Source organism: Salvelinus sp. IW2-2015, linkage group LG6.2 (assembly GCF_002910315.2).
Source record: "Salvelinus sp. IW2-2015 linkage group LG6.2, ASM291031v2, whole genome shotgun sequence".
Taxonomy (NCBI): Eukaryota; Metazoa; Chordata; class Actinopteri; order Salmoniformes; family Salmonidae; genus Salvelinus; species Salvelinus sp. IW2-2015.
The window spans coordinates 14,688,090-14,934,923 of record NC_036846.1 but is presented as its reverse complement, the minus strand read 5'-3'; the positions used below and the strand labels follow the sequence as shown (position 1 = coordinate 14,934,923).

Here is a 246,834-nt window from a genome sequence, read left to right as displayed (position 1 = left end):
TTTTAGCTGGTTACATCTCTCTCTGGGCTTTGAGGACCTTATGTGTTTGAGTGACACAATGGGTTGAAATGGAAAAGACAGAGACAATGAAAGTATGCATCTCTCTGCCTCAGTTCAGCTGCCTCTTACTGTGCATTGACAATTCTCCTCTCTCAGAAATATTTAAATTGCTTTGTTTTGAAGACTCTCCCGTTGTTTTGGCTGCTGTGAGGTAACAATTTGGTACATGACCAGACTGGAATAGCAAAAAACACGAATAGCAAAAAACACTTTCAGCTCCATCCAGCATCCCAAAGTTGTACAGAAACCTCTCTCTATCTCCTAAGCAACAGCTGCCTAAACGCTAACATAGTACCCCTTTAAGTCAAAATTAAGTGGAAACTACTGCTAAGACATGGCCCTGTGAAGCTAATTCCAAGTCCAATGGCCCTCAGATGGACTTTTTTTAAACTATGCTCCATGGTAGCAGATGTGTGATTGTGAAATACCACCGCCCCCGCCCACTCTTGTCTAAACACACCCACACACACACACACACACACACACACACACACACACACACACACACACACACACACACACACACACACACACACACACACACCACCACACCACAACACACACAACACACACACCACACACACACACACACACACAAACAAACACACAAACGCCCACCCCTGATGTGTTTACATTCATACAATACGACATGTCACAGCACAGGTCGGCAGGAGGATACAAGAATAAAATGAAAATATACCAGCAGCACAACACCATGCTTCACAGTACACACACACACAATGCTTCACAGTACACACACCACACCGCATGCTTCACAGTACACACACCCACCCATGCTTCACATACCAGCACACCCACCATGCTTCACAGTACACACACCCACCATGCTTCACAGTATACAGACCCACAATGCTTCGCAGTTCACACACCCACCATGCTTCACAGTTCACATACCCACCATGCTTCACAGTTCACACACTAAATCATGCAGCAACAACCTTGAATGAAAACAAAGTTGACCGTGAGATTCCTGCTTTTTCACCTCACCAGACGACCAGACCATGGCACCTTGAAACTTTGCTCTGCATTTTCCAACAGATAATACTTCAGACATGCCAGTTTGCAAGGTTTACCCTAAGAACCACCATGGTTCCATAGACAGCTGTTATAAAAACTAGGAGGAAAATGCAGTCAAGATACTTTTGTTTCTCCAGTAGTTGCTTGAGGCAGAAATTATAGCATACCAAGTCTGTACTGAGATAGTGTCCTCAAATCGTTTAGCGCTATCAGAACACAGGCTTTTGCTCCTTCTGGGAGTGGGGGCCTGGCTGCTCAGAGCGGTACATACCAAAACAGGTTTGGACACAAGCAGGCTGGTGTGTCCACCCATCGTCAGGCATGCTGCAAGTCAGCAACACACACAGTCAGCATGCCTAAAGAAAGAGGAGCTTAACTCTGCTTCATTGGCCTCAATCTTCTCGCAGGCTTTGGGGTCAAATGCTATAAAAAAGCTACTTGTCTTTGGGCGAGGGACCAGGCTTTTTTTGCATGCATCCAGAGGCATTGAAACTGAGAACAGGGGGAAACTGAAGTGAGCACATGTCCTATGTCCCCTTAATTTGATAAATTTTTAGGAGAAAATACACAAGATTTCTTGTATTTATTTGAAACATAATCAATTCAAAAGACATTGCATTTGATCTTCAGTGCCCCTTCAAACAAATCACTTGCATGCATCTATAGTACTGCATTGAGTAAGCTCATGAGGTACTAAAATTGTGGCATAATTCCTGTGGGTGAGTCACTTCAGTTCGAAATCACACAAATAAGTGGTGGAATTCCTATTTGCAGCTTTAGCAGAGATGTAAAGATTAAGACTAAGAGTGAGCTGTCGGTAAACAGCTAAACAACCAGCAAATCAGCTCTTACATTCTGATACCCTCTAAAACCTTGACAGCCAGGACCACTCTCACCCTAGACAACTGAGAGAACACCACCTCTTCTTAATGACTTTATTTGACTTCAGACAATGAAATGCCAGGTTACCAGAGTATTATATATCTAATCTTAGAGCCTGTAAAAGTGTGTGTGTCAAGTCAACCCCAGTCTCAATATGAGAAGTTTGTAAGAGTGAGTCATTCCTCCATGATGTCAAGCAGACACATCCCAGAGGGACATGGGGGGGATCAGTGGTGGAAAGAGTACCCATTCCTAAAAGTGAAAGTCACCCAGTAAAATACTACTTGAGTAAAAGTGTAAAAGTATTTGGTTCAAAATATACTTAAGTATCAAAAGTAAATGTAATTTCTCAAATATACTTAAGTATCAAAGGTAGATGTAAAAGTATAAATTATTTAAAACTCCTTATTTTATACAAAGCAGACAGCACCAATTTCTTGTTTTTAAAATTGACGGATAGCCAGGAGCACACTCCAACACTCAGACATTATTTACAAAAGATGCATGTGTTTAGTGAGTCTGCCAGACCAGAGGCAGTAGGGATGACCACGTGTTCTCTTGATAAGTGTGTGAATTTCACAAATTCCTGGTCCTGCTAAGCACTGAAAATGTAACAATTACCTTTGGTTGTCAGGGAAAATGTATGGAGTTAAATGTACAATATTTTCTATTGGAATGTAGTGAAGTAAAAGTAAAAGTTGTCAAAAATATAAATAGTAAAGTACAGATACCCCAAAAAACTACTGAAGTAGTACTAAAGTATTTTTACTTAAGTACCTTATACCACCGGGAAAAATTATTTAGTTACTAAACTAACCACCCCCCAAAAAATTCACTCCGCATTCATTCATCTGTGACGTTTGGTATGGTATTGCGTGCCTGAGATGTTACAGTAGTAGTAGAAAGTAGTCTCTGCACTTGGCCTTTCCTTGTCGTCTTTGTCACATCATGTTGTCAGAACTGAAGGACGTTGGGGGAAGGGTTAAGAGAAGGAAAGAGCTCTAGGACAATAGGTTTAGGTTATGATTAAGCTTTTCATCCTTGAAAGACTTTCACATAAAACATGTTACGAAATCACCACTTATGTCAAATTTGTTCACATTATGCATTCAGTGACATCAGGAGCAGTCAAAGGCTGAATCCCAAATCACACCCTTCCCACGCCGCCGCCATATGCACGCACAAGTGTCCCAAAACTGAGGGAGTGAAAATGATCAAGAGTGTACGTGCTAATTAGGCCCTCCAATAACCACTTCGACCAAGTCAGCAAGGATGTAGGCTCCAGATGGTAGTGCTATCCCAACACACACCCCAACATGTTTGGAGTTTGCACAATTTCCTACAAAATAATTGAGAGGCGTGCCTAATTATATGACACGTGCGTTTGTGTCTGATTTAGAGACTTGACACATAAAACAAACGGAATACGTCCCAAATTAAATGTTTAACAGTTACTGAGGTAAAACGACAGGGGATTTGAATATCATTCTCGTTTAATTACTTAAAAGGGGAACATGAATTGCATCATTCAAGTCAGGAGTGTGACCCGAAGTTGATGGGGTAGTTTGGGATTCACCGATTCTGCTTAAAATCATAGAATAGACATCCATCAAATTGCTGTGGTTTTTCATGTTCTATTAATTAAATTCCACATTTGACCATGTTGTAATTTGGTTTTCACTGCAGCGTATTGTATTGTGTGAGGTTGGGTGTAGGTGGGAGAGAAGGAGCCGAGCCGGTACAGGTCAATATTTGTGAAGCAGCGCCAGCCAGACTTTATAAAGCAGGTCGTTTGTTTATGATAGCAGAGGGGAAGGTGCAGCATTGATGCAGGAGATGAGGAGGACAATAAACCACATGTCCATAGAGACAGACAAGCATTGTTGTATTAGAGGGGTTGAATGGCGACCTGTTGTTATTCAACCATAGGAGGTTAAAGTAATGTAGTAGGCCTACTTGGGGCGGCAGCGTAGCCTAGTGGTTAGAACATTGGACTAGTAACCGTAAAGGTTGCAAGTTCGCATCCCCGAGCTGACAAGGTACAAATCTGTCGTTCTGCCCCTGAACAAGGCAGTTAACCCACTGTTCCTAGGCTGTCATTGAAAATAAGAATTTGTTCTTAACTGACTTGCCTAGTTAAATAAAGGTTACAAAAAAATAAAAAAATAAAGCTGAGTGATCATGTATATGATACAAGGTGGAAAACATATTACACTATCTGCACACAACATACATGTAGGGTCTAACAAACAAGGTAGCCTTCACTACTTTGAATAAAGGGAACAGACAACCATCTCTAGTTGTGACTTCTCCTGATGAGAATCACAATGCAAAAACGCATAGGTAAACAAGGAGTGGCTGTTGCTTAGGAACGGGCAGAGGGAGAAGGTTTGTAGAGCAGGCTCTGTGATAAGAGAGAGAAAGAGGGGGTTGTGTGTCACTGGCAGGGGTTGTGTGTTTGAGAAGACACAAGCCTGACAAACACATACACACACACAATGACAGTGCAGTGAATGAGTCTTTCAGTCACACAACCCTCAAAGACCTACTCTACGTGAGGAACTAAGCAGAGTGGGTAGGGAATAAATTATGAACTGAAGTGTACGCACTACTTCCAAGCATCAATTTACTGGCATGAATTTTTAAACCGAATCTTTCTGAGAGTGGAGGATAATGATGTAAATGATGTCATCCTTCAGAGTGACGGGAGCTCAGACACTCAATTTAACAATTTGAAGCCGTCAATGGAACATACGGTGCCTTCGGAAAGTATTCAGACCCCTTGACTTTTCCCACATTTTGTTAGGTTACTGCCTTATTCTAAAATTGGTGAAATGTTTTTTTCCCTCATCAATCTGCACCCAATACCACATAATGACAAAGAAAAAACAGGCGGCTGTCATGTGCCTTTTACTGAGGAGTGGCTTCCTTCTGGCCACTCTACCATAAAGGCCTGATTGCTGGAGTGCTGCAGAGATGGTTGTCCTTCTGGAAGGTTCTCCCATCTCCACAGAGGAACTCTAAAGCTCTGTCAGGGTGACCATCGGGTTGTTTGTCACCTCCCTGACCAAGGCCCTTCTCCCCCGATTTCTCAGTTTGGCTAGGCGGCCAGCTCTAGGAAGAGTCTTGGTGGTTCCAAACTTCTTCCATTTAAGAATGATGGAGGCCACTGTGTTCTTAGGGACCTTCCATGCTGCAGAAATCTTTTAGTACCCTTCCCCAGATCTGTGCCTCGACACAATCCTGTCTCGGAGCTCTAGGGACAATTCCCTCGACCTCATGGCTTGGTTTTTGCTGACATGCACTGTCAACTGTGGGACCTTTATAGACAGGTGTGCCTTTCCAAATCATGTCCAATCAATTGAATTTATCACAGGTGGACTCCAAGTTGCAGAAACATCTCAAGGATGATCAATGGAAACAGGATGCACCTGAGCTCAATTTCGAGTCTCATAGCAAAGAGTCTGAATACTTATGTAAATAAGGTATTTTTTTTTATACATTTGCTAAAAATAAAAAATAAACTGTTTTCACTTTGTCATTATGGGGTATTGTGTGTAGATTTGAGTTTATTTTATTTAATCAATTTTAGAAAAAGGCTGTAACGTAACAAAATGTGTAAAAAGTCAAGGGGTCTGAATACTTTACGAAGGCACTGTAACTAAGGAGCAGCACCTGAGAGAACAGGTAGTGATCAAGGTCAAACGGGACAAAGCCACTCTAAGTTTCGACCCATGTGGAAGTTGATTGCCAATTTGCCAAGGGAAAAAAAATGATCACATTGGTTTTGAAGTGATGCTCAAAAACTTGACGGATTTCACTTTCACCGAGCGTCTAAGGCTGAGTTTACACAGTCAGCCCAATTCTGAGCTCTTTTTCCACTAATTGGTCTTTTGACCAATCAGATCAGCTCCTTTGCCAATAATTGGGCAATAAGATCCTTTGCCAATAAGATCAGAAATGGCCGGCCTGTGCAAATGCAGCCTAAGTGAATCTAACCCAATTTGTCATCCAAACGGTCTAGAATGCTTAAATAAACTCAATAAAACATGCATACTATTGAAAACACACATGGCAATCCCAATGCACGTTATTTAAGGAATAACAATATGCGTGCATGTACTAACCTGTCCTAGATACAGTTAAACCACGTATTGGTAAGGTGACATTATGGGTACTGTAGTACATCATGCTCCAAACTACAGACAACATTCTTCCCTGTCATCCTCCCTCTCCTCTCAGATCAGTCTGTATCGATTCAGACTGATCTCTGCTGCATTACTGTATTAGTGTGGCTGCTTTGGGAGAGCTTAATGCCTGGAAACTCACACTCATCCCCTGGAAGCCATTCCCAGCCAGGCTCTGATGCAATTTTCTGACTGCATTAACATTGAACTTTGATATGGCCAGGGCAGCGTGGATCATTTTAGGAGCAGTTCTAGCTTCTCTTCTCAGACAGAAATAAGAGCAGGCTTCTTAGGTCATCATATTATTCTTAGCCATGTTTTCTATGTCAATGTTGGGTACAGTGGGAGTTCCTAAATGAATTAACTGCATTGTGAGTACATACTTATCAACATATTTTCCACTGTTACATTCTATAGAACTATCAAGGTAAAAAATATATGTGCCATCCTTGTCTGCAACCTTTAGGACCCACGTTTTGTTAGTTATCAACCTGCCCATTACAGACCAATCTGCATGCAGGAAATAGTTTCATTTCATGGTGGTACCATGGTTTCTCACAACATCAGTTCAGACACCCTGTGTCTGTTACTTCACACTGTTCTCATGCTATTCACAACTGTCAAATTATTTTGAACTAGGCTTTGAATTTGATAGAAGTTCTGAGGGTGTCTCTTCGGTGTGAAATAAAAGTGCTGAAAACATGTTGGCTCACTATTTAAAAAGAAGAACAAGCTATAGGATGACAAATACCAGAGTTTTTCCGCAGGTACAGTCGACTAGTGCTAGCTAACACTACCTAGCAAAATAAATAAATAAATACAAATATTGCGATATTTAACTGTATCGATCCCCCCTCCTTTAACACTTTATTTGGATAGTCTGAAGAGCATCTAGAGATGGACAATCAGTAACATATCAACAAACTATCTATTAATCCTAAAGGCATGGGCAGTTTTTCAGATGACGGACAAGGCTTTGAGCTAGTCTTTGTAACTGTGGGCCCTTGCATGTGTCTGACTGAGGACTCAGAGCATAGCAGACACAGGAGAAGTCTGTGTTCCTGGAGTCATGGAAGGCTTTAAAATTCAGGGCCCAGTTTTCCACACCACTGAATGCAGAGGCCCACACCACTCCCGACCAGCCACAGACACCAGTGCAGCTGCGGCGTCTGGGAGCCAAACCTCCGAAAACAACATGAAAAATAGGAACATTTTCTCCTGGTGCCTAAGTTAGAATGGCTGATGCTATTGAAGGTGGAAGTGTGTGGCGGTTGATATTAAATGATAGCGATACTACATAGGGAGAAGAAGAAGAAGTTGGATTAAAATGACTGGTTGATGGTCAGACATTTGAAGGTGGTAGTATTGGGCTTGATGTGTCCTGCAGTTGAATCACTATAATGTATTTTTGAGGCATGTTACCTCATGAACGGTGGGACCGGACCAATGCAGCTGGAAACATGATGCTGTATATGCATGTGCAGAGGCCACAGAACTATACTGTCCTCTTTGGAGATGTCAATATTCCACCTATCATCTCTTCACTCAACAAGAAAAGCCATGTTGTCTGTATGAGTAAACCATCAATTACTGATATTGATACGTTTCAGGAAAACAATCCGTCTCTTGCCGCCCACGTACATGTGATGTTTCCATGATAGATATCATAGCAAGACAGATAGCAAGAGGCGCTACTGAATCATTGAGGTTTTAATGGGAAGTGGGTTAAGGTTGATCTGTAAAGACAAGCAACATACTCCTGCAGTATCCTGCTGACTCACTTCACCAGATGTCCTTTCTAAGAAAGAATCCTAATATTGACTAACTATTTTTCAAGACGATGGATCCCGTTGAAATTCCATGGTATATCAGTAACTAGCCTTGCTATGACTCCTATTACCCAAGGCACCCTGTTGCTGTATATGTACATAGCTACCTCAATTACCTCGTCCCCTGCACATCGACTTGGTACTGGTACTCCCTGTATATAGCCATGTTATTTTTTACTCATCATTGTTATTCGTTATTCACTGTGTATTTATTCCTTGTGTCACTATTTCCAAATTATTTGTTTCATCTTTACCTCTGCATTTCACTGTTAGTCTACACCTGTTGTTTACGAAGCATGTGACAAATACCATTTTATATGATTTTGATTTGACACTACCAACCCTACTCACAGAGTTGGAAAGATTCCGCCCCCTCAGCTCACAGCCCTGATGTTGAATAACCGGGAGCGTTATCAATAGGAAGGTGTGATCTGATCTTCACCACAAACGACTCTCTCTTCCCCGGAAAATGACTTATTTTATTACCACAACAAGCTGCCTGGGGGCATGGTGGTGAGTCGGGCACAGCTGCCCACTTCACAAGGCTAGTGTGGGAAGGAAGGAGGGAGGGATAGGGGGGAGGTAATAGAGCTGGCTAATGATCCAGTGAGGCTGAGGACAAAGAGACTTAGGGAGGTAGATGGGAGTGTGTCCCCCAAACATGAGTAAGATGTGTGGTCACATGGTCTTGGTCTCCCTGGTTCACAAACCAAACCAGCCTGAGAGACTGACTAGCTTGCATTCCCCAAAACTCTCATGATTCTTTGTAAGTCACTTGAACTAAGGATGATAATCATGCAGATATTTTAAAAATTCTCCGGTACATTTGTATACTTTTTAGCCAGTATTTCTGAAAGTAGCACTCGCGAGCCAAAAGTGGTCCCCGAAAATTGCTTACTACGTCGCATATGTACACATCATTGCTTTCTCTCTTTTTGCTGTGTCCACTGAGCCGTTATGCCCGCTCTGCAACCTCATTGGATAGCGCTGGGCAGGCCTCTTGCTAACGGTCAATCAAATGCGAGGGGCTGAAGCTCATTGGCTAGAACTCTAATTGCTAGGGGGCTGGCCCACGTGGGGGAAAATGTAGGGAAAATGGCATGGCAAAGCTTCAGGAAAATTGGCTAATTGAAGTAAGACAGTCATTCTGCTCATAGATTATTCATGTATGAACTACACATTGCCACATCCAGCCCAAAGTTGAAAGTTTAAAAAATACTTTCTCAGTCACCAAAGTACCAGTGCATGTCTTTAACAGTGACTTGAATCCAAATACTGAATGGCCTGTGCAAGTTCAAATAATTAGTCACGTGGAGCTGAATGTTAACCAGATGGAACTGATCAGTGACATACAGTACCAGTCAAAAGTTTGGACACACCTACTCATTCCAGGGTTTTTCTTTATTTTTACTATTTTCTACATTGTAGAATAATAATGAAGACATCAAAACTATGAAATAACATATATGGAATAATGTAGTAACCAAAAGAGTGTTAAACATAACAAAATATATTTTATATTTGAGTTTCTTCAAAGTAGCCACCCTTTTCCTTGATGACAACTTTGCACAGCTCCATTTAGACTCTTTAGAGATAGCTCACATAGAGCAGTGACCTAACAAGATCACATCAGCATCATCTCCTTTTTCAGGTTTTCCGATTCTGGTGTGAGCAGAAATCTTGCCCTTATGTTTCTGCTTCCAGTATTGAGACACCCAGCTTGCATTTCTGGTTCCCCCTGTACCTCAGAACAATGGCTTGCGAGTCTCAACTTGTCTGTGTGCGTCTCAGACAGTTGCAACATTGGGAGAGCTGCGCTTTACTCAATGGAAATGGAGAGACAAGTATGGAAACACGATGCAAATCCACCTCTGGATCAACACAAAGGACCCTCAGCCAGGCAACACAGCGCACTAGATCTTTCAAATGTGACCAACTTCCAATTTTTTTTTTTTTATGTTACCTTTATTTAACTAGGCAAGTCAGATAAGAACAAATTGTTATTTACAATGACGGCCTACCCCGGCCAAACCCGGACGATGCTGCGCTGCCCTATTGGACTCCCAATCATGGCCGGATGAGATATAGCCTGGACTTGAACCAGGGACTGTAGTGACACCTCCTGCACTGAGATGCAGTGCCTTAGACCGCTGCGCCACTCGGGATCCCTGCACTTTTAGAATGAACAGTCAAACACATAGTTACTGTATACCACTTTTTCCATCAACATGAAGGCTATTGATACTGAATGGGTCCATGTATGTCTCCATTGGTCTCTGGCTAGCTTGAGCCTGCAGCATCCCCCACAATAAAGGAGGGGCAGAGTTTCAAATCAGAGGTGTAGAATTCAGATCACCTCAAGCACATTGTGACTTGTTACAGCCAATTTTACCATCACTCAGGCCTCAGATGTGTGTGAAAGCCCCTAACAACAAAAGAAAGAAGGGACCACAACCCAACCTAGAATTACCCACCCAAACAGGTTCCTGTCACTGCCGTTACCTGAGATCATGTCACCCGTTACCAGAGATCACCTGAGACACATGCCGTGTAAAAAACAACAACTGGAAACTCGGGAAATCTCTGACTTCCGACTTCAGTGGGTTCAAGACAACTGGGAAAAATCATTTGGAACGGTCATCCAACTCGGAATTCCAAGTCGGGAACTCGGGCATCTTTCTAGAGCTCTGACTGAAGATTACTGACGTCATGATTTTACCTTGTTTTTTCCCCCCCGAGGTTGTCTTGAAAGCACCATCTATATGAGAACATTTTTTTTTGTTAATGTGTCATAGCAACATGACTGACAAGCCAGCAGGCCACAGAATCTGATTATTTACCCATCAACCGCGAAACAACTTGAACAAACTGCCGCCCTATGTCATTCAATGTCAACTACAGGCTGGATTGTGAAGGGAGTAAATGTGAGCCAGAACAGACCCAACCCTGTACTGTTCCATATGAGGGCATGTCAAGCCTGGGCTGATTAAATCCACCCCTACTCCTCCTCCTCCTCGGCCAGGCCAAATGATCTAATTACAGGCTAAGACTTGTTGACTCTGTATTGTGTGAGGAGCCAACCTGATACTACTGCTGCCCTCCCTCCGTTCCTCCCTCTCTTCACCTCTCTGCCACTCCCTCCCTTGTGACAGAAACTAGGCCCCTCTCTACAGCCACTCAATCGGTCAACAATGGGAGTGTTGTTTCTCTCACTTCATGGCCAAACCTCAGGTACTGTGCCTCATTTACAAGCCAAATCAAGAGGCCAGGGTGGGCACGAAGCATGATTACAAAGTTAGCTCAGATGCAAACTGGGAATAGCTATGGGGTACAACTTAGCAATTCACCCATGTTTAAAACGGGTTATTGACTCATGATATTAAAAGTGTGTAAAGCATTGGTTGAATGCAACATTTTCCAGGTGTAGGCCGTGCTGACCTAAACAGTGACCTCATAACTAACAACCACAGAGGGCTGATTTGATACAGTATCACTAGGTTTACAAGACAGAGTGTAAGCTTCTCCAATGATATGTGAGGAGATCATTGAGCCAACATTGAGTGAAACTGCTTTATTTTGGGTCTTTCTCGAGGTCTGATGGATCTATACAACAAAAACTATGGGGTCACTTTGTTTTGAGTATTTTCAGAGACATTTTTAACTGCCAACCTCAATAAAGTTTGTCAGTGCAGAGCATGTTTCTGGTGAAACAGGAACCATGATTTTATCTCTGCTGCAACTTTTAGCAACAGAAACCTACCACAACTAGGCACGCCAAAGGTAACTCTACAAAAACCATTCATGTGAGAATAGCATGTTGAGATGTGAACTGCTTAGGAGATAATGGTAGCACAACACCAGTTTGTTTGTCATCCACTATGAGTCGCAACGAATACCTGCTGATCCTCCTCTGCCTATCAGGAACATCAACATTCATGCAGGGCTCCGGTGGCCTGATCGGGTCCTGATAAGCAAGCCTGAAATCAAACAGAACCTTACCTGACCATGCAACAGGGTGGGGAGAAGCACATTCTAGAATCTAGATACTATTTAATTAATGACTTATTATTTTAGAGGTAGGCTAGCGCCGGGCCAAAGCAGAGTTAACAAAAAGATAATATAACCTTTTCAGATTTATGGCCTACTGAGAGTTGCCATGAAAGAGATTTACAAGTATTTCTACACCATGACCAACTGTAAACGCTCACGTGGGCTTGGTCAGGGGGCTTGGTCTCGGGGTCAGGGGGGCTAGATCAGGGGGCTTGGTCTCCGGGTCAGTGGGGTTGGTCTCGGGGTCAGTTGGGTTGGTCTCGGGGTCAGGGGGCTTGGTCTCGGGGTCAGGGGGCTCGGACACAGGGTCAGGGGGCTTGGTTACAGTTCCCTCCCTTGCTAATGCACGCCATATATGGCAATGACGCTTAAGCAAAACAACAACGATGACAAGTGACAATGATAAACTAACTAGCAATTAGTTTCAGCCAATGAGCTTCAGCCCCTCGCCAGAGAGCGAGAGAGATGACGTGGTGCACATATCACGTAGTACACCATTTTTGTGGAGCACTTTTGGTTCATGGGAGATACTTTCAGAACTACTGGCTATAAAGTATACAAAAGTACTGGAGAATATCTTTAATTGTATCAACATTAACTTTTTTGTTTCTCGATTTATATTTGTGCAAGTCGTACTTCTGCTTTTCTCGTGACACATTCGCAAATATAGAAAAACAAATGAGGAACACATACAATGTTAAATACATGACCCATATAAACAACTCTATTTGGTTTGAACTAACTATTCACCCATAAAGAAGCAAAATAGAGACAAATTCACAGAAATACTGCAGTCACTAACCTCAAAGACACAGGGTTTGTGTGTCGGACTCCATGTTAACAGTAGAACAAGTGACAGATCTGAATGACTTAAAAACACGGGGGGGAAACCGAGACAACTGCAATGAAAGAAAAATAATCCAAGTAAGGGTGTGCCTCCAGAGAGCAGCGGGACCCAGCGCGGTACAGGAGGTGTGCAACACTGACCTGCCCTCTACCTCTCCCACTCACAGCGATAAAACTAAACTGAAAAGGAGAAGAAGAGAAAGCGAGGCAATGGCTGCTGTTGAAAATGTAAAAAAAAAAAAAAAAAAAGGAGAAGTGTAGTGAAGCAACTTGCCCTGGCTCTCCCTGTGAGTCACACAGCAGGACAGCCATTGGTGGGGGAGTCCTCAGGCAGTGTGGCTGTACCTGGCCAATCACGAACCAAGGTGGGCCCTGTATGCAAATCCTTTCAGGTGAGTCGCGGCAGGTGTTGGGGATTGGCTGTGGGTTGGATGTGGGGGAGGGGAGAGCGGGATGGACCAACTAGCAGGCCACACCTTGAGCAATGTGAAAGACAACAGACTGGTTTCTTCTGCGGAGGAGTGCTGGGGAGGGAGTTGGGTGCTGTAAATGCATAGTTCAGTTTACCATTGGTTGAGGACACTTGGACTTTGACCGAGCACTATAGAGCAGTCTCGTCTTGGTGGTTAAAATCAGTAAATGGAAGACCTGAGAAACACTGGATTGTAAAAATGTGTCAGAGAAGAATACAGGCAAATTTTCATCATTAAGCTTTCATTAGAGGGTTGTGAGGTGTGAGGTCATTAAGGTAAAGCAAATGAGACAGTCAGAGGTAAATCCAGAGGAGTGGCTCTTGAGCCAATAGAGGCCCCATAAAACCAGCTTTATATGTGACTTCAGTGGGACGTACCAGAATAGTGGGCTATAAAGACCAAAGCAGTCTCACCTGACCGCACTTTGACATCAAAGGCAGGCTACTGGTCTTAGCTAATGCCTCAGCACAGGTGGTTCTATAGACCCCCCTCCTCCCCCTAAACCCCACCTGGATGATATACTGCTGATGTATATTAGTGGCCATACTGTCTGCAGCTCTCATCACATGCTCCCCCATAAGCAACCAACTCAATCAAACACGAGCTAACAGGTGTACAGCTGTCACAGCCAACACTGGATGTATTACTATTCCAAGAGCAGGATTCTCCATGTTAGCTTCTCCTGTTTGCCTGATAATGCGCATACTCGCGTTCACACACAGACAGAAACAAAAAGACACACACACCTGCCCATTCAGCTGAAAAGGCCTGAAGAGCCAATTAATGTAAACATGCCACTGGGGCACCACCATCCCCCACCTCATCCTGTGTTCAGGGCTGTTACATCACGTGTCTTTAGATACCATCTTTATCAGACACAATTCGACTGACAAACAGGAAGCTGAGTAGTTCTGTGGCGTAGCTGTGTGCGTGTGTGTGTGTGTCAGTGAAGGCTGGTGGGAGGAGCTATAGGAGGACAGGCTCATTGTAATGGCTGGATTGGAATAAATGGAATGGAGTCAAACGTGGTTTCCATACATTTTATCTGTTTGATACCGTTCCATTTATTCCATTCCAGCTGTTACAATGAGCCTATCGTCCTAAAGCTCCTCCCACCATCCTCCACTGGTGTGTATAGTATGTGTGTGTGTGTGTGTGTGTGTGTGTGTGTGTGTGTGTGTGTGTGTGTGTGTGTGTGTGTGTGTGTGTGTGTGTGTGTGTGTGTGTGTGTGTGTGTCATCTCAGCTACATTTTCAGTAAAAGGAGTTGCATTTGATGTGGTCACCTTTTCACTAACCCCAATCTGAGACCAATCTGGAATGGCAGTTTTTACTCAGGCTGGCCCAGGTTAGGACCACTTCGGCACAGAAGAGAGAAATTGCTTCGAACAGAGCAAATAAACCAAACAACCCCCATTTATCACCGCCCCTGGAAATACTGCGTGTCCACTACACAGCCCCAGATCAGACGCATTCAGGAGATGCCCAAGCAGCCCTCTAGTCCTCTACACCGTCTGACTCCAGTCTTAAAGACCCAGGGTTGTTAGATGGTGAGAGATTTATACACACCAAGTCACACACAAGACCACACACACGCACGCATGCACGCACGCACACACACAGTTCTGTACCCTCTGCATTCTCAGCCCTCTCTCCCCAGAACTCATTCATAGTGTGGATGTGCTGATTATTGACCTGTAAATAGTGTGGATGTGCTGATTATTGACCTGTAAATAGTGTGGATGTGCTGATTATTGACCTGTAAATAGTGTGGATGTGCTGATTATTGACCTGTAAATAGTGTGGATGTGCTGATTATTGACCTGTAAATAGTGTGGATGCGCTGATTATTTAATCCTAAATAGTGTGTGGTGGTGCATGTTTTTTTCTCAGAGCCTGGTTGTGTGGCTCTTTCTGGTGAGGAGAGGCAGAATGGCAGTATATTCAGACCACATGGCCAGTGTAATCATGTCAATTAATTATTTTGTTCTCCCACGGGTCCACAAGAACCTTTTCAATGAGGCTTTTTGATGGCAACATCGCTTTTCCTGGGGCTTGATACTACAGCTTTGATTGGTATCTGAAGTACTTCTGGGAGTCCCAGCTCTCTCCATTAACAGCCCCCAACAAAGACCCCAGTTCAGAGAGCAGAAAATTGCCTCACCTTTTAATCGGCTGTTAATTGCAGTCATTTGCAAAAAACAAATCAACACACTAGTAACGGATGGCAGGATCATTGACTTTGCTGACAAAAATGTCTGTCAAAAGGAGAGAAAAGCAAACAGATGAGAGGGCAGGTTCAATAGACACTTGTGGTTGACACAGATAGCAGCACTCCATTATCCTCTCCAGCTGTTTCATTAAGGAATACTAAGGAGCACATTTTGTTCCACTTTCTGCCAGTGCCCATGCTGAAGACCACATCATCCCCCACTGCAGTCCCTTTTATCTGCAGAGGGAATAAGATGACAGCTCGGCGGATATAGGCCTCAGAAACTATGACATTCCATCTCTACAACATAGAGGACTTATGGGTCACTGTCACTGTCTCTGGTGGTTATTTTCCTCAAAGTTCAGCTGTAGGCCATTATTACATGGACCAAATCTAGGATCTGGCTGTACTTTCGCCTTGGAGGGGAGAAAAGTATCAAAGGTTGATATGGGGCCACAATATCAAGCCTGTGAGTGTTTGTTTTCTTATTAGCGTGTGAAAGAGATGTGTGCCATATTTTATATTTAAGTGGCTAAACGAGCACAATCATTTAATAAAGGACTTGAAATAGATGGATACAGAAAGGCCATAGGGGAAAAGCGACAAACAGAAATGCTACAAATGAAATAAAAAGTTTCAAAGTCCAAACAAACTATTTTGGGGTAAAAGTAAGCCAAAACAGCCATCAAGTGAAGACATAAAAAGGCTCTCTCGTACCCTACCCTTGTGGAGGGTTAGAGAGCTGCAACCTTGATGTTTGCAGAACTCAACCATGTGACCTCACTGACTGAGTGAAGAAACACACCTTTACTTTATAGCCTAAAAATAAAGACAGCTAAGAGTCATATACAGTGCATTCGGAAAGTATTCAGACCCCTTGACTTTTTCCACATTTTGTTACGTTATAGACTTATTCAAAAATGTATTACATTGTTTTCTTCCCTCATCAATCTACACACAATGCCCCATAATGACAAAGAAAAAATAGGTTTTTAGACATTTTTGCAAATGTATTTACAATTTTAAAAATAAATACCTTATTTACATAAGTATTCAGACTTGTTGCTATGAGGCTTGAAATTGAGCTCAGGTGCATCCTGTTTCCATTGATCATCCTTGAGATGTTTCTACAACTTGATTGGAGTCCACCTGTGGTAAATTCAATTGATTGGACATGATTTGGAAAGGCACACACCTGTCTATATAAGGTTCTACAGAGCAAAAACCAAGTCATGAGGTCGAAGGAATTGTCCGTAGAGCTCCGAGACAAGATTGTGTTGAGGCACAGATCTGGGGAAGGGTACCAAAACATTTCTGCAGCATTGAAGTTTCCCAAGGCCTTCATCATTCTTAAATGGAAGAAGTGTGGAACCACCAAAACTCTTCCTAGAGCTGGCCGCCCAGCCAAACTGAGCAATCGGGGGAGAAGGGCCATGGTCAGGGAGGTGACAAACAACCCGATGGTCATTCTGACAGAGCTCCAGAGTTCCTCTGTGGAGATGGGAGAATCTTCCAGAAGGACAACCATCTCTGCAGCACTCCACCAATCAGGCCTTTATGGTTAAGTGGCCAGACAGAAGCCACTCCTTAGTGAATGGAACATGACAGCCCGCTTACAGTTGACATGAGCATCTCGTCATTATATACAGATGTCTGGTTTCAGCTACTTGTGAATTGGAAAGGAAGGTTGGCGGATACTGGCTCCCCCTAAAGTAAATTGATATTTTGCCCAAATTATATAATTACTCCTGTCTAAATAAAATCATTTAAATACTTCACCAGAGAGCATGACTTAGCCGCAGAGGATCATTGGCTTCGAAAAGAAATAGCTGTGGATTGTTTCAAAACACAAGTGCAAGCTGATTATTGAGTTCGCTGCTGTCAGTGAAAAGCATCTAAAATATGTGTGAAGATAATGTGTCTTGAGCAGTGCCGATTTTAGTATGTACATTTTGGTTGGGCAAAAAAATAAATGTGGAATGCATGCCAGAAAAGCCACTACACAACACAACACAAAAAAATACATTAATTGCACTATAACGGTGACAAACAGTGCCCGCAAACTGTTAGGGCCTACATAAAGCTGTCCCAACAGCAGAGTCCCAACAGCAGTCCCAACACCTTACCACTGCTACACTTGGTTATCAGCGGAGCCTTGTCTGGCAGCGAAACAGTTAATTCAGCCTCGGGATGCTGGCCTTCTAGGCAGAGTTGCAAAGAAAAAGCCATATCTCAGACTGGCCAATAAAAAGAAAAGATTAAGATGGGCAAAAGAACACAGACACTGGACAGAGGAACTCTGCCTAGAAGGCCAGCATCCCGGAGTCGCCTCTTCACTGTTGACGTTGAGACTGGTGTTTTGAGGGTACTATTTAATGAAGCTGCCAGTTGAGGACTTGTGAGGTGTCTGTTTCTCAAACTAGATACTCTAATGTACTTGTCCTCTTGCTCAGTTGTGCACCGGGGCCTCAGACTCCTCTTTCTATTCTGGTTAGAGCCCGTTTGCGCTGTTAGGTGAATGGAGTAGGACACAGCGTTGTACGAGATCTTCAGTTTCGTGGCAATTTCTCGCATGGAATAGCCTTCATTTCTCTGAACAAGAATAGACTGACGAGTTTCAGAAGAAAGTTCTTTGTTTCTAGCCATTTTGAGCCTGTAATCGAACCCACAAACGTTGATGCCCCAGATACTCCACTAATCTAAAGGTCAGTTTTTTTTGCTTCTTTAATCAGCACAGCAGTTTTCAGCTGTGCTAACATAATTGCAAAAGGGTTTTATAATGATCAATTAGCCTTTTAAAATGATACACTTGGATTAGCTAACACAACGTGCCATTGGAACACAGGAGTGATGGTTGCTGATAATGGGCCTCTGTACGCCTATGTAGATATTCTATAACAAATCAGCCGTTTCCAGTTACAATAGTCATTTACAACATTAACAATGTCTACACTGTATTTTAATGGACATTTTTTTTAACTTTTCTTTAAAAAACAAGGAAATTGTGACTCCAACCTTTTGACAGTAGTGTGTATATACAGTATATATATATATATATTCATATATCTTTTGGGGGGGGGGCTTAAAATGTGTGGCTCAAAACAGGTGGGGCTCTGCCCTGAATGACGGGTCGCCACTGGTCTTGAGTATAATAAGAAATGTTGACTCAAGAAGATTAGGGGTGTGGCGAAGATATGGGTGTGTCTCTCTTCAGAATGCATGTGCTCAGCTCTCCAGAATGACTCAGCTGTCTTGCACCAATTCTTGCACATTCATTGTTTCAATGTGTGAATTGATTGCCCTTTGTTTTTTTTTCATTTTCCCATTACATATGTCAACAGTAGTAAATGTACCGTTAATCTCCATCATTTGGTTACATTAATTTCTGTTAATGCATATATTAATTATAGTCATTTACCGTTCTCATTCTCAGAGTGGAAATGTTGTTTGCAGACTTCAAAACCTGCTACACTTGCGACAAACAAGTTTTGGTTCATTTCATGACCATAATTTGCGAGTTTTGTCAATTTTTACATGGTCTTTTTTTGTTTGGAGTGCTCCATGTGAGCAATGAGCATGTGTCTGGTTTCTCTGTCCTGATAATGTTGAGGGAGCATGCGCACCTGAGCACGCATAGAAGTACCTGGCCTGCTGCACGCAAATGTAGGAAAGTGCCTATTTAGGGATGTCTGGTTTCTTATTGTCAGGGTCCCTGCTCATCCGCATCCACCACTAATAAGCTGAATTTCTCAGTCATTTTTTCTTCACCTCACACAGTAAGTCAACGAAGTCTGTTTTATTAACATCCATTGCGGACGATACTAGTTCCTCAATCCTCACAGTATATTAAAAATCTTTCCAACACTCTCCCCCTCAATAATCATCAAGCCTCGGTGTGAATTAGCAAAATATCATGATCTGATCATCCCATATATCAAGTGGAAACGTCGTAAAATACCTGAAAACTTTTCCCCAAAACAGCTGTCTGTCCCAAGCTCACTGGCATGGGAAACTCTCAGGGTAGGGCCTGGAATAGGTTAGTTGATACAATGTTGCAGGTTCGCTAGCAGCAACTTCAGGCCAGACCCAGTTGATTGATTTGATACCATGTGCACGATAGTTCAAGACCTATAGAAAGGGAGGCAGACAGGTGGAGTAGAGAGATGAATGCGATTACAAGAACCTGAATTTTCATCAGGATATTTGTCGGGCTTTATGTATTTTTACTTAGTTGACAATGGAAGTTATAGGCCTACTCCTGCATTGGCCTATAGGCAATCTGAGTCTTGAACCGCCAATGGATCACGATGTATCAATGTGTCCATATGGCATTAGTTGAATTTTACCTTTTAGATTTTTATCATTTTAATTCAGAATTTTACTATTACGTGAATGACAATGATTGAGAAAATAATATGTTGGTTTTGAAATGAAACTGTTCCACGAAAATATGCATATGAAGATCATAACTGGCACACAGATCGGTATAAATGGTTTTAAATTGTAAGCTTCCCCAAACTTGAAACTCGCACATCACCTATGGAGTGATTTGTTTGGGAATCAGATGAAAGTATCATGACTGGTGTTCATGCCACATTGAAATGTAATACATTTTTACTATAAAAACCCATTAAAAAGAATGTGCACACATTGGAGGTCCCATGAAAAACAAAACGTGCCCCCTTATGGAAATCAAATGCCCTGTCTTTCAAGCGCACTTCCAGCAACTAAGGTGGATGTGTAACCAGACCAGTGGAGTACAGTACATCTTATCTCAATTCTATGAAAATAGTATAGAACTGAATCAAGGGCCTGATTGAAGACCATAAGAAAATATCGTAAGGGATGGATAGAAATGTACAGAATGGTTACTTGGAGGAAAATGGGGAGGGTCGTGCTTTTTCAGTTTCAGTCAAGGGCAGGGTTTAATATTGTTTTTAATCTAGTACAGGGGAGGGTCAGGCAATTTGTAATTAATGAAACATCAATATTTCTCAGTGTTTTAGAATTAGTTGCATATTAGGTTTTATATCGATGTGTACCTGATGCCACCACTCATCTCTGATTCTCCACTGGGCACGCAATATCAAGTGGGCTATTACACACTTGCATTACACATGGCAATGGATATTCCAACCCTGAGCCCCGGCCAGCTCTGCTCTTGCTGATCCAAAACTATTGTGTGCTGCCTAACCAATGGCTGTGCTGCGTAGGCTTCTTCAGAAAATAATTGTTGATTAGGCCTCGTCCCAAAAATTCACTATCTTGCGCGTGGACTAGCCTATAGCCTATGTTCTGTTCAGCGTGAAGATGAGGACCGGAGGTCAACTTTGAAAACTTGCTACCACTAGAATAGATTTTATTAAAAACAAAATGTTTGTCACGTTGTATAAGGATCGGAGACAGGCGCAGGAATCCGTAATAGGGGGTTTTAATACTCCACCCAAATTACACAACATGCCATGAAAGGCAAGGGGACGAAGCCCAAAACAAACACGTATACAAAACACACAGGGATGTAACCCAAACAAAAGAGCGAGGTTAAACCTTAAACCTAATAAATACACGGGACAAGACCTGTAATAACAATTGCACAGGACACACAGCATGACAGCCTCAACACAGGTACTCACAGGACCAACGGACATGATAACAATAACCGACCAGGACACTGGGGAACAGAGGGCACATATATACAATTACTAATCAGGGGAAATGGGAACCAGGTGTGCGTAATTGAACAGTTCATGACGCCTAGAAGTGGGTGCTGTAGAACTCCGGAGCTGGTGCACAGAATGAGCAGCAGTACCAGGGGAATCCGTGACAGTACCCCCACCCCTGACGAGCTGCTCCAGCAGCAGGATGACACCAGCCTCGAGGACGACCACAGAGATGCGGGTCAGTCAGGGCCAGTTGCAGCTGCTGAAGATGTGGTGGCGTCGGACGGGACATTCCCGCTGTCTCCATTTAGGGTCGGTTATTCCGTCACGTTGTATAAGGATTGGAGACAGGCGCAGGAATACATAATAGGGGGTTTTAATACTCCACCCAAATTACACAACATGCCATGAAAGGCACAGGGACGGAGCCCAAAACAAACATGCATACAAAACACACAGGGATGTAATCCAAACAAGAGCGAGGTTAAACCTTAAACCTAATAAATACACGGGACGAGACCCGTAATAACAATGCAACTGACGAGACCCGTAATAACAATGCAACTGACGAGACCCGTAATAACAATGCAAGGGACGAGACCCGTAATAACAATAGCACAAAACAACAACACAGGTACTCACAGGACCAACGGACATGGTAACAATAACCAACCTGGACACTGGGGAACAGAGGGCACATACAGTATATAAACTCAGCAAAAAAAGAAACGTCCTCTCACTGTCAACTGCGTTTATTTTCAGCAAACTTAACTTGTAAATATTTGTATGAACATAACAAGATTCAACAACTGAGACATAAACTGAACAAGTTCCACAGACATGTGACTAACAGAAACGGAATAATGTGTCCCTGAACAAAGGGGGGGGGGGGGGTCAAAATCAAAAGCAACAGTCAGTATCTGGTGTGGCCACCAGCTGCATTAAGTACTCCAGTGCATCTCCTCCCCATGGACTTCACCAGATTTGCCAGTTCTTGCTGTGAGATGTTCACCCACTCTTCCACCAAGGCACCTGCAAGTTCCCAGACATTTCTGGGGGAATGCCCTAGCCCTCACCCTCCGATCCAACAGGTCCCAGACGTGCTCAATGGGATTGAGATCCGGGCTCTTCGCTGGCCATGGCAGAACACTGACATTCCTGTCTTGCAGAAATCACGCACAGAACGAGCAGTACGGCTGGTGGCATTGTCATGCTGGAGGGTCATGTCAGGATGAGCTGCAGGAAGGGTACCCCATGAGGGAGGAGATGTCTTCCCTATAACGCACAGCTTGAGATTGCCTGCAATGACAACAAGCTCAGTCTGATGATGCTGTGACACACCGCTCCAGACCATGACGGACCCTCCAACTCCAAATTGATCCCGCTCCAGAGTACAGGCCTCGGTGTAACGCTCATTCCTTCGACGATAAACGCGAATCCGACCATCACCCCTGGTGAGACAAAACTGCGACTCGTCAGTGAAGAGCACTTTTTGCCAGTCCTGTCTGGTCCAGCGACAGTGGGTTTGTGCCCATAGGCGACGTTGTTGCCGGTGATGTCTGGTGAGGACCTGCTTTACAACAGGCCTACAAGCCCTCAGTCCAGCCTCTCTCAGCCTATTGCAGACGGTCTGAGCACTAATGGAGCGATTGTGCGTTTCTGGTGTAACCCGATCAGTTGTTGTTGCCATCCTGTACCTGTCCCGCAGGTGTGATGTTCGGATGTACCGATCCTGTGTAGGTGTTGTTACACGTGGTCTACCACTGCGAGGACAATCAGCTGTCCGTCCTGTCTCCCTGTAGCGCTGTCTTAGGCGTCTCACAATACGGACATTGCAATTTATTGCTCTTCACCATCTGCAGTCCTCATGCCCCTTCCAGCATGTCTAAGGCACATTCACGCAGATGAGCAGGGACCCTGGCATCTTTCTTCTAGTGTTTTTTCAGAGTCAGTAGAAAAGCCTCTTTTTAGTGTCCTAAGTTTTCATAACTGTGACCTTAATTGCCTACCGTCTGTAAGCTGTAAGTGTCTTAACGACCGTTCCACAGGTGCATGTTCATACATTTTTTATGGTTCATTGAACAAGCATGGGAAACAGTGTTAAAACCCTTTACAATGAAGATCTGTGAAGTTATTCGGATTTTTACAAATTATCTTTGAAAGACAGGGTCCTGAAAAAAGGACGTTTCTTTTTTTGCTGAGTTTACAATTGCTAATCAGGGGAAATGGGAACCAGGTGTGCGTAATTAGACAGTTCAGTGACGCCTAGAATTGGGTGACGTAGAACTGCCATAGGCCTACCTTCTATTAAAGAACATGACAAAAAGCACAGGCCTATCCCTTGTTAGCTTAAGATTTTGAAGAAAATAAAACGGATCCGATCATTTAAAGTGATCAAAAACAGCGCTTTGGTCAGCGATGCTTAATGGTAGAAGCAAGCTTTAAAATACCAGGGAAATAAGTAACTCCGATGCATATGGGAGTGTCATTGTTTAGTTTCTTTGACATTCAGAGGCTGAGCTACAACCTTCTACAGCCGAGGAGACAAAAAATGAACTTTTGCTTGGGAAGTAATCTAATTCTGTCACTATCAATTGATTAAGCTATTCACTTTTTGAACAATAGATGTTTAAACCCAGACAGATTTTAGGGAAACACTTGTGACCTTCTCTCGTTGGGTTAAACCACGGAAGAAGAGCAGCCAGCAGTTAAAACTTACATTTTTCTGTGTCGGTAGGCCTACTATGTCTGGGGTGGAAAGTTAGGCCTAACTTTTGAAAGTACCATGCTCAGATTCCTAATGACATCTCAGATTTAAGTATTTGCAATCAGGGACAGTTCCGTTGCAAACAAGACACATTGATTTGGAAATGTAGAAATATGATAAGATGAACACATAGGGTTCTCTCTCTATCAATTCTTAGCCTTTCATTTCGGTCATTAAAAAAGATTCTACTGATATGTAAAGTGAAGTGGAATTGCATGAAATGTTTATAAAAGGCAATTTTTTCTCAGATCTGCAAATACGATGATAGATTAATTAATTGCTTTTACTATAAAGGAGATCTTTCCACCCCTACTCTTGTCCATGCTGACCTGTGAACCAAAAACCTTCTGGCCCGCAGCCCTGCCCGCTATCAAAATTCCTGCATTGCCATGTAATGCTTACAGGACGAATAACAGTTTCTAAAACTGCATATCTAAGGCTCTGGTCTCTCCAAGAAGTGAGGGTAAACGGTAGACATGCTCTCTACTATCCACTTTGTTTTAATTATTATTTTGGGTACAGGGAGGGTTTAGCTAAAATATATTTTGCTGAAGGGAGGGCTATGCATTTTTATTTTGGGAGAGGTCCGATTTTCTCCATGTAACACTTATTATAAATAACGTTCACTCCCTAAATAAGACAAACCTTGAGGGCATGAGATGTGGAGCCTTGTGAAGGACAGGCAGTGCTGTTTGTGCAGCTCCAAGGTCAGCTGATGGCTGTTCCCTGAGTGACTCAGAGCTAGAGGTGTGCGTCCCCTATGGGCCCTGGTCAAAAGTAGTGCACTACATAAGGAATAGTGCCATTTGGGACGCAGCCAAGGAAAGTCCTCAGCCAGGGCTAACTGGGCCAATAGCATCCCTCACGCAGATTGAGGTGGAGCGGGAGAAAGGGTCAGCAAGGCATTCTAATGAGCCCCACTGATATGGACAAAGAGGTACAACTAAACACCATGAAACACTTTGAAATGACAATGGAAAACTTGTCAATGTTACTCAGGGCAGACTTACTTCGAACAATGGGTGATAAAATAAAAAGTCTGTGACTCGCTGTTGGAATATTTTCATATGAACACCAGACAGTTTGTTTGGGGCCAACATCGTTTATTTCAATGATCCTTAGGAGAGAACATCTATTCTAGTTCACTAACTCAAACCCTTTCAACCTTCAGTTAATTGGCAGACAATGAATGGTCAGAAAGATTATGCAGCTTTGGTCAGTGTTATGTTACGTGACTGTGACCAGGCAGGACTGGGGAATTGGTCAAGGTTATTTCCATGTAGAAGGACCCATGAGCTTCAACATGTGAAGTTCATAGGAGCATGTCAAATTGGGTGTCATATGAAAGGTAAGATTTAAAAAAATATATATATTAAGGCATATATTACTTTTTCAACCATTTTCCATCCTAAAAATGTGGAATAAGCAAAGGCTATGATTTCTGGTCAAACAGATGGAAAAGGGGTCATAGAAAACATCAACCAGACATTCTTTTTTAAAAGGTATTAGAAATACATGAAAACACATTATACCATGTAATTGTTGAATACTTGTTTCTGATTGGCTTGAAGGGCATTCTAGAGCGTGCATTATTTCCCTAGTACGCATAGTATATATATCAGCAAGGTAGAATTCATAGGCTTTAGCTAATTCTTATATATTATATGTTTGAGCTGCTATTGAAAGCAATAGTCGAATTGAAAACATTATTGAATTCGATTTTCATAATAGCAAGCTAGCGGAGTGGTTTGGTTAGCTAAACTAGCAAGTCTGTTGGTTTGGTTACCAAGGCAACTACTTTAGCTGTCTGGTAAACTTGCTACCTGCTTCAGTGGATGTTGAACACATTTCTACCTGCAAATTAACCATTTTTTTGTGGCAAATTATAAAGTGATAGCCATGGTATGAAAGGGATAATCAACTCGGGGCTCTATGCGTTCTCTGGAAAATACTGCGACTCCAGGGAAGGTTAGTTCCACTCCGCTAGCGTGTGGTGAAACACACCTTCCACGTTGTTCATTAATTTCCATAGAACGCATAGCCCCCCATTGATTATCCCTTACATAATGTTGAAGTAAAGACCCCTGCCAACTAATATCAACACTTATATTTAGTTTGGGACATATAATTCTGCCTTCAGTAAGTTAAAGAAACATTGCCTTGTGCATTGAAATTCTTTTACCAAAACCCCACGTCTTTAAGATATTTTCTAATTTCTCCCCCTCATGAGGAGGGAGGATAATTTAATTTCACAAGTAAAAGTAGACCTATTAATTAGTTATAGTGTTTTTACTGATATAAATGTTGTTTATGTAATGGAATTGCTGAAAAATCAGTAATAGAATTTCTGCAATTGAATTGGCTACAATGGGAATTCATAGTAATCACAAACCACAGTTGGGTTCACAAGTTTAGACAGCACAGTACAGTATAGTTCAGTACAGTACAGTAGAGCACAGCACAGGAGAGTACAGTACAGTAAAGAAAAGTAGAGTATAGTTCAGTACAGTCCACAGGAGAACACACTAGAGTTGAGTACACTATAATGTACTGTACTGTACTGAACTATAACTGACTACTGAATGTACTGTACTCTACTGTACTGTACTGTACTGAACTAAACTCTACCGTACTCTACTGAACTCTACTGTACTGTACTCTACAGTACAGTACGGTACTCTACTCTACTGTACTGTACTAAACTCTACTGAACTCTACTATATTCTTGTTTGGCATACATCTTAAGTAAAAAATCTGCGTCTCAGCGCAATTTCGTTTCCATGGAATTGCCCTCAACTCTGACTCACAGAAATGACTGTGGATGACTGCATTGACTGCAGCCACACAGAACTAACAAAGAGAGAGGTGTAGGCGTATAGCTGAATGGAAATGCATCCAATGCACATAGCCTACAGCTGAGTCACTCTCATAGATCTGCCAAATGTGGTGATGATGCGCTGACCATGGGATGATGCACTGACCATGGGATGATGCACTGGATTATAATCTGCAGATGGTCTCATGTTTCAACTAGTAACCTGACATGACACAACCATTGCACCTGGATGCAGATTAAGTTAAATCTCAACCAGGATAGAAATTGAGTGCTATATATCCAGGTTATTGCGGCATATGAATATTCCACTCATGTGATAACATAACATTTAACATGTCCTGGAACTTCCTGGTGATGATTATATGTTATTTTGTAAGACTGTAGCCCATTTTGTGCGGTAGTACATCCTTACACAAATAATGTGAGCAACCAACTAAACCTGCAGTTTATGGCTGGGAATATTTTGAGTAGATAAGAGCAGAATATTCGGCAGGAAGGAGGAGCCTTCCAGCCGAGCCACACAAAACACACACCCTTCACATAAAATGCATCCCATTAAACATTAAACACACACGGCAAGGCCAACATTCCAGACAGTCCACATCAAACCTCTGTGAACAGTATCCGCTACCTGCAGTCTGGACAAAGACAAGAGCTACCTCCACCGAGTCTAATTGACTGACTTTGTGTCTGTGGAAGAACTCTCATTTTTAATGGCTTAAGAGCTGCTAACACTGGGCAACAGCTGAAAGGACTCAAGTTTGGTCTAGTATACAGCTTTGCCATTTTATAACAAAGTATTGTTTTCACATTCAGTATATATAATGTCCATGGGCTTTGGAAGCGTACTGTTGAATGAACACCCAATAATAGAATGTAGTTATTAAATAATTCAAATATCAGGCCCGAAGGAGGGACAGTCTGTCACTCTAGGACTCCCCTCAGAAAAAACCTTTCTGCTTAGCCTATATAATGTGGTGACAGATATAGGACAGTAACTTAGCCTATATCATGTGGTGACAGATATAGGACAGTAACTTAGCCTATATAATGTGGTGACCGATATAGGATAGTAACTGCTTCTCTGTGTACGTGACGAGCTACTAACTGGCTAACACATGTTGTCCAGCCCACTCTTTAAGACGCCGTCACATTTCACACTTGAACTTGTTTGACGCTGTGGATCAGCTGAATGAGGTGAGATCATCAGACACATGGTCACAGGCACACACTGAAATTACTTTGCATGTCAGGCTTTCATGACAGACACATTAGTAGCACTCCACTGACCGACATGCATCCTAACACATGGCAACAACACAAAGCACCAATTTAAACGACAGTGTAAGCAGAGAGAGAGAGAGAGAGAGAGAGAACGTGATGCTCCTTGTGGTGATAGGCTGCTATGTATGTGGTTAGCTTAGCTTGGCTATTGTTTGAGCATCACGCTAGTAGTCAAACCACAACCCAGCCACCCCCGCCCAATTTAATCAAGCATCGGATACATAGTGTGCTGACTAAAAATACCCAAGATACATATGCATCAGTCTCAACAAAAAGTACCCGGACTGAGAGGTGCAACCTTGAATTTGCACTAATCAAATGGTGCCAACAGACGATGACGTGCTAGAAACGAGACAGCAGAAAAACCTCTGCATCAGTCCAGGCTGATTGTCAATCACTATTGTGGTTGGTCATCTTTTGCCACCATAACGTTTTAACAGAGTAATAACTGAGTAATAGCACCGTCTCTAAACCCAGAGGCGCTGGGAACGCTTGCGAAACAGGCCAAGAAGATCAACGCCCGGGTTTGGGGTTTGAGAAGTCAATGAGAGAAGTGAAAAATTCTTCCTTAGTTGTTGAAATCTAAAAGGCACAACACAACCTAAATTCGAGCCAATGCCTTAAGTAGTTTAACATGTTATTACTACAACCTCGTGAAAGTGACAAATTGACATGTTTTCATTTTCCACAAAAACAACTTCATATCGAAGGAGTGCCTTTGATTTGACAGCCTGCACATGCGCAGTTTGGCATGAGACCCGATGGCGTGTTTCTACGCATGAGCTTAGCTAGCCAATGTCGCTAAGACATTGCCTAGAAGTGTGATCGGGGATTTCAATTGGAGAAGCAGTTTCTGCCTATCTTCATGCTGTACTGTCTTTGGTAATAGCCTATATGGGTCATGGGAAGAAAAGCTATATATTCTGGTCATGGCAAAGTTTACCAAGTCTTAATTAAAGCTACTGCTGAGACATTGCATTGTTGTTTTGGAGCTGGTTAACATATATGACCTCTAACATCAGTATATCTTGGCCAAACAAGACACGTTATGTAGTTTACAAGACATCAACACTGAGGTTAACCTGATGACAGTACATATGGAGATATGGAGTCCATTTTTATTGTTTGGACCGGAGTCAAATGCTTCACATTGTGTGAGGCAACATGCAGGCTGGATGGGGTTACAGGTGGAATTTCCCCTGGCTCCCATTTCTCTTTGACGTCACTTTTGCCGCTTGGCTGTAGCGCTGCCTACTGAGATATCAGAGGACGGAGAACTCAGGTGACAGAGCTGTTGAAACCAAATCACTGTGAAATAAGGAACTTTACAAAGCAAGTTCCCCCACTGTCTTTCAACAGAAACGGGCGGCCACAGTTAGATATCTTCGGTGTGAAAAAGGGAAGTATGACGATTTTGTTTCAGGTTCTCTGTGTAAATTTGGTTCCTTTATTTGAGTGAGTCACTTCACATTTCGGTCAACTTACATACTTGTTTACATAGTCAGAGAAACATATAAACATTGCCACCTTGTGGTTACTTGACAGGTGTCAAATTACACTAATTTACCTCAGAGACTGATCACTGGACTTGATTGGAAAGAAGACTTCAAACCAGGCATCTCAAGAGACATTACAGGGGCTTCTAATGTAAAACTTTTTCAGGGGATCTGATAGAGCATATGTTTCCCACATCATCTAACTTGAACCCTGACCAAAAAGGATATGACAAACACAAGAGTCATTTCATTCACTCACCTGTCTCTGTCAAGGCCACTATGTAAGGTATCTGTCCTTTGTGAGGCTATAGTGGTGCTTCAGACGCAGCATAAAAGTCTGATACAAGTGAGCTGGTAAGATCGATATCCAGGAGCCCATTAGGGCAGCTCTCTGCCGGTTAAGAAAAACCTCAAGACTCATGCTGTGACAATGACAGGAACCCTCAATACTATGGAGTACAAAGGAGCACAGCTCTCCCATTGTCTGGAGTCATCGTCACCGAGTCACTCCTCAGCGGCTTGGGCTGCTGTGCCCTGCTGATGGTGACATCACGGTCACACCATAAGTACCAGGGATACCATTTGCACCAGCCAGGCAGTCACAGAGGCTAGTGTTCCCAGTCAGTGTGTATAAACACACTATCAACTGCAACCTGATGCCTGGCCTTTTGTCATCATGTTAATACAAGCACTGTCTCATGAAAGGCGAGGGAAGTTAGTCCCTCAAAGTCCCTTTGTGCGGCAGAAATCCCTTCAGTAACAAAGTTCAAAGGCAGAGAAGGTAGGGTCATTGATGCACATGACTGTCAAGGCCGAGAGAGAGAGGGAAGGAGGGAGAGGGTGGGAGTGAGGAGTGTGGAGTGAGGCAGGCACCATGGGATTTTTTAAAAACTATGCATGAAGTCTGTGCATGCAACATATGCTAGAGACCACTACACTGCAGACAAGTATATTTAGGAGCTCTTGTTGGAGATAATTGGTTTCAGAAGACTGAGATTTCCAATTATCTGCCAGGCCTCTGGGATAGGCGGGCTGTGTTGCAGGGGGGGGGGGGGGGGGGGGGGGGGGGGGGGGGGGGGGGGGGGGGGGGGGGGGGGGGGCAGAGGGACCAGCTGATCTCTGTTGCTAACGGGCTGAGCTGAGAACCCCAAGAATCCCCCCCCCCCCTGCCCACCCCCCACCGGATAACAAAAGCACAAGTATTCCCCTGTCTCGCCCCTCCCTTTCTCCGGACAACAGCAGGCACGGAAGGCCAATGAGATTTCTCAGCTTGCAATGTCCCTGAGGCCAGCATCTTAACCGAAAAATGTAAACATCTGGCAAACATTTATATTGGCCACAGATATGTTGAGGAGCTCAAGTCATTTGAGAAAACATGGTTTAGTGGAGATCCAAGCATCACATTTTTTGGAGGGTGAAGGTCATTTATTACATGAAAATAAGCATGAACATGTTAGATGACCATGATGAGCAGACATGGTTCAGACAAGTGCCCCAGAAAGAGGGGGTCTTTCTCAACCTCTTGAACTGAATGACAAACTTCAAGATAGAGTAGTGGAACATTGATAATGGTACCGCATGCCATTTCTAATAATCAGAGGAAATTAGAAGCACTGGTGCAATGACAGACTATTCTCCAATAGTAAATTCAGAGTCTGAAGAGCTATTGGTTATGCTTTATTAATGTGATGTCTAATACTTCTGATGGCAACAATAGGGTGCAGTTGAACTCCTCTTTACATAACAGAGAAAACATTAACAATCCATTTCTTTCAGGACTGTATAATTGATCCCTCACACTCACATGAAGCACAAATGGCCACTGGACCCGGGAGACACTGGAGACAGGCTAGCTCTGTCAGCAGCACACAACAGCTTCACACATTTACCACACAGCACCCCTGTCACATGGCAGGCATGGTAGTGGCACAATGACACAGCTTATCCGTAAGAGGAGGGTTAATAAAGCGAAACAGTAGGTTATTCAGACTGGAGGCTTTTCACATCAAATGTGGGGTCAGTGGCAGAACATTGGTTTAATAGAACTCTTGAATTTGAGAAATTAAAGTAGTCCATATCTGTAGTAGCCTAGGTGAATATACAGTTTAAGTTATAAACTTCTTATTTACTTTGTTGTGGATTTACATAAATAAATACCTTATGTATGCTATATGAAAATGGATTTAAAAAATATAACACGTTACTAAATATCTCTCATAAACTTATTGAAAGGGAGGGTTCTAGAAAATAAGGGACTGCTTGGGAGGGACTGCTTGGGAGGTGGTAACACAACTGTTAGATTAATACACATTCCAGACTAATAGTCAAGACAGCATAAACAAAACAGAAGTACATCATTAGCTATTCGAGTAGGGAAGACTCACCTTTAGTCCTTATCTTATAGCCTAGCGTCAGACATTTAAAATTCCAATGTCTTATGCCTCATGAATGATGGCTTCATCAACATCGGCCAGTAGCCAAATATCTTCAGTAGGCACTTATCAGCATCTTGGTAATATTCCCCCTTCAAATGTGAGATGTAAGCTCGACATCGTCGGTACAGCACAACGACTGAGGCAACTCCAGTTTCACTACTTTCTCGTGCTTGACGAAAGGTTACACCGTTTTTTTCTTCTTTTTTTCTTACGGAAAGCTGATGCGTGGGGAATTCCTACCAGTCACATTTTCCCTAACCTGACGTAACAGGCGTAAAATAAACCATAATACATGATTGTCTAGCATTAAAAACTATGGAGAAACAGGACGTTATGAAAAAAATTATGTCATGTTGGTTACTCTTATTAAGAAGACTAAAAACTTACCGGTATAGACTAGAATAAACTAGGCCTATCTGAATTTCAACTGAACCGAAAATGATATAGACACTTCGTTTTTATAATTTGAAGTATTCTCTATAGCAGATTGTGTTAACGCCAACTAGATTTACAATCGCGAACATTATGGAATTCCATGCCTATAAAAAAAACATCAAATATAGAACGCAAGGATGTTGGCTCAGATTGATACATTGAAACAGATAAATGCACATTGTCCCTTAGAATATCAAAATAACAGTACACTTTGAATCCCGCCCACTTCAGACGGATCGCATTTTCGGTACATTTCCTACTTCGGGAATTTACTTCATGTTATAAACAACTGTGTTGTCCAGTTGAACAATATACATTCCAGACTTCAGATATTGTTGCAGAGTTTTTAGCATAATAACTGATAAACACACTGGTCCTCCTCTCTGTGAGCAGATTTACAATTTATTGTGAAACAACTACATGTTGCTATACATGAACGAGACCATATTAAAATAATGAATTCCCATACCGGGAGTCGAACCCGGGCCGCCTGGGTGAAAACCAGGAATCCTAACCGCTAGACCATATGGGAACAGATACGCCAAAAGGGCAAACGTATATATTTATATCTGACCTGCATAGGAATAGTGAGAGAATAAATAATTGTGAACACGTCGATTATAGTTAGCTGACTCTCCTAAACAGGCCTACATTGCCCAGTAGGGTCATTGTATAAAGAGTTTTACCATTATAATTTTCTAGATTATTACAGATGGGTAGCCTGTAGATAACCTTGTTTTAAAATAGTCTGAATTTAACACATCTCCACATTTCTGCTATCCATGGCAATTCAACCCCACCTAGGGTCGACTTCATGTAACTTGTGCAATGTACTAAAAAACAGTTGCTATAAACAGAGAGGAAGAGGCGAAGCATGAGGGGGCCCAAAATCTGTCTTCTCCAACAGGTTGCGTTTTTTCGCTCACCAAACGAGTTGTTGTTGTATGGAGGTCAATGAGTGTCGAATTTAAGTAACTATAAGTAGGACACGTAACATCCCGGCAACTTTGAGAAAAAACACTTTATATGGGCTCCCGAGTGGCACAGCTGTCTAAGTAAATGTTTTTGTTTGGTTATCTTTTGGAAATTGTAGAAATAAAACATTTTCCTTATTCAGACGTTCCAATGAGGCAGGCTAACATTAGTTAGCTAATTAATTTGTCAGCTATCATACAGTAGGCATATATTAATAATTATATAGTTAATATATGTAGACATGCAATCATAACTGACTGTAGCGCATATGAAGCACCCACAAGTTACCGGTGGCTGAAAACAAAATCATCGCATGATGAACGAGTGACGAATTTCCGGCCAAGGGTGGTCCATTTTATAAATCATTCCTTCCTCCAGGATGTCCCGGGCAGGCACCCACGCCCACCCATCAGGGCTGTAGCCCTCCCAGTCCCCCAGGTACTGCAGGGTTTCTTGTACTCGATGAGCCTCCAACAGACGCTGGACAGTGTAGGCCGGGGGACCATCAACAAGTCGGGCAGGCGGAGGTGCAGTTGTGGGGGGAGAGAAGGGACTGGTCCTTACCAGCTTGAGACGGGAGACATGGAAGGATGGACAGACCCTCATAGACCTGGGAAGCTGGAGACGATAGGGTTGATGCGACTCAGGATCTTGAATGGTCCTATGTAGCGTGGAGCGAGCTTCCGTGAGTCCACCTGTAAGGGAAGATCACGGGTGGACAGCCACACCCGTTGACCCGGTCGGAGGAGCCCGAAAAGGCCTTCGGTGACGGTTTGCCTTGGTGTCGGGCAGAGGAGTGGAGCAAGGAGGATTGTGGTATCGTCTAATGAACGCATAGGCTGATGGCCTATTATTCAGGAAATAGGGGGGCGGGGTCGAACCAGGGGGGCGGGGTCGAACCAGAACTGACACTTGAGCGGCGACAGTCCAGTGGACGAGTTCGGCAGTGTGTTGTGAGCATACTCTGCCCAGACGAGGAACGTGCTCCAGTTGCTGGCCTGGGAGGAGACAAAACAGCGGAGGAACTTCTCCAACTCCTGGTTGGCCCACTCCGTTTGCCCATTCGACTGTGGGTGGAACCCCAAGGAGAGACTCACCGACGCCCCAACAGGGAGCAGAAGGCTTTCCAATATCGTGCGACGAACTGGGGCCCACAATCCTAGACAATGTCCTGGGGAAGTCCGTGTAGTCGAAAGACATGGGTAATCATGAGATCAGCGGTCTCCTTCGCTGAGGGCAACTTGGGTAAGGCGATGAAATGGGCTGCCTTGGAAAACCGATCGTTGACCATCAGTATAATGGTAAGCCCTTGGGATGGGGGTAACCCTATGATAAAGTTTACAGACAGGTGGGACCAGGGCTGGCTGGGGATGGACAGGGGTTGGAGCAACCCAGCCAGTCGCAGTCGTGAGGACTTGCTTTGGGCACAGGTGGAGCAGGCCGTAACGAAGGATCTCACATCTTTAATCATGTTGGGCCACCAGAATTTCCGCCTCAGGAACTCCAGTGTCTGATTAACCCCTGGATACCCAGTTAATTTAGAGGAGTGTCCCCATTGTAGTACTCAGGAACGGGCTGATCGCGGAACATAAAGTCTGTTAGTGGGACCCCTGCCGGGGTCAGGTTCTCGGGTCTGGGTTCGTCGCACCGTGGTCTCAATACTCCATATCACGGGGGCCACAATGCGGGAGCTGGGGATGATGGGCTCAGAGTCCTTCTCCTTGTTAGAGACATTGTGTTGGCTGGATAGGGCGTCTGCTTTCTGATTCTTGGATCTCGAGCGATAGGCTAGTGTGAAGTTGAATTTGGATGCCAGAGGTAGAGGTCCATTTGGATGCCAGAGGTAGAGATAATGTGGCCCAGGAAAGAAACTTGGGATACATGGAACTCACTTCTCTATCTTGATGTATAGTTGACTCTGCAGGAGGCGTCTCAGGACTGGGCGGACGTGCAGGATGTGTTCTGGAAGGGTCTTGGAGAAGATCAGGATGTCGTAAACAAAGACGAACCGATTCAACATATTCCTAAGCGTGTCATTGACCAATGCTTGGAGGTCTGCCGGTGAGTTCGATAATCCAAAGGACATGACTAAATACTTATAGTGGCCACTTGGGGTGTTTAAGGCAGTCTTCCATTCATCTCCTTCCCTGATTCTCACCAGATTGTAAGCGTTGCGGAGGTCCAGTTTGATGAAGAATTGGGGCCCAAGGGCCAATTCCAAGGTGGCAGATATCAGGGGTAATTATTCTTATTTATTTATTTTTATAACATTTAACTAAGCAAGACAGTTAAGAACAAATTTTTATTTTCAATGACGGCCTACACCGGCAAAACCCAGACAACACTGGGCCAATTGTGCACTTCCCTATGGGACTCCCAATCAAAACCGGTTGTGATACAGCCTGGATTCAAACCAGGATGTCTGTGGTGACGCCTTTAGCACTGGTATGCAGTGCCTTAGACCGCTGCGCCACTCGGGAGCCCACTCGGGAAGGGGGTAACGATTCTTAATCCTAATCCTGTTCAGCCCTCTGTAATCAATGCATGGATGCAGACCTCCATCCTTCTTTCCCACGAAGAAGAAGCCAGCACCAGCTGGGGATGTAGAGGAGCGAATGAAACCTGCCTCCAGCGACTCCCAGATGTAATTGTCCATGACTGCTGCTTCAGGAAGTACAGACGGCCCCAGGATGGGTGGAGCCAGGTAGGAGTTATATGGCGCAGTCATATAGACGATGAGGAGGGAGGGTGGAGGATTGCCTCTTACTGAAGGCCTCCCGGACGTTGAAGTACTCGGGAGGGAGAGCGGAAAAGTTTTGGTGTTCAATTTATCCGTGGCCCCGGAGTCCACTAAGGCTTGAATGTGGTGCTGACGGTTGTCCCAATGGAGGGTTGTGGGTAGTGTCAGACGGTGACCAGGTAGCTGGGGTGTAACTGCACAGCTCGTCCGGGTCTACCCTTGTCCTGGCGAGCCCCAGCGTTTCCCATCAACTCTGTATATGTTTAATAGAGATGGCGGAGACCTCTGCAGTAGAGGCAGCAGCCGTTGTGCATACGCCTGTCACGTTCCTGTGGGCTCAGACGTGTGCGTCCCAGATGCCTGGGCTCCTCAATGCTGGGCTTGGGGGGCTCCGGAAACCGGGATACGGGGGCGGTGTCAAAAAAACACTGTCTCACACATTCTCGGATGCGGTTGTCGAAATTGATGGCCAGCGTTATCAGGGACTCGAGGTCCTCTCTCAGTTCCCGAGCGGCCAGTTCATCCTTGATGGAGTTAGACAGACCCTGCTGGAAAGCGGTGACCAGTGCCTCAGTGTTCCACCTACTGTGCGGCGAGGGTGCGGAACTCAAAGACGAAGCCACTGGTCTGGCCCCTTGGCAGAGGTTGAACAGTTGGCTTGCCGCTTCTCGTCCATAGACTGGGTGGTTGAAGACTGGTTGCAGCTCAGCAATGCCGTGTGCCCGGAGGGTCTCTGATATTTGGGTGAGTTGTTCTTGCTGCCGCCCCAACAGTGCTCCTTGTTGGGTTATAGCATTCTGGATCTCGGTGATCTCTGCTGGGTCCATGTTGAGGCAGAGGCTTGCTGTGACGTGGTAAGATTGGACCCAGGTGCAGAGAAGAGACCAGACGAGGAATCAGTGGTTAAGGATAAAAAATTATACTTTACTGAGAAACGGTAGCCACAGGATCACAGTAAACTTGAAAAACCAACAAACACTAAGTCTCGAAAACTCACTCAGGAAACGAACGCACATGGTTAACAATTCAAGCTTCTGCAAAGGACAACCGTCTCTAGGACGGTCTCTGCCGCCCTCTGGTGACAGGTGGAACCATGACATTAACTATATTTTAAACCAAATACTTTTACTCAAGTAGTATTTTACTGGGTGACTTTCACTTTTACTTGAGTAATTTTCTATTATGGTATATTTACTTTTACTCAAGTATGACACCACTGACAATTTTCCCAATTTGTATTACCGTTTCAAGAATGTAATGTAGGTAAGCCGTGAATTAACTCCCACACCAGTACAGTAGGTGGCGGTGTATGCACCTAAAAGTTGGATCCGATCCGCCATACAAATCTTGAAGAAGAAGCAGAAACAAATAAAGAAAAAAAAGAACCATACCAATACTCACCCCTCTTTTCCTTGTGAGTGGTAACGTTAGTAGTGGCTAGCCCAGCCAACTCCTGCCTGAGGGGGAGAAAGACGCTAACGTTTAGCTAAAGATTGTGGAAACTTAACGTTATCGTGGGAAATATAATCATTACTGTGAAAATCGTTTGTTTTAAAACGTGTGACTTGTAACCGTATGCGTACGTTTTAGTTCAACTGAATAAGATGTCAACTCCAGCAAGACGACGTTTAATGAGAGATTTTAAGCGGTATGTGTGAGGAGCTGCTTGCTAGCTAGCTTGGATGTCTAGGTGAAGCGTTTGTCTGACTGTTGCTAACTAGCTGAATTTACCTTTTTTTTTGCGAAATGTCCTCAAACATCTTAACAGTTACTGGATAGCATAAGTTACTAGCTACTTGATAAATAAGTTACTAACACATGGATTGTTAACGTAAAGATAACATTACAGCTGAATATTTTGAAGTTGTAGTTAACTGGCCTGGCTACTGCTGCTAACGTTAGCCTATTTTAATTAGCTAGTTAGCGAACTACTAACGTTTGCTAATTAAGCATCGAAAATAATATTATTTCTCAGGCTTCAAGAGGACCCTCCTGCAGGAGTTAGTGGAGCCCCGTCGGAAAACAATATCATGGTATGGAATGCCGTAATTTTTGGGTAAGTGACTGGACTATAAAAGTAGTAGCTAACGTTAGCTAGCTAGAAATAGATGATTAACGTTACCCGCAAAATCAATGACATGTCGTAACATGTATCCAAAGTAGGGTATTCTTATGAATTATCTGTTAATTTTAAAGAAATTAACATTGAACCTCTTGTCCCTAACATATTAAAGTTATCAAACTAACATTAACTATCTAAAGTGATCTCTTTTCTCTCTTCCCCAGCCCAGAGGGAACACCTTTTGAAGACGGTAAATAGCTCGCTAGCTATGTGTTTACTTTTTTTGTAGCTGGTACATTCTTGTGCATGTGTTTGACAACTCAAACGGAAGTGATCAGTACCATGATATGGACTATTTAATTGCATGGGAGACCTGTTGGAACAGTACTAGCAGTACTAGTACTACTGCCATATGTACATAACTTAGCCATTGAACACTGGCCACTTTAATGTTTACCCACTTTGTGTTTTACCCACTTTGTGTATATACAGTATTCTAGTCATGGCTCATGATCATCCTATATAACTACTGCTTTACACACCTTTTCTATTCATATACTGTCCATACTGGCTGTACACACCGTTCACATATATATTTATATTCTGGGCTCTAGTCTGGAAGCTAATTTCCTGCATTTCTATAAATGTTTCCTTGGTTTTGTGCTGTGTATTTAAATACTGTATTCTTGCCGGTTTATACTAATATTTCTACTACTGTACATTGCATTTTAGTTACTGTTTATACACATCACATTTATTTATATACTGGATTCTTGACATAGCTCACTATAATATATCTACTGCTGTGTGTGCCATTTTTAATATATTTTGTGTAAATTCATCCAGTGTATATGTATAGATTGCAGTTGGGTTACTTTTACAGTATTAATTGGATTTGTTCTGACAGTACAGCATGGCACCGAGTTCTTAGGAAACTATGCAGTATTTTGTTTTTTTATGTAAGATTTCCTGGGGTAACAATGTAAGAAATAATAAGTTTTATTACATACAGCCGGGAAGCACTATTGGATATAAGAGCAACATCAATTTACCAACATTACGACCAGGAATAGGACTTTCCCGACGCAGATCCTCTGTTCGGACCACCAGCCAGGACAATGGCGCTAATTCCAGTAGGCGATCCAAAACAACAACGACGCCGCAGACGAAGCGGCCACTTGGCCAGGCTTCGCAGACGTGCACACCGCTCTCGAGTATAGTACTCGCCAATGTCCGGTCTCTTGACAACACGGTAGACGAAATTCGAGCAACGGTTGCCTTCCAGAGAGACATCAGAGACTGTAATATTCTCTGTTTCACAGAAACATGGCTCTCTCTTGATATGTTGTCAGAATCGGTTCAGCCATCGGGCTTCTCCATGCATCGTGCCGACAGAGATAAACACCTCTCTGGGAAAAGGAAGGGCGGGGTGTATGCTTTATGATTAACGACTCATGGTGTAATCATAACAACATACAGGAACTCAAGTCCTTCTGCTCACCCGATCTAGAATTCCTTCCAATCAAGTCCATTTTACCTACCAAGAGAATTCTCGTCAGTTATAGTCACATCTGTGTACATTCCCCCTCATGCAGACACCAAGACAGCCATCAAGGAACTTCACTATATGGAAATTGGAAACCATACATCCTGAGGCTGCATTTATTGTAGCTGGGGATTTTAACAAAGCAAATTTGAGAACAAGGCTACCTAAATTCTATCAGCATATTGATTGCGCTAAGCGCATGCGCAATACCCTTGACCACTGCTACTCTAACTTCCGTAATGCATACAAAGCCCTCCCTTCGGCAAATCCCACCACGACGTCATCTTGCTCCTTCCGTCTTATAGGCAGAAACTCAAACCAGATGTACCAGTGACGAGAACCATTCAACGCTGGTCCGACCAATCGGAAGCCACACTTCAAGATTGTTTTGATCATGCGGACAGGAATATGTTCCACCGCATTAACCATGGAAAGCGGTCTGAGAATATGTTTGAATATGAACAGTGTAGCTATTCCCTCCAAGGCAATCAAACAAGCGAAATGCCAGTACAGGGACAAGGTGGAGTCGCAATTCAACGGCTCAGACACGACGTATGTGGCAGGTTCTACAGGAAATTGCAGACTAAAAGAAATCTAGCCACGTAACTGACACCGACATTACGCTTCCAGACAAACTGAACACCTTTGCCCGCTTTGAGGATAATACAGTGCCACCATCGCGGCCCGCTAACAAGGACTGCGCACCCCCGTCTTCTTCTCTGTGGCTAACGTGAGTAAAACATTTAAACGTGTTATCCCTCGCAAGGCTGCTGGCCCTGACGGCATCCTTAGCCGCGTCCTCAAAGCATGTGCATACCAGCTGGCTGGTGTGTTTACGGACATATTCAATCGCTCCCTATCCCAGTCTGTTGTCCCCACATGCTTCAAGATGGCTACCATTGTTCTTGTACACAAGAAGGCAAGGAACTAAACTAAATGACTACAGCCCCGTCGCACTCACTTCTGTCATCATGAAGCGCTTTGAGAGACTAGTCACAACAGGGTCTCAACCCCGCCCTGTGCAATTGGGTCTTGGACTTTCTGATGGGCCACCGACGACGAGACAGCCTACATGGAGGAGGTGAGGGCCCTCGGAGTGTGGTGTCAGGAAAACAACCTCTCACTCAACGTCAACAAAACAAAGGCGATGATCGTGGACTTCAGCAAAGGGAGCACCCCCTATCCACATCGAAGGGACAGCAGTGTAGAAGGTGGAAAGATTTAAGTTCCTTAGCGTGCACATCACCGACAAACTGAAACGGTCCACTCACACACAGCGTGGTGAAGAAGGTGGAACAGCGCCTCTTCAACCTCAGGAGGCTGAAGAAATTTGTCACCCAAAACCCTCACAAACTTTTACAGATGCACAATTGAGAGCATCCTGTCGGGCTGTATTACAGCTTGGTACTGCACTGCCCTCAACCGCAAGGCTTTCCAGAGGGTGGTGCGGTCTGCACAACGCAGCACCGGGGGCAAATTACCTGCCTTCCATGACACCTACAGCACCCGATGTCACAGGAAGGCCAAAAAGATCAATGACATCAACCACCCGAGCCACTGCCTGTTCACACTGTTACCATCCAGAAGGCGATGTCAGTACAGGTGCATCAAAGCTGGGACCAAGAGCCTGAAGAACAGCTTCTGTCTCAAGGCCATCAGACTGCTCAACGGCAATCACTAACTCGGAGGCTGCTGCCTACATTGAGACCCAAACAGTAGTCACTTTATACAATGCAGTCTAAATAATGCCACTTTAATCATGTTTACATCTTACATTACTCACGTGTGTGTATATACTGTATTTTATACCATCTATTGCACCTTGCCTATGCCGCTCGGCCATGGCTCATCCATATACTTACATGTACATATTCTCATTCACCCATTTAGATTTGTGTGTATTAGGTAGTTGTTGTGGAATTGTTAGATTACTTGTTAGATATTACTGCACTGTTGGAACTAGAAGGACAAGCATTTTGCTACACTCACATTAACATCTGCTAACCTTGTGTATGTGACAAATAAAATTTCTAAATATTTGTTTTAATTATTTGTGTACTTGTTTGACATTGTGCTGCGTTGTTAAGAACTAGTAACATAAGCATTTTGCTGTACCCACTATAACTGCTAAACTGTGTACACAACCAATAAACCTTTTTGATTTGACATTGTAGACCAGGTGGTGTATTATCAGAACTACTACAGTAATCCAGCTGACCTGTTAAATCGCTGAGATTACTGCCTGCCAGCAAGTGAATGAATCCTGTGAAATATGGGTTAACGCTTGGGGTCAAAACCAGGGGATTGTATCTGTTTGACATCATCTGTTAATGAATATGCATATCAGACCCACCAGTAATCCTCCATTCTAGCAAATGTCCCTCATTGAGTTGCATTTATGTACACTTGTGCTTTAGGATGTGTATGTTATTTTATTGAAATGGTAACAATTTAGTGGCCAATTACAGTATGCTATTTGGTTGCTGAAAACATTTTGCAGCAAGACAACTTTGAATTTGTTCTAAGCCATTCTGTTTTGGCCTGGTCCCAGATCCATTTGTGGTCATTGTCAAGCTAACCGGTTACCATTGTGTGATTGTTTTAGTGCCCACTTGATAATTAATATTCTCATATCCTTTATTTTCAGGAACTTTCAAACTCACAATAGAATTCACAGAGGAATACCCTAATAAGCCTCCAACTGTGCGTTTTGTCTCCAAAATGTTTCATCCAAACGGTACGTATTTATTTTATTTTTTTAACATGCTTATTGCTTACAGGATCATTTTATAGTGGAACAGCTGAATCTTTGTCAACACAATCCACCAGTCTTTGTTATGGAGTAAATGTATGTTCTGTATTGTACAGTCTACGCAGATGGTAGTATATGCTTGGACATTCTTCAGAACCGCTGGAGTCCAACTTATGATGTTTCTTCAATTCTAACTTCAATACAGGTATACTCAGCATTAACCATGAATCTTCATGAAATACTTACTTGAATTGTAAAGCTCCTTTTGTGCTTAAATTTTTTCTCTCAAATAACGGTGTTTGAAACTATTTGAATTTTAAAAATCTAGTCAAGGGTGCCAGAATACTATTGCTACTGAAGTGTCTACTATTGCATCGTCCTAGTCTTTACTAGATGAGCCGAATCCCAACAGCCCAGCCAACAGCCAGGCGGCTCAGCTGTACCAGGAGAACAAGCGGGAGTACGAGAAGCGGGTGTCTGCCATCGTGGAACAGAGTTGGCGTGATTGTTGACACCCTCACCGTTCACAAAGTATGAACAATATCCAGCCTCAAGTCAAAAAGAGAACAGAAGAAAAATATCTCAAAGGAAATGAAATACACATGGTTTGAATCTTTCTCTGCAGTATGTTTGTTGTGCTTTCTCTTCATGCATAATGCTCCTCCTGGACAAGAGCACATCAAAGTAAATGTACCTTGTTATATCTGGGTTACTTACAATGTAATTTACCCCGGCACATAAAGGTACTGTGGGGGGGGGGTCAGGAGTTACTCTTTGTCATTTTAGTGTTTTAAGTCTTTGGCTAGTAGTGTGATTTTGCTGTATTGATTCAGATAATTGTGTATATTCAGAAGTTTGAGGGTTTTTGCTGTGGTTTGAATGTTTTGTTTCTAGCTTTCACACGTTTGCCTTTTTGGAGCTGTAGTATGATAGTATTCCAACTAAGAAACAATTTGACGAACACCTGTCATGGACTTTTTTCCAACCAATGTCAATTTCAAAACCCTACCTTTTTACATGCACAAACCATGTTCTTGTTGGGGCTTTGTTTTATGAATTGAATGGCTCTTTGAATGATATCTCCAACAGGATTCAAGTGTTTCGTTAAGGAACCTACTTGGTGCACTTTTAAATGCAAGTCCTGTAACACTAGTGCAAAAGCATATTTATGAGGATGATTGACAAATTACCACAAATTCTCAGAGCAGGCAAACTTTTTCTCATGCACAGAACTCAATGTATCAAGGTAAAGGTTGTCTGTACTTGATGCCCTCATGAAGTAATTACGAATACCACATGGGAATGTTGCAGTGTCCTTAACACCATTCAATCTGTGTAAAATGTGCATCTAACAAACTGTACATTTTCTTGTAAATAAAAATGATACATTCAACGTGCTTTTCTTGAGGGATGATGGCACGACATGATTTAAGTTTCCAGCTGGTCTCCGATCCCTCGTCTCCACAATATTGCTGCAAACATTGGAGGGGTATGGTTCAAATTGCCACTGATATAGCAGTTAATTAAGATTTTTTTTGTAATAACACCAGTCAACTCACGTATTGAAGTCCAGACAGTAGACTTAATTTATTGATTAGTGTTATTACAGCTATGAAAACTGTATTCACACAGGCTTATACATCTGACATTCCAAAGGGATCACAGGTTGCACTTTTACCATGTGACAAAGATCAAATTCAAGTCATGGAAGCAGTTTATTTGTAAATGTTCTCAACTATCTGAGGGGGGGAAACATTGCAAGTATTGTGGCAGGGATGTTTCAATGTCAGCATATAGTTACATATGTTGCCTCTAGTTTACACCTGTCATCACCTGAGGTGATGCCAACAGTATCTTCATTTCTAATTAAACTTTTGTGAAGGTGAAATGGCAGGCATTCTGCTTGTTAAGGCTATTTCTGTAGCCATGAAAAACATTTGCTAAAAATTGAAGATTTCTGTCAAAAGATACAGCACTCTAATCAACCGTAACAGCACAAAGCAGTTCAAGACTAGCATATTGTGCAAATTTGAAGCTGACAGAAGACAAAATAGTGGAATGACACAAGAAACGTTAATACAATGTCAGAAAATATGCAATTGTATGAAAAGGAATGCAGAAACCACAAGTGTTTCTCCGAAAGACAAGCCTAGAAGATTGAAACAGTTTACATTCACAAACTTTTCCCAGACCAGGTGTGATTTTTTTTGTGGTAAGTATTGTTGGAGCTATGACATATCCAGTCAGTGTGAGGCCTGAGGTTTCACCAGCTCGTAGCGTCCCACCTGCCCTTCCTGCAGGAGCTGGCCAATGAGCTGGTCTTTGTGCACTTTGCGGCTGACGATGAGGAAGCGCAGCCTGCCCTGGCCGTATGACTTACTGCGCAGGCCATACTTCTGGGATATCTGGTGGATCTGCTTGCGTTCATCATTGTTGAGCTCAGTGGAGAAGCGCAGGTCATCCTGGCGGTCTGAACTGGCATAGTTACGGATGATGTCCTCGATGTTCCGTTTGGTGAGCTGATTCCCAGACTTGTCCATGTCCATACCCAGTCCCTCTCTGGAGAATTGCTCTTTGACCTTGATGGGTTCAGAGATGCCCTCCCCTTCCCGGCCCAATCCGCCACCTTTCCAGCCCATCTTGCGGAGTAGCTGATTCCCGATATTGTCCTCCTTGATCTCCTGTCTCGAGGACTCTTCACCAGAGCGAGTCAGAATCTGGTGGCGAGAGAGGGCGTCAGCATTACCCTCCTTCCTGAGGTTGGATTTCACCACAGCCTGTGTTTGCCGGAGTGTGGCCAGGGCCTCCTCTGCTGCAATGTGCTTCACCGTTTTCTTGGGTCCGATGCCTGCCGCTACGTATTGACCCTCCAGGAACACCTCACACCTCCAGCGGTGGTCTGGTAGCACTGTGAACTTATAATCGGCAGCTACCTTGTTGAACTGGGCAGTGTCATTGATGATGCAGATGGCATTGTCCGAGTTCTCCAGGATGACCAGTTCGCTCAAGTGTTTCTTCCTACCACCCTGGTGACCGAAACGACCACCCGATGGGTCAGAGTGATGGTTTCCTCGAGAGAACTGCTGTGGTTGTTGTTGCTGCTGCCGGGCTGCCTGGTTCATGCGTAGTTTCCTCACTGCCTCTTCAGCTGCTGTATGTTTAGACGTCTTCTTACTTCCCCTGGCCTGTGCCACCAGCGCATCCTGTAAGTACACGCTACATTGCCATGCACTGCTGTTGGGGACCACGTCGAACTTGTAGTCAATCTTCATGCGGTTGAAGGCGGCAGAGTTGTTAAGAATGCAGATGGCATCATGAGCGTTGTCAACAACGACAAAATCTGTCCAGTGCTTGCGTTTGTCAGGCTCGTATTGACCCTTGGAGCTAGGCGTAGGCTTGTCCTCTGGGTTACGCAGTGCCGGTAGAAATGCAGGGGTAGGGCAGTGCGTCTGGCAGACCACAATATCATTGACCAAGGAGTGTTTGAATTTGCGCTGCACTACACGGACCTCCACCAGTTTAAAGAAAAGCTTCATAGCCTGCTCAGAAGCACGGTCCCTGGCCCCGTTTTTGCTGCCAGAGTAGCCAGTAGCAAGGTAAACACACTGGCATCTCAGCTCACAGGCATAGCCATCAGTCGGTACTTTCCTGTTCTTGGGTAGGTCTGCTGGAGGGATATCCTTGAGGTTGACATAGACATACTCCGGATTGGTTTTACAGGCCTGTATGCTACGGCTCAGCATGAAATTGTAGTTAGGAGATTCAGCTCCACACATGAACGCGGGGTCTCTTAAAGTGACAGCTATGGCGGATGCCACACTATTGATCAGCCTTTGCTTTTCATCCAGCACGGCTTGAGATATGGGGATGAGTTGTGAAGAAGACCCAGAGACAGATGAGGGGCTGCTCCTCCCTGGGCTGCTGTAGACTCTGCTGAATGGTCTGCTGGATGTGGGTCTGTCCTGCTGCCTGAAGCCAAGGCCTTGGCTTCCTGAATCCCCCCAGCCCCCTGATCGACTGCCCCCTCCATATCCATCAAATCTAGGGGCCTGAGCGTATGTGTCCGGATGCCTAGTGCTGTGGAACTCGTATCTGGCCGAGTAGTCCTGCTGCACTTTAGTCATATAATTTGAGGCAGATCCTCGGCTTCCATGACCCAAACCACTTGTGCTACCTGAGGGTATGTCTCTATCTCTTTCTCTATCCCGCCAAGAGTCAGAAGAACCGTATGATGAAACTCTGTCGAACGCAGGCCTAGCTGCAGAGGAGTCTGGAGCTCGGTTGCTGCCATAAGAGGGACGGTCAGAGTCTGAGTCCCACTGTCTCACACTGTTCACCTCACTCCTACGGCGCTCCTTGTCATTCTCCTTCTCATCATTGCCAGACCTGCCACTGCTGCCACCACTAACGAAGTGCACAGGCTCAAACCGCGGTCTGGAACCAAATTTGGACACCGGCATTTTCCTCATTGGCTCTTCTCCTAACATTAAAGAACAAAACAGAGAATCAATCAATGACAAGCATATAACAATCAATGAGTAATTACTAAACTTTAAAACAGTGGCAAGGAGTTCAATTTGAAGAACCAAAATCACTTACTGCCATCTGATGAATTGGGTCTCTTCTTTGCTTCAGCACTTGGAACCAGGTCAAAGGAGGGCATTTCGCCAATGTCAATCCTTTCAGCCATGTCCAGCACCTCTCACCTCAGATCAGAGCCATACCTTTAAAAGAAAACAGAGCTATATAAAAAAGGTAAACAAGCATAATGTGTATTTCTATGCTAGCACAGTAAAACAGTTAACGTGAGTCTACTACCGGAAATACTCTATTAGGGAGAGAACTTTTGTTCCCACATAATTCCCACATCAAACTGAGGGCTATATGCTCCCAAAACTATATGATACGAATCTGTAGGCTACATATGAACACAGGTTCATATTAGGCCATGATTCCGACAAGGTATGCCCATGTCCTTATCCAGGTGTCAGGAAAGGCCTTGTGGACATTCGTTTCACAATAAATTGTTTTATGGCCAACCACTGTTTCTCACTTTCAAAACGCATTGACAGTGACGTGGCTCTGTAAAGGTAATTATTGGAATGATGGCAAAAATAACTAGTGCTAGCTAACAAGATCAGTTTACAGACTCCAACAAAGAAGATTAGCAAACGTTACCAGGAGTGTAATCATTATCCAGACATGTTTTTCAACTAAAACGAGAGTTTCTATTGGACAAAGTCAAGTAGGCCCCTCACCGTTTCGTTTGAGAAACGTTTTGCAACTGAGACAGCATAATGAATACGCCCCAGCTGGCAGAAAGGCCACCATCATGAGTCGCTAAGAATTAATGTTATGGCTAACGTTAGATAACTAGCTAAGAATAGGCAGACTGATGTGGATAAAAATGCTATTATTTATGGCAACATTAACTAAATTTCTGATTAATTATGACTCCTTAGTGTGCACAACTTCTCAAACCCGTATTTTCTACTAAGTATAACCACAGAGTTTCTAAACCCAGAGGGGCAACATCCCGAGACTTTCGGGAACGCTTGCGAAACAGACCAGGGTTTGAGAAGTCAATGATAAGTGAACAATTATTCCTTAGTTCATTTTCTAGAAATCTAAAGACACAACCTAGATTCAAGCCAATGTCTTAAGCAGTTGAAGATGTTATTACTCCAACCTCGTGAAAGTGACAAACTGACACGTTTTCATTTTCGTCAAAAACAACTTTACATTGACGGAGAGCCTTTGATTTAACAGCCTGCACATGCGCAGTTCTGCAAGAGAGACCGTTAGCCCCGATGACGTGTTTCTACGCATGAGCTTAACTAGCCAACGTCGCCATGACATCGCCTACAAGTGAGATCTGGGATTTCTTTTGGAGAAGCAGTTTTGGCCTATCTTCATACTGTACTGTCTTTGGTATAACGTTACCGAGTTAACTAGCACGCTACGTAGCAACTAGCTAGCTAACTTCAGCATAACAGCTAACTACGTTATCATTGATGCACACAATCAAGTCTTCGTTTTCTAATTTGAGTTGTCTACAGATTAAATGGTATAACTAATCATCTGTTTTAAAGTAAACCAGATTTTAACAGACGAAACAAGTGACGCAGTAAACGAGCAAAGATGGCTAGCTAGCTAGCTAGTTCATTGAAAAAAAGATTGATGCATCATCTTGCACGGGAATGTGATATGAAGCACGAGACAGATAGCTAGTTGTCGAATTGTTTTTAGCTCAAATTAATATTTTAGCCACTTACCTCAATGCAAAGTAATAAGTCCGATGTTTCTTTGTGCCCTTGGTGTCAGTCTTCCACTAATATAGTTCAATGTCTAGCGAGCGGCTTCGCCTTTGGTCATCACCATAACATCCGGGGGGGTCGTCAGTAGTCATCACAGTCACAAAGTCATAATTATGCATAAACACCAACATCGCCTATTTATTTCCTTAAAATCTGATTTTAAACCTAATCTTAACCACACTGCTAACCTTAAAATAAGATCAAAAAGCTATTTTTTGTTTTCATTCATTTTTACGATATAGCCAATATTTACTTTGTAGCTGTGGTAACTAGTGACAACCCGTCAACGTCCCATATAACCACAGATAGAACAATGGGACAGATATTTCAGCGAATGTTTTAGTGTGAAGCATTCGGTTGGCGTATCCACTCACTACCAAATATGGGGGTGAGAGGAAGCCCAGTAGCCGACAGTGGGAGAATATTGAGCAGATTCATTTTTGCCAACATTATGGACATTTTCTCATTGATTAAACATATGATTTCAATACCGTTTTCTGCTCCCAAAACTATATGATACGAACAGAGTGGACTGCGTTTTGTAGATTTTACCCTTTGCCAAAGTTGTAAAATTGTTTCGTTGTTTAGGAGCAAGGGCGAATTGAGCTATTGCACACGCGCACTCTATAAAGTAGACGATCCCTAACAGAAATATGCAAATACGTGCTACAACGCGGCAATAGGATCTCGCTGCCTCGTGCTTGGCTCTGCCTCCATACTTGATTCTTCTGCCCACTAACTCATTTGTTCCCATTAAAAATTACGTGTGGTCTTTCTGGGGTTAGTTATAAAAAATCTTTGCTTTACAACCCTCCATTTTCTAGTCCATCTAAAATCATGGCGTCTGGAATGTTTCCGCATGCATGCGCTCCACCTGAGAACCAGAAGGTGGCAGTCTTCCTCTTCACTTTCAAAGTGCACCAAAAATATGGGCTTATATTCATTGTGTGAATATAAACACCAATGTTTATTTGCACAACTAAGTAATTTGGCATAACAAAACAAATGTACACTTTATTTTCATAATTTTATTGAAAAAGTACATCAATGGAATCAAACTACAATAAAATATTTCATAATTAATTTGTGGTGTGGACAGATAATTCACTAGGAGGGGTGATTATGGCAGATGCTAGAAAAATGTATGGCAATTTCTTACACCAAAAAATGTAACTACACAGAGAGAAGAGTCACATCCAAAGATCATATCTCATAAACAGGTCTCCACTTCAATACACAAAATATATCTTTATAAATTATACAAATGTATCCATCTGTACCTAGGATTCAACTCCATCTCATTGTAATATTTGGCAATATGGATGCTGAAAATTGTGGAGAAGGGTATAACAAGGAGTAATACACAAGATAAAACTGATCCAAACAATATAGAGCACCAAATGTGAAATAGTGCAAAACGGATAGGGGAGAAAACAGCTATGGGAGCATAAGGTCAAGATCACAGAAGTGATGAAATAAAAGAGCATTAGACATGCAAAATACAGAATAGGGTGATGGTAGTTAAAGCACAATGTGTAAAGGGCATTAAATGTGACCTACATGGTATTTCAGTACGGAAAAGGTGTTTTCACTAAATAAGTGCTTGACATGAATATGGCTTTGGCTCTTCTAAGTTGCAATGAAACAATCTATGCAGTGAACATAAAGAACACTGTTTTGGATCGTAATTGTCTTTTGGTTTTTAACTGACAAAAGTATCTACTAGTCACACATGTAAGGTTAGATGTCACACTTTGCTCTATCAATCACCAAATTAATGTATTTTGGTTTTATCAGTGTTTTATTGAGATTTGTGGGTTATGCTATTTGTATTCAAAACTAACTCCCCCTTTGAATGAGGAGCACAGTAAATCATATAGGCTATTTGTAATAGTATTGGTTATTTCAAACAGAATAAGCCCTTCTCAAAATGGACGTAATATATGATTGAATGTTATTACATAAACACTTCCTTAAAATTAACTGTCAATGAAATTCAGATAGTTTTGTGCAAAATATAAATTAATCCAGAGCCTTGGCTCTGTTACAAATGGTATGATGAAACTATTGATTAGATGTGTTTCTCTTGAACAACCGTTTAGAATCCTACCTGAGCAAAGCTTCGTTCATTCATACACCAAGACGGAGCTGCAAAATATTAAGAGTGAAGGACTCCCACTAGCCAAAGTGTACCTTGATTAGGTGACAAAACGTAAACTATCCAAAAAATACCATGTGAAGCCCACATTAGGCCATGGTCAACAAAGCAGATGAGATAGAAGTTAAAAAAGGTTGATGCAGAGAGAAAAGACAGGAAGAGGAAACGGGTGCTTAGTTCTTGTTGAAGCTGCAATCCCCTCTTCAGACAGGTGGGCAAGACAGATTAAAAGAAGCTAGAGAGAGGAAGAGACAAATGCAAAGTTACGAGAGGCCCAGCCAACAGTGCTTACCAGAAGGCAAGGTTCAAGATAAATAAGAAACAAGGATTACTGACATTTTGGGAAGAAAGACAGAAAGTATTTGGGTTTTCCTAAGGCATGTATAGTTGCTACTGTACTTCAAATTACACTAACTACATTACAAATGCACTGTCAGTGTCGTAAAAAAAACTACTAATATAATACCATACTATAGCTGACTAATTCGATTTGAGCATAATACTGATTTAAAACATTTAATAAATAGCTTAATCCCCTCGAGACAAGTCTAATTAACTGCTCGCAGCAGATATTATGTCCTCTGAAAATCCCAAAAGGGTAAGCAATGTCATTTAATAAATCAAACATGGACAATATTAAACCTAACATGATGGAAAAACGACCAAGTGACGTGCACAACAACATAGTCCAGAAATGTCAATCTTACAGAAACAAAGAGCAAAATGCTGATATTAGTCATCTAAGTCAGCACAGCAAAAACAGACATGACAAAAGGCATAGCCATAGACAAGATATTAAGATTAAGCCACATAGTGAGCACATATAGTTAGAGCAGCAGTGATATACATACAGTTGAAGTCGGAAGTGTACATACACCTTAGCCAAATATATTTAAACTCAGTTTTCACAATTCCTGACATTTAATCCTAGTAAAAATTCCCTGTTATAGGTCAGTTAGGATCACCACTTTATTTTAAGAATGTGAAATGTCAGAATAATAGTAGAATGAATGATTTATTTCAGCTTTTATTTATTTCATCACATTCCCAGTGGGTCAGAAGTTTACATACAGCCAATTAAGTATTTGGTAGCATTGCCTTTAAATTGTTTAACTTGGGTCAAACGTTTCAGGTAGCCTCCCACAAGCTTCCCACAATAAGTTGGGTGAACTTTGGCCCATTTTTCCAGACAGAGCTGGTGTAACTGAGTCAGGTTTGTCGGCCTCCTTGCTCGCACACGCTTTTTCAGTTCTACCCACAAATTTTCTATGGGATTGCGATCAGGGCTTTGTGATGGCCACTCCAATACCTTGACTTTGTTGTCCTTAAACCATTTTGCCACAACTTTGGAAGTATGCTTGGAGTCATTGTCCATTTGGAAGACCCATTTGCGACCAAGCTTTAACTTCCTGACTGATGTCTTGAGATGTTGCTTCAATATATCCACATAATTTTCCTGCCTCATGATGCCATCTGTTTTGTGAAGTGCACCAGTCCCTCCTGCAGCAAAGCACCCCCACAACACGATGCTGCCACCCCCGTGCGTCACTGTTGGGATGGTGTTCTTTGGCTTGCAAGCCTTCCCCTTTTTCCTCCAAACATAACGATGGTCAGTATGGCCAAACAGTTCCATTTTTGTTTCATCAGACCAGAGGACATTTCTCCAAAAAGTACCATCTTTGTCCCCATGTGCAGTTGCAAACCGTAGTCTGGCTTTTTTATGGCGGCTTTGGAGCAGTGGCTACTTCCTTGCTGAGCTGCCTTTCAGGTTATGTAGATATAGGACTAGTTTTACTGTGGATATAGATACTTTTGTACCTGTTTCCTCCAGCATTTTCACAAGGTCTTTTGCTGTTGTTCTGGGATTGATTTGCACTTTTCGCACCAAAGTACGTTCATTTCTAGGAGACAGAACGCGTCTCCTTCCTGAGCGATATGATGGCTACGTGGCCCCATGGTGTTTATACTTGCATACTATTGTTTGTACAGATGAACGTGGTACCTTCAGGCATTTGGAAATTGCTTCCAAGGATGAACCAGGCTTGTGGAGGTCTATCATTTTTTTCTGGTCTTGGCTGATTTCTTTAGATTTTTCCATGATGTCAAGCAAAGAGGCACTGAGTTTGAAGGTAGGCCTTGAAATACATCCACAGGTACACCTCCAATTGACTCAAATTATGTCAATTAGCCTAACAGAAGCTTCTAAAGCCATGACATAATTTTCTGAAAATTCCAAGCTGTTTAAAGGCACAGTCAACTTAGTGTATGTAAACTTCTGACCCACTGGAATTGTGATACAGTGAATTAATCTGTCTGTAAACAATTGTTGGAAAAATTAATTGTGTCATGCACAAAGTAGATGTCTTAACCGACTTGCCAAAACTATAGTTTGTTTACAAGAAATTTGTGGAGTGGTTGAAAAACTAGTTTTAATGACTCCAAACTAAGTGTATGTAAACTTCTGACTTCAACTGTATAGGGGTATCTTTTAGTTAGTACATAGAGCAGATTCATGTTTTTTAAACCAGGGTCCGCAATGCCTCTCCTCAGACTTGGGGTACCGGCTACCCACAAAGCCTGGTCCCTTAGCAAAGCTTGAGGGTGGAAGCACCTACTCAGTGCAGAGCCAGGGATTACTGCAAAGGAAAGGTAAATACATAGAGCAGTGAACAGGGGGACTGAAGCAGGTTGTGAATGACACCACACACCAAGGCACACCCTGCCAACCCAAAGAGCTGAGAACAGTTCCCCAGAAACATTGAGACAAAGAGCAACTTGAGAAGGGATTGTGAGAAGTTGTAAACCATACCTACTACACCCTTGTACAAGAATGTGTAAGCGTGTAAGAGACTCATTTCAATACATTTAGATGGAAACAAAAGGCCTACATCTGTGGACACTCGTCAGACCAACTGTCCCACATGATTATATTGAGCAAGGACAAACAGACATGTTTTTGGAGGGTGGAAATGTTTTTCTGATAAACAACACCCTGTCCTCAAGATACAGATGTGAAGGAAGTGGATTGGAAAATAAAACCCAACAATCTCATTGGCACTGACAGTTATCTGCCAAACAAAGGAGTGTTCCTATCCTGTTTCTCTAGGAGGGATGGAGAATGACTGCTGGCTCAGTCTGTTCAGACAAAAGCAGTGCAGTAGTATAAGGCTGAATACTAACTTGACATTTGAGTACCTAACTTAAATGCTCATGCAAGTCTCCCACTGAATTCAATTCAGGATTTATGTGAAATTCCAAGTTACGTGCGCATATCCCAAGTCAGGATCCAGCCCTTTGAATTCAGGTTAGCAGACAATTTTGCTCTGTAAGGAGAGCTGTTTTGACAATAACAATGGCGTGATATCTCAAAGCCCTTGAATGAGAGTTAAATATGTAGACCAAAGCTAGTGTTTTCAACTGTAATCAGAATCTATGTGAAACCCTAATATCCTCACATGCAGAACCCACTTACATACTATGTTACTGCTTCATTAAAATATTTCATACACAATAATCGTGGCCACAGTTGAAATATTTGGTGAAATTCCCTCTTTATTTCCCTTGGAGATGAAGTATTTTTTGTGTAACACTGATACAAGTGCAATACTGATCCCTACATTATTGTTATTTGGTTAAATGGCTTAAAATATGATGTTATATGTAGAAAAAAATCTAAAAGTCACAATTGCACTGGAAATATACAAAATTACATTTGTGTAAAATGTGCAAACGTGAAAAGCTAACAAGTATGCAGATAGCGTACAGTATATGAAAAACAATGAGGTATGGGCAAAGAGATGACAAGAAATCATTCATATTTGCACATGCACCAGGCTAAGATGAAATAACATCAGCAGTTGACTAACACTCACTTTCTCCGTAGCCTGAGTGCCAGTCTGTTTGTGCTATCATGCCAACTCCCTGTCACTCATTATTCATGCCATGTTAGGAGCAGGCAAAAGCACAAACAGATCTGGGACTAGGCTACTCTCTTGATAGGTGGTGGACCATATGCCCTCATTCAAAACATACAATAATAGTATCTTAATTTTCAATAATTACACATTGTATGCCAACACGATATCAGCGCACATTGTCATAATGTCATACTATTGGAGTGGTTGATTATACCCTGGTAGTGAGTAGAATAGTGGTGGTCTGAAACATGGACCGGAAGATGCTAATGAGCACGCACACAGACAGCTATGTCTTACTATACTAGTGAGGTCTTTTGGGGGACCAACAACTGATTTCCATTCAAAATCCAATTTTCCCTAACCGCTAACCCTAAACCTAACTCTTAACCTAATCTTAACCTCTAACCCTAATTCTAACCCTAAAATAGCCATATTACAAGTGAGGACCAACAAAATGTCCTCACAACTCTCTGAATTTTAGTTGGTTTACTATTCTTGTGAGGACTTCTGGTACTTACAAGTATAGAAAAAATGTATCCACACACACACACACACACACCAATGGCCTGGTCAGACCACAGCTGATATACATTTCACCTTAGCCTCCACAAACTCCTGCCTGTCACAACAGTAGTTGTGCATGTAAAAGTAAAAAGCACACTCAGTCATGCAGAACGGTCAACAACAAAAACAACAAGAGAATACATCTACTTTCCAACAGAAAGCAAACAGGGAAACAGAGGATGATGGCTCGTAACAAAAAAAACGTACAAAAACAAGCATCTTTAGCACAAAAAGGATGCGTTTGAGTCAAGGATTCCCATTCACAGTAATGGCTGGATTCTTCCACAGTGCAGGGGCATGTGTGGGGTTTGGAATGGGGGAGAGGGGAGGGCTGGAGGGCACAGAGAACAGCATGGCACTGCCAGGGATGGGGTGAAAAATCATTCCTACAGGAATCCTTAACTGGAAACGAGAGAGAAGGACCATTACTGCTTTCTAGGGATTAACGCCAACACTGGTAGATACCACAGGAGGCTGCTGAAGGGAGGACGGCTCATAATAATGGCCGAAACAGCACTAATGGAATGGCATCAAACACATGGAAACCAGCCATTACCACGAGCCCGTCCTCCCCAATGAAGGTGCCACCAACTTCCTGTGATAGACATACTTTTTAATCAAATGACAGAATCACATTCTTCATGTTAGTGGTAAAATGTCATGTTAAAAGGAACATGCACTTAGGTTGTTACTGTTTATAGGACTTATGAGTGAATGGGGGTGGGGAGATTTAGAGTATCTGTTGAAACTAAATGGACTTGGTATGCTAATAGACACCACACCAACTCAGTGGCCTTGTGGTTAGAGTGTCCGCCCTGGGATTGGAAGGTTGGTAGTTCCATCCCGGCCAGGTCATAAAAATGGGACCTGATGTGTCTCTGTTTGGCATTCAGCATCAAGGAGATAGATTGGGGGTAAGGCCCTATGATAGACTAGTGTCCTGTCCAGGGGGTTTACTTGTACATCAAGCTGACTCACGCTACAGAAACAGGAGATAAGCTCCTGCCCTTTGGGCTCGTGCAAGGCTCCTTACTTTATGGACAGCCGAAGAACCCTTTTGGAACCCTTTCTGTTGATGAGTGTATGGCTGAGTCTGTATGAATAGCGTATCTCTCAGTGTGTTTTTCTTTTGTGTCAACAAAGAGGTGGGTGTCAAATAGCTGAAGGATCAACAACAAAAACATTGCTATAAAAAATCCTTGTACACAAGAATTGGCCCTATAGCTGAACAGCGCACTAGCGTGACCCTGCAGTTTCTGCAGGACTCTGAATGTCTCTTTGTGTAGTGGCTGGCCAGGCCCGGGAAGGGCGGACCACAAAAGCAGATTGTTGTGGTATTGATAGTAGACATATTGTTGCCTGCATTTCTACCAGCTGCTAGAAGTTAAAATACTTATTGAAATAAATGTATAATTATAATTTGAAGACTTCCTTCTCATTTAAGTTCAAATATGTGTTTAACTCACATCTGATTAACATGTATTTAAACATTGATTTTTGTGCTTTTTGTCATTGGTTACCAGGGGAACAGTTGAGTATGCAAGCCTTACCAGGACAAGATGCCTCATGCAGCATGCAGCAAGTGGAGGAGTTAACTGTAAAACAGCATGGATGAACATAGGTGACACATGCACTCACAGGAGAAATATGGTGCATTCAAGACCACTTGGAAACTAGGAACCTCAGAGTTAAATATGTTTTTTTGTGTAGAGCTTCCTATTGGCTGATTCAGATATTTTCAAAGTGGGAAACTTGGGCCTCATCTTTCTACAACAGGTTTATGACTCGGAAATGTCAGTTTCCGAGTTGTCTTGAACGCGGCAACACATACACATGTCACATCTACACCACTCACTAAAACATGCCATGCTCATGTCCTTTGGTTCCTGAACAAAACATTAATTTGTAGCATAAGCTATCTACAGGCTTATATTTTGCACTAGATAAAGAAATAGAAAGGCTCCTTGTTTGGGATCCAAAGGTTTAGCAAACGAGGAAGTATTAACTATCATTCATACGGCCAGTTTCTCAGACAAGATTAAGCTAGGCTTTTTAGTCTAGGTCAAGGCTTAATCTGTGTCCAGGAAACTGGCCAATAATGTTTTGATCAGTAACCCAGAGACATGAAGTGAATGGGGAGGAGAGTAAAGTGAACCATGTGAGGTGGAAAAACAGCTGCCTGGCAGGGGGAAAAGTCCAGAGTTCAGAGATAGTGGAGAGAAAGGACAGAAGAACTGTAAAGAAAATCATTTAGAATAAAAAAAGAACCTTTCTCAGTGCAAGTGTCTTCTTTCTTTCTAACGGGGCCGGTGACAGGGCTCACATCAGCTTGAATACACAACCAGGAGTGATTACCAACATGAAGGGACCCACGACAACAACTCTGTCACCACGGCCCTAATACTGCAGCCCTATACTACAGATAAAACAAGCTGTAAAAATGACAACCAACATTCCTATGGGATATAGGCCTATACCAGCAGTGTCCCTAGTCTAGGGTCAATACAATCAGATTCCTGTAATACCAAGTCTAATTTAGATTAATCTGGTTTACATCTGGTTTAGGATATTACTAGATATGGTACTCTACTCTGTAGAAGAATAGCAAGTCCCCCTCTATACCATAGTTATAAAGGAATAAGAGCAAAGGCTTGCTAGACTGTTAAGCTAAGCATCACGACATCTATTGCTCCTCCATTTCAAAGTAATCAGTCAGTTTTCGTTGATTATCACTCATCCATTAGACTGGGGAGAGAAACCACTCAATGCTCAGTGACATTAACGGTCAGGCAAAGAGTTCCTGGAAATGCATCGACACAAGGCAAATGAAAGCTTCGATAAGGAGTTTGTCGTCTTTCTAGGTGTGGTGTGTGCCAGGCTTCTTTATATCTGAGGTGCGGTGATGCAACAACAGCATACAGTACAGTGGTCCACATATATACAGCACAGAACTAAATCACATTTCTATTTTGATCAGTCCATCCCACCATCTGTATCACCAAATACAAATGCGTGGATAGGGAAGGACAGTATTACATCATTTTGGATGGCACCTAATCTAAGTGGAATGAATGACCCAGTGTTCCCCTATTATTGTATAGGCAGGGCACCCCTCATTTTGGTTAATGAGGCCCTGAATGTTGATTTGGGGGCCTTTGCGCTCAGCCTGGAAAACAATCTAGGGGAAACAATATAGTCACAATTTATCCAGTTGGTCTTTGATCCTCCTAGATCAGACTGCTCCAGTCTAGTATCCCTAAGGAATCCTCAAGTATAGCTGGGTCGTGTTCATTAAGGCAGGCAACATGAACCATGTTAAAGCATTTCGAACTGAACATGAAAATGAGCGTTTCTCATTTGACAGGTCTAGGTAGCCCCTCCCTGTTTCAGTCTGTTCTATTCTGTTTGGGTGCCTAATGAACATGACCCTGAACACTGCCTGCTGTGTGAGTAGTAGGGAGGTGAACGCAGGAGACACTCACTTTTTCCTCTCCTTGTCCCTCTTGAGTGTGGTGGAGCCCCCTGCCTGCAGAGCCTGGGACTGCAGGAGCTCAGCGGCCGTCTTTTTCTGCTTGAAGCCGTTGAGCTCGTCATCCAGGGATTTCTTCTTGTCCTCCAGCTTCTTCTTCTCATCCTGGTGCAGCTTCTTGAGCCGGTCAAACTTCTCGTGCAGCTATGTGGCGAGGGAGAAGACTTACGTCTCAGATAGAAACTAATTTAGGTGTGATATCTGTAGCAAACAGAGATGTCGCACATGTAACCCTAGTTCTTCTTAGGTTGGTAGGATTGGTGATGACGTGGCAGAATTAAAGCGTTAACTAGTAACGGCGAAACCTTCCTGTGTACACACATACACAAACCTCTTTCTCGGCCTCCTTCAGCTCAGCCTCCTTTTCCTTGACTCTCTGGACGAACATCTGCCTCATCTCTTCCTCTTTCTTCTGCAGCTCTCCCATGAACTCGTTCCTCTTGGCCTCATACGTCTCCTGCAGACTGGGGTCCACACAGAAAGAGGAAAGACATAAATGATGTCATACTAATGAGTCATATACGTTAGTACTATGTCTATCATTACAGTGGAATAGAGCAGACTGTCATTTAAATCAAAATGATAAAAGTGTTTGTGATTAACTAAGGGGGTGGTAGAAAGTGGAAAGTGGTGCATCCCGTTTCTTCACCCTTCTCCTAAAGAGTGCTCTGGCACTATTTTTATTTTATTTTTATTTTTTCTACAAGACTACAACACAAAAATAAAACGCACACTATACAAAGCACTCTTTAAGGTGGTCAACATATATTTTCCAAATTCGGTCAAACATGCCTGGTTTATGTTTCATTTTATAACATATAGTCTTATAGGATTGTAGCTAGAGAGTTCAGTCCTCCTGTTTGTTATTGAGGGTGAATATAAGGCTTTCCAATTGATGGCGTTCCATTTTTTTGCAGCAATTAGACCTAGATTACAAAACTTCCTCTGATATTGATCATCAATATTTACATTTCCCAACAGACATAATCGTGGAGATGGATGGATATAAATTACTAAACACAATGAAATGATAGCACATACATTGTCAGTTTACCACAGGACCACAGCAAATGTAAAAGGGTTCCTTTGTGCTATTTGCATCTCCAACAGAGATATGACATTTCTGGGTGCATTAGGTGCATTCTGGCAGGAGTGTAGTAAGTTCTATGAATTATATTAAGTTGCAGTAGTTTATGTCTACCGTTGTAGGAGCAGGTATGAACCATTTCACAGATTTTTTTTTATTTCACCTTTATTTAACCAGGTAGGCCAGTTGAGAACAAGTTCTCATGTACAACTGAAACCTGGCCAAGATAAAGCAAAGCAATTGAGGGGGCTGAGGTGCACCCATGACCCGCTCGGAAATCAGATTGCATAGCGGAAAAGGTACGGTGGGATTCAAAATGGTCGGTGATCCGTTTGTTAACTTGGCTTTCAAAGATTTTAGAAAGGCAGGGTAGGATAGATATAGAACTGTAACAGTTTGGGTCTAGAGTGTCTCCCCCTTTGAAGAGGGGGATGACCGCGGCAGCTTTCCAATCTTTAGGGATCTCAGACGATACGAAAGAGAGATTGAACAGGCTAGTAAATAGGGATTGCAACAATTGCGGCGGATCATTTTAGAAAGAGAGGGTCCAGATTGTCTAGCCCAGCTAATTTGTAGGGGTCCAGATTATACAGCTCTTTCAGAACATCAGCTATCTGGATTTGGGTGAAGGAGAAATGGGGAAGGCTTGGGCGAGTTGCTGTGGGGGGTGCAGAGCTGTTGACCGGGGCAGGGGTAGCCAGGTGGAAAGCAAGGCCAGCCGTCGAAAAATTCTTATTGAAATGATCGATTATCGTAGATTTATCGGTGGTGACAGTGTTTCGTAGCCTCAGTGCAGTGGGCAGCTGGGAGGAGGTGCTCTTATTCTCCATGGACTTTACAGTGTCCCAGAACTTTTTTGAGTTTGTGCTACAGGATGCACATTTTTGTTTGAAAAAGCTAGCCTTTGCTTTCCTAACTGCCTGTGTATATTGGTTCCTAACTTCCCTGAAAAGTTACATATCGCGGGGGCTATTCAATGCTAATGCAGTACGCCACAGGATGTTTTTGTGCTGGTCAAGGGCAGTCAAGTCTGGAGTGAACCAAGGGCTATATCTGTTCTTAGTTGTACATTTTTTGAATGGGGCATGCTTATTTAAGATGGTGAGGAAAGCAATTTTAAAGAATAACAAAGGCATCCTCTACTGACGGAATGAGTTTAATATCCTTCCAGGATACCCGGGCCAGGTCAATTAGAAAGGCCTGCTCGCTGAAGTGTTTTAGGGAGCGTTTGGCAGTGATGAAGGGTGGTCGTTTGACCGCGGACCCATTACGGACGCAGGCAATGAGGCAGTGATCGCTGAGATCCTGCTTGAAGACAGCAGAGGAGTATTTAGAGGGCAGGTTGGTCAGGATGATATCTATGAGGGTGCCCGTGTTTACGGACTTAGGCTTGTACCTGGTAGGTTCCTTGATTATTTGTGTGAGATTGAGGGCATCCAGCTTAGATTGTAGGACGGCCGGGGTGTTAAGCATATCCCAGTTTAGGTCACCTAACAGTACAAACTCTGAAGATAAATGGGGGGCAATTAATTCACATATGGTGTCCAGGGCACAGCTGGGGGCTGAGGGGGGTCGATAACAAGCGACAACAGTGAGAGACTGGTGGATTTTTAAAAGTAGAAGCTCGAACTGTTTTGGCACAGACCTGGATAGCATGACAGAACTCTGCAGGCTATCTCTGCAGTAGATTGCAACTCCACCCCCTTTGGCAGTTCTATCTTGGCGGAAAATTTTGTAGTTGGGGATGGAAATTTCAGAATTTTTGGTGGCCTTCCTAAGCCAGGATTCAGACACGGCTAGGACATCAGGGTTGGTGGAGTGTGCTAAAGCAGTGAATAAAACAAACTTAGGGAGGAGGATTCTAATGTTAACATGCACGAAACCAAGGCTTTTACGTTTACAGAAGTCAACAAAAGATAGTGCCTGGGGAATAGGAGTGGAACAGGGCCTGGGTTAACCTCTACATCACCAGAAGAAAAGAGGAGGAGTAGGATAAGGGTACGGCTAAAGGCTATAAGAACTGGTCGTCTAGTGCGTTGGGGACAGAGAATAAAAGGAGCAGATGTCTGGGCATGGTAGAATAGATTCAGGGCATAACGTACAGACAATGGAAAAGGTAAGATGTGAGTATAGTGGAGGTAAACCTAGGCATTGAGTGAAAATGAGAGAGGTTTCATCTCTGGAGGCACCAGTTAAGCCAGGTGAGGTCTCCGCATGTGCGTGGGGTGGGACAAAAGAGCTATCTAAGGCATTTTGAGAGGGACTGAGGGCTCTACAGTGAAATAAAACAGTAAGAACTAGCCAAGGCAGCAGTAGACAAGGCATATTGACATTAGAGAGAGGCATAAAGCAAACACAGGTGTTGATCAGGAGAGCTAAGACAACAACGGGTAAATGGCGATGAATGGGCGGGGAGGGTTAGTTAGGTACATATATGACCTGAGTTCGAGGCTGGGGCCGACAGGTAAACAAAAAGAGGTACAGTGTTTTTGAAACAGTCCAGAGGGCATCAGCTGTGTAGCCGAGTGATCATAGGGTCAAAGGAGCAGCAATAGGTGAGTCAGGGTGCCGTTCTGTAGTCACTACTACGCTAGGCAAGCAGGGGACACATGGTTCAGAAAAGCTAGCAGGCCGGGGCTAGTAGATGGTTCTTCGGCGACATCGTAACAGAAGAGCCTGTTGAGACCTCCTCGGACGGTTACGTCGGTAGACCAGTCGTGATGGATCGGTGGGGCTCCGTGTCGGCAGTAAAAGGGTCCAGGCCAATTGGCAAAATAGGTATTGTAGCCCAAGAATTGGCTGAAGGACCTCTTTGGCTAGCCGAGAGATAGGCCTAGCTCCAGGCTAGCTCCAGGCTAACTGGTGCTTGCTTCGGGACAGAGACGTTAGCCAGGAGCAGCCACTCGGATAGCAGCTAGCTAGCTGTGATGATCCGGTGTAAAGGTTCAGAGCTTGCGGTAGGAATCCAGAGATGTGGTATGGAAAAAGCAGTCTAATATGCTCTGGGTTGATATCACGCTGTGCAGACTGGCAGGAATTGACCGGGCTGAGGCTGGCTGATGTCCGAGTTAACAGTGATGACCGCTAGCACTGGCTAACTGACTACTAGCTAGTAGCTAGTTAGCTGGCTAGCTTCTACTGTGGGTTCCAGTTCCAAAGTGTAAAAAATTGCAGATCCGTACCACATTGGGTGAGGAGGGTTGCAGGAGAGTATGTTCAGTCCATAGATGGAAATTGAGATTAAAAATATATACGAAATATATACGAAGAAAACGATATATACATGGGACGGGACGGGACAAATAGACATCCGACTGCTACGCCATCTTGGAACATATCTGTGACCAATAGTTCTCCTCAATTTCTTCCTTTAGATCTGTTTCCCATGGTTTCCTTCTAGGTTCTGAACCATCTGGTAGAGTTTAAATCAACCCTTGATAAAACTTGGCAATCAACTTCTTTAGCGTTGCAGCCTCTTTCAGTATTTTTTCTATGCTATAAGCAGTCGGTTCATCCAGATTCTGTTGAAGTGATTGAATACGATCTGAATGGAAGAACTTAAAAGAAATCGGCCTTGGATAATCCCAAGTCTTTCTTGTAATTGATTGAATCAGTAGAGATCCATGTTCGAAATTCATAATGCCACTTTGGAACAAGGACTTAAAGGTGTTATCATTAAACACTGGAGGTAAGGTGGGGTTATTCCAAATAGGGGTGCCTGGCGATATTTGTTCTTTCCACCTCATGAATTAATGTACATTTTCCAAAACATTAATGACATTGAGAATCAGTGGACTGTCTGTTTTTAGTAGTGAATATAGTGAATATATTTTAGATCATAACGTATTACATGTACGACTTCAATAGTCCTCCATGCACAAGGATAGACTGATTTCCATTGTTTAAGTGAAAGCAGTTGTACAGCCCAGTAATACATCTTCCTATGAGGTAGTCCAAGACGTCCAGCTTTATAGAGGAAGTATTAAACAGTCAATTTGACTCTTGAGGTCTTTCCATTCCAAATAAAGTTGGAGAGCAGGCCATTTTATTTAAAAAAGTTGGATGGAATTGAAACTGTCAGGGGCTGGAATAAATACATCAACCTTATTAATATATTCATTTTGATTATGTTGACCCTACCCATCATAGAGAAAGGGAGAGATCTCCATTACTGAACATCGGATTCAACCTATCTATTAAAGGAGAGTAATTGATTTTATGTGCCTCCTCCAGACTGCATGGTATCAGTACACCCAGGGATGTCATATGTCTTTGTCTATTTCCACTTAGATGTACTTTCTAAGCTTGAGAAGTCATGATTACAAACGGGCATTATTTCAGTTCTCCCAATTTACTTTGAATCTGGACACAGCACCATGTGTCCAACAGTAATAAAAGGCATGTCAGAGAATGTTCTGGTTTAGATCAATAAAGTAAAACGTAATCTGCATACAATGATGTCACATGTTGATCTCCACCAATCTCTATGCCCCGGATTGAGCCATGAGCTCTAATTATTGTTGCTAGGGGTTCTGTGGCTAAAGAAAATAAATAACCAGACAAAAGGTTTCCCTGTGGAGGGAGTTTACACCATTGTTAAATCCATGACAAGGAGTGTGCAGCAGGGTGGAGAATCGGGACGCAGTCTCTGAGGGATGTAGGGAGTTAAGAGGAAACAGGAAGTAAGGAGGAAATATGAAGAGAAGCAGCCTCACCTGAAGGGTTTGCAGTCGGGGTCCGTGTCCTTGAAGCCCATCTCCTCCAGCTTGCAGCGACGGTAGAGCTCGTAGTGTCTGGTGTGAGTCTGCTCTCTAAGATCCTCCATGTTCACCCTGATTAGCATCTCTCTCAGCTTCACAAAGTCACAGTGGTTCTCATTCTCCACTGCCGACAACACACACACACACACACACACACACACACACACACACACACACACACACACACACACACCTGTCTCTTATACACATCTAGATGTGTATAAGAGACAGCACACACACACACACACACACACACACACACACACACACACACACACACACACACACACACACACACACACGTCAGACAGCTACTACTCAACAGCGTTTGATTAAAACACTACCACTGGTTGTGACAGTGTGGGTCAATCCATTAACCACTACAAATTGAACAAACGACAGCCATTGTAAAAGACCAGAACCACACATTCACAACTCACATAATTGCTTGTTTTAAACACATTTCTGACTAAACTGCGATTGAAATGTGCAGGCATGTGTAATACTCAGTGAACACTAATAACAAATGTACACAGCTCCATTCATGCCTTATGGAGGGTTCATTTCTGGTTTTAGAATATAGCGGAGGGCCACAGAGTCATGTGCAACATCAGAGTGAACCATACAGTGAACGGAGGAGAGCACCGTACTCGGCGAACGGAGGAGAGCACCGTACTCGGCGAACGGAGGAGAACACCGTACTCGGCGAACGGAGGAGAGCACCGTACTCGGCGAACGGAGGAGAGCACCGTACTCTGCGAACGGAGGAGAGCACCGTACTCTGCGAACGGAGGAGAGCACCGTACTCAATGTCTGAGACAGCCTCAGCCTTGTATATATGTTCCATGTGCTGGGCAGGGCTAGGTCTAGTTCACACAACCCCCCCACGTATCCACACACAGCCTAAACCGACATGCATACGAGTACACCATACTGAACCAAAGAACAAATTGACAGGTGATAAGGTGTGGGAATACGGAGGAAGTGTCATATAATTTGATATACTGAGAATACGAGACGTTTCACATCTGTATTCCTATGGTAGTAAATCAGTGACTTACCCTGATAATGCTCGCAGGTTTCATGACCTACCACTTTTCAAGCATTATTGACTCGTTTGAGATAAATCAATTGCATAGAACCCTCAGACATTTGTGACATGACTCAAGCAACCGCTGCTGTAGCTCATACAGTTATGGAAGAGTGGGCGCATGCATTGTTAAATAGACAAACTTGAATGAGATTACATAAGCAGCAGTGATGGCTTCCCTCCTGACAGTATAAATGTAGTTGTTTAGGGAGTTGGGGTGGAATGAGTGGGAGGGAAATGGTGGCCAAAAATGGAAGGACCCCCCGCTCTCATTTCCCCAGTTGTATGTGACCTAGCTTACCCTGTACCGTCCCCCAGGGGTACTGCCGCGCTTTCACCATCTTGTTGCCGATCTTCACTTCCTCCGTGCTTCCCACCACGGCGAACGGCAAATGGGCCTGCGGAGCAGAAGGGATTCTCGTTAGTGCAGGGACACCTATCCCTCTCTCTGCCTTTCTCTCTTTCTATCAAACACAACACACATATCACACACATCATGCAAACACACACACTATTGACACTACCTGCAATTATCATCCCATGTTATCACTCCATTACATAACTTGATTATTTAGATTTGGATAAATTGGAGTACATCTCTTGACAGGCAAAACAATTGGCAGAGTGAACCTAACACAAAGTTAATTACAAGTGATTTGAATCATGTTAGGTCTATATTGCAAGTTAATACACGTTCCATTCATCCAACAGCAAGGGCTTCTCACTGCAGTGATCGGAGTGGGTGGCCTTTCTGCCAGAGTGGTGGCGTCTTCGTGAGATCGGAGGGCGAGAGTCTTGAGAGCTAATTGACTAACGCAAATCAGCTGGGTTCTGCTCAGTCAGAAGAATTGGCATTCTCCACTCGCGTATGTCACTCCTCATGGTCCGCTCATTTAACCCCGGCCCGTTAGTCAGCGGCCAGGGGCCCTTTCCCACATAGAGCTTCCTGTAGCAAGAGCTAGCTGATTGCCATACACTGTACTGGACTGGTGGAGGAGGAAGACTGGACACAGATGGTACTCGTATCCTGCTCTAGTGCTGCTGTTTCAATGTTCTGAGAATGAACAGAATAAATTACTCAGAACTCTCATAGTGAAAGGAAACTCACTCGAGGGGTACAGATACACAACTATATCTACTCCTGTAATGATTGTGTCCACTATATTGTACGTATATTGTATTACTTGGCGTCACAAATAAATCTTCCATGAAAACATCAACTATCGTATTCACTTGATATTTCTTCCTAACCAAACCTTGTCAGTCACTCTCATACCTCTCAACTATAACTAGTAAGTCTGTATAACTTGCTGAAATGCTGCTGAACTAAAATGAGCAGCATCATAGAAGGGTTATCTTACGTTCATGGTGGAGTTGATCTCTGCCACCGTCTCATCGTCGATGGGGAACTGGTAGATCAGAACACCGTTGCTGACCAGCTCACTGGTGATCTTGATCTTGAACTTGGTCAGCTCGCTTTTGGAGATGGCGTCTGATTTGGCAATGATGGGGATGATGTTGACCTGTTGTTTGAGGAGATGAAATTAGATCAGAAAATGTTATTAGGCTATCCACTAATGAGGAAATGATATGTGCAGGCACATAGACAAAACAATCATTCAAAATACATACAAAAGACACAGGCATTGATTTGTTTGTTTTTTACATACTTGCATCAAGTTTTTAAATCAGAATTACAATATTTAGTACAAAGTGCATGCTAGCAGCTAGGGAGCAGAGCAGGTGTAGGATTGTTGTTATTTTTTTAATTTCACCTTTATTTAACCAGGTAGGCAAGTTGAGAACAATTTCTCATTTACAATTGCGACCTGGCCAAGATAAAGCAAAGCAGTTCGACACATACAACAACACAGAGTTACACATGGAGTAAAACAAACATACAGTCAATAATACAGTAGAAAAAAAATAAGTATATACAATGTGAGCAAATGAGTTGAGATAAGGGAGGTAAAAGGCAAAAAAAAAAGGCCATGGTGGCGAAGTAAATACAATATAGCAAGTAAAACACTGGAATGGTAGATTTGCAGTGGAAGAATGTGCAAAATAAAGATAGAAATAATGGGGTCCAAAGGAGCTAAATAAATAAATAAATACAGTCGGGGGAGAGGTAGTTGTTTTGGGCTAAATTATAGATGGGCTATGTACAGGTGCAGTAATCTGTGAGCTGCTCTGACAGCTGGTGCTTAAAGCTAGTGAGGGAGATAAGTGTTTCCAGTTTCAGAGATTTTTGTAGTTCATTCCAGTCATTGGCAGCAGAGAACTGGAAGGAGAGGCGGCCAAAGGAAGAATTGGTTTTGGGGGTGACCAGAGAGATATACCTGCTGGAGCGCGTGCTACAGGTGGGTGCTGCTATGGTGACCAGCGAGCTGAGATAAGGGGGGACTTTACCTAGTAGGGTCTTGTAGATGACCTGGAGCCAGTGGGTTTGGGGACGAGTATGAAGCGAGGGTCAGCCAAAGAGAGAGTACAGGTCGCAGTGGTGGGTAGTATATGGGGCTTTGGTGACAAAACGGATGGCACAGTGATAGACTGCATCCAATTTATTGAGTAGGGTATTGGAGGCTATTTTGTAAATGACATCGCCGAAGTCGAGGATCGGTAGGATGGTCAGTTTTACAAGGGCAGCATGAGTGAAGGATGCTTTGTTGCGAAATAGAAAGCCAATTCTAGATTTAACTTTGGATTGGAAATGTTTGATGTGAGTCTGGAAGGAGAGTTTACAGTCTAACCAGACACCTAGGTATTTGTAGTTGTCCACATATTCTAAGTCAGAACCGTCCAGAGTAGTGATGTTGGACGGGCGGGCAGGTGCAGGCAGCGATCGGTTGAAGAGCATGCATTTAGTTTTACTTGTATTTAAGAGCAATTGGAGGCCACAGAAGGAGAGTTGTATGGCATTGAAACTCGTCTGGTTGTTAACAGAGTGTCCAAAGAAGGGCCAGAAGTATACAGAATGGTGTCATCTGCGTAGAGGTGGATCAGAGACTCACCAGCAGGCAAGAGCGACATCATTGATGTATACAGAGAAGAGAGTCGGTCCAAGAATTGAACCCTGTGGCACCCCCATAGAGACTGCCAGAGGCCCGGACAACAGGCTCTCCGATTTGACACACTGAACTCTATCAGAGAAGTAGTTGGTGAACCAGGCGAGGCAATCATTTGAGAAACCAAGGCTATCGAGTCTGCCGATGAGGATGTGGTGATTGACAGAGTCGAAAGCCTTGGCCAGGTCAATGAATACGGCTGCACAGTATTGTTTCTTATCGATGGCGGTTAGGATATCGTTTAGGACCTTGAGCGTGGCTGAGGTGCACCCATGACCAGCTCTGAAACCAGATTGCATAGCGGAGAAGGTATGGTGGGATTAGGAGTTGCAACAATTTCGGCAGATAATTTTAGAAAGAAAGGGTCCAGATTGTCTAGCCCGGGTCCAGATTTTGCAGCTCTTTCAGAACATCAGCTGACTGGATTTGGGAGAAGGAGAAATGGGGAAGGCTTGGGCGAGTTGCTGTGGGGGGTGCAGTGCTGTTGACCGGGGTAGGGGTAGCCAGGTGGAAAGCATGGCCAGCCATAGAAAAATGCTTATTGAAATTCTCAATTATAGTGGATTTATTGGTGGTGATAGTGTTTCCTGTCCTCAGTGCAGTGGGCAGCTGGGAGGAGGTGTTCTTATTTTCCATGGACTTTACAGTGTCGCGGAACTTTTTGGAGTTTGTGTTGCAGGAAGCAAATTTCAGCTTGAAAAAGCTAGCCTTAGCTTTTCTAACTGCCTGTGTATATTGGTTTCTAGCTTCCCTGAAAAGTTGCATATCACGGGGGCTGTTCGATGCTAATGCAGAACGCCATAGGATGTTTTTGTGTTGGTTAAGGGCAGTCAGGTCTGGAGAGAACCAAGGGCTATATCTGTTCCTGGTTCTAAATTTCTTGAATGGGGCATGCTTATTTAAGATGGTGAGGAAGGCATTTTAAAAAAAATAACCAGGCATCCTCTACTGACGGGATGATATCAATATCCTTCCAGGATACCCGGCCAGGTCGATTAGAAAGTCCTGCTCGCTGAAGTGTTTCAGGGAGCGTTTGACAGTGATGAGTGGAGGTCGTTTGACCGCTGACCCATTACGGATGCAGGCAATGATCGTTGAGATCTTGGTTGAAAACAGCAGAGGTGTATTTAGAGGGCAAGTTGGGTAGGATGATATCTATGAGGGTGCCCGTGTTTACGGCTTTGGGGTGGTACCTGGTAGGTTCATTGATAATTTGTGTGAGATTGAGGGCATCAAGCTTAGATTGTAGGATGGCTGGGGAGTTAAGCATGTTCCAGTTTAGGTTGCCTAGCAGCACGAGCTCTGAAGATAGATGGGGGGCAATCAGTTCACATATGGTGTCCAGAGCACAGCTGGGGGCAGAGGGTGGTCTATAGCAGGTGGCAACAGTGAGAGACTTGTTTTTAGAGAGGTGGATTTTTAAAAGTAGAAGTTCAAATTGCTTGGGTACAGACCTGGATAGTAGGACAGAACTCTGCAGGCTATCTTTGCAGTAGATTGCAACACCGCCCCCTTTGGCCGTTCTATCTTGTCTGAAAATCTTGTAGTTAGGAATGGAGATTTCAGAATTTTTGGTGGTCTTCCTAAGCCAGGATTCAGACACATCCGGGTTGGCAGTGTGTGCTAAAGCAGTGAATAAAACAAACTTAGGGAGGAGGCTTCTAATGTTAACATGCATGAAACTAAGGCTATTACGGTTACAGAAGTCATCAAAAGAGAGCGCCTGGGGAATAGGAGTGGAGCTAGGTACTGCAGGGCCTGGATTCACCTCTACATCACCAGAGGAACAGAGGATAAGTAGGATAAGGGTACGGCTAAAAGCTATGAGAATTGGTCGTCTAGAACGTCCGGAACAGAGAGTAAAAGGAGGTTTCTGGGGGCGATAAAATAGCTTCAAGGTATAATGTACAGACAAAGGTATGGTAGTATGTGAATACAGTGGAGGTAAACCTAGGTATTGAGTGATGATGAGATACAGTGGGGAGAACAAGTATTTGATACACTGCCGATTTTGCAGGTTTTCCTACTTACAAAGCATGTAGAGGTCTGTAATTATTATCATAGGTACACTTCAACTATGAGAGACGGAATCTAAAACAAAAATCCAGAAAATCACATTGTACGATTTTTAAGTAATTAATTTGCATTTTATTGCATGACATAAGTATTTGATACATCAGAAAAGCAGAACTTAATATTTGGTACAGAAACCTTTGTTTGGCAATTACAGAGATCATACGTAATCTTCTCCTTTCCCCTCCTGATAACCAGGTGGTGAATCGCATCTCTGCATGTCTGGCAGACATATCAGTGTGGATGACGGATCACCACCTCAGTGAACCTCGGCAAGACGGAGCTGCTCTTCCTCCCGGGGAAGGACTGCCCGTTCCATGATCTCGCAATCACGGTTGACAACTCCATTGTGTCCTCCTCCCAGAGTGCTAAGAACCTTGGCGTGATCCTGGACAACACCCTGTCGTTCTCAACTAACATCAAGGCGGTGACCCCGTTCCTGTGGTTCATGCTCTACAACATTCGCAGAGTACGACCCTGCCTCACGCAGGAAGCGGCGCAGGTCCTAATCCAGGCACTTGTCATCTCCCGTCTGGATTACTGCAACTCGCTGTTGGCTGGCGCTCCCTGCCTGTGCCATTAAACCCCTACAACTCATCCAGAACGCGCAGCCCGTCTGGTGTTCAACCTTCCCAAGTTCTCTCACGTCACCCCGCTCCTCCGCTCTCTCCACTGGCTTCCAGTTGAAGCTTGCATCCGCTACAAGACCATGGTGCTTGCCTACGGAGCTGTGAGGGGAACGGCAACTCCGTACCTTCAGGCTCTGATCAGGCCCTACACCCAAACAAGGGCACTGCGTTCATCCACCTCTGGCCTGCTCGCCTCCCTACTCTGAGGAGTACAGTTCCCGCTCAGCCAGTCAAAACTGTTTGCTGCTCTGGCACCCCAATGGTGGAACAAACTCCTCACGACGCCAAGGTCAGCGAGTCAATCACCACCTTCCGGAGACACCTGAACCCCACCTCTTTAAGGAATACCTAGGATAGGATAAAGTAATCCTTCTAACCCCCCCCCCCCCCCCCTTAAAAGAGTTAGATGCACTATTGTAAAGTGGTTGTTCCACTGGATATCATAAGGTGAATGCACCAATTTGTAAGTCGCTCTGGATAAGAGCGTCTGCTAAATGACTTAAATGTAAATGTAATGTAATACGTTTCCTGTAGTTCTTGACTAGGTTTGCACACACTGCAGCAGGGATTTTGGCCCACTCCTCCTCCAGATCTTCTCCAGATCCTTCAGGTTTCGGGGCTGTCGCTGGGCAATACGGACTTTCAGCTCCCTCCAAAGATTTTCTATTGGGTTCAGGTCTGGAGACTGGCTAGGCCACTCCAGGACCTTGAGATGCTTCTTACGGAGCCACTCCTTAGTTGCCATGGCTGTGTGCTTCGTGTCGTTGTCATGCTGGAAGACCAGCCACGACCCATCTTCAATGCATTTACTGAGGGAAGGAGGTTGTTGGCCAAGATCGCGATACATGGCCAATCCATCTCCCTCAATCCGGTGCAGTCGTCCTGTCCCCTTTGCAGAAAAGCATCCCAAAGAATGATGTTTCCACCTCCATGCTTCACGGTTGGGATGGTGTTCTTGGGGTTGTACTCATCTTCTTCTTCCTCCAAACACGGCGAGTGGAGTTAGACCAAAAAGCTATATTTTTGTCTCATCAGACCACATGACCTTCTCCCCATTCTCCTCTGGATCATCCAGATGGTCATTGGCAAACTTCAGACAGGCCTGGACATGCACTGGCTTAATCAGGGGGAACTTGCGTGCGCTGCAGGATTTTAATCCATGACGGCGTAGTGTGTTACTAATGGTTTTCTTTGAGACTGTGGTCCCAGCTCTCTTCAGGTCATTGACCAGGTCCTGCCGTGTAGTTCTGGGCTGATCCTCACCTTCCTCATGATCATTGATGCCCCACGAGGTGAAATCTTGCATGGAGCCCCAGACCGAGGGTGATTGACCGTCATCTTGAACTTCTTCCATTTTCTAATAATTGCGCCAACAGTTGTTTTCCTTCTCACCAAGCTGCTTGCCTATTGTCCTGTAGCCCATCCCAGCCTTGTGCAGGTCTACAATTTTATCCCTGATGTCCTTACACGCTCTCTGGTCTTGGCCATTGTGGAGAGGTTGGAATCTGTTTGATTGTGTGTGGACAGGTGTTTTTTAACAGGTAACGAGTTCAAACAGGTGCAGTTAATACAGGTAATGAGTGGAGAACAGGAGGGCTTCTTAAAGAAAAACTAACAGGTCTGTGAGAGCCGGAATTCTTACTGGTTGGTAGGTGATCAAATACTTATGTATGCAATAAAATGCAAATTAATTATTTAAAAATCATACAATGTGATTTTCTGGATTTTTGTTTTAGATTCCGTCTCTCACAGTTGAAGTGTACCTATGATAAAAATTACAGACCTCTACATGCTTTGTAAGTAGGAAAACCTGCAAAATCGGCAGTGTATCAAATACTTGTTCTCCCCACTGTAGATATTGTCTCTAGAACATCATTGAAACTAGGTGATGTCATCGCATGTGTGGGTGGTGGAACTGAAAGGTTGGATAAGGTATAATGAGCAGGGCTAGAGGCTCTACAGTGAAATAAGCCAATAAACACTAACCAGAACAGCAATGGACAAGGCATATTGACATTAAGGAGAGGCATGCTTAGTCGAGTGATCATAAGGGTCCAGTGAGTAGTGAGGTTGGTTGGGGTAACGGCGATTCAGACAGCTAGCTGAGCCATCGGTAGCAAGCTAGCATAGGATGGAAGTCTGATTTTAGCCACCTTGTGCGTTTCCGACGGTAGATTAGTGGGGTTCCGTGTGGTAGAGGGTATCAATGCCAATTGGCAAAATAGATATAGTTATAGTGACCCAAGAAAAATTGTCCGATAGATAGACCTATTCAGATAGCAGCCGATAAGACAGCTAACGATTAGCGGGCCGCAGATGGGCGTTCAGGTAACGTCGCGACAGAGGGGCCAGTTGGATAACTCCCTCGGGCAGATAACGTCGGTAGTCCAGTCGTGAAGGCCCGGTGGGGCTCCGCATCGGCAGTAAAACGGGTCCGGATAGGTGATTGTAGCCCAGGAGTGGCTGATGGAACTCTTCAGCTGGCTAGCTCTGGAATAATTGATGTTTGCTCCAGGATCGACGTAAGCCAATAGTCACACGGATAGCAGCTAGCTAGCTGCGGGATCCAGGTGTAAATGTCCAGAGCTTGCGGTTGAAATCCGGGGATATGGAGAGAAAAATAGGTCCGATATGTTCTGGTCTGAGTCGCATAGTACAAACTGGCTAGCTTCTGGTTAGCTTCTGGCTAGCTTCTAAGAGCTGTTCATATCCACGACGCAACACATTGCTAGGACACAGCCCTTAGCCGTGGTATATTGACCATATATGACAAACCCAGAGGTGCATCATTGCTATTATAAACTAGTTACCAACGTAATTAGAGCAGTAAAAACAAATGTTTAGTCATACAAATGGTATACTGTCTGATATACCACGGCAAACCACCCAGTTTATAATTATGAAATATATTTGGTAATATATTTTACTACCAACCACAGCATACTGTCAAAATCAATTTCCACACCATATATTTAAATACAGAAACATATGTAGAAATATATGAAAACATAATTTTTTTTAATGGCTTAAACATATATTTATATCTGTAATTTACATACACTTAAATACATGTACATATATGTTGGTTGTTATGTTATTATATACTTTTTCTGTATGGGCTACTAAACCCATATCAAACCAAAGTTGTACCCAAGCTGCTGGGTTTAGCCTATATTGTGCAGTAGCATCAAGCTGGTGTTCTGATTGGAGAGTGTACCCAGCTAGCAAATAACCAAAGGAGAACCTTCTGGGAACATTACGAGTACATTCTGTGTTTGCTGGGGAGACCTCAGCTGGAAGGTAGCAGAGCGGGGCCGGATGATGCGAGCATCTCCTATGCAGCCAGGTCATTACATCACAGCTAGCTAGCTAAACCTCCTGAGACAAGTGGGGAACATCTGGCCAAGACAGGATATAAATAGACCTTGAGATCTGGGCCTACACCTCCCTTTCTTATGCTTCTCTGGATGCCTTGTGCCTTGGTCTACAGCAAGGATATCATGCAGACGGATACAAAAGCTAGAAATGTAACATGTCTTTTTATATCTGAACACCTCTAGCCTCTACTAGCTTCAGGGATGTTTGATTTGGGCATATCTATGTGCATTTCCGCCATAATCAGAGCTTGGAACGAAGCAAAGATAAAAAATAGACAGCAGAGCAGTAAGAGCATTTACAAGAGAGGGTAGTACTAGTTAATCTCTAACGCAGGATCTATCTCGTGAAGAGATCTCCAAACACAATGTTAATGATGAGAGCCTACTGATCCAGCTGGTTTAGAAGAAACACTTCCTCCAGCCCCCATGCTTGGTGTCAAAATCAGAACATGAAGAGATAGGGAAGAGATATGCCAGAATATCTGCTTCAATGGAGGCACAGGACGGAAGAGGAGGCCTGAGGATGCAGGGGGGTCTTTGTCAAACATTCACCCACCACCACTTCTCACCCATAAACTCAAGAGACACTGCACTCCCTTCTACGCAACAGGCTTTGTTTCATTGTAGCTGCCTGCCTACACAGGGAGGCTTCTGCTTTGGATCACAGAGGCTGGAAGGTGGCTAGGGTACAGCTGCTCTGGCAAACACTCGAAAGCCAGGAAGTTTCTATGCAAATAGGGCCTTTTGGGGTGGCCCTAGGAAAATAGAGTGAGTGTCACCATGACGACCAAGGGCCGGCGTTTCACGGCTGACCTACACCGTCACGGGACAGGAGCCCATCTTTGAGCATGCAAATGGTGTAGAAGAGTTTATGAGCCACGATGCTCTGTGATGACATCAATGATGCCCTGCATCTACATGGTGACATCATCTTGACGCTAGAAAGCTTTCTCTTTTCCCGTGCATTTTATAAATAGCTATGAAAAAAATATGACTCTTCAACCGAGGTTATCATATTATGGAAGCTGCTTTTCAAGTGGCACTTCAAATCAGCAGAGTTTAATGAATGGATTGCATAATATGGTAATTTAGCAGAAATCTTTTTCCAAAGCGGCTTACAGAGAAGCCAACCTTGACAGTGACACATATAGGTCAACTCAGTATACTATATCTGTCCCACGCAGGAATTGAACTCAGTGAACCATTGGAATCATAGTGTAATTAGCTAGCCTTGCAGCCCACCTTGCTGTCCAGTTTCTTCATAGTGACCAGGTCCAGGGACTTGAGGGAGTGTCCGGTGGGTGCGATGAAGTACAGGCAGGCGTGGATGCGTGTGTCGTGGTAGCTGTGTAACGTGCGCTTGATTTTCAGCTCCTCCTGCAGATAGGCCTCAAACTGGGTGTCGATAAACTCCACAATAGACTTGTAGCTGAGGAGAGAAAAGCATGTGTTTCAAGGTGTTATAAACACACCATAAACAGCTGATAAGGAAACCGGACTGAAGATGTAGCTGTGCACCAAAAAGAAAAAATGTGTCTTACTATCGTCACATAGGATTAAGGGTAGGCTATACCTTTACCTTTCCACCACCATAGAATACCAGAGGGTGTTGTAAAGCCTCTCTTAAAGGGATTTCGGCAATGAAGCCCTTTACCTACTTGTTCCAGAGTCAGACGAACTTATGGATACCATTTTTATGTCTCTGCATCCAGTATGCTAGCTGACACACAAATGGTTAATCTGACTCTGGAGAAGCAGATAAAGGGCTTCAATGCCAAAATCCAGAAGTATCCCTTTAAGTGAGAGATTTAAGCCAGTTTGTACTTTAATCCCAGAGTGTTGTTAGTGGGAGGTAGCTAGATGCTAAGTGAGTACAGCTCAGCTCCATATAAGTGATCTGCTGATCCATCATTCAGCTGAGCTGGGTTTCATTAGCTGGGAGTCATCAGGCAGAACATGGTGGGGAAGAGACGTGGGAGCGCACGGATCAGGGAGCAGAGGAGAGGCATACCATCGCCAAGGAAGGGGAAGATTCACCGCATGGCTGAAGGCGGATAGGAACCGCTGATTAAACTCAGGTTTTACCTCTGCCCTTCAACACACAAACACGTGTGAGTGCACAGACACACACACACACACCTCTTCCCACCTCCACTCCCCCTCATAAGAAACTCAACCGAGGTTAACTGCTAGCCCTTAGCTCACCCTCATCCAGCCACCATTTGATAGTGATGTGAAGCAGTTTGAACCTGGAGCGCTGACCTACATGAGTGTTCCTGTAACTAGCACAGCCTCCCCCTCGGGGCCCTAACCAGAGCAGCTAGAGAGGTCTGGGACAGACTGAGGACTGAGATTAGAGAGAGCTGCCTGGTGCTCACATGACATCATCCACCCTCTCTGAGGTTCACATGACAGGAGGGAGGGAGACTGGATACAATGAGATCCCATGTTCACTAGAAGATTTCCATCAGATGGAAAGTGACAGGTAGAGTAGTACTCCCTTTCCCACAGACAAGACACTGTATGATTTAGCCCTTGAGACTCCTGGCTCAAGTGTCAGACTACTGTTATTCATATTGTCTAACAATAAATCTATCAATGACTCACTGTTTTCATAAGGTATGGGAGAGGCATCATAAGAGTAGTACCTAATGTTCCACCAGACTCCAAAGGGGATGACCTCAAGTCCACACTTCATAGGGGGCATCTCAATTCCATATTTCATAGGGGGCATCTCAATTCCACACTTCATAGTAGAGGTCGACCAATTAATTGGAATGGCCAATTGGTTTTTTTTTTTTTACACCTATATTTAATCTTTATTTAACTAGGCAAGTCAGTTAAAAACACATTCTTATTTTCAATGACGGCCTAGGAACGGTGGGTTAACTGCCTCGACAGAACGACAGATTTTTACCTTGTCAGCTCGGGGGATTCAATCTTGCAACCTTACAGTTAACTAGTCCAACGCTCTAACCACCTGATTACATTGCACTCCACGAGGAGCCTGCCTGTTACGCGAATGCAGTAAGCCAAGGTAAGTTGCTAGCTAGCATTAAACTTATCTTATAAAAAACAATCAATCAATCAATCATAATCACTAGTTAACTACACATGGTTGATGATATTACTAGTTTATCTAGCGTGTCCTGCGTTGCATATAATCGATGCGGTGCGTAACATTGCTCCAATATGTACCTAACCATAAACATCAATGCCTTTCTTAAAATCAATACACAGAAGTATATATTTTTAAACCTGCATATTTAGCTAAAAGAAATCCAGGTTAGCAGGCAATATTAACCAGGTGAAAATGTGTCACTTCTCTTGCACGCAGAGTCAGTGTATATGCAACAGTTTGGGCCGCCTAATTTGCCAGAATTTTACGTAATTATGACATAACATTGAAGGTTGTGCAATGTAACAGGAATATTTAGACTTATGGATGCCACCCGTTAGATAAAATACGGAACGGTCCCGTATTTCACTGAAAGAATAAACGTCTTGTTTTCGAGATGATAGTTTCTGGGTTCGACCATATTAATGACCTAAGGCTCGTATTTCTGTGTGTTATTATGTTATAACTAAGTCTATGATTTGATAGAGCAGTCTGACTGAGCGGTGGTAGGCAGCAGCTCGCTCGTAAGCATTCATTCAAACAGCACTTTAGTGCGTTTTGCCAGCAGCGCTTCGTTGTGCTTCAAGCATTGCACTGTTTATGACTTCAAGCCTATCAACTCTCGAGATTAGGCTGGTGTAGCCGATGTGAAATGGCTAGCTAGTTAGCGGGGTGCGCGCTAATAGCGTTTCAAACGTCACTCGCTCTGAGACTTGGAGTGGTTGTTCCCCTTGCTCTGCATGAGTAACGCTGCTTCGAGGGTGGCTGTTGTCGATGTGTTCCTGGTTCGAGCCCAGGTAGGAGCGAGGAGAGGGACGGAAGCTATACTGTTACACTGGCAATACTAAAGTGCCTATAAGAACAACCAATTGTCAAAGGTTAATGAAATACAAATGGTATAGAGAGAAATAGTCCTGTAATTCCTATAATAACTACAACCTAAAACTTCTTACCTGGGAATATTGAAGACTCATGTTGAAAGGAACCACCAGCTTTCAAATGTTCCGAGCAAGGAACTTAAACGTTAGCTTTCTAACATGGCACATATTGCACTTTTACTTTCTTCTCCAACACTTTTTTTTTTGCATTATTTAAACCAAATTGAACATGTTTCATTATTTATTTGAGGCTAAATTGATTTTATTGATGTATTATATTAAGTTAAAATAAGTGTTCATTCAGTATTGTTGTAATTGTCACTATTACAAATAAAACATTTTTTGAAATCGGCCGATTAATCGGTATCGGCTTTTTTTGGTCCTCCAATAATCGGTATCGGTGTCGGCGTTGAAAAATTCTAATCGGTCGACCTCTACTTCATAGGGGGCATCTCAAGTCCACACTTCATAGTTGGCATCTGCAGCATGCACAATTAAAGAGTGACATTCACAAACTATCACTCCTGTGAAAGATATATTCTTGGCAGTGGTATACTGTAGAAACACCAGGCCTGTATTCATAAGGGGGTTGCAAGTTATCATAGTGCCTACCCGTTTCAGAGAGTTTTCTTCTGTTTTGTGCCTAATGAATGCGACCAATAAATGATTTTACAATCTATACATCTCTTAGACACATGAAGCGGAACCTGGGGCTCTAATCCCAAAGACAGACAGACATACATTCAGTATATGCATATGTTTATCTACATCATTGTCTCTCACCTGTCCTCTTTGTTGATCTGGTCTCCGAAGCCCACAGTGTTGACCACGGTCAGCTTGAGGCGCACATTGCTCTCCTGGAGCTCGTAGGTGTTGGACTTGAGCTGCACACTCGGCTGGTTGTGCTGGGTGGGTTCGCCCTCGAACTTGGTGTTGAACAGGGTGTCCATGAGAGTGGACTTGCCCAGGCCCGTCTCACCTAAAATACACGCATACCTTTCAGTTCATTCACCATTGTGTACTTTTTTTGTGGACTCTACTATCTGGAGTTTGAGTGAGATAGTTGTACTAAGCTCATTAGGCATTCATAAGCTATATTCTTCTAGAGTCAATGGGTATAGGTTACAGTATATAATTAATGGAAATTAGCATTGAACAGCAGGGAATATTCCAGATTGGGCTATTGTCAGAATAAATGTGGCCTTAAAATATTCTCCCATACTGTACATTACAGGATTTAGTACATCCTGTTGAAAATACTTCAGTTTTACAATTTGGACTCGGGCTGCAGAGCAGATCTCTCTAATGCCACCAGAATGTTAATTATATGGACTCTTCCCATTTGTCACTTCCCTATACATTTAGCTGTGATCCCCTACCTCTGGCTCCTCCGCTGCTTTTGGCAGGAGGCGCTTTTTAATGGAATAAAAAGATGCGCTGCAGAAATGTCTAATAACTTGGGTGCCTTTAAGAGGGACTACATTGAATGTGACATCTTGCAGCGGGGTAGCACACAAGATAATCCTATGTCCACCACAGTTGATATCTAGAGCAGACCATCATAAAAATGGCCGCATGGGTCTGAGTCACGGATGTCCTGATGCGTTCTGACAGACTCACACTGTTCAAAGCTGTCAGTCGGGTGAGAAGGCGCCTTCCTTTCCCAGTGCAAGAAAATCTAGTGGTACTTCCCAAACGGCACCGTATTCCCTAAGTAGTGCACTATATAGGGAATAGGGTGCCATTTGGGATGCTGCCCGAGGCTTACTTCTGTTCATCAGACACCACATCTACACACAGAGCACGCAGAGCTCTACACTGCCAACGGTATATTAGTCTTCCTTTCACAAGGCATCAGGCTTTCACTCTGAGTGCACACTAAATAGTGGAGGGGGGAGGGGGGTTAGAATGGAACAGCACAGTGCCAGATTCTCCCCTCCCATTTCCTGCGTCTGAGAGAAAGTCCACCTCAGGTCATCGTCAAGATGTTTCCGTGGTCTCTCATCATCCTCATAGAAATTTGGCAGGGCTGGATAAGCAATGAGCATCTCGCTTGGCAGGGACCCAAGCTGAACCCCATGCTAAAGATGGGGCCCTGACATCCAAAGGTTTCCATTTGAATGTACCAGCAAAAAGCATAAGAAATCTAAGTCTCGTGAAGACAAAAAGTTTTGCTCTCGATTCAGTTCTTGCCACATGCCTCCGGATCACATTTCTGGGGCTTGAGCTGTAGGCCTGTGCAATTTTACAACTGTTTTGCTTTCTGGGATTCACACACACCAGACTTCATAGAGTAGACTGTAATAATAGAGGTTCTAGGGCTTCTGCCATTGCTTTTGAATGTTTTGAGTGCCACTGATAACTTTCAAGTAATTTAGAGTGTGGAAAATGGAGAGAGAACAAAATTGACCATTTGCTTTAAAAAAAGGCTAATATTTGAAAACTATATCTGTCAATAGGCAGGTTTCCATTGAGCCAGGTTTATTTAGACAAAAGCAATGTAACCAAAATAATGTTTGCGACATGTGTAATGGAAACGGCTGTCCAATCAAAAACGCGTCTTTTGACCAATGAGTAAAATGATATGTTCGTTGTGTAGATAATCCTCTAAGAAAACCAATGGTCCAAATCTCATCAACCTCTTGAGAATACAGGGGGTAATATTTTCGCATTAGCATAATTTGCTCTACAGATTAAACTGCCTCTTATTCAATTATTGCTCTTACTATATGCATATAAATAATACCATTGGAAAGAAAACAATCCCTAGTTTCTAAAACCGTTTCAATTTTGTCTCTGAGTGATACAGAAGTCATTCCACAGCACTTTCCATGACCAAGAACATAAAATCAAGATGTGTTATGCTGGCTTCAAAGCTCTGCCTATATATGGTCGTGCCCCCTATGACCAGAAACACACCTCATTCGCCTTCCTCTGGTTGTCAAGAGGACGTCAGAGGAGAAATTCTTTGTTTATCTGGGACTGACGTGAAATAGGACCCATTTCTTTGGCGTGACCGACAACTTCCGGTTTTCTGAATGCTCGAATTTGAGCTGCGTTGGTGTACTGTTTTGCTGGCGTTATGTATGCAAACTATCTCCGTGTCGAATTTTGTTTGATACATGTGACCATATCATCGTAATGTATGTTTTTTCAATATAGTTTAATCAGATTATTTGAATTTTTCCGGGAGTTTTGCGGTGTACCGTTGTCGGATTGTATTTACGTTTGAGAAATTCGTGCCACTCGACCGGTACCTGTGCTAAATGGAGTGGGCAAGGAAGAATTCTGAACGGAACCAACGACTCATCTTGACAAAGGACACTTTGATCAACATTCTGATGAAAGATCAGCCATAGTAAGACCCAATTTACGATGTTATATCATATCTGTTGTGCATGTGAACTGGACGTGGGCGCCTAGCCGAATCTGCCTGGTAAAAATATCGTGTCCTTCGCTAACGTGGTTAGCTAATAGATTTACATATTCTGTCTTCCCTGTAAAACATTTTAAAAATCTGAAATGGTGGCTTTATTCACAAGACCTGTATCTTTCATCTGGTGTCTTGGACTTGTGATTTAATGATATTTAGATGCTACAAGTTACTTGTGACGCTATGCTAGCTGTGCTAATCAGTGGGGTGAGTTGGGGGGTGCTACCGGATCAGGGTTGGTGACTCGTGAGAAGTTAAAATCTGTTCAAAACTTATTGGCCGTTTTACCCTTGTAGGATGGCCAAAATTAGGGTGAATAAATAAATGGAGGCCAGAGAAAAATAGTGTGAGAATTAAGGCTAACTGAAAGGTTCACCGTTGAACTCATCTTTCTTCTCCAATCCGGAGGACATAAAACAATATAGAGGTAAGATATATATCGATTTTGAGACATGACATTATCATAGATTAGTATACACTGTTCATATTAATGCAAAGTTCGTGTTTTTTCCAAAGACTTCTTACAGAAACAAGCGTATATCTGTGAAATGTCAATGGAGCGCTGAGCATACCTCAAACGTTTTATTCTCAAAGTCTTTTACATTCAATTCAGCTCGTCATATTAATTTAGATTTTGCGAACCCGCGGAAACAACTTGAAGACCACGACCACAAATTGTTTGGGTCGAGAAAGCGGCGCCGTTTTTGTTGAGAATGCTGCGCCGCTCTGTAAACAGAGCTCGGTGCTCATTACCGGATATATTAGGTTAGGAAGTCCGACCTTCTGGATATCATGTTAATGATATGGGATATAAAATATAGGACAAAACACATCACGACAAGAGAGACAACACAACACTACATAAAGAGAGACCTTAGACAACATAGCAAGTCAGCAACACATGACAACACAGCATGGTAGCAACACAACATGACAACAATATGGTAGCAGCACAACATGGTAGCAGCACAAAACATGGTACTAACATTAATGGGCACAGACAACAGCACAATGGGCAAGAAGGTATAGAGACAACAATACATCACGCAAAGCAGCCACAACTGTCAGTAAGAGTGTCCATGATTGAGTCTTTGAATGAAGATATTGCGATAAAACTGTCCAGTTTGAGTGTTTATTGCAGCTCGTTCCAGTCGCTAGCTGCAGCGAACTGAAAAGACGAGCAACCCAGGGATGTGTGTGCTTTGGGGACCTTTAACAGAATGTGACTGGCAGAACGGGTGTTGTATGTGGAGGATGAGGGCTGCAGTATATATCTCAGATAGGGGGAGTGCAGAGATGTGTCCTATAAGGAGCATTGGTGGCAAATCTGATGGCCGAATGGTAAAGGACATCTAGCCGCTCGGGAGCACCCTTACCTGCCGATCTATACATTTAGTCTCCGTAATCTAGCATGGGTAGATTGGTCATCTGAACCAGGGTTAGTTTGGCAGCTGGGGTGAAAGAGGAGCGATTACGATAAAGGAAACCAAGTCTAGATTTAACTTTAACCTGCAGCTTTGATATGTGCTGAGAGTAGGACAGTGTACCGTCTAGCCATACTCCCAAGTACTTGTATTTAGGTGACTACTTCAAGCTCTAAACTCTAAGAGGTAGTAATCACACCAATGGGGAGAGGGTCCTTCTTCTTACCCAACCACATGACCTTTGTTTTGGAGGTGTTCAGAACAAGGTTAAAGGCAGAGAAAACTTGCTGGATACTAAGAAAGATTTGTTGTAGAGTGTTTAACACAAAATCTGGGGAGGGGCCAGCTGAGTATAAGACTGCATCATCTGCATATAAATGGATGAGTGAGCTTGCTGCTGCCTGAGCTATGTTGTTGATGTAAATTGAGAAGAGCGTGGGGCCTAGGATCAAGCCTTGGGGTACTCCATTTGTGACAGGCAATGGCTGAGACAGCAGATGTTCTGACTTTATACACTGCACTCTTTGAGAGAGTTAGTTAGCAAAGCAAGCCAAAGACCCCTTAGAGACACCAATACTCCTTAGCCAGCCCACAATAACAGAATGGTCTACAGTATCTAAAGCTTTAGCCAAGTCAATAAAAATAGCAACACAACATTGCTTAGAATCAAAGGCAATGGTGACATCATTGAGGACCTTTAAGGTTGCAGTGACACATCCATAACCTGAGCGGAAACCAGATTGCATACCAAAGCGAATACTATAGACATCAAGAAAGCCAGTCAGTTGATTATTGACAAGTTTTTCCAACAGTTTTGATAAACAGGGCTAAATAGACATTGGCCTATAACAGTTAGGATCAGCTTGATCTCCCCCTTTAAATAAAGGATGAACCGTGGCTCGGTAGGCCGTCATTGTAAATAAGAATGTGTTCTTAATTTACATTGTTGTGTGTGACATCATTACGTCCAGCTGTATTTATCGATAGAAGATAGTTAAATGAAAATGCACCGTGGCAGGCAACTGTCTAATTTATTTTCTAAGCAAACTTTCTAAATGTTGACCAACAAAATAAATCACTGGACCAGTTAATGGAAACATAGCTAATAGTGCCAAGATATTATTCACCTAAGTTGTATACAGTTGTCATGATTGTCAAAATGAGGCCTAGGGCATGCGTATTTAATTCTGAGATACTGTAACAGACAGACAGTAATATATGGGGAGAAATAAACAGGTCTATTGCTTTGACTTGACATTATTGGTGGGAGCAGCACAATTACACTTGACTGGAATAATTTTACTGGCATTTCTACACCCAGTCCCAGACGACAGCTCGAACATGATGGAGGATGAATTAGCTACAGTAACCAGAGTCTACTACTGACTAGGGCTGGGCAATATGGTCAAAATATCATATTATGGTATTTTTCACATTTTTGACGGTATGATGGTATTTGACAGTATTTTATGTTGTTGATTGATAAAAGTTCTAAATTTGCTTCATGAGTAGTGTGTGACTAGGGTGGCAAGGCAACACATATATTCTAAATTATTTCAATGGGTCTTTCTCCATTCGGATTGTTTTATACTGTTCAATTCAACTTCAACCTAAAATAATTTCCTCCATTTCCATCAATTTCTGCATTTCCTGCACTCATTTGTGGTCATTTCCACACTGCCACGATATGGGCAAAAATACTAGGCCTTATTTTTAACCAAATGTTGCAATTGCGATTTAGATCAAAACACTTGGGTGAACTTTTAGAATCATGGAAATAGAATGATAGAATTCTATAGTTAGTGGGCACTTTGAATATAGTGTTGTTTGGCATGACAAAGAATGAAAAAGCCATGGACGAGTTATTGTGACAGGGTAGGAACCAAAGTGATGTTAAGTGTTTCCTGGAGGACCCTATAATCTTTGACTACATTAAATCTTTATTCATATGGCCAACATATTCATGCTTCGCCTATTCCTCTTTGATTTAGAAGATACTGTTGCACAAACAACATGCTGATTTAAGCCTCCACCAGTACTGGTATCAAGCGGTATTAGCTAGCTACGTTTGCTCTGACTCAGTACTTTTATTAGCTAGTACTAGCGATTAGCATTAGTGGCTAAGACGAATTAGCTTAACTTGCTAAGAAAATACAAACTAGCTGTTTGCAGATGTAAGAAAAACAAACTAATATTGTAAGTCGCTCTGGATAAGAGCGTCTGCTAAATGAACACTTGTGGATTTATATTAAGATCAAAGTGGAAACAACATCGTTGTCATCAACATTGTTGCATGTGCTGCATTGACCATGCAGACTGAACGAAAGTGTCTCGTGGTCAAGCAACAACAAATGCGCTCCTTGAGTGACGGGGTGGAAATAAGTCTGTGGAAAGCAGCATGGAGAGAGAGAACCGAGAGGGATGACTCAAGTAGCGGAGTAAAATATAAAAATGGACGTTACACACGGCGTATCACATTTAACAAACCAAACAATAAAATACCTTTATAGAAGGTAAAGTAAAAACCCAAACCAGTCCGTGCATAAATACCGGTATATAGTAAAATACGGTATACCGCCCAGCCCTACTACTGACCAGTGAGAAACAACCAAAGTGGGTCAAAGACAGAACGAATTAGGTTTACATTCACAGTGGAAACGCAATATATAAATTGCGGCGGAGAATGGCTCCCATTTTGCCTTGAGGAGAAAAGGGAGGTTTCACGCATGACACACTCACCAACGCAGAGGATGTTGAAGCAAAAGCCGTGGTTGACAGACTTGTTGACCAGCTGGTCAGGCATGCTGTCGAAGCCGACATGGCCGGCGAGAGGGACGGCGCGAGCACCTTCTCCCTAAAGACAAGAGAACGATTTTGAGATTAGGAACACTGAGTAAAGATGTGTAATTAATCATTAACCACCAGGTATAATCACAGATACATATGAAACGGGGGTGATATGGATTAGGCTATCGTAATTTAGGTTAACATAAGGCTGATCATAATAACATTATTATTTCACCTCAGTTTACACATTTCATGTAGAACATGACTACACAGCAATATGACATGTCAAACATTCCCTCCCACAACTACTGGTGGTGTAAATTCTAAGGCCCAAACTGTTGAAGTGTTAACCACAGCTACAATCTATGGTTTAAGCTACAATTTCGCTATTTTTGCCAGACTAGTTTCACACATTCCATTGTATTCTAGCAAGATAACGCATGTCGGCTCAATTCTCAGGTTTAGAAACTCCCTCTGCAACTGGACTTCCTGACGGGGTGCCCCCAAGCTGTAAGAGTAGGCAAAAACACGTCTGCAACGCTGATCCTTAACACTGGGGCCCCTCAGGGGTGTGTGCTTAGTACCCTCCTGTACTCCTTGTTCACCCACGACTGCATGGCCAAACACGACTCCAACACCATCATTAAGTTTGCTGACGACACAACAGTGGTAGGCTTGATCACCGACAACGATGAGACGGCCTATAGGGAGGAGGTCAGAAAGGGTAGTGCGTACGGCCCAGTACAATACTGGAGCCAAACTTCCTCGCCATCCAGGATCTATATAATAGGCGGTGTCAGAGGAAGCCCATAAAATTGTCAGAGAGTCCAGTCACCCAAGTTAAAGACTGTTTTCTCTGCTACCGCACTGCAAGCAGTACTGGGCGCCAAGTCTAGGGCCAAAAGGCTCCTCAACAGCTTCCCCCCAAGCCATAAACTGCTGAACAATTAATAAAATTGCCACTGGACTATTTACATTGACCCCCCCCCCCCCCTCCCTTTTGTACACTACTGCTACTCATTGTTTATTATCTATGCATAGTCACTTCACCCTTACCTACATGTACAAATTACTTCAACTAACCTGTACCCCGCACACTCACTCGGTACCGTACACCTGTATATAGCCTTGTTATTCTTATTGTGTTAATTTTTACTTTAGTCTATTTGGTAATATTTTCTTAACTCTTCTTGAACTGCACTGTTGGTAAGGGCTTGTAAGTAAGCATTTCACGGAAAGGTCTACACTTGTTGTATTTGGCGCATGTGACAAATAAAGTTTGATTTGATCTGTGCTCTAGTTGTAATACACTTCCTGTTTCCTGTTGCTGACATATTTGCATAGCACAGCCTACTGTTGAAACCACAATGTCCATATATGGAAAGTAAAACATCCTATTTTGAGAGGTACTGTAACAAGGGTATTGTTATGTGAGAGTAATACATGTATTATAACAGATGACACAACTTGATACAGGAGGACATGAATCCTACGAATCCAATAGGAAATGTTGTAGCCCGACCCCAAATCCATAAGGGCCTTATATGGATGTGTGTGTGTGTGTGTGTGTTGTCTGTGTGTGTGTCTGTGAGAGAGAGAGAGAGAGAGAGAGAGGAGAGAGAGAGAGAGAAGATGAGAGTAGAGAGAGAGAGAGAGAGAGAGAGAGCAAGAGAGTAGAAAGATAGAGAGTAGAAAGCTAGCATCGTCAGACACCCTGTTTCTAGAACTGCACAGGGTGGTGGTGTCGGCAGGAAAACAAGGAATTTAGATTACATGGAACTGACATGTGTACCATCAATAGTGAATCAACTGAAACACAGCAACGCCACCACTAAAATGGCTAAATGTAACAAAAATGTGCTTTTAAAATATATTGTGGCTTTGAGACAGACAGCAAAATCCGCTCAGCTAAAAGGGGAGGTTGAAAATAGTTACACAGACTTGGGTAAACAGTTGTCAATTATTTGGATAGTTCGAATTGGGTTTAAAAGCTGAAAGGCTATTGGTTAAACAGACAGTATTTCTTGACTCAACACACTCCTCAGCTGGCCTACATGTGCAGCATTCCCAAACCCAAGGCCTACTTGGGGTCAAAAACACATCTGCCTTGCACAATGACATAACGCTTGTTGTTGACTTCCATTTATTGAGACATTTGGGTTGAATTAATTGCACAAAAAAACGTTGATGTAGGTGAACATAACCGGAAAACCTATTTAGTTTAGCCTACCAATCCTTCACCCAGTGATTTTTCAAGCTGACACATTCTGAAATTAAGTAAATCCCTTTTGATGAATCCACATTATTAGCCTTGTTATTATTTAGTTATATATCAATAATATTAATAAACCCCAAGCGGTTAACCTATATGATTCGTTATGCACACCAGACAACGCCCAGCAAAGTAACGGGACTGAGGACCAGAAACAATGTGATAGTCTACTAACATAATCGAACTCACGAGAGACGGCGGATATGCATGCAAATTGCAATGTCCAGAAATAAATACAGTCATAATATCCAATCAATAATACCATATCAATGTGATGTATAAATAGTTTTAACTGCGAAATGGAGAAAGGATGAGGATACTGGATCGCAACGATAACCAAGTAAGGGAACGCACGCGGGCAATAGCCTAAATCAGACAATCGAATGTTCGCGATCATTTTTATTTTGATAAACCATGCGGTTTCGTAATGAGCGATATTTATCTAGATACATTGTATCAATGCGATATTAATGTTGTAATAAAGAGGAAATTTGATATGGAGCTAGCTTGTAAAAACAGTACAACAACCATGGGGAGAGGGGCTTTCCACCGACATGTATCTATGCTGTTTGAGTTAAATTCACCCATTACTCAAATGTATTAATTTTAGCAAGTTACATCGGTGCCCTAGTCAAAAGAGCAGGAAAAGCATCCTTAATTATAGTACTCACCGCTTGCCTAGCTATTTCAGTGCCCGCCATGATTATTTTTTGTGATGAAGACCCTATGCAGGAAGCTGCATACAACAAGAGTTGGCTTCATACACGAGAGAATGTACCACTTGTCCGCAGATATTTATATAAACAAAAAAAATATCCAAAATGGTAAGAGCATTAATTAAAATATAAACTTTTGAAAACGGGTGGTAGAATATGAAACATATACACTATGTTAAGCTGATAATATAACGTTTGCATAACCAACTAATTACATACATAACATGCACCTTAATTATATGGTATACCCCTATTTTCATTGGAACCTTCTGAGAAGGCTGGACCGGCTGGACCAGTAAGATGCCATGAAATGCTCATCTTTTTGCTGAAATTGTAAAATATGTTGCCATTTTTATCAAAGCCAATAGCCTTTCCATCAAATTATAAGCTTTATAACTACACACAATTGTCAATTATTGACCTGTTTGTCTACCTTACTAGAACTCTCTGTGATGCTTCATAACCTACATTGGTTGAGTTAATTCCAATGAGAACTCGCATGCACTACCATCCTCTTGAAGACTCCGCTGACAGGAAAAAAGTTGCATGTTCCTTTACAGTCTGGTCGCAAGGCTTTGGGGGTAGTGAACAAGATCACCTCAACTCCAACTGTAAATGGACAAAAGAACAAACTCCTTGAGACACAGGTCAGAAACTCACAATTTCACAAATCATGTTAGCCAGGTGAATTGCCTATATCTGTGTAGTGATCATAATGTTCTCATTATGAGTCACCTTGTGCTGGCAGGACTGGTATATCTTCCACAAATGCCATGTTTGCCTGAAGAGGACTTTGAAGTGCTCGAGACATACACACGTTTATCTCCATTGAAGAACCTGCAACGCTCTGATTCGCTTCAGGATTTGGGGTTAAATTCCATTGTGAGATTGTCCGTTTGTCATATTTCAATTTCTCTCCTTTTTTTTTACTCAGACAATTGCACTACGGAATTGGATGCTTTCCTTCAAACTATCAACAAGCTGACCATTGCCCTGCCCCCAGAGATAGATGTATGAGTCTATAGCTTTGTACAGTTGAAAACTTAATCTGTATAATTGTTTTTTTATGAATAAAGTTTTAGCCTGAATAGTTTTCTAGTGAGTTTAATTTTATTTTTGTCACATTGGCTGTCAGAAATCTAGGACACTTGCAATATGATCATGCTGAAATGATCCCTTGGTAGTCTCACAAGTCAGTATTGCCTATACCTATTCAAGGCTAACCCTTTAGGATATGTGTGAGCAGTGCTGTCAGTGATTCCTTGCCTGGTCCAAGACCTGTCTGTGCTGCTGTCTTGTCAACTCCTATGGTAATTGTAATGCCCCAATGGCCATAGGAGTTGGCATGACTGCAGAAACAGATCTGGGGCCAGGAAACCTGATTCCAGAGACTGAGCATGAAAATACAAGCTAGATAATGTAGATTGCATGTACTCTCTACCTGCATGTAGGCTACATGGTATAGTCCACACCTAACAGTAACTCCTTATCTCTGTCTATTAATAAGTGATGAATTGGGAGTGAGTCAACATGGTGACTGGCTGTATTTTTTTTCTAAGTTTTACTTCCCTCCCTTTGAGAAGTCCACTAGTGGTCACGTGTGCTTGAGGTTGTAGCGCTGTTGGTTTAATCATGAATTAAAATTGAACGTTGTCAGTTACTGTTGAGGCTAGGGGAGAGAGGAGAGAATAGGAAGTGACAATTATTTGACGGTTTTTTTGGAGGGTGAACTTCAACTTTAAGATAGTTACAGAGAGCCTATGGTGTAGAGGGTGGTTGCTGTTGACAAAATAGGTTTAAGCTTGAATAACTGGTTAAAGAGAAAGTTAAAATGACTCGCGCTAAGAGGATATACGTAAATTCTTCTTGGCACACCAAGTAGACTGACTACAGGTGAGCAGAACTGTTATTTATGACCTATCCAGTATAAAGAAAAGCAGCATTCTTTACTTTGTTTACATGTGAGTCTACAAGAGATGTCACTAAACTGCTTATCACGATGTAGCCAATGTATACAAGCCTGTGTAATTGGGCTACTGAAAACAGGAAAGGAGAGATCTCATTTGGTTTTTAAACGAGCAATGAAGGATTGTTTTTTTTAAACATGTTTACGTTTTTTTTAAATGTAGGCTTATATGCTATAACTTTATTGGGGAGAAGTACGTCTACACTATAATTTTCTTATTTTCAAAGACCGAATAGAATTAAACGTTTTAGCCTATAACATGTATTTTTTACTAAATAATAAAATACAAAATGTGTATGACGAGCATGTGCTACAAAATGAGTGGCCTATAGGCTAATAAACATGTTGTTTTTTCAGAGACAAGTATTGAAGGTCCAATGCGCAATGGAGACAAGCATTTCCTTGTTTAATGCTATCCAAAATACTTATCTAAATTGAGGAAACGAGAAAAGCAACAAGTCAGGCAACATGTATAACGGCACCAGCATCAGAGAGCCGACAGACAACTCAGTGACTCATTTCCAACCCCTGCAAGACGGAGGCGCATTGGAGTCTGGATCTGAACCAACTAATAATGGGCAAGACTCCCATGTCAAGCAATCTGGACAGGCCAACGTCTTGGACCGCTTGTCTAGAACTGGTGTGCGGGCATTCCCTGCCAGTGTCACTACTTATGCTTCGGCACGCAGATCAAGGCTGCAGAGACAGCCAGAGGTGTGTGACACCAACAGCAGCTCACCCGAGAGAGGCTCGCTCACACCCGCCATGCGTAAAATATACTTGAAGGACTTATTATTGAACAACTCGTCCGGTGGATTTGCGAATGTTCTATCTTCAAAAGGTTCCGGTGCGACTTCAAGGGAGATTGGTGAGGAGGTGGTGGAAGGTTGGGCTCTGTGCCCCATGGAGCATGCATGGATGTTGTCTGTTGTAGATGGAAACTATGAAACCATCATGGACTTTCTTACCGAAGATTCTAGTCTACTAACCAGGAAAGATTTTGTCAGTGGGTTTACAGTGCTACACTGGTTAGCCAAAAGTGGCCAGGATGAGACACTAATACAATTGCTTAGGCATGCTGAAAAGGAGGGGATTCCAGTCAACGTGAATTTGAAGGGCAGTGGGGGGCTCACCTCACTCCACGTAGCAGCTATGCACAGTCGATACATGGTAATTAAAATTCTAGTCGGTGCGTTCGGTGCCAATATCGATGCCATGGATTACAATGGAAGGAAAGCTTGGCAATATCTGAAGGGCAACGCCCCTGAGGAGATGAAGGAGCTTCTTGGCACCTGGGATGATGAGCACCGTAGCGTGGGTCAGCAGAACACTAACAACAGTGCCACACTAGTGCCCAAGTCAGAATTAAGTGATGAGGAGAGAGACGATCCAGTCTACTTTGATCGGACTCGAAGGAATGGCAGCTGGCGTGGCTCATTTAAAAAGTTGTTGGCTCCATTCTTGTCATTTGTGAACAAAACTTAAAGGTCAGACGGCCACATGTTTTCCCACGCGAAATCAAGCGTTTTCATCACGACTCATTGAGCATCGTTTGTAAATACTTTTACGCACCCCTAGGCTTGGCGACAAAACTGATTATGGGCTGCAGTGGAACAGTTTTACTTTCATCTTCAGAATGTTCTGTTTTCAACTATTGACATTAAATACACTGTTCTAAGGCATTCGCGCGTGTGCTCTTGTTTTCTACACCGAAAGAGTTGTTAATCAACACTAATTTTGACACTTCCTGCAAATTGTGTAAGCATACGTATAGCAATTGCTACAGAACTAGAGACATGTTATATTCTCAAATACAGCCTGTAATTCTAAAAATGAACTTGTAAAGTAACAATTCTGCTTAGGGTGTTATGGTCGCTTATAAAAACGAACACTAGTCTTCGCTTTAATTACACACTGGTTCATTGGGATTTAACATTTAGACTAGCGCCCATGTAAACCCATTCCTAATTAAACTTTCAATAGTAATGTTTCTGTTTAAGTCCGAATCACTGATCAATGCATTAGCCGCACTTTAAGTGTTGTGCATTTGTAGGTTTTTAGTGGACAAACAGCATTGCGCCAGCAGAAAGGGTACAGGTCTCCCTCTGGTGGTTAAGAGTAGAATAATCTGACCACTCCATATTTTACATTTGTTTGAGCAAACAATTATGAAGTGACAGGGTCACTAGCCAGTCATTTAGTCAACGTATCATTAGCCCTGTGACCTTAGAGTGTAATGCCTTTCTATTATCAAATGTAGAGCTTTGCACTAATGTCCACACTATGAAAGTAGATAACAGTAGAAACATGGCTGGCAAATTTTGGGTAAGCGACATTAACTGGAAGCTTTCTACATTTTCATACAAGCATTTCGAGTAAAGGATGTATTGCAGTTTCCCCAAACTCAGTCCTGGGGACACTCAAGGGGTGCACAATTTGGTTTTTTTGCCCTAACTACACAGCAGATTTAAGTAGGCAACTAATCATGAAGCTTTGAATCAGCAGTGTAGTGCTATGGCAAAAAACAGAATGTGCACCCCATAGGTGCAGGACAGTTTGGGAAACACAGATTTATTGAGTATTGAAAAAAACACTCACATGGCACAACCAAGTCTAATTTATCACAAATCTTTAATTGTCAAACACGAGCATAACCAGAGTATCTGTACAAAAAGACCGCTGTTCCAGATAGTATGGCTTCCTCTCCAGATCAGGGCCCAGCAGGTGGAAGATGCTGGAGATCTGAAGACCTGTGCATTTACAAGCCCAGCTTGGTCCTCCTCCAGTGTCTCCTCTTGGAGTTGTACCTGGAACATTGAAACCAGGAATGAATTGGACTGATAATAGAACTACCAATCATAGTCTCCATGGTGGCATTAGTAAAAATATATATTAAAAAATAAATGTAATCATTAAAGTTCCTCGGTATTAAGACAGGTTGTACTTGTCTAGCTGTTAACACTAGCTTGTTTCTATACAATAACTTGGCAGACATCCAAGGAGTCATTTCCATATGCCCAAAAGCAAGGAAATTAGGTTGAGGTACTGCCAATAGATTACATCCACAATGGGGATGTCAGCCCCAATATGGTTGAAAGACATTCAAACTTACTATTGGATAAGAACCACATTACTTCAGTAGACAGCTATGATACTTATCTCCATTGCTCTACTAAAAGAGAATATGTCACAGGTGATGTGAACTCCAAAGTGGAAGGTACATTTAATCATTAACTACTTTAATTTAACACTTATTTTTAACTGCATTGTTGGTTAAGGGCTTGTAAGTAAGCATTTCACTGTAAGATCTACACCTTTTGTATTCGGCACGTGACAAATACAATTTGATATTGATCTGATTACTCTCAGCAGGATTAATGACACCACTCCCACTGAATGGAAGTAGTGCAATTGCAGACCTGCTTTAGATCGTCATATCGTGCATGTAGCACCAGTTACACCTTACAGAGGGAGGCTAGGCAGATAACACGCATACCTGATCTTGTTGCCCGTCTTCATTCTGATCCACTGTGGAATTGGCCTGTTCTGCTTCTGCTTCTTGGCGAGAAAGCGTTTGATCCTGAAAGTCTTGTGGGACGACTGAAATGAAGAGATGGGCCATGTTAACTAGCTAAACCTGCATTTATTTAATCACGTGCAAGGCGTAACTGACGTGTTTTTCTAGGTAAGCCTGCTAGCTAGCCTAGTGTTTTGCACTTCTGTTACCGGTAGACGAGTGTAAGCAGAAACGTCACAATTTTGAAAGTACATTTATGAAAATGTGGTTAGTGTGACAACTTATTGCAGGCAGGTCTGCTTACATATGTATTTTTTTTCAGTAGAAACCGGCTTTGTTCACACTATACTAAAATGTACTTTTCTAAGGACTGAATACTGCTATGGGAGACAATATAAAGGCTTTCGGTGTGGCCGTAAAAAACACTATGCGAACGATATGAACAAGTACGGATTTCACTTAATTGGACAAGGATGTTATAAGATTTCAACTTACCATTTCGTGCACAGTCCTTACACCACAATGGCGGAGGCCGAAGAGAAAGAAGGAGGGGAAGCGGTGGTGATGTATGCAATCCGAACCAATCAGGGTGGATAAAATTCTTGCGCTACGCGCCCACAGCGCCATCATGTGGATCCCTTCCGCATTGCATCAACATGATGTCTGTGTACCACTTGTAAAAAGTACGAGTTATGTTTTTTCTCTCTTGAAACTATTTACAGTACATTCCAATCTGGAGTAATGAATAAATCCCATACACAATTTAGAACAAAACATTATTTATTGCGGTCATTTGTCACTGTGTTTAGCAAGGCTACATCAATTATGAAAAAAACAGAAAATGTTTATTCCAATTAGAATTTTGTTAACCATACAGTAGCATTGTTTACGTATGAAGATGCATATATGTATGAGGGGGAAGGCCACAGGTTAAGGTTAATAGTCACCCATTGGGGGTTCCATGTAGTCTCAAATCAAGGCATAGCCCAGTTTAATATGTACAATGAAATGGCTATTTCATTCTCCCGAATCGGTGAAATAACTTAATATTGTATTATTGTTTTGTTACCTGTACAGACTATTTCTGTTGCTTATTTGAAAAACTAGATATCAGTCTTGTATACGTGTTTGGTTGTTTGTCCCCATGACACTGTAGACGCGGATGCCTATTTCACTTCCTCAATATCCCCAGAATGAATCTAACATAACTTAAATTAATAACAGATTTTAAGAGTTTTTGCCGAGGATGTTTTAGTTGCACGATTTTACATCCAAGGTGTTTGGTGCAGTATTTCTCAAGTTAAAAAAACGAACAAAATCCACAAGGTGTTGTCTTACGTAAACAAAGTCGGCGCTGCTGGGCAGGTCTGTCTCACTGTCTATGCTATTGGATGAAGCGCAATCGCTGCAGCTGTTCACCCCATGTTAGTGGGCAAATGGTCATCGTCAAATCAAAACCCAAACCTTAATTTACCCGTTGTGACGCACGGATGTTCCAAACGCCGTTATAGACGAGACTGACTTTTTGACCAAATGTATCCAATTTACACTTTGTCCATTTTGACACTCGAATAACTGTTTGACTCATATCAATGCCACATAGGCCATCTTCAAAGGGATTTGTTGCTTTTTAAAGGCAGTCGCTCCTTAAATGTACAGAGTATAAACCTAAAATATGCCTAAACGTTAACAAAATAGATTTTAATAGATGCAACAGGATATCTTTAAATCAGTAATCTCCTATACTGTTCCGAAAGTAGAGAATGTTGTATTATATGTGATAAAAAGAGAATACACAACCAATCAGGGTGAAAGCCTATTCAATATAAGAACCGTGCTTTGCAACTGTGTAGCACAGACTGTGTACCAATACTGTAGTAAGGTCACTTAAAATTCATGTGGTCCTAGAAAGCTTTGGCTTTGTCTCATTGTACCCTATAATCAAACTCTCACAAACATTAAAAGGAAGTGATAACTTTCCCTTGATTTTCTTCAGAAACCAAACTAAGAGGGGCACATTCAGGCACTGAGGGGGGCACCATGGTCACATCCCTGCCTCTGGTTGTGAGTGGGAGGACGGGATGTGGCTTTGCAGGATTATCACTGCATGCGCCTCTCTGGCACCAGTTTGCTTGGCTCAGAGCAAATCTCTCTCCCTCTCCTCACTCATTTTATCATTCTTTATTTGTGGTCATTTTTTATCATTCATCTCCCTTCTCTTGGGATCTCTTGCTCTCACTCTCTGACTTTCTCTCCCCAGCATGAGATTCTCCTCCTCCACCACCTCGAGCTCCTCGGTTCCTAGCACCTGGCTGGTAAAGCTGAATGGCAGGCCGATCCTGATGCACAAGGGAACAAAATGACTATGGTTAAGAGACAAAAGAAATTGACAAAAGTATTCAGGAATGTGATCAGGAGAAACTGGTATAAATATAATAAAAAGTATCCCAATTACCCCAAGTCAAAACATCAGGACAGAATTATTGATTGATACAGAAAAATGTATATGACTAAATTCCAACAAAGACTGAAGTTACTACCTTGTTTCTTAAACGATCTCTTTTAGCTTTCTCCTCCCTCAGGGTTTCTTCTGACTTTTTAGGCTTATCGGTATGGCTTGAAGTATGGCTTACAGAGTCTCCTGCATTCTCGCCCTTTCTCTTTTCCCAGACACGATCTCCTTTTTCCTTTTTCCCTTCGTCCTCTCGCTTTCTGTACGAGTTCTCTCCGTCGTGCCGTTCCCTCCTCCTTCGTCGATCCTCATCCTGTCGTCTGATGCGTTCCTTCTCTTTCTGCCGCCGTTCCCTCTCCCTGTCTCGTTCGCGGTCCCTGTATCTTTCTACGTCTCGCTCTCTGAAGTCTTTGTGTCCATCTCTATGTCCCTCTTTGTGTCCATCTTCATCAGCTCTGTGAAAGACAAACACATTAACATGAATACAATATAAGCCTTAAGGATCGTACCCTTTTTCCCCTAAAATGAAATAGCCAAATCTAGCTGCCTGTAGCTTAGGACCTGAAGCAAGGATATGCATATTCTTGATTCCATTTGAAAGGAAACACTGAAGTTTGTGTAAATGTGAAATTAATGTAGGAGAATAACACATTAAACCGGGGAGACACCTATCCTGTAGAGGTTTTAAAGACCTGTAATAAATAAAAATACAAAAATGGCAGTGACAACTTACTTCCGTGATCCCCTCTCCTCCCTGGTTTCATGGTTTTGGCGCTTCTTCATATCAGAACCCCCTGGGGCTCTGTCGTCTTTCATTTTGTCCTTTTCAGGTTTCTTTGACTTCTCTTTAGGCTTTTCCACATCCACGTCCTCTCCCCGATCTGGTTTTCTCAGGAGCTGAACAGAGACAAATGCATTACCAACATGTAAAAAGCAGTCTGTGTTATTCTGCTACAATCACTTCGGGATCCCCTGTATCATCACGCAGTTGAGTAGTTTGAAAGGATTCCTCCTTTCCATACCTTGATTTTTGGCTCCTCCTTTGCCTGGTCTTTATCTTTCTCTGCAGTTTTGTCTCCTTTCTTAAACTTCTCGGCTTCTTTGCGCTTCCGCCTGTCCTCCTCCCTCCACTTTCGACGTTCCTCGTCCCGCTGGCGCTTCCGTTCTAGCTCTCGTCTCCTCCTCTCCTCTTTCTTTTCCTCACGGATTCTCTGACCATCAGCAGTCAACGCCACATGAATAGTCTGTCCAGCCTCATATACCATGTAAGAGAAGCACAGCTAAAATACATAGATTCCAAACTGGCTATACATACCTGTTTGTTCTTCAAGAAGTCCAAGAGGGGAGTCGTTTTCTTAGCTAAATGCGGAGAAAATAAGCAAAATCATCTATTACTGAAATAACCCTTGGCAGACTACTTGATCTCACATTAACACTCATCTAGCGTGTTTCAACTGGCTTGGGTTTCAACCAAATGGAACCAGAAAATTTTTACCGCCATGTTTACATACCCACTAGTTCCTTTGTTTTAGCCTCTATTTCTTCCAGTAGAGTCTCAGGAGTGGATGTAAACTTTTCATCATCACCATTATAAATCTCCAGGAATTTCTTGTAGTCAGCATCTAAAGAACAAACAGTGTCTCAGTGGGACATTACAGCTAGAGGATCTACACTGAACAAAAATATTAAAACGCAACAATTTCAAAGATTTGAATTGAGTTACAGTTCATATAAGGAAATCAGTGAATTGAAATAAATCCATTAGGCCCTAATCTATGAATTTCACATGACTGGGAATACAGATATGCAGCTGTTGGTCAGATACCTTAAAAAAAAATGGTAGGGGCGTGGATCAGAAAACCAGTCAGTATCTGGTGTGACCACTATTTGCCTCATGCAGCATGACACATCTCCTTTGCATAGAGTTGATCAGGCTGATTGTGGCCTGTGGAATGTTGTACCACTCGTCAATGGCTGTGCGAAGTTGCTAGATATTGGTGGGAACTGGAACACGCTGCCGTACACGTCGATCCAGAGCATCCCAAACATGCTCAATGGGTGACATTTCTGGTGCGCGTGCAGGTCATTGGAAGAACGGACATTTTCAGCTTCCGGGAATTGAGTACAGATCCTTGCGACATGGGTCCTTGCGACAGCATTATCATGCTGACAATGGGCATCAGGATCTCATCACGGTATGCCTGTGCATTCAAATTGCCATTGATAAAATGCAATTGTGTTCATTGTTCGTAGTTTATGTCTGCCCATACCATAATCCCACCACCACGGGGCACTTTGTAAACAACGTTGCCATCAACAAAACGCTGGCACACACACGACACCATTTGCCCAGTACAGTTGAAACCGGGATTCACCTGTGAAGAGCACACTTCTCAAACGTGCCATTGAAGCCGAGCATTTGTCCACTGCGGATGGTTACGATGCCAAACTGCAGTCAGGTAAAGACCCTGGTGAGGATGACGAGCATACAGATGAGCATCCCTGAGACAGTTTGACAACTTGTGCAGAAATTCTTCAGTTGTGCAAACACAGTTTCATCATCTGTCCGGGTGGCTGATCTCAAGACGATCTCGCTGATGAAGAAACCGGATGTGAATGTCATGCATGGGCTGGCGTGGTTAGCTTCTTGATATGCTACACATCAGGTGGATGGATTATCTTGGCAAAGGAGAAATGCTCAGTAACGGGGATGTAAACAAATATGTGCACAAAATTTTTGCGAAAAAGTTTTGTGCGCGTACGGAACATTTCTGGGATCTTTTATTTCAGCCCATAAAAACATGGGAACAACACCTTACATGTTACATTTATATTTTTGTTCAGTGCATTTGGAAAGTATTCAGACCTTTTGACTTTTCCCACATTTTGTTACGTTACAGCCTTAGTCTAAAATTTATAACATTATTTTTTTCCTCACCAATCTACACACAATACCCCGTAATGACAAACCAAAAACCGGTCTAGAAATTTTAGCAAATGTATATAAAAACAGAAATATCACATTACATAAGTATTCAGAACCTTTACTCAGTACTTTGTTGAGGCAGCTATTACAGCCTCAAGTCTTCTTGGGTATGACATTACAAGCTTTGCACATCTGTATTTGGGGAATTCCTTCCATTCGTCTCTGCAGATCCTCTCAAGCTCTGTCAGGTTTAATGGGGAGCGTCGCTGCACAGCTATTTTCAGGTCTCTCCAGAGATGTTCGATCGGGTTCAAGTCCAGGTCCTGGCTGGGTCATTCAAGGACTTGTCCCGAAGCCACTCCTGCATTGTCTTCACTGTGTGCTTAGGGTCATTATGTTGGAAGGTGAACCTTTACCCCAGTCTGAGATCCTGAGTGCTCTGGAGCAGGTTTTCACCAAGGATCTCTCTGTACTTTGCTCCGTTCATCTTTCCCTCAACCCTGACTTATCTCCCAGTCCCTGCCGCTGAAAAACATCCCCACAGCATGATGCTGCCACCACCATGCTTCACCGTAGGGATGGTTCCAGGTTTCCTCCAGACATGACGCTTGGCATTCAGGCCAAAGAGTACAATCTTGGTTTCATCAGACCAGAGAATCTTGTTTCTCATGGTCTGAGAGTCCTTTAGGTGCCTTTTGGCAAACTCCAAGCGGGCTATCATGTGCCTTTTACTGAGGACTGGCTTCCATCTGGCCACTCCACGATGAAGGCCTGATTGGTGGAGTGCTGCCAAGATGGAAGAACCTTCCAGAAGGACAACCATCTCCACAGAGGAACTCTGGAGCTCTGTCAGTGTAACCATCGGGTTCTTGCTCACCTCCCTGACCAAGGTCCTTCTCCCACGATTGCTCAGTTTGGCCGGGCAGCCAGCTCTAGGAAGAGTCTTGATGGTTCCACATTTCTTCCATTTAAGAATGATGGAGGCCACTGTGTTCTTGGGGACCTTCAATGTTACAGGAATTTTTGTACCCTTCCCCAGATCAGCGCCTCAACACAATCTTGTCTCTGAGCTCTACAGACAAATCCTTCAACCTCATGGCTTGGTTTTTGCTCTGACATGCACTTCCAACTGTGGGACATTATGTAGACAGGTGTGTGCCTTTCCAAATCATGTCCAATCAATTGAATTTATCACAGGTGGACTCCAATCAAGTTATAGAAACATCTCAAGGATGATCAATGGAAACAGGATGCACCTGAGCTCAAGTTCAAGTCTCATAGCAAAGGGTCTGAATACTTATATAAAGTATTTGCAAACATTACTAAAAACCTGCTTTCGCTTTGTCATTATGGGGTATTGTGTGTAGTTGATTATATTTTAATACATTTTAGAATAAGGCTGTAACATAACTAAATGTGCAAAAAGTCAAGGGGTCTGTATCCAAATGCATTGTACATGGTGTGCAATTGCAACCAACCAACCAACCATATAATGACTAATGTAACATTTTCACCTTCATCGATTGTTCCACTTTTGGCATCCTTTTTCTTACTCCTTTTTTTGGCAATCTTTTGAAAAGGAGCAAATTCAACAATGGCTGGATATTCCTGCCCTGTTGAAAACAAAGGGGCAACACTAATACACAATTCACTCAGAACTTGTTGCAATGTAGGGTTATATTGTGTGGTTCTTATTAGATGTCAAACGTATTTTTTTTTTTTACCCATTCTTCGCCCCAATTTCGTGGTATCCAATTGGTAGTTAGTCTTGTCCCATCGCTGCAACTCCCGTACGGACTCGGGAGAGGTGAAGGTCGAGAGCCGCGCGTCCTCCGAAACACAACCCAGTGGAGCCGCACTGCTTCTTGACACAATGCCTGCTTAACCCGGAAGCCAGCCGCACCAATGTGTTGTATGGAAACACTGTGCACCTGGCGACAGTGTCAGCATGCATTGCGCCCGGGCCGCCACAGGAGTCGCTAGTGCGCGATGGGACAAGAACCTCCCTGCCAGCCAACACCTCCCCTAACCCAGACGACGCTGGGCCCCATGGGTCTCCCGGTCATGGCCGGTTGCGACAGAGCCTGGACTGGAACCAGGATCTCTAGTGGCACAGCTAGCACTGCGATGCAGTGCCTTAGAACACTGCGCCACTCGGGAGGCCTTAAACGTCAATCTTTTAATGAACTGAAATGAATCACACCTCTATTATCAATGAACACATATCCATCAAACCGGTCTCTGAAAAGGACAATATCTTCCTGATTCTTGAAGTTGATGTATGCTCTGGCGAAGACGTGGGGGTACATGCTGTACAGGAGAAAAGCTAAGTAAGTAACCAGGGTACCAAATATGTGATTATGACAGACAATGGTAATCAACAACAGACTATATGCACCTGCTGTCATTGGAGAAAAATTCGAGGTAGTCCACTTCTGGAAGTGGCTGCAATTGATCCTCCAGTTCCTCCTTGGTTATGCTAGGAGGCAGACGTCGGATAATGATCTGTGGAAAAACAAGTCACTCAAATGTTAGCCAACTTATCAATTGAATATCCAAGCCTTCAAAGCCAGATGGTTAAAATAGCAGCGTTGGTTTTCAGCTAAGTATTGGTTAAGTTAGCAGGCTCACTAGCTAAATACACTGAACAAAAATATAAACGCAACACATAAAGTGTTGGTATCATGTTTCAAGAGCTGAAATAAAGATCCCAGAAATGGTCCATACGCACAAAAAAAACATATTTCCTTATTTCTCTCAAAGTTTGCGCACAAATTTATTTACATCCCTTTTAGTGAGCATTTCTGCTTTGCCAAGATAATCCATCAACCTGACAGGTGTGGCATATCAAGAAACTGACTAAACAGCATGATCATTACACATGTGCACCTTGTGCTGGGGACAATAAAAGGCCACTAAAATGTGCAGATGGAGCATGCAATTGGCATGGAGCATGCAATTGGCATGGAGCATGCAATTGGCATGCTGACTACAGGCATGTCCACCAGAGCTGTTGCCAGATAATATAATATTAATTTCTCTACCATAAGTTGCCTCCAAAGTTGTTTTAGCGAATTTGGCATTATGTCCAACCAGCCTCACAACCGCAGACCACGTGTATGGCGTTGTGTGGGCAAGCGGTTTCATGTCAACGTTGTTAATAGAGTGCCCCATAATGGCGGTGGGGTTATGGTATGGGCAGGCATAAGCTACGGACAACAAACACAATTGCATTTTATTGATGGCAATCTTAATGCACAAAAATAACGTTGGGAGATCGAGGCCCATTTAAGGTATATGTGTCCAACAAATACATATCTGTATTCCCAGTCATGTGCAATCCATTAGGGCCTAATGAATTTATTTAATTTGACCGATTTCCTCATATGAACTATAACTCAGGTGAATCAATGAAATTGTTGCGTTTCTTTTTTTTCAGTATAACTTAAATATCTCTTCAATATGCAACATTCAAAAGCTAGCTAACGTTAACCAACTTCAATTATAAAGGTTAATCACCCCTGCTCTACTAGCTAGCTAGCTTGCCAGCAATACAGGAGTAGCTAGTCTAGTGAAATTTATGTAGCTAGCTAACGTTAGCTATTTTGGCTTAGCTAGCTAGCTGGCTAATGTTGTTAGCTGGCGTACCTTCGTCATTGCTTCTTTCTTCTCCGGCTTTGGCTTCTCCGTTTTTTCAGTATCTTCGCATTTTATCTCCATAATTTTCTCAATCGGACGAGTGTTTTCCTTGTCCTCTTTCATCGTTATGCCATAAACCTGTTGCAATCTACAGTCCTGTATCAACTTTTTTTACTTGCTTGTTTGCTAACGATTGTTGATTGGCTTTTGGGAGACCAAAGATTATGGATATACTGACAAGATACATCTCTCTACGCCCTAACAATAGGAGCCGTTGTCCACAAAGCGGCACGGCGGGCTATCTAGTTCCCGCCTATCCTTTCTTTGGATTGGTGGATACAGCTCATTATTGTAATCACGCTTTAATATTTGACGAGGGTTGTTGACGTCAACTGCCTGTATTCAATTGAGATGCGACGCTACTAACCTCGTGACATGAATATGCATAGCAATTTCGAGACATCTCCGATATAAATTGTTTTTCTCACAGTTGCCGGGATGTTACGTGTCCTACTTATACCAGTACACTCGTAACAACTTAAGCATTACGAAACTTATATTCGATTAAATAAACCTCACGTAGCCAATAAGCCATTATTTTGGGGGGAACCAAATTCGACACTCATTGACCTCCATTGAAACACTCCTTGCTTGGTGGGCGAAACATCGAAAAAAACGTCACCTGCTTGGAGGGAGACCGATTTTCCGCCGAGTTGGGCCGCTCTCTTCCGCTTCCTCAATGTGAAACTTCCGGAAGTGAACGGATGACCGTGAACTATTCAGGTCGGTCGACATTTTGTTAGCCTTTCTTAGCAAGTTAGCAAAATAAACTGTCGTATTTGGCGTGTCTGACAAATAAACGCCTTTGTCACTTGCGTCACCCACATTGCAGCTATGTGGTATGAAATTCTTCCCGGTCTCGGAGTCATGACTATTTGTCTCATCCTTCCTGGGGTTTTCACTGCACAGATCCACAAACTCACCAACGGGGGGAAGGTGAGAGATATTTGCTTACCGATGAGTTGAATGACTGCAATAGTTAGTTAACTAAATGTGAAGTTTTGAACTGGTTGAAGTAATACCATTAGCTAGTTCTATATACTAAATTAGCTATGCTAACACCTCTTCTCTTTGACTTTTAGGAAAAGAGAATCGCCCGGGTTCCATATCAGTGGTATCTGATGGAGAGAGACAGACGTGTGTCAGGAGTGGATTTGTATTACAAATCGAAGGTAAACAGGCAATTCATTCACGTTTATGCAATAACGAAGTACTGTAACGTTATATTACTAGTGTCTGTCAGGCATTGCTTAGGCCTACCAACATCTTTCTCTTCTTTACAGGGACTTGAGAATATCCACTGATCCCAGATCTCACCTATGGAATGGATTTCTGTCAGAATTCGTTGTACAATAAAAGTTATGTATTGTCTGAATTAACCAGTTTCTTTGTGTAGTTACTGCTGATTATGTTGAAAACCTTATGAAATAACACGTCGGGTTTAGAGAGTTTTGAATGTATTCAATAGACAATTTGTAACTACTTTCTATGGCTCCTAAGGAATTGCTCCTATTCACTGATATCAGGGGAGGACAGCTAATAATAATGGCTGGAGCGAATGGTATCAAACACATGCAAACCATGTATTTGATATCATTCCACTCCAGCCATTACCACAAGCCCCAACTAAGGTGCCACCAACCTCCTGTGACTGATATTCATAACATGTTATGTCCGTCTGATGTATGCAGATGTTTGGTTCTAGATGACCCTAGTTGCTTGACTGGGCACGTACCAGGTCGTCTTTACTGCAGTCATGCTGCACATATATCATGTGGTTCCTGAGATGTTAAACACTTGAATGAATCACATTCAGTATTCTCAGAGCGTAATGATATCTGAAAATCTGTGTAACATGACTGCATCAAAGATGGCCTGGAACACAGCCTATCATTCCATTCAAGGATTGGCCTAAGGGTGCATTCATAAATTCACTCTGGCTATCTACTCTGATTTCAGAGCATTTTTGAGTGTGCTAGAGCGCAGAATAACTGATGAATTTACGAATGCTCAACACCCGTTGAATATGGCCGTTGTCAGTAAACGTTGGCTTTAAATTGTTGCCAGCAGCACCGTTACACTCACCAGTGCTCTGGATAACATAAAAACAACTTAACCAGCTCTGTTAGGGGTAGTCAAATGGTCAGTGAGCTTTTCTCTAACTTGTCTGGAAGTAGCCATCAAGCTAGACGGCTTGGACGCTTGACTGCTCCACCAGAGCGTCCAGTGCACGCTCTGAATGCTCCGCACTCTTGAGTTGCAATCTTGCACTCCAGATTCAATTTACAAACTCACCCTAAGTAACCTGCTCCACAGACTCACTGATCTACAAATCTACCATACACTCAGCATTGTGCCATCTCTGTACATAAGAGACTGGTGGTATTGAATTTCAAGGACATCATAAGGCTGCACAAGCACATCGTGCCAAAGAATTACAATTCTTCCAGTCTAGACAGACTATATGTATTTACTGAGGCCAATGCCTGTTAAATAAATGCACAGCTCCTTGGCATCAAGGTTTAGAATAATAAAAGATGAAACATTTTGATCAAGATAGAACATAATAATCTATACTGAACAAAAATATAAAATGCAACATGTAACATTTTGGTCCCATGTATCATTTCATGAGCTGAAATAAAATACGCACAAAAAGCTTATTTCTCTTACATTTATGCACACATCCCTGTTAGTAAGCATTTCTCCTTTGTCAAGATAATCCATCCACCTGACAAGTGTGGCATATCAAATATCAGATTAAACAGCATGATCATTACACTCTAAAATGTGCAGTTTTGTCACAGCACAATGCCACAGATCTAAGTTTTGAGGGAGTGTGCAATTGGCATGGTGACTGCATTAATGTCCACCAAAGCTGTTGCCAGAGAATGTAATGTTCAATTCTCTACCATAAGCCACCTCCAACGTCATTTTAGATAATTTGGAAGTACGTCCAACCGGCCTTACAACCGCAGACCATGTGTAACCACGCCAGCCCAGGCCTTCCACATCCGGCTTCTTCACCTGCAGGATCGTCAGACCAGCCACCCGGACAGCTGATGAAACTGAGGAGTATTTCTGTCTGTAATAAAGCCCTTTTGTGGGAAAAACTAATTCTGATTGGGTGGGCCTGGCTCCCAAGTGGCAGCGCCAATGCCCAGTCATGTGAAATCCATAGATCAGGGCCTAATTAGTTTCTTTCAATTTCCTTATATGAACTGTAACTCAGTAAAACCATTGAAATTGTTGCATTTTGTGTTTATATTTTTGTTCAGTATATAATACATTTCCCAGAGAAAGATCCAACCTCATTTTAAACATCAACTAAATTGACCTATTACATAAAGCCCAACCATTTTTAAATGATTTATTAATTCTGAATATGTAATGTGTGATATTACATACACGTTTCCTATGTTAAACGTTACATAGGTAGAAGGTTCTGGGATGGATTTGATTTACAATGAGTGTACAAAACATTAGGAACACCTTCCTAATATTGAGTTGCGCCCCCTTTTGCCCAAAGAACAGCCTCAATTCATCGGGGCATGGACTCTACAAGGTGTCGAAAGCGTACCACAGGGATGCTCGCCCATGTTGACTCCAATGCTTCCCACAGTTGTGTCAAGTTGGCTGGATGTCCTTTGGGTGGCGGCCATATTCAACGGGTGGTGATACACACAGGAAACTGTTGTGCGTGAAAAACCCAGCAGCGTTGCAGTTCTTGACAGTAAAACCAGTGCGCTTGGCACCTACTACCATTCCCCGTTCAAAGGCACAGCAATCTTTTGTCTTGCCCATTCACCCTCTGAATGGCACACATACACATTCCATAACTCAATTGTCTCAAGGCTTAAAAATCCTTCTTTAACCGGTCTCTTCCTCTACACTGATTGAAGTGGATTTAACAAGTGACATCAATAAGGGATTCACCTGGTCAGTCTATGTCATGGAAAGAGCAGGTGTTCCTCATGTTTTGTACACTAAGTGTATGTTAGGATGCACAATATTGTAATAGCCCAATACAAAATGGCTCTCCGGATGGGTCTCCAAATCTATACACCATACATCTGCATGGTCGAGTCTTGTGCTTGCCTTTGAATACGTTTGCTTTGTGACAAACAAGCACTTTCTAATATTCAATTGACTACTTTCTAAATAAACAAAATAGTCCACTGTGTCAGAGAGGCTTTAAAATATAAGTAATATAAGCCTAATTCCCAATACAAAGAGGAAAAAAATAACATTCTCAAATCATGAAACGATGAGAAAATAAACACAACGAAAGATAATGTTGGGAGAAAAAGTTATCCGAAGCTGAAAGTTCCCGAAAGGGGAGGAACAAAAAGGCTAATTTGTCCTCTTTGTCTTTAGTTTTCCTGTACACCATTTCTCTGAAGCTGGAGAGGATTTTGCTCTCCCTCTTTCCTCCTGGTTGAAGGATGCCAAGGCTCTCTTTTCATCCACACTGTAGATCTGGTTTTCCTTTCTCAGACGCACAGCCTCCATACGACGATGTCTGGGGGGGTTACAAAATTGCAATGAGCGTTACAAAGCAGTCAACCAAATGTGTAAAATATGATGAAATATTGGAAATGTCCAAATGAAAACAGAAGAATAGTAATGTACCTGCTACCGCTCATCACGAAGCCAGACATCTCAAAGGTTGCGATTTCGTCACTAGTCAACCCGATTTCACCTCTTCTTGGGATACGCTTGCCTGCTTTCACATATTCTGCCATAGCGGCACCCTCACCTGGCAGCAGGGCATGACCAAAACTAGGGGAAAAGAGAAAAATTATGTAAATCAATAAATCAGCCCTTCATTGATAATAAAAAAAAGAATAGGGCTGCATTTTAAAAGCTGAATATAGTGTGGTAGTCATTAAAAACTGTGGAAGCAAGTTGTATGTACCTAGCAGCACACTAAAATTAAGGCACTTGGGTCATATTCACTAGGAAATGTACTGGGCCACCTGATAGTGTCCAATTAGAAATGCTGGTTTTCGTTTTCCATCGCAAACCGTTCTATTAAAGTGCAAAACATTTTGCTACAGTGTGCACTAACAAATATGACCCTGGCTTTGTTTTCTACTTAATGCCACATAATTACAATGTGATTAACTACTGTCAAGAGTTGTAGACAGTGTGGAGTATCCCTTATAATGTTAATAGTAAGCTATTAACATCTCTAAAGTTATAATAAAACGTGGTAATAAAGTTATTATAATTTCATAACAACATCTGAGAGGAATTTCAAATTGTTTCCATAACTTTGCTGTTGCATAACCCCAGCCACAGCACAAAGTAGATTATTGAATGTAAGAAAGATTACTCTATGCATACTTACTCGAGAGGCTTGTCGTCCTGGGACAGGTGGGTGAGTGGGGCCTCTGGGCCCACCATGTGTTCGTCGATGCAGGTCCTCTCCACCCACAGATCCCCGTTGGTGTCCTCCTCTGACCCGTCGCTGCTGGAGTCGCTCGCTGACTGCTTGCGGTTCTTCATAGTCTTCTTCTTCTCGGACTTCTTTGACCTGTGAAGAGAAGACAAAACACGGTTAAGGAAAATGCTGTAGTGTATAGGTATGTCACGTATTTATGTTATGGACGGTTGACTAGAGGTAGAATGTAGATTCATTTACTTTTTGCTCTTCTTTTTCACTTCCTCGTCTGAAATAAAACAACATTAGAGGGTGAAATAAACTTAGCCAGACAAGCAGCCTTTATAATTGAATTTAACCTTTTTTAATGTGAAACATTTCTCAACACCAGAATCCGACTCTTCCTCGCTGTCATCAGAGTGTTTCTTGTTCTTCTTTTTGGATTTCTTCTTCTTTTACTTATCATCTACGAATTAGAGTGCACTTGTCTTGATCTCTCCCCAATTCAAGGGTGTAATCAGAACATACATTTGACTTACTACATAATATAGAATGCCCAGTTTCCACTTTGTTCTTGACTAGTCGATGCATGTCATTCAGTCAGATATAGGCTAACTCAGGGCAGACTTTCATAAAAAATTATTATAAAGACTACTACAGTAGCTAATTCAGCACACTCACCAGATGAGCTTGAATCTGAGCCTCTGTTGTTCACATACTATTCAACTGGTGAATGGTCATCAGAGCTTATTGGAAAAGGTCACAAAATGATCTAAATTTAGATAATTTGATAGTTGGTGTGTATAGCCCAACTCTTCATAATCCTGTACTTGATTAGTTGAATAAGATGCATAAGAATAAGTTACTCTGGCGCCATTACTCTTGGTGAATAGCCCCAGACCTCAGGTGATCCAAGTTCACCAATTCTCTCCCTCATTATGTGAAGACATCAAAACTATGAAATAACACATATGGAATCATGTAGTAACCAAAAAAGTGTGAAACAAATCAGTAATATATTTTATATTTGAGATTCTTCAAAGTAGCCACCCTTTGCCTTGATGACAGCTTTGCACACTTGATGACAGCTTTGCATTTTCTCAACCAGCTTCATGAGGTAGTCACCTGGAATGCATTTCAATTATCAGGTGTGACTTGTTAAAAGTTCATTTGTGGAATTTCTTTCCTTCTTAATGCGTTTGAGCCAATCAGTTGTGTTGTGACAAGGTAGGGGTGGAATACAGAAGATAACCCTATTTGGTAAAATACCATGTCCATATTATGGCAAGAACAGCTCAAATAAGCAAAGAGAAACGACAGTCCATCATTACTTTAAGACACGAAGGTCAGTTAATCCGGAAAATTTCTTCAAGTGTAGTCGCAAAAAATATCAAGCGCTATGATGAAACTGGCTCTTATGAGGACCGTCACAGGAATGGAAGACCCAGAGTTACCTCTGCTGCAGAGGATAAGTTCATTAGAGTTAACTGCACCTCAGATTGCAGCCCAAATAAATGCTTCACAGAGTTCAACAGACACATCTCGACATCAACTCTTCAGAGGAGACTGCGTGAATCAGGCCTTCATGGCCAAATTGCTGCAAAGAAACCACTACTAAAGGACACCAATAATAAAGAAGAGACTTGCTTGGGCCAAGAAACACGAGCAATGGACATTAGACCAGTGGAGATCTGTCCTTTGGTCTGATGAGTCCAAATTTGCGATTTTTGGTTCCAACATTGTGTCTTTGTGAGACGCAGAGTAGGTGAACTGATGATCTGCGCATGTGTGGTTCCCACCGTGAAGCATGGAGGAGGTGTGATGGTGCTTTGCTGGTGACACTGTCAGTGATTTATTTAGAATTCAAGGCACACTTAACCAGCATGGCTACTAGGAGAGTGATGGAGTGCTGCATCAGATGACCTGGCCTCCACAAATCACCCGACCTCAACCCAATTGAGATGGTTTGGGATGTTGTTGTCTTAGCTCTCTCTTTATGTAGTGTTGTCTCTCTTGTCGTGATGTGTGTTTTGTCCTATATGTTTTTTTGTTTTTTTAAATTTTAATCCCAGCCCCCATCCTCGCAGGAGGTCTTTTACCTTTTGGTATGCCGTCATTGTAAATAAAAAATAGTTCTTAACTGACTTACCTAATTAAATAAAGGTTAAATTAAAAAATGAAATACTACAGCATTCTGCAGCGATACGCCATCCCATCTGGTTTGCGCTTAGTGGGACTATCATTTGTTTTTCAACAGGACAATGACCCAACACACCTTCAGGTTGTGTAATGGCTATTTGACCGAGAAGGAGAGTGATGGAGTGCTGCATCAGATGACCTGGCCTCCACAATCACCCGACCTCAACCCAATTGAGATGGTTTGGGATGAGTTGGACCGCAGAGTGAAGGAAAAGCAGCCAACAAGTGCATAGCATATGTGGGAACTCCTTCAAGGCTGTTGGAAAAGCATTCCAGGTGAAGCAGGTTGAGAGAATTCCAAGTGTGCAAAGCTGTCATCAAGGCAAAGGGTGGATATTTGACAAATCTCAAATCTCAAATATATTTTGATTTGTTTAACACTTTTTTGGTTACTACATGATTCCATGTGTTATTTCATAGTTTTGATGTCTTCACTACTTTTCTACAATGTAGAAAATAGTTTTTTTGAAATAAGAAAAACCCTTGAATGAGTAGGTTTGTCCAAATCTTTGACTCGTACTGTATATCCATTGATTCTTGAAGAATATAACTTATAAATGCCTCATGAGCTTAGTTCAACTGTCACACTCCATGAGAACCCAAAATATAAGCTTGTTTTTCTCCAATGTTTGTAAACATTGTAAATGTAAACAACCACTGTATAGCCTCATAACATGGTTAAAACAATAATGTTGATATCATGGATGGCCAGTCCTTGCATCCATAGCTCTGTCTATTAATCTGAGTGGTTACATTTCTCCAGGCCCATCCCTCAGCTTTTTACCAAAAAAGTGGATTGTCAAGATATCAAAGTGTCACCAACAAAACATTTAAACAATAGGCCTACAGCAAATGCTACATATAGCATTCATTTTTCACATGTAAATAGCGCTAGTAGTGCTCAAAGCATGCCATTCCATGAGCACAACATTTCTTTTGCGATGGGTGAGAAGAAGCCTACATAACCAACCCATAAAGTAAAATTTAACATCCATATATGGCCAGCTATGTAAACTTTAACATTGATTTATCCTGCAACAGATTTGGTTCAATTGTTTACATACATTTGTGTCTTTTTCTAATGCCTCTTAAGGGGAAAGTAATCTAAAAGTAACTGCATGTAATCAGATTACATTACTGAGTTTGGGTAATCCAAAAGTTACATTACTGATTACAATTATGGACAGGTAACTAGTAACGGATTACATTTAGAAAGTAACCTACCCAACCCTGCTAGTAGCTACTTCCCTCTCCATACTGGCCTGATATTAGCTACTTCACTCTCCTTACTGGCCTGATGTTAGCTAAACTATCTAGCTACTTCCCTGCAGGACAGCAGTGCTCGGCAAGCAGGACTTGGAAGCGAAAGACACTGCAAATATTCTGGGTAATCATTTGATTAGCTGTTCAGGAGTCTTATGGCTTGGGGGTAGAAGCTGTTGAAAAGCCTTTTGGACCTAGACTTGCCACTCCGGTACCGCTTGCCGTGTGGTAGCAGAGAGAACAGTCTATGACTCGGGGTGGGTGGTCTTTGACAATTTTTAGAGCCTTCCGCTGACACCGCCTGGTATAGATGTCCTGGATGGCAGGAAGCTTGGCCCCTGTGATGTACTGGGCCGTACGCACTACCCTCTGTAGTGCTTTGCGTTCGGAGGCCGAGCAGTTGCCATACCAGGCAGTGATGCAACCAGTCAGGATGTTCTTGATGGTGCAGCTGTAGAACCTTTTGAGGATCTGAGGACCCATGCCAAATCTTTTCAGTCTCCTGAAGGGAAATAGGTTTTGCCGTGCCCCTATCACGACTGTCTTGGTGTGCTTGGACCATGTTAGTTTGTTGGTGATGTAGACACCAAGGAACTTGAAGCTCTCAACCAAGTTCCACTATAGCCCGTTGATGAGAATGGGGGTGTGCTCGGTCCTCCTTTTCCTGTAGTTCACTATCATCTCATTTGTCTTGATCATGTTGAGGGAAAGGTTGTTGGCCTGGCACCACACTGCCAGGTCTCTGACCTCCTCCCTATAGGCTGTCTCATTGTTATCAGTGATCAGGCCAACCACTGTTGTGTCATCAGTAAACTTAATGATGGTGTTGGAGTCGTGCCTGGCCATGCAGTCATGGGTGAACAGGGGAGTACAGAAGGGGACTGAGCGCGCACCCCTGAGGGGCCCCCGTATTGAGGATCAGCGTGGGGGATGTGTCGTTACCTACCCTTACCACCTGGGGACGGCCCGTCAGGAAGTCCAGGATCCAGTTGCAGAGAGAGGTGTTTAGTCCCAGGGTCCTTGGCTTAGTGATGGGCTGAGGGCACTATGGTGTTGAACGCTGAGCTGTAGTCAATGAATAGCATTCTCACATAGGTGTTCCTTTTGTCCTGGTGGGAAAGGGCAGTGTGGAGTGCAATAGAGATTGCGTCATCTGTGGATTTGTTGGGGTGGTATGCAAATTGAGAGTGGGTCGAGGGTTTCTAGGATAATGGTGTTTTATTTTGGCCATGACCAGCCTTTCAAAGCACTTCATGGCTACAGACGTGAGTGCTACGGGTCGGTAGTAATTTAGGCAGGTTACCTTAGTGTTCTTGGGCATAAGGACTATGGTGGTCTGCTTGAAACATATTAGTATTACAGACTCAGACAGGGAGAGGTTGAAAATGTCAGTGAAGACACTTGCCAGTTGGTAAGCGCATGCTTGGAGTACAAATCCGGGCAATCCGTCTGGCCCTGCGGCCTTGTGAATGTTGACCTGTTTAAAGGTCTTACTCACATCGGCTACAGAGAGCGTGATCACACAGTCGTCCGGGAACAGCTGATGCTCTCATGCATGTTTCAGTTTTACTTGCCTCGAAGCGAGCATAGAGGTAATTTAGCTTGTCTGGTAGGCTCGTGTCACTGGGCTGCTAGTGGCTATGCTTCCCTTTGTAGTCTGAAATAGTTTGCAAGCCCTGCCCGTCGGAGTCTGTGTAGTACGACTCGATCTTAGTCCTGTATTGACGCTTTGCCTGTTTGATGGTTCGTTGGAGGGCATAGCGGGATTTCTTATAGTTTTCTTATAGATTTCTTATACTCTTATAGAGTTCCACTCCTTGAAAGCAACAGCTCTATCTACCCTTTAGCATAGTGCGGATGTTGCCTGTAATCCATGGCTTCTGGTTGGGGTATGTACATATAGTCACTCTGGGGACGACGTCGTCGATGCACTTATTGATGAAGCCAGTGACTGATGTGGTGTACTCCTCAAGGCGATCGGAAGAATCCCAGAACATATTCCAGTCTATGCTAGCAAAACAGTCCTGTAGCTTAGTATCTGCTTTATCTGACCACTTTTTTTATTGACCGAGTCACTGGTGCTTCCTGCTTTAGTTTTTGCTTGTAAGCAGGAATCAGGAGGATAGAATTATGGTCAGATTTGCCAAGTGGAGGACGAGGGAGAGCTTTGTATGAAAAATAAATGTTTTGTCATACCCGTGGTATACGGTCTGATATACCACGACTGTCAGCCAATCACCATTCAGGGATCGAACCAGCTGGTTTCTAAAATGTATTATAAATCAAATTTTATTGGTCACATACACGTGTTTCGGAGTTGTTATTGCGGGTGTAGCGAAATGCTTGTGTTTCTAGCTCCAACAGTGCAATAATATCTAACAAATTCACAACAATACACACAAATCTAAGTAAAGGAATGGAATTAAGAATATATTAATATATGGACGAGCAATGTCAGAGCAGCATAGACTAAAATACAGTAGAATATAATACAGTATATACATATGAGATGAGTAATGCAAAATATGTAAACATTATTAAAGTGGCCAGTGATATAAACAGGGTGGTTCGAGCCCAGAATGCTGATTGGCTGACAGCCGTGGTATATCAGGGGTATACCCGTATACCACGGGTATGACAAAACATTTATTTTTACTGCTCTAATTACATTGGCAACCAGTTTATAATAGCAACAAGGCACCTCAAGGGTTTGTGGTTAAGGCCTGTATCCAGGAACTCTGCGTTGCACATAAGAACAGCTCTGAGCCATGGTATATTGGCCATATACCACACCCATTAGGCCTTATAGATTAATTAACTCCTCCTACACATTTACTGGATTGGTTGAACAGTGCAGAAGAGAACCTCCCCCGAAAGTTGAGTATGTAGGGGATCAAGTGACTTCACAAACCCTTGAAACAATTTGTCGTTAGATTGTGTGAGTCAGACAATGCTAACTAGCTGGCTGTGCGAAAACACAGCTGTGAGACCAGGTGGTAACTAATTAACTTGCACACGCGAACTACATTTACCTCGAGATGCAGGCGTTTTGTCTCTGGCGTTGATCATCATTCCTGCCGCCACCTCGCTGATTGTTGTACCTCTCGCGGGGGTTTTCCGTACGAAACCCTTCGGCATTTCTCTCTCTATCTCGGAAATTCGAGGAGGTTTATGCTCTTCTTCATTTTGGGGGGCCTTGGGCATGGGACCAAAGACTGGACTGGAGTCGCGAGATCGACTGCTGCTGCCAGTTCGGCTCCGTCGTCTTCTGGGGCTTCTCTGTTCTTGATCCGACAGAGGCGTAGCTAGCGTTTTTTATGCTAACATCCTAAATTCGAGAGCTTGGTAAAGAATAAGCATTGGGCATGGGACCAAAGACTGGACTGTAGTCGCGAGATCGACTGCCGCTGCCAGATCGGCTGCGTCTTCTCTGTTCTTAATCGAACAGAGACGTAGCTAGCGTTTTTTATGCTAACATCCTAAATTCGAGAGCTTGGCAAAGAATAAACAGGAATGACTACCTAATCTGCTGTTTCGGTCATTCTGCGTTGTTTATATACGAGCTTCAAAAACAGTACATGATGGGGTGCGAGTGTAAACAGGTCCCCCTTGAAACAATGCAGCACGATGCTCTTAGTTCCGCGTAGTACGTTAGACTGGAACTGACTTTAAGCAGTCGCTTAAGCAATGTCGCTGGCTTAAAAAATAATAATTATGGTCTGTATTAATTATCTCAAATAATGCCATTGAACATATCTAGTTTCAAACGTTTGAACTGCAGCAAATGTGTAGATCTCGCTACATGGAACTATTTTGACACAGAATTGTTGCGACTCCTGTTGGCCATGCATGAACTAGCAGTAGGTCACACCGACGGTAACAAGGAGATTGACGTTTTGTTGTCTACAACCATCTACCGATACTTCGTTTGGAAAGAGAACATCAATCATACGGCTAGGCGTTACAGGTAAATACAAGTGTTAGCTACTTATAGAAACCAACATCGTATATTGGCCCCATACAATAATTTTGTAATGATGGAAGATCAACTCTCACCAAAAGGCCGCGAACCAGGAAGGGGATATCCGTACCTCTGTTAATAGCTAGCTAAACTAGATCCTTTTCATATAATCAATCAATATGAAGCCGTATTTCCCTAATGTAAAATAATACATTGTATAGATACAAGGCTACCTTAAATCACTACCATAATAGCTTTTTATTTGAAAAATATATTAGATGTGATTGGCATGCAAGACTATTGTGTAGACCGGCCTTCTATTTGTGAATGGTGTTAGGCTAACTAGCTAACGTTAGCTAGATGGCAAGTTACAAACAATGCATATTCGTTTTCGCTCTCTCCTCCCCCAAAACTATTTGTACAGACCTTGACTTTTATTGATCAATTATGGCTTTAGCTCGTTAGCCAGCTAGCAATGTAGCTAGTTTGCCAACTATTTTATAAACCCCAACAGCCAGCATAATGGGTGCTGACTCCCTCTGTCTTTAAAACAATGAGCTACTATGAATGCATGATAAGGTCACCCAACAAGAAGTGAAAGGTGATTTGCAATTTACCACTAATAGGGCAGTAAAGGAACTGTAAGACCTGGGATGGAGGACATTGTTGTATATTGATATATAATAGACTGTCAAGTGAATGCATTTATTTGTTGCTTTTGTCTTCACCACACAGGGATGTCGGGCCTAAAGCTGATCTCTGCAACTGACACCCGGTATTCAGGAACGGTGCTGAAGTCGATGAATAGACAACGAAATAACGGATTGTTCTGTGACGTGACCATAATTATACAGGACCGTAAATTTCGAGCGCACAAAAACATATTGTCGGCATCGAGTACTTATTTCCACCAACTCTTCTCAGTGGCTGGACAGGTGATTGAGTTGAATTTCATAAAGGCGGAAATCTTTGAGGAAATCCTGAATTACATTTACAGTTCCAAGATTGTCCGCGTTCGCTCTGACATGCTCAAGGAGCTTATCAATGCTGGGCAGATGTTGGGGGTGAAGTTCATTGCGAATTTAGGTGTACCGCTCTCACAAGTCAAGGGCCTACCTGGCCTGTCCAAAGACACGGAAAACAATGAGGTGAGCTCTGTAGACAAGAACAGTACAGAGCCAACGATGCCCATTATCACCGAGTCCTTTTCACTGTCTGCAGAGGAGTTCAACCAGACTGACCGAAGTACGGATCAGGACTCAGACGATGACATTATGTTTGTGTCCAAAACGGACGCCATCAAAAAATGCAAGCCCTCTGAAATCATTGATTTGGATGCACCTGAAACAGAGGAAGCCTCTGTGACAAAGCAACCGGGAGAGGCCAGACCCCCTGCTTTGACAAAGGACCAAGAGAAAACAGTCAAAGCAGCCCCGCACCTCAATAGCTCTCCTCAGACCCTGCGAGACCACAGTCCTCTGAACAGCCCTATGGTGTCCCCTGACACCAGTTCCAATATTCCATCTTCACCTGCTGTAGCATCGTCTTGTAGCACATCCACAACGCCAGCTAGAATTGGCACTTTCATCCCCAAACTCCACAGCACCTCCCTGCCTTCAGAAACCCCAGAGATAATAGGGATCCATAAGAAGCAGGTCACACTCGCTCGAAAGGGCAACTTAAAAATCAAGCTCTCGGATGTGACGTCACCAGGAGGATTAATCAACGAGGCAGGCATTAGCATTCCCCAAGCGGCTGCAGCTGCAAAAAAGACAATCACATTAGATAAGGCCTCGGAGCTCGGCTCACTTTCTCCAGGCTGCAAGGTGTATGCCAATATCGGGGAGAACACATATGACATTGTCCCCATGAAGGACGATCCCGGGGAGGGAGATTCTAAAAACAGTAGAGGGGCAAAGAGGTCTCTGATGGCCACACCTCTTCAACCTTTCAACACCTCTCAACTGCCACAGGGTGCTTTGAGCAAGAAGAAGGCCAAAACCGAGCAGGAAGATCACTATGAGCTCATCATGGACGGGAAGACCTTCTTTGTGTGCGTGGTCTGTAAGCGACCCTACGTGTGCCTGACAAGCCTCCGGCGCCACTTCAACACCCACTCTTGGGAGAAGAAGTACCCATGCCACTACTGTGACAAGGTGTTCGCCCTGGCTGAGTACCGGACGAAACACGAGATCCACCACACGGGTGAGAGGAGGTACCAGTGCCTGCTGTGCAATGAGATGTTAATCAACTACCAGCTACTGTCAACTCACTGCAAACAGGCCCACAACCAAGACCCGTCTGGGAGGAAACAGAAGGACGACACCGACAACAACTTGTACCGCTTGCTCCCTTGCAAAACGGTGCAGTTCAAGACCTACTCATATGAGACGGACGGTTCAGATCCAAGAGGGGTCCCTATTATCCAAGACGATGGGAGGGTCCAGCACATTAACCCTGGAAGGGGGCAGCCCAACCCACTACCGTTAGAGTCCACCCAGGGCAAGATGTTGAACTGGGATGACATATTTGTGGCGCCTGAGGCACAGCCTCGACCAGCTGCACACGCCCACCGACCAGGGAGCCACCCCATCCAACCTCCACCAGGCTCGTCTGAGTTTGAGTTTGTCATACCAGAGACCTACTGAGCAGGGTGGCTCACCGATCTGTGCCTTGTCAGTGGGGTCCCCTTTTCGAATTCTGTTTCCTGGGTCCATGTCAAATGTCATCCATGTTGTCTTTTTCAGATGTTCAACAGTTGTTTTGTAGGAAGTTCCTATGTGCACTAGCTAACCCATCTGGAGTGTAGTATGACTTTTGTTCTTATCAAGCTCGTCATTGAACTGTCTATTGTCTCATTGTATTTCTACTGACCCTTTTAATGGTAAATATTTCCAAGAATTTTGGAGTGCTCATGCTGTTCAACAGAAGGACCCTCAATCTAGTCATATAAATGTATTTATTGTTAGTATGTATTTTATTTTGTGATTCTTTTTTTTATGTAGGCAAAGTATGTTATGCCTTTGAGAATATAATGTACAGTTTATTTTCAAACCCCAGAGATTGGATCAGGATGCAGGATATTGATGGAATTAATTGATGACATTCAATAATGATACTGAAATGATGCTCTTTCTGCACACAGGGATTCAGATACCAGCTCATTGATGGGATACATTGCTTAAATAGCATATGTGTCGATTTAAAATCTGGATTGTTCAATTTTCTATTGGATTATTTTTGTGCCACAAATGAAAAGGCAATGTGCACAAATTACTGGTCTTGCTGTGTTAGTAATTAATGGTTGATTATAACACTTTTGCCCAATGTTGAAGGGAAACGCAATTGCAATAATTATTTAGTATTTGAATTGGTTGCACAAACCTATAATTTAAGATTTAATTATGTCCATTAAATATTGAAGTCCTTGCAAATGGTTTGATCATGACTTATCTTATATGGTCTACTCTTTTGTTGGGACCTTTTTTTTTCTTTCATATGCTGGCCATATATTTTGCAGTCTTTCTAAAAGTCATGTTCTGTCAAGGATGCCCGAAGCTGCCTGCTACTCTGTATGTATAAAGTTAGCCTACGTAGTGTATCATAGTACTCATGTATCTCATTGGAATCATGTTCCTTTTTCTTCCCAGTCTTGTCTTGTCAGTATGTAGTTGAATAGACTTGGACTGTAGAGCTAACTTGACATTTTATACTGCTTCAGTATGTCCTTCAATAAGGGAACTTCCAGCTTTTATGGTTTAAAGAAAAATTACAAAATTAACAGTGGTGTCTTCTACATAATTGTGCTAAACACCTTTTTAATTTTAAAATGTTCTTTGTTTAAATAATGTATTTATTAGGTCTTAGTGCTGAACAAATGTTAATAAAGTAAATAAAACCAAAGTGTGTCTCATTTCACAGAAGGGAAGAAATCTATAGCTTGAGATGACTGTCCTTTTAGTATGAAGAAGGATAATTCTGGTTGTTGTCCTGACTCCCATAGTAATGAAGGAGGATACATCTGGTAGTTGTCCTAACTCCCTAGAAACAAAGGAAGATAAATCTGGTAGTTGTCCCAACTCCCATAAGTAATGGAGGAGGATGAATCTGGTAGTTGTCCTGACTCCCATAGTACCGAAGGAGATATATCAGGTAGTGTTCCTGACTCCCATAGTAACGAAGGACGATGAATCTGGTAGTTTTCCTGACTCCCGTAGTAACGAAGGAGGATACATCTGGTAGTTTCCTAACTCCCATTGTAATGGAGGAAAATGAATCTGGTAGTAACGAAGGAGTATACATCAGGTAGTTGTCCTGACTCCCAGAGTAATGGAGGAGAATGAACTGGCTGTTGTCCTGATTGTCATAGTAATGAAGGAGGATAATTCTGGTAGTTGTCCTGACTCCCGTAGTAATGAAGGAGGATAATCTGGTAGTTGTCCTAACTCCCAAAGTAATGGAGGAGGATGAATCTGGTAGTTGAACTAACTCCCATCGTAATGAAGAGGAGTACATCTGGTAATTGTCCTAACTCCGATAGTAATAAAGGAGGATACATCTGGTAGTTGTCTCAACTCCCATAGAAATGCAGGAGGATGAATCTGGTAGTTTTCCTGACTGACGTAGGTACGAAGGAGGATAAATCTGGTAGTTGTCCTAACTCCCATAGTAATGGAGGAGGATGAATCTGGTAGTTTTCCTGACTCCCATAGTAACGAAGAGGATAAATCTGGTAGTTGTCCTAACTCCCATAGTAATGGAGGAGAATGAACTGGTAGTGTCCTGATTCGCATACTAATAAGGAGGATACATCTGGTAGTTGTCCTGACTTCCAAAGTAATGAAGGAGGATAATTCTGGTAGGTGTCCTGACTCCCGTAGTAATGAAGGAGGATAAATCTGGTAGATGTCCTAACTCCCATAGTAATGAAGGAGAATGAACTGGTAGTTGTCCTGATTCCCATAGTAATGAAGGAGGATAAATCTGGTAGTTGTCCTAACTCCCATAGTAATGGAGGAGAATGAATCTGGTTGTTTTCCTGATTCCCATAGTAATGAAGGAGGATACATTTGGTAGTTAACCTGTCTCCCATAGTAATGAAGGAGGACAAATCCGGTAGTTGTCCTGACTCCCGTAGTAATGAAGGAGATAAATCTGGAAGTTGTCCTAACCATAGTAATGAAGGAGGATACATCTGGTAGTTGTCCTGACTCTCGCAGTAATGAAGGAGGATAAATCTAGTAGTTGTCCCAACTCCCATAGTAATGGAGGACGATGAATCTGGTAGTTGTCCTGACTCACATAGTAACGAAGGAGGATACATCTGGTAGTTGTCCTGACTCTCGCAAGTAACGAAGGAGGATACATCAGGTAGTTTGCCCAACTCCCTTAGCAATGGAGGACGATGAATCTGGTAGTTGTTCTGACTCCCATAGTAATGAAGGAGGATACCTCAGGTATTGTCCTGACTTCCATAGTAATGAAGGAGGAGAATCTGGTAGTTGTCCTGACTCCCATCGTAATGAAGAAGGATACATCTGGTAGTTGTCCTGACTCCCATCGTAATGAAGAAGGATACATCTGGTAGTTGTCCTGTCTCCATAGTAATGAAGTAGAATACATCAGGTAGTTGTCCTGACTCCCATCTAATGAAGAAGGATACATCAGGTAGTTTCCTGTCTCCCATAGTAATGAAGTAGGATACATCAGGTAGTTGTCCTGTCTCCCATAGTAATGAAGTAATACATCAGGTAGTTGTCCTGACTCCCATCGTAATGAAGAAGGATACATCTGGTAGTTGTCAGTCTCCCATAGTAATGAAGTAGGATACATCAGGTAGTTGTCCTGACTCCCATAGTAATGAAGTAGGATACATCAGGTAGTTGTCCTGTCTCCCATAGTAATGAAGTAGGATACATCAGGTAGTTGTCCTGTCTCCCATAGTAATGAAGTAGGATACATCAGGTAGTTGTCCTGACTCCCATCGTAATGAAGAAGGATACATCTGGTAGTTGTCCAGTCTCCCATAGTAATGAAGTAGGATACATCAGGTAGTTGTCCTGACTCCCATAGTAATGAAGTAGGATACATCAGGTAGTTGTCCTGACTCCCATAGTAATGAAGAAGGATACATCGGTAGTTGTCCTGTCTCTCATATTAATGAAGAAGGATACATCTGGTAGTTGTTCCTGTCTCTCATAGTAATGAAGAAGGATACATCTGGTAGTTGTCCTGTCTCCCATAGTAATGAAGTAGGATACATCAGGTAGTTGTCCTGTCTCCCATAGTAATGAAGTAGGATACATCAGGTAGTTGTCCTGACTCCCATAGTAATGAAGTAGGATACATCTGGTAGTTGTCCTGTCTCCCATAGTAAACTACCTTGTATCCTTTCCCTCTCGCTCTCATCTAACACTTCCCACACTGCCCCTACTCGGATGGTATCGCGCCGTCCCAACCTTCGCTCTCTCTCCCCCGCTACTCTCTCCTCTTCCATCCTATTATCTCTTCCCTCTGCTCAAACCTTCTCCAACCTATCTCCTGATTCTGCCTCCTCAACCCTCCTCTCTTCCCTTTCTGCATCCTTTGACTCTCTATGTCCCCTATCCTCCAGGCCGGCTCGGTCCTCCCCTCCTGCTCCGTGGCTCGACGACTCACTGCGAGCTCACAGAACAGGGCTCCGGGCAGCCGAGCGGAAATGGAGGAAAACTCGCCTCCCTGCGGACCTGGCATCCTTTCACTCCCTCCTCTCTACTTTCTCCTCTTCTGTCTCTGCTGCTAAAGCCACTTTCTACCACTCTAAATTCCAAGCATCTGCCTCTAACCCTAGGAAGCTCTTTGCCACCTCTCCTCCCTCCTGAATCCTCCTCCTCCCCCTCCCCCCCCCTCCTCCTCTCTGCGGATGACTCTGTCAACCATTTTGAAAAGAAGGTCGACGACATCCGATCCTCGTTTGCTAAGTCAAACGACACCGCTGGTTCTGCTCACACTGCCCTACCCTGTGCTTTGACCTCTTTCTCCCCTCTCTCTCCAGATGAAATCTCGCGTCTTGTGACGGCCGGCCGCCCAACAACCTGCCGCTTGACCCTATCCCCTCCTCTCTTCTCCAGACCATTTCCGGAGACCTTCTCCCTTACCTCACCTCGCTCATCAACTCATCCTTGACCGCTGGCTACGTCCCTTCCGTCTTCAAGAGAGCGAGAGTTGCACCCCTTCTGAAAAAACCTACACTCGATCCCTCCGATGTCAACAACTACAGACCAGTATCCCTTCTTTCTTTTCTCTCCAAAACTCTTGAACGTGCCGTCCTTGGCCAGCTCTCCTGCTATCTCTCTCAGAATGACCTTCTTGATCCAAATCAGTCAGGTTTCAAGACTAGTCATTCAACTGAGACTGCTCTTCTCTGTGTCACGGAGGCGCTCCGCACTGCTAAAGCTAACTCTCTCTCCTCTGCTCTCATCCTTCTAGACCTATCGGCTGCCTTTGATACTGTGAACCATCAGATCCTCCTCTCCACCCTCTCCGAGCTGGCATCTCCGGCGCGGCCCACGCTTGGATTGCGTCCTACCTGACAGGTCGCTCCTACCAGGTGGCGTGGCGAGAATCTGTCTCCGCACCACGTGCTCTCACCACTGGTGTCCCCCAGGGCTCTGTTCTAGGCCCTCTCCTATTCTCGCTATACACCATGTCACTTGGCTCTGTCATATCCTCACATGGCCTCTCCTATCATTGCTATGCAGACGACACACAATTAATCTTCTCCTTTCCCCCCTCTGATAACCAGGTGGCGAATCGCATCTCTGCATGTCTGGCAGACATATCAGTGTGGATGACGGATCACCACCTCAAGCTGAACCTCGGCAAGACGGAGCTGCTCTTCCTCCCGGGGAAGGACTGCCCGTTCCATGATCTCGCCATCACGGTTGACAACTCCATTGTGTCCCCTCCAGAGCGCTAAGAACCTTGGCGTGATCCTGGACAACACCCTGTCGTTCTCAACTCACATCAAGGCGGTGACCCGTTCCTGTAGGTTCATGCTCTACAACATTCGCAGAGTACGACCCTGCCTCACACAGGAAGCGGCGCAGGTCCTAATCCAGGCACTTGTCATCTCCCGTCTGGATTATTGCAACTCGCTGTTGGCTGGGCTCCCTGCCTGTGCCATTAAACCCTACAACTCATCCAGAACGCCGCAGCCCGTCTGTGTTCAACCTTCCCAAGTTCTCTCACGTCACCCCGCTCCTCCGCTCTCTCCACTGGCTTCCAGTTGAAGCTCGCATCCGCTACAAGACCATGGTGCTTGCCTACGGAGCTGTGAGGGAACGGCACCTCCGTACCTTCAGGCTCTGATCAGGCCCTACACCCAAACAAGGGCACTGCGTTCATCCACCTCTGGCCTGCTCGCCTCCCTACCTCTGAGGAAGTACAGTTCCCGCTCAGCCCAGTCAAAACTGTTCGCTGCTCTGGCACCCAATGTGGAACCAAAACTCCCTCACGACGCCAGGTCAGCGGAGTCAATCACCACCTTCCGGAGACACCTGAAACCCCACCTCTTTAAGGAATACCTAGGATAAAGTAATCCTCCTAACCCCACCCCTCCCCCTTAAAAGAGTTAGATGCACTATTGTAAAGTGGTTGTTCCACTGGATTTCATAAGGTGAATGCACCAATTTGTAAGTCGCTCTGGATAAGAGCGTCTGCTAAATGACTTAAATGTAAATGTAAATGTAATGAAGTAGGATACATCAGGTAGTTGTCCTGTCTCCCATAGTAATGAAGAAGGATACATCTGGTAGTTGTCCTGTCTCCCATAGTAATGAAGGAGGATACATCTGGTAGTTATACTAACTCCCATAGTAATGAAGGAGGATACATCAGGTAGTTTCCTGACTTCCATAGTAATGAAGTAGGATAACTCTGTTACTGGCCCTAACTCCCATAGTAATGAAGGAGGATGAATCTGGTAGTTGTCCTGACTCCCAAAGAAACAAATGAAGATAGATCTGGTAGTTGTCCTACCCTCCATAGTACTGAAGTATGATATATCTGGTAGTTGTCCTGACTACCATATTAATGAAGGAGGAGTAATCTGGTAGTTGTCCTAACTCCCATAGTAATGGAAGAGGATACATCTGGTAGTTCTCCTAACTCCCATGGTAATGAAGGAAGGTAAATATGGTACTTGTCCTAACTCCCATATTCCCTCAACCCCAGTTGATTCTGTTATTTAAAGAAACGAAAATCAAATGCTCCTTGTGTATTCAACACCGTATGATGTTTGTTGACTTTATTTAACCTATACTGACAGTATACACTGACTGTACAAAACAGTACAAAACATCAGCCTGCTCTTTCCATGACAGACTGACCAGGTGAATCCAGGTGAAATCGATCACCCCTTATTGATGTCACTTGTTAAATCCACTAAATCAGTGTAGAAGAAGGGTAGGAGACAGGTAAAAAAATTATTTTTAAGCCTTGAGACAACTGAGACATGGATTGTGTATGTGTGCCATTCAAAGGGTGAATGGGCAATACAAAATATTTAAGTGCCTTTGAACATGGTATGGTAGTAGGTGCCAGGCACCCCTGTTTGTGTCAAGAACTGCAATGCTGCTGGGGATTTCAAGCTCTACAGTTTCCCGTATGTATCAAGAATGGTCCACCATCCAAAACAAATCCAGCCAACTTGACACTACTGTGGGAAACATTGGAGTCAACATGGGCCAGCATCCCTGTGGAACGCTTTCGACACCTTGTAGAGGCCATGCCCCGACAAATTGAGGCTGTTCTGGGGGCAAAAAGGGGTGCAACTCAATATTAGGATGGTATTCCTAATGTTTTGTATATTCAATGTACGTTGTCTATGGAAAGTAACACTGTACATGCATTTTTCACAAAAATTACTTTTAATGGCGAGACAATCCATCCACTCCAGTCAGCAGACGTACATCTTCAGCTGTTGAGAAAGTGCTTTTCAAAAAAATTATGCAAAAACAAAGCTGACTACTTTAATCGATGATCTCAAGAAGCTGCTCTTTACTTTGAGGTCTATGCATTTTGTGATTAAGATACAACCCACAATGCTGTTTTTTTTGCTATATTCAAGTGTAAAAGCCTGTTATATCACACCTAGAAAGAAACAGAAGAGTTTTGTGTTTAGCCAGTCCCTTTACAATTTATAAAATACATTACATAATGTTCGGTGATCATTTATGTTTCAGATTCCCCCTAATCCACCCCTTACAACAAACAGACTCAGAGTATGTTCTCATTATTTTCTCTGCTATAACCATGTTCACAATCTATAACAACAATAATGCGAGGTATAGTATTAAGGTGAACTATCTATAACAACAATACTGTGAGCTAGATTAATAAAGTGAACTGTGACCTATCTATAACAACAATACTGTGAGCTAGATTAATAGGGTGAACTGTGACCTATCTATAACAACAATACTGTGAGCTAGATTAATAGGGTGAACTGTGACCCATCTATAATAACAATACTGTGAGCTAGATAAATAGGGTTAACTGTGATCTTCAGTATCGATTTTTCAATACCTTCATTTTCAATTGCACTACTAGAGAAAATTGTGTACCTTTACATAAATCCAAGCACCGTTACAGCTGATATTTCTTGTACTGGGGTGATAATGATGTTGTAGAGTACATTACAGGAGAGCACATTGTCCAAGGAGAGCACATTGTCCAAGGAGGAGAGCACATTGTCCAAGGAGAACACATTGTCCATGGAGGAGAGCACATTGTCCAAGGAGGAGAGCACATTGTCCAAGGAAGAGACCATACTGTCCAAGGAGAGCACATTGTCCAAGGAGGAGACCACATTGTCCAAGGAGGAGAGCACATTGTTTGAGGAGAGCTTCTCATCTGGCCAGGATAACTAGTGCTTCTCTTGAGTTGACAGATATGGATAAGGCACATCTGTAGACAGTCCTGGCATCTTAAGACAGGTCAGCTTGTTTTTGATACACTACAGCCAATCCCAATTCGCTCCCACCCCTTCACCTTGGCTCTAACCTTTTGATATTGACAATTATTTTAATGACTATTTCATTGGCAAAGTTGACAAACTCAGAAATGCCCAAAACAAACTGTGAGCCATCATATTCATGGTTGAAAAATTGTTATCCATCAATAATGAGAAATAACCTGGCATTGACAACTTAGATGGAAAGCTACTGAGGATGGTAGCTGACTCTATAGCCACTCCTATCTGTCATATCTTTAATCTGAGCCTAGAGAAAAGTGTTTGTCCTCAGGCCTGGAGGGAAGCCAAAGTCATTCCGCTACACAAGAATGGTAAATCATTCTTTACTGGTTCTAACAGCTGACTAATAAGCTTTCTGCCAGCTCTTAGCAAACTTCAGGAAAAAATGGTGTTTGACCAAATACAATGCTATTTCTCTGTAATCTAATAAACAACAGAGAAGGGCACTCGACATGTACTGCACTGACACAAATGACTGATGATTGGCTGAAAGAAATTGATAATAAAAATATGGTGGGAGCTGTATTGTTAGACTTCAGAACAACCTTTAATATTATTGACAAATAGCCTGTTGTTGGATAAACGTAGGTGTTATGGCTTTACATTCTTTACCATAGGATGTAAAGCCATAACACATATTTGGTACAAATCATTCCGTAAGTTCTAGACCTCAGCTGAATCTGGTAATGAATGATGTGGCTGTTGAATAAGTTGAAGAAACTAAACTTCTCAGTGTCACCCTAGATTATAAATTGTCATGGTCAAGACGTATTGATTCAATTGTTGTAAAGATGGGGAGAGGTCTGTCTGTGATAAAGAGATGCTCAGAATTTTTAACATCACAGTCAACCAAAAGCCCAGTTTTATCTAATCTTTTGCCCGGTGATATGGTCAAGTGCTGCAAAGAAGAACCTAGAAAAGCTGCAGCTGGCCCCGAACAGAGCAGCACGTCTTGCCCTTCAATGTACTCTGAGGGCAATTGTCTACAGTATGCATGTCAGTCTCTCTCTGCTCAAAATAGAGGAGAGATTGACTGCATCAATTGTTGTTTTTGTCAGAAATATTAATGTGTTGAAAATTCTAAATTGTCTGCTTAATCAACTTACATATAGCTTTGACAGAAATACTTACCCCACCAGACATGCCACCAGGGGTGTCTTCACAGTTCCCAGGTCCAGAACAAATTAAAGGAAACGTACAGTATTATATAGAGCCACGATTGCATGGAACTCCCTTCCCTCTCATATTGCTCAAGTGAACAGCAAACTTCATTTAAAAAAACAAATAAAGCAACACCTCTCCCCCATGTGACCTACTTGACCTACGTGTGTATGTACTGACATGTATGTGTAACTGATCGATGCACATGCACGCACGCACGCACACACACACACACACACACACACACACACACACACACACACACACACACACACACACACACACACACACACACACACACACACACACACACACACACAACACCTCTCTCTTATACACATCTAGATGTGTATAAGAGACAGCACACACACACACACACACACACACACACACACTCTACACACACCCACACATTATTATTCTTAAGTTTTATTAAATGTGTCTTTAGTTGTAGTTTATATTTAAGTCTGTAATGTCACTAACCACGTTTCCATCCAGTTTTTATGCGGATAAAGTCATACCGTACAAAAAACAATCATGGCAGCTGTGAAGGAAACAGGATGTTTCAGTACAATTTTATAAATGCCGACAGATCATTTGTTTGTTCGACATGGTGGGATCTTTTTGTGTCTGTACAATTAATTAGGCGAGAAATGGCAGTGGAAACGCCTTTATGCGCAAATATATCAAAGTAAACTTGGAGTCATGCGATGATATGGTGTGTGTTCCTCCCATTACAACTCAGGATACCATGCAGTTTATTAGGCTACAGATGAAATAAGTTATGATGAACTTCACAGGGTGCTGAAAGTGCAAAGTGATCTTGATGCTCCTTTCCAATAACTATCGAGGGTCCTTTTCTGGTGACATGATGATCGATGCTTGACTGCCATTTGACAAATAAAAATATTCTTGCTCTTATCCATAATAATCTCATCATTGTAGACTAGCCTACCTGCACAGCCTACCCGCACTGTATCTGTGAGCTGTTGGCTAGAGCACATTGCCAAGACCAGAGTAGGCACATTAACGCAACAGTGTTAGTAGTAAGTAAAGTTAAAAATGCGATGGAAACACATTGAACTTAAAAAATGTATTCTGTACATGAAAACTTATGTGAAAAAGTAAATTTTCATCACGCACTGATTTTTATCCGCAACAAGTCTATTTGGTGGAAACACACCACTGGTGGGAAAATGTGCATGTTTTCTTTATGCGGATTCTAGAATATTTGCATGAAAATCTGTCCTCAATTGGATGGAAACCTAGCTAATGTTAATATTTTTAAATGTATGTAAATTATAGTATTTTTGTCTGTAATGTATTTTTTCGTTGTGTGTCGGACCCCAGGTAGACTAGATGTCACCATTGGTGTCGGCTAATGGGGATCCTAATGACATCAATTCAAATAACCCTTTGATGTTTGCAGACCTGTAAGGTGTAAACGATAGGATGTTGGCTCCCCCACTACGCTGCTTATAGTTACCCAGACCCCTTAGAAATGCAGACATGGAAGAGTTAGGGCCAAGGGGAAGAGTTAGGGAGCAAACTGGCACCAACTGAGAGAGTCTGCTGAGAAAAGGGGGTGTAGGCCAAGCAGGGTCTTGCTATACCCCCCGCTCCATCCAGATTTGACTGAATCCTAACAGGCTATACTTACTGGGGGATGAATTAAACCTCACAGCACTGGCTTCTAGTCACATCACATCTCTTTCTTTCTTCCACTAACTCCTTGTATCTTTATATTCCACACAGCTCAGGCAGGCTTGGCTGCTCAGGAACAGTTTGGACCATATGCAGCAGCAGCAGCTCGCGTTCAAACAGGTTCATATTCAAGGTCCATTAACACCCATCAATACCCATTGCCCTTTGTTGCCAATGTAGCTGGCAAAAGAGGAGATGATACCGGATGTCCTCCCCTGTTCTTTCCCAGTTCCAGCTTCTCTCCTAGGGGCTGTATGGCGGGGGCTTCTCGTCGGGTGGGCAGTAAGGTGGAGAGTAGCATGGGGGGACCAGGGAGGACCACATGTGGCTGGCCCCCGACTGGGACTCATCAGACAGGCCAGAAGAGTCAGGGAACATCATGCTGGAGCCCTGAAGAGACAGGAGGGGGAAGGTGAGCCGGGGTTGAAACAACTTTGAGTTTGTACAAAGTTTGTACAGGCGACTTGAGTTTGTACAGTACTCATCCTATGGTCAAGCAGTGAGGACAGAATCATAACCCCATTGACATAAACTCGTGATCTCCTCAAGAGTTTGAGCTACCCACACATAGTTTCAGTTAATCTTCAGTCCTAATGAATTATTCCTGTTAGTTGTGGCTTTCTGGGGGGTAATGAATGATGGATATTAGTAGTTTATTACCTGCAGGTCGTAGGCCGTATAGGGTGGCAGGTAGGGGGCATTGCTGTAGTAGCAGTTGAAGGAGGAGGTGCTGGGAGCTGGAAGCTCTGTGGAGACAGGGGCTGCTGGGAGGGGCTCTGACTCACACGAGTCAGGGGTCAGCATGGGCGTCTGTCCAAAACACATACATATAGAATGAGCAATACTGATACCTGTGGTCCATGGTGTGCACACACACTCTCACACACACACACACGCACACACACGCGCACACACACAACAATGATTGATGAAGGGCCACACTAAGGGCCACACTAAGGGCCGAGGTGATAAGCTTTCATCTTGAGCAAACCCTAAGTAAATCAAATGCCTAAAATGCCTAATTAATATCATTCAACCTTTTAAGAATGGTTGGGCAACTTTTTAAGAATTGTTAGTTTCTGCCCCCCGGGTTACTATCTTATACCATGTCTGCTCCTCCATCTCTGGGTCAGTGTCTTATATCATGTCTGCTCCTCCATCTCTGGGTCAGTGTCTTATACCATGTCTGCTCCTCATCCTGGGTCAGTGTCTTATACATGTCTGCTCCTCCATCTCTGGGTCAGTGTCTTATATCATGTCTGCTCCTCCATCTCTGGGTCAGTGTCTTATATCATGTCTGCTCCTCCATCTCTGGGTCAGTGTCTTATATCATGTCTGCTCCTCCATCTCTGGGTCAGTGTCTTATATCATGTCTGCTCCTCCATCTCTGGGTCAGTGTCTTATATCATGTCTGCTCCTCCATCTCTGGTCAGTGTCTTATAATCATGTCTGCTCCTCCATCTCTGGGTCAGTGTCTTATACCATGCTTGCTCCTCCATCTCTGGGTCAGTGTCTTATATCATGTCTGTCCTCCATCTCTGGGTCAGTGTCTTATACCATGTCTGCTCCTCCATCTCTGGGTCAGTGTCTTATATCATGTCTGCTCCTCCATCTCTGGTCAGTGTCTTATACCATGTCTGCTCCTCCATCTCTGGGTCAGTGTCATTTTTTTTTTTTTTTTATACCAAATGTTAATGCTCCTCCATCTCTGGGTCAGTGTCTTATACCATGTCTGCTCCATCTCTGGGTCAAATAAATCCAATAAATACATTTAAATTGATTCAGCTTGAGGTTTGCACGTTTGGGAATATTCCATTGCTTCCATTATACTGTGTTAAACTCAATCAATCGCAGCTCAAGTATTTCAAACTATTTGACATAACTACGTAGGGGCGGCAGGTAGCCTGGCGAAAGGTTGCTGGATCGAATTCTCGAGCTGACAAGGAACAAATCTGTCGTTAACCCACTGTTCCCCAGGCGCCGTGGATGTCGATTAAGGCAGCCGTCCTCACCCCTCTTATTCAGAGGGGTTGGGTTAAATGCGGAAGTTACAGTTCAGTTGAACGCATTCAGTTGTACAATTGACTAGGTATCCCCCTTTCTTTCTTTAACTAAGTACACTATATACATCCCAGGGTCATATTCATTAGGCACCAAATGGAAGAAAGCAGACTGAAACTGGGAAGGAATACCTGAACTAGTCCAATAAGAACCACTTTCTTTCGGTTTCTGTTGAAAAACACTTTAAAACTTAATGCTAGGATGTGCCCTAATGAATACCACCCAGATATGTCCTGCTGTTCATCTCACCATGTCCTTGAAGCCTCCCAGCACGGCGGCGGTGATGATGCCCAGGAAGAGAGCGATGATGTTGAGGATGGTGACGGACCACAGCAGGTGATAAAGGTGTACCACATCCTCGCAGCTCCCCACCTCCGTGTACTCGTGGTAGCCCCCCATCAGCTCCACACGGCTGGGCCAGTGTGTGGGAGAGGTGGGTGTACGAGATCAGGAAGGACAAAGAGTAAAGACATACAGAAGTAAGTAAGAACCACCTACTTGAGACGCAAGGCTACAGAGAAAAGTGTAATTTGTACCACATTCACTGTGTATTTAATTCTTTGATAGAAAATGACAACAGAATATAAATACATGAACATAAGTTGGCCTTTGGCTGTCAAATGGAGTTGAAATGGAGGAACTAGCTACAACTACTAGAGAGTAAGAGCTGGGGGACAGGTAGGTGGACTGGTCTTCATGCAGGAGTGATACACTCATTCCCATGGTGTGTTCCAAGCAAGAAGACTTCTACACAGCTACTGTTAAAATCAACCACAACAACAGAAAATGGGTTGTTAATGAGTCTCAAGGGGCTAAAAGAAAGGGACCTACTTCCAAATCATGGACGTTTTCCTAAACTTTTTCAAAACATCTTTATTCCCATGTCCCAAAAGAGGATGTTCTCTGAAACATAAGTCCAAAAAAGATTTTTAAATGTCATTTTTCCAACGGTGCTGACCTTAGAGCAAACACAAAATACACTAAAACAGCACAAGGGTAAATACGTGAGGTAAACAAGGAAATAATCAAACTAAGAAAACAATCAAATTGAAATGAGTTAAACTGCCTCTCAGACTGCAAGATAATATCAAAATAATCCTGTGATGACAGAAGTTGGTGAAAGAGACTTGGGAAACTCACTTGCCACAGTTGTAGAGGTCACAGCAGTAGCAGGTATTGGATTTCACACGTAGGTTACAGGTTGCACGGGATGAAGTCTGGCAGTGAACCTAGATTTCACACAGGCAGTCACTGTTATCACACAGTAAAGCATCTGGATCATGCTCTCTATATTGAGAACTGATGGATTTTCAAATCTAAGGCAATGTTTAAACCACTTTAAGGCAACATATAAACAACTTTAAGGCAACCTTTCAACAAAGTGGTGATATGAGTGTGCACTTACGTCTTCATAATCCACAGAGGATTTTGAATTGGCGTAGAAATCACAGCGGCCGGCATAGTAAGGTCTAAGGTCCTGGGGCGTAACAAAACATACAAACATTTCATCCTACTGTTTAGGTTTTACACATCACTAGAGAAGAAACAACAGCATCAACCACACCAGCAGAATACACTGCAACAACACTAGATTCAAATTCACTTATGTCATATAGTTACTCTATACGTAAGTAACCAGTATGTAATTAATACTTTCTCATGGAAAATACAGAAAAGGTACAAAAACAATGATATAATTAAGCAATAACGCACGAGGGGGTGTGGTATATAGCCAGTATACCATGGCTAAGGGCTGTTCTTAAGCACAATGCAACGCGGAGTGCCTGGACACAGCCCTTAGTCGTGGTATATCGGCCATATATCACGAACCCCCGAGGTGCCTTATTGCTATTATAAATTGGTTACCAACGTAATTAGAGCAGTAAAAATAAATGTTTTGGTCATACCCGTGGTATACGGTCTGATATACCATGACTGTCAGCCAATCAGCATTCAGGGCTCGAACCACCCAGTTTATAATTGAAAATAATTGGCAATGGTCATATTATATATTAAATCAGTTACTAGTGTGGTTACTGTGTAATAACACCAAAACATTGATATTCCATATGACTGCATGTTAACTGCATTAGAGCTTGGCTTACTGGCTCTGCTTGGTACTGCTACTCACTATGTGTCTGGCTGCAAACACCCCATCCACAATGGCACAGCAGAAGGCAGCCACCACTCCAAAACTGATGAACACAATGGACGCCACCAGCTGTAAGAGAAACAAAGAGTGATGAGAGAAACAAAGAGTTATCCACTTAGACCTTAGTCTTATTACCTTCCATTGGAAAGTCACCTCAGGGGAAATATTCTCATTCCATGAATAAATTATTGTGTTTGTTGTTCTGCATCTAATGTTGTACATTATGTATTATCTACTACATGATGTATTATCTACTACATGAAGTATTATCTACTACATGATGTATTATCTACTACATGATGTATTATCTACTACATGATAATGCCCTCGAAGCCAGTGTTTGGAGGATATATTGGCATGGGTGTATATCCTCCAAACACCAGCTTCGAGGGCATTATCACTTTTACGGGTTACCAACATATTCAAATAATGATTGACACATTTTCATGAAAAACGTTATTTTGATAAGTTTATTCGTATTATTTCATCCTTCCACAAGATATAGTCTCGACACAAATCTATGGTTGCTACCCAAGCCGGCTGGTTGTTGTTCTATCAGTTCGGTTGCCAGAGACATGACCCAGTCATTCAGTCTTTTTGTTCTGTAGCTATGGACGCGACCCAGTCGTTCGTTCTAAATGTTCCATTGCCATACTGACTGGCAACATTCTTATCCCTTGCTTGCTAGCTAGCCAACTACGGCTAACTTACAGTCACGTCAAAAAGTGCAGCCAGAATAATGGAAAAGAAGCTGCATTTGCATTTGTTTAAGCTGTTTTCTAGTGACATTTATTTGGATACATCCATAACAATGAGGTAATGAGGCGCGATTTCGCCTGGCATAGAAAATGTGCTCACTTGTCAGGACACTGTTGTTCAGAGGAGCTAGCCAACAACACAGCTAACACAATCACTTCAAACTGAAGCTGGAAAGACTGCAAACTAGTTACACTTCGTTTCGTTTGACCTTTTTTCAATTGACATTTCTTTTATATATATATATATATATATAGGCACCTCGGGGGTTTGTGGTATTTGTGGTATATGGCCAATATACCACGGCTAAGGCCTGTATCCAGGCACTCCGTGTTGCGTCGTTCTAAGAACAACCCTTACCGTGGCCAAATACCACACCCCCTCGGACCTTATTGCTTAAATGTATCTATTACATTATGTATTATCTACCACATTATGTATTATCTACTACAGTATTCAAATCAAATCAACGTTTATTTGTCACGTGCGCCGAATACAACAGGTGTAGACCTTACAGTGAAATGCTTACTTACAGGCTCTAACCAATAGTGCAAAAAAGGTATTAGGTGAYCAATAGGTAGGTAAAGAAATAAAAAAGGCTATAAAAGTAGCAAGGCTACATACAGACACCGGTTAGTCAGGCTATTTGAGGTAGTATGTACATGTAGATATAGTTAAAGTGACTATGCATATATGATAAACAGAGGGTAGCAGCAGTGTAAAAAGAGGGTGGGGGGGGGGGGGGACACAATGCAAATAGTCCGGATAGTCATTTGATTACCTGTTCAGGAGTCTTATGGCTTGGAGGTAAAAACTGTTGAGAAGCCTTTTTGTCCTAGACTTGCACTCCGATACCGCTTGCCATGCGGTAGTAGAGAGAACAGTCTATGACTGGGGTGGCTGGGGTCTTTGACAATTTTAGGCCTTCCTCTGACACCGCCTGGTGTAGAGGTCCTGGATGGCAGGCAGCTTAGCCCCAGTGATGTACTGGGCCATACGCAACTACCTCTGTAGTGCCTTGCGGTCAGAGGCCAGCAATTGCCGTACAGGCAGTGATGCAACCAGTCAGGATGCTCTCAATGTTGGATGCTCTCGATGATCTACTACATTAATGTATTATGTACTACAGTATACCTATCACATGATGTATTATCTACTACATTATTATTTACTACATCATGAATTATCTACTACATTATGTATTATCTACTAAGTAGTATTATCTATTACATGATGTATTATCTACTACATTATTATCTACTACATCATGAATTATCTACTACATGATGTATTATCTACTACATTATTGAATGATCTACTACAGTATGTATTATCTATTAACATTATGCATTATCTACTACAGCATGTTTTATCTACTACATTATGCATTATCTACTACAGTAATGTATTATCTATTACATTATGTATTATCTAACTACATTTGTATTATCGACTACATTATGTTTTATCTACTACATCATGAATTATCTACTACATGATGTATTATCTACTACATTATGAATGATCTATACATATGTATTATTCTATTACATTATGCATATCTACTATCAGCATGTATTATCTACTACATTATGCATTATCTACTACAGCATGTATTATCTATTACATTATGCATTATCTACTACAGTATGTATTATCTATTACATTATGTATTATCTACTACAGTATGTATTATCTATTACATTATGTATTATCTACTACAGTATGTATTATCTATTACATTATGAATTTATCTACTACAGCATGTATTATCTACTACATTATGAATGATCTACTACAGTATGTATTATCTATTACATTTGCATTATCTACTACAGCATGTATTATCTACTACATTATGCATTATCTACTACAGTATGTATTATCTATTACATTAGTATTATCTACTACAGTATGTATATCGACTACATTATGTTTTATCTACTACATCATGAATATTATCTACTACATGATGTATTATCTACTACATTATGAATGATCTACTACAGTATGTATTATCTATTACATTATGCATTATCTACTACAGCATGTATTATCTACTACATTATGCATTATCTACTACAGCATGTATTATCTATTACATTATGCATTATCTACTACAGTATGTATTATCTATTACATTATGTATTATCTACTACAGTATGTATATCACTACATTATGTTTATCTACTACAGTATGTATTATCTACTACATTGATTGTTTTATCTACTACAGTATGTATATCTACTACATTTACGTATTATCTACTACTTATGTTTTTATTTACTACATTATGTTTTATCTACTAAAGTATGTTTTATCTACTACATTATGTTTTATCTACTACATTATGTTTTATCTACTACAGTATGTTTTATCTACTACATTATGTTTATCTACTACAGTATGTATTATCTACTACATTACGTATTATCTACTACAGTATGTCATGTATATCTCTACATTATGAATGACTACTATATTATGAATGATCTACTACATTATGTATTATCTACTACATTATGTTTATCTACTATATTATTAATGATCTACTATATTAGAATTATCTACTACATTATGTATTATCTACTACATTATGTATTAATCACAATTATTACTGAGTCTACGATTTGAAGTATCTACTAATAGGGCATTATGTAATTATGTTACTACTACCATATTATTGTAAATCTATCACTATAATATATCTACTCGATATGCATACTATCAGTTCATTATCATACTAATCTACTAGATTAGTCAGTCTACACACATCATTATCTACCTACAGTTATGTATTATCTACTTACATTTTGTATTAATCCTACTATAATTGTGTATTATCCTACAAGTATTAATCTACTACAGTATTATCTACTACATTATGTATCATCTACGACAGTATTATCTACTACACGATGTATTATCTACTACATTATGTATAATCTACTACAGCAATATCTACTACAGTATTATCTACTACATCATGAATTATCTACTACATCATGAATTATCTACTATATTATGTATTATCTACTATATTATGAATGATCTACTACATTATGAATTGGAGTTGGAATTATAGGTAACTTCAATACCTGCTTCTAATTTAATGTGGCATTGTAGCTGTTGCAGGTGCCCTATGATAGTGTGTCTATGTGTGTGTGTGTGTGCGTGTGTGCATGATGTGTGTGTGTGTGTATTCACACATGAAATGTGTTCTTGCGTATGTGCGTGTGTTCATATATGAGTGTGTGAGGACACGTGTAAACCAAGTCACTGAGAATGCAGCATGCCCTGGGTGTGTGAGTATGAATGTTCCCGGTGAGGAGACGGGGTGGGGGTGTATATTGGGGGTGGGCACAGGACAACAGTGATAGAGTGCTCTGACTGTCACCTCGGTCCTGCGGTGCCCGCCCCACGTGGCACAGTGCCCAGCTCTTTTCAGGCACCGCTACCCTCACCCTCAAGTCCTTTCACTTCTCAAAGAAAGACAGCATGTATTCAATGACACATCACCCCACCCTTTCTACAACACTCTACAGCCCTCCCTGGGAGGAGAGGAGAGGAAGGAAGCAGTAGCCAGGGACACCACACATTCAAAAGCAACCAGCAACTGCAGGGACTTGGATCTGAGCCAAGATTCATTCCATGGGAATATATTCCATCTATGTTTGGCAACATCAACAACAACAATATTTCCACATTTTGACATTGTCTAAAATCATGTATACATGTGTGGATGGTGCCGGATATATCCATATGTTGTCCACTGTATTATGTGGGAGGAATGTGGTAGGTTAGCAACAGTTCCACTGTATTATGTGGGATGAATGCACTAGGGTGGCAACAGTTCCACTGTATTATGTGGGATAAATGCACTAGGGTGGCAACAGCTCCACTGTATTGTGGGATGAATGCATAGAGCAACAGCTATCCACTGTATTTGTGGGATGAATGCACTAGGGTGGCAAACAGTTCCACTGTATTATGTGGGATGAATGCACTAGGGTGGCAACACTCCACTGTATATGTGGGAGGAAGTGGCTAAGTTAGCAACAGTTCCACTGTATTACGTGGAGGAATGCACTGTAGGGTGCAGCAACATTCCACTGTATTATGTGGGAGGAATGCGGATGGTGGCAACAGCTCCACTGTAATGTGGGATAAGCACTAGGTTAGCAACAGTTCCACTGTATTATTGTGGGAGGAATGCGGTAGGTGGCAACAGCTCCACTGTTTTATGTGGGAGGAATTGTAGGGTGGTAACAGCTCCACTGTATTATGTGGGATGAATGCACTAGGTTAGCAACAGTTCCACTGTTTATGTGGGATGAATGCACTAGGGTGGCAACAGTTCCACTGTATTATGTGGGATGAATGCACTAGGGTGGCAACATCTCCACTGTATTATGTGGAAGGAATGCACTAGGTTAGCAACAGTTCCACTGTATTATGTGGGATGAATGCACTAAGTTAGCAACAGTTCCACTGATTATGTGGGAGGAATGCACTAGGGTGGCAACAGCTCCACTGTATTATGTGGGATGAATGCACTAGGTTAGCAACAGTTCCACTGTATTATGTGGAAGGAATGCACTAAGGTGGCAACAGTCCACTGTATTATGTGGGAGGAATGTGGTAGGTTAGCAACAGTTCCACTGTATTATGTGGAGGAATGCACTAGAGTGGCAACAGTTCCACTGTATTATGTGGGATGAATGCACTAGGGTGGCAACAGTTCCACTGTATTATGTGGGATGAATGCACCAGGGTGGCAACATCTCCACGTATTATGTGGAGGAATGTGTAGTTAGCAACAGTTCCACTGATTACGTGGGAGGAATGCACTAGGTGGCAACAGTTCCACTATTATGTGGGATGAATGCACTAGGTTAGCAACAGTCCACTGTATTATGTGGGATGAATGCCCTAGGGTGGCAACAGTTCCACTGTATTATGTGGGAGGATGCGGTAGGGTGCAACAGCTCCACTGATTAGTGGGATGAATGCACTAGGTTAGCAACAGTTCCACTGTATTATGTGGGAGGAATGCGTAGTGTGGCAACAGCTCACTGTATTATGGAGGAATGTGGTAGGGTGGTAACAGTCCACTGTATTATGTGGGATGAATGCACTAGGGTGGCAACAGTTCCACTGTATTATGTGGGATGAATGCACTAGGGTGGCAACATCTCCACTGTATTATGTGGAAGGAATGCACTAGTTAGCAACAGTTCCACTGTATTATGTGGGATGAATGCACTAGTTAGCAACAGTTCCACTGTATTATGTGGGAGAATGCACTAGGGTGCAACAGTTCCACTGTATTATGTGGATGAATGCACTAGGTTGCAACAGTTCCACTGTATTATGTGGGAGAATGCGGAGTGGCAACAGTTCCACTGTATTATGTGGGAGGAATGCACTAGGTGGCAACAGTTCCACTGTATTATGTGGGATGAATGCACTAGGTTAGCAACAGTTCCACTGTATTATGTGAAGGAATGCACTAAGGTGCAACAGTTCCACTGTATTATGTGGAGGAATGCACTAAGGTGGCAACAGTTCCACTGTATTATGTGGGAGGAATGGTAGGGTGGCAACATCTCCACGTGTATATGTGGGAGGAATGTGGTAGGTTAGCAACATTCCACTGTATTATGTGGAAGGAATGCACTAAGGTGGCAACAGCCACTGTATTATGTGGGAGGAATGTGGTAGGTGGCAACACTCCACTGTATTATGGGAGGAATGTGTAGGTTAGCAACAGTTCCACGTATTATGTGGGAGGAATGCACTAGAGTGCAACAGTTCCACTGTATTATGTGGGATGAAATGCACTAGGGTGGCAACAGTTCCACTGTATTATGTGGGATGAATGCACTAGGGTGGCAACATCTCCACTGATTATGTGGAGGAATGTGCTAGGTTAGCAACAGTCCACTGTATTACGTGGAGGAATGCACTAGGGTGGCAACAGTTCCACTGTATTATGTGGGTGAATGCACTAGGTTAGCAACAGTTCCACTGTATTATGTGGATGAATGCCCATAGGTGGCAACAGTTCCACTGTATTATGTGGGATGAATGCACTAGGTTAGCAACAGTTCCACTGATTATGTGGGAGGAATGCACTAGGTGGCAACAGTTCCACTGTATTATGTGGGGATGAATGCACTAGGTTAGCAACAGTTCCACTGTATTATGTGGGATGAATGCCTAGTGTAGGTGCAACGTTCCACTGTATTATGTGGGATGAATGCACTAGGTTAGCAACAGTTCCACTGTATTATGTGGGATGAATGCACTAGGGTGCAACAGCTCCACTGTATTATGTGGGAGGAATGCGTAGGTGGCAACAGCTCCACTGATTATGTGGAGGAATGTGGAGGTTAGCAACAGTTCCACTGTATTACGTGGGAGAATGCACTAGGGTGGCAACATCTCCACTGTATATGTGGAGGAATGCGTATGTGGCAACAGCTCCACTGTATTATGTGGGATAACGCACTAGGTTAGCAACAGTTCCACTGTATTATGTGGAGGAATGCGTAGGGTGGCAAACAGCCACTGTATTATGTGGAGGAATGTGTAGGTGGTAACAGCTCCACTGTATTATGTGAGCATGAATGCAACTAGGTTAGCAACAGTTCCACTGTATTATGTGGGATGAATCACTAGGTGGCAACAGTTCACTGTATTATGTGGGATGAATGCACTAGGTGGCAACATCTCCACGTATTATGTGGAAGGAATGCACGGTTTAGCAACAGTTCCACTGTATTATGTGGATGAATGCACTAAGTACAACAGTTCCACTGTATTATGTGGGAGGAATGCACTAGGTGGCAACAGCTCCACTGTATTATGTGGGATGAATGCACTAGGTTACAACAGTTCCACTGTATTATGTGAAGGAATGCACTAAGGTGGCAACAGTTCCACTGTATTATGTGGATGAATGTGGTAGTTAGCAACAGTTCCACTGTATTATGTGAGGAATGCACTAGGATGGCAACAGTTCCACTGTATTATGTGGGATGAATGCACTAGGTGGCAACAGTTCCACTGTATTATATGGGATGAATGCACTAGGTGCAACATTCCACTGTATTATGTGGGATGGAATGTGGTAGGTTAGCAACAGTTCAACTGTATTAGGGAGGAATGCACTAGGGTGCAACAGTTCCACTTATTATGTGGATGAATGGCACTAGGTTAGCAACAGTTCCACTGTATTATGTGGGATGAATGCCTAGGGTGGCAACAGTTCCACTGTATTATGTGGGAGGAATGCGTAGGGTGGCAACAGCTCCACTGTATTATGTGGGATGATGCACTAGGTTAGCAACAGTTCCACTGTATTATGTGGAGGAATGCGTAGTGTGGCAACAGCCACTGTATTATTGGATGAATGCACTAGGTTAGCAACAGTTCCACTGTATTATGTGGGAGGAATGCATAGGTGGCAACAGTTCCACCCTATTATGTGGGATGAATGCACTAGGTTAGCAACAGTTCCACTGTATTATGTGGATGAATGCTATGAGGCAACAGTTCCACTGTATTATGTGGATAATGCGACTAGGGTGCAACAATCCACTGTATTATGTGGAAGAATGCACTAGGTTAGCAACAGTTCCACTGTATTAGTGGGATGAATGCACTAAGTTAGCAACAGTTCCACTGTATTATGTGGGAGGAATGCACTAGGTGGCAAAGTTCCACTGTATTAGTGGATGAATGCACTAGGTTGCAACAGTTCCACTGTATTATGTGGATTAATGCACTAGGTTAGCAACAGTTCCACTGTATTATGTGGGATGAATGCACTAGGTGCAACAGCTCCACTGTATTATGTGGATGAATGCACTAGGGTGGCAACAGTTCACTGTATTATTGTGGAGGAATGCGGTAAGGTGGCAACAGCTTCCACTGATTATGTGGGATGAATGCACTAGGTACAACAGTTCCACTGTATTATGTGGGATGAATGCACTAGGTTAGCAACAGTTCCACTGTATTATGTGGGATGAATGCACTAGGTGGCAACAGTTCCACTGTATTATGGGATGAATGCACTAGGTTAGCAACAGTTCCACTGTATTATGTGGGATGAATGCACTAGGGTGGCAACAGTTCCACTGTATTATGTGGATGAATGCACTAGGTGGCAACATCTTCACTGTATTATGTGGAGAATGCTAGGTGACAACAGCCACTGTATATGTGGATGAATGCACTAGGGTGGCAACAGTTCCACTGTATTATTGGATGGAATGCACTAGGTTAGCAACAGTTCCACTGTATTATGGGAGGAATCGGTAGGTGGCAACAGTCCACTTATTATGTGGGATGAATGCACTAGGTTAGGCAACAGTTCCACTGTATTATGTGGGAGGAATGCGGTAGGGTGGCAACAGCTCCACAGTATTATGTGGGATGAATGCACTAGGGTGGCAACATCTCCACCCTATTATGTGGGATGAATGCACTAGGTTAGCAACAGTTCCTCTGTATTATGTGGGATGAATGCACTAGGGTGACAACATCTTCACTGTATTATGTGGGATGAATGCACTAGGGTGGCAACAGTTCCACTGTATTATGTGGGATGAATGCACTAGGTTAGCAACAGTTCCACTGTATTATGTGGGAGGAATGCACTAGGTTAGCAACAGTTCCACTGTATTATGTGGGATGAATGCACTAGGTTAGCAACAGTTCCACTGTATTATGTGGAAGGAATGCACTAGGGTGGCAACATCTTCACTGTATTATGTGGGATAAATGCACTAGGGTGGCAACAGCTCCACTGTATTATGTGGGATAAATGCACTAGGTTAGCAACAGTTCCACTGTATTATGTGGGAGGAATGCGGTAGGGTGGCAACAGCTCCACTGTATTATGTGGGAGGAATGCACTAGGGTGGCAACATCTCTACTGTATTATGTAAGATAAATGCACTAGAATGCTTTGGATGTTAGTTGTTTACTGCTATTTGCTCCTCATCCAGCCTCCCTGTAGTTTCTGTGTGTTAAGGCTGTCACGCTACACACTCATTATTCATTTCGGGAGCTATGGGGAGTGGCTATGCCCCTGGCACCACCCTTCATCTGCAGTTCCTTCTGTACATTCCTGCGTGGACATCTGTCCTCCTCCTCTTACACATGTCTATTTCTGGGTGCATCTCACAAGAAGCCCTAGGAGCTATTTTCTGATAGCCACGCTAAAACCCCTGTGAGCCAACTGTTTCGTTCTGCTAGAGAAGGTAGCTGTGGTTGTGTGCCCATGCCACATGAAGACCACAATTTGGATGTAGTCTATGTCAAGTGAATGCAGCTTAAATAATTGGATTGGGTTATTGGTGGTGTATGTCTGCAGAGAGATATAGAGCCGTGGCATAGAAACTGATACGGAAGTGCAGGCGTAATATAATTCCTCTTACCATCTGCCTCTTGTTTTCTATCAGATGGGCTCCGATGATTCCCAGAAAGGAGCCAAAGCCCAGCTGAAAAAAGAGCAGACTGTTGATAGGGCGCCAGTGGAACTGGAATAAATAGGAAATTCATTTGAATCAGCAATTACAACACAACACTGAGTCCCTCAGGATCAGGAAATGGCCCTTCCATTCGGTTCACCCAAATGACCTTTCCCCAGAAATAATAAAACGGCCCTGTTCAAATACTGTAGAAATGCATCCTCCCTTCCTTGTTTCCTTGAGGTACTTCATGGAAGTAATCACAGGTCTGTAACAGTTTACCCACCTTTTGCCGAAAAAGGCATTGAAAGTATAGGGTGCGTTACTTTTTTTTCACCACGACCGGTGATCAGAGTTTACCCACCTATTTTTTACCACTACATCACTGGTAGGAAGGTAAGGAAGGATGCATTTCTGAAGTATTCGAACAGGGCCCATATCTATAATCGTGACATTGATCACTCAGTAAGATACATGTGGTGAAAGTACAGCCAGTCTCAGCTCTATTCACACAAGTTCACAATAACATTTATGTTGATCTATCCTAGCCAATGCTGTTCTTAAATATCTGGCTTATTATTGTATCTGAAATTTGATTCACTGGTCTTTCTTCAGAAGAATGACCATAGTTGATTTATTCTTAGAGACAGCCTAATCAACATCCACTGTCACGCCCTGACCTGCTTCTTGTGTTTGCCTCCACCCCCTCCAGGTGTCGCTTATTTTCCCCAGTGTATTTATCCTGTTATTCCTGTCTCTCTGTGCCAGTTCGTCTTGTATGTTTTTCAAGTCAACCAGCGTGTTTTCCCGTGCTCCTCCTTTCTCTTTTGCTAGTCCTCCCGGTTTTGACCCTTGCCTGTTTTCTGGACTTCATACCCGCCTGCCTGACCATTCTGCCTGCCCTGCCCTGCCACGCCTGCCACTCTGTACCTCCTGGACTCTGAACTGGTTTTGACCTTTAGCCTGTCCATGACCATTCTCTTGCCTAGCCCTTTTGGATTGTCAATAAATATCAAAGACTCTAACCATCTGCCTCCTGTGTCTGCATCTGGGTCTCGCCTTGATAATCCACACTGAATAGAATAGAACAAAGGACATTTATTTTTACTGTTAGGGAGCTTCTTCTTTAGAACTTGTTATAAGCATGTATGAGTCTTTATAATGGCTTAGAATAAGGTTTACAATATATTAGTATAAGCTCTATAGGACCACCACTGTTGCTTTCTTCTGAGGCAGAATGCTGAGAGTTGTATAGATGGGGACTCTGAAGCCAATTTATGGATGATGAGTACATGTTTCATCCACTAATGACAAACATGCTAAATAATGAATGTGGGGGAAATGCCACCCTCTGAGAGACCATCATAAATTATCACTCAAAAGCAGCTAAAAGAGAGCTTACATCAGCCAGAGCATATTACCCTGGATGGTATGCAATACTCTTTTCATAAACACTTAAAGTTACTTAAAGTCTGCAGGCATAACGGGCTTTAGAGTAGAAAATAATAGAGTAGAACAGAATAGAGTATAATAGAATAGAATGGTATAGAATAGAGTAGAATAGTAAATCTGTGACGGAATTTCTTGTTTATAACTAATTATTATAATAATAATAATAACAATAATAATGTTATTATAGAAGCATGTATAAGCATGTATAAAATATTTATAATGTATTATAAGAATCAAGCTTTTAATATGTTATGTCGCTCTGTGTAACAACATTTAAACTTTCTCAAAATGGCTGGTATTTAGTCAGGATCGAGAGGATGATAAACCATTACAAGAGGGTCATATACTCATGACAAGTCTTGTGATGCATTATAGTGTTACCCTCTTCTCGTTGAGGTATGACATATCGCTAAGACAGTAAGATGTTAGACTTCTACTTACAATGACTCCAGGGTAGTAGCCACCGACTGTGATGTTCTGTGTCCTGGTGGTGGCTGCCAGTCCAAAGATAAGGATGAGTACAGACACAATGAGCAACATCATAGTGACCATGATGGACTTCCGTTTCCTCTGTTTGAATGATCCTGGAAGACAAACACAGCGTTAGACAATATACTGTACCTGTATATACCTATATATACCCTCAATATACCTGTATATACCATCAATACACAGTGGTGGAAAAAGTACCCAACAATTGTCATACTTGAGTAAAAGTAAAGATACCTTAATACAAAATTACTCATGTAAAAGTGAGTCACCTAGTAAAATACTACTAAAAGTCTAAAAGTATTTGGTTTTAAATATACTTAAGTATCAAAAGTAAATGTTAATGCTAATGCTAAAATATACCTCTATATACCATCAATATATCTGTATATACCGCCAATATACCTGTATATACCCTCACTATACCTATATATACCCTCAATACACACTATATATACAAAACTATATGGACACCCTTTCAAATTAGTTGATTCTGCTATTTCAGCCATACCCCTTGCTGACAGATGTATAAAATCGAGTAAAAACATGCAATCTCCATAGACAAACATTGGCAGTAGAATGGCTTTACTGAAGAGCTCAGTGACTTTCAATGTGGCACCGTCATTGGATGTCACCTTTTCAATAAGTCAGTTTGTCAAATTTCTGCCCTGCTAGAGCTACCCCAGTCAACTGTAAGTGCTGTTATTGTGAAGTGGAAACATCTAGCAGCAACAACAGCTCAGCTGCGAAGTGGTAGGCCACACAAGCTCGTAGAACGGGACCGCCGAGTGCTGAAGCGCATAGCGCGTAAAAATTGTCTGTCCTCGGTTGCAACATTCACTATCGAATTCCAAACTGCCTCTGGAAGCAACGTCAGCACATGAACTGTTCGTCGGGAGCTTCATGAAATGGGTTTCAATGGCCGAGCAGCCGCACACAAGCCTAAGACCACCATGAGCAATACCAAGGATCGGCTGGAGTGGTTTAAAGCTCGCCGCCATTAGACTCTGGAGCAGTGGAAACGCGTTACCTGGAGTGATGAATCACACTTCACCATCTGGTAGTCCGACGGACTAATCTGGTTTTGGCGGATGCCAGGAGAACGCTACCTGCCCGAATGCAGTGTCAACTGTAAAGTTTGGTGGTAGAGGAATGATGGTCTGACACTGTTTTTCATGGTACGGGCTAGGCCCCTTAGTTCCAGTGAAGGGACATCTTAATGCTACAGCATACAATATATTCTAGATGATTATGTGCTTCCAACTTAGTGGCAGTTTGAGGAAGGCCCTTTCCTGTTTCAGCATGACAAAGCCCTTTGCACAAAGTGAGGTCCATACAGAAATGGTTTGTTGAGATCGGTGTTCAAGAATTTGACTGGCCTGCACAGAGCCCTGACCTCAACTCCATCTAACACCTTGGGAATGAATTGGAGCGTCGACTGCAAGCCAGGACTAAAAGCCCAACATCAGTGCTTGACCTCACTAATGCTCTTGTGGCTGAATGGAAGAAACTCCCCGCAGCAATGTTCCAACATCTAGTGGAAAGCCTTCCCAGAAGTGTGGAGGCTGTTATAGCAGCAAAGGGGTGACCAACTCCATGTTAATGCCCATGATTTTGGAATGAGATGTTTGTTGAGCAGGTATCCACATACTTTTGGTAATGTAGTGTACCTATATAAACCCTCAATAAACCTCTATATCTCCTCAATATACCTCTAGATACCCTCATTATACCTCTTTATACCCTCAATATACCTGTATATACCCTCAATATACCCTCAATATACCACTTTTTTAGGATTGTACTAATATAGTTTTTGACAGGAGTATTCCTGTGTAAGTCATAATACACTCCTCTTCAACTGATAGGGCAATATCAATAGGAGTGTATTATGGTTAGCTGTGTAATAAACCAAGGAATCTAAAGCCTTGATTAAACTAACCCTGTTGTTCCCCTTGCTCCATTCCATTCAAAATGCATGCATGTGTAGTTAAAATATATTATCATCTAGACATTGATGATTTGTTTCTCATTATTAACATTATCGATTCTATGTGACGATTCACGGTAGCATACATTTTTGATAATACTGGCTTTATCTAGTATTATTTTGTCTTTAACAACATGATTTGGAATGCTATATAGTTAGAGAATTGAACATACAAGACTATTTAAAGAACTACATTTCGACGAAAATTAAGATAGAACCTTATAGTCCTAAACGCTCGAATTGTCTGATGTCGAATCAGGTGCACGTGTTGTTATAACCATGTAATTAATGAATGATTGCATGCTAATAACATCTTATAGAACTACTTTGTAAGAAACACAAATGCAATGTAATGTGCCGTGGGTGTGTGAATGTTGTTGGCTAAGTAACAAATACATAATCGCTGTATCTAATGCTGCATGGCTGCAGCTGCAGTGGCCCGAGCAAAAAGAACAGAAATATACTGTATCTATCTAATGTAAACTAGCGGCTTTCCCATATTAATCAAGAACTGCCCTGTTCGTGTCAAACACATTTAATTCCCACAGAGTTAGTATTACATCCATCCTATTTATCCTGACAATGTGACAAATTGTACCTTTCTTCAAGATTTTGACAAACCCACAAAAAAGAAAAACAGTCAGCCAGTCCAATGTAACCTACATTAGCCATACTAGCCAGTAGGCTGCAGACAAAATTATATTGCACCAAGTAGCCTATCATTTTTGCTGTAACCATGCGGTTGACCTCGCGCACACATACTGTACCTATAGGAGTTTCTGTCAAAATTATTCCGGCTTGTTGATTCTGTACAAGAGGCATTTTCTAATTAACCGCGGGACCTGAATATAGGCCCAAAATTATGATTCAAGGTTAAAAACTAGACACATAACAAGCGGAACAAAAACGTGTTTACTGCTAAGAGCTAATGCACGCGTGACATTTGACTGCAGTGGCATTCTCTAATAGCAGACCTCCCTGCGCCACGACCGTGGCTGTCTCTTTTACATCAGTGTCTATTGACATGTCCACTCTCTACTGTCTTCATCCGTCGTGAACCGCAGAGCGTCAATAGGTGCACAGTTTTACGCATGCACCACGCTCCAGTCACAGTCACACACCGGCCAGTCACACTCAGGACAATAACACATTTAAATCAGTCCTAAAATAATCGTAGGCTTATTTTATCTCAATTTATTAGCTGAACATTTTCATATAGCCTAATTATAGCCAAAATATATAGATTTATTTAGTTTCTGCTTTTTTGTATTCGTCTTTATTATTGTTATATACAGTCATTAGTATATAACCGTTATTTTGATCAGACAGGAAGACATTAGCTGATAAAACGGCTCATAATAAACAAGAGTGGAGTAGGATAAGATAGCGATTTGGATACGTTCGAGCGCCACCCCATGTCAACATTCAAAATTGTTACCATCAACTCCTATAATCTTCATGGCCTAACCTCTGGGCCGATGATGGTCGGTTGCAAACTTGCACACTTTGGGTCTGTCACTGTCAGAGAGAGGTGCAGACTTCATTCACGATCATCATACTGTAATGAAATATCCGCGCTTATAAGGGCCGTTACAATACTACACTATTGGAATTTACTCGTTGCATTACATTTAGCATAGCCTACAACAAGCAGTGGCCATTTAAAAAGCACAAAAATAGATACATTATTAATAAAAAAACCAGTTAATGCAGCTTTAAGCACGACAGTGATTGACAGTAGCATGTTGGGAATAACATAGAAATAGTATTTTCGATGCGCTGCGTCTTTGCCTGAGTCTCAGTTCAGCTCAACAGACAACGGTGTGCGTGTGCAGAATGCCGTACATCGGCCCCTACACTGTTGCCAAAAGTTCTTCTGGGATTAAAAAAAGACATTGCTCCCTCTCTCCCACGAGTCCCCCCCCGCCTTCCCCCCGTGTTCCTCTTTTCAGTATGCACTCAGTCACTATGATGCTCGCCTAGCTGAGAGGAGCTTCTTGTGCCCGGCTCCCCTTGTGTGCGTAAAACTTTCTAATGAAATCCCAAATTTATTTTTGACCAATTTAGAATTCGTTCTACTTAGGGTCAAGAGGGATTCAAGACACTCAAAGAACTTTCCCTGCTAAAGAAAACTTCAGGTATGTCAAGATTCGTTATTTAAATCTTTTTGGGAAATCACACCCTGGAGCTGTGCCAAAATCAATTGTGGATAAAAACATTTGTAATGGTTTTTCAAAGTTATTTGGTAGACCTCACGCAAAAATGTCGGAAACAGTGGGTGCAATGGATTTGTATTACTTTCTAAGGATGTTAGGATGTGCCGCTTTAATTCCTTGGGGAAGGTAGTAGATGTGATTGGTTTAACAAGTACCTTTCTCTCTGTGAAGAATCATGGAGCCCAATTCTACGGCGGGAGGGGCTGAGGAAGAGCACCATGGAAACTACTCACCAAATCCAGTAAGTCCACTTTAGAAAACAGAGGATGACATGAAAACTAATTGATTTCTGGGACTCATTCTGCTGTCTACAAGTGCACCTTGCAAGGGGATTGGGGTACCATACCTCATGGATTTAATTAATAATGAATTAAATTCTTACCCATTTATGTCAGAATAGAATAAAATAAAATACCTATCTGCCTGTAACTGTTAACCCATCAAACCTGCATGCCATATATCAGATCTAGTTCTGATTTGGATACTTTAAACATCCAGAAGGCCTACCAGTAATAGATCCATCTGCAATTAGCAGGATGCTTTTTTAAAAAGTGTATTTGATCTTACAACAAAGCCATAGAAAAAGTTCTTAAAAACTCCACTTCATTAAGAAAGCGACATTCTTAAAACCCCAGGGGGTTTCACTGACCACTGGGGATCTTTCTTGGGCCTCTCTATGCTGAGAATCAGTGTTTTACATCTGGCTGTCGTCGTGACCCTCCAGCTCGGATGCAGCTGTTGCTCCAAGCAGGAAGGTCAACCTCGAGGAGGAGAGCCCTCCCAAAGAGGACCACCAGGGTCATGACGAAGGTCAATTTAAGGAAACATGATGGGACAGGACCATCGCGGAGTAGTGTTGCTATAGCGGATGTCATACAGTTTAAAAAAAACGTAAATACTTGATACAAAGGGAATAATAGCATTTATCTAAAAAATAAACATGGCGGTTAACCTAAAAAACATGGCTGATTATAATAATCAAATATGTCTATTCTGTAATTAGTTGGAACAAATAGATAGTGATTGTTAACATCGTGGCAAGGCAAAGTCAGACTGGGGTGATTCTTACCTTCCTTTTCTCCCCCTCTTTTTTCCTTGTGCCAGTCTGCAGAGGCGCCGCCTGGAAAGCACGCAGTGTCAGAGGCCTTGGAAGAGGTGCAGGAGGAGTTGATAGAACATCAACCTCTGGAGCAGGAAGACCTGAACTTTGAGAAATGGAAGCCCAAGCCCAAACCTAAGAGAACGCTCCACGAGAAAGCAGGCGATGTGAAGACATATCTATGGAACGCAGAGACCAGAGAGTTCATGGGCCGCACTGGGCATAGCTGGTGTAAGTAGAAGTGCTCAGTAGTAGCAGAACTGCATGTTGCGCTTACATATCATATCACACAACATATTCCACCCCCAAGATAACAGCTAAAGCGTGTACATAATGCAGTGTTCAAAACTGCAACATTAGGTCTACTGACACATTGGTACTTAACCTCTTTATAGATCCATTAACCTCTCTCATTTGTAATCATTACAATGTTAATCGCCAATGGTTGAAGCAAAAGTGGTGGTTTCATGGCTTATTGTTTTTGGATGATGGGCTGGGATGGGCTATAGCTGGGGGGGACCTCGTTCCTTGCCTCTGCTCACTGTACTGTGAGTGTGTGTGTCCCCGAGCTTCATGTTTACATAGGTGCACAGACAACTCTGTCCCGATGTGGACAAAAACAAGGCTGCCTGGGGACGGATTCCCGGCGGGAGTGCGCTGTTCCGGGCCGCGCACTGGCCAGGAATCACATTCCTCATACCCCTCACCTGGCTTTCCACTGCCTCTTTCCCAAAGCTCCCGTGAACTCTGCATTTGACCCTAGCGTGCTCGCGGCCCCACGGCCACAGGCAAACACATAGGGAGTAGACAAGTGTGGGGGGGGGGTCGTAAATTGGCTTGTTGAATCAGTGATGATGGAGCAGGGCTCTTGATCCGACAGCCTTGTTGCTATGTGACGCGTTTGGGTTTGAACTCTACCATACGAGAGCGGTCCAAGGGGCCAAGCTTTGAAAAATGTCTCAAGAAAGAGCATGTTCCTCCTGAAAACGTCAGAAGCTGAAAACTTGCTGTTTTTTCATCATCGTGCCCAGTAATACAGAAGACAAAAGGCCAGGCTCAGGACAAGGAGCGATAGTTTCAGTAAGCAATGTGTGCACACTTGTGAAGGAATGGGGCCCCATGTGCCCCCTGGCAAGAAAGGAGAGGGGACTGAGTTTGAAGTCTGTGATGTGTCTCCTGTGTGAGAGGAGTGTGAGAGGGGGACACATTAACAGAGTGGGGTGATCGGGGCTACTTGGAGCTGGCCATGGCTCTATGGCTGCAAAAGACCGTCACTACGATGGCAACCGGAGGTTCACTGTGTTCCTGAGTGAAAGGACTGCTGGGTGAATTCTCACTGAGCTCAAACAGTAAGGCCTTTGTGGGCTCAGGGGATGCAAGGCTGGCTGCAACTAGTCTCCTGTGAAATTGCCTGCGCAGTAAAAGCCTTTAGTTTAGGGCACGTTTGGGTTTGATTAGTTGCTAATGGACTGTTAATTGAAATCTGGGGAGAACAATGGCACTTCCCAGGGTTTTCTTTTTTTCACATAGTTCAGATAATTTGAATGAGTTTGTTAACAAATATATTTCGTAACAAAATACAAACTGATTGGAGTGATTCGCATTTGCAGAGACAACTCTTTTGTATTGGTTTAATTAACACAATAGTGAGCATCCTGAGCAAAGCCATTAGGAGTGTCTAGACAGCCCAGACAATTCCAACTTCCAACATAATAACAGGGGATTCTTTATACTTCATTATATAGACAATTCAAATCAAAACTTTCTGTTCTGATGCTGTGCTTGTAGTCTTTCCAAATCACGCTGATAGCCATAACCACAACTGTTACCCTCGCCGTTCTTCTCATCATCTCCATGAAATTGAGTTATAATGACTGGTTTGAATTCATTCTCTTTATATGCCATCCATGTTACCTCCTTCTAGTTCTGATCATCCTCTTCTACACGGCACTGTATGCATTCCTGGCGGCCATGTTTGGTGCCTGTATGTGGTGCCTCATGCTGTCTATCAGCCCCTACCATCCAACCCACAACGACAGGGTGATGCCACCAGGTAAATATAAACTCTAACCCACAACTCACTATTTCTCTGTCATTCTATCCCTCTATCACTCCTCCATCCTTCTATCTGTCCATTCTATCTGAACGTAAGCACAGTTGACTGTCTATGGGTTTCCTTTGGCAGGTATGACGATGTCCCCACAACTGGATGGGCACTATGAGATCGCCTTCAATGCATCCGACCGCAAGTCTTGGAAGAAGTATGTAAAGCTAATGGAAGAACAGCTAAGACGTGAGTCAGATACAATGATGGAATAGTTGGCATTTGGCCAAACTTGAATAGAAACATGAATTCCACCGTGATCATGACATTACCATGTTGATTCAAATGCTACTTTTAGCTGTATGAAAATGCGGGAGTGTGGTCTGAAAGTTAGCTGAGGATAGTGCTTGTTTGTGTTGGGTCCAATGGAATTCAAATGTTGGGGACATGTTGGGGAATGTTGGGGGTATGACATTGAAGCAGAACAGGCACACGGTAAGTTAATCCTCTCCCCCCTACCTTCCCTACCTTTGTCCTATGCCCAAACCGCCACTGGGAGAACTGCATGCTGGGAAGGGAAAGCCTCTTTYTGGGCAGAGCGTATCCATTGAGTTCTGCTACATTTTTCCCCTTCTTCAGTTCCCCGCTTTGGTCAGGCTGCCTGAATCAGAGGCCTGGCGGAACAATTGGTTTATTTATGGGAGCCCACCCCTCCCCATCCCCCTCATGTCCCTATTTTTCAACATTCTCCATTTAAATTTTTTCAACCAGTTGCACTCCTTGACATACAGTAGCATATACCATTCTTTAAATTATCAATGGTGTTTCAGTGCTAACCATGAACCCCCCATTATTATTATTATTATTTTTCATATATCTCTTTCAGCATACAATGACGCCGTACAGGAGCAGAGGAACATCCAGTGTCCGCAGGACGCGTACTTCATGCAGGATGAACAAGGGGAAAGCGCAGAGAGGAAGGCGTGCCAGTTCAAGAGGTCCTGGCTGGGCGAGTGCTCGGGGCTCCAGGACCCCCACTTTGGATTCTCCCAGGGGAAACCCTGCATCCTCCTCCGAATGAACCGGGTAAGACCCACTCAGATCAGATCGTAGAGATCTCCCCCATGGAGGACCCATTGTTATAACATAATTTTGATGAGAAACAATGTTGTAAATCTATGCATATTTATAATTCACAGTGGTTATCTTCCGTTTTTTACCGAGCGATAATATTAAAACGTTCAAAATGGGGACAATAAAACTATATGCTACAGTAGAGTCACAGGAACGCTGTAATCATATCACAAGACCGTTTTGATCTGCTCCTCACAATGGCTACAAGATGATGCTATAGAGGGATAGCCTGATCCCAGATCTGTTTGGACTGTCTTTGCCAACTTCTATGAGCGTGCCAAGCACGTTTGGCATGACAACGATCACAGGAGTCATTCTCCCAGCACAAACAGATCCAGGACCACACTATCCCTCTATAGCACCAGTCACCTAACATGAACTTCATCCTAAAGCTGCATATATAATCAGTGTTTGCTAACAGATAGTGTTGTCTGTGTTATAGACATAAAGTAGTTTATAGATGAAATGGAGGATGCCATTGAGGTAATCTGAGAAAGATACATACATTTCAGTGACATCTTGTGGCCATTGTGAGTAGCAGATAAAAACGGTCTTGTTATATGATTACAGCGTTCCTGTGACTCAAATCAATGTTATTGTTAGCATTATATACTGTAGAATATAGTTTTATTGTCCCCATTTTGAACGTTTTAGAGTGAAACCTGGTGGGGATATCCAAAATGTATATTATCGCTAGGTAGAAAACTGAAGATAACCACTGTGAATTATTAATATGCACAGATTTACAACATTTTTTCTCATCAAAATGACGTTATAACAACAAAAGGGTCCTTTCTTTGCTCTCAATTCTTTCCCTGTAGATACTGGGCTATTTACCTGGCCAAGGCACTCCCGTAAACGTGACCTGTGGAGTCAAGGTACAGTAACAATCAGCATTACTCCCTCCAAACATCATCTCTTCGTAACTGAATATAATAACTGCTTTAGTCACCAAAATATAACTCACTTGGTGACCTCTCACTCTTTCAGAAAGGTGCGCCAGAAAGCTTAGGAGAACTTCAGTTCTTCCCAAAAAGCATTTTCAACCTGATGTACTACCCTTACTATGGGAAGCTGAGACATGTAAGTGAGGATTTTCAGCATTATGACTTCCACTGTTGCTCTCATGATCTAGATTATATGCATGATCATAGTGACGATAGCCACTCAAGTTGCTTGTGTCCCATATCCCCTCTCCCAGGTAAACTACACAGCGCCGGTGGTGGCCGTGCGTTTCAATGGGCTGCAGTACGACACCCACATTGTTGTAAAATGCAAACTCAATGGCAAGGGCATCATCAATGATTCGCCTACCGATCGCTTCCTAGGCAGTGTGTCCTTCTCCTTCGATGTGGGCGCATAGTAGTATTCCCCATGCTGAATGCTGTCCCCATGACAACCAGGAGACAAGAGAATATAGGAAAAAATCTCATTATGTTGAATCCTTGTTTTGCATAAAATAGTTGACCAGCTTCTCTCTTCTCCCATTCCCTCATGTACTCTTGTGCCTTTTGCTGAAAAAAGCAATCATTTGGAATGTTAATGGATCATAAGCACACACACGACACAGACACCTCACTGATAGTCTTGAGCACAAGCTATGTATAGAAACTGAATATTACCATTGAATACTTAGCTAGACCAATGCCACTAGCTAGGTTTATGAAACACAAGGCTCATCTCACAGGTAGTTAGTCTCTGTAGCTATGCAATTTATAATTTAAGACATTATTAATAGACATAAATACCCACTGTACAATAAGGATATAAGAGGAACATGTTAAGCACATTTTGTTTTTAAATCAAATTGTGTACTAATTTCTTTTGAGTTTGTACTTTTCAACAGCATATCTATTGTGTTTTGTAGACTCCAAGGGCTACAATATGAAGAATGGTGAAGGCAGGACACTTTTACTTACACAGTAAGATAAACAGTAAATGACTAGGTTACATTTCAGTAAGATAAACAGTAAATGACTAGGTTACATTTCAGTAAGATAAACAGCAAATGACTAAGGTTACATTTCAGTAAGATAAACAGTAAATTACTGGGTTACATTTCAGTAAGATAAACAGTAAATTACTAGGTTACATTTCAGTAAGATAAACAGTAAATGACTAGGTTACATTTCAGTAATATAAACAGTAAATGACTAGGTTACATTTCAGTAAGATAAACAGTAAATGACTAGGTTACATTTCAGTAAGATAAACAGTAAATGACTAGGTTACATTTCAGTAAGATAAACAGTAAATTACTAGGTTACATTTCAGTAAGATAAACAGTAATTACTAGGTTACATTTCAGTAAGAAAAACAGTAAATGACTAGGTTACATTCAGTAATATAAACAGTAAATGACTAGGTTACATTCAGTAAGATAAACAGTAAATGACTAGGTTACATTTCAGTAAGATAAACAGTAAATGACTAGGTTACATTTCAGTAAGATAAACAGTAAATGACTAGGTTACATTTAATTTTTTCATTTTTTTTGTTGATAGCTCCTTATTCTACATTTGTTGATAATATACATTGAGTGTACAAAACATTAATATTGAGTTGCACCCCCGTTTTCCCTCATAACAGCCTCAATTTGTTGGGGCATGGGCTCTACAAGGTGTCGAAAGCGTTCCACAGGGATGCTGGCCCATGTTGCTCCGATGCTTCCCACAATTGTGTCAAGTTGGCTGGATGTCCTTTAGGTAGTGCACCATTGTTGATACACATGGGAAACTATTGAGCGTGAAAAACCCAGCAGCGTTGCAGTTCTTGACACAAACCGGTGTGCCTGGCACCTACTACCATACCCTGTTCAAAGGCACTGAAATCTTTTGTCTTGCCCATTCACCCTTTGAATGGCACACATACCCAATCCATGTCTCAATTGTCTCAAGGCTTAAAAATCCATCTTTAACCTGTCTCCTCCCCTTCATCTACACTGATTGAAGTGTATTTAACAAGGGATCATAGCTTTCACCTGGATTTACCTGGTCAGTCTATGTCATGGAAAGAGCAGGTGTTCTTAATGTTTTGTATACTCAGTGTATGCTGCCATTTTGTTTTATTTTGTATGAACACAAGACTGCTACTGAGACTGTAATACTGCAGGCTGACTTTGATCTCTATATTAGCTGATGGAAAGTAAGATCTACTGTGGAAACCGACAGAGGTCACATTGTTGCTAAACTTGTATGGCAGTCTTGCACACTCTTCATGAAATAACAGGCTATTTTGATGTAGGCCTAGAATTAATCCTTGTTACTGTACCTTTGCTATGATTCTACTAAACCTGGTATCCATGTATTTATTCTGATATATACTATAATAAATACAATGTTGATGAGAACAATGCTTTTTTCCCCCATAGGAATGTATTATATATTTTTTACATGCAACTCTTTTCTTACGTTGAAGGTTGTCAAGCACAGTACATTAAACATAACTTATTACACATGCACAAACAAGATAAAGTAATGACTATCCTTTAGCCATCATTCTCTGAAGGTCTACTTTGCCCAGATATACACTCCCCTACGTATTTATTTGGACAGTGAACCTAAAATTACTCGAGCATTTTGGATTTGAGATCAAATGTTTTTTTTTGTATGAGGCGACAAAACAGAATGTCACCTTTTATTTGAGGGTATTTTCATATATATCGGTTTAGAAATTGTAGAAATTAAAGCACTTTATGTATCTAGTCCCCCCATTCGAAGGTGTCATAAGTATTTGGACAAATTCACTTATAGTGTATTACATTTAGTTAAACGTTAAGTATTTGGTCCCATATTCATAGCACGCAATGACTACATCAAGCTTGTGCCTCTATGTAAGCTATTTATGCTTCTGTAACTCTCACTCATCATTATTCACGATTCATTCATGATTATCTGTAATCATGGTAGCATCCACATTAATTTTGAAGTGTTCAGGAACATATTCTATTCTTATTTACAATAAAAGTGACTACAAAATGACACAATACATTATTTTCCATTCATTTCTATTGCGCAAAACATAATCCGTAACAAAACACAACCAAAACAAACTGCAAATGCACCCATTGCCATCCAACAAATTTGAAGAGTCAAAAGTTTGATGTACTCATTGCGTGCTAGGAATTTGGGACCAAATACTAAACTTTAGACAAAATGTGATAGACTAAGCCTAGTCTTGTACTAAAAAGCACTTTTAATGGAGATTCTCCACATGCTTTTTAGTCTAGTACTAGACTTAGTCTGTTTCAGGGAAACAAACTCTAAGTGAATTAGTCCAAATGCTTATGACACATTGAAATAGGGGAACTAGATAAAGTGCTTTAATTTCTAAATGGTAAAACAGATTTGAAAATACCCTCAAATAAAAGGTGACATTCTGTACTTTCGCCTCATGTAAAATAATTGATCTCAAATCCAAAATGCTGGAGTGCCAAATTAAAAGTTTTAGCTTCACTATCCAAATAAATAAGTAGGGGTGTGTATGTTTAAAGGCATTGCAGAATGATTTATAAATTTTATTCATTATGTTGATATGGTACAGTCAATGATCAAAACTGCCTAAAGATATGGAGACTCGAGCTAAGAAATATTAAAATGGTGAGCATAATGCCAATTCATATTGTTTAATAAAACCACTGTAGCAAATGTTAACAATAAAAATTAAATTATATTGACTAATTGAACAATGTGTATGTCATTTTGTACTATAAACATTAAGGAATTCACACAAAATCCAGAAGAAAATGACATGATTTGACACGTCAAGTATAAAACCACAACGTATCAAGTCAGATTAAATGACATTGTTTATTTGAGGCTTATTGATGCGCAAAACACTAAACAATATGGGAATCCAACCAATCCATTGGAGAGATTAAGTGTAGATCTATCCATTGTTCTCTGCAATACATTGAACTTCCAGAGATAGGCTCATATGACCTTAAAAGGAGAAAGAATTTGGGCACCTATTAATATACCAGTGATGACTGCACCCATAACATAGCACTGGGACGTCCATAATGACACTCTTTTCCCTTTATCGTACACTACTTTTGAACAGGGCCTATAGAGAATACAGTTCCTTCATAAAGTATTCACACCCCTTGACTTTTTCCACATTTTGTTGTGTTACAGTCTGAATTTAAAATGGATTGAATTGAGATTTGTTGGTCATTGGCACAACACCCCATAATTTCAAAGTGGAATTATGTTTTATGAAATCTTTACAAATTAATTACAAATGAAAAGCTGAAATGTCTTGAGTCAATAAGTATTCATAGGAGAAAACTGAGGATGGATTAACAACATTGTAGTTACTCCACAATACTAACCTAATTGAAAGAGTGAAAAGAAGGAAGCCTCTACAGAATACAAATATTCCAAAACATGCATCCTGTTCGCAACAAGCCATTAGATACTGCAGAAGAATTGGCTAAGCAATTTACTTCTTGTCCTGAATACAAAGCGTTATGTTTGGTGCAAATCCAGTACAACACATTACTAAGTACCACTCTCCATATTTTCAAGAATAGTGGTGGCTGCATTATGTTATGGGTATGCTTGTTATTGTGAAGGACTGGGGAGTTTTTTAGGATACAAAATAAATGGAATGGAGCCAAGCACAGGCAAAATGCAAGAGGAAAACCTGGTTCAGTCTGCTTTCCACCAGATACTGGGAGATTAATTCACCCGACAGCAGGACAATAACCTAAAACACAAGGCCAAATGTACACACAAGTTGTTTACCAAGAAGACGGTGTTCCCGGAGTGGCCGAGTTACAGTTTTGACTTAAATCTGCAAAAAGATCTACGGCATGACTTGAAAATGGTTGATTAACAAAAGATCAACAACCAATTTGACATAGCTTGAAGAATTTAGAAAATAATAAAATGGGCAAATATTGTACTATCCAGGTGTCGAAAGCTCTAAACAGACTTACCCAGAAAGACTCACAGCTGTAATCGCTGCCAAAGTTGCTTCTATGAAAGTATTCACTCAGGGGTGTGAATACTTATGTATACAGAACAAAAACATAATTGCAACATGCAAAAATTTCAAAGGTTTTACTGAGTTACAGTTCATATAAGGAAATCAGTCAATTGAAATAAATAAATTAGGCGCAGCCATAGTTGGGCCTAGTAGGGCATAGGCCCACCCACTTGGGAGACAGGCCCAACCAATCAGAATTATTTTTTTCTCCACAAAAGGGCTTTATTACAGACAGAAATACTCCTCAGTTCAATCAGCTGTCCGGTTGTCTGGTCTCAGACGATAGCGCAGGTGAAGAAGCCCGGATGTGGAGGTCCTGGGGTGGCGTGGTTACACGTGGTCTGCGGTTTTGAGGCAGTTGTGCATACTGCCAAATTCTCTAAAACGACGTTGATGGAAGAGCTTATGGAAGATAATGGAAGAGCAATGAACATTAAATTATCTGGCAATAGCTCTGATGGACATTCGTCCAGTCAGCATGCCAATTACACGCTCCCTCAAAACTTGAGACATCTGTGGCATTGCGCTGTGTGACAAAACTGCACGAATGGTCTTTTATTGTCCCCAGCACAAGGTGCACCTGTGTAATGATCATGCTGTTTAACCGGCTTCTTGATATACCACACCTGTCAGGTGGATGGGTTGTCTTGGCAAAGGAGAAACGCTCACTAACAGGGATGTAAACAAATGTGTACAACATTTGAGAGAAATAAGCTATTTGCGCTTATAAAAAAATTGCTAGGGTCTTTTATTTCAGCTCATGGGACCAACACTTTACATGTTGCGTTTATATTTTTGTTCAGTATAAAATTGGATAAAAATTAAAAAAATACATTTGCAAAAATGTCTAAAAACATGCTTTCACTTTGTCATTATGGGGTAATGTGTGTAGATGGGTGAGAAAAATATATTTTGAATTCAGGCTGTGAAACAAATCAAAGGGTATGAATACTTTCTGAAGGCACAAGGGTGCCATTTGGGATGTATCCTGGGTGACAGTCATGCCAATAGAGATTATACAGTCATGATTCTGATCAAAGTCTGATCTGTGGGCCTGGACATTGCTGAAATGTATGTAACATTGCCAGGGCTAGATTTACAACTGTATGCAACACGTTATGTCCTTGTCATAACAAGCGCAGCAAAAGGAAAGGAAAACACCGGTGGTTAACGAAAGAAGAGGCAAAGTACTACAAAACAGGAAAGCAACTATTTTAATTCCCCGGTCCAAGTGAAGTTCAACAAGTTAACATCATCTCAACATTCTTCATCGGATTGAGACAGGCTTGGTTGAGGGGAATAGTAGTGCAACAAAAAAGGCACAAAACCACATCTTGGGGGCAAAATTAACCAGAGGTCTTATGTATTGGTACAGAACAGAATAATGAGCCTGATAATAGAAACATCATCCTTGGTCAAACACAATGCATTTCACTGGTTTATTTAAAAAAAAAAATCAGGCTGTTCATTTACCTGCTCTGAAATGCAGAGGTCTGGAAATAAGTTTCCTTTCTGTCCAAGCTTTGGTCATAAAAATAATTAGTGCTAGAATATGTAAATTATTATACTTTCTATTATGAGGCCTGGGCAGTGTTCAGAAGGACACACCGTAGCAACTGTTTGCAACGAAAAAAGGTTATTGTTCAGGCAGTACCTCCCCGTTTCAAAACGCCCTACCTACTGAACATGATCCAGGTAGTAAATGCCTTTAGAGGAAAAGGATATAGGGACACTCCTGACAGCAAACCAACATAATTTTGTTTAGTCTATTGCAGAGTCCCTACTCTGCAATAGACAAATGGCTCTGTCTTAACAGAGCCATTTGTGATACCAGACCCGAGACTATACCGCTGTCTTCCTTTCCCTGAGAGGGGACTTCTTAACATTGTATTTTCTCTCGAACATCAAAATCACATGTTTATGCAACTGCTCCAAATGCTGGTTGGTACGTGTCTTTGTAAAGTTAGTCCTAGTACAATAAAGGGACACTAAGAGAAGATTAGTGCAGGGGGTATAATAACATTTAAATTACAGGGAATTCAAAAAAATTACAGGATATTTTCTAATTCTACAAATATTTAACAATGGATACTTACAAATTGAGGCATTGCTATTCATATCTATGAACTTTCAATAAATTCTTTGCACAATTTCAAGTCCCTATTTATCCCAAATCAACAATTAATTCTATACAAGAGAGTAATTAATTAGAAACATAGAAATATAATGCAACACAAAACAGAAGTGAGAAAAAACAGCCTCATTCATATGAGCCTCTCTGGGAATAAAGAAACTTATGGCCTGTTATTAAGAGGACCCATGATACTTCACTCCATGCAATTTACATCCACACACACCTGGTGCAATACCACTGATTATGTTGACAGGTTTTGGTGGTAAATTATTTCAGTCATTGTTGGTGTAAAAAATAGCAAAACGGTCAACTTTAAAAATTACTGTTGGGTGGGGTGATAATTAGGGTAGGAGTCTGAACAGGGAATTTGCTGGGGGTAACGTTAAGGAAAGATACATTTCTTCCTTCCATTTCCAATTGGATGCCATAGAAGCTTTGGGGATGGGGAGCCAACGTGTTGTGGGTGGCTTGGGTGGGGGAGGATGGGAAGGAATGGGTAGAGGCAGAAGCAGCTGGGATTGGTTGGATTATACAGACTGGTAGCCGGTGCGACTCTTCCTCCGGCCAATCAGGTAAGAGAAAAGCACAAGGACGATTAGGAAGCAGAGGGCCACGCCCACAGCGATGGGCACCAGAAAGCTCAAATCAGAGTCCATGAAGCACTCCACGGCTGCCACAGAGAAGAGACAGAAGAAGGGTTAGCGACATTAGCATGCTAGCAATTAGTCAGTAGAAAACACACATTTTAGTGAAGAAACAGGATTTGGTTAAGCTCTTCACAGACAACATGGATGACGAGGCTCGAAAAGCAGCAAGACGTCAGATCAGAACCCAGACATTCATCTACCACATGAGGGCGGTTCTGTCAGAGCATATTCGGTGATGGCAGATCTACAACAACACCGGGATTCTGTCAGAACATGGGCAGTGACGGCAGTTAGGAAAATATTTGGCCGTCATCTGCCATCTATAGTCAACCATGTTATAAGTGAGGAATAAGAGTCAGCCAATCAATTCTAAATATATCTACAAGAACTGTTACATGCCAAATGTTATCAACAGAGCCACGCAATTTCTTTAACACAAACATCTTCTCCAACTCATTGTTTCATGAGAAAGAGCTTTGCTTCAGGTGAATTTCACAGTAAGGTTAACTATGCACAGCACATATCAATTTGTAGTTAAATTACAATCAACATGTATCCTGATGAGGAAAGATACAACCTCAGTGGGGTCATTTAGAAGTGCTCATAGCTAGAGCCCTGGTTTTTCTTTCTCCCAATGAAATATGCGATCAATACAATGAGCACCAGCACAGCCAGAGCAGCTCCCTGTCGTATCGTCAATCCTCCGCTGGGTGAACGTAAAGAAAGTGGGCATGAGGGACGTTTCAGGGTGAAAGGTAAAACATGAAAATGGTGAATGCATGGTCATACTAGGACGCTTCTCAGTCAAGAATAGTTGGAAATCAAAGAGCAATTTACTAAAATGACCAGGGACCAATAAACACTTATTTTCATAATCGTAAAATATAAAAACAAATGTTCCACGCCATTATTTTGGGGGAAAATTTCCATTCCCATTTAATGCAGCTAAAAGCCTATTGAAAAGGAATTCAAAAATGAACATTTGTTTGGAGTTACACAGAAGAAAATACAATGTATCTTACATTTGGAGGATGGGCCTGTCCTGTAATAGAGATTTCCCTTTTCTTAACATGATGCATTTTGAATTCATAAAATAGGAGACATTTAGACTAGTGGAGAATCCATTAAATGTAAAGATATCAAACCTGAATGAATCTCAAATGGACAAGCTTCATTGAGTAAGGCACACATTTGTCACAATCATAACATTCATTATCATGTCAAGTAAATGAAAATTGGGAGTAGTAAATGTTAAGATTCCAAAGGGTATTTTAGAATTGATTTTATACAGGGTCTGAGAAGCCAATTTTAGAATCATAGTAACAAACAGGATTTGTAGAAAAGCAGTCAATTTTCCAAGACACCTCACACCGGACTGTAAAGCAAGAATCCAAAATAATATTTGATAAGGAATAAATGAATCATTCACATAATCTGAAGAAAAATTGGTTGAATCAACAGCAATTAAAGGCGGCAATCAAATGTATTCATGTCTCATGCTGACCACCGCACTACAACATAATTCCCATTGTATCCCATCCTAACAGTACAAAAATATACACATCCTGTGGACAATGACCTTTACTACCACTCTCTGTCGATAGGTACAACTTACAAGGGGTTAACTGGGCAGGGTTGGGGTTAATTCCATTTAATTTCAGTCAATTCAGAAAGTAAACAAACATTCACATTCAAATGTTTCTCACTGAAGAGCAGAGAGGACAATTGGAATTAGAAATCAATTTACTGAAATTGACTTGATTGTAAAATGGAATTGACCCCAGCTCTGTTTACAAGTTCCCCATACTAACTGGCAGCTTTCCGGAGCAACACTGCAGCAATGGCTATACTATACACAGGTGTAATATTGCAGCACGCATTTTGAACTTACGTCAAACTTACTGAACGGTTTAATGCATATGTACAAAATAATCACCATCTGCGAAGAACACATTTGAATGGCAGCAAATAAGTCAACTACAGCTATCCCTTTTTGAAACCTAATGCCAACATGTCATGACGGGAGAGGGGGTTTGGTTTCATTTCTCCTTTCAGGTTCATCTTTTACATCCTCATGGACTTTTCAGAGTTAAATTAACACTTCAAGGTAGATTTCACACCTCACAAAATTAGCCCGTCAGTCAAAGAGTTAACACATAATTCTGAGACAAACAGACATTAGTGGCAAACATTATGTCAACTAGAGCCGTGTGTGAACATATAGGGACAGATCCCTTGTTTGGTAACGTCAACTTGGAGAATGCACTATATGCCAATAATACTACTGTTTTTTAATGTGGCCACACAGATTTCAGTCGTAAAGTCTTCCCTTTCCAGATTCAAACTACTGTGACTAGTAGATTATCAGTAAGGGGAGAGGAGAGTGAAGCAGCAGACCTTTATCCTGGTTAGTTAGTAAGGAGTTCCTGAGACAAATCAACAAAGCTACTCAATGTTGTCTCATTTAGCTGCAAGGCAAATTCAAAAATGTTCAAGTTGTCAAAATGTTGCGCTGCTACAATGAATTGTGAGGATGAATGAAACCACAAAAGAAAGATTGAACAAAAATGTACACAGACATTAAATAAGAACATATGAAACAAAAAAAGGTGAGGGAGAGGGGGCGGGAGCATGATTCACAGTGACAAGGGCACAGCACCCAATTGTCATAACTCCTCGTGAAAATGTGCAAACAGTAGCACAAGTACTCTGACCGGAGTTTCTATAAAATGTGCTACTTGATCAAAAGAGAGCCTACACTGAACAAGAATCATCTGGAAAGTGATGCAAGGAAATGGAGTGTCATAAGAAACAATCACTTTCAGAGATTCTGCAATAAATAAGGCCTTCTATACTGTACTGGTAAACACAGAGGCAGAGAATCCTGCACTGCTCCTTTCCAAAAAAAAAGGGGAGAAGGGCGGAAAAAATACAAAGCAAATCAAACAAAAAGGGAAATTACACAAAGAACATGGGTGGTCCAACCTGGTCCTGGAGAGCGTTTTGAGTATTCAGATTTACCTGAACAAAGCTACTCAAATCTAAACCTAAGCGAAGCTAGCCTAATCTCAAGTCTAAAAGCAGCTCTTAAGAGTGGCTGAAGTAAAGAGACTATAGTCTGACTATTCCAGTTTTGTGAGTCAGTCACTAATGGAAAGATTACACAGCCAATCCAGGATCAGGCTTTGGGACCCCCCTGACACATAAGGATCAAACTGTTCTGGATTCATGATCACAGATGGATTTTTAGAGGGTTTGATATCCCACATAGGTCTTCCTTCGACCAATCACGTAAGCAATCACTACAATGAGAATCAAGCAGGCCAGGGCGGCACCAACAATGACTGGGATTAAGATGCTGGTGTCATCCAGTGAACATTCATGGGCTGCAGACGAGAGAGAGAGAATCAATGAGCACGACTCGGAACATCTCATCTTCTCATGATCATTTGGTAGTTAATCAGTTTAAGCAGGGGCAGAAACATGGTATAGTATAAAATACATATGAACATTTTAGTTATTTAGCAGATGCTATTATCCAGAGCAACTTAAAGGAGCAATTAGGGTTAAGTGCCTTACTCAAGGGCACAGATTTTGTTTACTTAGTTGGTTCGGGGATTCGAACCAGGGAACCTTTCGGTTACCGGCGCAACGCTATTAACCGCTAGGCTACCTGCTGCTCTAAATACTTAGCTGTTTCTCACCAAACTGGACAGTTGACCTATTCTACTGATACCAATAGTGGTTATTATGGCCTATGTCTCAGTTTCAAGCATATTTGCTGCATTTGGCTCTAGTAACCCTAGTAAGCTGTAGCATATGGCTAACACAACACAAAGGTATTGATAACAATTCACCATCTCAGAGTCACCTACCTGTAGCAAATTCCCCTTTTTCAACCCCAAAGGGCTGGACGCGAAGCTTGAACGTGTAGAGAGTGAGCGTTTGGGTGACAGTTAATGTCTGCTCCTTGTTGCACATGTAGGAGCTGCCTACCGCCGCCGCCCAAATGGACATGTTGGTATTGTCTGCAAAGACATCCGCCCCTGGACGTAACACACAGAGTGAGCAAAGAGAGTAGAGGTTTTAATATGCATTGTATATACTGTGTATGTATGTAATGTATAGTGTTTATTTATTATAAAGCCGCACTGTGTCCAAGACAACTTTCCCCTGGGGGACAATAAAGTTGATCCTATACTAACTTCCACAAAGGGACTTGGTTTTCTACGCTAGTGCTTTCTGAAAGGGTTTGTAGTGCTAGGTTGCCTACCAGTGGCTGGTTTCACTGTGACGTTCAGAGCGTGCAGGTGGAACTTCTTGCTGTCCTGTAACGAGCAAGGAAACACCTTGAACAGGAGACAAACAGACCTTACGCTGCATCCTACCGCCTTAGTCCAGCTGTCTACAAGCTAAATGCAGACAACCAGGATAATAACGGCCTAGGTTTCAGATATTTGGCCTCGTCGACTTACGTTGCTGAAAGTGAACATGATGGTGATTGTGTCCGATGTCAGTATGAGGTTGCTGCTGTTAACCCCACAAGCCCCGCTCACGTTAGTCGCACTGGGCACCAGGTTGATGGTCTCCACTTTCTAATAAAGGGGAAAGGGAGAGGGGGATACCTAGTCAGTTGTACAACAACGCATTCAACTGAAAACGCAGGTTGATAAACAACAAGAACATTAACATACTAGTAACAACTACCCATCTTCATAGACAAGTCAAGTTCTCTGTGACAAACATGTCTGAACCCTTTCTACTGAACAGGCAATTGCATGATAAAGATGAGAAAACATCAAAAGGGCCAATTTTAAAATGGCTATACTATGTGTATACATACGTCTCCTTGCTTGAAGCCGATCCGCAGGCCGAAGGTGGCCATTAAGCAGGCTGTACTGTTGAAGTCGGGTGCGATGCTGTAATTTCCAGTGGTGGGTGTGGGCAGTGTAGGGGTAGGGGTAGAAGTGGGGGCAGCTGTGGTGGTAACGGTCGTGGTGGGCGCCACAGTGGTGGAGGTTAGGTCAGCAGCGCATACAGTGTCTGTGTAGGAAGAATAGAGATACTTTTCAGAGAACCAACAGGGTTGGGATCAATTCCATTTCAATTCAGTAAGTAAACTGATGTTCAGTTCACTTCTTGATTTGATTGTATTGAAATGGAATTGACTTCAACCCTGGAGAACAGACACAGTAATAGTGTTTGACATAATGCACAATAAATCAGATAATTTTGTCACAGTTGATCCTACAATGGCCTGATGCTTGTTCTCGTACAACCTACCGGTGTCACTTTTGCTGCCGTTTGTCACAAACGCCTGTAAAGTAACATCATACAGTGTCTGAGTGACAGACTCTACTCTCTGGACATTTTCGCTCTTGCAGGAGTAGTAGGTATCCACACCCACGTTGGTGATCCTTGGCTTTGCGGTCACAGACTTGGTTTCTAAACCCAAGAGAGATTCAGTCAAATATCTGTATGCGTCATATCAACTACAGTACCGAATTGGTATATCATGAATGAACAGTATCATGACAAGGCTGTGTAGTCACTAGTTACCGTTTGATGTAGAGTTGGTGAAGATGCTTGAGTCATTGAGGTTGTAGGTGAAAACAATGGAATCTACTTGGTATGTTTTGTTGTCCTTAGTGAATTCAACCACCCAGCTGTGCCCGTCTCCAAAACCGAGTTTCAATGTTGATGTTGTGTTATTGCAGGTGCTCCCTTCTGTTGTCACATTTTCAGGCAGTACAAAAAGAACCGTTTCGCTCTGAAAGGGGACGAAAATATTGGACAGTCATTAAGAAAGTGACAAGAGGGGAATCCCATTCCTGTCAAGTACTTTCTCAGGAACAGGGCTATTTCAGATGCTTAGGTCATGAGAAAATAGTACTGTTGACATAACTTAACAGTGTGTCCGTTCTTATGATGGATTAGGAGGAAAAAAAGGAACAAAATAATATATTTTATATCCTGGGAAATATCTAGGCCTATAAATCATCCGACTGAGATGGGAGTTATTAAAGAGAAGAAAAAAAACGTTTTTTTTAATATAAGGCCTATAACTTTGATGAACCCTGGTGAAATAGACAAGCCATGACAATTACAGGATACAGTTGTGGCCCAAAATAATGGCACCCTTGCACTTTTTTCAAGTAACTCACAATTTTCCACCAAAATACGTTGAAATTGACCAAAGTATTTGGACTCCACAATTCTTTATTTCACTGTTATTACAGAACCTTTATTTTTTATTCAGAACTTAATATATCCATTTAAAATAAACAGAAATGGCATTGACAAAATGATCCACACCCTATACTTAATATTTGGTAGCACAGCCTTTGGTCAAAATAACCGCAATCAAGCGCTTCCTATAGCCATCGATGAGCTTCCTGAATCTCTGTACTGGAAGTTTGGCCCACTCCTCGTGTAAACGGTTCCAGTTCTCACAGATTTGAAGGGTGCCTTCTACCAACTGCTGTTTTCAGATCTCTCCACAAGTTTAATGGGATTTAGATCTGGACTCATTGCTGGCCACTTCAGAACAGTCCAGCGTTTTGTCTTGAACCATTCCTGGGTGCTTGGGGTCATTGTCCTGCTGGAAGAACCATGATATTTGATGGAGACCCAGCTTTTTTTGACACCGGGTCCGACATTGCGCTCCAAAAGGCCTTGGTATTGTCCTGATTTCATGATGCCATGCACACGTTCAAGACACCCAGTGCCAGAGGCAGCAAAGCAACCACAAAACATCACTGAACCTCCTCCATGTTTGACTGTAGGGAAGGTGTTCTTTTCTTTGAAGGCTGAATTTTGTTTTCTGTAAACAGAGATGGTGTGTTTAACCAAAAAAGCTCTAAGTTGGTCTCATCTCATTCTCCCAGACAGATTTTGGCATGTTCAGGTGTGTTTTGGCAAATTGCAGTCAGGCAGTGGCTTGCATAAGTATTCACCCCCCTTGGAATTTTTCCTAATTTGTTGTTTTACAACCTGGAATTAAAATAGATTTTGGGGGGTTCTATCATTGGATTTACACAACATATCTACCACTTTGAAGATGCAAATTATTTTTTCTTGTCTCTATAAACTTGGCACATCCAGCCACTGGGATTTTTGCCCATTCTTCAAGACAAAACTGCTCCAGCTCCTTCAAGTTGGATGGGTTCCGCTGGTGTACAGCAATCTTTACGTCATTCCACAGATTCTAAATTGGATTGAGGTCTGGGCTTTGACTAGGCCATTCCAAGACATTTAAATGTTTCCCCTTAAACCACTCGAGTGTTGCTTTAGCAGTATCCTTAGGGTCATTGTCCTGCTGGAAGGTGAACCTCCGTCCCGGTATCAAATCTCTGGAAGACTGAAACAGGTTTCCCTCAAGAATTTCCCTGTATTTAGCGCCATCCATTATTCCTTCAATTCCGACCAGTTTCCCAGTTCCTGCCGATGAAAAACATCCCCACAGCATGATGCAGATGGTGTTCGGGGTAATGAGCGGTGTTGGGTTTGCGCCAGACATAGCTTTTTCCTCGATTGCCAAAAAGCTAAATTTTTGTCTCATCTGACCAGAGCACTTTCTTCCATATGGTTGGGGAGTCTCCCTCATGCCCTTTGGTGAACACCAAATATGTTTGCTTATTTTTTTTTTTAAGCAATGGCTTTTTTTCTGGCCACTTCTGTAAATCCCAGCTCTGTGGAGTTTACGGCTTATGGTGGTCCTATGGACAGATACTCCAATGTCCGCTGTGGCGCTTTGCAGCTCCTTCAGGGTTATCTTTGGTCTCCAAACTGTTTAAAGGCACAGTCAACTTAGTGTATGTACACTTCTGACCCACTGGAATTGTGATACAGTGAATTATAAGTGAAAAAATCAGTCTGTAATCAACTGTTGGAAGAATTACTTGTGTCATGCACAAAGCAGATATCCTAACCGACTTGCCAAAACTATAGTTTGTTAACAAGAAATTTGTGGAGTGGCTGAAAAACGAGTTTAATTGACTCCAACCTAAGTGTATGTAAACTTCCGACTTCAACTGTATATATACTGAGATCATGTGACACATAAATAAAGTCCACCTGTGTGCAATCTAACTAATTATGTGACTTCTGATGGTAATTGGTTGTACCAGATCTTATTTAGGGGCTTCGTAGCAAAGGGGGTGAATACATATGCACGCAGCAGTTTTCCGTAATTTTTTTCATTTCACTTCACCAATTGGGACCATTTTGTTTATGTCCATTACATGAAATCCAAATAAAAATCAATTTAAAATTACAGGTTGTAATGCAACAAAATAGGAAAAACGCCAAGGGGGATGAATACTTTATTTGGCACTGTAGGTCTTTCTCTCAGCAGTGGTGTCCTCTTGGGTCTACTACCATATAAATCTCTTAAGGGCCCCCTTAGTGGCCAAGTCCAGGGAGGTTGGCTACAGTGGCATGGGCCTTAAACTTCTTGTTAACATTACATACGGTGGAAACATGAACATCAAGGTCTCTGGAGATTGTACATGCTTGGCTACAATCTTGTATCTGACCTCAGATAATTTTCAGGTTCTTTCTTTTCTCTATGCTCATTGCGGTACACACAGTGACACGAAATAGGAGAATGAGTCCTTTTCTCTATTCAAACTGATTGAATTAGTAATTTTTTATTTAGCAGACACCTGCAACTCACCACAGGCAAGTTCAATTCCAAAGTAAAGGAGAATCACCTGCTTGAAATTAATTATTTGAAACTACTTCTAGAAAGTGCCAATAATATTGCCCGGGCAATTTTACGATTTCTTCGTGGAATAAGCTAACATTTAGTAAATTATTCCAATTTTTTTGTTCTTTTCAACTGCAAACCAAATACATGTATATGTGGATACCAAAATATTTATTCATTTCAAGACTTTTCAGGAAGAAATGGTTCATTACTTGAAAAAAGTAAAAGGGTATCAATATTTTGGCTCACAACTATTTAGTCAAGAGGGGGGAAAAAACTAAACAGAAAATGGATGAACAGAAGACATTTCTCAACCCTATACCCAGAGTCGATATTCATGTAGTCCGTTTATTTGTGTGGCTGTTCTTGGCTCGCTTAATGTTCTGTTCGGTAGCCAACTAGCACTCACGTGGCTGCAAGTAATGCTTAAGTTGTTACAAGTGTATTGATATAAGTAGGACAAGTGATGACTGAGAAAAAAAACATATCAGAGTCGTCTTTCGATGGCTATGCATATTCATGGCATGAGGCTAGTAGCATAGCATCCCTCTCCCTTGAATACAGGCAGGTGACATCAACAACAACTTATATTCAATCATATAAACCTCACTTAGCAAATAAGCCATCATTTTTTGGGGACCAAATTTGACACTTATTGACCTCCATAAAACGACTCCTGGGCGAAACAACGAAAAAAACGCCACCTGCTGGAGGGAGACATTTTGAGTCAAGTTCACCCGCTCCTCTCTGCTAATACCTGATGGGAGTATTGTCCTCTCCGTGACTGAATTAAGAACATTATTTCTCACAGTACGAAGCTTGACTCAACACTTTAATATAGCAGTGCGATACCTGGAATGCTTTAAGAGTTCTCTAAAGGCTTAGATGTACTAGCCTGCAAATTAAAACCATTTAAATAGGAGTAAATATACAGATTACGCACCTTATTTACACCAACTTCATAGGTGACGGAGAAGTTGACCATCAAATTGGCGTAGAGGCATAATTTATTCTCTGTGTTGTTGACTGACACCTCAGTCGAATGTGACAGGTGGAGTTCTGCAATAGAAATAAACACTCTTGCATTTCATAATGAGAAGACACAAAAAAACACGAGGCAGACTTGTAAATAAACCCCTTTTCAATAAATTCAAGGTAAACACACATCTTACCAGCATAGGTAGGCTAGTCTAACATGCATTTTGGGTATTTTCTACTTCCCTTAAATAAGTAGCCTAATGGCCTCAAATCACTGTAAAAGTCAGAGTTGGGAACACGCCATAGGCTAACGATTTCCTAACCTTCATTTTTAAACTGTTGATTAAACCGTTCATCAGCGGATTACTCTCACATGGGACTAACTGGTAGGTCACGGTTAGGCTTGACCTGGAGTGACAGGGACCACGTCACCCCGAGTGACCTGATATCAGAGGCCCTAGCTTGCAACAGAGGACTCTGGGGCCATTTCTCAGGCCAAATGAAAACATTCTAATGGAAATATAAATTTTATGCATATGAAGGGGGGGATCAGAGATTTACTACTGAAAACAAAACTAGGATTCTGACTGTATTGAATATTAAAAGTGAATCCTGGCAAGATATCCATGGGCTCAACGTGCACATTCCTTCTATCAATCATAACAAGGGGATTGGTTTACAGACAGCAGCTGCTACAGCAATCACTTATCTAACTGGGAGGGTTTAAGACACGGTTCCCCAATCGGTTTTATTTGGCCCCCCTTCCCAAAATATGAGCAAAAAATAAATATCATTTTTTATATACATTTTTTTTTATTGTTGGACATTAATTTTTGGATGCAAGACAATTGTCGCCCAAATCTCACCAATGGCTGGTTTGTAGACAGGTGTGATGACGCAACACATTGACTTGGTTTAGTTGATTTTCAACAAGGCTTTGTTTTCCCACAAGCTTTTATTTGGGGTAATAAGGTTATATTAATTGCCTATGTAAACACTAAATGTTGAGTGATTCGGACCCCCACCAGCCTTCATTAGGCACCACACCTTGTGCACCTCTTGCAAATGTATTTCTTGCGTTTAATAATATACAGTATTTATCCTTCAAATCAGTTTTGTCATTAAGTCTATTGTAATATGGCTTATTTCTACTGAATGTACACAATAACATTTTTGAAATCCACTCCAAGTGATTTTTTTTTTTTTTTATCTGTTACCAAGTATAATTGAGAGTCGTGATCATAATACAAATAATAATTAATTGGATTTATATAGTACTCAAAGCACTTTACATAGTAGGGGGAAACTCACCTTATCCACTATCAATGTGTAGCACCCACCTCAGTGATGCACAGTGACCATTTTTGTACCAGAACGCTGGAAGGAAGTATTTACTCAAATAAAATGCAGGTAAAAAATACATAAAATAAATAATTAAAGTGCAACAATAAAGTAATGAGGCTATATACAGGGGGTACCGGTACAGAGTCAATGTGCGTGGGCACAGGTTAGTTGAGGTATTATGTACATGTAGGTAAAGTGACTATGCATAGATAATAAACAGATAGTAGCAGCAGCGTAAAAATGGAGGTGAGGGTCAATGAAAATAGTCTGGGTAGCCATTTGAATAGCTGTTCAGGAGTTATGTCTTGGGGGTAGAAGCTGTTAAGAAGCCTTTGGGACCTAGACATGGCGCTCTGGTACCGTTTGCCGTGCGGTAGCAGAGAGAACAGTCTATGACTAGGGTGGTTGGAGTCTGACAATTTTTAGGGCTTTCCTCTGACACCGCCTGGTATAGAGGTCTTGGATGGCAGGAAGCTTGGCCACAGTAATGTACTGGGCCGTACGCACTACCCTCTGTAGTGCCTTGCAGTCGGAGGCCGAGCAGTTGCCATACCAGGCAGTGATGAAACCAGTCAGGATGCTCTCGATGGTGCAGCTGTAGAACTTCGAGAATGTGAGGACCCATGCCAAATCTTTTCAGTCTCCTGAAGGGGAATAGGTGTTGTCGTGCCCTCTTCACAACTGTCTTGGTGTGTTTGGACCATGATAGTTAGTTGGTGGTGTGGACACCAATGAACTTGAAGCTCTCAACCTGCTCCAAAACAACCCCTTTGATGAGAATGTGGGCGTCCTGTAGTCCACGATCATATCTCCTTTGTCTTGATCAGATTGAGGGAGAGGTTGTTATCCTAGGCACCACACTGCAGGTCTCTGACCTCCTCCTGATAGGCTGTGTCATCGTTGTTAGTGATCAGGCCTACCACTGGTTGTGTCATCAGCAAACTTAATGATGGTGTTGGAGTCGTGCCTGGCCGTGCAGTGAACAGGGAGTACAGGAGGGGACTGAGCACGCACCCCTGAGGAGCCCGTGTTGAGGATCAGTGTGGCAGGTGTTGTTACCTACCCTTACCACCTGGGGGCAGCCCATCAGGAAATTCAGGATCCAGTTGCAGAGGGAGGTGTTTAGTCCCAGGGTCCTTAGCTTAGTGATGAGCTTTGAGGGGACTATGGTGTTGAACGCTGAGATGTAGTCAATGAATAGAATTCTCACGTAAGTGTTCCTTTGGTTCGGGTGGGAAAGGGCAGTGTGGAGTGCAATAGAGATTGCGTCATCTGTGGATCTGTTGGGGCGCTATGCAAATTGGAGTGGGTCTAGGGTTTCTGGGATGATGGTGTTGATGTGAGCCATGACCGGCCTTTCAAAGCACTTCATGGCTACAAACGTGAGTGCTACGGGTCAGTAGTCATTTAGGCAGGTTACCTTGGTGTTCTTGGACACAGAGACTATGGTGGTCTGCAGGGGCGGACTGAAACAATAATTCAGGCCAGGAATTTGACTCCATCCCAGGCCACCCTGTTCACGCAAACCACCAGACGGCTAATTTTGTAGGCTAACCCTATTTGTTAAAGTAACGGGTACCAAACTAGTTATAAATTTGGCCAAACATTTGGGACTGACCAACAAGTAGCCTATCTGAACACTGAGTTTAAGGTATGCTATGGTTATGGGTCCACCATCAATCTCACTAGGAATACACCAATCATAGCACATACAAATGTACAAGGCTAGACACACAAAACAATTAGCCTACACTTTTTAAAAAGAGAATGAGATATACAGAGTTAGCTCAAATTATCTCTATATTCAAGCATATCGAAAAACTTCACACACATTCACTGAACATAAGCTACAACAATGTAAGTAAGTATAATACAAAAGCCAAAAATGCACTCTTCAAAAAAAAAATTGATTACAATGTTCACTCATTGGTGCCCATAAAGCGAACAGCACAAAAATAAACACATCTATACACTGAGTCAATGAAATTGAACATTGGCTACATAACTGCAAGTATAATACAAAAGTCCAAAAAACATGCCTCTGTACAAAAGCTTTAACTCAAAGCAAATTGTCTTTTACCCATGTCAGCCTGTTAAGAGTCATAGCATAGCTACTTCAGAGTAATTACCACTAGTAAACCAGTAGGTGGCACAGTAACTCACTGCCATCTTGTCAATGTCGTCATCTTTGTCAAGTCCCATAAGAATCTCCTTCTCTGTTGCCATCAAAAGGAACGTGTCTAGGTTCTCTTGAGTGAGGCAGGTTCTTAGGCAGTTCTTTATGAATTTTAGGGTGGAGAAGGTCCTCTCACAAGCCACCTGAGTGATGGATAGGGTGAGGAGGAACTTGTAGCCCAAACCAATGATGTGATACACATCCTTGAGCAGATTGTACTGAGACAGGAGAAGATTGCAGCACATCGGGCAGTTTTTACACATGGAACAACTTCTGCTCACCAACTCCACACTTTCATCAGGATCCTCAAAGCCTTCCCATGATTCATCACTGGCGGCGGCAGCCCTGGTGTTGTACTCCTCCAATGCTGACTGTTTCAGTCTTTCCCACTGTTGTGCAAGGCTGATCAGTTCAGCCTGCAATGCCTCAACAGCGGCATGTTCATCAAATTCCAGTAAGCATTTGCTGAGCTCCTTCATGGCTGTCTTTGGAAGGCCCTTTTCTCTGATCTCAAAAAAATGCTTCGGATTCATGCAAGAGACATCTGCACACAGCACTGTGTTTGCTGCATAATGGCGGTGAATACTTTCAACAAGTGTCCAGTACCACATTGTGGATCTTGATTTTGTAATCCATGTCAGCATTAGCAATGGGCTCATCTTCTGACAACTCACCTGGTTCTCTTCATTTTTTTGTTTTCTTCTCTGGGAGAGCAGTCTGAGCTTCAGCATCACAGTCCTGCTGCTCCTCCAGAATGCCATTGGCCCACCCAACAAAGTTGTCTGCTGCCCTCTTCACACCCACAAAGTCTCAGGCACACTTTCTCAGGTTATCCCCCACTTTCTCGGGTTAACCTGCATCATCCAATCTACTACTGTATTGAGCGAGTCACTGGTGCTTCCTGCTTTAGTTTTTGCTTGTAAGTTTGAATCAGGAGGATAAAGTTATAGTCAGATTTGACATATGGTGGGCAACGGAGAGCTTCGTAAGAGTCTCCGTGTGTGGAGTAAAGGTGGTCTAGAGTTGTTTTTCCGTCTGGTTGCACATGTAACATGCTGGTAGAAATTAGGTAAGTAAGTTTCCCTGCATTAAAGTCCCCAGCCACTAAGAGCGCCACCTCTGGATGAGCATTTTCCTGTTTGCTTATGGCCTTATACAGCTTGTTGAGTGCGGTCTTGTGGTGGTAAATAAGACAGCTAAAAAAAATATAGATGAAAACTCTTGGTAAATTGTGTGGTCTACAGCTTATAATGAGATACTCTACCTCAGGCGAGAAAAACCTTGATACTTTCTTAATATTAGATATCGTGCACCAGCTGTTATTGACAAATAGACACAAGACTGACAACCTCTTGTCTTACCGGAGGCAGCTGTTCCATCTTGCCGATACATGAAAAACCCAGCCAGCTGTAAGTTATCCATGTCGTCGTTCAGCTACGACTCGGTGAAACACAATATTTGACAGTTTTTAATGTCTCGTTGGTAGGATAGTCTTGATCGGAGCTCATCCAGTTTGTTATCCAATGATTTCACGTTGGCTAATAGGACTGATGGTAGAGGCAGACTATGTTCCCGATATCTTGGCTCTTCTTCATGCAAATGATGGGGATTTGGGCCTTGTCCAGTGTCTGAAGTAAATCTTTCGCAGCTGACTCTTTAAGAAAAAGTATTGATCCAGTACGAGGTGAGTAATCGCTGTCCTGATATCCAGAAGCTCTTTTCGGTCATAAGAGACGGTGGCAGAAACATTATGTACAATATAAGTTACAAATAACGCACAAGAAAAACACAATAGCACAATTGGTTATGATTAGGTGGCCATGATGGAATGTGGCCAGGTTGGGACTTTACCCATGAGGGGGTGAACACCCCTACTCTTACAATAAGTTTTATGAGATTTTGATTGACCACAGTCAGGACACCAATTTTAACATCCCATCTGAAAGACAGGAGCCTAAGCAGGGCAATGTCCCCAAATTTAATCAAGGTTTGAAATAATTATATTTTTGTCAAATATGATCTGTTTAGCTTTCTTCCAGTCAATTTGTAGTCTAAACGTATTTATTGTTATGTTTCTCCGGCTGGATCTAGTTGATCCCTGGTTTAAGCCGTTTCACAATTAAACAACACTGTTGGCAAAGGGCAATCAAGAGATGCTTGGTCATGAGTTGCTACAGATTGTACGCGAGCGAATGTTAAAAACCAACGACTGTTGGTGTCCATTACTTGGCGTTACAGGAAAGCAGGTTAGTTTGTATGGGGCTCTCTTGTAATGGACACCAATCTTTAGTATATAACTTTATCTGGGGTAAAAATCTGTAGCTAGGTCACGAGACAACTTCCTGATCAACAAGCTTGCTAGGTAACGTTAGCTAGCTAAATAAGATAAAACCTTCGAGGTGTGAATCCTTAATGTCCTTTAAACTAAGATTTTGGATTGAACTGGATTTACAACAGTAACTGGTTGCTGTTGCTATTGATAGCTACGAAAATGTCATGCAACAAAGTGTGACTAACGACGTTAGCAGATTATAACTAGCTAGATAGGTGTTCTGAGCCAAGTCATCTTGTCACACGTTGTTCCAAATAAATTGGATGAATGAAACGGGTGGATTGTTGACAGGTTGAGGTTTGATAGACACAATAATGACGATATAAAGCCGAATACAATGTCTAAACATTGTATAACCCCATGGCTATAACCCCATGGCTATAACATGGGGTTATAGCCAAAGACAGAGGAACAACTCGTTATTTTCTAACAGCAGGCGCGTTACCTAGCTAAATAAGCATGACAGGTCAACAGTTCCAATAACTTCCAAGTCTGAGATTATGGATATCAATTTATTTTTGGAACCAACGTTAAACTAAGTTATAGTTAACGTTTGTTTGCTATCTACTGGCGTAGAAAATAAATAGCTATCAAGCTAACAATCTGGTAGAGGATAGGCCTGAAGTGACGGAGCACCGAAAGTTTACTCTTTTGTGACCCCCAATATTAGCCAACGGTGACACAAAGCAATATTACTTTCAATTGTCTAAACATACCATTTCCAAGAGCCAGGAACAAAATCACAAACGCGCACCAAAACATGATAACTTGGTAGCCAAAACACTTCACCCAGAAACAACAGCGTTCGACTTCGGCTACCTTCCAAATGTGCAGCTCGAGCGCATCTACCGCAAAAGCACCAGGAAATTAAAGTCATATGACTTGCGGGCAGAGCTTCCTATAATAAGCACGTATCGGAACTCCGTATCGGAACTCCACAATAAATGTGCTTTGAATAAACTTAGTTGCTACTTCTCCCCCTGAATAAGTGACAAAATATGAATTTTGTAGAATCATGTTCCTGTTTATTTTGTGACACACATCACCCAAACAACCAATCAAAAGATACTATTTCCTCCCTCTTTTTGAGGGAACACATTTTACTATTTACATTGTATGACAATATGGACAAAGATGGTTTAGAAACTCTGATATGGATAACTTCTTGTAATAAAAAGGTGCAGCTGATATGTTGGTAACCCAATATTATATACTACATGCCAATACTATCTTACTATTGGGGGGGGGGGGGGGGGGGGGGGGGTTGAGATGTCTATGAAAATTAACAGATATGAAGGGGGGAAAAACAAAATAGAAACACTGACAATTATTTTAATCTGAATCAATAAAACAAACATTTATTCAGACAGGGCATAAAGTCCAGTCAAGCATGATTTCTCAATAAACAGTTTCATCTGTTGAGATATCAAACAACTCCATCGATCCACAAACACAAGGCCTTCCATAAAGCCTACAGAGAGGACTTACAAAGAATATAATGCTTGGAACTTAAGAGATATCATACTTGGGAACATGAAGGGAAACAGGGACTGATGTGGCTGTMCTTTTAATAGTATATAATCTCTGTCGAAGTTCGCAACTCAAATTTTAATACATTTGTAAAGTCATGTCTATAAAAAAAGAAAACATTGAAACAGTCAGGGCTAAAGTAAAATGGAAAACTAAATGCATATAACATGTACAAGTTAAAGTGTTTGTTTAGCAGCATTAACAAATCATATAACAAAAGTGCTCTATTTTTGGCACATATTGTCAATTCCTCATATTGCCTTGCTACTTCTTAACAATCGTCCCATTGATTGCTGTTGTTGATGTTAATTAACAGGAGTAGGTTGCGACTAATAGCTACTGAGAATTGTATGACTTGGCTGCAGGTGCGCACATTTGACACTGACATCAACCACGGAAAAATAATATCCTACTGTGAATGTTTATCCATGGGTCTCACATACAACATTGATTGAGGAGACAAGCTTTACTTTTGTTTTTCTCTTTTCTTCCAAGTGTAGTATGTTAATAAGAGCCATGTTAGGTGTTTGAACATTTGTATGGGACAGTACAGAGTGAATTAAAATCAAATAAAGTAGTGACTTAAAAAACAAGGGACAGAATGCCATAAACAAACGACAATGGACAAAGATCTAAGTTTGAAAATAAATACTTTTTTTCCCTCTCCGTAAAAAAAGAACAAACTGAACAATATTGGTTTGTCTTTTTTTGTCCAAGGTAGCTAGTCCAATTCTCACTGAGCGGCACTGAGAAAAGAATGGACGATATTCTTGTTTAATGGGCATGCAGTCCACAGGAAAACAGGCCCCTGATAAAATCCCGCCGAGCAGTATCCATTCAGTTGTCGGTTGCTGGGTTAAAGAGGGTAACGCTGACATCCATGTGTGCAGAAGAGCAAGAGCATCCATGGGACAGAGTGCTCAGGGAAGCCTTCAGCCTGACTGGACCACCAGCTCTCCATCTCCCTCTCTTCATCCCTCGCTCTGTCTAACTCTCTTTAAGCCACATAGTTGTATTGGTTGGGGTTTTCCTTGTCGCGCTCCATGTAATCTCTGTCAATGAGGGACTCTATTCTCTTCTTTAGGTCAGCAGGCTGTTGAGAAAGTGAGTGTCAGCAAACAGAAAATCTCAAAATTACAGTCCACTCTGAAGTGCTTGGAAATGTACTTGGATCATACATGAGTTTTCCTAAAGCCTCGTAGCTAACAAGGCACTTTCTCTCAGCCACCAAGTCACACAGTAAACTGGTCTCAGAGCATTTCATATTATTCTGTACATATATCCGAGACACTCCATTTAGTATGATATGTTCTGTTTGGTAACATAAGACAAATGGTTACTTAAGGCAAAAACAAAAGGAGGTTGGTTGGGGTGGATGGGTCTCCGGGGATATCGTCGGACGGGGCCACAGTGTCCCCAGGTGGCTAGGGTCAGTCTGTTATATCTGGTGTAATTCTCCTGTCTTATCTGGTGTCCTGTATGAATTTAAGTATGCCCCCTCTAATCTCTGAGGATCTGAGCCCTAGGACCATGCCTCAGGACTACCTGTCCTGATGACTCCTGGCTGTCCCCAGTCCACCTGGTTGTGCTGCTACTCCAGTTTCAACTGTTCTGCCTGCGGCTATGGAACCCTGACCTGCTCACCAGACGTGCTACCTTGTCCTGGTGTTTTTGATTCTCTCTCCCTCTACCACACCTGCTGTCTCGACCTCTGAATGACCCTGCTGGTCATCTATGAACAGCTTGAAGAACAATCTGGCCTTAATGGCCATGAACTATCTCCACCCGGCACAGCCAGAAGAGGACTGACCACCCCTCAGAGCCTGGTTCCGCTCTAGGTTTCTTCCTAGGTTCCTGCCTTTCTAGGAAGTCTGTCCTAGCCACAGTGCTTCTACATCTGGATTGCTTGCTGTTAGTGGTTTTAACGTGGGGTTTCTGTTTTTACTAACCCTTCCCCTAACTCGCCCCTTGGGCGGCAGGTAGCCTAGTGGTTAGAGCTTTGGACTAGTAACCGAAAGGTTGCAAGATCGAATTCCCGAGCTGACAAGGTAAAAATCTGTCGTTCTGCCCCTGAACAAGGCAGTTAACCCACTGTTCCTAGGCAGTCATTGAAAATAAGAATTTGTTCTTAACTGACTTGCCTAGTTAAATAAAGGTAAAAAACCAAACTCCTAAACTTAACCCTAACCCAGCTAACATTAGTGAGCTAGCTAACCTTAGCCACCTAGATATATTTAGTGAGCTAGCTAACCTTAGCCACTTAGATATATTTCTTAACATATCATACGATTTGTAAATTCGTTACATTTTACAAATTCTTAACATATTGTACATTTTGCAAATTCGTAACATATTGTAGATTTCGCAAATTCTTAACATTTAATTTGAATTGTAATTCGTAACATATCATACGAAATGGGTGATGGACATCCACAAATAATAAATACCATACAAAACGTAACATATAATACTTAATGGAGTGTTAGACTTGCATACAGAATAATACAAAATGCTCTGAGACCAGGTTATGCACAGAGACCGGAGTAACAATTGCAAAATGTATGTTGGAAGGTCAGTCTGTGTAAATAAAGTACCACGTTCGCTACAATGCTTTCGGAAAACTTCCCCTCTGAGTGAGTAGACTTCTTGCACACAAGGTCATGTGTTTCACACATGTTTGTTCTTCGTTCACTCACCTTGACAGGGAACTTGAGCTGGTTGTAGAGTTCTGACACCAACAGGTTGTGGCCCAGGGTCTTCCTCATCTTCATGATCCTGACGATGGCGGCGTCGATCTGATACTGCCGGTCCTGGTAGACTCGTTCCGTGGTGCTGGCTTGCTCCTCCACCTACCAAGGACAATCCACCAAATGAATGAGTGGCTAATACCCCCCCGCCCACCCATTTTCCTTTTCTTTACAGATAGACAGTACAGATATAATCAAATGGGTGAGATTGATGAAGTAGCTCAGTTAGTAGGGCATGGCACTGCCAACGCCAGGATAGTGGGTTCAATTCCCGGGACCACTTATAAGTAAAATGTATATAGGTGAAGTCGGAAGTTTACATACACTTCGGTTGGAGTCATTAAAACAAATTTTTCAACCACTCCACAAATTTCTTGTTAACAAACTATAGTTTTGGCAAGTCAGTTAGGATATCTGCTTTGTGCATGACACAAGTAATTTTTCCAACAATTGTTTACAGACAGATTATTTCACTGTATCACAATTCCAGTGGGTCAGAAGTTTACATACACTAAGTTGACTGTGCCTTTAAACAGCTTGGAAACTTCCAGAAAATAATGTCATGGCTTTAGAAGCTTCTGATAGGCTAATTGACATCATTTGAGTCAATTGGAGGTGTACCTGTGGATGTATTTCAAGGCCTACCTTCAAACTCAGTGCCTCTTTGCTTGACATCATGGGAAAATCAAAAGAAGACCTCAGAAAATAATTGTAGACCTCCACAAGTCTGGTTCATCCTTGGGAGCAACTTCCAAACACCTGAAGGTACCACGTTCATCTGTACAAACAATAGTACGCAAGTATAAACACCATGGGACCACGCAGCCGTCATTCTGCTCAGGAAGGAGATAAGTTCTATCTCCTAGAGATCAATGTACTTTGGTGCGAAAAGTGCAAATCAATCCCAGAACAACAGCAAAGGACCTTGTGAAGATGCTGGAGGAAACGGGTACAAAATTATCTATATCCACAGTAAAATGAGTCCAATATCGACATAACCTGAAAGGCCGCTCAACACGAAGAAGCCACTGCTCCAAAACAGCCATAAAAAAGCCAGACTACGGATTGCAACTGCACATGGGGACAAAGATGGTACTTTTTGGAGAAATGTCCTCTGGTCTGATGAAACAAAAATAGAACTGTTTGGCCATAATGACCATCGTTATGTTTGGAGGAAAAAGGGGGAGGCTTGCAAGCCGAAGAACACCATCCCAACTGTGAAGCATGGGGGTGGCAGCATCATGTTGTGGGGGTGCTTTACTGCAGGAGGGACTGGTGCACTTCACAAAATAGATGGCATCATGAGGMAGGAAAATTATGTGGATARWWTMYAYSKAKKWRTRKAYYKKWRKYMRKYGYAYMTTAAAGCTTGGTCACAAATGGATCTTCCAAATGGACAATGACCCCAAGCATACTTCCAAATTTGTGGCAAAATGGCTTAAGGACAACAAAGTCAAGGTATTGGAGTGGCCATCACAAAGCCCTGACCTCAATCCTATAGAAAATTTCTGGGCAGAACTGAAAAAGCGTGTGCAAGCAAGGAGGCCTACAAACCTGACTCAGTTACATCAGCTCTGTCTGGAGGAATAGGCCAAAATTCACCCAACTTATTGTGGGAAGCTTGTGGAAGGCTCCTTGAACTTTTGACCCAAGTTAAACAATTTTAAAGGCAATGCTACCAAATACTAATTGAGTGTATGTAAACTTCTGACCCACTGGGAATGTGATGAAAGAAATAAAATCTAAAATAAATAATTCTCTCTACTATTATTCTGGCATTTCACATTCTTAAAATAAAGTGGTGATCCTAACTGACCTAAGACAGGGAATTTTTACTGGGATTAAATGTATTTGGCTCAGGTGTATGTAAACTTCTGACTTCAACTCTACATGACTAAGTGGCTTAGGAAAAAAAGAGTCTGCTAAATGGCATATATTATTATTATGACATAGTGGAGAGTAGCAGACTTGGGAACACCCGCCTCTTAAGGGGCAATGCATAGTTCAGAAAGATTAGTGCTAGAACTAGACCGGACTGAGACTCATATTCCCATCTAAATAGCATTCGGACATATTCATTATGCACTAAAACGAACAGGCAGGGACTACCTGTCCAATAAAAACATGACAAATATTTCCTCCTAATGACTACAGCCCTGCTGAGAAAGAGAATGTACCGTTTCTTTCATCTGGATCTGGTTGATCTTGATCCTGAAGAGTTTGTGTTTGAAGTCATCGTTACACGAGAACTTGTCTCCGTCCTCCACGTCTTTGCTTTTGGGGACTTTGTGGATGACGCGCGCCTTGCCACACGCCAACGACTGCAGGGTACGCCGCAGCTCGCCATCCTCTGCACACACATCTCACTTTAGGTCAACGCAAACTCAAACCAAAAAGACTGGGCAAAAGCTTGTGGTTCAATCAAATAGAAAAGATGATAGTGATAATAATTGATACAGTTTAAGCAACATGTCTGAAAATGTCTCAAGAGGACTGCTATATTTGATCCATTAGGATTTGTGTCATGACTGAGTACATTGTGATCATACAGACCTATTCCTGTAGCTAGCTTGATCTCCTCTAAGGTGAATTCCTCTCCTTCATTGAACATGAGCAGCACTAGTGTCTGAAACAGGGATACCTGAAGCTCCTTTTTGCCCTGTTTGTGGAAAAGGAAAAGTTATCACAATGAATTTCTGCCTAACATACTAGATTAATAAATATTACTAGCTACTGTACCTCTTTAAATTCAGCTTTTAAAACACAATGGCCTAATGTCGACTGCCACTGTAGCTTTCTGCCACTGTGCTTGCCGAGGTAAAACGTCTTGAAAATCTCCTGCAGCCGCACCATCTGGCCAAGAAGGAGTGTTAAAATAATCATAGACAATGACTATGGCTTTGTCCCAAATTGCACCTTATTCCCTATATAGTTCCCTTGTCAAAAGTACTGCACTTTAAAAAAAGGTAACAGGGTACCATGTGTGACATAAACCAAATGTATTACATAGCAGGTCATAAAATAACAGAGAGCCTGAAGGGTTTGATATTTACACTAACCTCTGGGAGCAGATGGACCTCCATTGGGACGTAGGTGGGCCAGTATCCCATGGTGAGGATGTTCACCGTCAGCTCAATGTTACCAGGGAGGTTTTGACACTATGTAATAGGAAAAGGGAGAAACAAACCAACCAATCAATGGTGTCTAATGAGACAAATCTAGGCTAATAATTCTAAAGTTCTTTGTGAAAATATTGCCACAACAACTGGCAAAGATATAATTATTATAATTATATATATATATATATATTTTTTTTTTTACATATGGATAGCTGACTGCATAACATCTTTGATACTGTTGTCCTAAAACAGAGATGGACAAAAGCATGTGTACCTGTTTGAACTGCACCATGATGTCCTTGGAAAGCTCCATGTCCTTGAACATGCCTTCCAGCTTGCTGGTGAATGCCGCTCCACATTCTAAAGAAAGGACCAAGGTTACGAGTCCCTAGCCTCATTCAGTATCACATGCTTCATAGTTGTTGGTCAAAGTTCTATGTGTACAGTTAATAGTAGTAGCTAGTGATGGGGGGGGGGCGGTTGATATAGTTAAATACTGCAATATTATATTGATACTTTGACTCAAAAGTTTTTTTTTGTATAAAATAATACATAAACACATATATACAACATATACTGATATATATTAATGACACACACCTACCTTGACTTTTTCCACATTTTGATACATTACAGCCTTATTCTAAAATGTATTCAAATGTTTTTTTCCCCCTCATCAATCTACACACAATAGCCCATAATGACAAAGCAAAAACAGGTTTTTGAAATCGTGGCAAATTTAGATAAAAAAAAACTGATATTACATTTGCATACACTAACATTGAAGTCATTAAAACACATTTTTCAACCACTCCACAAATTTCTTGTTAACAAACTATAGTTTTGGCAAGTTGGTTAGGACATCTATTTTGTGCATGACAAGTCATTTTTCCAACAATTGTTTACAGACAGATTATTTCACTTATAATTCACTGTATCACAATTCCAGTGGGTCAATTGGAGGTGTACCTGTGGATGTATTTCAAGGCCTACCTTCAAACTCAGTGCCTCTTTGCGTGATATCATGGGAAAATCAAAAGAAATGAGCCAAAACCTCAGGGGAAAAAAATTGTAGACCTCCACAAGTCTGGTTCATCCTTGAGAGCAATTTCCAAACGCATGAAGGTACCACGTTCATCTGTACAAACAATAGTACGCAAGTATAAACACCATGGGACCACGCAGCCGTCATACCGCTCAGGAAGAAGACGCGTTCTGTCTCCTAGAGACGAACGTAATTTGGTGCGAAAAGTGCAAATCAAATCCCAGAACAACAGCAAAGGACCTTGTGAAGATGCTGGAGGAAACAGGTACAAAAGTATCTATATCCACAGTAAAACGAGTCCTATATCGACATAACCTGAAAGGCCGCACCATCGCAACCGTGAAGCACGGGGGTGGCAGCATCATGTTGTGGGGGTACTTTGCTGCAGGAGGGACTGGTACACTTCACAAAATTCTTCCAAATGGACAATGACCCCAAGCATACTTCCAAAGTTGTGGCAAAATGGCTTAAGGACAACAAAGTCAAGGTATTAGAGTGGCCATCACAAAGCCCTGACCTCAATCCTATAGAACATTTGAGGTCAGAACTAAAAAAGTGTGTGCGAGCAAGGAGGTCTACAAACCTGACTCAGTTACATCAGCTCTGTCCGGAGGAATGGGCCAAAATTCACCCAATTTATTGTGGGAAGCTTGTGGAAGGCCACCCGAAATGTATGACCCAAGTTAAACAATTTAAAGGCAATGCTACCAAACACTAATTGAGTGTATGTAAACTTCTGGCCCACTGGGAATGTGATGAAAGAAATTAAAGCTGAAATAAATAATTATCTACTATTATTCTGACATTTCACAATCTTAAAATAAAGTGGTGATCCTAACTGACCTAGAACAGGGAATTCTTACTGGGATTAAATGTCAGGAGTTTAGAAAAACTGAGTTTAAATGTATTTGGCTAAGGTGTATGTAAACTTCTGACTTCAACTGTAAGTATTCAGACCCTTTACTAAGTATTTTGTTGAAGCACCTTTGGCAGCGATTACAGCCTCAAGTCTTATTGGGTATGACGCTACAAGCTTGGCACACCTGTATTTGGAGAGTTTCTCCCATTCTTTTCTGCAGATCCTCTCAAGCTCTGGTCAGGTTGGATGGGGAGCGTCATTGCACAGCAATTTTCAGGTCTCCAGAGATGTTCGATTGGGTTCAAGTCAAGGCTCTGGCTGGGCCACTCAAGGACATTTAAAGACTTGTCCCGAAGCCACTCCTGAGTTGTCTTGGCTGTGTGCTTAGGGTCGTTGTCCTGTTGGAAGGTGAACCTTCACCCCAGTCGGAGGTCCTGAGAGCTCTGGAGCAGGTTTTCATCAAGGATCTCTCTGTACTTTGCTCCATTCATCTTTGCCTCGATCCTGACTAGTCTCCCAGTCTCTGCCGCTGAAAAACATCCCCACAGCATGATGCTGCCACCACCATGCTTCACCGTAGGGATGGTACTGGCCAGGTGATGAGTGGTGTCTGGTTTCCTCTAGACGCAATGATTGGCATTCAGGCCAAAGAGTTCAATCTTGGTTTCATCAGACCAGAGAATCTTGTTTCTCATGGTTTGAGAGGCCTTTAGGTGATTTTGGCAAACTCCAAGCGGGCTGTCATGTGCCTTTTACTGAGGAGTGGCTTCCATCTGGCCACTCTACCATAAAGGCCTGATTGGTGGAGTGTTGCAGAGATGGTTGTCCTTCTGGAAGGTTCTTCTATTTCCAGAGTTCATCTGTGGAGCTCTGTCAGAGTGACAATCGGGTTCTTGGTCACCTCCCTGACCAAGGCCCTTCTCCCCCGATTGCTCAGTTTGGCCAGACGGCCAGCTCTAAGAAGAGTCTTGGTGGTTCCAAACTTCTTCCATTTAAGGCTGTGTTCTTGGCGACTTTCAATGCTGCAGAAATGTTTTGGTACCCTTCCTCAGATCTGTGCCTAGACACTGTCTCGGAGCTCTACGGACAATTCCTTCGACCTCACGGCTTGGTTTTGGCTCTGACATGCACTGTTAACTGTGGGACCTCATATAGATAGCTGTGTGCCTTTCCAAATCATGTCCAATCAATTGAATTTACCACATGTGGACTCCAATCAAGTTGTAGAAACATCTCAAGGATGATCAATGGAAACAGGATGCTCCGGAGCTCAATTTCAAGCCTCATAGCAAAGGGTCTGAATTCTTATGTAAATAAGGTATTTCTGTTTTTATAAAAGTGGAAAAAATAAAAACCTGTTTTCACTTAGTCCAAAAAATGTATTTAAATACATTTTAGAATAATCAAATTGTATTTGTCACATGCGCTGAATACAACAGGTGTAGTAGACCTTACCATAAAATGCTTACTTCTAAGCCCTTAACCAACAAAGCAGTTAAGAAAATATAGTTACAAAATATTTACCAAATTAAAATAAAAAAAATTTAAATAATAAAGTTACAATAAAATAACAATAACGAGGCTATATACAGGGTGTGCCGGTACCGAGTCAATGTGAAGGTACAGGTTAGTCGAGGTAATTTGTACAAGTAGGTAGGGGTACGTAACAAAACGTGGAAAAAGCGAAGGGGTCTGAATACTTTCCAAATGCACACACATACACACGTCAAAAGTTTGAACACACCTACTCGTTCAAGGGTTTTTCTTTATTTGTACTATTTTCTACATTGTAGAATAATAGTGAAGACATCAAAACTGTGAAATAACACATAGAATCATGTAGTAAGCAAAAAAAAGTGTTAAATCTAAATATATCAAAGTAGCCACCCTTTGCCTTGATGACAGCTTTGCACACTCTTGGCATTCGCTCAACCAGCTTCATGAGGTAGTCACCTGGAATGCATTTCAATTAATAGGTGTGCCTTGTAAAAAGCTCATTTGTGGAATTTCTTTCCTTCTTAACGCGTTTGAGCCAATCAGTTGTGTTGTGACAAGGTAGGGGGGTATACAAAAGATAACCCTATTTGGTAAAATACAAAATACATATTATGGCAAGAACAGCTCAAATAAGCAAAGAACGACAGTCCATCATTACTTTACGACATGAAGGTCAGTCAATCTGGAAAATTTCAAGAACATTGAAAGTTTCTTCAAGTGCAGTCGCAAAAACCATCAAGCACTATGATGAAACTGGCTCTCATGAGGACCACCACAGGAAAGTAAGACCCAGAGTTACCTCTGCTGCAGAGGATAAGTTCATTAGAATTACCAGCCTCAGAAACTGCAGCCCAAATAAATGCTTCACAGAGGTCAAATAATAGACACATCTCAACATAAACTGTTCAGAGGAGACTGCGTAAAATCAGGCCTTCATGGTCGAATTGCTGCAAAGAAGCCACTACTAAAAGACACCAATAAGAAGAAGAGACTTGCTTAGAACAGTGGAAATCCGTCCTTTGGTCCGATGAGTCCAAATTTGAGATTTTTGGTTCCAAGCGCCGTGTCTTTGTGAGATGCAGAGTAAGTGAACGGATGATCTCCGCATGTGTGGTTCCCACCGTGAAGCATGGAGGAGGTGTGATGGTGGCTGTTGGTGACACTGTCTGATTTATTTAGAATTCAAGGCACACTTAACCAGCATGGCTACCACAGCATTCTGCAGCGATACTCCATCCCATCTGGTTTGCGCTTAGTGGGACTATCAATTGTTTTTCAACAGGACAATGACCCAACACACCTCCAGGCTGTGTAAGGGCTATTTGACCAAGAAGGAGAGTGATGGAGTGCTGCATCAGATGACCTGGCTTCCACAATCACCCGACATCAAAACAATTGAGATGGTTTGGGATGAGATGGACCGCAGAGTGAAGGAAAAGCAGCCAACAGGTCCTCAGCATATGTGGGAACTCCTTCAAGACTGTTGGAAAAGCATTCCAGGTGAAGCTGGTTGAGAGAATGCCAAGAGTGTGCAAAGCTGTCATCAAGGCAAAGGGTGGCTATTTGAAGAATCTCAAATATAAAATATATTTTGATTTGGTTAACACTTTTTTGGTTACTACATGATTCCATGTGTTATTTCATAGATTTGATGTCTTTACTACAATGTAGAAAATAGTAAAAAATTAAGAAAAACCCTTGAATGAGTAGGTGTGTCCAAACTTTTGACTGGTACTGAATATAGTTTTTAAATAGTGAGCCAACATGTTTCCAGGACTTATATTTACATGACTGATCAAAACTAATCTTCTCATACTCTCTCATGTCTCTCTGCAGCAAGTAAATTGAACCTGTTGCATGGGGTGGAAAACGCCAGAGCACCAGTTTTTACACGCTGAAATTGCAAACTAACCTGTGTTTGGCACTACCACCGCCGTACCGCCAACCGAAGATAGAACCCATATAGTGAGCAATATGTTTGGAACATCAATTCACAATACATATAGAATCGTGAGAATTGCAATACATATCGTATCGGCACCTAAGTATTGTGATATCATTCCCAGTCCTAGTGGTGTATTCTGACGTAGACAGTGGTGTGGGATTGTGCGTTTGAGCATTTGATTGAGCTTGCCTGAAGTGTCGGATGGGTGAGGGTGGGTTGAGCACCTTTCCATTGCATCAGTCAATCAAGCACAGCCATTATTTGGAAAATGTATACTATTTGAACCCAGGTCTGATGGGGAACCCACTGACCATGTTTCAGTTTCGACAGCATGGACTTCTCGGCATCCACGGAGGCACTCTTTCCCACCAGCAACCTCTTGGCCAGATCTTTCTTGTAGAAGGCCTCAAAAACATCTTTTCCTATTCAAGAATTCAAAAAGGTGAGTATGAAGTTAAAGTACAAAGACAGACTTCAACAGGCTTCTAAGAGACCTGTCAAAGAGCAGACGAAAGTTAGAAGGACCTGGAAGTAGATGATGGTTTGGCGAAATATGTTGAGACCACATGACCATAAATGAATATGTTGGGACCACATGACCATAAATTAATATGTTGGGACCACATGACCATAAATTAATATGTTGGAACCACATTACCATAAATAAATCGGAAGATGATCATGATCTTGTCCAACATCTTCTCCAGCTCCTCGTCCGTGGCCTCCTTGTTTCCCGCCCTCAGCTTCCAATCCACGTGTTTTGCTACAAAATACAACCATGTGTCGTTTTATTTACATTTTTGTAGTTTACTTGTAAAAAACCTGGAATAGAATTTTTGCTTAATAGCTTTATTCTGAAGCTTTAAACTGCACACAAACGTCTATGAACGAAGACAATTTGAAAAGATGAGTTCTCTTTCAGTCAGTTCACTCGTTGTAGTGCTATCGTTATCATGTTTCCCCATAGCGATCATCATGAGATACCAACCAATGAGCTCAGCAGGTTTGTTTGTCCTCTTGTTGATGAAGGTCTCGAAGGCTTCCTTCATGGCATTGACAAACTTCTCATTCTTCATGAAGCAGATGTGGATGATGTGGTCCACCTTGTCCTTGAAGTCCAGCAGCTCCTGTACCATAGTCTTATCCTTCTCAGGGTTAATGACCATCGTACTTCCAAAGGCCTGTGTGATGTTGGTAGAGGTGTCAAGGGTTGCTTTAGGTTATATACAATACAAATGAATGTACTTGAAGGAAGTATCCCCACACCTTCAAAAAGTGAATTAGTAAGAGTAAATTACAGATTCGGGCTATTGATGTTTTCAAGCATACCTTGATGTACTCGATCCAGTGCTGTAGGAGGACTAGCACGCCCCCTCTCACCCGACTGAAGAGCTGATAGAGAAGACACAAGTCCTGGATTCTGTTCTCATCTAGCAGGTGATTCAAGCCTGGAGATGGAAAATAGTAGTTTAGTTTAAGGTATTTAGTGACAGTTTAGTTCATGTTACTAAACAAAAAACAGTCAATATCTTTTTGTTTTTAATATTTGATGTTCTCATCATGTGATAAGTGATATGACAATAGCATCGTTATTTTTTTTACTCTTAAAATGTCATCCATTGTAAGCAAACTAATACCCCAGTGTGGTAAGTCTGTAGTCTCTGAAATATACCTTTCTGCAGTGTTGCAGTGAGATGTTCACCCAGTAGTTGCTTTTCCACAGTGGCAATGAGAGGTTTTCTGAAAAAAGAACACGGGAGAGGGAGGAAATGAGGAGTCAAATCTCTCTTTTTTCATCCTTTATATTTAGACAGGTAGATCCCGTTGAGACCGGTGCCAAGGCAGCAGCAAATCAAAAATGAATTACGTCAAATGTGGAACTGAAAACAGATGACACCAATACTGATGGACTCTTGGAAGACTAACCCCTTCTATTCTAACAAAAAATACTCACTGTGTGCTCTGGTCTAGATACGTGATGACTCTGTCCGCTTCCTCCTCTAAGCGTTTGTTGACGTGATGGAGATAATCTGGGACCTGACGAGATATTCAAGAAGTGATCAGATTAAACCATCAAGCAGCTGCTAAATCATTTGGGATACGAAGTCAAAAGCAACCTATCCTTACAGGGTCAGGCAAACATCTAGTGCCATGTAAAACCACTCCACATATCACATATTTCCTTTACCAGAAGTAACTGTAAGATGACTCAAGACTCTAAATGCTAGCCATGTCCCAGATCTGTTTGTGCTGTATAGCCAAACAATAAATTTTACTGTCAAACATGACGATCATTGGAGTTGGCAAAAGAGCAAGAACAGACCGTGCCAATTTCTATGATCATTGTCAAGTTTTGGCAGTACAATGTCATGTTTGGCTATACAGCACAAACAGATCTGGAACCAGGCTATCAAAATGTGGCCTCCAGTCAGACTCAGAATATTCTAATTTATGATGACATAGGGCTCTGAGGTCTGGAGTACAGTCAGTGGTGTTGCACTGCCCGGGGGTATAAATCACCTCTCTCTCCTGCATCAGCCTCTGTCCCTCAGCGGCATACAGACGATTAGTCTCCTCCAAAAAGCGCTGCTCAAAGGAGTCCTGATAAATCTGTCAGGAGAAGGGAGAACATTGGGTGTCATTAAAGCCATTTCTTAAGTGGGGGAGGTGATAGTACATCACCTCAAATCCCGACGCGGGTGTTGTTGATCGCAAATAACACAGCTGACAAACACCCCATGATGTCTTAGACACAGCAGTGTCGGAGATTTGGTATTTATTAGGATCCACATTAGCTGCTGCAAAAGCATCAGCTACTCTTCCTGGGGTCCACATGAAACATGACATAATACAGAACATTATTAGTCAAGGTTTGAACTGCATACATTTATAACATCACACACAGCCTACAAATCAGTACATACACAATATCTACACTACCGGTCAAAAGTTTTAGAACACCTACTCATTCAAGGGTTTTCTTTATGTTTTAATATTTTCTACATTGTAGAATAATAGTGAAGACATCAAGACTATGAAATAACACATATGAAATCATGTAGTAACCAAAATAGGAATGGAAGAGCTGTCATCAAGGTAAAGGGTGGCTATTTGAAGAATCTCAAATATATTTTGATTTGTTTAACACTTTTTTGGTTACTACATGATTCCATGTGTTATTTCATAGTTTCGATGTCTTCACCATTGTAGAAAAGAGTAAAAAAGAAAAGAAAAACACTTGAATGAGTAGGTGTTCTAAAACTTTTGACCGGTTGTGTAGGTCTAATACATCACAGTCGGAATTGCAATACAAGATATATAAAATGGCCGTGTCTCTCCACAGTCTCTTTGTGCAGTAAGGTGTCCTTTTATCTGTTTTTTTAAAACTGGTTATTTTGCTAGCTTGAGTTACCTGGGGTGTCAGAGTTCCATGTAATCATGGCTCTATTTAATACTGTGCATTTCCCAGCCTCTGTTCTGGAACTTGGGACTGTGAAGAGACCTCTGGTTACATGTCTTGTGTTGTACCGATGACTGACCGAACTGTGTGCCAACTGCTTGAACAGACAGCTCGGTACCGTCAACACATCAATACCTCTCACAAAGACCAATAGTGATGCAGTCAATCTCTCCTCAACTTTGAGCCAGGAGGGACTGACATGCATGTTACTGACACTTTCCGTCTGTGTTCATCTAAGTGCGATACGTGCTGCTTTGTTCTGGACCAACGTGCTGCTTTGTTCTGGACCAACTGCAATTGTCCTATGTCTTTCTTTGCAGCACATGACCACACAGCTGGGCAGTAGTCCAGTCTGGTCGACACGGATGTCAAGAAGGCAGAGCAATGCCCAATCATGGACAAACCTTTTCCCATTTTAGCAACCATTGAGTATGTTTTGACAATGAAAGCTTGCCATCTAGGGTTACACATAGCAGTTTAGTCTCCTCAACTTTCTCAATAGCCACATTATTCAATAATAGATCTAAACGAGGTTTAGCATTGAGCGAGTGATTTGTCCCAAAATATATGCTTTTAGTTTTTGAGATATTTAGCACCAGCCTATTGCAAGTCACCCATTCTAAAACTGACTGGAGCTCTATGTTAAGTGTCTCATTTATTTTACGGTTGCAGAGTCGTAAACAAATATTTTCGTCAGCATACATAGACACACAGCCTTTATTCAAGGTCAATGGAAGGTCATTTGTAAAAACAGAAAACAATAATAGCCCTAGCCGGCTGCCCTGCGGTACACCACACTCAATTGAATTTGCATGAGAGGCTTCCATTAACAAAAACCCTGTGTTCTATTAGATAGGTAACTCTCAATCCATAATAAAAGGCAGAGGATGCAAATCCATAACACCAACCTTTTTTCAACAATAGATTATGATCAATAACATCAAAAGCTGCACTGAAGTCTACAAACAGATCCCACATTCTTACTATACATGTCTTTCAGCCAATCATTAGTAATTTGTGTCAGTGCCGAGCATGTTGAGTACCCTTCCCTATAAGCATGCTGAAAGTTGTTCGTTTGTTTTCTGTAAAATAACTTTGTATTTGATCGAACAGAATTTTTTCCAAAAGTTTGCTGGTTGGTTGGCTGTTTGAAACATTAAAGAGTGCTCTGCTATTCTTGGGTAGCAAGAATAGCCTCCATTCATAAAAAAAAAAAAAAACTTTATTTAACTAGGCAAGTCAGTTAAGAACAAATTTTTATTTTCAATGACGGCCTATGAAAAGCAGGTTAACTGCCTTGTTCAGGGGCGGAACGACAGATTTTTACCTTGTCAGCTCGGGGATTTGATCTTGCAACCTTTCGGTTAATAGTCCAACGCTCTAACCACTAGGCTACCTGCCGCCCCAGTAGCCTGAGGGCACACACTAGGCTTAAATTGAAGATGTGGCAAACATGAGTCACAATGTATTCCGCAACCAATTTCAGCAAATGTACCATCCAGGTTTTTGGTACCTGGTAGTTTGTCCTTATAGATAGATAAAAACATTATTATATATTTTTTTTTAATAATCACTTCTTCCACACCCACTTTGTGGAACTCAAAACTACAATGATTGTCTTTCATTATTTGGTCCATTATGCATGAATATGAAGGCTCAGAATTTGTTGTGCATGCAAGTGTGCTAATCTTGTCAACAAAAAGTTAAAGTGATTGGCAATATCAAAGGGATATCATAGTGCAGGATCAACCCCTAGCCACCCTGCACATCTGGAAGAAATGGATAGCTACAAGAAACAGCTTTCATATACCTGTCCAATCCTTTCTGATCTAAACAAATGCTTAGGGGGTAGGGCAGGGGTTCCCAAATGTTTTTGGCCCAGGACCCCATTTTGATATCTGAAAATTCTCATGACCCAAACCATGTGAAAACAATAATGTAATTAACAACCTATGTTTACTTTTTTTATTTTATTTGGGGCTATGGCAGTCAATTTAAAACCATTCTAACAGTAATTCTGATTGTCTTCAACTCACTGTCACATACTGTTAATGTGTGGCTATGACAGTCAATTGCAAATGATTCCGACATAATCTCTCTTATCTCACCACCACTAATGAGATGGATGTGCTTGATGCATGTCGCGTCGGAGTTTCTCAGTCAGGGGCGTGGTCGACAGCGGTCACATCCAACCTGGGTCGATATTTGGTTTTAATGCAGTTGAGAGCACTGAATCCAGCTTCATACAGATATGAGCTGGTGAAAGGTAGCCTACCATGAGTTTTATGGTGCTTTCAAGACAACTGAGAACTCTGAAAAATACGAGGTCAAATCATGACGTCAGTGATCTTCTAGGCCATAAAGTCTATAAAAAGAGGCCTAAGTTCCCAACTAGGAATTCTGAGTTGGATGACCATTCAAAATTATTTTTCCCAGTCTGAGCTCGTTTCTTTCCGAGTTCCCAGTTGTCTTGAACACACTGAAGTCGGAGATTTCCGAGTTGTTTTGAACGCGACATTCTCAGAGGGAGACGGCAGGGCATTCCCTTTGAGTCAGGAACCAAAACTCCTCTGTAGTGACCCGTGAATGCGTTGTCTGCTGCATTCGAGCACATGACAGCTCGATCAACTGTTCGATTTCACTTACCGGCATGTCAACTGAGAGAGGATCACAGTCAAATGGATTGGGAAGTAGGTACCAAACTTCTCTTCCAATGAGAAAAATCTTTCCAACACTCCCCCTCTATAACCACCAAACCTCAGTGTGAAATAGAACATTGTCATGCTCTGATCCCATATTTTCACAGTTTTGTGAACACGTGTGCCTGCAGTGGATGTGGTTTGATGTAGTTTACAATCCAAGTTACCTGCTCCCATATACAGTATCTCAGCTCTTTTACCGCCAGTTTTTTTCAGTGTATCATACAATGTCCATATGGCAGAGGGAAACACATTCATAACTTGAGTGCAGAGGCCTGCCCGCCATACTGTAGATGGAGCCCCATCTGTGCAAAAGCCCACCATTCGATCCCAACATCCCCTATGTTGTTTCATGCTCAGGAATCGTGGGACAGAACAATACGTCCTCATGAATAGCATCCCCCGACAAAAGTCAACGCATGGGCATCTTGGCCCTCATGCCCATTTGGAAAGCATAAGCTGGGGAGTTTGAGTCAGTCAGACTTTCCTCTTGATTGCTAGCAATAGCATAAATTCTTTGTTTACCAGTTATCCGATATAGGTAATGATATTGAGTTTCTGTGCCTCCCCACACATTGTTTTTCACCATATCAATTGTCGCCGATAATATAAAAGTCTCTGCAATAGTGTGCGTAGCGGTCCTAGCCATTCACCATGGGATTGATTTAAGTGTTTCATGAGCTGAAATAAAAGATTCCCAAAATGTTCCATACATACAAAAAGGTTACTTCTCTAAAATATTTGTTTACATCCCTGTTAGTGAGCATTGATTAAACAACATGGTCATTACACAGGTGCACCTTGTGCTGGGGACAATAAAAGGCCACACAACACCAAAGAAGTCTCAAGTTGAGGGAGTGTGCAATTGGCATGCTGACTACAGGAATGTCCACCAGAGCTGTTGCCAGACAATTTACTGTTAATTTCTCTACCACAAGCTGTCTCCAACATCGTTTTAGAGAATTCGGCAGTATGTCCAACCGGCCTCACGACCCCAGACCACGTGTAGCCATACCAGCCCTAGACCTCCATGTACGGATCGTCTGAGACCAGCCACGCAGACAGCTGATGAAACTGAGGAGTATTTCTGTCTGTAATAAAGTGTTTGTGTGTGGAAACTAATCCTGGCTCCCAAGTGGGTGGGCCTATACCCTACCAGGCCCAGCCATGGCTGCGCCCCTGCCCAGTCATATAAAATCCATTGATTAGGGCCTAATTTATTTATTTCAATTGAATGATTTCCTTATATGAACTGTAAGTAAAATTGTTGAAATTGTTGCGTTTATTTCTATTCAGTATATTTTTGGTATATATTTTTTTCCTTCAGGATTTTGGAAATTCTCCTGCGACCCTATTTTCATCAGATGACCCCACATGGGGTCACGACCCCTAGTTTGGAAACCGCTGGGGTAGGGATAAGGGTTGATTCACCGGGTGAATAGGACAAGATATCCACTGAGTAGCCTTTCCCATGCCCTGTGTGAAGGGGCGGAGCCATACCTGCAGGTCAGAAAGCATGCTCAATAGGCTCCGCAGCAGGCTACGGTCAACGGTCTCGCCGCTGCGCTCCCTCTCGATGAGCAGCAGGATTCCGTCAATGGTCTTGCTCTGGACCTTCATGTCGCTGATAATGTAAAACCTAAACAACTCCAGGCCCATGTCCCTGAAGGGAAGAGGGGTGATATTAATATGAACCAAAGCCAATTACTATTGACAGAACACAGCTAGAAATAGAACAATGTTTCTACAACATTTTTATTTGAGGAGGAGAAACTCACCAGACTGACGGGAGCATTGAATTTTGTAAAACATAGGTGCGGTCCAAGAACAAAAATATACTTCTAATCATGATCTGTAAAAGAGGAAAGAAATCCTTTATAGGAAATTATTTGAATGAGATTGAATCAAATTACATCCTATCAAAAACAGAGTCCTAGACATACCATTTGTCTGCAGTGATCTTGCCAACACTTGTCTATTTTCTTCAGGAAGAGTGTACTGTCCAGTGCATCCGTGAGCACTGAGTTAAGGATGTAGCAGGTTTCATATGCATAACACAAAGCAGCAGCAGTGTCCTTTCAGTACACGTGATTAAAAGGACATGCATTCAATATCAACCTTTATAAGGACATGATTTCAGTTTCTGTAGTTCAAATGACAAAAGCTATCCCCTAGTAAATACTTGAACAAAAAAATTAGATTCATGAAAGCCTACATTGAGTGATCAAGGATTGAGCCGTGTCTAAACATATATTGAACCATCTTTCTAGTACCATCTATTTACACACACAGAAAAGGATATTCTCTGAATTGATCGATTTGTGCCTTGATGTGGTCTTCACACACAACCTGTAGTTGTTTGTAGAGCTTGGCTGATATCTTATGGGAGCAGAGGTTCTCCACAGCCTAAACAACAAACAGAAAGGAGAGTGCTTAAAGAGTTTATTACATTTCAGGGCTAAAACACCGATTATCTATGCATGTAATATCCTACAGAAGACACCACCACCAAGTAATCTAAACATCACATAACTCAACACAGCTATTAAACAGTGCAGACATATCACGCAAATTATTGTCAAGCTCTTTCGCAAGATACTGGCCTAGAGACATGAAGAAAAAAAGAGCTTGTTTGTTAAGACTGTGTTTAGCTTACTGACTGCGAAATCATAGGTTTGAATAAGAAGTCAAGGTCATAGGGGAGGAGGGCTTCCCATCTGTGGCCAATCATAATAATAACCACAACCACAGAGTAGTGTTCATTAGGGCAGGGAGCATAAAACATTTTGCATTGGTCAATGAAAACAATCACTTCTTATTAGACAAGTCCAGGTTTCATCACCATGTTTCAGTCCATTTTCTTCCGTTTAGTGCCAAATGCCATGTTATTTTTACTCGTCATTGTTATTTGTTAGTCACTGTGTATTTATTCTGTGTCACTATTTCTATTTATTATCTTTAGCTCTGCATTGTTGAAAAACAACCCGTAAGTAAGCATTTCACTGTTAGTCTACAAAGCATGTGACAAATAAAATATTATGTGACCATGACCCAGGGCTGTTCTGAAGGGAAATGAGGCAGGTGCAGCATTTTGAGGTACCTGGTAGAGCTCCTCAAGATTGTACTTGATTGAAATGCTGTTCTGAATGGCCTCGACCGCCTCCTTTAACTTTTGCCAGGTCTCGTGTGTGTAGTTCTCTGGCAATTTGGGCTTTTCTGTGAAGAAAATGAAAGAGACAGGGAAGCAGTTTGAGAACAGTAATTCTCTGATGTGTCATTCTTTTATCTGTACCACTGTTATTTTTTTTTTTATATACACATAATCAGTCTAACATCTATAAAAAATAACAATATTCAGACAAATGAGCTGCATCATGTCAGACATTTAAATAGTAGTGTATCATTGTGCATTTTATAACTAAGCAATAAGGCCCAAGGGGGTGTGGCATATGGCCAATATACCACAACCCCCCGAGGTGCCTTATTGCTATTATAAAGTAGTTACCAGTGTAATTAGAGCAGTAAAAATACATGTTTTGTCATACCCGTGGTATACGGTCTGATATACCATGGCTGTCAGCATTCAGGGCTCGAACCACCCATTTTATAATGACACATTCAACTGTAAAATATTTTAGGCAAGGCCAAGTAATTAACACAATTTTAAAAGAAACGTTCATTATAACGGACACATTGGATTACAGCATGCAATTCCTTGCATCCATCCATCACTTGAATGTTTTGAATATCACACTACCTTTGAAGTTCTTGATGACTAGTTTCTTTGCAGCGCCAGGTTTGCTGTTGGAGAAGGTAGTGGAGCCTGCCGTTTTCGTCAGCCCGTTTGCATGGTGCCCAACACCCCCAGCCAAAAAAACTGTTTTCATCTTGTTAGAAGAACACGATGCAGACGACTCCTCGGCCATTTTCACATCCAGTCCAATGAAATCTAATGAATCTTCAAACCTCAACTTCTTCTGAATGTGTTGCGGAGTGGAGGTGCAGGAGGAAGATGAATAATTTGTGGTTTTAGGAGATGAAGAGATTGAATCAATGTCTTCCCTCTCAGAACTGTTTATTTTCCTCTTCTTCGAAGACGTGATACTGCTGTCGTTATTTACATCTGAAGCTGCTGGTCTAGCCTCTTGGGTTGGCGGTGGGGGATTAGGGGAAGGTAAACCTATTGGAAACATGAAAAAATGAATACAAATTGTAATAGCTATAGCCAGTCTACTAATCATAAACCTCCAGATGTGCCGTGGGTCAACAAGTCGCGCTTCCAAGGTTTATCTTGCTATATTCCAACCGAGTCGTCCGGTCTTTTACAAGTATTTAGCTAAGAAGCAGACAATAAATTGCAAACTACAGCCCCTTTTGGACCAGCTCAATGACTTGGACCCTCTCTCTGTTCTTGTTATTTCTGCTGGCAGAATAAAGATGGTTGATTACTGCTTCCTATTGCTTGGCCTCTCTTTAATATCCACGTTGTGGAGCGGTAGTTAGTTTTGTCGGCATCCAATAGAGACTTATTTCTATCCGAAATATGTAATGTATCAAGTGTTAAATTGCCATAACACCTGGGAAGTTCAATATCAAAACGTACCTTCTACAAGCGATTCCATGACCTACCGGAAGTGCTTTACCCACATGTTACTGCTGCAAAAGTGGTTTCCACTAGTTAGCACAGCCATAAAATAAAATAAAAATGCATGCTTTTAATCTTAATTTAAGGTTAGAGTTAGGCATACGGTTAGGGTTAGGTTAAAATAATACATTTCAGAAGATAAATTGTAGAAATGGGCGGGGTTTAGGACTTTGTGTTTGTAGTAACTAATGACGACCTGCAAAAGTGGCTATGCTACTTAGCAAGCTTTATTTAGCTGTTCAACTGTCAAGTACCGCAAGATGGCGCCAGAGATGGTGTAAATGTAATTCCATATTTACTAGGCAAGTCAGCTATGAACAAATTCTTATTTTCAATGACGGCTTAGGAACAGTGGGTTAACTGCCTTGTTCAGGAGCAGAACGACAGATTTTGACTTTGTCAGCTCGGGAATTCGATCTTGCAACCTGTCGGTTACTAGTCTAACGCTCTAACCACTAGGCTACCTGCCTGCTACATGTAGTAAAATCTTCTGGCATGGTCTAATAGTGTGCTTTAATGTACCCAAGTAACCCAACTATGTTTTACTATCTAAAGTTTTTTGGTTTACTGTCTAAAGTTATGGTTTAGAACGTATTTTCAACGTATAGAAAGGACGTAGAAAGGAATAAAGTATAGAAATAAGGGAGGAAGGAAGTACTCATCTTTAAAATATTCGAATGGGGCCTTCGGGTTCGGAGCCTGCCGTATTTCGTTCGAAACTGTCGCATGCATGTCGCAAGTTGACGTCACTTGCTGCCTATAAACTGCGAAACAGGCGTGGGGAGACTATTGAATTGATATATGAAATACATGTTATTGGATTTTTGTTCATCAAAGTCAAACATCAAGCAAAAATAATAGACTTGTCTAGGTAGAGAAGACCACAGTAAACGCGACCAACGAGGATGTTTAAAAAGTAGGTATTACGCATGATTTCCCTAGCTAACTTGCTATCTACATGACCAGGCAGCTAGTTAGCTAACTATAGCCACTTAGCTAGCTAACTATAACATGTTCTTAGTCTTCCAAATAGACTTATCAACTGATAACTCTTGATTAGCTTTCATTTGAATGAAGGGTCAAACTAACATGAATGTGTTTCTATTGTCTCGTTTCAGATTTGATGAGAAGGAAAATGTTTCCAACTGTATTCAGCTGAAGACCTCTGTAATCAAAGGCATCAAAAACCAGCTGTTGGACCAGTTTCCAGACATTGAGTCATGGCTCAACCATATCATGCCAAAAAAGGACCCTGTCAAAATAGTGCGATGGTAAGTCAAGAGGATAATCTTTTCCCCCTTATCAGTGGCCGTGTTTGAGACTGTGTGTACAGTCAATGGTTTCAGATCAGCAAGTCCATGATGCACCTCTCTGATTGAGGGGTTGGGTTAAATGCGGAATCAAATCAAATGTATTTATATAGCCCTTCGTACATCAGCTGATATCTCAAAGTGCTGTACAGAAACCCAGCCTAAAACCCCAAACAGCAAGCAATGCAGGTGTAGAAGCACGGAAGACACATTTCAGTTGAATACATTCCATTGGACAACTGACTAGGTATGCCCCTTTCCCAGTGTGGGTAAATGTTGACCGACTGACTGATCAACAAATAATAATTAGTAGTTATTTATGATCATGCAAGGTGATTTTTTTTTTGATCAGTCAGTCGCAAGTCAACAGCACTGTCTGCTGCAATGTCGAACAAGTCCATTGTATTTTGAATATTTGTTGACATCAGTTTTACTAGCCCAAGATGGACTGTGAAGGAGTGTAGGCTAGCCTACTCCTTACCATCCAAGGCCCTTAAGTTATGTCTAGAGGCAAATTGACTCTGGCATCCAAAACAGTCTGATACTCCATATAAATGTGAATGGATTCTCAATTGCAATTTGGTTCAAGAAATACAAGGCCCTCTACTTTCATATCACATCAAAATAATTTAACAAATGCAAAAAAGACTTATTCTACATTTTAACTGTTGCAGCCAACAGTATTTTTTTTACTTTCAACACTTTTCTAGCTTCCTTCTTCCGTAACACACAGGTGTTCGGAGATGCTGGATATCTATTTCGAAACGGTGTCGGGATTGTTGTACACATTGGCCGCGTTGCATGCTTCGGCTGAGAACCCAAGAGGGCTGGGTATAGCCCCCCTTGGGTGAACTAGAGAAGAGTTTGACATGTTGTTTTGTGTTCCGTCATCCAACCTGCAGCCATGAACACATTGAAATCTTGACGGTGAATGGAGAATTGCTCTTCTTCAGACAAAGAGAAGGACCGTTCTACCCAACCCTCCGACTGCTGCATAAGTGTAAGACCTCTGCTCTTTTTGATGTGCAGGTGTCTGATGAATTGCTGTGTTGCAGTGTACTGTTCAGTAAGTTTCTCTGTTCATATTTTACAGACCCCTTTATTCTTCCACACCAACAAGTAGACAAAGGGGCCATCAAGTTTGTCTTAAGTGGAGCCAATATCATGTGTCCTGGATTGACGTCCCCAGGCGCCAAACTCTACCCCTCTGCCTCAGAAACAGTAGTTGTATCCTTCCTATGACCGATTATGCTGATCATTTATGTTCAGTACAACATCTTATTGGGCTGTATTCTCAGTGTCTAATAGTGAAAGTGTTTATTTAGGATCAGGCCCCCATCCATGTAATCATATTCATTGTGATCATGATGATGCTTTCAGAAACTGAGGTCCAAGTTCCCGTTGGAAATGGCTTACCACTAGATCGGCCCTCAAGTCGGAGTTCCAAGTGGGAAACTCAGACCAGCATTTTGATACCAGAGTGTATGAGTCACTGACCTTTCAACTCTCTGACCAAAAGATGGTAAAACAAAGCCATTTACAACCTTAATAATGTGTATAATGTTGCAGTTTGACCCATACATCTGGTTTTACACATTTTAACCTTCTGAACGCACCGTTATGTCAGCTTGTAATGATGTCATACACCAACATTGGTGTTTTAGACACTTCCTGTTAGTATCAAGTGCATGTGAGATGGTGTTTCCTTGACAATTGGTTTCAGGCCATAATGGCGGAGGGCAAGCAACATGCGCTTTGTGTCGGAGTCATGAAGATGTCTGCAGAAGACATGTAAGTATCACATCGTGTGCTTTTTCCTATGTGGGTCTTTCTATAATCTAGGGTACCAGGGAGGATTTCCTACACTGAACAACTTGTTACAGCTGTTGATAAGTCATTGATAATAATCTGTAAAAAATATTCTTCATGTCATTACATTAATATAAGGGGGCATAGCTATATTCAATAAAATTCACGAGTTGATGTTTAACCCTTTATCATGGTTGGTGTCTTGATGGATTTTTCCCAAAATCGAGCAACATGAAACATTACTTTTCTGACCTTGCATTTAAGATGGCGTAAGATGGCGTTATCATGTATTAAGCATTAAATCAGTTAAATTAGACATTGAACTTGGACCCTTTAAGAATCCTGGATCTAGCTGTCAGACAGTTTTTTTGTATAAAGCTCTCAGAAATGCAGTGCAGCTATTGTGGTGGAAAAACCACTCAGAAGGCAGTCCGATCTCAATATAAAAAGCTTTATTACGAGCATGCGTGCAAGGTAAAACCAATTCGACTCGCTCTTAGATTTCACAGACATTTATACAGACCCAGGATGGGAGGGGGTTAGGAATGCTGTGTTGCACATGTAGCGCTGTATTTTTCATGCCGTGATTACGTCATCTACCTATGTTATATAGGCATTCATGTCAGCTTTGACATCGGTTTTGCACAACAGCGTTCAACTAGACAGATCCGATGCCGACATTTGTAGCTAACATCGGCCGATTCTGATCTGCTTACCAATATATTGTGCATCCCTAGTTATATTACAAAAGGGCAACTTGAAACAGTGCGATTTGAGCATATCAGGGAACAGAGCAACCTTACAGACAAGATGAGGAACAGAATGACCTGTCCCTTCTACAGGTCATATAAAATAACAAATCAAAATGTACTCTTCCACAATCTCCCCTTTTTATGGTATCTCAGCATAACTAGTCCTTGTACTGGAGCTCTGTAAACCAGGGGTTTCAGACTTCCCTGTCTGGGGGGAAATTGCATTTCAGTCATAAGAATGTTCTGTCCCTCTTCTTCCAGATAGGGAGCAGAGGGGACAAACAGGTTAACATTATTGCTCACACTTTGCGTGAGAATCCGTTTGACACAAAGGCACATACAAGTTACCAGCCAATGAAAACATAAAAGGAACAGATGTTTACAGCATTGATAAGCTCACCATCTTCCCAGGAGAAAAGGCTCTCAGAATTGTTCAGTCACAATGGCTGATATAACCGATTCTCCTGCCTTAGATTGTTCTACCATCAGTCTGTCAGCCGCTAGAACCTGATTACTGACACTCATGGACAAGGCCTTAAGATTTTCCCCATGCTAGTATAAAGCAGTGGTAACTATAGCGGTTATTTTTTTCTAAGCATCAACAAGCTAGTATTATTAAAAAGTTCAGGCACCACTGGGTTGACTAGCTCTGCACCTATCAGAGTCCTAGGGAGAAGGGCATACTGGTCATCCATTAACAGGAATGATAGCATCCAAGCAGAAATCAGATGGAACTGGACAGGAGTGAGTGGTGTTTTTCAGGAGTCCAGTAAATAAGTTTCTGCAATAGGATCCATTTCCAGGTAGCAGTTCGTGTCTCATGTTATGGGGCGAAAACAGTTTATGGGTATGCATATCCAAAATGATCTATGAGATTGCAAAACCCAATGCTTCTAACCAAAAGAGTCACCTTAAAACCTAAACTGATACTGTCATTAACATGGTTCTAAAATAATTATGCTTTCGTACTTGGATGCGCATTTGGTGTCCAGCTGATTTATTTAAGTGTGATATTTTCTCACATCTGATCCAGGAAGGAATTTTCAGCTGTTGTGATAGCGCATGTAATGTTTGAGGAATGTCCAGAATATTTGTGACTCATTCATTACACCAGTGAAGACAGTTGTGCCTGGATCCACATTGGCTCTAATATCCCAAGATTGAACTGAGAAAGCCTCAAGGTAATGAGTTCCTTTACATATGTTTTTGCGCCTCGGATTGGACACTGAGTCTACAGGATAGACTATTGCACAACGCCCAGCGCTTTTCCTATTAATTATTCTGGATATATAGTGCATTTGCACCCCTTGACTTTTCACATTTTGTTACGTTACAGCCTTGTTCTAAAATGTATTAAATAGATTTTCTTCCCTCAATCTACACACAATACCCCATAATGACAAAGCAAAAACAGTTTTTTAGAAATTTTAGCCAAATTATAAAAATATTTTATACATAAGTATTCAGACCCTTTACTCAATGCTTTGTTGAAGCACCTTTGGCAGCGATTACAGCCTTGAGTCTTCTTGGGTATTATGCTACAAGCTTGGCACACCTATATTTGGGGAGTTTCTCACATTCGTCTCTGCAGATTTACTCAAGCTCTATCAGGTTGGATGGGGAGCGTCACTGCACAGTTATTTTCAGGTCTCTCCGGAGTTGTTAGATCGGGTTCAAGTCCAGGTTCTGGCTGGGCCACTCGAGGACATTGATACTTGTCCCGATGCCACTCCTGCGTTGTCTTGGCTGTGTGCTTAGGGTCGTTGTCCTGTTGGATGGTGAACCTTCGCCCCAGTCTGAGGTACTGAGCGCTCTGGAGCAGGCTTTCATCAAGGATCTCTCTGTACTTTGCTCCATTCATCTTTCCCCTTGATTCTGACTAGTCTCAGTCCCGCCGCTGAAAAACATCCCCAGAGCATGATGCTGCCACCATGTTTCACCATTGGGATGGTGCCAGGTTTCCTCCAGACGTGACACTTTCAGACGTGACGCATTCAGGCCAAAGAGTTCAATCTTGGTTTCATCAGACCAGAGAATCTTGTTTTTCATGGTCTGAGAATCCTTTAGGTGCCTTTTCGCAAACTCCAAGTGGGCTGTCGTGCATTTTACTGAGGAGTGGCTTCCATCTGGCCACTCTACCATAAAGGCCAGATTGGTGGAGTGCTGTAGAGATGGAAGAACCTTCCAGAAGGACAACCATCTCCACAAAGGAACTCTGGAGCTCTGTCAGTGACCATCGGGTTCTTGGTCACCCAGACCAAGGCCCTTCTCCCCCGATTGCTCAATTTGGCTGGGCGGCCAGCTCTAGGAAGAGTTTTGGTGGTTCCAAACTTCTTCCATTTAAGAATGATGGAGGCCACTGTGTTCTTGCCTCGACACAATCCTGTTTGAGCTCTACAGACAATTCTTTCGACGTCATGGCTTGTTTTTTGCTCTGACATGCACTGTCAACTGTGGGACCTTTTATATAGACAGTTGTGCCCTTCCAAATCATGCCCAATCAATTGAAGTCACCACAGGTGGACTCCAAGTTTTAGAAACATCAAGGATGATCAATGCAAACAGGATGCACCTGAGCTCAATCAAATCTTATAAAAGGGTCTGAATACTTATGTAAATAAGGTATTTATTTTATAATACATTTGCAAATATGTCTAAACCTGTTTTCGCTTTGTCATTATGGGCTAGTGTGTGTAGATTGAGGGGGGGTTATTCAAAATGTATTAATATGTATTAGAATAAGGCTGTAACGTAACAATGTGGAATAAGTCAAGGTCTGAATACTTTCCGAATGCACTGTAAATAACATTTCATAGCCTAGTGGGTTTATTCACAATATGATCTGGTAATGAAATAACATGAAACAGTGGTGGAAAACTTGACCGTAATAAATGGCTCAAGTAAAAGTTACCCAGTAAAATTCTACTTGAGTTAAAGTATTTGGTTTAAAATATACTTAAGTATCAAAAGTAAAAGTATAAATCATTTAAAAACCAGATGGCACCATTTAGTTTTTTTAAATTTATTTACGGAAAGCCACAGACGCACTCCAATATTAGGACGTAATATACAAACTAAGCATGTGTGTTTAGAGATTCCGCCAGATCAGAGGCAGTAGGGATGACCAGGGATGTTCGGTTGATAAGTGCGTGAATTTGACTATTTTCCTGTCCTGCTAAGCATTCAAAATGTAACAAGTACTTTTGGCAAATGTATGGAGTAAAATGTACAATATTTAAAGGAATGTAGAAAAGTAAAAGTAGTCAAATATAAATAGTAAAGTACAGATACCCCCCCCAAAAAACATAGGTAAAAATACTTTACACCACTGATGACAAATACATTTTGTTTTCCTTGTTACACCTGCAATTTTAAACAATACAAGGGGCTTGAAAGTAGCCAACTTGAATTTGGAGCTCAGAAATTCAAGTAGACTGCTGGTATAGGCCTACCTTGAAAATCAGACATTCACCTCAATTTGGTGTTTGAAAAGTCCTTGTAATTATTGTAGCCAATTTGTAAGTTCTGCTCCCATATAATTATCAGTTTCATTTTTGATCTGTTTTTGTGAGCGATGTGGCCAGTTTTGTTTCCCGCTGCTTCAATTGAAGGGCGTTGCCCTACTCTGTTGCGGTAAAACCACGTGAGGTTATTGAGGACGACAACATCTACTTTTGACGTTTTTTGGGGGAAGGGTGGGTTCTATTTTAGGGCCTATAAACAAATGACAATTAGGTGCTTGAAAAAGTCCCTGAATTTGACTTGCCAATGTATGTTTACTCTGCTTAAAGGATGTGTAGTCCAAGGTCTATGTTGTTGTATAGGTGGAGTAATGGGCCACTTTGCATATTTACTTTTATTCCTCTAAAGTACACATGTGGATAAAACCATTTTCTTTCAAACCATTTTGAAATGTTGATCAGTCACACATTGGCCCCCTTATTTATAGAAAGACCCATTTACACCGCAGAAATGTACTTGTATGTGTACCCAGTGCAGGCTGAGGGGAGGACGGCTCATAATAATGGCTGGAACAGAGCAAATGGAATGGCATCAAACATATGGAAACTATTCCGCTCCAGCCATTAACGAGCCCATCCTCCCCAATTAAGGTGCCACCGACCTGTGTGTGTGTATACTACTGTACTTTTGTAAACTTGCCTAATGCTCATTTCACTTTACTTTTTTTTGTGAGCAGAGAGAAAGTCAACAAGGGAGTAGGAGTTGAAACTGTTCACTATCTTAATGATGGACTGTGGCACATGAAGACGTATAAGTGAGATGTCTTCACCAACCCCCCTGGACAACGTGAAGCTCTTGACAGTGAGGCTGCCAGTCGATTGTTTACACCAATGGACTTAGCTGTGTAACTAGCTGGAGGCTTTGAACCAATCCCCAATTAATGCACAAATAAAAACCTGCATTCAAGATATTTTCCCTTCTTTTTCACAGCCTTTACATTTCATGGTGTCGTTGGGATTCACTTGCTACCAGGAGCAAAACATTTGAAATGGATTGTAGATCATAGTACCACGTATATGCTGTTACATGGATTTATGACGTTAAATCAAATAACTCAAAATAAATAAAAAATGGTCACATTCAACATTTCAGGTGTATGTATGAGAAAACAAGTAACCTAGCTGCCACTTGTCCATATTAAATCTACTCCAGGGTGTACAATGACGCTTGATGGGGCATGAATACAGGCGTGTTTTTAAACGTGTGCATTTCTCCGTGAAATGATTCAAAAGGGGTGTGGCAGATTTCAAAAGGCTTCAGAGAAGGGAGCCGAGAGGATACAGTTGTGCTATCGAGGGGAAGCGGACACCTGCTTATTAACAAATTCACACTCCTACATATGGCGGCCCATTTTCGTGTCACAAAGCAGACTTTTTCCCAATTGAGAACCACCTAGCATTGGTTGTTGGATACAGCCGTGGTCCTGTTCTGACAGCATTGGGAAATCAGTAGAGAAGATGTGATCAGGAAATAAGATTTGTCTCCTTGCATGGTCTCTAGACTGAAAAGCAGACTTGGCCTTGGAAAAACCTGTCCCACCTGCTTTCCAATCTCTCAGTAGACATTTAAAGGTTATGGGTATGAAATTAGGGCTTTGACATCACTGAAAACAAAATCCATAGAATACTTATCTAACACATAAAATATAATGGACACAGATATACTGGTGCAAATTAACTGATTACAAAATGAGGGTTACAGTTTCAGCCAATTATCAGATAGTGGGATGTTAAGGAATGGGCCTGACAAGCATTTGCATGTCCTTCAAAAATGATCAGACTTAGCCATATTACATTGTCATTAGTCCCAAAAAGTGTACAAAACATTAGGAACACCTTCCTAATATTTACTTGCACCCACTTTTGCTCTCAGAACAGCTTCAATTCGTCGGGGCATAGACTCTACAAGGGCCATGTTGACTCCGATGCTTCCCACAGTTGTGTCAAGTTGGCTGGATGTCATTTGGGTGGTGGACCATTCTTGATACATACGGGAAACTGTTGAGCGTGAACCAGTATAGTTGCATTTCTTGACACTCAAACCGGTGCGCCTGGCACCTACTACCCCTGTTCAAAGTCATTTAAAATCTTTTGTCTGAATGGCACATATAGATTGTGTGTCTCAAGACTTAAAAATCCTTTAACCTGTCTCCTCCCCTTCATCTACACTGATAGAAGTGGATTTAACAAGTAACATCAATAAGGGATCATAACTTTCACCTGGTCAGTCTCATGGAAAGAGCAGGTCTTCCTAATGTTTTATATACAGTGTCTTCAAAGTATTCACACCCCTTGACTTTTTCCACATTTTTTTACAGCCTGAATTTAAAATGGATTGAGATTTGTCAATGGCCTACACAGAATACCCCATAATGTCAAAGTGCAATTATGTTTCACATTTTTTACCAATTAAAATTGAAAATCTGAAATGTCTTAAGTTAAGTATTCAACCCCTTTTCTATGGAGATCCTAAATGAGTTCAGGAGTAAAAATGTGCTTATCAAGTCACATAAGTTACATGGACTCACTGTGCGTAATAAGTGTTGAACATGAATGACTACCTCATCTCTGTTCCCCACACATACAGATAATTGTAAGGTCCCTCATCAAGCAGTGAATCAAACACAGATTCAACCACAAAGACCAGGGAGATTTTCCAATGCATCGCAAAGGGCACCTATTGTTAGATGGATTTTTTTTTAAAGCAGATGTTGAATATCCCTTTGAGCATGGTGAAGTTATTAATTACATTTTGGATGGTGTATCAATACACCGGCACTACAAAGATACAGGCGTTTTTCCTAACTCAGTTGCCGGAGAGGAAGGAAACTGCTCCGGGATTTCACAATGAGGCAAATGATGACTTTAAAACAGCAAAATCCTAGAGGAAAACCTGGTTCAGAATATCCTTGAGTGGCCCAGCCAGAACCTGGATGAACAACTGGAGAGACCTGAAAATAGCTGTGCAGTGACACTCCCATTCAACCTGTCAGAGCTTGAGGATCTGCAGAGAAGAATGGGAGAAACTCCAAATATAGGTTTGCTAAGCTTGTAGCGTCATACCCAAGAAAACTCAAGGCTGTAATCGATGCCAAAGGTGCTTTAAGAAAGTACTGAGTAAGGGTCTGAATAGTTGTAAATGTGATATTTTTATTTTGTATAATTTGCAAAAATGTCTAAAACCCTGTTTTTGCATCGTCATTATAGGGTATTTAGGAGAAAAAACATTTTAGAAAAAGGCTGTAACGTAACACTGTGGAAAAAGTCAAGGGGTCTGAATACTTAACTGAAAGCACTGTGCGTGTATATCTATTAGCTTATCAATAACAAGGAGTAAGATTAAACTGCTTCACTATGAGATAGGCCTATTTGGCTTTACAGTGCTCAGTATCTGGTTAAGCACTTGTCAGTAAGAACTATGATTTCCCATTATGACTAAATGCAACAACAGTCTCAGCAGAAAAATTAATTTCATTTCATTTTTGGTATTAGGAGGATAAACATGGCTGCCAATGTTTTATTTCATCGGGTGTTTCAAGTGGGTAAAATAGTTACCTCAAAATAAAACTAACAAATCCACCAACAATTTCTATTACATTGGTGGCAACCAATCATGTGTAGCAAACTGTTTAGAGACATACTTCAAGATTATTTAAAAATGTTCACTCCATGTGGCCTTATAAACCCAGCAAAAAAAGAAATGTCCCTTTTTCAAGACGCTGTCTTTCAAAGATAATTTATAAAATTCCAAATAACTTCAGATCTTCATTGTAAAGGGCTTAAACACTTTCTCATGCTTTTTTTTCTACAATTAATGAACATGCACTTGTGGAACGGTCGTTAAGACACTAACAGCTTACAGACGGTAGGCAAATAAGGTCACAGTTATGAAAACTTAGGACACTAAAGATGCCTTTCTACTGACTCTGAAAAACACCAAAAGAAAGATGCCCAGGGTCCCTGCTCATCCGTGTGAATGTGCCTTAGGCATGCTGCAAGGAGGCATGAGGACTGCAGATGTGGCCAGGGCAATAAATTGCAATGTGAGACGCCTAAGACAGCGCTACAGGGAGACAGGACGGACAGCTGATGGTCCTCGCAGTGGCAGACCACGTGTAACACCTGCACAGGATCGGTAGATCCAGACATCACACCTGCGGGACAGGTATAGGATGGCAACAACAACTGCCCGAGTTACACCAGGAACGCACAATCCCTCGATCAGTGCTCAGACTGTCTGCAATATGCTGAGAGAGGCTGGACTGAGGGCTTGTAGGCCTGTTGTAAGGCAGGTCCTCACCAGACATCACCGGCAACAACATCGCCTATGTGCACAAACCCACCATCGCTGGACCAGACAGAACTGGCAAAAAGTGCTCTTCACTGACGAGTCGCGGTTTTGTCTCACCAGGGGCGATGGTTGGATTCGCGTTTATCGTCGAAAGAATGAGTGTTACACTGAGGCCTGTACTCTGGAACGGGATTGATTTGGAGGTGGAGGGTCCGTCGTGGTCTGGGGCGGTGTGGCACAGCATCATCGGACTGAGCTTGTTATCATTGCAGGAAATCTCAACGCTGTGCGTTACAGGGAAGACATCCTCCTCCCTCATGTGGTACCCTTCCTGCAGGCTCATCCTGCATGACCCTCCAGAATGTCAATGCCACCAGCCATACTGCTCGTTCTGTGCATGATTTCCTGCAAGACAGGAATGTCAGTGTTCTGCCATGGCCAGCGAAGAGCCCGGAACTCAATCCCATTGAGCACACCTGGGACCTGTTGGATCGGAGGGTGAGGGCTAGGGCCATTCCCCTCAGAAATGTCCGGGAACTTGCAGGTGCCTTGGTGGAAGAGTGGGGTAACATCTCACAGCAAGAACTGGCAAATCTGGTACAGTCCATGAGGAGGAGATGCACTGCAGTACTTAATGCAGCTGGTGGCCACACCAGATACTGACTGTTACTTTTGACCCCCCTTTGTTCAGGGACACATTATTCCATTTCTGTTAGTCACATGTCTGTGGAACTTGTTCAGTTTATGTCTCAGTTGTTGAATCTTATGTTCATACAAATATTTACACATGTTAAGTTTGCTGAAAATAAACGTAGTTGACAGTGAGGACGTTTATTTTTTTGCTGAGTTTATTAGCCTAAAATAAAAAATCAGCCACAAATACCAATAAAAATGTCAATTGTCTTAACAAAAATTATCTATACTATAGATTACAGGAATGTCAAACTCATTCCATGGAGGGCCTAGTGTTAAACCATGCAAGGGGAGTTCCTTACTAATTAGTGACCTTGATTCATCAATCAAGTACAAGTTTGCAGCAAAAACCCGCAGACACTTGGCCCTCTGTGGAATGTGTGACACATTTGCTCTACAAATTTGTGATTTCTTAATCTGTTCATTCCTTTTCCACAATGGTATTATGTGCGGAGTGCAAATTCAAAAAGGTATAAAAGACTAAGAATAATGATTTGCCTCCTTCAAGTACTTGCCACCCTCCCTCATGCTCACAAACTGAATAAGAAAACTGTCTTTATTCACCAGGCAGGACTTGACAGCAGCAGTCTGGTTAATGCCATGTCTGCCCCAAAGTGGGACGCCTTGCACTTTAGTCATTGTCGGAGCCCTCAGGGGGCAGGAATATCAAGGAATCATGAAAGTTGTGCCCATACGGGCGTAGTCTGTAAACTCCAAACATCATGACCTGCATCTGGTTTGGTGACATTCCGCTGAAGGTGATGGCTAAGTCAGAGCAGCAGCCCTCCACCACGTCCAAGTTTTTTTTGTCCATGCTGTCTTGGATGAGTGAACCCACACTCTTACTGTTGAACAGCCTCTTGCCCTGGATGTCCTCGCCATTCTCTGCAAAGACCCCGGTGTACTTCAGACATATAGCTAATTGTTTCTCCTCGCTCAGCTTCCACAGGGCTCTGCCTCGCTCCGGACACTTGTCCTCGTCCTTGAACACATTCACCAGCCTCTTGAGTGCCTCATAGCTCAGCACGATGCCGCTCTGGTACTCCACGTACTCCAGTTCACCCGATTTCATGGCATGGCCAATGTAGAAGGGCTCGTTGGGGTCCTTTGCCAGAACGAGGTACTTGAGGTTCTCGATGATGGCGAAGGTGGTGGACCGCGCCACGAAGAACCAGCGCAGGTCGCCGGCATTGTCATATGCGTGCTTCAGGGCCTTGCGCAGCTTGGCCCACTCGTCCTGTTCGTTAAGGTCCACCGCTTCCAGAGCTTTGGCTGACTCAGAGCTGTAGAATACGGCGTTGTCGCAGTGTTTACCCCAGGTGTCCTTGGCTGTGGACCAATACACCAGGACAGAAGGCTGAACCATGATGACGCAATAGACTCGCACTCTCTGGCTCAGCTCCATCATCTGGGAATCAGACAGGCTCTGTAGCTCGTCCTTGGTGGGAGCCTTGATGTGGTGGTGGTGGTGGTGGTCCTCTGGGCTGGACTGCATGCCTGGTGTAAAGCTCCCCAACAGGGACAACAACAGGCAGAATGTGCCTCCCAGGGCTATCCCCTTCATAAAGGAGCTGCCTTCCGACAACATGTTTGTCAACAGCACACGCTGAAAGTAGGAACAAACCATTAATTCACCATATTACTAATCAAACTGGATACTCATGACCGTTAAAGAACACGCTAGTTACATACCTAACAAGTGACTGTCATTTCATGTTATTCAAGTTTGTTGCTAGCTAACTGTTACTGTTAGCAAGCTAACTTTTTGCTGTTAGCATTAGCAAGGACATGACTCAACTGTCAGTGCAAACTTATAAAACTATTTAATGGCTGGCTGGCTACCCTAGTTATAACTTGACAAGCAGGTTACAAGTAATGAAGCAAGGCGAATAGCTAGTTAGCTTGATTTCTAGCGAACGTTACAGATAGCTAGCTAGATTAGCTAGTCACAAAAATGCACATCTCATTAAGAGAAACGTTTCAACCCCCCCAAAAAAAAATTAAGAAAGAAAACACTTACCTAAAAACGACTGCAGCTGACAGAGAATTCCCTCCTTTCCTTTTTAGTTTCCACTCCTGTCGAAGGAGGTTTCCGTATGCTGATATACCTCAGGGTTGCACGCTAGCTGTTGGATTTACAAACACAACGAACTTCCGGGTTCTTCTCCTTTGCTATCATGGCGTTCGCACATCTTGTTTGTGAATGCCGCCACCTACTGTGTTCAATCACTTTACATTTGTGATACAAAAAATAAAATGGGGGGGGGGGGGGGGGGAATTGCACACCAACCAACCATACACCTATATACCGCTATTTCATAAAGAATCTCAAAACATCTTATAACTCTTCTTGCAGTAAAATCTCATACACCCAGGTACTTCACTGCAGCTGCCACCCACACTCATTAAAAAAAACACTACCCCATTCCACTACTTTGACTCTATTTTCTCCTGCACCATGCCTATGGCCTGGAAGGATGGGGCACCCCCACTCAACACACCCTGTAACTCTTCAGAAGTCAAATCTCGTTTACCCAAATACTTCTCTGCAGCTGCCACCGCCAACATCTATTTTCTGTGATTTATGTTCCATTTCTGCGATACAGTTGATAACCATTGGTATGAAAGCTAAGAAGCCAACCTTACTGAAGCTCAAAACACTCAATGGCCTCTCCCACTGTACTGACACAAATCTACTACTCACCGGGATCACAGTTGCCAGGTCAAGCAAATATTTCTAGCCCAATGACCACTCAAGACCTGCCCAAAAGGCTTGAAAACTAGCCCAATTAATTTTTTTCACAGCAAGAGAGGAGGCCATATTTTTACATTATCATACATTATCATACATTATCGAGCCAACTAAGAAGGAATATCATAGTAACTTGTAACGACGTTAGAAGCAAAATGTAGGTTTCCTCAAAATAATAATTATTGCAAGATATGACGTGACGTAATAAAGGAATTTGAATATGTGTCAAGAGAAAAGATAATTGCTCTCATTAAACTCACCAGATCATTTGCACAAGGGGGTATGGTATATGGCCTATATACCAAGGGCTGTTCTTAAGCATGACGCAACTCGGAGTGCCTGGATATAGCTGTTAGCCGTGGTATGTTGGCCATATACCGCAAACCCCGGGGGTGCCTTATTGCTAATATAAACTGGTTAGCAACGTAATTACAACAGTAAAAAGTAATATTTTGTCATACCCCTGGTATATGGTCTGTTATAAACTGGGTGGTTCGAACCCTGAATGCTGATTGGCTGACAGCCGTCGTATATCAGACCGTATACCACGGATATGACAAAACATTTATTTTTACTGCTCTAATTACGTTGGTAACCAGTTTATAATAGTAATAAGGTCCCTCAGGGGTTTGTGAGATATGGCCAATATACTAAGGCTAAGGGCTGTACATAGGCACTTTGCGTTGCATCGTGACTAATAACAGCCCTTAGCCGTGGTATATTGGCCATATACCTCACCCCCTCGGGCATTATTGCTTAAATATACCACGGCAATCAGCATTCAGGGCTCGAACCAGGTTTATAATTGTAAATAAATCCTCTTTGCACATGTGCATAACTGTAGATACACCCTACAGATCTCAATCTATGAGCAAGAAAAACTTGGATGAACTGAATTTTTTTTAATGTTAGGCTATTTTCTGGCAATTTTGCTGTTATTATGTGCCAAATGTTAAGACTACAAATGGCCCATTTGCGAGATTTATGTATCATTCCAATAGGTATAGGCTACAGACTAAAATCTTGGTTTATGATTGTAATTAAGTTTTGCCATGGTTTGCTTTGATAAAAGCAGGTATACTATAGCCCCTGATAGGCAGGCATACATCTCATTTCAGATAGTCTACAGTAGCCTAGACAAGATGTAGGCAAGATGTGAACTGAACGATTTAGCAGCTTGCTTAGTTCAAATTAAAATACTAATTTATTCAACATGAATAGCGAGTTGATGAAGAGGTAAGAAGTGCTTGTGTTTATCAATAGCCTGCTGGAATAGGTTACTGAGAATGGGGTAATCATTTCAATCACTGAATTAAATATTAATAATATGTATATGAACTGAATATACTTGTCAACAACAGCCAGTGTTTACTTTTTAGAATTTGTTTTACCTGTAGCCTAATCTGACAACTGTTACCGTCAATCTGATGCGCTCTATCAACTGATCGGCAATTGCGATAACTTTGAAAATGTAAAATTTAATTAACTAAACATGTCCATTAGTAATTGCATAGTAACACAATGCTACAACAACAATAAACTGAAGTTATAGGCTATATTTATTAAATTAGTTTGCCAGCTCCAGGTAGGCTACACAAGTGCCACAAATTGATTTGCAATGACTACAGTGATATCGTAATTTCAACAAATCTATTGTATCAAATGGTAGCCTACAAGGACATACACATTAAGGCTACTTGATGGCCAACAGAGGCAAATGTATAATTCTTCACATTTAGCCTAATGTCAGTCTCATTGAGGCCTTTTCCCCATAAAAAGAACCACGCGAGGGAGTACCATAACTTCACATTTCCATTCGGGCAGCCCCCGAGACCGAATAACTGAACATGCATAAAGCACTTCGCTTGATACCGTTTTCTTTGAAATTAAGCAGTCGACATTAGAATGCAGTTTAAACCACCTCCGAGCGAATTTATGTAATGCGCTCTAGTGCGCCCAACGTCTTTTTCCAGTGCTTTGTCTCCATTATTTCTTGATGTGCATCAGTTCTAGTGTATTAATGTTTTATAGAAGATGGGTTGGAAATAGGTGTCTCCATAATGACAATATACCCTACCTACAACTGGTAAAAAGTTATATATATATATAATATATATATATAGATAGATATTTAAGATAAATGGCATGGCGGCCGGGGTGCAATTTAGAAGTAGCCTAAAAACCCGGGCAAAATACATTTTCACCCGCTACATCGTTTTCAAAGTAGCCCAAACGCAGGTAAACCGCGAACAAGGAAACACTGACTGGGATCATCTCAGGGTTCTTCATCCACTTCCGGGTTCGGAAGTCATGTGACTCACTTATAATTGACAGTTCATCTCTGTGGCGGTGTGATAAAAAGCTAAAGATGATGTCTTATGTCAACTTAAACTGTGTTGAATATATAAAATTCCAGTTATGTTGATGCAAACCAGATTCAAAGCCATGGTACAAACTTACATGGATGACATAACTCGTCATATAACATTTTATTTTATATAGCCTTACATTGAAATTAGACTTTGACACATCATACATTGTTTTTATTTTGAAATTGAGCACCACAATATTGTATGGAGGAAGTTCTTCTTGCTTTCATCACAATTTTTTCAGCAAAATGTTTCACCTAAGAATGAGCAGATGAGATGATGTACACCAGGTGTGTCAAACTCATTCCATGGAGGGCCTAGTGTCTGCAGGTTTTTGTTTTTTCCTTTCAATTAAGCCCTAGACAACCAGGTGTGGGGAGTTCCTTACTAATCAGTGACCTTAATTCATCAATGAAGTACAAGGGGGGAGCTAAAACCCACAGCCACTCGGGCCCCCAAGGAGATTGACACCTGTGATGTTTTGCGAGACACCAGATTGTTTTCAACAGCAATTTCAGAAACCTGTGCAGACACGCTTATGATAACCTTATCAATCACTTACAACAGTCTGGGCCTTTTGATCATACTCCTATTTCCTGTTTATTAGAAACCTTTCATTTTGACAAAGAGACCGCTAAAACCCAGAGCAATGACACACCACCCTATGTCATTCTTTGTGCCCTTTTGAACTTTAATGTTCTATTTTCTACGGATCACAAGGTTATGTATGATCAAGGTTATGTGTGAAATGTAAATGATTGGATAGTTTTGCAAATACATATATAACAATATTTATTTATTTATTTATGTACAACATTCAAATGACTTCCCATATAAACTGACATTAGAAAAGCAGGGCACACAATTATCTTTGCCAGTAATTGGGTGTTGCTTCATGTTAGGATAATGAGAAATGGCTGAAGACTACTGAGTGAGCGATTTCCCTGACGCTTGCCTAATGATGGTCTCTAAACACAAAATGATGTAGACAACTGTTCCTTAAAGGGGTACAAATGCTTGTCTCTTTAGTGGAACCCTGTAAGGTATGCCCATTGTACCTTTAGTTATAGGTACATAATTGTACCCTCGCAGTTCATACCATTAAGAGCCAATAGTATACTTTAGGGCAGTGGTTCTCAACTTGGGGTACTAAAATGCAGATGAGAGGGTACTTCAGGAGTACTCCAGCCAGAGTAAAATTCATTTGGTGGTACTGTAACCAGTTTGGGAACCACTGCCTCAGGGGATGAAACATGGTTGTTGCATTCAATGGCTTTCAGTCCTGTAGCCTTCACCAAGTGCCTAAGTTAATATTTTATCATAGAAATTAAACTTTTTATGACAATACATTACATATATCATAAATCCATACTTTGACAGTCTAATTTTATCCCAACACAGTGGTCGGAAATCAGTAAGTTACATTATGCTGGCTTGCAAAGTGATATTCATTCCTGTTTGAAGTGAGGAAATCCCAAAATGTGAACTTTTAATCACCCATAACCTGCATTTAGCATGACTGCCACAGTAGGAATATTTTTAAATGAGACTACCTAAACCATTTAAACAGGAACAACTATCTTAGTAACGGGTGCAATAATTACTAATAGATTAGGTTAGTAATTTAAAAAATAATGTTTTTTGTCTTTGTGTAACATAAGATCAATCTATCAATCAATCAATGTACATGCAAAAACACACAATCTGCTTCTAAAAACAAACATGTTGAAAAACCAAAAAAACAACTAGCAATGCAGCATGCTGGGAAATATGCTAATGAAGGGTGTGGTTTTGCACCCTAACCATACCCTTTTTTCTGAGAGTGTAAGACAAAGGGTAAGACAAATAAAATAAACAAAGAGACCACAACATATTTCTAAAGAGTCTCTGTGCTTAAAAGGGGCCTTGATTAGAACAGTGATACATGTTGTTCCACCATGTTGTCTGGGATAGGATGAACAACCTATTAGAACAAGAAAATGGTTTCAGTCACATATAAAGCATTTGAGGATGCTGACTGGCCACTGATTGCTATTGGAGAAAAAATATTTGTAGTGCCCTCTGAACAAGCAGAGATAGGCCCCAGTTGCTTTGACAGAGTCCCCTGAATTGTGTCTATGACGATGGGCCCATCACGTCAAAACCATTAAGACTGAGACTGGGTGACATGACGATGTATCGATCCCGTAGTGATGGATGGTCGAGTAAGATATAAAAGTGAAGTTCCCAGTCAAGGTAAAGTAGTGCAGTCCAGAGCCACCTAAGCTATTGTCATCATGCTGTCCTTAGCACTGTTCTACATTTTAGCTGTTATTTGCACTGCTCTACCACTGTATCCAGACACAAGCCTGGAACCCCAAGAAGGTAGGCAAGAGAATCTGTGGTGTCTTTGAATTCTTTTGATCTGACCATGTCTATGATGTTCTATTTTAGGGCATGTCTAGCTGAACCTTCCTTATGAGACATACTGTAAGATGTCTAGTCTTTTCTTGGTGTCATTTATAGTGTTTATATTTCTGGTATTCATTCTTAGATCCTTATGCATAATGTTGTGAGGGCAATGTTGAACTCTGAAAGTCTCAGTTCATTATCGACAACCATGTCAAAAGTTTGGACACAGTTACTCATTCAAGGGTTTTTCTATATTTTTAGATCAAAACTATGAAATAACACATATAGAATCATGTAGTAACCAAAAAAGTGTTAAACAAATCAAAATATATTTTATATTTGAGATTCTTCAAAGTAGCCACCTTTTGCCTTGATGACAGCTTTGCACACTCTTGGCATTCTCTCAACCAGCTTCTTCAAGAATGCTTTTCCAACAGTCTTGAAGGAGTTCCCACATATGCTGAACACTTGTTAGCTGCTTTTCTCAATTCAAATCAAATCATCAAATCACATTTTATTTGTCACATACACATGGTTAGCAGATGTTAATGCGAGTGTAGCGAAATGCTTGTGCTTCTAGTTCCGACAATGCAGTAATAACCAACAAGTAATCTAACCTAACAATTCCACAACTACTACCTTATACACACAAGTGTAAAGGGATAAAGAATATGTACATAAAGATAAATGAATACGGTATAGGCAAGATGCAGTAGATGGTATAGAGTACAGTATATACATATGAGATGAGTAATGTAGGGTATATAAACATAAAGTGGCATAGTTTAAAGTGGCTAGTGATACATGTATTACATAAAGATGGCAAGATGCAGTAGATGATATAGAGTACAGTATACACATATACATATGAGATGAGTAATGTAGGGTATGTAAACATTATATTAAGTGGCATTGTTTAAAGTGGCATACCACAATCACCTGACCTCAATTTGGTTGAGGTCAGGTGATTGTGGAGGCCAGGTCATCTGATGCAGCACTCCATCACTCTCCTTCTTGGTCAAATAGCCCTTACACAGCCTGGAGGTGTGTTGGGCATGGTCCTGTTGAAAAACAAATGATAGACCCACTAAGTGCAAACCAGATGGGATGGCGTATCGCTGCAGAATGCTGTGGTAGCCATGCTGGTTAAGTGTGCCTTGAATTCTAAATAAATCACAGACAGTGTCACCAGCAAAGCACCATCACAATTCTTCCTCCATGCTTCACGGTGGGAACCACACATGTGGAGATCATCTGTTCATCTACTCTGCGTCTCACAAAGACACGGCGGTTGGAACCAAAAATCTCAAATTTGGACTCATCAGTCCAAAGGACAGATTTCCACCGGTCTAATGTCCATTGCTTGTGTGTCTTGGCCCAAGCAAGTCTCTTCTTTTTATTGGTGTCCTTTAGTAGTGGTTTCTTTGCAGCAATGTGAGATGTGAGATGTGTCTGTTACTTGAACTCTGTGAAGCATTTATTTGTGCTGCAGTTTCTGAGGCTGGTAACTCTAATGAACTTATCCTCTGCAGCAGAGGTAACTCCGGGTCTTCCTTTCCTGTGGTGGTTTCATCATAGCACTTGATGGTTTTTGCGACTGCACTTGAAGAAACTTTCAAAGTTCTTGAAATTTTCTGGATTGACTGACCTTCATGTCTTAAAGTAATGATGGACTGTTGTTTCTCTTTGCTTATTTGAGCTGTTCTTGCCATAATATGGACTTGGTCTTTTACCAAATAGGGCTATCTTCTGTATACCTCCCCTACCTTGTAACAACACAACTGATTGGCTCAAACACATTAAGAAGGAAAGACATTCCTCAAATTAACTTTTAACAAGGCACACCTGTTAATTGAAATGCATTCCAGGTGACTAGCTCATGAAGCTGGTTGAGAGAATGCCAAGAGTGTGCAAAGCTGTCATCAAGGCTGTCACGCCCTGACCGTAGATTGCTTTGTATGTTTCTATTTTTAGTTTGGTCAGGGTGTGATGTGGGTGGGTATTCTATGTTGTAGGTCTAGGTTTTCCGTTTCTATGTGTTTGGCCTGGTATGGTTCTCAATCAGAGGCAGCTGTCTATCGTTGTCTCTGATTGAGAGCCATACTTAGGTAGCCTGTTTTCCCACTTGTGTTTGTGGCTGGTTATTTTCTGGTTAATGTTTGTTGCACCTGTCAGAACTGTTCGTTGGTCGTTTTTTTGTTTGTGTATTCATTTTTGATTAAAAGTATTATGGATACGTACCACGCTGCACTTTGGTCCTCCTCTCCTTCTCCCGACGACTTTCGTTACAAAGGCAAAGGGTGGCTATAAAATATATTTTGATTTGTTTAACACTTTTTTGTTTACTACATGATTTCATGTGTGTTATTTCATAGTTTTGATGTCTTCACTATTATTCTACAATAAAGAAAAACCCTTGAATGAGTAGGTGTTCTAAAACTTTTGACCGGTAGTATAGGTCTAACACATCAGTCGGAATTGCAATACAAGATATATATAAAAATGGCCGTGTCTCTTCACAGTCTCTTTGTGCAGTAAGGTGTCCTTTTATCTGTTTTTTTAAACTGGTTATTTTGCTAGCTTGAGTTACCTGGGGTGTCAGAATTCCATGTAATCATGGCTCTATTTAATATTGTGCATTTCCCAGCCTCTGTTCTGGAACTTGGGACTGTGAAGAGACCTCTGGTTACATGTCTTGTGTTGTACCGATGACTGACCGAACTGTGTGCCAACTGCTTGAACAGACAGCTCGGTACCGTCAACACATCAATACCTCTCACAAAGACCAATAGTGATGCAGTCAATCTCTCCTCAACTTTGAGCCAGGAGGGACTGACATGCATGTTACTGACACTTTCCGTCTGTGTTCATCTAAGTGCGATACGTTCTGGACCAACTGCAATTGTCCTATGTCTTTCTTTGCAGCACATGACCACACAGCTGGGCATTAGTCCAATCTGGTCGACACGGATGTCAAGAAGGCAGAGCAATGCCCAATCATGGACAAACCTTTTCCCATTTTAGCAACCATTGAGTGTTTTGACAATGAAAGCTTGCTATCTAGGGTTACACCCAGCAGTTTAGTCTCCTCAACTTGCTCAATAGCCACATTATTCAATAATAGATCTAAACGAGGTTTAGCGTTGAGCGAGTGATTTGTCCCAAAAATTATGCTTTTAGTTTTTGAGATATTTAGCACCAGCCTATTGCCAGTTACCCATTCTAAAACTGACTGGAGCTCTATGTTAAGTGTCTCAGTTATTTATTTTACGGTTGCAGCCGACATGCATACTGTTGAATCGTCAGCGTACATAGACACATTTTTTGGTTACTACATGATTCCATGTTTGTTATTTCATATTTTTGATGTCTTCACTATTATTCTACAACGTAGAAAATAGTAAAAATAAAGAAAAACCCTTGAATGAATATGTGTCCAAACTTTTGTCTGATACTGTGGGTCTACCATAGATGACAAATGGGGATAGATTTTCCTCTGAGAACATTGAAGGCAATAGCTATTTTGACAGTTAACTTCAGTCGGAGTCTGGATTTTTAACACCAGTTTTGAGTAACATGACATTGTGTTTACTGGAACTTTCAGCAATGGTGTGAATCTCAGTACTGAGATAATACTGTTTGATTATTGAGAGCTGTTTGTTCTGAGCAGTGCTGATCCAGCAGTTGGTTGCAGAGGTGGAGGATGGAGAGAACACTGAACTGACTGACCAAAGAGAGGTGAAGAATCTCTACCCTCTCCTGCTGCAGCTCGATGGAGTCAGGGATACATGGAATAAAGCAGGTGAGGAGAGTGTATGTGAATGTTCTGAAATCCCATGACTCTTTGTCGTATGCAGAGGAGTTAGTCAAAAGGACAGTTGGTTTTATTCTAAGCAGCTAGTCACCCATATAACGTGATGAGGTCTATCTTTACTGGGTTTATTTTCTCAATTTTCCTTCAGGAGCTAAAGATTCTGTGCAGCAGGATAAATTTGTCAACATGGTAAGTGTGCTAGACATTTCTATTGACTGTGTGATACAAAAGAACCCTCTGGTGCACCTGTTCTATTCTGTTAGATTCTATATGGATCAATGTGTAATAAAATATATTCTGTCTGTTTTTTTAGGTTGATGATCTGAAGGTGGTGGTGTTGAAGCTCGCTGCAGCCGACAAGCTTCGCTCTCAGGGCTTCCTTCGATCGGAGCAGACCTTGCCGAAAACTAACAAGAGAGGTGAGTAAAAACAACGTTATCCTGGACCGACTCTGACCGACTCTGTCGCAACACCTTTCCTTATGTGTTCCTTATGCTCATAGTAAGAGCAGGTGTTTGCTGAGGACAATTGAAAGCACAGTATCACGTCAACAACTTAAGAAAATACCATATATATGCTGGCATATTTACAATGCAATAAAGTGTTTGGTAAGGATGTTTAACTAAGGACTGTCTCGTCGAAGGTGAGATGGAGTAACTACCCATTGGGCACACACTGGTTGAAGCAATGTTGTTTATTGAACTAACGTGGAATAGACGTTGAAATAACGTCTGTGCCCGGTGGGTATAGCCTGGCAGGATACAAACAGTAGATGATGTAACATGATAGGACTCATGAAGGCAGAATTGATGCTCAGTTCCTTGACATGTGTCTATCTTTGTCGCTTTCTTCCCTGGATAGCATGCTTCTGGAAATACTGTGTGACAAACTAGAAGCTGTGCGGTGAAGGAGGATAAGAGACGTTTCGACGATGCCTGGACAATAACACCTTATCTTGCCACCCTCGCCCCAAGCTGTGTCCCTTATTACATATTAAACGTACATCCCCAACACAATGTTTATACTTATAACCCTAGACTAAATTATTTATGAAAATATATTTTTTAATCCGGTTGAAAAGGGCCTTGCGTTGAGACTGGCTGACAATAAAATGAAATGTATCGTGTGGATTGAACGGAACAACTTTGTTTTTGAGAGACCAACACTGTGTAAGATTGCATATCAATTTCTATACAAATACACAACGTACATGCCTCGAACCAATGCTTGGAAGCAGAATGAAGTCAACAACATTAAACACTAAAATTAGACGTCAACTATATTTCAGTTGACTAATTTAGAAATGCACAGTAAATACACATTTTGTGTAATCATACCACATAAATCACTGACTGCATATACTGTATATGGGATGCTTTGAAATGATCAGCAAACACACTCACACACACACACACACACACACACACACACACACACACACACACACACACACACACACACACACACACACACACACACACACACACACACACACACACACACACACACACACACTTATTTACATGCTAATTGACTGTAGTCTTGTTGGTGAGAGCTTAATATTCTGAGTGGTAATGGTAACCATCAACAATAGGTTTTGTATCACTAGTTTCAATCACACATAAACATAATTAGAATACACTCATATATTCTTATAGTATGGGTGTACAGGTCATAAACAACATGTAAGAAATATATATTTACACTATGGACAAAGAAACTCACTAAATTAGATAAACAGTCAAATTGTACACTTGGCCTATTTAGTGTGGCATATAATGAAATTTGCCAGTATAATTACATGAAATAAATAGTCTGTACTTGTCTTCATACATAGACCTTAGTTACTGTAGCAGCCTACTATTACACACTCTGTAAAACATATGGCATTGTCGTTCATCTTGTGCATGCCCTATAGTGCTAAATTAACATAATGCACATTAAGCAGGAGGGGGTCTCTTTGTGAACTTTGATTTCTAGAATGCCTATCTGCATCCTCATGCAGGAATTTATAAATGTTGATTTTTAAACAGTTGACATGAGATATTTCAATAATGATTGCTGGCCCCTCCCAAAATTCCTTCATGTTTTGTGAATGGGTTACCATTTCCATGGTAACAATAAAAGAGGAAATGTTGTGTAATAGTTGTGTAATGGTTGTGTAATTGTTGGCTAAAGATTGGTTATAGGTTTACAGCCTCTTATTGGCTACGTCCAGGTAAGCCTTCTCGATCTCAATGTTGGCAGGGCAGGTCTGACTGAACTCCTCCCTCTCGTAGGCATTGTTCAGGTACCTCCATACACCAGTGAACTGGACCGGGATGTCAAAGTCACAGTACTTCTTGGCAGCAATCTATCAAATAAAACCAAACCAAATAAAACCAAACCAAAACAGTTGAATTGTGAGACACTATAAACAATAATAGTCATATTACACTATTAAAGTAATGGAGAATATGTGCGGAGAATGTTCCCAATGGTTCAAAATGGAGTTATACTTCTCCTAGGATTTTTAAAAGTTTATTTAAATTGAACCTTTATTTAACTAAGCAAGTCAGTTAAGAACAAATTCTTATTTACAATGACTGCCTACCAGGGAACAGTGAGTTAACTGCCTTGTTCAGATTTTTACACTGTCAGCTGGGAGATTCGATCTAGCAACCTTTCAGTTACTGGCCCAACGCTCTAACCACTAGGCTACCTGCCACCCCAAAATTATTAGAAAGTAAGGATTAGAAAGTAAGGATGGGCCCTGTCATTGCATATGTTGTGTACTATAGTCATAAGATATGCCTAATACCAGAAAATAATCAAATTAATATTTCAAACCGTTTATGTCATATGCCTATTTGTCTCACCTTGATGACATGCAGCTTGGGCAGCAGGTTGCAGTCTGCCAGGGTGAGATGGTTGCCATCCAGGAACTTCCTCTTGGAGACAAGGATGTTTTCTCTGGAGTTTTGGTTAATCTCTTCAGGGACGGGGGAGGTCAGGTAGAGATCCAGACGCTTGAACTCCCGCAGCAGCGCCTTCTCATGGACTATGAATTTCGAGAGACACAGGCATGTATGTCAGACAGGTCTGGAGCTTTGGAGATATTCCTTATGGATAAAATTCCTTATGGCCCTAAAATTCACATCAAACCAGCATTTCATTAAGGCATACGCCATTGCCAGTGTGCTTTAATAACTGAATCATGGGCATTGTTGGAATTCCATTAGTATATTTAATTGTCATATTTTCCATTGCCTCATAAGACATGGTCTAATCTAAAACATGAATGTGGACTGACTGAAACTTTACTTACAAGTACTGTTGGCTGGGCTATTCTTGATGAAAGCAGAAAACTTGGCGAAAATGTCAGCGCCCACGTCAAAGGACTCTTTGCTGAGTGGGCTAAGGTGTGGATACCTGAAGGGAGTGGGACGAGAGGAGTATGAGTTTGTTTGAAGAAGGTTAGTGCCATTCACTTTTTCTTTAATATAATAATACTTTACCTGGGAGGGGCCAATGTCTGTTCCAGAAACTCCTCGATCTTGATAAAGTCCGTCTTGAGGGTGCCGTTGTACAGGAGGAACGGAGGGTTGGTCCCAGGTGCCAAATCCTTCAGCTCGGCTGGTTTTCTAGAGTGTACCAGGGCAGGGTTGGGTGGAGAGTTGGGCAAAGGGCAGGAAAAAAGAAAGGGAGTAGACATGGTCATATATGGGTTCATTCCAGCTTTATATCAATAGATACCATGCTTAATCATTCATTGACACAGTCACAACGAACACAAAGGTTATCAAGCCATGATTCTAGCAATCTATGATTCAGTAAGTAAAACACACTGGCATGGGAGTGGCTACTCAATCACTCAATTATCAGCATCCTTTCAACGTTTCCTGATCCTATTTGCTCACTGGTAATGGGCCTGAGAAATTCACACAAGAAAGGGGATAGATTAAGAAAAGGTGTTTGTTCAATTCTACACAGAGCTCTTTCTCCTTTCTGCAAATGTTTTAGCCTTTCAAGCCGCGCCCTCTATCACCTCTCTGTATCACACCCCATTAAACAGTTTGGTTTCTGAAAAACATCCTTGTTCTTGCTGAACTCTGTATAGAGCCCTGTGTGAGGGGACCTTTAAACAGATGAACATGAATTGGAAGGGCGGGAGGCCAGGGAGGCGGGGGCTTACTTCCTCATGTCGACGGTTGTCACGGTGAACTTGACTCCTTTTAGCCACAGGACCATGAAGAGCCTCTGGCAGAAGGGGCAGTTGCCCATGTTCTCTCCATCGTGGCCAGCCTGAAAGACAAGCAGCATTATTTTTTGAGTTTAGGTTTAGTTATAGCCTGTTGCCAAATCTGTTTGTGCTGTCTTGCCAACTCCTAGGGTCATTGTCACACCAAACAATGACCATAGTAGTTGGCAAAACAATATTAACACATCTGGGATGAGGCTAGTTTAGTGGTAGTTTATTTCACAGACAGTAATATACGATAACTCCTCAAACACAGAAGACTCATGGTCACACATAAGATAGGGAGCCCTATTCAAATTCCAATGGTTGATGTTGACATTGTCCATGTTATCCACAACAGTAAGTCCTGATCTCCTGCCTTATCATGCAATTCATATTAATCTCATGACCAAAGACACAAATACACACACTTGTAGTGTTGGGACTGGCTGGGTTATTTTAGGAACTGCTACTTGAGAGGAAAAGCAGGCATTGAGTTGGAGATGAAGCTTACAGAAATTGACATGGGCTCTCCTCAGTGCCCACCTATTGCACAGAGTCTGATAGGGTAGTGTGTGTGTGTGTGTGTGTGTGCATGTGCTTTAAATATGTACCATTATGTACTGTACGTAGATACAGTCCATATCTACTTATTTGCAGTCTTATTTCAGTTTTGAGAATGTGCATATGTGTGTTAGAGGATGTGTGTGTGTCAGTGTGTGTGTGTGTGTGTGTGTGTGTGCCTGCCTCAGCGGGGGGCCAGGCGTTCCTAGTGTGCTGCCTGCTCCTCCAGGGCATGTGGTGATAAGGTGGCCTCCAGTGTCTGGTGTCATTACACAGTGATAAAGGCCACCCTCACTCTCACTGACCCACACACACACACACGACACACCACACACAACACACACACACACACACACACACACACACACACACAACACACACACACACACACACACACACACACACACACACACACACACACACACACACACACACACCACACACACACACACACACACACACACACACACACACACACATGTTTGTGTTCACACACACACACACACTACCCTCTCAGAGTGCTGTTAAGTGAACATGAAATCTTTGTGTTTACCCATCCCGAACACAACACTACAAGCATTGAGCCATTCTGTGAAATAGAGGCTATGGCTGAAGTGGCTGAAGCTTTACATTACATCTTGTACATTTCATTAGCTTTCACATGAAACAATTTTGCGGTATGTTTTTCCTGTATTACAATCATCACACCATTTACATCTTTTCACATATTGTTGAAATTATATTCATAGACTGTATGTTAGAATTAATACAAATTATTAATTTCTTATTCTAAACTAAAGGACGAACACAATACTGACCTTTATGAAGAGTTCAATAGTCGGGTCTTTGTCGGAGTTCTGTCGCTGAGCCATTCTTTTCAAAAGCTGTGCTGTGTTGTGCAAAGTTCAGAAATGCTTCTCCAACAAGTGTCCTCAGGTCTCAGCAAAACAAACCTGTTAACTCTGAAGACTCCAAGTCCATGGAAGTAAAACGTCACTCTTCCCTTGAGTCTTCTATATATCTCCGTGCTCTAGTGTGCTGGTTTATATATGGATCTTAGGAGGCAGTGTAAGACCCTTGTAGCTGGGACGTTTTGTTTTGTGGGCTCCTTGAGGCTATCACTCTGAACACACTTTAAACGCAGGAGGAGGGGGAGGGCCCTGAGGATGGGCGTGGTCCTCTCTCATATAAACACAGTGCCAAGCTCTCTCTATGAGGAGAGCCTAAAATAGGTCCTAGTACTTGTCAGTTAATAATGGTTAATCAAACAATGTAGAAGTATAGTTTCACCATGTGACATAAAACCATCATATCCCCCTATAATGCCAACTGTAGCACCATATTGAACACAGTGTTTTCATGATCTGTCACACTAATAACAGTGTACATTTTGAAGTTTTTGTCTCTCCCTATACAAAGCATGTACTGTGTTGGAATACACTGTGAACCAGTAACACCTTATTTGGAAATGTTTTGATAACTGGTACTGTATGTCAACAAAGACAATGTGTTGTGCTCATGAGTTAACTCTCACTAGATTCTTTGTTTTCACATAGATTTTCTGAGGAGGATATTTTGTGACGAGACGCATGAGACACAAATAAACATGACATATTTTTTATGCTGTGTTAGGGTTAGGATTTCTGAAGAAAAAAAATTAATTGCCCAAAATGTCCCATAACCTTTACACGGTTAGTTGCCTAAATATAAAACTAACATCTACCAACATCAACACAGCTGTATTCCCTCCCTGGAAAAATGTGGGATAAAGCGTTTATTCAATTACATTTAGAATATGTCAGGAATGCATGATACCTGGCCAGGCAGTAGATACTGGCCAGCATGATTTTAGTGAAACCACATGGGTGTTTGTGGGAAATGTTGGTGCTTGGTGAGTCACAGGTCAGGGTCATTGCGTCATGATGGGAGAACCCCCAGCCTACATCCCCTGGGTGAGGGCATGGAGTAGATGAGTGGCAGGAACTGTAAGGAAACGGAAAGGGTTTAACAAAAATCCGTAAATAGCCACAAGCTTATGATCTAAGGAAGATGATTTGGTCGAGTCCTTAGCCCATCGAATAAAGCAATGATCTACTGATTATCTGTGAGGACATAGGTACATTTGAATGAGCCAGTCAGCACTTTGTCAACGATCATCCATTATAATGCAGTTATAAACATGTACAAACTTCTTTATGTCTGATTGTCAGTGTCACGCCCTGACCATAGTTTGCTTTGTATGTTTATATGTTTTGTTTGGTCAGGGTGTGATCTGAGTGGGCATTCTATGTTGTATGTCTAGTTTGTCTGTTTCTGTGTTTGGCCTGATATGGTTCTCAATCAGAGGCAGGTGTTAGTCGTTGTCTCTGATTGGGAACCATATTTAGGTAGCCTGTTTTGTCATTGTGGGTTGTGGGTGATTGTCTATGTGTAGTGTTTTTGTGTCAGCACTATTATTCATTAGCTTCACGTTAGTTGTTTGTTATTTTTGTATAGTTTCGTTAAGTGTTCTCTGTGTTAATAAATATCAAGAGGAACACTTACCACGCTGCATATTGGTCCACCGATCCTTCAAACTTCTCCTCCTCAGATGAGGAGGACGACGAGCGTGACAGTCAATCATAATGACGAAATGACAGCCATTTCGAGTCAATTGAAAATACTTTAAAATGGCCCATACAAGTTTATAACAAATAAAGCATTAAAACTGCAGACTTTATATCGACATTATATTGTAGAGGTGAATTCAGTACAGGTGCATCAAAGCTTGAACCGAGAGATTGAGAAACAGTTCAACATCAACAGTGAAGAGGAGACTCCGGGATGCTGCCTTCTAGGCAGTTCCTCTGTCCAGTGTCTGTGTTCTTTTGCCCATCTTAATCTTTAATTTTTATTGGTCAGTCTGAGATATGGCTTTTTCTTTGCAACTCTGCCTAGAAGGCCAGCATCCCGAAGCAGCCTCTTCACTGTTGACGTTGAGACTGGTGTTTTGCGGGTACTACTTAATGAAGCTGCCAGTTGGGAGAGGCGTCTGTTTCTCAAACTAAACACTCTAATGTACTTGTCCTCTTGCTCAGTTGTACACCGGGGCCTCACACTCCTCTTTCTATTCTGGTTAGAGACAGTTTGCTCTGTTCTGTGACAGGAGTAGTACACAGCCTTGTACGAGATCTTCATTTAAAAAAAAATGTTTAATGTTTTTTTTACCCCCTTTTTCTCCCCAATTTCATGGTATCCAATTGGTAGTAGTTACAGTCTTGTCTCATCGCTGCAACTTACATACGGACTCGGGAGAGGTGAAGGTCGGGAGCCATGCGTCCTCCGAAACACAACCCAACCTTGCCGCACTGCTTCTTGACACAACGCACATCCAACCCGGAAGCCAGCCGCACCAATGTGTCCGAGGAAACACCGTACACCTGGCGACCTGGTCAGCGTGCACTGCGCTCGGCCCGCCACAGGAGTCGCTAGTGCGCGACGAGACAAGGATATCCCTGCCGGCCAAACCCTCCCTAACCCGGACGACGCTGAGCCAATTGTGCGTCGCCCCATGGACCTCCCGGTCGCGGCCGGCTGCGACAGTGCCTCGGCTCGAACCCAGAATCTCTGGTGGCACAGCTAGCACTGCGATGCAGTGCCTTAGATCACTGCGCCACCCGGAAGGCGAGCTTCAGTTTCTTGGCAATTTCTTGCATGGAATAGCCTTCATTTCTCAGAACAAGAATAGACTGACGAGTTTCAGAAGAAAGGTCTTTGTTTCAGGCCATTTTGAGCCTGTAATTGAACCCACAAATGGGTTTTCTATTGATCAATTAGCCTTTCAAAATGATAAACTTGGATTAGCTAACACAATGTGCAATTGGAACACAGGAGTGATGGTTGCTGATAATGGGCCTCTGTACGCCTATGTAGATATTCCATGAAAAATCTGCCGTTCCCAGCTACAATAGTCATTTACAACATTAACAATGTCTACACTGTATTTCTGATCAATTTGATGTTATTTAATGGACAAAAAACTTCCTTTTCTTTCAAAAACAAGGACATTTTGAAGTGACCCCAAACTTTTGAACGGTAGTGTACCTTATACCATCTGTTGCACCTTGCCTATGCTGCTCGGCCATCGCTCATCCATATATTTATATCTACATATTCTTATTCCATCCCTTTAGATTTGTGTGTATTAGGTAGTTGTTGGGGAATTGTAAGATTACTTGTGAGATATTACTGCAATGTAGGAACTGCTAACCATGTGTATGTGACCAATAAAATTGGTTTTGATTTGATTTAATTTGAGTGTCCCGAGTTTATATTTACTATGTTACATCTAGTCTATGACACCAGGCTGCTATTAACGTAGTTCAAAGTATTTGGTCCCATATTCATAGCATACAATCTACAAATTTGTTGGATGCATTTGAATGAATTGTGAATATTTATGAGTGAGAAAGTTACAGACGCACAAATAGCATACCCCACAAGACGTTCTAACCTCTCACCATTACAATAACAGGGGAGGTTAGCCTTTTGAAGGGTATGATATTTATGCCTCTGTAACGTTCTCATTCATCCTTTCTTTAAAAGTGCATTTAAAGTTTGATTTGATTTAGTCCTATTGTTTAACTTCGATTTTTGGTTGAGATGGAGACGTGAATCAAACATATAAATTATTAATTTGTAGACAAACTGAAATTAAAGTCAGACTAAGTCAGTGGCACAAAATATACATCTCCTTCCAACGTTGATATTTGGTTGCGTTGACAACCAAACACAATTCAACATCACTTTTGCAATACAGTAAATAGCCTATTAACTTGTCAACAAAGTAACAAAGGATCTCCAACTAAACCAAAAATAAACATTCATGCATAGGATTAAGCTAGTGGCTCAGATGGATCTATCCAAGCAGTAGATCTACTTTAAATGTTAATATTTGCTTGTGTTGTAAACCTAACACAATTCAATATGACTTTTTTAATACAGTAAATAGCCTAAAGTTAAGACTATCTTACAAACTAATGTAACAGTCTTTATTCAACCTGAAAATGAGTAACTCATCCATGACCACATTTTGAGGTTAATGTAAATACAAATGTTTTCTTATGTAATCATAGAAAGCGTGTATGTTCAAGATGGCATGTAAAGGTCGCAGGTCTGTGGGGATCTTCACAATATAAATATCTGTGCAGACTCTTGAACAGCATTGATCAATCGCGCAATGTACTGTTAATGTAATATCAAATACAATCCAGGTCATTTGGTTGTGTTATTAGATTCAGCACAGTAATAACACATTAACTTGTTGTATATATACAAAATATCTGACATTGTATTCCCATTTGAACTTTGTTGTGCTTTTAAATGGTTGAAAGTGTTGTGATAATACATTTACAGTAGGTGACAACTAAACCAAAAATCTTACATGGTTTTTCCATTGGAATTTGGTTGTTCTTTTGGATGGTGGAAAGCATAGTGATATCACATTGGGATGTCAACTGACTTTTGACTGTCTTTTTAAATGGGTGAATAAAGATTGAAATCTCATCGACGTCTCAATCAGAAATTACCCACATTTTCACGTTTGAAGTAGTTGGAGTTGGATATCACGGCCCTCATCTCTTACACACGCTCTTCTCACCCCTCCCAGTACTCCCATTAAGTAGTGATGTCCGGTATTCTACAGTCTACCCAGCTCCACAATACAATCAAAGAAAAAAGGGTTTCCGAAGAACCCTTTTAGGTTCTAGATAGCACCTTTTTTTCTAAGTGTGTAGTAGACATAGTGGGAGTTCCCTAGAGGACTTAATCATCGAATTGACACTCCTTGGGAGGTGTTCTGGATTTCAGTGGTATGTATGCAGGATCACTTGTCATGTTAAAAGAACTCAATCATAAAGTGGTAAGGGAAAGGGTGGAAATGTGGGATGAGTAGGGTTTCTCAATAGGATCAGCAGTGATGTGTATCTACCCAAGCCCTTATGAATTCCATTTGAATTACTGGATCAGTCCATTACAGTAGGAATGTCCAAGAGTGTGACTCCTCTTGGTCTTGTTTGACCTCTAGAGACATGGAGGGAGTTTGTGTTTGGGAGGGTTGATAATTAAACACTTGAGTGCCATTCAGAAATGTGATGACCTACACCATAAACAACTAGCTATCTGCTCTTATCCAAGACAGTCAACTCTCACTGATAACACTGTGCCATTCCTCACTCCACTTGGTGCAATGGTGAACCTACGTACTGAGTTTCCTAGTCATATTCATCAATGTTTGGTTGCTATGACAACTGCGCTGAGTGGTGCTGATAGCTCAGTTGAAACAAGGTAGGTTTGGTTACCATGCGGGTCACATCTATTGAACATACAGGTATGCATTTAAGTCGCTTTGAATAGACCTGTCTACTAAAAGACAATATTTATTAATGAGTTTTGCAGGAACACAACTGTTATTCAATATATTACTTATTATTTACTTTCATCCCTTTTTACTTTTAGACAGCTGATACGCAACTTTTCTTCAGGTAATGTACTTTTCCTAGTTCATCTTTTTATTTCACCAGCAAAAGAAAAGGGGAAACAGCAGGTAAGTCACAAACATATGGAGCAATGAAATCAGTATTAACAAAAACATTGTGAGAATGACCTGTGAGATCTGAAGTGTTACTGAAAATGCAGAGCTAGCTGGAAATGTGTTACTTGCCATTGACCTCCCTCTTCCCTTTCCTCAGAGCAAAGGAAAAGGAAAGGCCTATCTCAGGAAGATAGATGAGCCATATCTCTATTACAGTTTTCCCCAAATGTTTACACACTAAAACTGGCCCATGAGGCACACTGACACAAACCTGTAACTCATTTAGCAGAACCAGACACCAAATCTGCAGTACTACTGGCACATGTTTTGCCTTACCCTCAGATTGCAATTCTATAACAAACACTTGGCAAAACACAACACACAAACTCAAATCTCATGTGTGCAAATGAAAAGCAACACTGTTCAACAAGCTAAGCTCAAATACCAATTGATCACTTTCTCTCTTCACATGTGCAAACACTAATTGCTTAAATGTTCACTTTGCAATCAGACGTTTGGTCTGGATAAAAAGGCCACCGGGGAGTACTCCTGTGTTTGGAGAACAAAGCACAGTAAAGACTGTAGATTCCAATACATACTGTAAGGGGAATCAAAGTCAATGTTTCATGTATGAAATTGGGAGCTATACTATTTTGTAACATGTTTACCTTGTGTACTGTATTACTGTAGTGTTTATTGTATTGTATGCTATTTTGTTTTTGTAGAACTGAAAGACGACCATCACGTGGTGGTAGAACACGTCTATTTACAGATGAACAGGAGGCTGCCATTGTGAAATCCAACAACAGATTATTGAAAACCCTGCAATCTTCCATAACATCAGAGTGATCTTATCAACCATAGCCCGATTCCTTAAGAAACCCCATTCCGTAAAATCGATATAACATAAAGTACAGTACTACAAATACAGTAGCATATGCAAAATATATTTACTGTATGTTTGCATTTTTACTGTATGTGTGCTTACAGCATGCTGTTTGACATGTATTGATAAATGTTGAAATATAAAACCACATTTATTGCATTTGTGTTCCTTTCTTGTTTGAGTACAGACAAACAATATACAGTATTACAATAAAATCTTAGTCTTTACACTGAAATAGGTTCTGATAGTAGTGTTTTGAATATGTCTCATTAGTGTGATCTCGGTTGCCACTAAGTTAGATTCATTTGACGTGTGTATGTGTGTCTCATTTGTACGCAGAGTTACGTTTAGAGCAAGGAGAACATGATTTTGATTGCTGTGTTTCATTTTACAAGATGTCTTTGGAGTTGAAATTGGCTAACTGTTTTGTGTTTTGTGCTTAGAGTTTTGAGTACCTGAGATGTAGTTTCAGCAAACGTGTTAACAATTGGGAAAAACTGTGAACACACAGCAGCTGGAAATAAAAACGACCGCTTTGTGTTCGTTCCAAATAGCACCCTATTACCTATATAATGCACTACTTTTGACCAGGACCCATTAAAAGTAGTGCACTATGAAGGGATTAGGGTGCCATTTGGGATGTAGTTAACCTCTTTATCTCTTTGAACAAGACCCTCCATGTTGACCAGTGGGGGGTCCCCCCCTCTGCTGGGGGTCTTGATTCGGTCACTACCCACACAGGGTCAAGACACGTTATCACACTAAACAAACAAGGTATTCCTGTGAACCCAATATCTGTGTCTTGAGTTCAGTTATCTTCACCTCGATAACTTTGTCTCTGTGGGGAGTTCTTATAAACAGTATGGTTCTAACACCTTGGATGGTAGGTGGTAAACACACAAAGGGGAGCATGGACAAAAATTAATGCACACACACACATACACACAAGCACATGCATGCACACACACACACAAACAGTCGTATAAACGCACGTGCGAACACACACCTATGGACATCCCCCCTCATCGATCACTTACCTAACCTGCTGCTTCCCCTATGAACACCCCCACCACACCCCCCAACATAACTACGTTACTATCTGGCAACCCCTATGGACACTCCCCCTCAACGATAACGTACCTTCCTGCTGTTCCCCTATGGACATCCCACCACCCCAACATAATCACCTTACCTACTGCACCCCCTATGGACCCTCCTCAACGATAACATACCTTACCTGCTGCTCCCCCCCCCCCCCCACCCCAACAACATGATCACTGTTGTAGTTGTTAATATGTATATTATAAGTTTTTTATACCCCCCAATGGTCACTTAGTCCGGCATGTTGGAGCTAGGGACCTAAGATTTTCATTGTATCCTGCAATCACACCTGCAATCCTGTACATGTGCTATTAACAGTCTATCACCTGTTAGATGTGACTATTAAACAGTCTGAATCACCCTGTAGATGTGACTATTAAACAGTCTGAATCAACCCTGTAGATGTGACTATTAACAGTCTGAATCAACCCTGTAGATGTGACTATTAAACAGTCTGATCAACGCCTGTAGATGTGACTATTAAACAGTCTGAATCAACCCTGTAGATGTGACTATTAAACAGTCTGAATCAACCCTGTAGATGTGACTATTAAACGTCTGAATCAACCCTGTAGATGTGACTATTAAAGCAGTCTGAATCAATCCTGTAGATGTGACTATTAAACAGTCTGAACAATCCTGTAGATGTGACTATTAAACAGTCTGAATCAACCCTGTAGATGTGACTATTAAACAGTCTGAATCAACCTGTAGATGTGACTATTAAACAGTCTGAATCAACCCTGTAGATGTGACTATTAACAGTCTGAATCAACCTGTAGATGTGATATTAAACAGTCTGAATCAACCTGTAGATGTGACATTATTAAACAGTCTGCTGAATCAACCTGTAGATGTGACTATTAAACAGTCTGAATCAACCCTGTAGATGTGACTATTAAACAGTCTGAATCACCTGTAGATGTGACTATTAAACAGTCTGAATCAACTTGTAGATGTGACTCTTTAAACAGCTGAATCAATCCTTGTAGATGTGACTATTAAAAGTCTGAATCAATCCTGTGTAGATGTGACTTTAAACAGTCCCTTGAGGTCAATCGCTTATGGATGTGACTATTAAACACGCTGAATCTGAACACACACAGAAGCTGTCAGATGTTATTTTTGACGGTGAACAGGGTTAAGACAACGTATCATCACCACAACATCCTAACCACTCGCTCATGGTCAGTAAACGTCCTAACCACTCACACACGGTCAGTAACAGCCAAGCAGCATCTCATAGTGGTTAACCCCCCTGGTGGTCTGTAAGGTAGGATGGGCACCATGACCAGCCCATGGAGCTTCTGGAGGTCCTGCTGGTCTCTGTCCCTCTTCCTTATCCTGGCTCTGAACACACACAGAGCATGGTCCGCTCCACATTGTTCCGGTGAGTGCAGTGTTTTTGACCTTTGTTATTGCTGTTGTAGAGAAAGAGTGTGAGGGTGGGGGGGGGCTGGTATGGCTCCCTCAGCACTACATGCTCTGTAGAGAGGAAGCGTCCACAAGACACTGGCCGCATCCCAAATGGCACCCTGTTCGCAATGTAATGCTTTACTTTTGACTAGGGCCAATAGGGCTTTAGCCAAAGTGATGCACTTTATAGGGAATCGGGTGCCATTTGGGACGCAACCTGACGCAGCATTCCTTGATTTATTTCCTGGACATCCCTGGCCAAAAAACGGCTGTTAGACAAGAGTCAGGGTTAGAGCACCCTGTCCTCCTAAATGACAAAAATGTATTTAGGCCAGGACACTCCTGAAAAAGAGAATTCAAATCTCAATGAGCCCTTCCTGGTTAAATAAAGGTTAAATAAAAACAACATAAATAAATTCGAATAGTCATTAGAATTCAAAAAATATTACAATTCTTGTTAAATTCTCCATATATCACTGAGAATGGCCATCCTGATGATCTGTTTCAGCACACATATCCCTGAGAATGGCAATCACGACGATCTGTTTTAGCACACGTATCACTGAGAATGGCCATCACGACGATCTGTTTCAACACACATATCACTGAGAATGGCCATCACGACGATCTGTTTCAACACACATATCCCTGAGAATCGCGCATCAACGAGATCTGTTTCAACACAAAGTCACTGGAGAATGCATCACGATACGATCTGTTTTCAACACACATCACCTGAGAATTGGCCATCACGAGCGATTGTTGTCAACCACATTATCACTGAAGTAAGACCGATTCCACGATCGATCTTGTTTCAACCACACTATACACTGAGAATGGGCCATCAGCGACGATCGGTTTCAACACACATATCACTGAGAATGGCTACATCCGATGATACTGTTTTCAACATCCACATCACTAGAATAGGCTCCATCCACGACGATCTGTTCAACACACATTCAAATGAGAATTAGGCCATTCACGACGAATAACTGTTTCAACACTACACATCACTTGAGATGGGCCACGTCCGAACGAATTGGTCAACGCACAATACCACTGAGAATGGCACATCAACGACGATCTGTTTCAACACACATACTCACTGAGAATGGCCATCACGACGATCTGTTTCAACACACACATCACTGAGAATGGCCATTCACGACGATCTTGTTCAACACAACATACCACTGAGAATGGCCATCACGAGCGATCTGTTTCACACACATATCACTGAGAATGGCCATCACGACGATCTGTTTCAACACACACATCATGAGAATGGAACATCACGACGATCTGTTTCAACACACATATCACTGAGAATGGCCATCACGACGATCTGTTTCAACACACATATCACTGAGAATGGCCATCACAACGATCTGTTTCAACACACATGTCAAAGGGAATCTAGAATGATAGTAATAGTCATTTTTTGTTGTTAAATAAGAATGACATTGACATCCATTTGAGATAATAGCAGTGATTTATTTGTGTTGTCCTGGTTACATCTTTATCGACGAATGAAAGACACATCATCATGACAACAAACAGATGTTACATGATGATTTGTTTGGACAAGATAGACAGCCAGTCCACACGAGGGGTGACCGCCACTGACCAGTGTTGCCTCTGTCTGGGGCTTGCCGTTGTCACTCTACCGCTACATTATATTTGATCCTTACAGGGATCAACATCTGTGTACGGGTGTGAGCTATGAGCTGCCCTAAGAATAGCTTATTGTGAGGGAGAGCCTGGTACTGCCCTACTGGGGCTCTGTGGAGCTGCCTGCCACTGGGGAACACAAAACAGATCCAGCCAGGAAGAGTCATAGAGGGGTCAGGAAGAAGAAATAGAATGACTAGAAATTATATTCCATCTAGTCATTCTATTTCTATGGCCCAGGATATCGTGACAATGGGATGAGGGCAGATCGAACCATAGAATAAGAATGACTAGAACGAATAATACCCATTTAAGTCAACGTTTTGTCCTTTCTAGGGGATTCTATTTCTATGGATCCAACTCTATTATGAACTCTGTTCTCCTATGTGTTTTTCTAGGTCTATGTAGCATACTACAACACTGCTCAGGAGAGATACTCCCAGTGTTTGGGACACAACCCTCTTGTAACCATGGCTGGGTGACCATGAGGACAATGACACAGGACACACATTGTGTAATGTGTCAAACTGTTTGTTTGCTCTTGCAGATTAAGCTATGGTTAAGAAGCATGTTCAATTAAAGGAGATTCTCAATTTAAAGTGCTTTTTAGTCCAGGATAGGCTTAATCTGTTTCTGGGAAACCAGCCAAGAGGGTTTAGGAGAGGTCATGTAATTTCATTGTTAAAAGATGATGAATTAGGAACAGAAAACTCATTCTGTGTTAGGTCGGTTCTTCGATTTGTATGGCAAATTATTTTCTACTAACTCTATTTAGTCTGGGTTCAAGTGTATCAAGCCCTATACAGCTTCTTGGCTGTGACGTCATCCTTTATTTCTGACATATGTTTCATAAACTCTGAACAGCTTGTCAAGTAATAAAAAGATGATTAAAACCACTCCTGGGAGATTACATTTGACATGGTGTTTGACCAGCGTCATATTGTACTGTTGGCATTTGGCTGAGATTGCCTGCCTGTTAAATGTAGAATAAATTACAGTACAGTATTTCTGCATAATAATCCCCATCCACGCTTTATAGGGCCTATTTGTTAGAACAATTTTTATGTGAAATTGATGCTAACTTTCTTTAGAGGTGGTGATAGGACATTTTGATCAACAGCAGGACACCAGGTTGATGCGTGAGGTCTAAGTCTCTTCTCTATGCAAACCATCTGTTCATTTTCAGTCCTGAGAAACCACACTGCTCATGCCTGTGATGGGGACACCCTGTCTATCAAGTGTCCCTCCAGGTCCTCTGTATCCGTCCTGTCAGCATTCTACAGACGCCGTGTCCCAAGCAAGAACTTGTGTCCCCCCGCAAACACAAACATAACCAAGGACAACACTGAATGCACTTCCTCTTTTGCTATCCAGGTAAAGTACAATACTGTACCACTCAGAGTTGTCCTCTATCCAGGTAAAGTACAATACTGTACCACTCAGAGTTGTCCTCTATCCAGGTAAAGTACAATACTGTACCACTCAGAGTTGTCCTCTATCCAGGTAAAGTACAGTAATGTACCACTCAGAGTTGTCCTCTATCCAGGTAAAGTACAATACTGTACCACTCAGAGTTGTCCTCTATCCAGGTAAAGTACAGTACTGTACCACTCAGAGTTGTCCTCTATCCAGGTAAGTACTACCGTACATGTACCACTCAAAGTTGTCCTCTATCCAGGTAAGTACAGTACCGTACATGTACCACTCAAGTTGTCCTCTATCCAGGTAAAGTACAGTACTGTACCACTCAGAGTTGTCCTCTTACTCTAGGTAAAGTACAGTAATGTACCACTCAGAGTTGTCCTCTATCCAGGTAAAGTACAGTAATGTACCACTCAGAGTTGTCCTCTATCCAGGTAAAGTACAGTAATGTACCACTCAGAGTTTGTCCTCTATCCAGGTAAAGTACAGTAATGTACCATCAGAGTTGTCCTCTATCCAGGTAAAGTACAGTAATGTACCACTCAGAGTTGTCCTCTATCCAGGTAAAGTACAGTAATGTACCACTCAGAGTTGCCCTCTATCCAGGTAAAGTACAGTAATGTACCACTCAGAGTTGTCCTCTATCCAGGTAAAGTACAATACTGTACCACTCAGAGTTGTCCTCTATCCAGGTAAAGTACAGTACCGTACATGTACCACTCAAGTTGTCCTCTATCCAGGTAAAGTACAGTACTGTACCACTCAGAGTTGTCCTCTATCAGGTAAAGTACAGTAATGTACCACTCAGAGTTGTCCTCTATCCAGGTAAAGTACATACTGTACCCCACTCAAGTTGTCCTCTATCCAGGTAAGTACAAACTGTACCACTCAGAGTTGTCCTCTATCCAGGTAAAGTACAATACTGTACCACTCAGAGTTGTCCTCTATCCAGGTAAAGTACAATACTGTACAACTCAGAGTTGTCCTCTATCCAGGTAAAGTACAGTACTGTACCACTCAGATTGTCCTCTATCCAGGTAAAGTACAGTAATGTACCACTCAGAGTTGTCCTCTACCAGTAAAGTACAGTACTGTACCACTCAGAGTTGTCCTCTATCCAGGTAAAGTACAGTAATGTACCACTCAGAGTTGTCCCTCTATCCAGGTAAAGTACAGTAATGTACCACTCAGAGTTGTCCTCTATCCAGGTAAATACAGTAATGACACTTCAGAGTTGTCCTCTATCCAGTAAAGTACAAGTAATGTACCACTCAGAGTTGCCCTCTATCCAGGTAAAGTACAGTAATTGTACCACTCAGAGTTGTCCTCTATCCAGGTAAAGTACAATACTGTACCACTCAGAGTTGTCCCTATCCAGGTAAAGTACAGTACCGTACATGTACCACTCAAAGTTGTCCTCTATCCAGGTAAAGTACAGTACTGTACCACTCAGAGTTGTCCTCTATCTAGGTAAAGTACAGTAATGTACCACTCAGAGTTGTCCTCTATCCAGGTAAAGTACAGTACGTACATGTA

The 246,834-nt window shown here is 42.0% G+C and overlaps 17 protein-coding genes and 2 non-coding genes across 31 annotated transcripts in view; 7 read left to right on the top strand and 12 right to left on the bottom strand.

Annotated features, from left to right (window-relative positions):
- Positions 1-32,949: 32,949 nt before the first annotated feature.
- Positions 32,950-33,021, bottom strand: trnae-uuc (transfer RNA glutamic acid (anticodon UUC)). The gene has a single exon. It is a non-coding gene; the product is annotated as a tRNA-Glu (tRNA).
- Positions 33,022-37,497: 4,476 nt separating this feature from the next.
- On the top strand, positions 37,498-43,171 carry LOC111965878 (ubiquitin-conjugating enzyme E2 A). The gene is made up of 6 exons (XM_023990269.2): positions 37,498-37,852; positions 38,180-38,260; positions 38,491-38,516; positions 42,460-42,549; positions 42,681-42,769; positions 42,948-43,171. The coding sequence occupies exons 1-6, from the start codon at positions 37,809-37,811 to the stop codon at positions 43,074-43,076; spliced, it is 459 nt and encodes a 152-aa protein (XP_023846037.1). The 5' UTR covers positions 37,498-37,808; the 3' UTR covers positions 43,077-43,171.
- A 1,089-nt stretch (positions 43,172-44,260) lies between these two features.
- LOC111965877 (NF-kappa-B-repressing factor) lies at positions 44,261-48,928 on the bottom strand. The gene is made up of 3 exons (XM_023990267.2): positions 48,840-48,928; positions 47,164-47,288; positions 44,261-47,044 (listed from the first exon to the last, which is right to left on the bottom strand). Exons 2-3 carry the CDS (start codon positions 47,252-47,254, stop codon positions 44,808-44,810), a joined length of 2,328 nt encoding a protein of 775 aa, XP_023846035.1. The 5' UTR covers positions 47,255-47,288; positions 48,840-48,928; the 3' UTR covers positions 44,261-44,807.
- Positions 48,929-49,889: 961 nt separating this feature from the next.
- septin6 (septin-6) lies at positions 49,890-89,818 on the bottom strand. 7 transcript variants are annotated; one of them, XR_002877575.1, is made up of 11 exons: positions 89,714-89,818; positions 86,723-86,837; positions 79,910-80,105; positions 76,373-76,559; positions 67,348-67,509; positions 66,288-66,384; positions 64,852-65,020; positions 59,381-59,513; positions 59,003-59,193; positions 57,789-57,848; positions 49,890-51,274 (listed from the first exon to the last, which is right to left on the bottom strand). XR_002877575.1 is itself a non-coding variant. In XM_023990265.1 (11 exons), exons 1-10 carry the CDS (start codon positions 89,741-89,743, stop codon positions 57,112-57,114), a joined length of 1,284 nt encoding a protein of 427 aa, XP_023846033.1. In that variant the 5' UTR covers positions 89,744-89,818; the 3' UTR covers positions 49,890-51,274; positions 57,071-57,111. The 7 variants fall into 7 exon arrangements, 5 of the variants coding, with proteins under 5 accessions (XP_023846033.1, XP_023846030.1, XP_023846031.1 ...); XM_023990265.1 differs by lacking the exon at positions 57,789-57,848 and adding an exon at positions 57,071-57,115; XR_002877574.3 differs by lacking the exon at positions 49,890-51,274 and adding an exon at positions 54,561-55,922.
- A 1,592-nt stretch (positions 89,819-91,410) lies between these two features.
- sowahd (sosondowah ankyrin repeat domain family d) lies at positions 91,411-93,406 on the top strand. The gene is made up of 2 exons (XM_023990261.2): positions 91,411-91,651; positions 92,082-93,406. The coding sequence occupies exon 2, from the start codon at positions 92,193-92,195 to the stop codon at positions 93,207-93,209; it is 1,017 nt and encodes a 338-aa protein (XP_023846029.1). The 5' UTR covers positions 91,411-91,651; positions 92,082-92,192; the 3' UTR covers positions 93,210-93,406.
- A 930-nt stretch (positions 93,407-94,336) lies between these two features.
- Positions 94,337-95,883, bottom strand: LOC111965873 (large ribosomal subunit protein eL39). The gene is made up of 3 exons (XM_023990258.1): positions 95,737-95,883; positions 95,221-95,324; positions 94,337-94,531 (listed from the first exon to the last, which is right to left on the bottom strand). The coding sequence occupies exons 1-3, from the start codon at positions 95,869-95,871 to the stop codon at positions 94,483-94,485; spliced, it is 288 nt and encodes a 95-aa protein (XP_023846026.1). The 5' UTR covers positions 95,872-95,883; the 3' UTR covers positions 94,337-94,482.
- Positions 95,022-95,150, bottom strand: LOC111966046 (small nucleolar RNA SNORA69). The gene has a single exon (XR_002877598.1). It is a non-coding gene; the product is annotated as a small nucleolar RNA SNORA69 (small nucleolar RNA).
- Positions 95,884-96,003: 120 nt separating the features above from the next.
- On the bottom strand, positions 96,004-104,636 carry upf3b (UPF3B regulator of nonsense mediated mRNA decay). 2 transcript variants are annotated; one of them, XM_023990256.2, is made up of 10 exons: positions 104,268-104,636; positions 103,018-103,124; positions 102,823-102,929; positions 102,134-102,232; positions 99,205-99,315; positions 99,009-99,052; positions 98,716-98,904; positions 98,427-98,590; positions 97,782-98,148; positions 96,004-97,580 (listed from the first exon to the last, which is right to left on the bottom strand). In XM_023990256.2, exons 1-10 carry the CDS (start codon positions 104,379-104,381, stop codon positions 97,443-97,445), a joined length of 1,440 nt encoding a protein of 479 aa, XP_023846024.1. In that variant the 5' UTR covers positions 104,382-104,636; the 3' UTR covers positions 96,004-97,442. The 2 variants fall into 2 exon arrangements, with proteins under 2 accessions (XP_023846024.1, XP_023846025.1); XM_023990257.2 differs by lacking the exon at positions 102,134-102,232.
- Positions 104,637-105,034: 398 nt separating this feature from the next.
- Positions 105,035-105,697, top strand: LOC111965874 (NADH dehydrogenase [ubiquinone] 1 alpha subcomplex subunit 1). The gene is made up of 3 exons (XM_023990260.2): positions 105,035-105,254; positions 105,401-105,490; positions 105,602-105,697. Exons 1-3 carry the CDS (start codon positions 105,153-105,155, stop codon positions 105,620-105,622), a joined length of 213 nt encoding a protein of 70 aa, XP_023846028.1. The 5' UTR covers positions 105,035-105,152; the 3' UTR covers positions 105,623-105,697.
- A 1,803-nt stretch (positions 105,698-107,500) lies between these two features.
- Positions 107,501-116,538, bottom strand: LOC111965870 (NKAP-like protein). Its single transcript, XM_070444252.1, has 5 exons — positions 116,199-116,538; positions 109,966-109,993; positions 109,672-109,857; positions 108,951-109,100; positions 107,501-108,840 (listed from the first exon to the last, which is right to left on the bottom strand). Exons 1-5 carry the CDS (start codon positions 116,368-116,370, stop codon positions 108,672-108,674), a joined length of 705 nt encoding a protein of 234 aa, XP_070300353.1. The 5' UTR covers positions 116,371-116,538; the 3' UTR covers positions 107,501-108,671.
- A 321-nt stretch (positions 116,539-116,859) lies between these two features.
- LOC111965869 (transcriptional regulator Kaiso) lies at positions 116,860-121,024 on the top strand. The gene is made up of 2 exons (XM_023990254.3): positions 116,860-117,133; positions 117,863-121,024. Exon 2 carries the CDS (start codon positions 117,865-117,867, stop codon positions 119,773-119,775), a length of 1,911 nt encoding a protein of 636 aa, XP_023846022.1. The 5' UTR covers positions 116,860-117,133; positions 117,863-117,864; the 3' UTR covers positions 119,776-121,024.
- Positions 121,025-129,860: 8,836 nt separating this feature from the next.
- tmem255a (transmembrane protein 255A) lies at positions 129,861-150,469 on the bottom strand. Of its 2 annotated transcripts, none has more exons than XM_023990252.3 (10): positions 150,160-150,469; positions 147,355-147,497; positions 145,429-145,491; positions 135,199-135,288; positions 134,473-134,544; positions 134,208-134,296; positions 133,899-133,970; positions 133,317-133,485; positions 131,667-131,816; positions 129,861-131,396 (listed from the first exon to the last, which is right to left on the bottom strand). In XM_023990252.3, exons 1-10 carry the CDS (start codon positions 150,212-150,214, stop codon positions 131,250-131,252), a joined length of 1,050 nt encoding a protein of 349 aa, XP_023846020.1. In that variant the 5' UTR covers positions 150,215-150,469; the 3' UTR covers positions 129,861-131,249. The 2 variants fall into 2 exon arrangements, with proteins under 2 accessions (XP_023846020.1, XP_023846021.1); XM_023990253.3 differs by having other exon boundaries at positions 133,317-133,479.
- Positions 150,470-151,348: 879 nt separating this feature from the next.
- Positions 151,349-157,865, top strand: atp1b4 (ATPase Na+/K+ transporting subunit beta 4). Its single transcript, XM_023990251.2, has 9 exons — positions 151,349-151,530; positions 151,780-151,849; positions 152,713-152,938; positions 154,632-154,760; positions 154,893-155,000; positions 155,638-155,837; positions 156,707-156,763; positions 156,876-156,968; positions 157,087-157,865. The coding sequence occupies exons 2-9, from the start codon at positions 151,784-151,786 to the stop codon at positions 157,246-157,248; spliced, it is 1,041 nt and encodes a 346-aa protein (XP_023846019.1). The 5' UTR covers positions 151,349-151,530; positions 151,780-151,783; the 3' UTR covers positions 157,249-157,865.
- A 2,809-nt stretch (positions 157,866-160,674) lies between these two features.
- LOC111965866 (lysosome-associated membrane glycoprotein 2) lies at positions 160,675-181,196 on the bottom strand. 4 transcript variants are annotated; one of them, XM_023990249.2, is made up of 9 exons: positions 180,914-181,196; positions 174,311-174,426; positions 170,217-170,427; positions 169,941-170,102; positions 169,501-169,700; positions 169,133-169,252; positions 168,931-168,985; positions 168,533-168,703; positions 160,675-160,825 (listed from the first exon to the last, which is right to left on the bottom strand). In XM_023990249.2, the coding sequence occupies exons 1-9, from the start codon at positions 180,957-180,959 to the stop codon at positions 160,773-160,775; spliced, it is 1,134 nt and encodes a 377-aa protein (XP_023846017.1). In that variant the 5' UTR covers positions 180,960-181,196; the 3' UTR covers positions 160,675-160,772. The 4 variants fall into 4 exon arrangements, with proteins under 4 accessions (XP_023846017.1, XP_023846014.1, XP_023846018.1 ...); XM_023990246.2 differs by lacking the exon at positions 160,675-160,825 and adding an exon at positions 163,890-164,680; XM_023990250.2 differs by lacking the exon at positions 160,675-160,825 and adding an exon at positions 165,277-165,363.
- Positions 181,197-182,144: 948 nt separating this feature from the next.
- LOC111965865 (cullin-4B) lies at positions 182,145-203,787 on the bottom strand. 2 transcript variants are annotated; one of them, XM_023990245.2, is made up of 21 exons: positions 203,702-203,787; positions 202,856-203,278; positions 202,199-202,314; positions 201,401-201,504; positions 201,042-201,111; positions 200,877-200,950; positions 200,599-200,761; positions 195,460-195,549; positions 194,894-194,976; positions 194,612-194,679; positions 194,269-194,387; positions 193,928-194,120; positions 193,598-193,702; positions 193,251-193,361; positions 187,868-187,953; positions 187,534-187,632; positions 187,214-187,327; positions 187,028-187,133; positions 186,652-186,824; positions 184,424-184,576; positions 182,145-182,820 (listed from the first exon to the last, which is right to left on the bottom strand). In XM_023990245.2, the coding sequence occupies exons 1-21, from the start codon at positions 203,718-203,720 to the stop codon at positions 182,725-182,727; spliced, it is 2,565 nt and encodes an 854-aa protein (XP_023846013.1). In that variant the 5' UTR covers positions 203,721-203,787; the 3' UTR covers positions 182,145-182,724. The 2 variants fall into 2 exon arrangements, with proteins under 2 accessions (XP_023846013.1, XP_023846012.1); XM_023990244.2 differs by lacking the exon at positions 203,702-203,787 and having other exon boundaries at positions 202,856-203,437.
- Positions 203,788-204,388: 601 nt separating this feature from the next.
- On the top strand, positions 204,389-212,042 carry LOC111965864 (malignant T-cell-amplified sequence 1-A). Its single transcript, XM_023990243.2, has 6 exons — positions 204,389-204,659; positions 204,862-205,014; positions 205,956-206,053; positions 206,147-206,280; positions 206,777-206,844; positions 211,813-212,042. Exons 1-6 carry the CDS (start codon positions 204,649-204,651, stop codon positions 211,892-211,894), a joined length of 546 nt encoding a protein of 181 aa, XP_023846011.1. The 5' UTR covers positions 204,389-204,648; the 3' UTR covers positions 211,895-212,042.
- A 4,210-nt stretch (positions 212,043-216,252) lies between these two features.
- Positions 216,253-218,272, bottom strand: LOC111965862 (C1GALT1-specific chaperone 1). The gene is made up of 2 exons (XM_023990242.2): positions 218,140-218,272; positions 216,253-217,725 (listed from the first exon to the last, which is right to left on the bottom strand). Exon 2 carries the CDS (start codon positions 217,705-217,707, stop codon positions 216,751-216,753), a length of 957 nt encoding a protein of 318 aa, XP_023846010.1. The 5' UTR covers positions 217,708-217,725; positions 218,140-218,272; the 3' UTR covers positions 216,253-216,750.
- Positions 218,273-228,124: 9,852 nt separating this feature from the next.
- On the bottom strand, positions 228,125-233,353 carry LOC111965861 (chloride intracellular channel protein 2-like). Its single transcript, XM_023990241.2, has 6 exons — positions 233,047-233,353; positions 231,620-231,729; positions 230,943-231,068; positions 230,753-230,856; positions 230,304-230,485; positions 228,125-229,798 (listed from the first exon to the last, which is right to left on the bottom strand). The coding sequence occupies exons 1-6, from the start codon at positions 233,098-233,100 to the stop codon at positions 229,637-229,639; spliced, it is 738 nt and encodes a 245-aa protein (XP_023846009.1). The 5' UTR covers positions 233,101-233,353; the 3' UTR covers positions 228,125-229,636.
- An 8,720-nt stretch (positions 233,354-242,073) lies between these two features.
- The window catches only part of LOC139027929 (protein eva-1 homolog C-like), a 21,832-nt gene continuing 17,071 nt past the window's right edge, over positions 242,074-246,834 (top strand). Inside the window, exons 1-2 of the mRNA XM_070444147.1 lie at positions 242,074-242,176; positions 245,063-245,249. Of these exons, the coding sequence (XP_070300248.1) occupies positions 242,074-242,176; positions 245,063-245,249 (290 nt within the window). The remainder of the gene's footprint in view (positions 242,177-245,062; positions 245,250-246,834) is intronic.

Bases quoted from the DNA above. Each gene is read 5' to 3' on its own strand.
- LOC111965870 (XM_070444252.1), bottom strand. From the start codon at position 116,370: ATGCCCAAGGCCCCCCAAAATGAAGAAGAGCATAAACCTCCTCGAATT. The intron at 109,858-109,965 runs GTAAATGAATCT...TTCTCTTCACAG, and splicing joins GTGAAAAAGAAGAGCAAAAA to GTCAAAGAAGTCCGAGAAGA. The intron at 108,841-108,950 runs GTACATTACTAT...TAACCCCCCCAG, and splicing joins TTCGTGATGAGCGGTAGCAG to ACATCGTCGTATGGAGGCTG.
- LOC111965865 (XM_023990244.2), bottom strand. From the start codon at position 203,339: ATGATTAGTAGACTGGCTATAGCTATTACAATTTGTATTCATTTTTTC. The intron at 201,112-201,400 runs ATATCCTTTTCT...CTCAGTGCTCAC, and splicing joins CAAATCGATCAATTCAGAGA to GGATGCACTGGACAGTACAC. The intron at 187,633-187,867 runs GTACACATGCTT...CCTATTACATAG, and splicing joins TCATGGTGCAGTTCAAACAG to TGTCAAAACCTCCCTGGTAA.
- LOC111965873 (XM_023990258.1), bottom strand. From the start codon at position 95,871: ATGATGGCGCTGTGGGCGCGTAGCGCAAGAATTTTATCCACCCTGATT. The intron at 95,325-95,736 runs GTAAGTTGAAAT...TCTTCATTTCAG, and splicing joins TAAGGACTGTGCACGAAATG to TCGTCCCACAAGACTTTCAG. The intron at 94,532-95,220 runs GTATGCGTGTTA...TCAATGTTCCAG, and splicing joins AAGACGGGCAACAAGATCAG to GTACAACTCCAAGAGGAGAC.
- LOC111965864 (XM_023990243.2), top strand. The intron at 206,054-206,146 runs GTAAGACCTCTG...CATATTTTACAG, and splicing joins CCTCCGACTGCTGCATAAGT to ACCCCTTTATTCTTCCACAC. The intron at 206,281-206,776 runs GTATCCTTCCTA...AATTGGTTTCAG, and splicing joins CTGCCTCAGAAACAGTAGTT to GCCATAATGGCGGAGGGCAA.
- upf3b (XM_023990256.2), bottom strand. From the start codon at position 104,381: ATGAAAGAGGACAAGGAAAACACTCGTCCGATTGAGAAAATTATGGAG. The intron at 103,125-104,267 runs GTACGCCAGCTA...GTTTTTCCACAG, and splicing joins AGAAAGAAGCAATGACGAAG to ATCATTATCCGACGTCTGCC. The intron at 99,316-102,133 runs GTGAAAATGTTA...TTTGTTCTTTAG, and splicing joins AAGTGGAACAATCGATGAAG to ATGCTGACTACAAGAAATTC.
- septin6 (XM_023990262.2), bottom strand. From the start codon at position 89,743: ATGGCGGGCACTGAAATAGCTAGGCAAGCG. The intron at 59,194-59,380 runs GTTTGTGTATGT...CTCGCCACATAG, and splicing joins TGAAGGAGGCCGAGAAAGAG to CTGCACGAGAAGTTTGACCG. The intron at 53,676-59,002 runs GTGAGTGTCTCC...TTTCCTTTGCAG, and splicing joins AGGGACAAGGAGAGGAAAAA to TAATCCCTGGCTCTGCACTG.
- sowahd (XM_023990261.2), top strand. From the start codon at position 92,193: ATGTATAACGGCACCAGCATCAGAGAGCCGACAGACAACTCAGTGACT.
- LOC111965869 (XM_023990254.3), top strand. From the start codon at position 117,865: ATGTCGGGCCTAAAGCTGATCTCTGCAACTGACACCCGGTATTCAGGA.
- LOC111965874 (XM_023990260.2), top strand. From the start codon at position 105,153: ATGTGGTATGAAATTCTTCCCGGTCTCGGAGTCATGACTATTTGTCTC. The intron at 105,255-105,400 runs GTGAGAGATATT...TTTGACTTTTAG, and splicing joins AACTCACCAACGGGGGGAAG to GAAAAGAGAATCGCCCGGGT. The intron at 105,491-105,601 runs GTAAACAGGCAA...TCTTCTTTACAG, and splicing joins ATTTGTATTACAAATCGAAG to GGACTTGAGAATATCCACTG.
- LOC111965862 (XM_023990242.2), bottom strand. From the start codon at position 217,707: ATGTTGTCGGAAGGCAGCTCCTTTATGAAGGGGATAGCCCTGGGAGGC.
- LOC111965866 (XM_023990246.2), bottom strand. From the start codon at position 180,959: ATGTTTTGGTGCGCGTTTGTGATTTTGTTCCTGGCTCTTGGAAATG. The intron at 170,428-174,310 runs GTGCGTAATCTG...GTCCCCTTTCAG, and splicing joins ATGAAGTTGGTGTAAATAAG to AGCGAAACGGTTCTTTTTGT. The intron at 169,253-169,500 runs GTATGTATACAC...CCCCTTTATTAG, and splicing joins TCGGCTTCAAGCAAGGAGAC to AAAGTGGAGACCATCAACCT.
- LOC111965878 (XM_023990269.2), top strand. From the start codon at position 37,809: ATGTCAACTCCAGCAAGACGACGTTTAATGAGAGATTTTAAGCG. The intron at 38,261-38,490 runs GTAAGTGACTGG...TCTCTTCCCCAG, and splicing joins TGGAATGCCGTAATTTTTGG to CCCAGAGGGAACACCTTTTG. The intron at 38,517-42,459 runs GTAAATAGCTCG...CTTTATTTTCAG, and splicing joins GGGAACACCTTTTGAAGACG to GAACTTTCAAACTCACAATA.
- LOC111965861 (XM_023990241.2), bottom strand. From the start codon at position 233,100: ATGGCTCAGCGACAGAACTCCGACAAAGACCCGACTATTGAACTCTTC. The intron at 231,730-233,046 runs GTCAGTATTGTG...CTTGTCTTTCAG, and splicing joins CTATTGAACTCTTCATAAAG to GCTGGCCACGATGGAGAGAA. The intron at 229,799-230,303 runs GTGAGACAAATA...TTTATTTGATAG, and splicing joins CCAAGCTGCATGTCATCAAG to ATTGCTGCCAAGAAGTACTG.
- atp1b4 (XM_023990251.2), top strand. From the start codon at position 151,784: ATGGAGCCCAATTCTACGGCGGGAGGGGCTGAGGAAGAGCACCATGGA. The intron at 151,850-152,712 runs GTAAGTCCACTT...TCCTTGTGCCAG, and splicing joins GAAACTACTCACCAAATCCA to TCTGCAGAGGCGCCGCCTGG. The intron at 152,939-154,631 runs GTAAGTAGAAGT...ACCTCCTTCTAG, and splicing joins CCGCACTGGGCATAGCTGGT to TTCTGATCATCCTCTTCTAC.
- tmem255a (XM_023990252.3), bottom strand. From the start codon at position 150,214: ATGCCTCTTGTACAGAATCAACAAGCCGGAATAATTTTGACAGAAACT. The intron at 147,498-150,159 runs GTACAGTATGTG...TTTGTCTTCCAG, and splicing joins TTTGACAGAAACTCCTATAG to GATCATTCAAACAGAGGAAA. The intron at 131,397-131,666 runs GTAATAAACTAC...CTGTCTCTTCAG, and splicing joins ATACGGCCTACGACCTGCAG to GGCTCCAGCATGATGTTCCC.
- LOC111965877 (XM_023990267.2), bottom strand. From the start codon at position 47,254: ATGGCTGAAAGGATTGACATTGGCGAAATGCCCTCCTTTGACCTGGTT. The intron at 47,045-47,163 runs GTAAGTGATTTT...CTTTAATGTTAG, and splicing joins ACCCAATTCATCAGATGGCA to GAGAAGAGCCAATGAGGAAA.